This window comes from Rhamphochromis longiceps, linkage group LG18, assembly GCF_057381845.1.
Source record: "Rhamphochromis longiceps isolate RC_006_pf linkage group LG18, R_longiceps_female_GT1.1, whole genome shotgun sequence".
Classification (NCBI taxonomy): domain Eukaryota; kingdom Metazoa; phylum Chordata; class Actinopteri; order Cichliformes; family Cichlidae; genus Rhamphochromis; species Rhamphochromis longiceps.
Window position 1 is genome coordinate 28,475,113 of NC_140574.1, and position 245,568 is coordinate 28,720,680.

At 42.5% G+C, this 245,568-nt stretch overlaps 11 protein-coding genes, 2 long non-coding RNA genes and 2 pseudogenes across 19 annotated transcripts; 9 read left to right on the forward strand and 6 right to left on the reverse strand.

Annotated features, from left to right (window-relative positions):
• Window positions 1–313: 313 nt before the first annotated feature.
• Window positions 314–2,257, forward strand: LOC146648580 (uncharacterized). Its single transcript, XR_014908652.1, has 2 exons — window positions 314–1,015; window positions 1,686–2,257. It is a non-coding gene; the product is annotated as an uncharacterized LOC146648580 (long non-coding RNA).
• A 12,043-nt stretch (window positions 2,258–14,300) lies between these two features.
• Window positions 14,301–15,870, reverse strand: LOC146648581 (GTPase IMAP family member 9-like). Its single transcript, XM_085388206.1, has 2 exons — window positions 15,808–15,870; window positions 14,301–15,361 (listed from the first exon to the last, which is right to left on the reverse strand). The coding sequence occupies exons 1-2, from the start codon at window positions 15,821–15,823 to the stop codon at window positions 14,301–14,303; spliced, it is 1,077 nt and encodes a 358-aa protein (XP_085244332.1). The 5' UTR covers window positions 15,824–15,870.
• A 1,421-nt stretch (window positions 15,871–17,291) lies between these two features.
• LOC146648582 (uncharacterized) lies at window positions 17,292–22,538 on the forward strand. The gene is made up of 4 exons (XM_085390461.1): window positions 17,292–17,388; window positions 18,167–18,436; window positions 19,262–19,531; window positions 20,395–22,538. The coding sequence occupies exons 1-4, from the start codon at window positions 17,373–17,375 to the stop codon at window positions 21,471–21,473; spliced, it is 1,635 nt and encodes a 544-aa protein (XP_085246587.1). The 5' UTR covers window positions 17,292–17,372; the 3' UTR covers window positions 21,474–22,538.
• A 65,289-nt stretch (window positions 22,539–87,827) lies between these two features.
• Window positions 87,828–202,825, forward strand: LOC146648583 (caspase-8-like). Of its 3 annotated transcripts, XM_085390470.1 has the most exons (4): window positions 201,234–201,367; window positions 201,493–201,595; window positions 201,678–202,227; window positions 202,316–202,825. In XM_085390470.1, the coding sequence occupies exons 1-4, from the start codon at window positions 201,359–201,361 to the stop codon at window positions 202,452–202,454; spliced, it is 801 nt and encodes a 266-aa protein (XP_085246596.1). In that variant the 5' UTR covers window positions 201,234–201,358; the 3' UTR covers window positions 202,455–202,825. The 3 variants fall into 3 exon arrangements, with proteins under 3 accessions (XP_085246598.1, XP_085246597.1, XP_085246596.1); XM_085390472.1 differs by lacking the exons at window positions 201,234–201,367; window positions 201,493–201,595 and adding an exon at window positions 87,828–87,850; XM_085390471.1 differs by lacking the exons at window positions 201,234–201,367; window positions 201,493–201,595 and adding an exon at window positions 198,510–198,677.
• LOC146648584 (GTPase IMAP family member 9-like) lies at window positions 95,532–104,500 on the reverse strand. Its single transcript, XM_085388208.1, has 3 exons — window positions 104,420–104,500; window positions 103,939–104,188; window positions 95,532–96,073 (listed from the first exon to the last, which is right to left on the reverse strand). The coding sequence occupies exons 1-3, from the start codon at window positions 104,498–104,500 to the stop codon at window positions 95,532–95,534; spliced, it is 873 nt and encodes a 290-aa protein (XP_085244334.1).
• Window positions 111,570–114,345, forward strand: LOC146648585 (GTPase IMAP family member 9-like). The gene is made up of 2 exons (XM_085390469.1): window positions 111,570–111,585; window positions 113,303–114,345. Exons 1-2 carry the CDS (start codon window positions 111,570–111,572, stop codon window positions 114,343–114,345), a joined length of 1,059 nt encoding a protein of 352 aa, XP_085246595.1.
• LOC146648586 (GTPase IMAP family member 9-like) lies at window positions 132,457–134,720 on the forward strand (annotated as a pseudogene). The gene is made up of 2 exons (XR_014908468.1): window positions 132,457–132,510; window positions 133,579–134,720. The product of XR_014908468.1 is annotated as a GTPase IMAP family member 9-like (transcript).
• Window positions 153,019–156,110, reverse strand: LOC146648587 (ciliogenesis-associated TTC17-interacting protein-like; annotated as a pseudogene). Its single transcript, XR_014908573.1, has 9 exons — window positions 155,932–156,110; window positions 155,610–155,785; window positions 155,465–155,520; window positions 155,267–155,353; window positions 154,889–155,056; window positions 154,676–154,800; window positions 153,524–153,600; window positions 153,362–153,432; window positions 153,019–153,261 (listed from the first exon to the last, which is right to left on the reverse strand). The product of XR_014908573.1 is annotated as a ciliogenesis-associated TTC17-interacting protein-like (transcript).
• On the reverse strand, window positions 160,905–162,239 carry LOC146648588 (caspase-8-like). Its single transcript, XM_085389232.1, has 4 exons — window positions 162,106–162,239; window positions 161,878–161,980; window positions 161,246–161,795; window positions 160,905–161,157 (listed from the first exon to the last, which is right to left on the reverse strand). The coding sequence occupies exons 1-4, from the start codon at window positions 162,112–162,114 to the stop codon at window positions 161,019–161,021; spliced, it is 801 nt and encodes a 266-aa protein (XP_085245358.1). The 5' UTR covers window positions 162,115–162,239; the 3' UTR covers window positions 160,905–161,018.
• On the forward strand, window positions 169,361–175,870 carry LOC146648589 (uncharacterized). The gene is made up of 3 exons (XR_014908408.1): window positions 169,361–169,441; window positions 169,567–169,910; window positions 175,298–175,870. It is a non-coding gene; the product is annotated as an uncharacterized LOC146648589 (long non-coding RNA).
• Window positions 202,826–205,032: 2,207 nt separating the features above from the next.
• On the forward strand, window positions 205,033–208,549 carry catip (ciliogenesis associated TTC17 interacting protein). 2 transcript variants are annotated; one of them, XM_085390467.1, is made up of 9 exons: window positions 205,033–205,305; window positions 205,452–205,634; window positions 205,724–205,779; window positions 205,891–205,977; window positions 206,230–206,397; window positions 206,486–206,610; window positions 207,685–207,761; window positions 207,853–207,923; window positions 208,024–208,549. In XM_085390467.1, the coding sequence occupies exons 1-9, from the start codon at window positions 205,188–205,190 to the stop codon at window positions 208,210–208,212; spliced, it is 1,074 nt and encodes a 357-aa protein (XP_085246593.1). In that variant the 5' UTR covers window positions 205,033–205,187; the 3' UTR covers window positions 208,213–208,549. The 2 variants fall into 2 exon arrangements, with proteins under 2 accessions (XP_085246593.1, XP_085246594.1); XM_085390468.1 differs by having other exon boundaries at window positions 207,856–207,923.
• A 219-nt stretch (window positions 208,550–208,768) lies between these two features.
• On the forward strand, window positions 208,769–216,386 carry casp8 (caspase 8, apoptosis-related cysteine peptidase). 2 transcript variants are annotated; one of them, XM_085390463.1, is made up of 12 exons: window positions 208,769–208,975; window positions 209,721–209,880; window positions 209,997–210,172; window positions 210,257–210,362; window positions 213,578–213,707; window positions 213,806–213,864; window positions 213,951–213,993; window positions 214,127–214,191; window positions 214,286–214,397; window positions 214,552–214,679; window positions 215,102–215,487; window positions 216,113–216,386. In XM_085390463.1, exons 2-12 carry the CDS (start codon window positions 209,752–209,754, stop codon window positions 216,246–216,248), a joined length of 1,470 nt encoding a protein of 489 aa, XP_085246589.1. In that variant the 5' UTR covers window positions 208,769–208,975; window positions 209,721–209,751; the 3' UTR covers window positions 216,249–216,386. The 2 variants fall into 2 exon arrangements, with proteins under 2 accessions (XP_085246589.1, XP_085246590.1); XM_085390464.1 differs by having other exon boundaries at window positions 209,721–209,862.
• A 1,248-nt stretch (window positions 216,387–217,634) lies between these two features.
• On the forward strand, window positions 217,635–229,242 carry LOC146648592 (protein lifeguard 3-like). The gene is made up of 12 exons (XM_085388295.1): window positions 217,635–217,920; window positions 220,848–221,159; window positions 221,541–221,608; window positions 225,318–225,382; window positions 225,465–225,518; window positions 225,609–225,659; window positions 225,759–225,798; window positions 226,272–226,309; window positions 226,402–226,489; window positions 226,589–226,684; window positions 226,773–226,826; window positions 226,947–229,242. The coding sequence occupies exons 2-12, from the start codon at window positions 220,853–220,855 to the stop codon at window positions 227,094–227,096; spliced, it is 1,011 nt and encodes a 336-aa protein (XP_085244421.1). The 5' UTR covers window positions 217,635–217,920; window positions 220,848–220,852; the 3' UTR covers window positions 227,097–229,242.
• A 150-nt stretch (window positions 229,243–229,392) lies between these two features.
• On the reverse strand, window positions 229,393–232,029 carry LOC146648593 (uncharacterized). The gene is made up of 3 exons (XM_085388296.1): window positions 231,954–232,029; window positions 231,510–231,750; window positions 229,393–229,709 (listed from the first exon to the last, which is right to left on the reverse strand). The coding sequence occupies exons 1-3, from the start codon at window positions 231,994–231,996 to the stop codon at window positions 229,538–229,540; spliced, it is 456 nt and encodes a 151-aa protein (XP_085244422.1). The 5' UTR covers window positions 231,997–232,029; the 3' UTR covers window positions 229,393–229,537.
• A 91-nt stretch (window positions 232,030–232,120) lies between these two features.
• mcm6 (minichromosome maintenance complex component 6) lies at window positions 232,121–237,228 on the reverse strand. Its single transcript, XM_085388294.1, has 18 exons — window positions 237,005–237,228; window positions 236,686–236,832; window positions 236,430–236,540; window positions 236,096–236,183; window positions 235,842–236,003; window positions 235,597–235,762; window positions 235,357–235,505; window positions 235,119–235,269; window positions 234,870–235,011; window positions 234,580–234,721; window positions 234,356–234,463; window positions 234,068–234,223; window positions 233,803–233,931; window positions 233,545–233,709; window positions 233,232–233,358; window positions 232,952–233,146; window positions 232,702–232,841; window positions 232,121–232,599 (listed from the first exon to the last, which is right to left on the reverse strand). Exons 1-18 carry the CDS (start codon window positions 237,100–237,102, stop codon window positions 232,489–232,491), a joined length of 2,487 nt encoding a protein of 828 aa, XP_085244420.1. The 5' UTR covers window positions 237,103–237,228; the 3' UTR covers window positions 232,121–232,488.
• Window positions 237,229–245,568: the final 8,340 nt, after the last annotated feature.

Below are 245,568 nucleotides of genomic sequence, written 5' to 3' on the forward strand. Positions count from 1 at the left end.
CGCCCCAATAATTCTTGTCCTTTTTTCTGTTGCAGCCTCCCACAGTCCCGTTTTCGGCGTTCCTGCGCGACTCATCTCCCGGTCCCTTGGTTTCTCGAGTTTCACGCGTGTTTTCCTTCTACCCTCCCGGGACACCTTCAGTTAAAATAAAGTTTATTTTCTCGTACTCCTGTGTGTGTTGGCTCTGCTTCTGGGTCCAGCTTGTGCGCTGAACTTCGGTTCATGACACTAATAGTTTTAAATAGAGCACCACAAACAACAGGTATTCCTTTAGAAATAAACTTTTCTTGTGTGACTTCTAAAAACTACAGATTCTTAACTCTGCAACAGTTAGACAGAGTTGGTTACAGTTAGGCCCTCAACAGTCAGCAAAACAAGTCATAAAACAATAAAAGAGGCTGCCTTATCAAGAGCATCCCAGCACTGTAGTTCCATTACAATCAGTTTCCTTTATTTTATCTTATCATGTCAGAGGCCAACTGAAACCAAGTCCACCTATATAAAAACACCCCATCAGACACACAGTAGTTTCCTCAGCACTTCACAACTGCCGCAAGGTATAGCGTTTTAACTTTTTATTTTTTCGGATCCCAGACACAGCGGTGTGAGGTAGTTAGCACACAGTTTGGACGTGTAGAAAACATTGCTTGTTTGGAACACATCAGCAGAGAGGTAGAGTTCATAGCTGTTCATAAGAGTTTAATTTAATCAAACCTCATTTTACGGATCTAAGTGGCTCCTCATCACTAGCCAATTCACCATTTTATTTAAATATCTGAATTTTCGGAATGAGGATCCAAGCGGGACACAGAGGCTGCTTTAACGCACCAGAATGCAAATATAAATAAAAGCCTGACTATCCTGAGAGCCTAGCTGCAGCGAGACCTTTCTTTCACACGGATTCCTGGATGTGCGTTGGATCCGACTTTGCTACCCGCACAGAGCGTTTCTGACAGTCGGGCGCTGCTTATACAATAGAGAAAAGCAACAATACACCGTGTTTCTCTGCTCCAAGGTAAGGATGTCTGTTATACCCAGCGCATAAATGTCTCTGTGTTAACGCTGATTATTCAAACCCTGTTGAAAATGTGACACATTTGTTATCCAAAAACATTTCCTCTAAATTTGCAAAGTTACTGATTTAAAAATTATATTTTTGAATTTTTAATTGCATGACAAACATACAATAGACTCTTGAGCATATTTATATAGCTAAATACACAATGGTATAACCGTGCTAAATAAAAGAGGCCCAAGTACCAAAGCACTCTAATGCAAGCCTCTAAACTGCATGTTGATAAGTACATGAAGCGTACCTCTACAGCTGAAAACAGATTGTATCCATACTTTGAGGATCTGCTGAATTGTTTTTAATGGCACTTTTTTTTTTTTTTTGATGAACTGCAGATGATGATGAATTCCTCTTTATTGTAGAAACAGTCCCTAAGCTGTTGTTGCTCATACTTACTGAGTTCCCTAGCTACTTCCTTACTATGTCAGTAAACTTTTTGAAAAGGAAGCTGCTGTAGATTTAAAGAAACACCTTAACTGAAGCAAAGGCAAAAAAAAATTGGAATGAATTTTATGTGACTGTAAAGCCAACAATAAGTGAAAATCCAAAAACGCCTCCAATCCTAATGATCTTCCCCCTCTCTCTCTCTGTGTGTGTGTGTGTGTCCTCACAGAAGGAAGGTCACGACAGGAGCTTTTTTCAATCAGTTTTTACAAGAAGTAGCTCATACAATGGTATAAATGTATTATTTGCGATACTTTATAAATATGAACCTCTAAAGATTTTGAGTTCGTGCACATTGTGAATCAAGAATCTAAATATTTGTATCACAATGATTTCTATAAAAGCATTTTGTTTATGGGGATAATGTGACAAATCTTTTGTGACCCTATTAATGATCAATGGTGATTAAAGAGGAACCCTGGCTCTGGACATTTTCATGACAAGTGACAGCGCAGACAACTACTAACGAGAGAACATGTTTTATCATCATAAACACGGTGATAAGACGCATCGTTAAAGCGTCACTTCAGTAATGTTGACTCATGTTTTTAATAATGACTTTAAAACACTAAACTCTAATTTCTGTGGTTATTTTAAGTTTACAGAATATAACATGTGGTAAGACGACGAGTTTTACTTCTCATGTTATGTGTATCTATTTATCATGTATGCTACTTTGCTCTGTGGACTGTAAAATGTTTCATTGTGTTCATGAAATAAACCAGACTTTCACTGTCTGCATCTTTTACTGTTTTTCTGCTTTTGTTCACTCCAAGTTTGACAAAACCTACAGATATCCAGAGTTAACTCGCTAACAATGCGGAGCAGTCTCAGTGTATTTAGCTGCTTTTTCCCTGAACACAACCAACCGAGAGAAACGCCTGTAGGCCTCACTTTGGTCATTTTGAACGCTGAAGGAGATTTGTTCAATAGACACCTTATACTAGTGTTTCCTGCACTTAATCCATCACTACTATGTTCTATATAAATCCAGATTCCTTTTATAGTTTGCAGTGAAATTTGTTAAACCGTTGCTTAATGGGACAGAAGTACAAGTCGCTCTTTACTAACACATTTGTAGATGAGTTTAATGCTGAACAACACAGCTAGCAGTCTCACACACTCTTTAGGTTTTTCAAGTTATGTGTGTGTAAGGGTTTAGTCTATCAAACCTTACCCTTTTCTCCCCAGTATCACAATAGTATGACTCCCAAAGTACGGCTCAGTAAACAACCTATGACTCTAAAGCCAGAACAGAAAGATACAGTTGGAAGATGAATGATTGCGTTTTTATGATGTGTAGTAAAACGACCCCCTCTTCTTCTTCTCTGTGTTGTTCTTGTGTGTGTGTGTGTGTGTGTGTGCCCCTTAGAAGTCAAATAATACATTAGCCATACTTAAAAAAACATCTGAATTTCATTTAGAACTGAGATTCTAAGTTGTAAGGAGGAATCTTATGCACAGCCAGAAACATGTTTCCCCACTTTCACAATGCTGAGGTGCCAAATCCACAACCCCCAACAAATGGTTTATTACACGCAGGTGTGAAGGGCAAGCTTTACTTACACAGCCTCACACACAGTAGATTTTTAAAGTTTTTTTGGGTACAGGGGTTTAGCCACAGATGCAACATCCACTTTTGATAAAGATCACTCCACCTGTTTATTTCTTAAGAAATTAAGCATCTTTATTAAGCTCTTATTTATACATGTCTACACATTAATAGACACCGTGTGCTCTGAGACATTATAGTCTTCTACTTCTGCTTCCATCGGTTTGCATTTTAAACTCCCAACCTTTCAGGTTGTTATGAACGGCTTATATTTCTAACATTTTGTGATGTAAAAGTGAACCATGTTTTTTTTTTTTTTTAATTTTCTGTTTGATGGAAGGACTTAAGACACGAGTTATTTAAACAATTCTAAATGACAGTGTGATGGCCATAGTACTTTATGTGGGCCAAATGTGTTAAGGATAATGTTTATCAATGTAAAATTGCAAAGAACCTTTGAATAGATTATAACATTTTGTAAACAGTTACCTCAGAAGCTGTACTGGTAGATCTATGTATGTAAGGTAAAACTTTCCACAGTACTTCCACTTAAGTAGCTAAACACATAAAGTCACCCTTACCAATAATCCACTGCTCCTTGAAAAAAAGTAGCACAAACAGACGACTGACTGAGCAATGATAAGTAGAGCTACCCGAGGCCGAGACTCAAGCAGAAGAAAATTAAAAGTTGTTGTTTTTGTGGCTCGAAAAATTAAAGAAAGTATGTTTAATAATTCAACAAGACCCGCACCTTCAACACATGTACATTCAAATTTTGGAACAGGCTCAACATTGCTGCTGTTCAATAGTTTTTATCCGTTTGAAAAAGTCATTTTACGGCTTTAATGTTTCCAGCTGATAAGGAGAATGAGTGCGTTTCAAATGTGCGTCCAAAGGCTTTAAACATCTGCTTTGTCTGTAACGACAGTATCAAACTACAGAGCATTGTTTTTACTAAAATTCAACATTTTCCGATGAAAATTTGGCTACTTTTTTTTTTCTTTACTGTAACACGCACCTCAATGCCGTTTTTAGGATATTCTTGGTGATCACATTTTTTTCATATTTATGCTTTTGGCACTGAGGGTATCTAATACGCATGTTGTCACTGTGTTTGTACTACCAGCTGTGAGGGCTCTGCTTTTGCTTTGAGCAGTCTGTTTTTATTTTGTCTCGTGAGTGTGTGTGTTTTTCAAACGAGATCCTCGTCAGTTTGATTTTGTTACCACAAACTTTGTGTGAAGTTCACAACAGAGGTAAAGAGATTTAAACACCCCAGTTTAAGGAGGCAGGCAGGGGTTGGACCACCTGCACAGGGCTGGTGAAGCAGAGAGTGTCGGGAGGGGGGGGGGGGGAGATGTGCAACAGAAGCAGAGGGAACATTTTACAAGATGATAAATGGCAGATTTAGATGATTAAGGATTTGTTGACAAGATTAAAAGACACGTCCGTCAGAGTTCAACAACATTACAGTTTGATTAAATAAAAAAGTTTTTAGACTACACAAGGTTCATTTTCTCCTCTGATAGTAATCATCTAAGACTTGTTTTATGGGGAGATGTACGAAACCGGGTTACAAGCAATGATAATATCGGATGTTGACTCCTCAGCGTCATCATTTTCTATCTATTGAGAAAACTTATTGTTAAAGTATTGAAGAAAAAAACTCCTCCTTGGCCCGCGGGGTGGGGGTGGGTGTGTGTGTGTGTGTGTGTGTGTGTGTGTGTGTGTGTGTGTGTGTGTGTGTGTGTGTGTGAAACAAGATCGCCTGTCGCTGGTTTGTTTTTTCAGTCTCTCAAAAGGAAAAGTAGTATTCACTAAGCGATATTTATTCATTTTTTACACATAGGCAGTCTGTAGGTTACAAGCGGATAGAAAGTTCTTCTTTTCATCACAAGCTATGGTGTATCTTAAAGGTTTTTTTTTTTGTTTTGTTTTGTTTTTTTACTGCGTCTGTATTATAGGAAAATAAAATTACTATTGAAATCTCTACAGGAAGTCACTCTTTATTTCCATTACAAACGCCGGTGCAGCTTAAGAAAGTAAAATTACATCCGCTCTGTCTCTCTATACATCACAGAATCAGCTGCTGCATCACCGATGTGCTTAGGGAACATGACGCAACAGGTCTGAAAATGACTAGACACTTCCGGAGTATTTCCGGTAGGGTCATAAGGTCCGGATCGAGATTGAATATGTCATATTCAAAACCTTCTTCTTTGGGAGAGCAGATCTCATCGGACACAGGAACGCTGCAGAAGGAAATCCATCTTGTGTCTGTGCCTTAGAAATTGTGACGGACTCCTCTCTCTGCTTTTTTATTCCCCTCCAACAGATGACGCGCTTCCGGAGGTTTCCCCCCTCCCTCTAAAAACTTTTTTTTTCCCCAACAACAGATGACGCGCTTCCGGGGGTTCACCCCTCCTTTTTCAGGATGCAATTCGACACGGTTAGCAACAGATGGCGCGCTTCCGGGGTTCGCCCCCCTTTCTCAGGATATAATTCGTCACGCGGGGGGTTTCCCACCCCCCCTTCTCCGGATGCGATTCGTCACGCTCATTACACGCTTCCGGGGGGGAGGGGCGGGAGGTCAAAAGGTCGTGATTAGGGCCATCAATCACTTCGGATCAAATTTTGTCATAAGCTGTATGGGATTAACTCTCTAACGGGGAGTGTGTGGAGAGGGTCCACACCTTCCGGGTCCTTGGTGTCCTCATCTCTGCTGACATCTCCTGGACAGACAACATTTTAGCGGTCGTCAAGAAGGCCCAACAGCGGCTGCACTTCCTGAGAGTCCTCAGGAAGTATAAGCTGAACTCCAACCTGCTGCTGACCTTCTACCGCTCGCCCATTGAGAGCCTACTAACCTACTGCATCATGTTATGGTACGGCAGCTGCACCAAGGCGGATAGAGTGAGGCTTCAGAGTGTGGTCAAGACAGCACAAAAGATCATCGGCTGCCCTCTCCCCTCCCTGATGGACATTTATTCCTCCCGCTGCCTCAGCAGAGCAGCAAACATTATCAAGGACAGCTCCCACCCTGGTTTCAACATGTTCAGCCTGCTTCCCTCAGGGAAGCGCTACAGGTGCATCAACACAAAAACCCACAGACTCAAAAACAGTTTCTTCCCCAAAGCCATAACCACCCTGAACTCACACATGCACCGATAACACAGTCCCCCCCCCCCCTTCTTTTTTTCCTTTTCTCCCCACTTCCTCTATGGACGACCACTGTGCAATACCAATTCTATGTGCAATAACCCAACTTTATATACACAACACTATTTATTACATATTACTTTTATTTTTTAAACCGGCTTGTATATTTGTACATTTTATATATGTATATATATATATATATATATATATCTTTTCCCTCTGTTAATACTATCCATATGTATATAGCGCTGCAGAACTGTGCCCCCCTCCCCCCCCAGCATGTTTGCACTGAGTAGGAGATGTTCTGTGTTATTTATTGTCATTTATGCTTAGAAATATTTAACCATATATGCTTAGAGGTGTATAATCGATTGTGTAGTGATATGATGTGTGATCCTTAATAGTCTGCAAAGGCTTTGTGTGCATTCCAGAGTGTTCTGGCATTCACACCCACATTCTGGGAGCATGGGAGAGGGCATACCTTCTCTTATTGTTTTATGGTAGGATAAACGTGTCTATATCTGTTTTAGGCTAAGTGCCTTTTGTTTACATGAACTGCTGGACTTCTAGACCAGCAGGTTTAGGGAAGTCGTTTATGGGGTCACACTCTGACCCCCCCCCCCCCCCCCCCCCCCCCCCCCACACACACACACACACACACACACACACACACACACACACACACAGGCAAGGTACTCTTGTTTGTATGTAGATGTCATATGTTAATGAACCTATGCTTATTCATGTAACCTCAATAAAAGAGCAGTGTTACGGGGGAGCAGATGTCGAGCGAAGGAACGGCATTTGTCCAGTTCTCTCCTGTGCACAAGAAACATAAAGAACTTTGCCTACTCGTGTGTTGCTTTACTGTGTAATTAAATCATCTTGAACGTTCCAGCGAATAGGTTTAAGCTACAAACCTATCATTCTGTATCTCATTGTACAACTGTATAGTGACAATAAAGGCATTCTATTCTATTCTATTCTATTCTATTCTATTCTTTGAGCGAGCACTTTGGCAACAGTGGGAAGGGAAAACTCCCTTTTAACAGGAAGAAACCTCCGGCAGAACCAGGCTCAGGGAGGGGCGGCCATCTGCTGCGACCGGTTGGGGTGAGAGAAGGAAGACAGGATAAAGACATGCTGTGGAAGAGTGCCAGAGGTTAATAACAGATATGATTCAATGCAGAGAAGTCTATTAACATGTATTGAGTGAGAAAGGCGAAGTGCTTTTTTTTTTTTTTTTTTTTCTTTTTTAAGTGAAGGCGAAGTGCTCTAATAGGGTGATATGATAGCACAAGGTCATTAAGATAAGATGGGGCATGATTATTTAAGACCTTGTATGTGAGGAGCAGGATTTTGAATTCAATTCTGGATTTAACAGGGAGCCAATGAAGGGAAGCCAATATAGGAGAAATATGCTCTCTCTTTCTAGTCCCTGTCAGTACTCTTGCTGCCTCATTTTGAATTAACTGAAGGCTTTTCGGGGAGTTTTTAGGACATCCTGATAATAATGAATTACTGTAGGCCAGCCTGGAAGAAATACATGCATGAACTAGTTTTTCAGCATCACTCTGAGACAGGATATTTCTAATTTTAGAGATGTTGCAGAAAATATATATGTGTCTGTGTGTGATTTATTTATTTAATATCATTAGATAAATAATTTTATCATTAGAATACAGGACAGAGTTATGTAAAAAAACAACAACAACAACAACATGCATTTGCTTTGTGAGAGCACCAAATGATAGCTTAAACTGTTTATTCAAACTGTTCCACAGTTTCACTCTACACTCATTGACGTAATATTAAAGCAACTGATAGCCCAACACTGACCCCTGGGGAACACCACAGGGAATGCCAATACATACAGTAAGGAGTAAAAGTCATTCAGCATCACAAACTATTCACTGTTAGTTAAATAACTCCTTACTGAATTTAACACAAACCCCCTGATGCCAAATTGTTCCAGTTTTTTAAATAATAAACTATGATCTATTGTATCAAATTCCTTTTATAAGTCTACCAGATACTGTCTTTTGTCTGTGAAGTTTGTGATGTAGTCTGCTGAGTCTAATAATGACAGTCATGTTGATCTGTTTGATTTAAACCTGTACTGTTAATGACTTACTGTGGTATATGTTCAGTTTTCTAGTAGATTATTAAACAGTTAAATGAGGCATACTTCATATTCATGTTGAGAGTGTCTTCAGGAGGATTAAACAGTATTACATAAATGACAGGTTCTTACCTACAGCACTAGTAGCCTGTGGACCAATCGTGCTCTCTAAACCAACCTTCTGTTCTAAAGCAGAGTAGGCTGTAATGTTGATATTTTAAAACATCCATCCATCCATCCATCTTCATCCGCTTTATCCGAGGCCAGGTCGCGGGGGCAGCAGCCTAAGCAGAGACGCCCAGACCTCCCTCTCCCCAGCCACCTCCTCCAGCTTATCCGGGGGAACACCAAGGCGTTCCCAGGCCAGCCGAGAGATAATCTCTCCAGCGTGCCCCGGGGCCTCCTCCCAGTGGGACATGCCCGGGACTTTTAAAATAAAACAGGCTGAGGTAATTACAACATGTTTGTCTCATGTTAGCTGTGTGCGGCAGGCAGGAATAGACCCAAACTGCAGACTCACTGAGGCAAAAAATAAACTCAAAACTCAGCTTTATTGCTGGACACCAGAAACACAAAACTAAGTATACTGGGAATACTCATGAAAGTAAACAAACAAACAAACAAACAGGCAGGCAGGCCACACAGCGGGGAATTACGGAGAATGTGACATCGAACAGAGGAAGACACAGACAAAAAATACAAGAGGTAACAAGGGAATGAGGACCGGGAGGGAAACACAGCTGGGACTAATTACACCCATGAGACCACGAGGAAGAAAAACTAAATACACTAACACCAGACAAGGAACTATTAAAGTAAAACAGGAAACATAACAGACACGCTGAGACATGGACTAGACGTAGGGACTAGGAAGGAACAGACATGAAAACATAACTGAGTCAATGAGACACAAGAAACACAGGCAGGACAATAAAAAAACCTAAGAACTACAAACAAGAAATTAATAAAGATAACTAGACCATTAGAAACACAAAATCAAAGAACAGAGATCATCAACACATAAACATTGGGTCACCGGACCCAGGTAACACTGAGATTGCTTTCTATACTCTTAACTCTATCTGTCTGTAGTCCCAGCCTGCTTCAAAATGGCCACCATCGTCCCTGTACCCAAATCCTCCACCATCTCCTCATTGAACGACTGGCGACCTCTAGCCCTGACCCCCATCATAAGCAAATGCTTCGAGAAGCTGGTCAGGGACTTCATCTGCTCTGCACTACCCGACTCACTGGACCCTCTACAGTTTGCATACCGCCACAACAGGTCCACTGACACTACATACTGCCCTGTCCCACCTGGAGAAGAGAGACACGTATGTGAGAATGCTGTTTGTAGATTACAGCTCAGCATTCAATACCATCGTTCCCTCGAAGCTGGACAGGAAACTGCAGGATCTAGGACTGAGCAGCTCCCTCTGCAGCTGGATCCTTAGCTTCCTGTCTGACAGACGCCAAGTGGTCAGACTGGGCAGCATCACCTCATCCCCCATCACACTGAACACTGGTGCTCCACAGGGGTGTGTACTGAGCCCTCTCCTGTACTCACTCTACACCTACGACTGCACAGCCACTAACAACTCCAATATTTATTTTTATTTTATTATTTTTTACTATTTAATTTGTAAAAATGTGTATACACACACACACACACACACACACACACACACACACACACACGTAGAAAAACATTTAGTATACACATCCAGAAATGCATACACTATTATATATTGTACATATATTTATTAGTTTCAGATTAGCCATTCTTGTATTTTGCTCGTTTGTGTTGTTGTGTTTTGCACATCTCTGTTGCTTGTGGGGCTCGCACACAAGAATTTCACTCGCATGTGCTGTGCCAGTGTGCCTGCACATGTGATGTGACAATAAAAGTGATTTGATTTGATTTGATTTTGAACTCGGGGTGAACATTAGCGATGAGCATGACTAACCAATTAATTGTTGTTATTGTCACTGGTTTCTAAACAAGCACAGTAATGATGTATACTTTATATATCTGTTGTGTGCAGATTTCAGGATCTCAAACATTCAGTATGCAAAGTGATATGTTAATGTTTATCTAGTTTTGGTGGATTGATATACAATATGCCAAAAACGGATAAATCAAAGATGAAGTTATTATTCAATGAGATCACAGAAAGGAGATTTCTGCATTTATGGAGAAATCTCAAAAACATATTTGTCAAACGTCCAGTGTGCATTCCTCTGCATATTGTCCGTATCTGTGACAACGTGGTGTGACACCTAGTTTTCTGTCTTCATTTATGTTGGAAGTGATAGCTAGTAATGTGTCAGTCGCGAATGAAACGGCTCTTAGAGCCGGATCTTTATTGGGAGCCGTGGGTTTTTTGTCTTTTTCTCACCCTCTCTCTCGCACTTTTTTTCCGCTTCACTCCGCACGCAAACCTTGTGCTTTGCACTGGGAAGGGGGGAAGGGGCAGTAGTTGCAATCTCAGTAGCACAGGAAAAGAGCAGGAGGGAAAGAGAGAGAAAGGGAGCCAGGGACAACAACATCACATTAGGAAGGTATAGTAAGCATCCACAACTGAAAGGATTCAGAAAGTTTATGCATGCAGGCCCATATGACAGAGAATGTGCATCTTCTTTTTGTTTTCATATTTTAATTTATATTTTATTGTGTTGTGGTTTGCAGTGTTTTGTGTTGTTTCACTTTAAATTTGTTTAAAAGGAAAAAGCTGAAAATTTAAATAGTTAAAAGTTGAAATGTGAATAGTTGGTTTTTGTATTATATGATTTATTTATTAAATTTCATGTGGGGTGAATAAATACAGTTTTGTCACATTTTTATATTTAATTAAGGTATTTTAAGGGACGCTGGCGGCACTGAAAGACTCCCCTACCTGTCCAGAAAGCAGAAAGGTTTAGAAACGAAATGTTTCTTTGACTGTTGATGGTCTCATTAGTCATCCTACCCTATCCAGAGTCGTAAAACAACAAAAAATGTAAAAAAACAAACAAACAAACAAACAAACAAACAAACAAAAAAACCCCAACTTTTTACTTTATACATTTAAGACTCAAATTCAAATAATAGTTTGCTTAAAGCCCTAGAAACACTATTTACAATGTCTAATAGTGCCAACAAGTTTACAGTCAATACATATATACTGTTGTTTTAAGGTAACGACTAGCAGATGAAGTAGCAGAAGTAGAAAGGGGCCCTGAAAGACACCAACGCTGGTGCAGGAAGGCCAACAGCCAAAACAAAGATGGATCATAGAAATATTCTCCTCATACTTCATAGAAAAAAATATGAGAGGTACGAGTTGGATGGTGTCGATAAAATACAATTACATACTGTACAAGCATGGTGTTCACACAGGGAAGGAAACAACCCAATTCAATGTTTGACAGTAAGGCAGTAAGGTAAGTGCAATACTTACTTAAAACCACCAAGGCATCCAGAAGACTTTGGGAAAGAGCGAATAAGAGAGAAAGAGAAACAAGAGAAAGTGTGTGTGTGTTTGTTAGTGTATATGTGTGTGAGGGAGAGCTATAGAGCGGCAACCAGTCCAGGATGTATCCTGCTATTTGTTCTATGACAGCTGAGATAAACCCTCTAATTGGTAGTTCTTTCACATATTGTCATAACACTTATTTATTACAACTGGCCAAAAAGACTCACGACTGATGTTCTTTCTATAATAAATGATTTAAATTGTTTCTTTAAAGAGTACTGAACTGGTGGCAGTACAGCCATTATGGAGTGATACAGAGGAATGCCCATAGGTTAATGGCAGATTTTGTGTTTAAAAAACCAGGATTACAATGTAGAAAACATTTTTTAAAGAATCAGGTAAATATTAGTGCATTACACTCTTAACTTCACATTCAGCTGATATCTCTATACCTATATTCATAAATTAATTCATTCTAAATTACCCCTTTATTCAATGTCAACAAGGTGAGCAGTGTCTCTCGTTGACCGACAAACTGCTACATACATGAAACACAGTAGTTGGAACGGTGGTGTCCATGTATTCAACACTGCAGGCTAACATGGTGGTTTCCTCACACCGGCACCAGCTCCTGTGTATTTTTAATGGATTTATTCTAAGTTGATGAGAGTGCATCAATTTCACAGGACGTAATTACACATTAATCTATGACAGACTGTATCTTTAAAATAAAAATGTGTATAACAACACCAATGACAACAAACCCATGAAAATGATAGTAGTGCAAGTGATATGACACTGCAACAATTTTAGAAACGATTACAAAATTAATGTAAAGGACCAGACCTGAATATAACAACCACAAAGTGAAAGATACTGGCAGCAGCCAGTGCTACCTCTCAGCCTCTTAGTAGATGCACTGAGGGTATAAATTATAAAATCATCTGAGAGGTAAGTACTTCATTTTCCAGTAAAATATAATGCATTTCAGAACCTCTGTTCCCTTAATGTCATAGCTACTGTGTCCCCATTAAAAATGGAAAAGTTAGGGTGGACATTTGTGCATGATATTTTACAAGACAGAAAGATAGCACCATGACTTCATCAATGATAGTTTGTTTTCTTGATGCATTACACAAACTGTACCTGAGCAGTGATGCTGGTAAGTGACAGGGCCATCTTGTTCACACTGACATACTTGAGTGCCTATGAGACTGGGACCACTTAGTGACTTGAAAAAAAGGGCATAGTGCTTGGCTTTGCTTAACACAAAAGGAAAAACCTGCTGCTAATGCCTCTGCACAAAATGGCCTAAAATAACAACAACAACAACAAAAAATGCCACAATCGCTTCCAGTGCTTATAGTTTGTGACAGGTGCGGATACTTTCAGTGCAACTCTTCAATACCTCCATTTTGTTCAATGTCATTGGATCCAAAAAATTAATGATAATAAACAATTTCCAATTCTTTTTCTATTTCTATTTCTATATGTAAACTTAAAGTCACATACAAACAAACTGTATTTATAAAGTTTGAACTTGAAGTGCAGTGAAAATTTGGCATGTGAACAGTTGAAGTGAAACACAGAGCAGAGCGCCATCAGTTGGAAACAACAAAAGTTAGGAAAGTGTCATAAAGGATAGTAATAAAACACCACTTCTTCACCTTTGTCCCTCTAAAACAAAAAGACAACTTACTTCATAGTCAGTCCAAGATTATTTATTAAATTATTACTGATCGATTTGTCCTCAAGCTTGGTTGGTTTCAACAGATCATTAAAATTGGGGAAAAAATTGTATTATGAAATACATACTGGCTATCCACACAAAACTGTTGCAAAACCAAACAAAGAAAAGAGAAGAAAGCTGTAAACTGGCTAAAACTCACAGTAGCTCACAGTGAGATGGCAAAGAAAAGCATTCAATATAAATTTGACTGATTCAGGGTGTGCAGAGCTTATTCAGTGTTAGACTCCAAGTGGACAGAAATGTTTTGCTTCACAAAAAGGTTTACTTTAATTTCACTGAGGTGCTAGTTTCATTTGGGGAAACCTACATTCATGTGAAGATGAAGAAGTCACTTGGATGAGCGATGAAATGTTTCTCCCAGTGAAAACACTACGTTCAGATGAACAGAATCAACTTTCTGGGGTTTAATTTTATCATTATATCTTTACTTCAAGTTCAGCTCAGCGACAAAATCCATGAAAGGAATACTTTGACGTTGACAAAGTGAAAACTAAATCAATGATAGAAGGATTACAATAAAATCTGGTAAGTGTGTTGTAATTAATATTAATATGCAGAAAACAAGAGCAAGCAAGAGCGTTAGTTCAATGGGGAAAACACAAGTCACTGATAATCAAACATAAGTGTGTGTTTCTTTATTTAATGTTACTAATACACATTTTAATACAGAACAGTAGATGGCAGTGTGAGACTATACTATACTACTCTACTACTCTACTACCAACACTTCTGCGATGTTCATGTTTTTATTTGAACAGGCTAAAAATTGCCCTTTCTAGTTGTTTGATTTCTTCAAAAATCCTCCTGCCAGCATCGGCGACTACTTCACCGATTCGTATCAGATGATATAATGGATTAAACTTCTCAGCTTCATCTCTGGCCTCATTTTCACACCATGACTGAATCTTGCGTCTTTCTTCCTCCAGTTCTCTCTCACACTTCTCCTTTAACTTCTTCATCTCCAATTCTTTCTCCTCCCTCTCTGCCTCTCTCTCCTCCATCTCTCTCTTTCTCTCCTCATTCATCTCCTCCTCTCTCTCCTTCCTCTCCCTCTCTCTCTCAGCCTGGAGTTGTTCGTTGTATTTCTGCATCTCTTTCTCATATCTTTCCCGTATTTCTCTCTCAACCTTCTCCTTTTCTTTCTGTATTTCTTCTTCTTTCTCTCTCAGGATGCGTTGTTTCTCCTCTTCAATCGCCCTCTCAGCCTCTTGGAACATCTCGTTGGTGTAGTGGCTTCCTCCGTTCTTCTGGACTATCTCTCTGATCTTCTGGATCAGCTCAGTGACCTGAGAGCGCTCCTTCAGTTTATTATTGAAGACATGGTACTGACCGTTACATCTGGTCACGAGTTCCTGCAGGTCTGAGCTTTCTTCTAAGAACTCTTCAATAGTGGTGCTTTCAAGTAGGTCCCCGTGGGTAAAGAGAACCATGCTGTATTTGTCTGCTGCGTGGCCAAAGATTGTTTGAATCCTTTGCACCGTCTGTTTTTCCTCTTCAGTGTATCTGCCCAGTCTGATGACCACCAAGAAGATATGGGGTCCTGGAGAAGCATAGGAGATGCACTGGCATACATCTTTAGTTGTTCTCTCCTTATCAAACCTGGTATCAAACAGCCCCGGGGTGTCAGTGACAGCAACTTGCTGCCCATCCACTTTAACTTTGCCTTTTGAACACTCTACAGTCATAGATTTGGCACTGAACTTGGATTCAAAGCACTCACGACCCAGAATAGTGTTTCCAGTAGCACTCTTTCCAGTTCCAGTCTTTCCCACTATCACAATCCTGACCTCATCATCATTTGTCCTGCCTGTGCAGAAAGATCAGAAACAATGAATAAGGATCTACATCAGGCTCTAATACATTTTTTTTCTGACCATTAACTAACTTTTGGGATCGAATTTTCTAGATTCCAAAAATTTGCAGATACCCAAGAAGATGTGTCACAACTATTAATTCTGTGAGGTCATAGTCATGATCAGTGATCAATGATATGTATGTTATTAATTATTATTTAGATTTTTTTTTTTTTTAAAGATTTACCTCACATACATATAAAATCCTAAATCATAGGGTTGGGATTGGAGTTTGAAGCTAGGATTAGAGGGTTAAAAGTTATTTCAAAGTGATTTTCAAAGCTACAGCTACAGCTGCTTTCTACAAAAGACTTTCTCCACAGAGCTTGTCTAACATTTAATTATTCAAGCCTGATCACTGCTGTAACATTAAAAAAATACCACTAACATGAAGACTTACCAAGTTTGCTGTCCATGTTTGGGATGAAATTGTTCCTGTCCTAAATAGTGCAGTGCAGATACTTCTTCTGTGTTAAGTCAGAAGTGAAAGTCAGAGGCTGTGCTGCACCTCCTTTAACAGAGCATATCAACCAATCCACACCCACAAATAACTGCATTGGACACAGAGTGAAAGTAAAACTAAAGTTTTGTGGTACTTTTCCAGCTATAAGGGGTTTTGTATAAAGCCGGAAAACCATGTTGATTTCTTGAATTCTTTGCACCATGTGCATTTCCTCTTCAGTGTATCTGCCCATCTGAGAGCATACAAGAAGATACAGGGTCATGGAGAAGCTTAGGAGATGCACAGGGATGCACCTTTGTGATTTTATCCAAGGAAGGCCTGGTATCAGACAGATATGGCTTTTCCTTTAGAACAGGCTACAGTCATAGACTTAGCACTTCACTTCGATTCAAAGCACTGATGTGCTAGAATGATGTTTCAGTCAGTCTGATTAGTCCTGTGCATTACAAGCACACATTGCATGTGTATATAGCAGCAAAGCAGCTTTAGTGACTGTTTATATTTATTTATTTTGATGTTATTGGCTCTATTCATAAACAAATATAAGTGTGAAAACAGTAATGTGCTCTGCTTACTTTCAAAGAGTAATGAAAAATGCAACAAAAATTGGATCTGAGGAACATCCATTTTCAGTTTCAGTTTCTCAGCTGCATTGTTTTATGTCCTGGTTATTTAATAGAGTATGGTACTGAGGACCACAGCAGGTACAGGAAGTCACTACATTCACTCTTCAGACTTTGCTTTCTGCTCCCAAAATCATTTACAAGAAACTGCAGCATTATTTCTGAATAGCAAGTACTGCTGCACAGATTAATATAGATTTCTTTTGCTTTCAGTTTCGTTTTTTGATTTGTGCACCAAACTTGCATGATGTCCCCCCTCCCATCCCCATTTACAAGAAACAGCAACACTTTTTTAGAAGTACAGACACTGCAGCACAAAGCAGTTCTTACATGATGTTTTCACTATGTTTCACATCTGCGGCTTCTTATCGAAAATGTCAGTGCAACAGGATATATTAAAATGTGTTCACATTTACATGTCCTCAAGCTGCAAATCTTTGATTATTTTTCATTAATAAACTGAATATTTTCAGTTCTATTTATAATGTGTGAGATCTGGCATCATTAATTTACATCAATTCTTGCAAAATGTTCTCTTATAACCTCAAAATATTTTTAATAAAAAATGTAAATGACTTTTAATGAACAATATTCAAGAACAAAAGATTTATTCACATAGTAGTTAATGCAGACAGATGCAGAGTTTTGAATACATTTGAGTCCATGTCCGGTTTTGGAAAAATCACCTTGTAACTTAAACTAAAACATTACTTTCACTTTCACTCTGTGTTCAGTAGAGTCATTGTAGGTGTGGTTTGGCTCATGCTGCCTGTTGAAGAAGCTGCAGCACAGTCTTTGCCTTTCACTTCTTGCTCCACTTCTGTTGGCTACACAACACTGTTTAGACTGAACATCGACAGAAGCGATTACAACCCAAGCATGGCTGGCAAGTTCGGTAAGTCATCATGTTAGTCATGTTTTCTAGTGTTACAACAGTGATCATGGCTGATTTAAAATCATGTTTGGTTGGCAAGCAGGTCGATAGATTATAAAAATAAAAACAAGATCATTGAGATCAGTATTAGACACAGACCTGTGATGGTTTAAATAAAAGTTTTAAGTCTGAAAGGGAGTAGGTAGAAGCTTAATGTTTACCAAGACCTACCCCATTATACAAAAATAATAGCAAGCAATAATAATGGGCAATAGGAAAACAAAGACAAAGACTCACTGTTCTCCTTTGGTCATTACTATTGTCCATAGTGCTCCTTTCTAACCATGTCAACCTGCTCCTTATTTAACCAAGTCTCTGAGACAGCAGTTTGTGAATTTAGCTCTGAGATGTGGAAGAGAGGTCATAACTTTTGAATGTCCATTAAGATTTCTGCTATTAAATATGTTATCCACTGTAACATTATAGGTACACGGTTCATAAGTGTGATATTTACAAGCCATTTGTGATTATATCGACCAGAAAGAAATAAAAAAGGATTAATTGCATTTCCTGATAGCAGAGTGTCAGGGTCATTACTGAGGATGACTCTGATTTCACAGGATCAACAGCAGAATAGAGACTTGTGACCCATCTCTGTAGATGTTGAATTAACTTTTGACCATCTACCAGAACATTTGTAACCTAAAATACCGACCCCAAACCCGGTGCATGATCAGGTATATGTATAGTAAGTACAATATATTTCCTGCCATGTATTCTTTCTGATCTTTCTACACAGGTTCTGGCAGGACAAACGATGATGAGATGAGGATTGTGATGGTGAGGAAGACTGGAACTGGAAAGAGTGCTACTGGAAACACTATTCTGGGCCGTGAGTGCGTTGAATCCAAGTTCAGTGCCAACACTATGACTGTAGAATCTTTCAAAGGAAAAGCTGCAGCACAGTCTTTGCCTTTCACTTCTTGCTCCACTTCTGTTGGCTACGCAACACTGTTTAGACTGAACATCGACAGAAGCGATTACAACCCAAGCATGGCTGGCACGTTCGGTAAGTCATCATGTTAGTCATGTTTTCTAGTGTTACAGCAGTGATCATGGCTGATTTAAAATCATGTTTGGTTGGCAAGCAGGTGGATAGATTATAAAAATAAAAACAAGATCATTGAGGTTAATATTAGACACAGACCTGTGATGGTGTAAATAAATGTTTTAAGTCTGAAAGAGAGTAGGTAGAAGCTTAATGTTTATCAAGACCTACCCCATTATACAAAAATGAACAAAAAATAAAAACTACATTTTGCACTGCCTACATTTTCATTCGCTAATAATAATAACAAGCAATAATAATGGGCAATAGGAAAACAAAGACAAAGACTCACTGTTCTCCTTTGGTCATTACTATTGTCCATAGTGCTCCTTTCTAACCATGTCAACCTGCTCCTTATTTAACCAAGTCTCTGAGACAGCAGTTTGTGAATTTTGCTCTGAGATGTGGAAGAGAGGTCATAACTTTTGAATGTCCATTAAGATTTCTGCTATTAAATATGTTATCCACTGTAACATTCTAGTTACATGGTTCATAAGTGTGATATTTACAAGCCATTTGTGATTATATCGAAAGAAAAAAAGGATTAATTGCATTTTCTGATAGCAGAGTGTCAGGGTCATTACTGAGGATGACTCTGATTTCACAGGATCAACAGCAGAATAGAGATTTGTGACCCATCTCTGTAGATGTTGAATTAACTTTTGACCATCTACCAGAACATTTGTAACCTAAAATACCAACCCCAAACCCGGTGCATGATCAGGTATATGTATAGTAAGTACAATATATTTCCTGCCATGCATTCTTTCTGATCTTTCTACACAGATTCTGGCAGGACAAACGATGATGAGATGAGGATTGTGATGGTGGGGAAGACTGGAACTGGAAAGAGTGCTACTGGAAACACTATTCTGGGCCGTGAGTGCTTTGAATCCAAGTTCGGTGCCAACACTATGACTGTAGAATCTTTCAAAGGAAAAGCTGCAGCACAGTCTTTGCCTTTCACTTCTTGCTCCACTTCTGTTGGCTACGCAACACCGTTTAGACTGAACATCGACAGAAGCGATTACAACCCAAGCATGGCTGGCAAGTTCGGTAAGTCATCATGTTAGTCATGTTTTCTAGTGTTACAGCAGTGATCATGGCTGATTTAAAATCATGTTTGGTTGGCAAGCAGGTGGATAGATTATAAAAATAAAAACAAGATCATTGAGGTCAGTATTAGACACAGACCTGTGATGGTTTAAATAAATGTTTTAAGTCTGAAAGAGAGTAGGTAGAAGCTTAATGTTTATCAAGACCTACCCCATTATACAAAAATGAACAAAAAATAAAAACTACATTTTGCACTGCCTACATTTTCATTCGCTAATAATAATAACAAGCAATAATAATGGGCAATAGGAAAACAAAGACAAAGACTCACTGTTCTCCTTTGGTCATTACTATTGTCCATAGTGCTCCTTTCTAACCATGTCAACCTGCTCCTTATTTAACCAAGTCTCTGAGACAGCAGTTTGTGAATTTAGCTCTGAGATGTGGAAGCGAGGTCATAACTTTTGAATGTCCATTAAGATTTCTGCTATTAAATATGTTATCCACTGTAACATTATAGGTACACGGTTCATAAGTGTGATATTTACAAGCCATTTGTGATTATATCGACCAGAAAGAAAGAAATAAAAAAGGATTACCGGTAATTGCATTTCCTGATAGCAGAATGTCAGGGTCATTACTGAGGATGACTATGATTTCACAGGATCAACAGCAGAATAGAGATTTGTGACCCATCTCTGTAGATGTTGAATTAACTTTTGACCATCTACCAGAACATTTGTAACCTAAAATACCAACCCCAAACCCGGTGCATGTATATGTATATATATGTATATATATGTATATGTATAATAAGTACAATATATTTCCTGCCATGTATTCTTTCTGATCTTTCTACACAGATTCTCGAAGGCCAAATGATGATGAGATGAGGATTGTGATGGTGGGGAAGACTGGAACTGGAAAGAGTGCTACTGGAAATACTATTCTGGGCCGTGAGTGCTTTGAATCCAAGTTCAGTCCCATATCTGTGACTGTAGAATCTTTCAAAGGAAAAGCTGCAGTGGATCGACATCGCGTTGCTGTCATTGACACCCCAGGCCTGTTTGATACCAGGCTTGATGAAGAGAAAACTCAGAAAAATATATGCGAATGCATCTCCAATGCTTCTCCAGGACCCCATATCTTCTTGGTGGTCATCAGACTGGGCAGATTCACTGAAGAGGAAAAACAGACGGTGCAAAAGATTCAAAAAATCTTTGGCCACGCAGCAGACAAATACAGCATGGTTCTCTTTACCCATGGAGACCAACTTGAAGGCACCACTATTGAAGAGTTCTTAGAAGGAAGCTCAGACCTGCAGGAACTCGTGGCCAGATGTAACGGTCAGTACCACGTCTTCAATAATAAACTGAAGGAGCGCTCTCAGGTCACTGAGCTGATCCAGAAGATCAGAGAGATAGTCCAGAAGAACGGAGGAAGCCACTACACCAACGAGATGTTCCAAAAGGCTGAGAGGGCGATTGAAGAGGACAAACAACGCATCTTGAGAGAGAAAGAAGAAGAAATACGGAAAGAAAAACAGAAAATGGAGAGAGAAATACAGGAAAGATATGAGAGAGAGATGCAGAAATACAAAAGACAACTCCAGGCTGAGAGAGAGAGGGAGAGGAAGGAGATACAGGAGGAGAGGAAGAGGGAGAGAGAGGAGATGCATGAGGAGAGAAAGAGAGAAATGGAGGAGAGAGAATGGGAGATGAAGAAGTTAAAGAATAAGTGTGAGAGAGAACTGGAGGAAGAAAGACGCAAGATTCAGGCCAGATATGAAAATGAAGCCAGAGATGAAGCTGAGGAGTATAATCCATTATTTTTTGTGACAGTACCTGCTGAAACCGCACTTAATGTTGGCCATGCAGTGGTTGGAGGAGTTAAAAAATTTGGAACTGGTTTGGTGAAAATGTTAAAATTTCCTTTTAACTGATTCATGCATTAATTGACTGTAAGGTTAGTCTTGATCTCTTCATATAGTAAAGTGTGACTGCCCCTCTGTATCATACTTTTTTTTTTAGTTTCCCTGCATGTCAAGACTTCCTAGCATGATGTCACAGATAGCAACAAGTTCAAAAGTCGTAATATTTTGGGGATTATATGTGAGGTTCCTGTTAAATTTGTCAAACTTCTTTCTGAAGTTTTGAAGCTTTTTCTTTTCATTGACAGCTCGCTGTTTTCACACAGCAGATCCTGTGGACATATTGAATTTCCTTCTCATGCTATCTTAGTGATTTATTAGTTGAAGTAGAGTCTTACTGTGGGCTTTTGGGACATTCAGTATTCAGTCATGGCAATATTATAGTTAGAGATATCTGTATATGTTTAACATTTTGAAAAACACATTTATGTTTTATGTGAAATGATTGGTGTATGTGTGGATGTGAGAGCATATTATTATTTTTGGTGACGGACTTTCAGCATGAGCAGGATGTACCCTCTCACTCTGTAACAGTGGTTAAACACATAGGCTCCAATAGATAGGCAGTTAAGAAATTGATCGTGGGAGCTCTTTGTAACTTCTCTTGTTGGCAGTGATGTTTTTTTGTTTCTTTGTTTGTGAGATTTACTTTTCTTCACTTTCTTGGTGAACGAATCCACCCATATGGAAAAGAAATAGTAAAAACTTATATGTGATTACTCATGAAAGTGGCCACTTTCTCATTACTTTCATACATTGTTTTAGTAAGTATCATACAAGTTTCATTATATAATTTTTCAAGGGATCTTATATCTGTTTTTACTCTTATATGCTTTTCATACAAGTTTCACACAAGACAGATACAAACTTTATAAGATTTATATATATCTTTTCCATATGGGCATCTTTGCTCCAACTTTTACCTTCCCCTTTACTCAGTTGTTTGCGTTGCCTTTTTCCTTCACATGTGTGACTAGCAGCCTGACAATAAACTTAGATTTGTGGACTTTGTGCCATGACCTCTAGAACTGTAAGCATTGGTCCTTCTTTTTTAACCTAGTTGTCGCCTTTATAATAAATTTGTGAGTCACTGTCATAATTCAACTGAGTGTTGTTCTTGCTTTCTCAGTGTTGCTGGTTAACATTATAATTTTTTTAAAAATATAATTCTGGAAAATACAAAATATTAACTTACAGGTTGAATAGTAGTATCTTAGCTTCTCATGGTTATTTATCTAGTACTGCATCACATTCTGATCAAACTACTGCCACAAGCTAAATGTCCACATTCTCACCTGTAGATTTTAAAGATCTAGAAGAAATTAAGCATCAGTTAAAGTCTTGCACCTCTCTACTTCCCCAGAAGTACCACAGTCTGGTATTTTCCCTGTTTCTCTCACATGTGCAGTAATCACATTACTACTTAATATAATGGAATTAGCACCAGAGGAAGGCGATGCAGAGAGTGACAAAAACTTAACTCAAGGCACACAAGACCTTTGGTGGACGGGACTAAATCTTGGGCCTCTGTCTTCTGGGGTGGGCACGCTGTTGTCACCAGGATGTGTGACCTCAGACCTTCAGTACTCTTGGACAGGTGGTCAACATTTGGGGAAGACAAGAAGTAGAAGTACTTTCAAGATGCAACTCCACTGAGGGCACAGACAGCTTACACTGAGATCAGAGAGCTCAGAATTTCAAAAAGCATCTGAAACAGCTCAGGTTTGGAAAGAAAGCTTTTAGATGTTTTAAGTAAAAATTATTTAAGCATTGTAGTGGGTTTTACGTGACATATATATATTGCTAGCTCTGTGATAAATTGGCAGCTTGCTGAGGGTGTACCCTGCCTTTGTCTCCTTGTGGTAGCTGGGATGGACTAACACCCTTTGCTGCCATCAATTGGATACAATGTATTCCAATGATTCAATCTGAATGTTTACAAACTCAAAGTATGTAATGAAAGTGTAAGTGATGACCAGTTCACAAATGTAGAAAGTAGACATAAAAAGTAATTGTACTACTTAAACCTGACACATGAGTACAGCTACATGTGGTCTGAAAAACAGCAGGTTTGTCACATTCCCATATCTAATTCGGGTATTTTAAGGGAGGCTGGAGGCACTGAAAGGCTCCCCTACCTGTCCCAGCTGAATCAAAGCAGAAGCAGAAAGGTTTCTGGGTTGCAGGATCAATTTAACCAGCTAGCCATCCTGTTATGGGAGGAACCAGTTAGAAGCTATTTTCAAAGCAGCTGAGTAGATTTTATCTCAAGTCAGTGAGTAACAGTAGAGTTTTGCAGAACACTAAGAAAGATTTATTTGACTGTTGATGGTCTCATTAGTCATCATATCCACTGTCCAGAGTCTTAAAACAACAAGAATGTAAACCCAAAAAAACCCTTTTGTTTTATACATTTAAGACTCAAATTCGAATTATAGATTCGACTAGCAGGTGAAGACAACAAAAGCAGAAAGGGGCCATGAAAGACACCAATGCTGGTGCAGGAAGGCCAAAGGCCAGAACAAATATGGACCATTGAAATATTCTCCTCGTAGAAAGAAGTATGAGGAGTACAAGTAGGATGGTGTCGATAAAATACAATTACGTAGTGGACAAGCATGGTGCGGACACAGGGAAGAAAACAACCCAATTCTCACAGGTGGGTAAACAGAACACTCAAGAGATCCATTCAAAACAGAATGAAAGAAATGGAAGAAACACCTAAAATAATACATAAAAGGCCATGAAAGGAGGAAGTTCAGGAGGAACAGGGTCAGGTCTTGGGCAAAATGTCGCAACAGAGTAATTGTTGGAGTGAGTTTGATAAAAGTTGTCATTGTTGTGCTTAAAACTGTAAACCTTGTCCTGAACTGCATGTTCAGATATTTTTCTGTTCCTCCCCTATATCTAGGATGGTGGGGGATGCTATTAACTATAGTGTTTAACTGCAGGCACATTGCATGTAAGAGTCTGGTTTCCTTATTTGGTAAGGAATGTTTACTTCCTGCCATTTATGGGCTCACCTATGCTTGTATATGGTGAACCATTTAGAGGAGTTAAGACATATACGGGTGGGGGGAGATGACCTTTTGATAACTAGGGATGTGTTTAAACGACCAGGAACCAGGAAGTCACGTATTCAGAGACACACACACACACACACACACACACACACACACACACACACACACACACACATAAACAATCACTCACATGCTCGCACGTGCATATACACACACACACAGTGCCTTAGCCTTTACAATGGGCGACTGTGTAATTGTGTTAACTGAACACTGAAAACACCTAAACATGAGAGGTTTTTGGACAAAGTTGGTGTTTTTTCCATTGATTAAGCACTACTTCCAGCCAAGAGTGATACGATAAATCCCCTATAGCTGCAGAAAAGGCTAACATTGTTATCTTTTTACAAAAAAAACAGCTGAACATGAGAGATTTTTGGACCAATTTTGTGTTCTCCGTTCTTTAAGCACCGGTTCAAGTGTTGTGCCCTTAAACAGGGGAAATAGTGAGGAGAGGTGAAAGAACGGCACAGACAGACGCGCAGCTCTCACTCTCACTCGTCTGTATTGAGTCTCAGAAGCAATACAACCAAAACAATATTCTTATGGATGCACTCAGTCTCAGGACAACTGTATCCAAACTAAGTCACTATTGTTCGCTGCATTAGCTGATGAGAATACTTTAGATAACATGAACTGTAGCATTAGACAAAAACATATTTTTAACTCGCACATGTTAGCTGACACAGTCACTAACTTTCCACAGCAATGAAATAATACTTTAAGTACTGCATGTCTTTCAGTAGTTAACTTATACGGATAGTAACAGAAAAATCTTCACACAATATGGCGGCGCAATAGCGAAAACTAGCATACGCAGCAACAGAGATTAACTGGAACTTCTCAGCAAAATAGTCTGCAATTCACATCTTCCGCTACAATGAACAATGATAACAATGTAATAATCAACAGTAACACACATTTTTACAGATTTGTGCATGACAGTTACCTTAAACAGGGGAAATAGTGAGGAGAGGTGAAAGAACGGCACAGACACGCAGCTCTCACTCTCACTCGTCTGTATTGAGTGAAGGAGGAAGCGCGCGAACCCACCTACTGGAGCCCTGAGGCATTAACAATGGATTGACGCACAATCAACCCAGGCAAAACTTTCACTACTTATCTCCCTCTATATTCCCACTGCATATTCTATTCGAAAACAGTCAAAGCAACAAATAAAACATTAATAAGGGCATGACATGAAATGTAAGGAACAGAGATGTACAACTTTAAAACTAATCAAATTTATGATCCACCACACAAGCACCGTTTAAGCACTGGTGTGACAGGTTGAAGGACTACTGCATATAAAACTGTTCAGTTAATACTAATTCATATCAGTTGATATAAGGATGAAAATAATGTAAATATGGTAAAAAAGTGGTTAAGAGGTTATTATTTTTCATGTTATATTAATGGCTTTCATGTTATTTAAGAGAACTGCAATCTATACATCAGTGATCGGCTAGTAAGCCTTTTCTGGGATCGATTAGTAGTGTCTCTATTCTCCACTAGGGGGCTTTCGCACGTTCTCCTCACTGCAATAAACTGCTGCATGAGAGACGCAAGTCATAATCACTCTCGTGATTCTTTTCCCCCTGTTTACAGGTAAAAGTGTTTAAAAGTTGATATATTTCCAATACACTGTTAAGATATTTAAGAGGTAATCCTTCATTGTTTTGTAAGCGTTAGAAGCATTACATTGCAGTTTTGTGCACATATACGTGGCGGTTTTGGGCTGTGTTTTGTACTGTGTAATGGCCATTAAGATAACGGCAGGAGCTAAAAACGCCGCGATTGTCAGCCATTTTATCAGGAAACCTGCTCAAGTATATGTATAATAAGCACTTTAGTATTTCGGTTTATTATTTAGTGTTTTTCTTCCACCATGTGACATTTAGCAGTACAGAATGTGAAACGTTTCTGCAATAAACTACTGCATGAGAGACGCAAGTCATAATCACTCTCGTGATTCTTTTCCCCCTGTTTTCAGGGGTGTAACATTTGGAGGCACCGCTGGGATAGCTGCTTAGATGTCCGGTGACCACAATCTGCACATCGTAGTCCAAGCCAGCTAAATCCCCCCACTACAACCCAGGCAGACTGCAGTGAGGAAAGTGTTGCTGTCGAGGCGAACTGGTAGCTGTGTTTTAGCGCATGTTTCCTGAGGCCAGCCAGAGATCATCGGGGCTGCAAAAACGACTCAGCTCAGCGTCACCCGTACATGTAAAATTCTTCCTGCCTACTGCCACAATGTCTTCGGTGGAAGAGCTGCGAGAAGAGGTTGTGCGTGAAATGCACACTCTGTCCAAAGATCAACTAGTGTCAATCTGCGAGTTCCTTGGCATTGCAGAGAAAATAGATGTTAGCAGAAAAACACGACTGTCACTGCTAACACACATCCAAATACACATTGAGAGAGAAGGTATAACAGTACTTGAGGATGAAGGAATGTCAGAACTGTTGTTGCTTAATGATAAGATTGCTGAAGTAATGAAAGAGACAATTGTTGAGACTGAACCAAATGCAAATGAAGAGGGTGATTCAGGACACAGAGAGCAACCAAACACTGCAACCACACTGGTAACAGAGACAGCTAATGCAGTTAACACAGCGGTTGTTTCTCACTCCCAAGGTAATCGCTTTGTCCCTAACTCATCTGTGTCAAGTACCCCCCAACGACCAAGCCCTTAATGGCAGAAAGATTTCAAAATATCAGGCCAGATTGGCGAACCAGGTCAAAAAGATAAACTGACATTTTCCAGTCTTGCTCACCAGATCGAAAATGGACTGAGCAGAGGCTACTCAGAGCTTGACATTGTACATGCTGTCATCAGAGCTATCTTGCCAGGTCTACAACTACGCAGCTATTTGGAGGGAAAAGCTCAACTCACCCTTCCGACTCTACGCTGCATACTGCGCTCCCATTTCCAGGAGAAGAGCGCCACCGAACTGTATAAACTTGCCTCTGAGGTACAGACCCCAAAAGAGACTGCTCAAAGCTTCCTGATGAGAGTTTTAGATCTAAAGCAGAAAGTCCTATTTGCTTCCCAAGAATCTGAGTCAGGACTCAAATACGACCCAGCTTTAGTCCAGCGTATGTGTTTGCAAACCATACTCATGGGCTTCCAGAGTGACAGTGTCAGGATAGATATGCAGCCACTCCTTTGTTTTTGTTTTTAACCCGTTTGGATCTATAGCCATCAGAATTGTTGTCTTTTTTTTCTTTTTTTTTTTTTGTCCCGTTTGGATCTATAGCCATCAGAATTGTTGTCTTGAGGCCAAGAAAGATGCCAAGCGGATTTATTTTACCAAGTGGATCATCATGGCCTTGCCATATTGGTCCATTTGGTTGACCTTTATTATAATTATGAATTTATTTTATTTTCAGTTGCAAACGGGACAGACATAACTGTGGGATAGAACAGGGGGAAAGAATGAAAGAGAGAGGGGGAGAGAAAGAAAGAAAACCAAAGGGGAGAAGAGACAGTGAGAAGGGGGGGAAGAGAGAAAAAAAAACAAACAACAAAAAAAACCTCCTGGGTCACCTGTATGGAGAAAAAAAAACAGAGAAGACAGCAAACAACAAAGAGCAACATAATAATAGGGAAAAAAAAGCACCATCACAATAAACTAGCTAGTCTGTCATGGTTCGGCTGCGTGGCAGGCGGGAGGAGGACCCAATCGCAAGATTCACAAACACGGGGATGAACTCAAAAGCAGCTTTATTGCTGACAGGCAGAACATAGGAATTATAGAACTCAACTAAACTGGGAATCAATAAACTAACATTCGTAGGGAGACACGGGGAAATCCACACAGCAATGAGGGAGAACGCGACGCCGAACAGAGGGAGACGCAGACAGAAATACACAGAGGGTAAACGAGGAAAGTGGGCACACACGGGGAACACAGGTGACACTGATAATCATAACGAGACAGGGCGGGGTGAACTGAACATGACATGTACAGGCGTGAGAGTCACAAAGTAAACAGGAAGTGCACAGAGCTTCAGACAGGAGGAGAGAGAGCACGGGGAAAACACAGACATAACGGGCTGGGGAAACGTGGAATAAAACATAAGGAGAGACGAGGGCTCACAGATACACAGAGGGGCACACAGGGGGTAAAAGCCATGAAGGGAAAACACTTAGGGAACAACACAGCAGGGCAACTCAGGAAACATGGCCTAAACAAGGAACAAAATACAAAAATACATGAAAACTAAGAATACTGGGTCCACATGGCCCAGGACCATGACATCACCCACCCCTAAAGGGCTGGCTCCCGACAGCCCAAACCCGAGAAACAAAACAAAAACAGAAAACAACCCACCCAGGGCGGGAGGCGGGGGACCAGGACGGAGGGACCAGAACGGGAAACAAAAACAAACAACAGAAAACACAGGAGCACATGACCATAGTCCAAATACAGTTCAGGGGGCCGACCCAGAGCCCACAGGGACAAGAGTACATGGGTCACACGGTCGGGGGGCCGACCAGGCGGGTGGCACAGGTGACAGAGCTGGTCCGGAGGCCGGCCGTGCGGAAGGCAGCGGCGGCGGCGAAGGGGACGGAGCAGTTCAGGGGGCCGACCGCGCGAAAGGCAGCGGCGGCGGCGAAGGAGACGACGGAGCAGTTCAGGGGGCCGACCGCGCGGAAGGCAGCGGCGGCTCTCCAGTCTCAGGCGTGCTGGCTATGGCCTGGTGGGCACAGGACCAGTCGAGGCAGGACCAGACGGGGCAGGACCAGACGGTGGCGATGCGGGGGCCGGACCAGGCGTCGCTGCAGAGGCTGAGGCTGGACCAGGCGAGGACGAAGACTCTGAGGCTGGGCCAGGCAAGGCACAGGCTGGAGCTGGACCAGGCGGAGCAGAACCAGAAGGTGGCTGGATGGGCTCCTCGGGCCCTCCAGCGGAGACGAGGAGGTGCTGGCCGGGCTGACCTGAACCCCCAGCGGAGACGAGGAGCGGCTGGAGAGGTTCCCCTGAACCCCTAGCGGAGACGATGAGCGGCTGGAGAGGTTCCCCTGAACCCCCAGCGGAGACGAGGAGCGGCTGGAGAGGTTCCCCTGAACCCCCAGCGGAGACGAGGAGCGGCTGGAGAGGTTCCCCTGAACCCCCAGCGGAGACGAGGAGCGGCTGGAGGGGTTCTCCTGAACCCCCAGCGGAGACGAGGAGGTGCTGGCCGGGCTGGGCAGAGCCGCCAGCGGAGACGAGGAGCTGCTGGAGGGGTCCTCCTGAACCCCCAGCGGAGACAGATGCAGAGCCAGCAGGTGCAGAGACTTCTGGCTGAGGGGACGCTAACTGTAGCTGCACAGGGCACGCAGTCGGCTTAGGATGCAACGGCTGGGGCTGTGCAGGGCAAACAGTCTGTCCAAAGTTTGTCAGCACCACGCAGTCCTCAGCTGGCGGAGAAAGCTCACAAAGGCTTCCAGCTGAGGTTGGCAGTGTCTGAATGGGTTGCTGAGCGATTAACTGAGCTGATGACTGTGCTATCGATTGAAGTGTAAGTTGTAGTTTTGGTTGTGGTTGTAGTGATAGTGGGACAGCAGGTAGTTGAACCGGTGACTGAACAGGTGACTGACTCCTGGCTGCTCTCCTCCGAGGGACAGGAACGGGTGCTGGGCCTGGCCGAACACCAGTCATCCCCACCCGAGAAACAGATACGGGTGCAGGGACGAGCTGGGCTCTGGCTGCCTTTACCCTTGGGGCCGGTGTAGGTGCAGGAGCTAGCTGGACCTCTACTGCTCCCACCCGAGGGACTGAGACGGGTGTAGGAGTTGGCAGGGTCACAGTAGACCTCACCCAGTGAACCGGAACTGGCGCAGGCATAGGCTGGGCGTCCATCAACCCCACCCGAGGAGCAGGTAAGGGTGCCGGGATGAACGGTGCCTCTGCCAGGCTGGGGACAGAAGCAGGGACCAGCTGGACCTCAGCCACCCTCTCCCGAGGAAGTGATACGGGAGCCAGGGAAAGCTGGGCGCCCACGCTGCCCTGGTTACAGGAACCGGAGGCGGAGAGCGAAGCACAAAAGCAATAACAGTCACTGGGTAAACAAGGCTAATGGTGCCAAACACAGTTTCAGCAAACAGAGACTTATGGTGGGCTGGTTCTAGCAGCTCTGCTGTACACAAGTTGTCCATGTCATAACTAGCAGTCTTGGAAGAAGTGTGTTTAGGAGCAGCCACAGGTACAGGAGAACTCACACAAGCAGCGTCTGGATAATCTGGATGAGAAACAACACTACACACAGTCGTACAGGATGTGGTCCGAGATGTAGCGCACACAGAGTCCATGAAACCTGGCCGAAAAGCATGGCGCACAGAGTTAGACTGACATGACCGGGGAACAGAAAAGTTAACCTGAGCAAACAGCTCTGCAGTGCTCAAACTAAGATCTTTTGCCAGTCTCTGTATAGCAGATGAAACCTTGCGGCTCTTAACCTTAGCAGGCATTGAATACACAGTCTCAAGGGGTCCACGAGGAAAAACAGAAGCAGTTTCCTGCTTAGCAGGCACGAGAGAAGGTGAGGTTACACAGGTAGCGTCCGAGTTAGCGCTTTCAAGTTGTGGCGCAGAAAAAAACACAGCCTGAGAAACTGAAGGAACAACACTGGGAGTCACAGACACAAGAGTTGGCTTAAAGATTAAACTGTTCATAGCAGAGGAATGGCTAATAGTCTCTGTGTCACCTGGCTCAGGCAGAACGCTAGGCGTAGACGTTAAGATGGCTGGCTCAGCAACACAGGTCTCAGTAACTCCTTGAGGAGCGAGGAAAGCAATGGCTGGTTGAGGAGTCGGCTGGGAAACATCAGAAATGTCTAAAGACAAAACAGGCTGGACTATGAAACAGTCACTAGAAAGAGCATCAGTTACAAAACACTCAGTCTCAGATAGTTTGGCTGATGATGGTTGTGGTGTGCGGCTGAGTTCAGACTGGAAAACCCCAGAGTGTACAGGCTGGTTAAAACAGTTCTGCGGGGCTACGATGCTAGTATCAGCATGTAGATGGGCCTGGTGTGAAGCAACAGTCCTAGGTTCAGTTAAACCAAAGAAAAAACTGTGAGCATTACCAGAATCAGAGGGCTCAAGAACACAAAGGTTACTAGCGAGAGCAACCGGTGAATGATCTGACACTGAGGTGCCTCGCTGTATAGTGTCTCTAGAGTCCAAACACAAAGTGGCGGAGTTATCCGATTCCGGTAACACAATGGCAGGCAAAACAGAGTTACTCACAGTAGTGCATAGGTCATGAAGTCCGGGATCAGAAAACTTGGGCTGAGAGTGTGACGCACAGTCACTCTCTCCCACAGGTGCAGCCCGCTTAGCAGTACTGGCGCGACGGCGGCGTGAACGCCGTTTTCGCCGAGAAGGGGGAGGAGATGAGCCGGACCTGTCAGCGGACCGGGCTGAACATCCTCCGGCTCTTCATACTGGAGCAGCTGCCCCGGGCGGATGCCTACAGTGGAGACGAGGAAGTCCTGGATGTGGGGGCGGAGCGCGCCAAATAGCCACGGGAGTCCGGACAGCGCCACCCACTCCTGACAGTGATACTCCACTGTATAAATCAGATCCTCCCGGAGGTCAGCGGAGGGGTTGTGAATCGCTGGGTCCATGTCGTGGTCGCGTTCTTCTGTCATGGTTCGGCTGCGTGGCAGGCGGGAGGAGGACCCAATCGCAAGATTCACAAACACGGGGATGAACTCAAAAGCAGCTTTATTGCTGACAGGCAGAACATAGGAAATACAGAACTCAACTAAACTGGGAATCAATAAACTAACATTCGTAGGGAGACACGGGGAAATCCACACAGCAATGAGGGAGAACGCGACGCCGAACAGAGGGAGACGCAGACAGAAATACACAGAGGGTAAACGAGGAAAGTGGGCACACACGGGGAACACAGGTGACACTGATAATCATAACGAGACAGGGCGGGGTGAACTGAACATGACATGTACAGGCGTGAGAGTCACAAAGTAAACAGGAAGTGCACAGAGCTTCAGACAGGAGGAGAGAGAGCACGGGGAAAACACAGACATAACGGGCTGGGGAAACGTGGAATAAAACATAAGGAGAGACGAGGGCTCACAGATACACAGAGGGGCACACAGGGGGTAAAAGCCATGAAGGGAAAACACTTAGGGAACAACACAGCAAGGCAACTCAGGAAACATGGCCTAAACAAGGAACAAAATACAAAAATACATGAAAACTAAGAATACTGGGCCCACATGGCCCAGGACCATGACATAGTCATAGATATCAATAGTTACTAAATAATAAACGATATTGTGCAGCACGCAAGATAGACAGCGCACAGTGTGCTTTGAGGCAGCAGCCAAGAAAGCTGTAGTCCGCGTCTGTGAATACCCATGTGTACACCTGTGTGCATACCTGTGTGGATCAGCATGCTTGCATTCCAAAGGTTTCTCCATGTAATGATCTGCTAGGGAGTGTGGGGAGCCACAGCCCTGTCCTTTATGGTATCAAGCAGGTATGGAGGAGATCAAAATTCCAGACATCCAGAGGCCCCCAGAACACAAGAGACCAAGGAAGACCCACAGAGGGGCAGCTGCGCCACTGTCCCAGTAACAGCTAAGGAGAGTCCCAGATGAGGGCTCATTCAGCAGCCGCGGAGCAGAAGCCAGGGGGAGTTGCAGTGACGCGCCCGTGAGCTCTGCCGGCAGCCAGCCGCGCCTGAGTGACCGAGCCCCAGGCCGAGAGGCCGGGGGCACCCCACCTCCGAAATGGCCCGAGCGAGCCCCAATAAGCGGCCGCCAAGGAGTGAGCCGGTGTGTACCCGGACGCCCACCCCCAGATACAAAGAACCACCAATGCACCGACACCTGAGGGAGTCCGCCACTGGCAGGGGAAGTGGTGGTGGGTGGAGATAGGCCTCCAAACCTTGGAAGGCCCGAGATGTCCCCAGAGAGGTGGCGTCTCATACCCAACCTGACATATAGACACAAACATACAGGCACACACAGACACAAACATCCATTCCCACCCTCATGCTCTCATGTGCACTTCACACTCAACCGATGTGGAGACAGACATAAAGAGACGCTGTATACACGATCACACTCCCCAAGCGTACTCTACAAACCGGGTCTAGGTACCCTTGCCCCTGGAGGGGGGAACCACACCCAGACCCAGGTGGTGTTACCCTTTTCCCTGCGGTGGGGAGAGGCAGACCGCCCCGACTCCGCAGCAGCAGGGAGGCCCCACACCCCAGACCGCAACCGGACGGCCAACTCCTCCTAGCCCCCCCGCTCCAGCAGGGGGTGAGAGAAGACTCCAAACCTCCCTCCACCCGCTCATAGTAGTGTTGATGCATGTGTGTTCTAAGGTGCAATTAAAACCCAGGAGGGCATGGAGCTACCTGCCAGAGAGCAGCAGGTAAGCGCATAGTCCCTCCTGTTAGCCCTCAATGTCTACGTGTATTTAAAATTGAGAGGTGGGCAACGATGCCAGGGGTGAGGTGTACACCCTGATGGTAACTTAGACTCCGTGTATTGTGGCCACCCCCAAGATCCTATATGTATGTGTAATGAGGGTGTGAGTAATGTGAATGTCTAAGTTGTGGGATAAAATTGAGGCAGAGGCAGCCAGAAGGGGACAGGGGGGGGGGGGGGGGGGTAGCCTCCTCTGCACCCTGGTGACATACCCCTACTCCAAGGCCCTTCATGTGTGGGTGGTTGTGGTGGAGCGGGAGGAGGGAGGCAGCTGGAGATGGGGAGGGAAGGAAGGGAGGGGCAGGTGACCCCTCCCTGGGGCCAGCTCCCCCGCTGACCCCAGTAGGCACTCCCACACTCCGCGACCCACCAGGGAAAAGGGGGCCCAGGCCCATCCAGACCGGGGCCCAGCGCAGCAGCGTCCCCCGGCCCCACAGAGCCCGGGACAGTCCACCCAACCCCACCACAGAGAAAACTGCACCCACCCCACCATCCACTCGTCTTCCAGACTACATGAGACAATAGACGCCCAGGCTGAGATCTTCCTCCACCTCTCCTGTATCTCCCCCTCCTGCAGAGAGTTCCTGAGGGGAGGAAAGCTCCTGCTCCCATGCACCCACCCGCCCACAACCCCGGCAACACACAAACCAGGACCCAAGGCCCCGAGGCCCAGCCAGGGCCACGGCCCAGAGATGGAGCACCCCCAGACCCTCACGCCCATCCCGGACCCACCCAGGGGCAGACAGGCTACCAGGTCAGTAACCCACGTCCATCATCACAGACCCTCCCCTAGCCCCGCTGCACGCAGCCACGAGGAAATAGTCAGAAAAGAGCCCCCAACCGGACATGACCGCTACCCCAGGTTGAGCCCCCCAAGGAAGATACCTCCGGGGAACCCCCCGACGCCCTAAGCCTGTCCCTGCCCCCACACCAATCACAACATTGAAGGCGGGACCAAACTATGACCCCCCACCCTCACTAGGTGATGGAGCCGATCAAAGGAGCCCAGAGCAATTGATCTGATGTGGTGGCCGAGGCTGTATCAAAACTAATGTAATCTAATAGATAATTTCTATATTGGTTAGAATTAAGATTGTTTTTATTTTTCCAGTTCATGAGGACAGTTTTCTTGGCTATGCATAGGGCAGTGAAAACCATATGGGCTATATTGTTTTCTGAAGTGACATTATCTAAGCTGCCCAACAAAAACACTAAGGGGGAAGTTGGAATGTTACATTTCAGACACTTTGATAAGTCTTCACATATCTCGCGCCAAAACTTCTGCACTGGTGGACAGAACCAAAGAGCGTGAATGTAATTGTCTGGTGTATTGCTTTGACAGTGTGAGCAGTTGTTGGAAGATGTAAAGCCCATCTTGAACATCTGATGACCTGTATAGTGCACTCTATGTAGTATTTTGTATTGTATTAATTGCAGACTGGGATTTTTAATCAATTTAAAAGTTTTTAAGCATACCTGAGACCAGAAGTTTTGGTCTAAACTGACTGATAAATCTGCTTCCCACTTTGCAATAGGAAGGGATATTGATTCATCTAATTTAGAGAGTGTTCTGTATATTTTAGATAATAATTTGGGGGATTTGAGAGTAAGGAAATGTGCCGCACTTGGTGGTGTTTGTAATTCAACTTGACTGAGGTTAAATTTCTTTTTTATTATGGATTTAATTTGTTGATATTCTAAAAATCTTTTCTTGTTGATCCCATATTGTGCAACTAGTCTGTCAAATGGGATAAATTCTGTTCCCTCTAATATATGTGCTAAGTATTTAATTCCTTTACAACTCCATTCTGGGAAATTAATCATATTATTGTTTTGTAATATGTCAGGGTTATTCCAGATAGGTGTACGTTTGCATGGGATTAGTGAAGACTCCGTTATTTTTAGAAACTCCCACCATGCTGTCAGAGAGAAGCTGATGTTGATACTTTTAAAGCATTCATGTCTTTTGATGTTTGAGCTAATAAATGGTAGGTCTGAAATCTCTAGATCCTTGCATAGTGCCTGTTCAACATCTAGCCAGGGCTCATCTAGGAAGGTATGTTTTGACCATTCTGAGATGAACTGAAGCCTGTTGGCTAAGAAGTATTGGTGAAAATTAGGCAGATCTAATCCTCCTCTATCCTTGGTTCTTTGTAGCGTTTTTAAGCTGATACGCAGGGGTTTATCTTTCCAAAGGAATTTGGAAATATATGAATCCAGAGATCTGAACCAATCTTGTGATGGTTTGTTAGGGATCATCAAAAGTAAGTAATTTATTTTTGGCAAGATCATCATTTTTATAGTGGCGACCCTTCCCATGAGTGATATGGGTGTAGCCAGATGGGCTACTCGCCTTCTGTTTTTTTTCTTCTCTCATTCTCTCTCTCTCTCGCTCGCTCTACCACCCTCACTCTCTTTCCGCTGCACTCGCTCCTTGTATCAGGTGATTGGGTTAATTGGGAACCCACCTGCACATTGATTGCAGGGTGGCGCTAGCCTGTATAAAGCTAAGCCGATGTCTTGTTGGATTAATTCCTCCCGAGCTTCTGGTACGATACAGCAGTAAATGCTGGCGTACTGCGACGGACTGATCAGCAAGAGCCGATTATATGACAGCTACAGGTATGCTCTCGCTTAACCTCAGATTCCCTCCGGCTACTGGAATTGGTGTTAATATCCTTTTCCGGCCTGTTGTAGCGCAGCAGTCTGTTTAATTCTGCCATTGCGGAGAGAGGTGTTCGTGGTATCTCCACCAATGAGAGTATAGTGCCTCCGGTCCTGGGGTAAGCCGTTAGAACTACTTTTATTAGCATTCATAGCTATAAGAGTTTAAGGTTACATTTATCTGTGTCAGGGTTTCACTGCTGTACTCACCTCTCCATGGTAAATTGCCCAACCTAAATTGGAAGAGTGGACTGCCTTCTCAGCTGCTGTTGTGAACTCCTCCTTGGTGGAGTCTGCTGTCTTGTCTTGTTTTGTCTTATCTTGTTTTTATTAAGTAGGCTTACCTTTTTTGGGTTCGCCTGGTGTTTTATTTTACCCTGGACTGTTGCTCGTACCCACGCTTCTGTGATCGGGCTGAAGTGATTCTCTGCCCGAGTGTCGTGCTGGGACTCTAAATCGCCTGGGTGGCCGGTCTCAGCCGGTGGGGAGCCAGACCGGCCTACGCCTGAGAATAATTATTACCAGCACGAGTGGTAGTTTGACCTGTGGGGAATAAGCCTTTCCCGTATGTGTGTGTGATTTCTTTTATTAAAGTGTGTTTTAGTCTTTTTATGATTTGTAGTGTGGGGATGAACAAAAAAAAAGTATTTTACCAGCATAATATAATCTGCAGTATGATCATTGCTTTAACAATGTAACAGATAGCTTTAAGATGGCCTTAAGATGTTTATGATGATGTTGGCCTTGTATTTCAGATGCAGTTATAACTATTTTATACATATTGCATATCTGTGCTTATTTGAGTTGATGTTCAGGTTCTTTAAAGGTTTGAAGCTTCACTGACGTGACTGTTCAGATGATCCATGTTGAGGGAAAACTAGAACATAGAAGGAATTGCAATACATGCTTACAATACATTTATATCAGGTCATTTTTATATTAAACTTTTAGTAGAGGTTCTTGGTTAAAACATTTATTTAGTAGAAGACATACACATAGTCTCAGTGAGCCTCTGGTCTGGTAAAAGGTCAGAAGTGCGAGAGGTGACATAGAGGCTGAGTGAGGTCGTGACACACACACACACACGAGTTAGATTTATTTAGAGGAGAGAGGTTAGTCATGTCTGGATTGTAACGGCGAAAGTGTCTCGGTAAAAGAGGAACCGTCCTTGTCGTCTCGGCAAGAAAGAGGAACTGAAAGGTAGACAGGAGGAATCGGCCATGAAAATAGAAAATGATGTTCTTTCAAATTGGGTGAAAAGTCATTGTGGTGTTGATCTGATCTATGTATAAAATGTATCTGTGACGTTGAAGGGGCGTCAGTAAATTTAAGCCCTGATGGTATAAAATATCTGTTTATGCTTTGATTAAGTTGAAGATCAATTGTTGTTTCTAGTGATCTTCCCACGCGTGAATTAAAATCATTGTTTCACTTCACCCGGCCGGATCAGTGTGGTTATTCTTCGATCACCTCTTGTATCCTTCCTCAATCTTTGAACCTTAACATTTTGGGGGCTTCGTCCGGTGGTTGAGTGAGGGAGAGGATTGGAGGTGTGAACGGTGGTCCGAGGTGGTCAGACGGGCAGACTTGGCCAGTGGTCAAAAGTGAGTGGACGCACGCCGGCGCATCATATTTAAAAAGGTAAGACACTACCTGTTGAATTATTTCCAAAATGTGTCAAATTGGGCTGTGAAAATTAAAAGTCCGCTCACTGAAATTACTGGTGCATGTCTGTTTTGATTTTGATGAAAATCTCATGAGTTGAAGCAGTTAAGAGTCTGCTAAGAAAAGTTTAAATACTGGGTTGAAGTCCCAAAGAAACTGAGTTAGAGTCTCAAGTAGTTTGGTAGGGAATTGGTCATTTTGTTGGTTAGAGTTCAAATTTGGTTATAAGAGTGGACCTGAGCGGTCATTTTGTGAGTTGGAGTCTCCATTGACCACTAGGTTGCACCTGCACCAGTTATACACTTGTTTTGGGTGTTGATTGTTGTTTCAAAGCATTATAAATTATTTTAGAACGGAACCGTGGGGGTTCTAGGAAGCGCAGTGCTCAGAGGTAACGCTTGCCAATGCCAAGGACGCTTAGGCATTGTCCTCGAAGAGGGATAGTCAGTTGGTTACTGTGGAGTTTGGGGCACTCCAGAATAACTAGGAGTTAGAGTCTCCTTACCGTTTGGAACGGTATCTGCGCTTTTTTGGCCAGCAGAAGTTGGACTTCGGGTGTGTAACTTTAACTTAAAACTTCGGGGTAAGCCTTGGCTGTGAAACGCCAAAAAATAGAGCTTCAGGCAAAGTTTGGGTTGGTTGACGCTTTTAAATTGAGTTAGGGATTTTAGAGATGAGGCCAGAAACAGTAGAGTCTGATACTGGTTAATTGGTCGCAAAAAACTCAGGGAGTTTATCGGTTGAACTGTTATGTTAAATTTGTCAAAATTGTTTAGGTGTTAAAAGGCTTAAAATCTGTGCAGTTGTAAATATAAGACGTCTTTGTAATATAAAAAAAAAAGAGAACTTGGTGTGAGAGGAGGCTGTGTGTCGAGTCAGCAATGCACTGACTGCCTGCTGCTATTTTTAGATGGAGAGTGTGTGTGCATGCAAATGAGGCAGCTGATGCGGAGTGCATGAGAGGATTGTGCTTTTGGTTTTGTGTGTTATTGAGCTCGATAACTATTGTTTGCAACTGTGGTTAAATGTCTGTGATTAAAATGCTGGCTTAGTACATAACAATACTGTGAATAGAGTTTGAATAACTGTTGTAAATATATGAATGGTGACGGCGTCTCTGAGTAGAGTATAAGAATTGTTTGTGTTTAGAACTAGCGTTTAAGCCAGAAAATTTAAGATGGATTTGAAGGTTTAAAAATAATAATAATAATAATAATAAAAAAGGCGTGATGTTAGTAAAAAGGGTTACAGCCTGAAAGTGCTGTTAATTTATGAGCTGTCTGGATGCAGAGTAAATGGAGTGGTCCTTCTGAAAGGATTGAATGATGCTCCAACTCTGTGGTCAAGTCAGACATAGGCTTTAAGCAACCATGAGCCACTAATAAGCGTGACAGATTAATGAGTATGTGTAAATTGAACTTGTTAAATAGCCTTAATAGAAGTAACTCAATGAACACGCAATAAAGTGGACTTTTTAGGGGTAGTTTACCACTGATACTATAAAATGAAACTTAATTAGTAGCTCAATAACAAATTTTAAAGATAACCTTTGTTATTTGAGAAAGAGAGAAAATTCAGGTTACATATAGTAAATAAATAAGGGAATGTTAATCTCTGCGTCATTTCACACTGAAATTTCAATTGTAGGGGATCATTTGGAGGTGAATTGTGTAGGACACGGGGAGACAGAAGAATCTCCCCATGATTTTTCGGTGTGCATAGAAATTGAGGAGGCTGAACTGGAAGCCTGCCTGAGTCGTTGTTTTCTTTTATTTGAGGGTTTGCTTGAAGTTTGTGAGAACGACCACCTTGATATGTGGGAGCCTTCTCGGGCAGCGCTGTTTTTGTTAAACATGTGGCAGGCTGTGCGAAACGGAGAAAGCTTTGATATAATGTAAGGAGATTTCTTGGTTTTAAATTTATTAGTACGGGATAAGTTGAGGGACGCCTGAGGGTGTGTTGCTGTAAAATGTATAAGGGACGCGCAGCGCCGCTAATGGGTTTAAAATAAATGAAAACACTAATCAGAGGAACTCTGGGAGAGAGGTAAGTATATGGAAGTGAGCGCATTGCGCATGAGGGTTGCTGGTTTCATATATTAACACTTTGAGTGCGAACAATTTTGATTGAGTGTCAACGCTTGAGAACGCGAGGACAGCGTCTAAAGTGCTGGGTTAAACTTTGTGTGTCACCGAGCAGGGGAAGAGGAGCCAGTGATTGCGAGAGCAGCGAGACGGATTCTGAAACCGAAAGTTAAGCGTGTTTGGGTGACCTAGACCTAGAAGGCGGAGTTGACCAACGTCATTTGAAGAGGTAAGTTTGTGTTTCAGAGAATGGCTGACAGCTCGGGTGCGACACCTAGTGGGAAAAGGGGATACAAACCTCTGAAGGATCAGCTTGAACAGCTTAAGAAAGCTATCCGTTTGGCTTCCCCTGGAGTATTAAAATCAGCAGAGAAGGAGTGCCAAGCGATGGAGGTTGAGGTAAGCAAACTCATTACATCCCAACAGAAAGGGCTGGGTGACAAAATAGCTCTGAGCTTGGTGTTAAAAACTGAAGGAGAGAGATGTGAACAGAGATTGAAACAATTAGAAGAGGAGTCCAAGGGACGTTCAGTGAACAGAAAAGCCAGAGGAGAAATTTAGGACTTAAAAGAAACTCATGCCAAGTGTTGTAAATGTCACGGTCCGGGGCAGCGGCCGTGTGGAGAGTGGAAGGAGGACTCAAAGCGCAGCACTCATTCAGGTGTGAGGGTGATTTATTGATAATAACAAACATAAAGAGGAGATGGCAAAACAGAACTACGGATGAACTAAACTGGGTGAAACTACACAAAGGAGTGGCAAACCTGAACACGAAGGGAGAACAGCAGGGAGAGCACGCAGAGGATTTCACAGGCTAGATGCAGAGTACGCAGGGTAACACAGAGGATGAACACAGGTAGGAACACAGACGACGCGACGAGGAGCAGAGGAAATCACACGCTATAAATACACAAAGAGACACTGGGAAATCACACACAGATGGGGGAAACAGCTGGACCTGATTAACCTGACGAGACAGGGGAACACTAACACCAGGGACCAACAGAGGGAGCACAAACCCAGAACCCAGTGTCTAAAATCCCAAACACAAACCATCCCAAAACAGCCATGAATAATAATGAAAGTAATAACAATAAGTACATAAACATAAAGTCACTGAGTCATGGTCGCAGGACCATGACAGTACCCCCCCCTCAAGGGCTGGCCCCCGACAGCCACAGAAACACACCACCAGATCCGGGCGGGCGGCAGGGGGCCCAGGACGGAGGGACCGGACCACGACCACGGACGGAGGCCCCAGAGTCCCAAAACAAAGACGAACACAAAACCCACAGGGGAGCAGAGTCCAAAGCACAGTTCAGGAGGCCGTCCACGAAGAAGGCAGCGGCGGCGCGTAAAGAGTTCAGGAGGCCGGCCGTGCGGAAGGCAGCGGCGGCGCGCAAAGAGTTCAGGAGGCCGGCCGTGCGGAAGGCAACGGCGGCGTGTAAAGAGTTCAGGAGGCCGGCCGTGCGGAAGGCAACGGCGGCGCGTAAAGAGTTCAGGAGGCCGGCCGTGCGGAAGGCAGCGGCGGCCACACAGGCGATGGCGGTCCGGGGGCCGGCCGTGCGGAAGGCAACGGCGGCCACTCAGGCGATGGCGGTCCGGGGGCCGGCCGTGCGGAAGGCAACGGCGGCCAGTCAGGCGACGGCGCTCGGCCAGTAGCCTAGCCAGCGGTCCAGAAAACGGCCGTTTAGCTCCAGACCCAAACGAGGCTGGGCCAGGCGAGGCTGAGGGCACGGAAGCCGGGACCGCAGCAGGCGGAGATGATGATGCAGACACAAAGGCTGGACCAGACGAGGATGCAGACACGAAGGCTGGACCAGACGAGGGTGCAGACACGGAGGCTGGACCAGGCGAGGGCGCAGACACGGAGGCTGGACCAGGCGAGGGTGCAGACACGGAGGCTGGACCAGGCGAGGGTGCAGACACGGAGGCTGGACCAGACGATGGAGACACGGAGGCTGGACCAGACGATGCTGATGATGCTGATGATGGACCAGACGAAGATGAAGCCGGACCAGGCGAAGATGAAGCCGGGCCAGGCGAAGGCGAAGATGAAACCGGGCCAGGCGAGGATGAAACCGGGCCAGGCGAGGATGAAACCGGGCCAGGCGTGGATGAAGCCGGGCCAGGCGAGGATGAAACCGGGCCAGGCGATGAAGAAGCTGCAGCTGAAGCTGGGCCAGGCGAAGCTGACGCTGTAGCTGAAGCTGGGCCAGGTGAGGATGAAGCTGGACCAGAATCAGGCGAGGATGAAGCCGGGCCAGGCGTGGATGAAGCCGGGCCAGGCGTGGATGAAGCTGTAGCTGAAGCTGGGCTAGGCGAAGCAGACGCTGAAGCTGAAGCTGGGCCAGGTGAGGATGAAGCTGGACCAGAACCAGGCGAGGCTGAAGCTTCAGGCTGAGGCGTGGCAGTAGCAGGTGGTAGCGCTGCAGGTGATGATACTGCAGGAGGCGGCGCTGCAGCCACAGGTGGAGAAGCAGCCACAGGTGGAGAAGCAGCCACAGGTGGAGAAGCAGCCACAGGTGGCCGGACGGGATCCTCGGGCCCCCCAGCAGGCGAAGCAGGAGGCTGGACGGGCTCCTCGGGCCCCCCAGCAGGCGAAGCAGGAGGCTGGACGGGCTCCTCGGGCCCCCCAGCGAAAACAGCCGCAGAACCAGTGGGCACCGGGGCCCCCGGCACACATGAAACAAAGCCAGTAGGCACGTGGGCCTCTGGCACACATGAAACAAAACCAGCAGGCACGTGGGCCTCTGGCTCACATGAAACAAAACCAGCAGGCACGTGGGCCTCTGGCACACATGAAACAAAACCAGTAGGCACGTGGGCCTCTGGCACATGTGAAACAAAACCAGTAGGCACGTGGGCCTCTGGCACACATACGGAGGGCTGCAGCTGCGCAGAGCACTGACCCTGCTCAGGCAGTGACAGCCCGGTGCAGTTCACAGCTGGCATCTTGGCCACCAGGGGTCCAGAGTAAGCTGAGGGCAGCAACCCCGCCTCTGGGGAAGCCCCGGAGTGAGTAACAGTCACTAATGTTGCCAGCTGTTGAGGAACAGGTCCGTAATGTAACAGTTCATCTCCCTGCCTAGAAACAGCGGTGGAAAAACAGTGTGAAAACTGTGATTCAGCTATTACCGGAACCGTGGGTTGTAGCGATGCTAGCGGTGATGGTGGCGGCAGAGTGGCTAACTGGAGCGGCGGCAGAACAGGCAATTGCGCCCCCAGGGAGGCTAACGGCTGAGCTACTGACTGGGGAGCTTGTGGCCGAGCACTGAACTGAGCCGGAGAATGGCGATAAAGTCCTGGCTCAGAAGGGGTGGCAGAGACACAGTCTGTTAGTCTTGCAGAGGGTCTGTACACGCCCACTTGGGAAGGATCAGTCACCACGAAGGTGGGTAAGCGATCCATACAGTCTCCCATCCCGCTCTGAATCGCCCCAGAAAACAAAGTCCCGGAAACTGGGGAAGCCAGAACATGTCGCTCGCTCACCGCCTCGGGCTGCTCGAAAGTAAAAGCAGACGGGGGGTGAAGTCCGAGGTCCAAAAGGAGGAACTCCCGCTCCCACGAACAAAGCGAGCCCAGAAGCCATGGGAGACCGGTCACCAGACGCTGTAGCCGCCTCTCTATAGCGCGCTGGGACGTGCCACCCGGGCTTTCCAGCCACAGGTCGATCAGCTCCTGTGTGGCATCGATTAGATTCTCCCGTAGCTCCTTGGACGGGTTAAGCGCTGCTGGGTCCATCTTGTGGTCGCGTCGTACTGTCACGGTCCGGGGCAGCGGCCGTGTGGAGAGTGGAAGGAGGACTCAAAGCGCAGCACTCATTCAGGTGTGAGGGTGATTTATTGATAATAACAAACATAAAGAGGAGATGGCAAAACAGAACTACGGATGAACTAAACTGGGTGAAACTACACAAAGGAGTGGCAAACCTGAACACGAAGGGAGAACAGCAGGGAGAGCACGCAGAGGATTTCACAGGGTAGATGCAGAGTACGCAGGGTAACACAGAGGATGAACACAGGTAGGAACACAGACGACGCGACGAGGAGCAGAGGAAATCACACGCTATAAATACACAAAGAGACACTGGGAAATCACACACAGATGGGGGAAACAGCTGGACCTGATTAACCTGACGAGACAGGGGAACACTAACACCAGGGACCAACAGAGGGAGCACAAACCCAGAACCCAGTGTCTAAAATCCCAAACACAAACCATCCCAAAACAGCCATGAATAATAATGAAAGTAATAACAATAAGTACATAAACATAAAGTCACTGAGTCATGGTCGCAGGACCATGACAGTAAATGGCTGTTCCTGTGGAGGGCAGCCTCTTCCTGGATGACAGAGGAGGAGGATGACACAGGAAAATCAGGAGACATGGTGAGTATAATGGAGTCTTTGAAACACCTGAAGGAGGAGAATAAAAAGCTAGAGGACCAAATGAAGGATTTGACTCCAAAGGTAGAAGAGGCTAACAGGCATTACACACCGAAACTATATCCTTGGGCCGCATTGACGTCTAGTGCCCCGCCACCACCGTATGTCATGCCTGTAATGACCCTTGGAGGGGGACAAGTTCGCGGTCCAGACGGACAGACTGGAGCTGTCCTTGGAGGAGTAGTAGATGTTGAGTATACTACTACACCCCGAACCATCCCCGAAGGAGGGACAAGGGCAGTGGAATGCCAGTCCCAAAATATGGGAGGGAGAATGATAGCCTCAGCTGCAGATGAAGGCTCGACCTCGCCTCCCAGTTTGTTGGATAGTGGAAACATGATACGGGCCGAAGTGTCTACAGTGGAACAGCCAAAGCAGGATAGAGAGGCCAAAAGGATGTCTAGAATGGAGGACAAGATACCACCAGGGGACACAACCAAGGGAGAACCCTGGGAAGGAGAAGTGTATGGACAAATGCATGACGCCCCACGTGCGCTATTAGAGACATTAAAGGCATTGGATGTCATAAAGCAGAGAGTAATGAAGAAAGTGTCAGAAGAGGAGAACGAAGACGGTGTGACTTCACCAGAAGAAGAGGCCGATGAGGAGGACGAAGACGGAGAAGAAGCTGAGCCCCAACCAAGTACAAGCCTAATTTTGAGGAAAAGAACTGTGAAGAGAGATCAAGTGCAGAGACGGCCCATATTTAAGAGCTCAAAGGGAAAAGGAAAGTTGAGGAAGAGTAGAAAAGTGAGTTTTGAACAAGGAGCTGCTGACCCTGGTTTAAATCTGCCTTTAATAGCAGGTCCAAAGAACGAACCAGTTTATCACGCCTATAAGGTAAGAGATTTGGAAGCATTGGTTAAACAACTTCCACCAATAACTGAGGGAGGAGCTAGCTGGTTGAGAAGGCTGGGCGCACTGACCGAAGGAGAAGAACTAGCGCTGGGCGATTTTCGCGCTTTGGCCGGACGTTGTATGCTGGGTGGTGGGTTAGCAGATGTAGAGCAGATAGCTCTAACAACCAGATATGCAAATGACCTGCCATACCATGAGGTGCAGAGTGACTTAGCAGATGCAGTCCGGGAGAAGTACCCAACTCCTAACACTGGAGCCATTCCAAAAATTATTTGGGATCCCAAAAACACACCCAGAGAGTTTTTAGCTAAAGCAAAGGAACAATGGCTGTTAGAAACAGGAATACATCCAGGGAAGGAGGGAGAAAGTAGAGCGTGGTTCCGTTCGGCTGTGCTGGCAGGGCTGCCTAATCAGGTTGCAACGGACTTGGAAAAGAACCCAGATTTTGCCGTTGCAGACTCGGTACAGTGGGACAGACATGTGACCCACAGACTTCAGCAGGAACAGGATTTGGTAAATAAACAAAAGAAAGAGTTGGAGGAAGCCCAGGCGTGGCTGGTCAAGTTGCAGCTGGCAGAAGCAAAAAATAAGGCAGGCGACAGAAAGAAAGAGGATAAAGAGAGCGCAAAGAAAATAATGGTGGCAAGGCCCCAGCCTGATCCTGTGCCTGACTGGCCAGATCAGGATCCGGGTCTCTACTTTGATGATCGTTGGCCCGCCAATGCACCAAGGCAGCGTCAACCCGTAGGGAATTGGGGAACCGGTGGACCACAGAGAGGGCGTGGTGGATCCGCGAGGGGAGGACAAAGGGCTCGGAATCCGGGGAATCCTAACAATGTGTCTTGGACTGGCTGTTACAGCTGTGGAGCAGAAGGACACTGGTCCTGAGAATGCCCTGAATCGCCGCGAAATTATGAGAGGCGAGGCTATCAAACCCAGGCACGAGGAGGCCCAAGACAAAGAGCTGCTTACAGGGGAGCACATCAAGCTCCAAACCCGAATGCAGCACCAGTCGCCCAGTACCCAGTAGCTGACTGGGGCTGGGAGGGGGAGCAATACTGATGGAGCCCGGAGAGACCGAACAGCGTGGGGACGGCAGAACCCATGCTGTCAATGACCGTGGAAGGCACTGAATTGCCCTTCCTGGTGGATACTGGAGCAACATACTCAACACTGAGAGACACACCAGACAGTGCAACACTCTCCTGTCACACAGTTAATGTGGTGGGCTTTTCCGGGATTCCGATGACTCTGCCATTGACAGATCCAGCATTGACAAAGCTGGGAAAACAGACTTTGAAACACTAATATGTGGTGTCCTCACAGGTGCCTGCAAATCTCATGGGCAGGGACCTGCTTGTGAAGCTGGGAGCCACGATCATGTGCTCACCAGATGGACTGACTGTTACTCTGCCTGGAGGAAAAGAATTTCCGTGTCTGGGATCACCTTCAAAGACTCAATATCTAGTCCAGAACTCTGAACAACCCACTGCCGAAATCTACTGGGGGAGGCCAGTGGAAGAAGGCATTCTAAGACATTATCAGCTGTGGAGACCCTGGATAATGAGCCTGGCCGTCTATTCCCCCCCGCGAGATCCTTTCCACGTTACACTCTTTTATGATAGGGAAGATAACGATATCTATCGGGAACAGTTCCAGTCTGATCTTGAGGGACAGACGTGGAATGTGCGAACACATAACATTTATGTTGGACCAGAAGCTGTGGCCGCGGCTGTGAAATTTACTGATGAACAACTGCCCTGGTACAATGTGGGAGAGGATTCAGCCCCTCACATTACATTGGCGGTCCACGAGGGTCATGGGCCAAGAGATCTGGGACCGATGGTCAAGCGGGCGCTGGACAACGCCAGCTGGCAAAGCACCCAAATTCCAAATGTCTGGTATGCACCAAAATGTAAAATATATCGTATAACTTGTTTGTCCAACGATGCAGTGATCTTAGAACATAAAGAAATCTCCAGAATACATGGCAGGGAAAGAATGGATCATCCTGATGCAGTAGCTGAGCTCTCAAAATTGCCTGATACTTTGTGGTCCGCAGGGCCCACAGATGTAGGTTTAGCTAACTGTTCGCCTGTCCTGTTCCAGCTGAAGTCTGACACACCAATTAGTAGACCACAGTATAAGCACAAAACTGAAGCAGAGGAAGGTATAGCTGAAACCATTGAAGGGCTGTGGAAGGCAGGAGTGCTTGAGCCTTCTTGTTCATTTTGGAACACACCTATTTTGCCAGTGGAAAAACATGGGACAGGAAAGTACCGTATGGCACATGATTTGAGAGCGATAAATGCCATACTGAGGACTGACACTGTGCCTGTACCAAATCCGTACACAGCTCTGACCGAAATTACTGGGGACCAAAAGTGGTTCACATGTATTGACCTAGAGAATGCATTCTTTTGTCTTCCACTGCACGAGTCACTCAGAGACATTTTCTCATTCACATACAGAGGCTGGAAATTTAGGTACACACGCCTACCACAAGGCTTTGCACTCTCACCAGGCATTTTCAATCAGGTGTTGAAGGAGGCATTGTCCCCATGTCAACTGCCGGAGGGCTGTACATTGATACAGTATGTTGATGATCTTCTTATTGCAGCCCCGTCAGCAGCGGCCTGTACGGCAGCATCACTCGTGGTGTTGAACAGATTGGCGGAGTGTGGCTTCAAAGTAAGTAAAGAAAAACTGCAGTTGGTCCGACCAGAGGTAACATTTCTGGGCCGGGTGATCGCACACAGATCAGTGGGGTTAATGAACACACACAGGGACCAAATTCTGACACATCCAAAACCAAGAACTGTGAAGGAGTTGCTTTCCTTTCTTGGCTTGACAGGTTACAGCAGGCAGTTCATTCCGAACTATGCGGGTAAAACTGCCCCTTTAAGGGACCTGATCAAGAAAGTTGGTGTTCGAAATCTGAAGGCTGAATTGCCTTGGACGCCGGACACAGAGACAGCGTTCATTTCGCTAAAACAGGATTTGTCAAGAGCCACAGATCTAGCCACACCTAACTACGATGAGGCATTTTATCTTGATGTTTCAGAAACAAATGGGGTTGTAAATGGTGTGTTGTTTCAGAAAAAAGGGGGAGGTAGAGATGTGCTTATGTATGTCAGCATAAGATTAAATTCAACAGAAGCAAGGCATCCCACATGCACACAACACACAGCAGGAGTAGCAAAAATAATTCAGAAAACAGCACACATAGTGAGGGAACACCCACTGAAAGTGCTTACCACACACAGTGTAGTGGCGGATGTGAACTCACAGGCATTCACAATGACCCCACTGACGCAACAAAGGTTGAGCAAAATTTTAGATGCGCCAAACTTGACATTCACACATGAAGGAATAAATATGGCAGATTTAATGGGGTCAGGAGGAGAACCACATGACTGTGTTAAGAAAGCCCAAGTTGAAGCAAAAATCAGGGAAGACCTGAAGGCAGAGCCCATACATGGAGCTGAGGACTGGTTCACGGATGGATGCTGCCACAGAGATGAAGAAGGATTGAAAGCGGGCTATGCTGTAGTCTGTAGAGTAGGAACTGAGTTTCAGGTGAAAGAAGCAGGAAAAATTGAGGGACAACAGTCGGCCCAGAGAGCTGAAGTGATAGCCCTAACTCGAGCCCTGAGGTTGGCTAAAAACATGAGAGTGAACATCTACACTGACTCAGCATATGCGTTTAGAGCAGCTCATGTGGAACTGGCTCAGTGGAAGAGAGCCGGGTTCAGAACGGCCACTAATGCACCCATCTGTCACAAAAAGGAAATGGAGGAACTGGAAAAGGCCCTGGAGGACCCAGACGAGGTAAGTATCATAAAATGCAAAGGCCACTCACAAGCAGACAGTATGGTGGCAAAAGGAAATCAGAAAGCTGATGAAGCCGCAAAGGAAGCAGCAGGCTACAAAGGACAGAGACAAATGGTGCAGGTAACCCCAGAAGAGGAGGTTAGCACTAACAGCATGGAAGAAGTTAGACAGGCGCAGGAGGAGACATCCCAAGAGGAAAAGGGGGTGTGGGAAAACAAAGGAGCCTGGCAAGATGGTGGTTTGTGGAGGGGGCCAGATGGGCGTCCCGCTTTAACGGCCAAAATGGCGGAACAGAAGGTGAATGAGGCTCACGGGCTTGGTCACGTGGGAGTGAAACAGATGGAGAGAAATTTGTGCCGATGGTGGCATCCTGATTTGAGAAGGATGATACTGGAAAAGGCCAGAACGTGCCTAATCTGTGGGGCACACAACCCAAAGCCAGCAGTAAAACCTGAAGCCGGTAAGTTTCTCATGCCAGAGAGGCCAGGAGAAGAGGTCGTGATTGATTATACCGACATGATTGATACAGGCCCAGGTGGTGTGAGGTATTTGTTGGTGTGTGTGGATGTTTTGACTGGATGGCCCGAAGCATGGGCGACCAAACGTGAAGACGCGAAAAGTGTGATCAAGTGCTTAATCAATCATTACATTCCAAGGCATGGGTTTCCCAAGAGAATTAGATCAGACAATGGCACTCACTTCAAGAACAAAGATTTGCAAGAGGTAGAGAGGATGTTGGGAGTGCAACATAAGTTCGGGACAGTCTATCATCCCCAGTCTCAGGGAAAGGTAGAGAGGATGAACCTAAATTTGAAAAACAAGTTGGCTAAAATCTGTGCGCAAACAGGGCTAAATTGGGTCGCAGCCCTACCCATTGCTTTGATGACCATAAGATGCTCTGTTAACCAATCCACAGGTTTCACACCTTACGAGCTGCTGACTGGGAGACAGTTTCCAGCACCCTGGACAGTGGTCCCGGTGGAGCAGCCCAGGACAAGCAACAGGTCTCATGCAGAATATTTTAATGAGTTGAAAGCTCTTGTGTCCAGCTTTACAAAACAGGTCACTTGTGAGAGACCCACGGGGAACGGAGAGGTCCCGGACGCAAAGGCGGTGTGGCTAAAGGTCATTAAGCGAAAGTGGAAGGAGCCCCGCTGGACTGGTCCGTATGAGGTGACCGCCCGGACGGCCACAGCAGTCCAGCTGAAAGGGAAAGGCGACACCTGGTACCACTGGTCGCAGTGTGCACCCGCACACGAGAGCTTGGTGGAGGAAAACTCATCTTCAAAGAACACAGGTGTCAACAAACAGAGGCAGAATAAACCCTCTCACTTGTGCAACGGGCCGACCAATAGTCCACCTGGAAGGCTGAAGAAAGAAGAGCAGCCTAGGAGGAAATCGCCGCGTCTACAGAAAGGAGTGGTAACAAACTGAGAGTTTGAAAAGGGGTGGTTTAAATGAAAAGAGTAAAAGGGAAAGAGGAAAACAGAAACAAAGTTTTAAAATTTATGCTAAGTACAAATATACATAACACAATGCCATCCCGCGAACCGGAGACTCGTGAGGAGAGAGGACTGATTAAAATGTTGCTTGTGATTGTTAGTTTGATGACTGTAATGATATTGATAATGGCCCTATGTTTGCTTGTTTATATTTTGCAGGGAGGCCCCCGCGAACTGTCTGAACACAGGGGCCAGTTGAATCCAGCACCAAAAGAGAAACCGTTTATTGAAACAGGGCTAAAAAGGAGATCAAAACGCGAGGTTTCGGGTAAAAGGGATGAGTGCCTCAGTACATATGGTGGTTTAGAGTTGAACTATGTTAATGGGTCCACAACTTCATTCACATTTGATTTATGCGATGTTTTTAAGTGTGAAGGAGCAGATAGTAGTTGGAGAGGATATAATGTGTGGGTTTGTTGGGATTATGCAGTAAGTACACATTGTGAAAGAGGGAGTAGGCCCTTTGCAAACTGGTGTCGGAACTGGAATCAGGTAAAGGGTTACACTGGGGAAAATGGGGAAACGTCAGGACAAGGGTCAGAGAACGTGTTAAAACTCCAAAGAGATTATAGTCCATCTAAGAATCCTTTGACTATGTCACTGGGCAACTGGCGGCGTAAAAACTCTGTGTATTTAGTCTTGGGTGTGGAGACTGTGGGAACTGACCCGAAGGGGTTAATTAAAATTAACTTTCTTGAAAAGGCCAATCCCGTAAATCCTGTAGAGCCAGTTAGAGAAGAAAAGGAAATACACATGATTAACAACCCAATCAACGCTGTTGTAAATTCTACAGGAAAAAGGGGAAATGGGTCGTCATATGTGGTACCAGAGGAACAGGAACTAAAGGATAGACGAGTCCTGGCGGTGGACTACACTAGATTGAAGCCTCAGGATTTAATTGAGCGCGCCACTGGGTTCAGTGACAGTAATCTCTGGCTGGACTGGATAGCTCTAAATGCTAGGGAACAAGAGGTATCCAATTGTGTTGCTTGTGCCTCTGCTAGACCACGTTTGTTCACAGAGCCCGCTCCACTCCATCCGGAGGACAAGTGGGGCTATGATTGCATGTTGCGAATGACTAGAGGAGCGGTGAGTACTGGAGACTGCACTGTGTTGTCCAGTTTGTTTCCTCCAGTTGACAAGCGGACAAAGGCAGGACCGTTTTTGCCGAAAAAAGGTAATTATACGTGTTTTAAGTTCTCCACAGATAAAGTAATATATAACGTGGGAGAAATCGACCCAAGTTGGTGCGCTGTTACCCAGACGGGAAGAACCACAAACAATGTAAGTGATCCCAACACTTTAATTGGGACTTGGGCTAGAAGTGGACTTTACTATTATTGTGGGCACAAGACTCTTTTGGCTCGTGTTCCTCTGGGAAGTGTGGGGATGTGCGCGATGGTGAGACTAGGAGCACCTCTTATGCTAATTGGAAATCAGGTAAAAAGCATTCCACAGCACAACACACGCACATTGGCAGCTAGGCGGAAAAGACATATCCTGTCCAAAACCGGGATTGAGGGAACACACGCTTATGACCCTAGGCTGAACTCGCCAACCTGGATTGACTCAATAGGGGTCCCCAGAGGAGTTCCAAGTGAATATAAACTCGTAGACCAAATAGCTGCGGGTTTTGAGAATCTTCCAATAATTTCTGCTCTCTTTCCAGTGACCCCGAATAAAAATGTAGACAGAATCAATTATGTTCACTATAATTTGCTGAGGCTCTCTAACCTTACCAGAGACGGGATGGAAGGGTTAGCGGAGCAGATGGGTCCGACCTCATTAGTAGGGGTCCAAAATAGAATGGCCCTTGATATGTTGTTGGCGGAAAAAGGGGGGGTTTGCGCGATGTTCGGAGACCAGTGTTGTACTTATATCCCGAATAACACTGCTCCAGATGGCTCGGTGACGCGAGCTTTGGAGGGGCTAAAGAGTCTCTCTAGAACCATGCATGACCACTCGGGAATTGACAACTCGCTGGAGAGCTGGATGACCTCAGTGTTCGGACAGTGGAAGGGGTTTGCTCTGTCAATTATGTTTTCTCTATCTGTATTGGTGGGTATTTTGGTGACTTGTGGTTGTTGTCTCATTCCTTGTGCCCGAAGGTTGGTAGAGAAGGTGATTGTAAAGGCGGTGGACCCTGGGGCGGTGGCCCCTATGTCCATGATGCCAATGATGGATATGGAAGTGGAAGAGCGGGCTGAGGAGTGAACAAGAACATATGTATCGACCTCTGGTGTGCCAGAGGTCGAAAGGGGGATTGTGGGGATGAACAAAAAAAAAGTATTTTACCAGCATAATATAATCTGCAGTATGATCATTGCTTTAACAATGTAACAGATAGCTTTAAGATGGCCTTAAGATGTTTATGATGATGTTGGCCTTGTATTTCAGATGCAGTTATAACTATTTTATACATATTGCATATCTGTGCTTATTTGAGTTGATGTTCAGGTTCTTTAAAGGTTTGAAGCTTCACTGACGTGACTGTTCAGATGATCCATGTTGAGGGAAAACTAGAACATAGAAGGAATTGCAATACATGCTTACAATACATTTATATCAGGTCATTTTTATATTAAACTTTTAGTAGAGGTTCTTGGTTAAAACATTTATTTAGTAGAAGACATACACATAGTCTCAGTGAGCCTCTGGTCTGGTAAAAGGTCAGAAGTGCGAGAGGTGACATAGAGGCTGAGTGAGGTCGTGACACACACACACACACATGAGTTAGATTTATTTAGAGGAGAGAGGTTAGTCATGTCTGGATTGTAACGGCGAAAGTGTCTCGGTAAAAGAGGAACCGTCCTTGTCGTCTCGGCAAGAAAGAGGAACTGAAAGGTAGACAGGAGGAATCGGCCATGAAAATAGAAAATGATGTTCTTTCAAATTGGGTGAAAAGTCATTGTGGTGTTGATCTGATCTATGTATAAAATGTATCTGTGACGTTGAAGGGGCGTCAGTAAATTTAAGCCCTGATGGTATAAAATATCTGTTTATGCTTTGATTAAGTTGAAGATCAATTGTTGTTTCTAGTGATCTTCCCACGCGTGAATTAAAATCATTGTTTGACTTCACCCGGCCGGATCAGTGTGGTTATTCTTCGATCACCTCTTGTATCCTTCCTCAATCTTTGAACCTTAACAGTAGCGAGCCTGACGCTCAGTGTCCTTTTATTCTTTTAACATACTTTTCTGTGTTTTATTTCAGTGAAGGAGGACGAGCCAGTGGCCCTGGGACCTTAGGTGGTGGGTCGTTTTCACACTTTCTTTTGTATAGCACTGGGTGGTCTGCAGTGATTCTTGTGGTGTGATTTTCTTTTGGTTCCACGGCTGCTGGTAAGTCCAAGTTCCACGATTGTTTATTTTTACTGTAGGACACTGTCAATAATGACGCTACCTCTTGACTTTTAATATTTTATTTATAAAATATTATTTATAATATTTTATTCATTTCTAGAAATAAAACTGTTTTAATATTGGAAGCCAACCTGCCTCAGTGTGCATCCTTGAATCTGTGCGGTCTTCTTTTATTCCTTTTATTTATTTTTCTTAAATATATTTCCTGGGGGTGTAATTCCCCTAGGTGGCGTTGTCAAGTTTATTTATTTTGTTCATAACCCCGCCGACCACTTGGTCACATACTTGGCGTTGTCGACAGGATGCACATTTGAGGTAGATGTTTGGTCTTGTAAATTGTTTTATTTTTTTTGCAAAGATCCTAGTTCACCTGTTTGAAGGCTCTATTTGTTTTAGAGTGTGATTATAGACAAGACAGCAGTATCCAGGTAGAAGGAAGAGTAATAGGATTTTAGCACCTTGCTGATTTAATTTTCTCTTTTTTTTTTTTTTTGGGTCAATTTATTATGGAGGAAGAATTGCAGCAACTTAGAGACTTGGTAGCGCAGTTAAGGGCAGATAATGAGCAATTGCGCCAGGATGGGGGCGCTGTGCTCGAGTCTGGTGGCGGGGCCGCGTCGTCCTCTTTCGTACTAGCTGGTTGCATACCAAATGTTGGTAGCCAGGCCGCCGTTACAGAGCGTCTGGTGGTGGTGCCTAGGGACCGTAAATGTCCCATGTTCAATGGTAGAACAGGCATCAATATAGCTGAATGGGTCGAAGAGGTTCAAGCATGCATGCGTGCCCGGCACCTGTCTGTTGCTGATCAAGCTTTCTTTATTTTTGACCATTTAGAGGGAGAAGCAAGGGAGGAGATCAAATTTCGCCCTAATTTAGAGCGAGGGGATCCTGCTCGGGTGTTGACCATTTTAAAGGAACTGTATGGCAATGCGCAGTCCTATGTCACTCTGCAGCAGGCTTTCTTTTCGAGGAGACAGCGGGAGGGAGAGACTTTGCAGGAGTTTTCCTTAGCGCTAATGGCTCTGATGGAGCAAGTAAAACAAAGTGCACCTGATGGTATGCGTAATGCAGAGGTGTTGCTCCGAGACCAATTTGTAGAACATGTTGTTGATAGTGGTCTCCGCAGAGAGCTTAAACAATACGTTCGCCGTGTGCCTACTGCCACATTGTTAGAGGTGCGCGGGGAAGCAATCAGATGGGAAAGAGAAGGGTTTTCAGGCGGTGTTCGCGACCGTGGCTATTCTCAACCATCGGCATATGGTTTTCAGTGTGGAGTGCACACTAGCACTAGGTTCGCTCCTGTTGGTACACCCGAGTCCGAGTGGCGTGAGCTAAAGGAACTCCTAAAGCGCCAACAAGAGCAGTTAAATCAGCTCACTGAGACAGTGGTTTCTTTACAGAACCCCCGAAGAAGTGTTTGGCCTTCACGGGCTGGCTCGGTGATTTGTCGCCGGTGTCAGCAGCCAGGACACTTTGCTAGGGAGTGCACTGGGGAGCGGGCTTCACGCCGCCCTAGAGCAGGTTCTGATTCAGGCCCTCCTTATGCCGCAGTTGGCAATCATCTTCCCGCTACCCAGTCGGAAAACTAACGCCATCTGAGCTGCAGAGTCACAGTTCAGGTGGGGAGTTCACTGGCTCACAGAAAGATAGGATTGGCAGACTAATTTCATCGTGTCCAAAGATGGATGTGCTTATTAGTGGGGTAACTGTCCCTTGTTTGGTGGATACTGGGTCCATGGTTTCCACCATCACAGAAAGTTTCTTTTTGGCACATTTTGCCCCTTGGGGACAAGAACGCCTTCAGTCATGCCATTGGCTACAGCTTCGGGCTGCCAATGGGCTTGCCATCCCTTACATTGGCTATTTGGAGCTCAGTGTACTCCTGTGTGGAAAGGAAATGCCCTCTTGTGGAATCGTTATAGTAAAGGACCCTCCTGGGGCTACGCCCTCTGTCCCTGGCATCTTAGGAATGAACGTAATCCGCCGCTGTTATCAAGAACTGTTTGGGGCTTTCGGTGGCTCCTTGTTTAATTCTCCTGTGTCACAGGCACCGAGACCAGTTTTGGAGGCCTTACTTCAGTGTCACCAGTCTGCAGCCCAAGCCCCAGGGGACCCTGTCGGTACCGTTAAGGTACAGGGCCCGCGGGCCGTGCGGATACCTGGTGGTGTTATGCAGCTGGTGGCCACTACTTGTTTTCAGCAGTTGTCAGGGCAGGCTGTGCTTTTTGAACCTTCTGAGTCCGGGTTGCCAGTTGGGTTGCTGGCCTCTCCATGTTTGGTCCAGGTGGATAAGGGCGTTGCCTACATCCCAGTCACCAATGTGGGGACAGCGGAAGCTGTTCTCCACCCGCGGACCCGTTTGGGAGTGATAAGCAAAGCTACTGTTGTTAGCCTCCCTGCCGGTGTTAGCGAGGAACACTCTTTTCCTGTTACCGTTTCCTCCCATACAACCAGCAGCCCTGCGCAAGAGATGGTGGATACGATTGACCTGTCTGCTCTCGCTGAGTCAGAGCAACATGAGGTACGGTTACTTTTGCGGAAGTACCGCTCTGTTTTCTCCACTTATGAGGGAGACTTGGGCTGCACAAACCTCATTTCGCACGACATACCGCTGCTCGATGACGCACCTGTCCTGCAGAGGTACAGGCGAATTCCTCCTTCTGATTATGAGGCTGTCAGGGCTCATATCAACCAGCTACTGGAGGCCCAGGTAATTAGGGAAAGTAGCAGTCCTTATGCCTCTCCCATCGTGTTGGTCCGCAAGAAGGATGGAAGCCTCCGTCTGTGCGTTGACTATCGTTTGCTGAATAGCAAAACAAGGAAGGACGCCTTCCCCTTACCTCGCATCGAGGAAAGTCTGGATGCCCTAGCTGGCGCACGCTGGTTTTCTACCATCGACCTGGCCAGCGGGTACAACCAGGTGCCAGTTTCTGAGCAGGATAAGCCCAAGACCGCTTTTTGCACGCCGTTTGGCCTGTTCGAGTGGAATCGTATGCCATTCGGGCTGTGCAATGCTCCTGGTACCTTCCAGCGCCTAATGCAGAGGATGTTCGGGGATCAGCAGTGCCAGTCATTACTGCTGTACCTAGACGACATCATTGTGTTCTCCTCGTCTGTCTCTCAGCACCTGCAACGGCTAGAGATGGTGATGGCAAGGCTGCAGCAACAGGGGCTCAAGGCTAAGTTAGAAAAGTGTGCCTTTTTCCAGCAGAAGGTTAACTACTTGGGCCATGTAATCTCCTGTGAGGGTGTCTCGACCGATCCAGCCAAGGTTGACGCAGTAGCCAAATGGCAGTGTCCTCGTTCCGTGTCAGAGTTGCGATCCTTTTTGGGTTTCGCCAGCTATTACCGGCTCTTTGTGGAGGGGTTCGCCGCATTGGCGGCTCCCCTGCATCAAGTGGTGGCTAAATCGGCTGGCACAAAGACAAAGAAGGGCTCGGGACAGAGTTTGAGTGCTATTTGGACCCCTCAGTGTGAGGAGAGCTTTGAGGCCCTGAAAGCAAAGCTTGTGTCTGCACCTGTGCTAGCATATGCTGACTTTACGTGCCCATTTATCTTGGAGATTGACGCCAGCCACAGTGGTTTAGGTGCAGTTCTCTCCCAAGATGTAGAAGGTGTCGTTAGGCCAGTGGCTTATGCTAGTCGAGGTCTTCGGCCACATGAGCGCAATATGGACAATTACAGCTCCATGAAGCTGGAGTTTCTTGCGCTCAAGTGGGCCATGGCCGAGAAGTTCCGGGAGTACCTGCTGGGGCAGAAGTGTGTGGTTTACACCGATAATAATCCACTCAGTTACCTCTCTTCAGCTAAGCGGGGTGCCACCGAGCAGAGGTGGGCCTCCCAGCTGGCGGCATTCGATTTTGAGATCAAGTATCGCTCAGGCCGCAGTAATAGGAATGCTGATGCTCTCTCTCGACAGTATGAGACGAGCTCCAGCTTGGCCGAGGGTGTGTTGCCTGGGACTTGTGTCCCGACTTCACTTCAGCAGGCTCAGTGTCCAGCCGTTTTGCCTTCCGTTACTCAGTTGGAGATTGGGGCCTTTCCATCTCACTCCCTGGAGGATATTCGTGCTTTGCAGGAGGCTGACCCCCTCCTCAAGGATTTCTTGGTATACTGGAGGAGGCACACCCCGCCCTCTTCGGAGGAAAGGAGTCAGGTCCCCAAACCAGTCATGGTTCTGCTGCGTCAGTGGGATCGTCTGGTAGAGAAGGATGGCATCCTTTTTCGCCGTATCTTGCGTCCAGGTGGAGGTGAGGAAGCCCTCCAACTTGTTCTTCCAGAGGCTCTGAAGCCTGAGACCTTGAGGCAGCTGCACCAGGACCATGGGCACCAAGGTATTGAGCGTACCACTGAACTGGTCAGGCAGCGTTGCTATTGGCCCGGGATGTCCTCTGACATCAAGCAATGGGTTCAGCGTTGTGAACGCTGTCAGGTCGCAAAGGACTCAGAGTTGGGGTCTCATGGTTATATGGGTCATCTGTTGGCGTCTAGGCCAAATGAAATCCTGGCCATAGACTTCACGGTGTTGGAACCTTCCCGTAGTGGAGTTGAAAACGTCTTGGTTATGACTGACGTTTTTAGCAAATACACTGTTGCAGTCCCTACCCGGGACCAGCGGGCCTCTACTGTGGCCCAGGCCCTGTTAACAGAGTGGTTTTTTAAGTTTGGCGTTCCAAGCCGCCTCCACTCTGACCAGGGTAGAAATTTTGAGAGTTTGGTGATGCAACAGTTATGCGAGTTGTATCGGGTAGCCAAGTCCCGTACAACCCCTTACCACCCAGCGGGTAATGAGCAGTGCGAACGGTTTAACCGAACCCTCCATAACCTCCTCCGGACTCTGCCATCATCTCGGAAACGCGACTGGGCTGCATGCTTACCGCATGTGCTCTTTTGCTATAATAGCACGCCGCATCAGGGCACTGGAGAGTCACCTTTTTTCTTGATGTTTGGCAGGGATCCTAGGCTGCCTATTGATTTCCTTCTAGGCCGCGTTCAGGACCCAGTGCCTGGAGAGGTACAGGACTGGGTGGCCGAGCACCAAGCCAGGTTAATGGTGGCTTTTGAGGGAGCTCGGGCACGGTTGTCGCTGGCCGCTGACCGTCGTAAGGAGCGGCATGACCAGAGAGTCCACCCTGTTCCTTTAAAGGTCGGTCAGCTGGTGTATCTTCGAGATCACAGCGCCCGGGGCCGGCACAAGATCCAGGACCTTTGGAGCTCTGTGGTCTATCAGGTGTTGAGGGCACCCCAAGAGAACGGGGCTGTTTATACCATTGCCCCCGTGGGAGACTTGGAGAAGGTTCGACATGTCCATCGTGACATGTTAAAGGCACAGGTCAGCCTAGGGCCGCCTACACCTGGTCCACCGGTCCCACCCCCACCTGTACCCGCTGACTCAGAGCAGACCTCTCTGAGTGACGACGAGTTGTGGCTCCTTGTCCCTGAGGTACCCTCACACCCTGTAGCACCTGTGGTGTCACTTCCCGATGCCTCTAGAGTTCCATCGGTGGAGCTCAGGGCTACTCCCAGTGTGATTGTAGCACCCTCGACCTCTGCTCCCCCAGGTTCTTCCTCAGGCTCTGTTGAACAGTCTGAGGTGAGTGGGCCACATTTGCGGAGAACAGCACGTTCAACAGCTGGTCAGCACTCAAATGTTTATCACTTGCCACGTCCTGTTGAATCTGCGTCAGTTGCTAATGCTCAGCTTGCCATATTCAGGCCATGGTGTTAGGTTCCTTGAGTTATTGTCGGGGCGCCAATACAAAAAAAGGGGGGTGGATGTAGCCAGATGGGCTACTCGCCTTCCGTTTTTTTTCTTCTCTCATTCTCTCTCTCTCTCGCTCGCTCTACCACCCTCGCTCTCTTTCCGCTGCACTCGCTCCTTGTATCAGGTGATTGGGTTAATTGGGAACCCACCTGCACATTGATTGCAGGGTGGCGCTAGCCTGTATAAAGCTAAGCCGATGTCTTGTTGGATTAATTCCTCCCGAGCTTCTGGTACGATACAGCAGTCAATGCTGGCGTACTGCGACGGACTGATCAGCAAGAGCCGATTATATGACAGCTACAGGTATGCTCTCGCTTAACCTCAGATTCCCTCCGGCTACTGGAATTGGTGTTAATATCCTTTTCCGGCCTGTTGTAGCGCAGCAGTCTGTTTAATTCTGCCATTGCGGAGAGAGGTGTTCGTGGTATCTCCACCAATGAGAGTATAGTGCCTCCGGTATTGGGGTAAGCCGTTAGAACTACTTTTATTAGCATTCATAGCTATAAGAGTTTAAGGTTACATTTATCTGTGTCAGGGTTTCACTGCTGTACTCACCTCTCCATGGTAAATTGCCCAACCTAAATTGGAAGAGTGGACTGCCTTCTCAGCTGCTGTTGTGAACTCCTCCTTGGTGGAGTCTGCTGTCTTGTCTTGTTTTGTCTTATCTTGTTTTTATTAAGTAGGCTTACCTTTTTTGGGTTCGCCTGGTGTTTTATTTTACCCTGGACTGTTGCTCGTACCCACGCTTCTGTGATCGGGCTGAAGTGATTCTCTGCCCGAGTGTCGTGCTGGGACTCTAAATCGCCTGGGTGGCCGGTCTCAGCCGGTGGGGAGCCAGACCGGCCTACGCCTGAGAATAATTATTACCAGCACGAGTGGTAGTTTGACCTGTGGGGAATAAGCCTTTCCCGTATGTGTGTGTGATTTCTTTTATTAAAGTGTGTTTTAGTCTTTTTATGATTTGTAGCGAGCCTGACGCTCAGTGTCCTTTTATTCTTTTAACATACTTTTCTGTGTTTTATTTCAGTGAAAGAGGACGAGCCAGTGGCCCTGGGACCTTAGGTGGTGGGTCGTTTTCACACTTTCTTTTGTATAGCACTGGGTGGTCTGCAGTGATTCTTGTGGTGTGATTTTCTTTTGGTTCCACGGCTGCTGGTAAGTCCAAGTTCCACGATTGTTTATTTTTACTGTAGGACACTGTCAATAATTACGCTACATCTTGACTTTTAATATTTTATTTATAAAATATTATTTATAATATTTTATTCATTTCTATAAATAAAACTGTTTTAATATTGGAAGCCAACCTGCCTCAGTGTGCATCCTTGAATCTGTGCGGTCTTCTTTTATTCCTTTTCTTTTTCTTAAATATATTTCCTGGGGGTGTAATTCCCCTAGGTGGCGTTGTCAAGTTTATTTATTTTGTTCATAACCCCGCTGACCACTTGGTCACATGGGTAAAGATTTCCATCTAGTCAGATCGCCTTCTACTTTCTTTAGAAGTGGGATGTGATTTAATTTAGTTAAGTCTGAAAGCTTAGGAGAAACATTAATACCTAAATATTTAATATTTCCAGATTGCAGTGGGGCAGAGGAAGAATTATGGAAGGAGCAGTTAATGGGGAGAACTGTAGATTTTGGCCAGTTAATTTAATAATCTGAAACTCTTGAAAACCAGTTTATTAGAGTAATTACCTCAGAGAGGTTGGTTTGTGTGTTTTGCAGAAAAAGCAACACATCATCCGCATAGAGACTGATTTTATGTTCTATGTTCTTACATTTTATGCCCTTAATTGTTGTAGCCTGTCTAAATGCTGCTGCTAGAGGTTCGATAAAAATTGCAAAAAGTGAAGGGGAGAGTGGGCATCCCTGCCTGGTGCCCCTCAGGAGACAGAAGCTGGAGGATGTCTGGTCATTTGTTCTGATACGAGCTGTTGGGGAATTGTATAATATTCTTATCCAGTTTATAAAAGAGTTTCCGAAACCAAATTTGTGTAAAGTTGCGAATAAAAATTTCCAGTTAACTCTGTCAAATGCTTTTTCTGCATCTAGAGATAATATTATGGTTTCAACGTTTTTATTGTATGAGTAGTCTATTAAATTAAGTAATCTACGAGTGTTTGTTGAGGAGTGCCGACCTTTTATGAAACCAGTTTGGTCAGGATGAATTAAGAGGGGGGTTATTTTCTCTAATCTCTTTGAGAGAGCTTTGCAGATTATTTTAAGGTCTACATTTAAAAGAGAAATTGGACGATAGCTTGAGGGAAATAAAGGGTCTTTGCCTGGTTTTAGCAGGAGACTAATGTTGGCAGAATTCATATTTGGTGGTAGTCTGCCATTTTCCTCGATTTCCTGCAACATTCCGTGGAATACTGGTGCCAGAATTGTCCAGAATTCTTTGTAGAATTCTGCAGGAAAGCCGTCTGGACCTGGAGCCTTATTATTGGGCATACTTATCAGGGCTTCCTGGAATTCACTTGGCGTCAGTGGCGAATCCAGTTCCATTGCTTGACTGTCTAGTAATTTTGGGAGAGTTACGTTGTCAAGAAACCGATCAATTTCATTTTTAGATGGGTTTATTTGTGGTGAGTATAAAGTTTCATAGAAATCCCTAAAAATGTTGTTTATTCTTCCAGGGTCATATATTGTGTTCCCCGATAAATCTTTAGCAGCACATATAGTTGTTTTTTCTTTATTTATTTTTAACTGGTTAGCTAGAAATCGACCTGATTTGTTACTGTGTTCAAAATTCTGCAAGCGAAGTCTTTGTATAAGGAATTGTGTTTTTTTATTAATAGTTTCATTTAATTCTAGTTTTGTCTTGCATATTTTGTTCAATGTTTCCTGATCTTGGTTGCACGCGTAGGCTTCTTCTAGTGATTTGATGGTTTTTTTCTAATTCCTGAATATTTTTGTTTTCTTCTTTCTTTTTGTGTGATGAGAAAGAAATTATTTTACCTCTCATCACAGCTTTCCCTGCTTCCCATAGAACAGAAGCAGATATTCCGGGAGTGTCATTAAAGTCTAAATATGAAGTCCATTCCTTTTTAAAATATTTAATAAAGTCTTCATCTTTAAGCAGTGATGGTAACAGAGACAGCTAATGCAGTTAACACAGCGGTTGTTTCTCACTCCCAAGGTAATCGCTTTGTCCCTAACTCATCTGTGTCAAGTACCCCCCAACGACCAAGCCCTTAATGGCAGAAAGATTTCAAAATATCAGGCCAGATTGTCGAACCAGGTCAAAAAGATAAACTGACATTTTCCAGTCTTGCTCACCAGATCGAAAATGGACTGAGCAGAGGCTACTCAGAGCTTGACATTGTACATGCTGTCATCAGAGCTATCTTGCCAGGTCTACAACTACGCAGCTATTTGGAGGGAAAAGCTCAACTCACCCTTCCGACTCTACGCCGCATACTGCGCTCCCATTTCCAGGAGAAGAGCGCCACCGAACTGTATAAACAACTTGCCTCTGAGGTACAGACCCCAAAAGAGACTGCTCAAAGCTTCCTGATGAGAGTTTTAGATCTAAAGCAGAAAGTCCAATTTGCTTCCCAAGAATCTGAGTCAGGACTCAAATACGACCCAGCTTTAGTCCAGCGTATGTGTTTGCACACCATACTCATGGGCTTCCAGAGTGACAGTGTCAGGACAGATATGCAGCCACTCCTGTTAGACTCTAAGACACCTGATGAACTCCTGTTTTTCCTTTCTGCCAATGAGGCAGAAAGGAAAAACAAGAAGAGATGTTTAGCATCACAGACTGCTACAAGTGTGAGTGCAGTGCAGTCAGATGATGTGCCACCGGCTAAGAACCCTGTAAAAGAAGTTAAAGCTAAGATACCACCCGAGCTTTTAACTGAGTTAGCGGAGCTTAAGACAGGTGTAGCCTCCATGAAAGGTCTCAGTGCAGAGATAGCTCAGATTAAAGAGACTCTACAGTGGCCGGTGCCTGGTCCTTAGTCATATGCCCCACCACCAGTTATGCAGTATGATAGGGACCAGCAGTATTATAGCTTCCAGGGCCCCCGTCAAAGACCACCACCCCCTCGGTATCCTGTACAGCACTACACAGGTAGTCCAGCCCGCCGTAAGAGGAGGTGCCACATCTGCCAGCAGAATGGAGTCAACGAGCGCTGCACCCACTGCTACCTCTGTGGGAGTAGAGAACACTTTCAGGTTGGTTGTAGAAGCAGAGGTATGAGACCATATAAAGAGAAACATTTAAACCGGCAAAGGTTACCACCGAGGGACGAGTGTTAACCATGCCCATCATCCACAAGTCCCAACATTGCTCCAACTGTAAACAAGAAAAGTCAGGCATGAGACAGTGTTCAGCATGTAAAAATGCACTCTATTGTTCAAGAACATGCCAGAAACAACACTGGAGAAAACATAAGAGACAATGCACTGGCTTAAAGACTAAGAAAGAAAATGAGACTGTCCAGGTACCACTGTCACCAGCTCATGTAAATTCCCCTCACAAAGTCACATCTCTGGTGGGCAGGCAATGTCTGGTTGAGTGTCTCCTGGACGGCCACAGGCTTCAAGCTCTATGGGACTCAGGCTCACAGGTATCAATCATCGATGTGAAGTGGAAAAAGGACTATCTGCCACACACAGAGCTGAGAGATGTAGCAGATATTATGGACACATCTGAACTCACCCTGACCGCAGCAAATGGGACCAACATGCCATATCTTGGGTGGGTTGAGACAACCTTCCAACTTGTTTCCGGAACTGAACAAACTGAGAAATTGACCATCCCCATGTTGGTAATGAAAGGATTTCAGCTCACATGCCCTATTATAGGCTACAATGTAATTGAATACATTGTGAATAGGACTGACCAAGCCAAACTGTACTGCACAGTGAGAAAAGCATTTCCCAGCCTCAAAAGACACAAGGTGAAAGCTTTTATACAGGCTGTTAGTGCAGATGCAGTTGACGAGTACAAAGTGATGACAAAGAAAGACTGTATTACTGTACCAAAAAAAAGCCACATGCATGTTGAGGGTCGTATAGCAGCAGGGCCATTTAAACAAGACATGGTCATGATATTTGAGCCAGACTTAAACCCCCAGTGGCCAGACAATCTTGAGTTTTTTGACACTTTGGTTAAAGTTAAGAAGGGTACTTTACCCGTCATAACACTAGGTGTGTCTAACCCAACTGACCATGAAATTGTCATACCAGGCCGTACATTAGTTGGCACGGTTCAGACTATTACAGCTGTTTTACCTGCCCAGGTGTTTGAAAAAGCCACATCTGTAGCTACTGTTAACCAGACAAATACACAAGCCCAGTGTAGCGCTAGCGAAGAGTGGGACCCACCTGTAGATCTTAGCCACCTGGGTGAAGAGCAGAGAGTATTAGCAAAACAGATGCTCAGAGAGGAATGCCAGTCTTTCTCTAAAACAGACAATGATATAGGCTGTATTGAAAAACTGAAAATGACCATATCGCTCAAAGACAGCAAACCAGTCAAACGCACATACCTGTCTGTGCCACGGCCGCTCTACCAAGAGATGAAAAGTTACCTGCATGATTTAATAGCACAAGGCTGGGTCAGGAAGTCCGACTCGTCATACTCCTCACCAGTTGTTTGTGTTAGAAAAAAAGATGGTACTTTAAGACTGTGCATAGACTACAGAGACCTGAATCGGAAAACTCATCCTGATCGCCAGCCCATCCCACGCGTCCAGGACATTATGGACAGTTTGGGTGGAAACTCCTGGTTTTCGCTTTTAGATCAGGGGAAAGCGTACCACCAGGGGTTCATGTCAGAAGAAAGTCGTCCACTCACTGCTTTTGTGACCCCCTGGGGATTATATGAGTGGATTCGCATCCCCTTTGGACTTATGAATGCCCCTGCAGCATTTCAGCGCTGTATGGAAGAGTGCCTGGATGGGCTGCGCGACAACATCTGCATCCCCTATCTGGATGACACATTAGTTTACAGCAAAACGTTCAAAGATCACTTGGAGGACGTGAGAAAAGTGCTTCAGAGATTGAGAGGCTTTGGTATAAAGCTTAAGCCAAGTAAGTGCGACATGTTTAAGTCTGAGGTGTGCTATTTGGGCAGAATAGTGTCTGCAGAAGGCAGTAAAGTGGATCCTGCAGACTTTGAAGCAGTCAAAGCACTCAAACGTATATAAAACCGCAAAATGTTGGTCAGCTCAGAAAAATGTTAGGCCTTCTCTCCTACTACAGACAATACATAAAAGACTTCTCCAGAAAAGCAGGTTGTTTGTATGAACTGTTAAAAGCTGACAAAACCCCAGAGAGGGCCAAGGGGCCAAGGGCAAGACCAAAGAGAGCCAGTCAAGTTGTGCCCTCCTCAAAACAAATCGTGTGGACTGACCAGCATCAAAGTGCGCTTGAGGAACTAATAGACTGTTTGCTCCACCCACCAGTGCTGGGGTTCCCAGATTTCACACAGCCGTTCATCGTACACACAGACGCCTCACACAAAGGGCTAGGCGCAGTGTTGTACCAGAGACAAGATGGTAAGCTGCGAGTTATTGCTTATGGTTCCCGTACTCTAACAGTGGCTGAAAAAAACTACCACTTCCATGCAGGAAAACTAGAATTTTTAGCATTAAAGTGGGCTATCACTGACAAATTCAGAGACTATTTTTACTATGCCCCAATATTTACTGTCTATAGCGATAACAACCTGCTAACATACATTCTGTCAACAGCCAAACTGAATGCCACCACATCAAGATGGGTTGCTGAGCTCGCTGATTTTCACTTCACCATTAAGTACAAACCAGGGAAGGAAAACAGTGATGCAGATGCTTTATCAAGAATGCCACTTGATGTAGAAACCTTAATGAGAGACTGCTCTGAGGAAGTGCCACCGGACACTATTGCAGCTGCTATCCAGGCCATTGAGGTACAGAAAGACACACCTGCCGCATGGACTCTCTCAGCTGCAGCAATGTCAGTCACAGCAGAAGGTGAGCCAGCAGAAGCAACATTCACACCCATACCAAAAGAACAGCTTAATGAAGCGCAAAAGTCTGATCCTGTTATAAGCCCTGTATTACAGTGTAAACAGACAGATTCAAAACCACTGCCCAAAGAGCTAAGAACATTTGACCCTAAGACAAAATGCTTGTTCAGAGAGTGGGGCAAGTTAAGACTAGATAACAATGGCATCTTGTACAGACTCACTTCTGCCCGGAAACAGCTAGTCCTGCCAGATCAGTTCAAAAAGACTGTACTTGAAGAGCTGCACAATAATATGGGCCATCAAGGTGTTGATCGCACAGTGTCTTTGATACGTGAACGCTTCTTTTGGCCACACATGCAGGCAGACATCGAGCATTATGTGACCAACGTTTCTTCCTGTGTAAAGCAGAAAAAGCCCAGCCATGAAACAAGAGCTCCTTTAACTAACATTATAACTACGCAGCCCTTTGAGCTGGTGTGCATAGACTTTCCCCATCTTGAAAAATGTAAAGGCGGTTATGAATATATTCTAGTGATAACTGACCACTTCACACGTTTTGCCCAAGCCTATGCCACCACCTCCAAGTCAGGCAAAACTGCTGCAAACCTGATATTCAATGACTATGCCCTAAAGTTTGGCTTCCCCTGTCGCATTCACCATGACCAAGGGGGTGAATTTGAAAATCAGCTATTCAGTCAGCTCAAGAAACTGTGTGGCATGGCCGGTTCTAGGACAACACCCTATCACCCAATGGGGAATGGTCAAGTTGAACGTATGAACAGGACGTTGTTGCAAATGCTTAGAACGCTAACTGAAACACAAAAGTCAAACTGGAAGGAATCTATCAATAAGCTAATGTATGCATATAATTGCACACATTGTGAAGTCACTGGCTACTCCCCATTTTACCTACTGTTTGGACGGTCACCCAGGCTACCAGTAGATGGACTGTACTCACAAACAGATTTTAGTGACCACAGAGACTATGTTGGAAAATGGAGAAAGAGCATGGAACAAGCCTACTCTATAGCAAATGAGAATGCAAAGAAAGCTGCTGACAAGGGCAAAAGACACTATGACACAAAAGTAAGGAGTTCTGTGTTACAACCTGGCGAGAGAGTTCTGGTCAAAAACCTGACACCTAGAGGAGGCCCAGGGAAACTGAGAGACTATTGGGAGGACACTGTTCACACAGTAGTCAGACAAATGGGGCCTAACCTCCCTATCTATGAGGTAAGACCGGAGAGAGGCAGAGGGTGCTCTAGAGTGCTTCACAGAAACTTGCTTATGTCATGTGACCACTTACCTTTTGAAAAAGTGCCTGAAAAAGATAATCGTACAAGACATGAACAGAAAAAGACTGATAAACCCGTCACTGTTGTGCCAGACTCTGATGATGAGGGCAGTGTTGATGAATACCACTGTCATTACGCACCACCTCAACCTGTGTTCCAGCCATCAGAACATGAACTTCTCACAGCAACTTCTCAGCCCGCAGCTTCAGTCCCTGCTCTTGCACCAACACCAGAGCCTCTTGCTGGAGACCATCTGGAGGCGCCTGACCCAGCTGCCGTGGAGACAACTTGTGAGGAGGCAGAGCCCACTGCAGGTGACATACCTGCCCCTCCTCCACCTGTTGTACTTGAGGAGGAGACACCTCAGCGGCCACAGCGAGAGAGACACCCGCCAAGACGTATGACCAACTGGGCACCCCATCTTGCTACAGTGTTCAGCCAGCACCGCAACTGCTTCCTGTGTACCCGGGCCTGGTTCCATGGTTTCCAGCTGTGCAGTCGTACTGCACCCAGCCCATTGGTTTGTATGGACTCCAGCAAATGTAAGTTGACACTTTTTCACTGATGACTTGAGAACTGTACTTACAGACTGTCATCAAGAAGAAGACATGAACTTTTCCCCATCTGTGGATCATAACCATAGACAATAGACTTTGTGAAGACTCACATATGGACTGGTTGTAGACTTTGTCTTCAGTCACCAGTGATGGACTGTGGTGAAACAGGTGTTAAACCTACAGAATTGAGGACATTGGTTCACCCTACTGTTGATGTCCTGACTACAAGAGAATATAGACTGAAAAGCATCTTGTTGGTATAATGTCGGGACGACATTTTTTGAGTGGGGGAGAGTGTGACAGGTTGAAGGACTACTGCATATAAAACTGTTCAGTTAATACTGTCATGGTCCTCGGTCATTTTGACCCAGTGTTCTTAGTTTTCCTGTAGTTTTGTATTTTGTTTCTTATGTCCATTGGATTGTTTGGTTTGGTATTTGGATTCACCCTGTGTCCATGTTTTTATTGTGGTGTTTGCTCTGGTACCGTGTTCCCATCCTTTGTGTTCTGTGTTCTCCTCATCCCCTCGTATTCATCCTTCTTCTCTGCCTCTCTCTCTCTGTGCTCATCTCTGTGTACTGTGTTGTGTTTAAGGTCCACATCTTGGTCTCAGTATTGTCAGTTTCGTGTCCTCCCTGCTCGGTCATGAGTAATTGTCTTCAGCTGTCTTCCCCGTGTGTTCCCACTTCCCTCGTTACCTTCTGTGTATTTATGTCAGAGTGTCCCTTTGTTCTGTGTTGCGTCGTCCCTCTAGGTTGTGTGCATTTACCGTGTCTTCCCAGCGCCTCAGCTTTAGTTGTTCCCAGTTTAGTTATTGTATGGCTTCTTATGTTCCTGTTAATAAAGACCTGCCTTTGAGTTCATCCCCGTGTGTCTAGAGCCGTGCATTTGGGTCCTCTCTTGCCTTCACACAGCCGCCACCTGACAGTACGACGCAACCACGAAATGGACCCAGCAGGCTCCGCCCGTGAAGGAGATATTCTCCGTGTACAGAGTCTGGTGCAACAAATAACCCACACCTCGGACTCACGGACAATTTCCGTCAGACTTAACGCCATAAAGGCAATAGTCGAGGGAAACCCTTTCCTTCACCAGCTCACCTGCTATGAGGGCTTTATTGACGAACTGAGCTGAGCCAAGGAGGCATTACAAGCCTGTGAACTGGCAGACAGTGTCTGTTCCCGTGATTCCACACCACAGCAACTGCAGACGGAGCCCTCTGCCCGTCAGCCGCCGCAGCAGCAGCAAACTAAGCTCGCCGCGACAGTATCGCAGCAGCAGACAGTGCTCTCGGTATTGCAACAGCGGCTGCTAAAACGAGAGGGTTTTTCGGCACCGCTGCCGCGGAGCCCTTCTCCAGCCCCTCTCAGCTCTGACCGTCGCTCTCCCGCTGCTTTCCTAGCAGCAATGTGGTCGGGTGATGAAGAGGAGACCGTCACCCCCGCATCGTCACCGGTTTCCCCCGTCACCTCCGTTCCCTCATCAAGGAGGGGACACCGTCCGCGCCATCGCTGGTCCTCCCCTCAGCCATATCCCGGGACTACTGAGCAGCCGGCTGGGGTGAGTGACAAAGACACTTTTTCTGTTCGTTCTGAGGCTAGTTCTCACTGCTCTGAATGCAGGAATGCAACCTCTGTGACTCTTGCCGTAGGCTCTGAAGGCTCACAATCTGTAAATGTTGAATCCGAACCCGAACTTCTTATGAACCGTTGTACTGCCCGGAGGGTCGACTCAGAGACAGTTTCTCCTACATTCGGACTCATATTCGAGAAAGATTATCCTTCGCTAGTGTTTCCTGGGTCTAAAAACCCGAAGTCAGCATTTCCTGAGTTAGAGACACCTGTTTCTGTGCCCTTTACCTGTGTGTCTACTAAGGATGATTGCTTTGCAGTTAAGCTCACCACTGGGGCTTTACAACCTGCCTCCTTAGATGGTAAAGCAGTAAAATCCAAGACTGTAAATGTCCCTGTGATAGCTCGACCCCAGCTCGTTACTTCTGAGCCATCACCCCCGGGGATTGTCCATTCTGACGTGCGGACTGATTCAAATGTTCTTGAGTCAGGGGGCTCTACACCCACCACTGTTTTCCCTAGGTTTACTGCTCCTAGCGATCCGGAGGTAAAAGACTTTGTTTCATCTGCCTCTCCAGTGCACAGACCTATGTTTACATCGGCTATTAACCCCTCCTCTGTCAGTATAAGTGCGGTTAGCTCCGAAGAAAGAAGCCCTAAGACTGTTGGTGCATCAGCTGATCATGCTTCTCTAGAGTCTGTAAACACTGAAGGTGGTGCATTAGTGCCCATAAACTACAGCTTTAGCACTCTTAACGCTACGAAGTCAGATCGCTGTTCCTCATCCACTCGCTCAGGGCAGGGAATTGATCTCTTGCAGACTGTTCTTTCTAGGCCCGCCTCCCAGGCCCCTTGTGTTTTAGGGATAGCTGCGGCCCAGCACTCCCCTGCACCTGTCTCAGTTCCCCAGGTGAGGGGGGCTGCCGCCCAGCTGGTCCCTGTTCCAGTTTCCGGGTCGACTGAGGCTCTGCCGGTCCCTGCACCCGTATCAGCTCCTCGGGTGGGGACAGCAGCCGCCCAGTCCCTGCCGAAATCTGTGAGGCCCGCCAGGACCCAGCCGGTCTCTGCACCTGTACCTACTCCTCAGGTGGGAGCGACTGGTGTCCAGCAGGTGCCTGCACCTTTCATCCGCATTGTAGGCCCAGGGGAACTGACACCGCCACCTGTCCTACATCCGCTCCCACACCCATCATTGCACTCAGCTGCACAGGATGCCCCTCAGTCAGTCATTCAACCTATAGCCCTGCCGTTAATACACTCTGTAGCTGAGCCATTAGCCGCCCAATCCGCAGCCAATTCAGCCGCTCCTCCACCCATTACACCTCCACCACAACCGACACTGCCAGGGCTCTAGACTAACATTTTGCCATGGGCGTACCGGTACGCCTAACTTTTTAAAGTTAGGCGTACCGGCACAAAAGTTAGGCGCACACAAATTTTATAATAATTTATATAATAATAATGTGTTTTTCTGGATACACTGTGCTTTTTCAGCATTCAAAGATTGATGACACCGTGTCAGAGCACTGGCTATGAATTTCAGAAGGATCAGGCCTTAACTTAACAGAAAAGTTAGCAATAGTTCTTTTCCTATTACAGCTACATCCACTTCTGTCATGCCCAGGCTGCTCACTAGGGCTGGGTATCATCACTGATTTCTATAATCCATTCGATTCCGGTTTTCAAAGTCCCGATTCGATTCAACTTAGCCTCAGACAGTCAGAAATATTATAATTCTGATCATTTATCAGTACTGACTTCATCAGAATTGTGAACATCACAGCAGATGCCTTTGTGTGAAAGTAACTGAGAATAAAACACAGAAAAACATGAAGGAGATTTTCCTGGTCTGGCTTTTTATAGCAGATAACCTTAAAAATATTCTACAATGTTCTGCATATAAAGTTTAAATTTCTTCAGTATTGAACAACAGAAAAAATAGGCTTTCTTGTCCGAGGTCATTTAAGTGAAAAAAAGAAAAGAAAAGAAAAAGACAGCAGCCACAGCGCTGTAAACAACGGTAGACTGGTGGGTAATAAGCGAATGAATAATACAGAAAACAGAGATTGGAGACGGGAAACTGTTCTTGAAGTACAGAGAGAGATAGAGAGAGAGCTAGCTGTGCGTCAAGTGTGATTTTAATAGTCGTGGAAGCAAAACAGCAAAATTCAGCTCGGTGAATTTTGGTTGGAGAGACAAAAAACCTGCAGCTCAGAATCAGCACAAAAAGACGTAATCACAGCGCGGACAGGACGCATCGGATTCGCTAAGCTCCGACAGCGTGTCCGTGTACGGGCCGTCGGGTGAGAAAGCCGAGAAAGACAAAGTTAATTCTGATGTGTCGGGTCTGTGTTTACGTCTTTGTGTGGAATCCGTGTACCTGCTCTCATTTGCTGTTTGGTTGTTGTTGAACTGGTTTTGTGAGCTTTAATCTGAGAATCTGGCGTTTCTGGCAAAACACAGTTATATTTAAAAGTCAGGATTTAATGAATTGATATCGCTTTATTCAAGCTACTCACCTCCCACTTCCACCTGCACTTTCAACTGGACCACGGCCAATCAGAGAGGTCCCGCCCCTTACTATCTCTGATTGATTTAGTCCACGATAGGGGCAAAATGTGTGTCGGTTGTTGACCACAGGGAAGGTTGCAGATTTTTTATTTTTTATTTTTTTGCTACCCGAACAGTTGGTCGCACAGGTGCAACCAAATATTCTTTTTTTAGTCGCACCACTGAAAAATTTGGTCGCATTTGCGACCAAATTGGTCGGACTCTAGAGCCCTGACTGCAGTCTCCAGGTCAGTCCCCTGCAGCTCAGCTTTCCCCAGTGCAGTCTCCAGTGTCCCCAGTGCAGCCTCCCTTAGCACAGTCATCCACTCAACCACCAGCACCACAACCGTCACTACTGCCTCTAGTTCATTCCCCTGTGAAGTCATCAACTCCACCACCTACTCCACTCTCACCACCACTGTTACAACAGACATCAGTTCAGTCCCCTGTGCCAGTGCAGACGCCCTCAGTTCAGTGTCCCGTGCAGTCAACTACTTCACCACCATTAGTAGCTCAGGTCCCCGCGTCTCCAGTAGCTCAGCTCCCACTCTCACCCGTGTGTCCAGTAGCTCAGCTCCCACTCTCACCCGTATCTCCAGTAGCTCAGCTCGCACCTGAACCATTGGCCCAGTTCCCCGTGGCAGTGCAGTTCTCTAGCCAGCTTAACATTGAGCCAGGGGTCCCAATTCTCTCTGGCTCTACATCAGCTCCTGCTGGAAGCTCGGATGAGCTCATCCAGGACTCCCGTGCCGCCATCTACCTCGTCCGCTGGGGGTTCCAGTGAGCCCGGCCAGCACCTCCCCGTCTCCGCTGGAGGGTCAGAGGGGCCCGTTCAGCCTCTCAGCCTCCCGTCTCCGCTGGAGGGTCCGAGGGGCCCGTTCAGCCTCCTGTCTCCGCTGGAGGGTCAGAGGGGCTGCCAGCTGCAGCCTCCATGTCTCCACCCACGCCGTCGCCACATCATCGGCCTCAGTGTCGTCTGGTCCAGCCTCCGCTTCATCAGCTTCAGCCTCGTCTGGTCCGGCCTCCCCCGAGTCTTCATCCCTGTCTGGTCCAGCCTCCTCCGGGTCTTCATCCCCGTCTGATCCTGCCTCGACTGGTCCTGTGCCCGCCGAGCCTCGGCCAGTGCGCCTGACACTTAAGAGCCGCCGCCGCCGATTTCTACGCGGCCGGCCCCCTGAACTGCTCCGTCGTCTCCTTCGCCGCCGCCGCCGCCGCCGCCGCCGCCTTCCGCGCGGCCGGCCCCCGGCCCCCGGACCCCCTTCGCCTGAGTCGCCGCCGCTGCCTTCCGCGCGGCCGGCCCCCGGATCGTCTTTGCCGTCCGCACGGCCGGCCTCCTGACCTGTTCTTTTTGGACTCATGTTTTGTTTTGGGGCTTTCTTGTGTTTTGGTGTTTTGTTTCGGGCCCTCCTTCCTGGGTCCCCGCCGCCCGCCCTGGTCGGGTTGTTTTCTGTTTTTGTTGGGCTGTCGGGTGGCAGCCCTTGAGGGGGGGGTACTGTCATGGTCCTCGGTCATTTTGACCCAGTGTTCTTAGTTTTCCTGTAGTTTTGTATTTTGTTTCTTATGTCCATTGGATTGTTTGGTTTGGTTTTTGGATTCCCCCTGTGTCCATGTTTTTATTGTGGTGTTTGCTCTGGTACCGTGTTCCCATCCTTTGTGTTCTGTGTTCTCCTCATCCCCTCGTATTCATCCTTCTTCTCTGCCTCTCTCTCTGCCTCTCTCTCTCTGTGCTCATCTCTGTGTACTGTGTTGTGTTTAAGGTCCACATCTTGGTTTCAGTATTGTCAGTTTCGTGTCCTCCCTGCTCGGTCATGAGTAATTGTCTTCAGCTGTGTTCCCCGTGTGTTCCCACTTCCCTCGTTACCTTCTGTGTATTTATGTCAGATTGTCCCTTTGTTCTATGTTGCGTCGTCCCTCTAGGTTGTGTGCATTTACCGTGTCTTCCCAGCGCCTCAGCTTTAGTTGCTCCCAGTTTAGTTATTGTATGGCTTCTTATGTTCCTGTTAATAAAGACCTGCCTTTGAGTTCATCCCCGTGAGTCTAGAGCTGTGCATTTGGGTCCTCTCTTGCCTTCACACAGCCGCCGCCTGACAAATACTAATTCATATCAGTTGATATAAGGATGTAAATAATGTAAATATGGTAAAAAAGTGGTTAAGAGTTTATTATTTTTCATGTTATATTAATGGCTTTCATGTTATTTAAGAGAACTGCAATCTATACATCAGTGATCGGCTAGTAAGCCTTTTCTGGGACCGATTAGTAGTGTCTCTATTCTCCACTAGGGGGCTTTCGCACGTTCTCCTCACTGCAATAAACTACTGCATGAGAGACGCAAGTCATAATCACTCTCGTGATTCTTTTCCCCCTGTTTTCAGGGGTGTAACACTGGCACCATTTCAAAAGTACCGGTTTGGTGCTGGTATCGGATAAAACCTAAACGATACCCATCCCTAATTACAACTGGCCAAAAATACTCACGACTGATATTTTTTCTATAATAAGTGAATCAAATTATTTCTTTAAACAGTGCTGAACTGTTGGCAGTACAGCCATTATGGAGGGATACAGAGGAATACCCATAGGTTAATGGCAGATTTTGTGGTTAAAAAACATTCATCTGATATCTCTCTATATATTCCCAAATTAATTCATTTTAAATTACTCATTGTTTTATGTCAACAATGTTAGCAGTGCCTCTCTTTGACCGATAAACTGTGTTGCCGGTTTTTGGCTACATACATGAAACACTAGTAGTTGGAACGGTGGTGTCCACTGTATTCAACAATGCAGGCTGACATGGTGGTTTCCTGCTCCTATGTATTTTTAAAGGATTTATTCTAATTCGAAATTACACACTAATCTATGACAGACTGCACCTTTAAAATAAAAATGTGTATAACAGCACCAATGACAACAAACCCATAAAAGTGATGTTTGTGCAAGTGATATGACACTGCAGCAATTTTAGAAATGATTACAAAGTTAATGTAAAGGACCAGACCTGAATATAACAACCACAAACTGAAAACGCTGGCAGCAGCCAGTGCTACCTCTCAGCCTCTTAGAATGGCCAAAATGGCCTAAAATAACTAGAAAAATGCCACAATCGCTTCCAGTGCGTATAGTTCGTTACAGGTGGGGATACTTTCAGTGCAACTCCTTTTTACTCAATGTCATTGGATCTAAAAATTGATGACAATAAACAATTTCACACAGCCATTCTCTGCAATCTTACACACCACACACTTACTCAGTTCTTACCATACAGTTACGCATTGAGTTTTGTCCCTGGCCACCTGGTGGAAGGCCTGCTGCTTTACTGGATCCAGCTTCCCTTTACATTCTCTGCAGTGGCCTTCTTCCCTTACCGGCAGAAAAGTGCTAAAATACCGTCACTTCATGCACTGTAGTACACAGAAATCATTCCCGACAGTGTACCCAGACCGCCGTTCCTGTGGTGCACTTGGACTGACCACAGGCCCGGGCGGCTTCTCCCCAACAGTGTGCTCGAGCCACTGTCCTTGTGATGAGCCGTTCCCAACACAAGCCTGGGGTCTCAAACCACCAGGATTTTTCCCGACGGTGAATTTTGATTACCGTCCCTGTGCTGGACAAAAATCCGAACACAGGCCTGGGGTCTCAAACCGCCAGGATTTTCCCTCCGGAGACTCGAACTGGTCGGCTGGTGTTCCCCCCCTCGGCCAGACAAAACTCTCCATGACTGTATGCCTCCGCGAACCACCGCCTTTGCCTCCGCGAACACATCGGACTACAAACACGCACATTACCAACTCCGGAAGACGATCAAAGCAGCCAAAGCAGCCAAACGTGAGTACAGGGACAGGGTGGAACAACAGTTTGACAACCCTCGGAGTATGTGGCAGGGACTAAACACGATCACAGACTTTAGAGGGAAAACCAGCACACCGCAGACCACGGCCTCTCTGTGTGAGGATCTAAACGTATTCTACGCTAGATTCGACACAGCGAACACCATGAGACCGGACAGTGTGCGCACCGCGGATGACGTCAGTGCGCACACTGTGTCTGAGGAGGATGTGCGGAAGTGCTTCAGGAAGGTGAACGCACGCAAAGCTACTGGTCCGGACGGGATTCCCGGCCGCGTCCTCAGGTCATGCGCGGCTCAGCTGGCTGGAGTGTTCACGCACATCTTCAACCTTTCCCTCTCTCTGTCTGTAGTCCCAGCCTGCTTCAAAATGGCCACCATCGTCCCTGTACCCAAATCCTCCACCATCTCCTCATTGAACGACTGGCGACCTGTAGCCCTGACCCCCATCGTAAGCAAATGCTTCGAGAAGCTGGTCAGGGACTTCATCTGCTCTGCACTACCCGACTCACTGGACCCTCTACAGTTTGCATACCGCCACAACAGGTCCACTGATGATGCCATAGCCCTGACACTACACACTGCCCTGTCACACCTGGAGAAGAGAGACACGTATGTGAGGATGCTGTTTGTAGATTACAGCTCAGCATTCAATACCATCGTTCCCTCGAAGCTGGACAGGAAACTGCAGGATCTAGGACTGAGCAGCTCCCTCTGCAGCTGGATCCTTAGCTTCCTGTCTGACAGACGCCAGGTGGTCAGACTGGGCAGCATCACCTCATCCCCCATCACACTGAACACTGGTGCTCCACAGGGGTGTGTACTGAGCCCTCTCCTGTACTCACTCTACACCTACGACTGCACAGCCACTAACAGCTCCAACATCATTGTGAAGTTTGCGGACGACACTACAGTGGTGGGTCTTATCACCAACGGTGATGAGACGGCTTACAGGGAGGAGGTCAGCGCCCTGACCCACTGGTGTCAAGACAACCATCTCACCCTCAACGTCGCAAAGACAAAGGAGTTGATAGTGGACTTCCGGAGGTGCAGAGAAGTACACACCCCCATCACCATCAACGGCGCTGCTGTGGAGAGAGTGAGCAGCTTCCGGTTCCTTGGCGTACACCTGGCTGAGGATCTTACGTGGTCAGTACACACAAACAAAACAGTGAAGAAGGCGCAGCAGCGCCTCTTCTTTCTCAGGAGACTGAAAAGATTCGGCATGAGCCCCCGCATCCTCAGGACCTTCTATCGCTGTGCCATTGAGAGCATCCTCACTGGATGCATCACCACCTGGTATGGCAACAGCACCGCCTACAACTGCAAAGCTCTCCAGCGAGTAGTGCGGTGCTCTGAACGGATAATTGGAGGTGAGCTTCCCTCCCTCCAAGACATCTACAGGAAGCGGTGCCTGAGGAAAGCGGGGAGGATCATCAAGGACTCCAGTCACCCCAGCCATAAACTGTTCAGACTGCTTCCATCAGGAAGGAGGTTCTGCAGCATCCGGTCCCGTACCAGCAGACTGAGAGACAGCTTTTTCCATCAGGCCATCAGACTGCTGAACACGTCATAGACACCTCAGCTTCACTACTGGAACTTCAACATTATGCACTCCACACTGTATATAAATGCCACTTGTTTTGCACATATTCAACTCTGTATATTTTATATATTTTATTATTATTATTATTATTATTATTATTTTATTTTATTTTTTTACTATTTAATTTGTAAAAATGTGTATACACACACACACACACACACACACACACACACGTAGGAAAATATTTAGTATACACATCCAGAAATGCATACACTATTATATATTGTACATATATTTATTAGTTTCAGGTTGGCCATTCTTGTATTTTGCTCGTTTGTGTTGTTGTTTTTGCACATCTCTGTTGCTTGTGGGGCTCGCACACAAGAATTTCACTCGCATGTGCTGTGCCAGTGTGCCTGCACATGTGATGTGACAATAAAAAAAAAAAGTGATTTGTTAGCTACAACTAGGGATGGGTATCTTTTAGGTTTTATCTGATACCAGTACGAAACCGGTACTTTTGAAAAGGTGCCGGTGCTTAAACGGTGCTCGAACCGGTACTTAAAGAACGGAGAACACACACTTTGTCCAAAAACCTCTCATGTTTGGCTGTTTTTTTGTAAAAAGATAACAACGTTAGCCTTTTCTGCAGCTATAGACCATATATGGTACCACTCTTGGCTGAAAGCAGTGCTTAATCAATGGAAAAAACACACCAATTTTGTCTAAAAACCTCTTATGTTTAGCTGTTTCCCAATTTTTCTTTGGTAATTTTAGCCTTTTTGGCCACGGTAAAGGGAGTATCTGCCATCAAACAAGAAGACAGCCGCATATAACTACGACGGTGTTTGATAGTTCACCTTACGTGCATTAATGTAATAACGTGGTTAGCCTACTCAACATAAATTACACACAAACAACATTAAGCTACTCGCCCAGAGAAGAACGGCTGCTGCTGCCATCATCATCCGTCATCATTTCTGCTACACTGGCAGGGCTAGGGGCCAGCACTCTCCTCTTCGGGTTCTTGGGGGATGTTGCTAACTCCGGTCTGATAACAGACACCACTCCCGCAGTAGATGTGCACGGTGTGAGGTCTCGCAGCAAGCTATGAAATACTGTGCACTTCTCGGATTTAAAAAAAACGCTATGCATCGCCAGGTGTTTCATCAGATTCAAGGTGTTACCTCCTTTGCACAGTATCACCTTAAAGCACTTGTTGCAGGCTGCTGAGTTTGCATCTTTTGCTGTGAAGTACAGCCAGACTTTTTATTCTGTAGCACTGCTCTAAAAGAACGTAGGTACCTGGGCCCGTCTACTATGCTTGGAAAGGTAAAATAAAGCGAATGGTAGCATAGAATTTAACAAAGTTTCTTTAAACTTCAGTATTGCCAAATAAACTAACCAACTGTCATATAACTAACAACATCTGTCCTATCATCTCTAACACTCTGGAGGACAACGAGGAGAGTTTAGACGCTCTCCAAGAATACATCGACCGGTGCTTCAAAGATTTAGTAAAGAAGGAGGCCCAGAGCATGTCAGCCAAAGCTGAGACGCCGTCATCTATAAGCCTGCAATAGATGTAGGCTGCCTGGGGATTCCCATGATGCATTGAGTTTTCCTTTCCAGTCACCTTTCTCACTCACTATGTATTATTAGACCTCTCTGCATTGAATCATATCTGTTATTAACCTCTTTCTCTCTTCCACAGCATGTCTTTATCCTGTCTTCCTTCTCTCACCCCAACCGGTCGCAGCAGATGGCCGCCCCTCCCTGAGCCTGGTTCTGCCGGAGGTTTCTTCCTGTTAAAAGGGAGTTTTTCCTTCCCACTGTCGCCAAAGTGCTTGCTCATAGGGGGTCATATGATTGTTGGGTTTTTCTCTGTATCTATGAAGCGCCTTGAGGCGACTTTTGTTGTGATTTGGCGCTATATAAATAAAATTGAATTGAATTGAATTGAATTAAAAGATATCGCCTGGCAGACTCCCCCGGCACAACATCGCCTGCCGGCAAAGATATCGTCGACATCCTAGAGTCAATCGATAAGCGATTGTCCAGTTTTGATGCGAGGCTGTCCCTGGTGGAGATCTTACACCGGGAATTTAAATCTCTAAAAGAATCCCTGGAGTTTAGCCAGCGGCAGGTGGAAACATTTGCTGCGGAAAACGCCACGCTACGGGAAAATGTGACCCAATTAAAGATAGAAAATAAAAAAAAATAAAAGAGACCGTTATGGATTTACAAGCCCGTAGCATGAGAGATAATCTGGTGTTTTCTGGTATTCCAGAGTCTGCCGGAGATGACCCGGAAACGACCGTGAGAAGCTTCATTAAAATCCACCTGAAGCTGCCGGAGGACACGGTGAAAAACATAGGGTTCGAAAGAGTGCATCGCATCGGGGCTCCGAAGACAGGAAGCGGGAGACCACGTCCTATTGTAGCCAAATTCGGCCACTTCAAGCAGAAGGAGCAGGTGAAGAGTCGTGGCAGAGAGCTGAAAGGAACGGATTTTAGCGTGAACGACCAGTTCCCCAGAGAGATCCTGGAACGACGCAGAGTCCTCTTCCCAGTCCGACGTAGTTTTATCCAGAAAGGCTCCCGGGCTGTCATCGCCGTGGACCGGCTCTACGTGGACGGACAGCTCTACCACTACCCGGGCACCACTCCATGGCTGTATTGACCGCACACCAGATAAGAATCCGCTACACTATTCTCTTCACTCACACTCTCTTGTATTATCTTTTGCTTAACTATGTAATATCAGTTTGCTAATTTAGTATAACGTCACCGTCACTCTCCGCTTTAATTGGAATGTTTCCATTTTTATTTCTTTTTCCCTCTCTCTCTCTTGTCGCTCACCTTGCTCTTTGGTTTCTTTGCTTCTCTTTTCTATTACTATGTCGATCACCTGTTTCCCTATCCATCCACAAACGACACTGTCTATTTCTACACACTCACTCTGCACGATCACGCACACACATGCGTTTAAAGGCAACACATTTACAACAGCCACACAGCACACACAGATATAGGACACACGCATACATTTGCTCATTTTAGTTAATATGCACACACATAGTCAGACCTATGGAGCTTCTCGCCGCGCATTTTCTTCTCTTTACTTGCAAAAAAAAAATTGATGTGTTTCCATTTTCCTCACCCGTCTAAGCGAGACACACAGCGTACATCATTAGCCACAAACACACAACTATGGGCATGCTAAGATTTGTCACATGGAATGTGCATGGAGCTGGCTCTAGGGAAAAAAGGTTAAAAATACTTAACCAACTTAAAAAATTACAGGCAGACGTTTTATTACAAGAAACCCACATGCCTGTCACAGGTTTGAATAAACTTAAAACACCTGAGTTTCCTAATGTGTTCTCAGCCTGTTATAATTCTACACAAAGAGGAGTAGCACTTCTAATACATAAAAATATTAATTTCACAGTACTTGATACAGTTATAGATCCAGAGGGCAGATTCCTAATCGTCAAACTATCTATACTTAACCAAAAGCTAGGTATTGTAAGTTTATATGGTCCAAATGTTGATGACCCCTCATTCTTCCACAGTTTTTTTAGTACACTCTCCGAACACCTAGATTGCACAATTGTTCTTGGGGGAGACCTCAACCTGGGACTAAATGAAGAACTGGATAGGCTCAATACAGCAGGAACTCAGTGTAATTGGCAGTCCACAAATATAATCAAACAGTATATGAGCGACTTTGGTCTTTGCGATGCATGGCGCTCCCTTCACCCCAACAGTAAGGAATATTCTTTATTCTCATGTCCATCACTCTTACTCTCGTCTGGATTATTTTCTGGTCAGCAGCTCACTGCTGAGTAACATTTCAGACACTGAGATTCATCCTATAGCTGTCACCGATCATGCTCCTGTATCTTTAATGGTAAATGGTAAATGGCCTGCATTTGTATAGCGCTTTTCTAGTCCCTAAGGACCCCAAAGCGCTTCACACTACATTCAGTCATTCACCCATTCACACACACATTCACACACTGGCGATGGCAAGCTACATTGTAGCCACAGCTGCCCTGGGGCGCACTGACAGACACTGGCGCCACCGGGCCCTCTGACCACCACCAGTAGGCAAACATGGGGTTAGTAGCTTGCCCAAGGATATTTGGCATGCAGCCTGGGATCGAACCACCGACCTTCTGATTAGTGGCTGACCTGCTACAGCCACCTGAGCTACAGCCACCCCGTTACCTCATCTGTAACACTAATATAGATGAATAATACTACACCAAGAAAAAACTGGAGATTTAAAACCTCACTGCTCAAAGACGAAGAGTTTATCAAATACTTTAAAAAATAATGGACTCTATATTTAGGCTTTAAAGACATTCCTGGAACATCAGCATCTGTCCTCTGGGAAGCAGGGAAAGCCGTGATGAGAGGTAAAATAATCTCTTTCTCATCACATAAGAAGAAAGAAGAAAACAAAAAAATTCAGGAACTAGAAAAAAACATGAAATTCTTAGAAAAAGCCTATGTGTCACACCAAGATCAAGAAATATTAAACAAAATATGCAAGACAAAACTAGAATTAAATGAAATTATTAATAAAAAGACTAAATTCTTAGTAAAAAGACTTCGCCTGCAAAATTATGAACACGGTAACAAATCTGGACAATTTCTTGCTAACCAGTTAAAAATCAATATAGAAAAAACAACTATATGTGCTGTCAAAGATTTATCTGGGAATACAATATATGATCTTAAAAAAATGAACAAAATTTTTAGGGATTTCTATGAAACTTTATATACACCACAAATAAACCCATCTAAAAACGAAATTGATCAATTTGAAATTGATGATTCGCCACTGACGCCAGGTGAACTCCAGAAAGCTCTGATAAGTATGCCCAATAATAAGGCTCCAGGTCCAGACGGTTTTCCAACAGATTTTTACAAAGAATTCTGGACAATTCTGGCACCAGTTTTTCACAGGATGTTGCAGGAAATCAAAGAAAATGGCAGACTACCACCAAATATGAACTCTGCAATATCAGTCTCTTACTAAAACCAGGCAAAGACCCTGTATTTCCTTCAAGCTATCGTCCAATATCCCTTATTAATGTAGACCTTAAAATAATCTGCAAAGCTCTCTCAAAGAGATTAGAGAAAATAACCCCCCTCTTAATTCATCCCGACCAAACTGGTTTCATAAAAGGTAGGCACTCATCAACAAATACACGTAGATTACTTAATTTAATAGACTACTCATGCAGTAAAAACACTGAAACCATAATATTCTCTTTAGATGCAGAAAAAGCATTTGACAGAGTTAACTGGAAATTTCTATTTGCAACTTTACACAAATTTGGTTTTGGATCCTCTTTCATAAACTGGTTAAAAATATTATATAACTTCCCAACAGCTTGTGTAAGAAGAAATGACCAAACATCCTCCAGCTTCTCTCTCCTTAGGGGCACCAGACAGGGATGCCCACTCTCCCCTTCACTGTTTGCAATTTTTATTGAGCCACTAGCAGCAGCAATTAGACAGGCTACAACAATTAAGGGCATAAAATGTAAGAATGTAGAACATAAAATCAGTCTCTATGCGGATGATGTGTTGCTTTTTCTCCAAAATTCACAAACCAATCTCTCTGGGGTAATTACATTGATAAATTCTTTCTCAAGTGTCTCAGATTATTCAATTAACTGGTCAAAATCAACAGTTCTTCCGATTAATTGCTCCTTCTTCTTCTCCTTCCCCACTGCAATCTGGAAATATAAAATATTTAGGTATTAATGTCTCTCCTAAACTTTCAGAATTAAGTAAATTAAAGCACATCCCACTTTTAAAGACAGTAGAAGGCGATCTGGCTAGATGGAAATCTTTACCCATATCACTCATGGGAAGGGTCACCGCTATAAAAATGATGGTCTTGCCAAAAATAAACTATTTATTTTCAATGATCCTAAATAAGCCATCACAAGATTGGTTCAGATCTCTAGACTCGTATATTTCTAAATTCCTTTGGAAAGATAAACCCCCACGTATCAGCTTAAAAACACTACAAAAGACCAAGGATAAAGGAGGATTAGATCTGCCTAACTTTAATTACTATTTTTTAGCCAACAGGCTTCAGTTCATCTCTAGATGGTTTAAACACACCCTCTTAAATGAACCTTGGATAGAAGTAGAGCAGGCACTATGTAATAACCTAGAAATTTCGGACCTACCATTTATCAGCTCAAACATCAAACGACATGAATGCTTTAAAAGCATCAATATCAGCTCTTCTCTGACAGCATGGTGGGAGTTTCTAAAAATGACAGAGCCTTCATTAATCCCATGCAAACGTACACCTATCTGGAACAACCCTGACATATTACAAAACAATAATATGATAAACTTTCCAGATTGGAATTGCAAAGGAATTAAATACCTGGAACATATATTGGAAGGAACAGACTTTATTTCGTTTGACAGACTAGTTACACAATATGGGATCAACAAGAAACAATTTTTGGAATATCAACAAATTAAATCCATAGTAAAGAAGAAATTTAATCCCAGTGAAGCTGAATTACAAACACCACCAAGTGTGGTACAATTTTTTAGTCTAAAACCCCCCAAATTATTGTCTAAAATACTGTATACAGAACACTTTCTAAAATAGATGAATCAATATCCCTTCCTATTGCAAAATGGGAAGCAGATTTATCGATCAGCTTAGACCCAAACCTTTGGTCTCAGATATACTTAAAAACCTTTCCATGGATCAGAAATCCCAGTTTGCAATTAATACAATACAAAATATTACACAGAGTGCACTATACTGGTCATAGGAGGTTAAAGATTGGCTATACGCCTTCCAACAACTGCCCCTGGCAGTTGTTGGAAGGCGGGTCCGGGACAGGCGTGGAGGCTTGGGGGTCTGGGGGTGCTCCGCCCCCCGGTCTGGGGTGCTGGCTGGGCCATGGGGACTTGGGTCCTGGCTGTTGTGTCGCCGGAGCTGTGGGCGGGTGGGTGCAGGGGGGCTCAGCCCCAGTGCAGGGGACCTCTGGTGCATCGGCCCAACTAGGGGGCTCTCTAAGTGGTGGGGAGGTTGTTATATCTTTGCTGGTGGTCTCCTCACTACAGGAGCTCACACTGCAGGTGGGGGGAGAGATATAGGAGAGGTGGAGAATGAACTCAACCTCGGTGTCTATTGTCTTGTGTAGTTTGTGAGATGACTGGATGATGGGGTGGGTGCAGTTTTCTCTGGGGTGGAGTCGGGTGGGCTGCCCCGGACTCTATGGGGCTGGGCGGTGCTGCTGCGGGCCCCGGTCCAGATGGGCCTGGGCCCCCTTGCCCTGATGGGTCCCAGAGCGTGAGGGTGCCTACTGGGGTCAGCGGGGGAGCTGGCCCCAGGGAGGGGCCACTTGCCCCTCCCTTTCTTCCCTCTCCATCCTCAGCTGCCTCCCTATTCCTGCTCTACCACACCCACCCACACACACAGGGCTTGGGGTGCAGGTATGTCACCAAGGTGCAGGGGAGGCACTCCCCCTCTGTCCCCTCCTGGCCGCCTATGCCTCAATTTTATTCTGCAACCTAGACATCACCATTACTCACACTCTCACATAACACATACATATAGGGCCTTGGGGGTGAGCACGTTTTACAGCATCCAGAGGATGGTCGGTGTATTCCAACCCGCCTCTGGCGCTGGTGCCCTACCCTCAATTTTAAATGCATATAGACACTAAGGGTTTTCGGGAGGAGCCGTGCTGCTCTCTGAGATGAAGCAAGTACCATGCTCTCCTGTGTTTTAAATGCACTTTAGAACAGCACACAGCAACACTACATATGAGCGGGCGTAGGGAGGTTTGGGGTCTTCACTCACCCTGGTTCTGTTAGCCGTCAGGGCTGGGGGGCTGGGAGTAGGTGCTGGTCGTCAGATTGGGGTCTGGGATGCGGGGCCTCCCTGCTACTGCAGATAAGGAGGTGGTCCGCTTGCCTCCACCCCAGAGAGAAATGGTAAAAATGGTAAATGGCCTGCATTTGTATAGCGCTTTTCTAGTCCATAGGACCCCAAAGCGCTTTACACTACATTCAGTCATCCACCCATTCACACACACATTCACACACTGGCGATAGCAAGCTACATTGTAGCCACAGCTGCCCTGGGGCGCACTGACAGAGGCGAGGCTGCCGGACACAGGCGCCACCGGGCCCTCTGACCACCACCAGTAGACAAACACGGGGTTAGTATCTTGCCCAAGGATATTTGGCATGCAGCCAGGGTGCAGCCTGGGATCGAACCACCGACCTTCTCTGCCACCTGAGCTACAGCCACCCATAGAGAAGGGTTACATCTCCTGGGTTTAGGTGCGGCTTGCCCCTCTGGGGGTGGGGGTACCTGGACCTGGGATATAGAGTATGTTTGGGGAGTGCGACTGTCTGTGCAGTGTCTATTTGTATCTGTCTACACGTTGGGTGAGTGCTGAGTATTTGGTTGTGCATATGGGGTGGGAATGCACGTTTCTGTCCACGTGCGCCTGTTCGTCTGTGTCTATATGTCAGGTTGGGTCTTAGACTCAACCTCTCTGGGTACATCTCAGGCCCTCCAAAGTTCGGAGGCCTATCTCCCCTCACCACACTCCCTGCCGGTGGCTGATGCCCTCAGACGTTGGTGTGTTGGTGGTCCTTGTCGACTGGGGCTGGGCACTCATGTACTTACCGGCTCACTCCTGGTGGCCGATTGGCCTGTGGCCCGGCTGGGCCCCTTCCGGGGGATGGGATGCCCTCAGGCCTCTGGGCCTGAAGCTCGGTCCTCTCTGGTACAGCTAGCTGCCGGCAGGGCCCGCGGGCACGCCACTGCAACCCCTTCTGGCCTCTGCTCCGTAGCTGCTGGGTGACCTCTCGTTTGGGGCTCTACTCAGTTCTTCCCAGGAGGGTGGCACGGTTCCCCCCCTTTTGGTGGTCCTCATCGGGTCCTTGTACTCTGGGCAGGCATGTGCAGGGGGGGGGGCTAGAGGGGCTTGAGCACCCGCCCCTTTCCTGATGGGTGCCCAAAGTGCCCTTTTGTTGAGGCAACTTTTTTTTTAAAAATTATTTTTTTTATGTGTGTGTGCGTGTGGAGTCCTGTCTGTGCTCCTCAACAATAATATTTAACTATTAATCACAATTTTGCTAAATAAAAGGATCTGGCTTGCATCAGTCAGATGATCACATTTAACCAATGATCTCCCTTGACGGCAGAACGCGCTGGTTACGAGCCTGGAACGAGCTCACAAAGAGCACGCGCATTTTTAGCGGTCCGGAGCTGTAGGAGAAACACAAGTTAACTCAGAGACACAGACTGATGCGACAAAACCAGTAAGTAGGTGTACAGCGTACACTGTAGTGTATAGCACCCAGGAGTATTGGCTTATTACGTACACGTTGGTAAGCTGTCTTGTGGCAACTGACGAACTGAAACAAATGAGCATGCTGTGTGTGCAACAGCGCGACAAACATTACCTGTCCTTTTATTAACTGCACAAGTAGTGCTGGTCATAGCTGCTGGCTACCTGGCTGTCATGGGTCTGTAGCTCTGTCACCGTTTTACGGAACATATTTAGTTTTAAAGTATTTAGAAACATATTTAGTTTTAAAGTAAGTTACAGGGCTTTTCCTGCCTTTCTGGAGGGATTATATTTCACTAAAAAAACGATCTAATATGCATTGTCCACATAATTATGCATTATTATAATTATAATATATTAAAAACACACGCTGTATTTTAAAGAACATACATTAAGAAGCAGATTATATTAGATTTAGATTTTAAATAAGACAAAATTCGGATTTTACAGCAGTAAAATGATTGTATCTCTACAGTTTAAAAATGTAATAAGCTTTCCCCCTGCACAGAGTGGATAGTGAAACAAATGGAATCATCATAATGACATTATTTCATATTTATTACTTCCCCCTCCTCATTGCTTTATTGTTGTAGCTCTAGTAATAAATAATAATGTAAGGATTCTGGATCAGCACAGTGATGCCCATAGTATATACAGTATTCTGAAGAAGGTCTGAAATGTCACTCTGTGTGCATGTGTGTGTTTTATTTAGATGGATTTACTCATGATATAACATTGTCCAGACATGCCTGGTAAGGACATGAGGAGGAAACAGCAGGAGCTGTGTGAGGCTACTAAAGGCAGTGCTATAACATTTTTCTGTCATCATTTTATTATAGATTAAGTGCAAGAGTTGTTAGGTGTGGATAATTAGATTATAGTTTATTGCAATAGCAAGTTGTGCCTTGTTCTCAAATAGACAGCAAGTGGAGAGTGATAGATGAAATGATGGGATGGAAGGAAGAAGAGAAGCAAGGAGTGATTCACAGGCAGAGCCTAAATTATTTCTCACAGTTTTTTGTTGCCTTATGGTTCCAAGCGCTGTCACCAATCTTTGCATTTTGTTATTATCTCATGACACTTGTTTAATCAGCTACCATCTCTCTTATGGACTTTTTAATGTCTACAGTCTCAGATCAACACAGCCCTGCCCTTCCTATATTAGATTCTTGATGAATGTGTGTTGTTGTTATTCAGCCTGGTTCAATGTGCCCCTTTTTAACTTTGAGCACCCGCCCCTTTAAACCTCTCTGCACGGCCCTGACTCTGGGGCATCTGGATATCTGGGGCCTGGATCTCCTCCATACCTGCTTCATATCCTGGTGGATGGGGCTATGGCTCCCCACACTCCCTAGCAGATCGTTACATGGAGAAACCTTTGGAATACAAGCATGCTGATCCACACAGGTGTACACACGGGTGTTCACAGTCGCGGACTACGCCTTTCTTGGCTGCTGCCTCAAAGCACACTGTGCGCTGTCTATCTTGTGTGCTGCATATTATCGTTTAATATTTAGTATCTACTGTTATCTACTGCTAGCTAGTTTATTGTGATGGTGCTGTTTTTTTTATGTTGCTCTTTTCTTATTTGCTTTCTCTGTTTTTTTTTCTCCATACAGGTGATCCAGGTGTTTTGTTTGTTTTTCTTTCTTTCTTTCCCCCTTTCTCACCGTCTCTTCTCCCCTCTGGTTTTCTTTCTCTCCCTCTCTTTCTTTCTTTCATTCTTTCCCCCTGTCCTATCCCACAGTCATGGCTGTCCCGTTTGTAGCAACCGAAAATAAAATAAATTCATAATTATAATAAAGGTCAATCAAATGGACCAATATGGCAAGGCCATGATGATCCACTTGGTAAAATAAATCTGCTTGGCATCTTTCTTGGCCTTAAGACAACAATTCTGATGGCTATAGATCCAAACGGGACACAAAAAAAGAGGAAAAAAAGACATGACATGTTAAAATCCAGTGGCACCATGGCATCATACAATAAAATAATGTGATTAATACATAAGTAAAAGAAATTCCTATACAGCGCCATCAGTTGGAAACAGCAAAAATGAGTAAAGTGTTGTAAGCGCCAGGCGTCTGCTTTATATTTTTATTTACGATTGAGTTCATGTTTGTTTTATAATTCATAGATTCATTACATAGGTCATCTTTTCAGGATTAATAAATGTGAAAATATATGTGTTTACATAAAGTAATTTTAAATCACTGTTTTGGGATTGGAACCTAAAAGGGGGTACCTCTCACTTTAAGTATGTAAGTGCAATAGTAGCATAAAACCCTGTGTGAGAGGGAAGGGGAGGAGCATGGACAGAGAGGTTGGGAGTCTCACGGTTTTCTGACCGTGTGCACAGCTAGTTCTGGATAACTGCTATTTTTTGGAGCTTTCATGCTTTTTTTAGGAAGGAGGTCATTGTTACATCTTCAGTTTGTAATAAATAAACAGTCTTCAAATCATAATGCAATTGGAAGCATTTCTTTTGGAAACCAGGAACACGCGTCAGCCATAGACTCTTCTTTTTTGAACTTGGTTTATTGGAAATTACCCTACAAGTGTCATAAAGTGCAGTAGTAAAACACCATTTCTTCACCTTTGTCCCTCTAAAACAAAAAGGCAACTTTCTTCATAGTCATTTTGTCGTCTAGTTTGGTTGGTTTCAACAGATCAATAAAATTGGAAACATTATAAATATTTGTATTATGAAATACATACTGGCTATCCACACAAAAACACATACTGTCGCAAAACATAACAAAGAAAACAGAAGAAAGCTGTAAAACTGGCTAAAACTCACAGTAGCTTACAGTGAGATGGCAAAGAAAAGCATTCAATATTGTGATGGCCAAACCCGTGGCCACACTCTAAAGTCGGTAACTTTTGTATTTTCATTCTTCATTTGAACATAGTAATACATTTTAGTTTCCAATAACTTTATTGATTGGTTTGGATACATTTGTTCTATTTCTAAGCGCGCACATTTAATTTACTTATGTATTCATACTACTTCATTTCTTTGCTTTCTGACTAACCTTTGTCTTTTTATTTCTTACCTGCTATCATCCCTGGGAGTTGCCGGACAAAAGATGGTAGCCAGTAGTGATGGCCCGCTTGAAGCTGAAGCTCCGGTGCGTGTGTCAAAAAAATCAACACACTGCTTCAGAAGCACTGTGTCGAAGCTTGATTCGTTTGGCCAGAGTCACGTGATCAGTGATGTCCGAAGCTTCATTTAGAACCTAACTGCTTCGGTATCTGATTCAATGGTTTATAAGGAAGCGAATCATTCGCGGGATTTGTGGAGTGTTTTGATGGTGACAGATAGCGAACCACTGATCATTCTACTGAGAGATTTGGAGCCAGCGAGGAATAGAGGAGGTTCTGTTGTGTGGGAGTATTTTGAGTTGATTTTTGTCAATCGGGTGGGTTTTCCAGCTTTGTGTTCTGGCTGTTTGCTTTTGTTTTGTGCGTGTTTATTATATCTGAAAACGGGAAAAAGGTAAAATGTCAAAAATCTGCTTCCATAATATAAATATCATTAAACAACTTTAGAAAAACTTCCACTTGACTATTTACATGTAATGTTGTAAAAATATATATTTTATTGTTTAATTAATCTGAAAATGTTAGTCTGCCAAATGTGCAGCAATTGAATTTATTTATTCTCTTTAGCTGATAGTTTGTGAGGCCCAGGTAGTGTCACGGTTCTGGGTCCGTCGGACCCAGTAGTTTGAGTTTTATTATGTTTTGGTTTTAGTTTGCATCAGGGATTGTTTTCTTGTTCTCTTGTAGTGTTGATTATGATGATGTTTATTATTTGAGTTTCATGTTTCTGTGGTGTTTAGGATTTGTTCTTCAGTTGTGTCTGCTTAGTATTTGTCTAGCTCCATGTGCCATTTTCTGTCTGTCTCTCTATGTCGAGTTTGTGTCTTAGTGTGATGGTTGCTTGTTCCTGTTTTATTGTGATGGTCTGCGTCTCATGTGAGTGTGTTCAGTTTTACCTTTGTCTCGTCTTGTTGATTATTCCCAGCTGTGTCCACCACCTGTGTGTAATTCCCCTGTGATTCTCTGTGTATTTAAGTCATGTCTGCCGTCATTGTAGTTGCTGGTCCGTCTGTGTTTCCACCCTGCTTCATCTGTGTGTTTCCCTGCAGTCTACCATCATCTGTTTCCGCCCGCTCTCATTCATGTCCAGGTTCGTGTTCTATAGTTAGTTTGTTCCCAGTTTAGTTTAGTCATTGCTCCGTTCGCCGTTTGTCCATTTCCTTTTTGTGTTTAATAAACCACCCTCACACCCATACAAGTGCCTGCGTTTGGATCCTCCTTTATTTTCCACACGGCTCATCTCACTCGCCGTGACAGGTAGACTGTATAACTGCATCTCTACCAGTTTCTCTGCACTCCAGCCTCCTCTGTTCCATGTGAAGGGATGTTCCTTAAGGCAGGAGAAATTATCTCCACGAAAAGGAACAAGTTCGGCCATCACACACTAGAACAAATTCTCTTTTTAAATAAAAATGAAAAAGGGTTACCGTCAATGCATCATGTTTTTAATTTGCAAGTTCATAAGCACTTTCCTTTTCCATTTCACAATCAATTCTACCCCCAGGTCAAAAATATGTCTGGGAAAATTTCCCTAATTTAACATTATTTATAAATATACCCCTCCAGCGATTAATTGCATACCTGCATGGAGGCAAGACCTCACAGCAGAAGCCTACTCCATAATGTGTTTTACATTATTATATGTATATATATGTAACGTGGTATTTTTCAATTATTGTATTTACCAACATCAAGAAGTCACAAGCAAAGAAAGACCACACCATGGTGCATATTTAAACAAGGAGAGTTTACTGGTCAAAACTATTTATTAAACAAATAAAAGACATTTTTTTAACCACCAAAAAAATACACGTTCAAAGAAACACAACGGAGGCCCAATATCAGACAGAACTCCACTCTGTAGAGTGGGCAATCATAATGAAGCGGTTGGTTTTATTTTGTGGATTCAAGCTGCTCTTCATATTTTTGGCCACCAGATGTCACCAGAGAGGACTGTGTTGAAAAGCTTCGAGTAATGAACCGTTTTTCAATACAAGCTTCAATGCTTCAGAAAGCTTCATTTGGCCATCACTAGTAGCCAGGGTTTGAAACCATTAAATATGAAGGAAGATAATTGGACCACACCACCACTTCCTGCTGAAGGGGGAAATGTGTGTTTTCTTTACTTTAAAAACAAAGTATTTGTATTTAATTAAATATTTGAGTTTAGGGTTTGATGGGGTTTTTGATTTTCTTCTTTAGTGTTTAGTTTATTAACGAACTAGATTGTACTGCATCGTTTGTGATTTATGATTGTGTTTTGTTTGTTACCCCTCATGTGTCACAATGGTCTGATCAGCCATTATATATACCCTTGTATGTCATTTCATGTTTAGGTCAATTATGTATGTTTGAGCAGTCATTTGGTTTGTTAAGTTTGCAGTCTTTGCCTGAGTTCAGTTTTGTTTCATTGACCTCTTTTATGAGCTCAACATTTATTAGTCTTGTAAATATAATTTTCGGGGGTTAAATAAATGGAAACTATATTTTTCTAATAATTCCTTGGCTCCTCCTGTTTTTCAACTCGGTCCATCACAAATATAAATTTGACTGATTCAGGGTAGTGATGGCCAAATGAAGCTTTCTGAAGCATTGAAGCTTGTATTGAAAAACGGTTCATTACTCGAAGCTTTTCAACACAGTCCTCTCTGGTGACATCTGGTGGCCAAAAATATGAAGAGCAGCTTGAATCCACAAAATAAAACCAACCGCTTCATTATGATTGCCCACTCTACAGAGTGGAGTTCTGTCTGATATTGGGCCTCCGTTGTGTTTCTTTGAACGTGTATTTTTTGGTGGTTAAAAAAATGTCTTTTATTTGTTTAATAAATAGTTTTGACCAGTAAACTCTCCTTGTTTAAATATGCACCATGGTGTGGTCTTTCTTTGCTTGTGACTTCTTGATGTTGGTAAATACAATAATTGAAAAATACCACGTTACATATATATACATATAATAATGTTAAACACATTATGGAGTAGGCTTCTGCTGTGAGGTCTTGCCTCCATGCAGGTATGCAATTAATCGCCGGAGGGGTATATTTATAAATAATATTAAATTAGGGAAATTTTCCCAGACATATTTTTGACCTGGGGGTAGAATTGATTGTGAAATGGAAAAGGAAAATGCTTATGAACTTGCAAATTAAAAACATGATGCATTGACGGTAACCCTTTTTCATTTTTATTTAAAAAGAGAATTTGTTCTAGTGTGTGATGGCCGAACTTGTTCCTTTTCGTGGAGATAATTTCTCCTGTCTTAAGGAACATCCCTTCACATGGAACAGAGGAGGCTGGAGTGCAGAGAAACTGGTAGAGATGCAGTTATACAGTCTACCTGGGCCTCACAAACTATCAGCTAAAGAGAATAAATAAATTCAATTGCTGCACATTTGGCAGACTAACATTTTCAGATTAATTAAACAATAAAATATATATTTTTACAACATTACATGTAAATAGTCAAGTGGAAGTTTTTCTAAAGTTGTTTAATGATATTTATATTATGGAAGCAGATTTTTGACATTTTACCTTTTTTCCGTTTTCAGATATAATAAACACGCACAAAACAAAAGCAAACAGCCAGAACACAAAGCTGGAAAACCCACCCGATTGACAAAAATCAACTCAAAATACTCCCACACAACAGAACCTCCTCTATTCCTCACTGGCTCCAAATCTCTCAGTAGAATGATCAGTGGTTCGCTATCTGTCACCATCAAAACACTCCACAAATCCCGCGAATGATTCGCTTCCTTATAAACCATTGAATCAGATACCGAAGCAGTTAGGTTCTAAATGAAGCTTCGGACGTCACTGATCACGTGACTCTGGCCAAACGAATCAAGCTTCGACACAGTGCTTCTGAAGCAGTGTGTTGATTTTTTTGACACACGCACCGGAGCTTCAGCTTCAAGCGGGCCATCACTAATTCAGGGTGTCCAGAGTTAATTCAGTGTTAGACGTCAAGCGGACAGAAATGTTTTGGTTCACAAAAAGGTTTATTTTAATTTCCCAGAGGTGCTAGTTTCATTTGGGGAAATCTGCATTCATGTGAGAATGAAGAAGTCACTTGGATGAGTGAAGAAATGTTTCTCCCAGTGAAAACACTACGTTCAGATGAACCGAATCAACTTTCTGGGGTTTAATTTTATCATTATATCTTTACTTCAGCTCAGCATTTAAACAGTTTTTTTCCCAGGGGCATAACTCAGCAACAAAATCCATGAAAGGAATACCTTGTTGACAAAGTGAAAACTAAACCAATGATAGAAGGATTACAATAAAATCTTTTAAGTGTGTTGTAATTAATTCTAATATGCAGAAAACAAATAAACAAGAGCATTAGTTCAATAGGGAAAACAGAAGTCACTGATAATCAAACATAAGTGTGTGTTTCTTTATTTAATGTTACTAATACACATTTTTAACCAGTGTTGAACTAAGATCTAAAAAAGAATAGTAGCTGGCAGTGTGAGACTATACTATACTACTCTACTACTCTACTGCCAACACTTCTGTGATGTTCATGTTTTTATTTGAACAGGCTAAAAATTGCCCTTTCTAGTTGTTTGATTTTTTTTAAAAATCCTCCTGCCAGCATCGGCGACTACTTCACCGATTCGTATCAGATGATATAATGGATTAAACTTCTCAGCTTCATCTCTGGCCTCATTTTCACACCAGGACTGAATCTTGCGTTTTTCTTCCTCCACTTCTCTCTCACACTCCTCTTTTAACTTCTTCATGTCCCATTCATTCTCCTCCCTCTCCATCTTCCTCTCCCTCTCTCTCTCAGTCTGGAGTTGTTCGTTGTATTTCTGCATCTCTTTCTTATATCTTTCCCGTATTTCTCTCTTCGTTTTTTCTATTTTTTCTCGCATAACTTCTTCTTTCTCTCTCAGGATGCGTTGTTTCTCCTCTTCAATCGCCCTCTCAGCCTCTTGGAACATCTCGTTGGTGTAGTGGCTTCCTCCATTCTTCTGGACTATCTCTCTGATCTTCTGGATCAGCTCAGTGACCTGAGAGCGCTCCTTCAGTTTATTGTTGAAGACGTGGTACTGACCGTTACATCTGGCCAAGAGCAGGTCTGAGCTTCTTTCTAAGAACTCTTTTTTTTTTTTAATAAATAGGACAGGGGGAATGAATGAGAGAGAGAGGGGGAGAGAAAGAAAGAAAACCAAAGGGGAGAAGAGACGGTGAGAAGGGGGGGGAAGAGAGAGAAAAAAAAAAAAACTCCTGGGTCACCTGTATGGAGAAAAAAAACAAAAAAAAAAAACAAACAAAAACAAACAGAGGAGACAGCAAACAACAAAGAGCAACATAATAATAGAGAGAACAAAGCACCATCACAATAAACTAGCTAGTCATAGATATCAGTATTTACTAAGTAATAAACGATATTGTGCAGCACGCAAGATAGACAGCGCACAGTGTGCTTTGAGGCAGCAGCCAAGAAAGCTTTAGTCCGCGTCTGTGAATACCCATGTGTGCATACCTGTGTGGATCAGCATGCTTGCATTCCAAAGGTTTCTCCATGTAATGATCTGCTAGGGAGTGTGGGGGGGCCACAGCCCCGTCCTCCAGGGTGTGAAGCGGGTATGGAGGAGATCAAAACTCCAGACATCCAGAGGCCCCCAGAACACAAGAGACCATGGAAGACCAACAGAGGGGCAGCCGCGCCACTGTCCCAGTAAGAGCTGAGGAGAGTCCCAGATGAGGGCTCGCCCAGCAGCCGCGGAGCAGAAGTCAGGGGGAGTTGCAGTGACGCGCCCGTGAGCTCCGCCGGCCCCCAGCTGCGCCTGAGTGACCGAGCCCTAGGCCGAGAGGCCGGGGGCACCCCACCTCCAAAGGGGCCCGAGCGAGCCCCAGGCCCCAGGCCCCGACAAGCGGCCGCCAAGGAGTGAGCCGGTGTGCACCCGGACGCCCACCCCCAGACACAAAGAACCACCAACACACCGACACCTGAGGGAGTCCGCCACCGGCAGGGGAAGTGGTGGTGGGTGGAGATAGGCCTCCAAACCTTGGAGGGCCTGAGGTGTCCCCAGAGAGGTGGCGTCTGATACCCAACCTGACATATAGACACAGACATACAGGCACACACAGATACAAACATCCATTCCCACCCTCATGCTCTCATATGCACTCACTCCACACTCAACCAACGTGGAGACAGACATAAAGAGACACTGTACACACAATCACACTCCCCAAGCGTACTCTACAAACCGGGTCTAGGTACCCTTGCCCCTGGAGGGGGGAATTGCACCCAGACCCAGGTGGTGTTACCCTTTTCCCTGCGGTGGGGAGAGGCAGACCACCCCGACTCCGCAGCAGCAGGGAGGCCCCACACCCCAGACCGCAGTCGGACGGCCAACTCCTCCTACTAGCCCTCCCGCTCCAGCAGGCCGCAGAGAATGGGGGTGGGAGAAGACTCCAAACCTCCCTCCACCCGCTCATTGTAGTGTTGATGCATATGTGTTCTAAGGTGCAATTAAAACCCAGGAGGGCATGGAGCTACCTGCCAAGGAGCAGCAGGTAAGCGCATAGTCCCTCCTGCTAAGCCTCAATGACTAAGTGTATTTAAAATTGAGAGGTGGGCAACGACGTCAGGGGTGAGGTATACACCCTGATGGTGATTTGGACTCCGTGATTGTGCCCACCCCCAAGATCCTATATGTATGTGTAATGAGAGTGTGAATAATGTGAATGTCTAAGTTGTGGGATAAAATTGAGGCAGAGGCAGCCAGAAGGGGACGGGGGGGGGGGGGGGGGGGGGGGGGGGGTAGCCTCCTCTGCACCCTGGTGACATACCCCCACTCCAAGGCCCTGCATGTGTGGGTGGTTGTGGAGGAGCGGGAAGAGGGAGGCAGCTGGAGATGGGGAGGGAAGGAAGGGAGGGGCAGGTAACCCCTCCCTGGGGCCAGCTCCCCCGCTGACCCCAGTAGGCACTCCCACCCTCCGCGACCCGCCAGGGAAGGGGGGCCCAGGCCCATCAGACCGGGGCCCAGTGCAGTAGCGCCCCCCGGCTCCACAGAGCCCTGGACAGTCCACCCAACCCCACCACAGAGAAAACTGCACCCACCCCACCAACCACACATCTTCCAGACTACATAAGACGGTAAACGCCCAGGCTGAGATCTTCCTCCACCTCTCCTGTATCTCCCCCTCCTGCAGAGAGTTCCTGAGAGAAGAAAGCTCCTGCAAGATGTGACCATCCCCCCCACCAGTTGAAGAGCCCCCCAGGCGGCTCGATGCACCGGCGGCACCCTGCTCCAGGGCCGGGCCCCCATGCACCCACCCGCCCACAACCCCGGCAACACACCAACCAGGACCCGAGCCCCCGAGGCCCGGCCCGGGCCCCAGCCCAGAGACGGAGCGCCCCCAAAACCTCACGCCCATCCCGGACCCACCCAGGGGCAGCCAGGTTGCCAGGTCAGTAACCCACGTCCGTCAGCACAGACCCTCCCCTAGCCCCGCTGCACGCAGCCGCGAGGAAACAGTCACCTGAGAGCCAACAGAGCCCTCAACCGGACGTGACCGCTACCCCGGGTTGAGCCCCCCAAGGAAGATGCCTCCGGGGAACCCCCCGATGCCCTAAGCCTGTCCCTACCCCCTCACCAATCACAACAGTGAAGGCGGGACCAAACTATAACCCCCCACCCCCACTAGGTGATGGAGCTGATAAAAGGGGCCCAGAGCAATTGATCTAATGTGGTGGCAGAGGCTGTGTCAAGACTAATGTAATCTAATAGATAATTTCTATATTGGTTAGAATTAAGATTATTTTTATTTTTCCAGTTCATGAGGACTGTTTTCTTGGCTATGCATAGGGCAGTGAAGATCATATGGGCTATATTCTTTTCTGAAGTGACATTATCTAAGCTGCCCAACAAACACACTAAGGGGGAGGTTGGAATGTTACATTTCAGACATTTTGATAAGTCTTCACATATCTCGCGCCAAAACTTTTGCACTGGTGGACAGAACCAAAGAGCGTGGATGTAATTGTCTGGTGTATTGCCTTGACAGTGTGAGCAGTTGTTGGAAGATGTAAAGCCCATCTTGAACATCCGATGACCTGTATAGTGCACTCTATGAAGTATTTTGTATTGTATTAATTGCAGACTGGGATTTTTAATTAATTTAAAAGTTTTTAAGCAAATCTGAGACCAGAAGTTTTGGTCTAGGTTGACTGATAAATCTGCTTCCCACTTTGCAATAGGAAGGGATATTGATTCATCTAATTTAGAAAGTGTTCTGTATATTTTAGATAATAATTTGGGGGATTTAAGAGTAAGAAAATGTGCCGCACTTAGTGGTGTTTGTAATTCAACTTGACTGAGGTTAAATTTCTTTTTTACTATAGATTTAATTTGTTGATATTCTAAAAACCTTGTCTTGTTGATCCCATATTGTTCAACTAGTCTGTCAAATGGAATAAATTCTGTTCCCTCTAATATATGTTCTAAGTATTTAATTCCTTTACAACTCCATTCTGGGAAATTAATCATATTATTGTTTTGTAATATGTCAGGGTTATTCCAGATAGGTGTACGTTTGCATGGGATTAATGAAGACTCCGTTATTTTTAGAAACTCCCACCATGCTGTTAGAGAAAAGCTGATGTTGATACTTTTAAAGCATTCATGTCTTTTGATGTTTGAGCTAATAAATGGTAGGTCTGAAATCTCTAGATCCTTGCATAGTGCCTGTTCAACATCTAGCCAGGGCTCAACTAAGAAGGTATGTTTTAACCATTCTGAGATGAACTGAAGCCTGTTGGCTAAGAAGTATTGGTGAAAATTAGGCAGATCTAATCCTCCTCTATCCTTGGTTCTTTGTAGCGTTTTTAAGCTAATACGCGGGGGTTTATCTTTCCAAAGGAATTTGGAAATATATGAATCCAGAGATCTGAACCAATCTTGTGATGGTTTGTTAGGGATCATCAAAAATAAGTAATTTATTTTTGGCAAGATCATCATTTTTATAGTGGCGACCCTTCCCATGAGTGATATGGGTAAAGATTTCCATCTAGTCAGATCGCCTTCTACTTTCTTTAGAAGTGGGATGTGGTTTAGTTTAGTTAAGTCTGAAAGCTTAGGAGAGATATTAATACCTAAATATTTAATATTTCCGGATTGCAGTGGGGCAGAGGAAGAATTATGGAAGGAGCAGTTAATGGGGAGAACTGTAGATTTTGGCCAGTTAATTGAATAATCTGAAACTCTTGAAAACCAGTTTATTAAAGTAATTACCTCAGAGAGGTTGGTTTGTGTGTTTTGCAGAAAAAGCAACACATCATCCGCATAGAGACTGATTTTATGTTCTATGTTCTTACATTTTATGCCCTTAATTGTTGTAGCCTGTCTAAATGCTGCTGCTAGAGGTTCGATAAAAATTGCAAAAAGTGAGGGGGAGAGTGGGCATCCCTGTCTGGTGCCCCTCAGGAGACAGAAGCTGGAGGATGTCTGGTCATTTGTTCTGATACGAGCCGTTGGGGAATTGTATAATATTCTTATCCAGTTTATGAAAGAGTTTCCAAAACCAAATTTGTGTAAAGTTGCGAATAAAAATTTCCAATTAACTCTGTCAAATGCTTTTTCTGCATCTAGAGATAATATTATGGCTTCGATGTTTTTATCGTATGAGTAGTCTATTAAATTAAGTAATCTACGAGTGTTTGTTGAGGAGTGCCGACCTTTTATGAAACCAGTTTGGTCAGGATGAATTAAGAGGGGGGTCATTTTCTCTAATCTCTTTGAGAGAGCTTTGCAGATTATTTTAAGGTCTACATTTAAAAGAGAAATTGGACGATAGCTTGAGGGAAATAAAGGGTCTTTGCCTGGTTTTAGCAGGAGACTAATGTTGGCAGAATTCATATTTGGTGGTAGTCTGCCCTTTTCCTCGATTTCCTGCAACATGCTGTGGAATACTGGTGCCAAAATTGTCCAGAATTCTTTGTAGAATTCTGCAGGGAAGCCGTCTGGACCTGGAGCCTTATTATTGGGCATACTTATCAGGGCTTCCTGGAGTTCACTTGGCGTCAGTGGCGAATCCAGTTCCATTGCTTGACTGTCTAGTAATTTTGGAAGAGTTACGTTGTCAAGAAACAGATCAATTTCATTTTTAGATGGGTTTATTTGTGGTGAGTATAAAGTTTCATAGAAATCCCTAAAAATGTTGTTTATTCTTCCAGGATCATATATTGTGTTCCCCGATAAATCTTTAGCAGCACATATAGTTGTTTTTTCTTTATTTATTTTTAGCTGGTTAGCTAGAAATCGACCTGATTTGTTACTGTGTTCAAAATTCTGCAAGCGAAGTCTTTGTATAAGGAATTGTGTTTTTTTATTAATAGTTTCATTTAATTCTAGTTTTGTTTTGCATATTTTGTTCAATGTTTCCTGATCTTGGTGGGACGCGTAGGCTTCTTCTAGTGATTTGATGTTTTTTTCTAATTCCTGAATATTTTTGTTTTCTTCTTTCTTTTTGTGTGATGAGAAAGAAATTATTTTACCTCTCATCACAGCTTTCCCTGCTTCCCATAGAACAGAAGCAGATATTCCGGGAGTGTCATTAAAGTCTAAATATGAAGTCCATTCCTTTTTAAAGTATTTAATAAAGTCTTCATCTTTAAGTAGTGATATATTAAATCTCCAGTTTTTACTTGGCGTAGTATTATTCTTGTGCATTAGTGTTAAAGATACAGGAGCATGATCGCTGACAGCTATAGGATGAATCTCAGTGTCTGAAATGTCACACAGCAGTGAGCTGCTGACCAAAAAATAATCCAGACGAGAGTAAGAGTGATGAACATGCGAGAAAAAAGTATATTCCTTACTGGTGGGGTGAAGAGAGCGCCATGCATCGCAAAGACCAAAGTCGTTCATATACTGTTTGATTATATTTGTGGACTGCCAATTACGCTGAGTTCCTGTTGTGTTGAGCCTATCCATTTCTTCATTTAGTCCAAGGTTGAGGTCACCGCCAAGAATGAGTGTGCAATCAAGGTGTTCAGAGAGTGCACTAAAAAAACCGTGGAAGAATGAGGGTTCATCAACATTTGGACCATATATACTAACAATACATAGTTTTTTGTTCAATATTGATAGTTTAATAATTAGAAATCTACCCTCTGGATCTATAACTGTATCGAGTACTGTAAAATTAACATTTTTATGTATTAAAATTGCTACTCCCCGTTGTCTAGAATTATAACCGGCTGCAAACACGTTAGGAAACTCAGGTGTTTTAAGTTCATTTAAACCTGTGACAGGTTTGTGAGTTTCTTGTAATAAAACAACATCTGCCTGTAGTTTTTTAAGCTGGTTAAATATTTTTAACCTCTTTCCTCTGGTGCCAGCTCCATTTACATTCCATGTGACAAACCTCAGCATGCCCTTAATTGTGCGTGTATGTTTAATGATGTATGCTGGGTGTTTCGTTTAGACAGGTGGAGAGAATATGGAAACATCCCTTGTTTGTAAATAGAAAGAGAAAAAGAAGTGTGGTGAGAGACTCCATAAGTCTGACTATGTGTGTGAATATTCACTAATATGAACAAGCGTGGCTTGCTTATGTGTCCTGCAAGTCTGTGCCTGCTGTGAGGCTGTTGTGAATGTGCTGCCGTTGAGCTGATGTGTTTGCGTGATCGTGTTGTGAAAATATGGAGAAATAGAGGGTGTTGTTTGTAGGTGAGTGGGGGAGTAGGTGACCACAGCAGTGAAAGACAAGAGAAAGAAAGAAACCACATGAACTGTGAGCGACAACAAAAAAAAAGAAACGAAACGGAAACATTCCAATTAAAGCAATGACGGAGGGTGACGGTGTTATATCTGCTATGACATCCTACTGATATTACTAGGTTAAACACATTTTAAAGGAGAAAGTGTGAATGAATAAGAAAAGAGTGTAGCGGGTTCTTATCTGGAGTGCAGTCAGTATAACCACGGTGTGGTGCCGGGGTCGCGGTACAGCTGTCCGTCCACGTAGAGCCGGTCCACAGCGATGACAGCACGGGAGCCTTTCTGGATAAAGCTACGTCGAACTGGGAACAGGACCTTGCGTCGTTCCAGGATCTCTTTGGGGAACTGGTCGTTCACGCTGAAGTCCGTTCCTTTCAGCTCTCTGCCGCGACTCTTCACCTGTTCCTTCTGTTTGAATTGACTGAATTTGGCCACAATAGGCCGTGGTCTCCCGGTCCGCGACCGCGCGCCCCCCAAGCGATGTACTCTATCGAAGTCGATGTTCTTTACGGTGTCCTCCGGCAGCTTCAGGTGGATTTTAATGAAGCTTTTCACCGTTGCCTCTGCGTCCTCTCCGGCAGTTTCTGGAATACCAGAAAACACAAGATTATCTCTCATGCTACGGGCTTGTAGATCGATAACGGACTCTTTTATTTTTTTATTTTCAATGTTTAGCTGGGTCACGTTATCGGTGAGAGATTTAACCGACTCCCGTAGCGTGGCATTTTCAGCGGCAAGCGTTTCCACCTGCCGCTGGCTGAATTCCAGGGATTCTCTCAGAGATTTAAATTCCCGGTGTAAAATCTCCACCAGGGACAGCCTCGCATCGAAACTGGACAATCGCTTGTCGATTGACTCCAGGATTTCTGCGATGTCTTTGCCGGCAGGCGATGTTGTACCGGGGGAGTCTGCCTGGCGACTTCTCTTCGATGACGGCGTCTCGATTTTGGCCGGGGAAGATGCACTCTGGGCCTTATGCATTACTAAATCTTGAAAACAGCGGTCGATGTAATCTTGGAGAGCGTCTAAACTCTCCCCGTTGTCCTCCAGGGTGTTAGAGATGATAAAACAGATGTTGTTAGTTATATGACAATTGATTAGTATATTTGGTAATACTGAAGCTTGGAAAACCTTTGTTAAACTCTATGCTACCATTTGCTTTTTCTCCGCCAAAATCTCCGGCGTCTGACGTCACCTACAACATCACTTCCGTCACTTACCTCACTTCCGTCCGTCACTTCTAAGAACTCTTCCATAGTGGTGCCTTCAAGTTGGTCCCCATAGGTAAAGAGAACCATGCTGCATTTGTCTGCTGCGTGGCCAAAGATTTTTCGAATCTTTTGCACCGTCTGTTTTTCCTCTTCAGTGTATCTGCCCAGTCTGACGACCACCAAGAAGATATGGGGTCCTGGAGAAGCATAGGAGATGCACTGGCATACATCTTTAGTTGTTCTCTCCTTACCAGGGTTGATAAGGGGCAGGGATAGCTCAGTAGGTAGAGTGGTGGCCCCATGATCGGAAGGTCGGAGGTTCGACTCCACTGAACAGCTACTCTGAGGTACCCCTGAGCAAGGTACCGTCCCTACACGCTGCTCCCCGGGCGCTGCATTGGTGGCTGCCCACAGCTTCACTGGGTGAATGGGTTAAATGCAGAGGAACTATTTCCCTATGGGGACTAACACACACACTTTACACAGCCCCGGGGTGTCAATGACAGCAATTTGCTGCCCATCCACTTTAACTTTGCCTTTTGAACACTCTACAGTCATAGATTTGGCACTGAACTTGGATTCAAAGCACTCACGACCCTGAATAGTGTTTTCAGTAGCACTCTTTCCAGTTCCAGTCTTTCCCACTACTACAATCCTGACCTCAACGTCCTTTGTCCTACCAGGATCTGTGTAGAAAAATGAGAAATAATGAACTAGGATCTATATCAAGCTGTAAATACATTCTGAACATCAACTAAGTTTTGGCATAGATTTTTCTAGATTGCAAAAATTTGTAGATACCCAAGAAGATGTGTCACAACTATTAATTCTGTGAGGTCATAGTCATGATCAGTGATGTATGTTATTAATTATTATTTAGATTGTTGGGGGGTTTTTTTAAATTTACCTCACATACATATAAAATCCTAAATCATAGGGTTGGGATTGGAGTTTAGGATTAGAGGGTTAAAAGTAGGGATGGGTTTTTATAATCGATTCATCAATTAAAATCGATTCTGGCTTGGATAATGTAAAATCGATTCATTAACATCCTGAATCTATTTTTTAATATAAATTTATTTTGCCCGAAATGCCAGAATCTCTGGTGACATCTCACAAAATTTCAAGAACCACCAAACAGTTAAGACAGTAAATGAGAGCAGGTACAGGGATTCTGCACAAAGACTTAAACACACAGCGTGACCCGCGGATCAGAATCAGTTAGATGTCGCCTTTCTCACGGTCGGGGCTGAAAGCCGACAGCTCGCTGATTCTGATCTGTTGGCGGGTCCGCGCTTTGTGTTCACGCCCTTTATGCGCCGATTCTAAAGCTGTTAGTTTGATCTCACTCCAAACAATATTGACCGAACCAGCAGCAAAAGAAGATCCAAACGCTTCACATAAACATCGTCATGAATTCACTCCGACTTTTACTGTTTTGCTTCCACCGCGATGCACAGCTCTCTCTCCCTCTCCCCCTCTCTCTCTCTCTCTCTCAAACAGTTTCCCTTTCTTCATTATTCGCTTGCTTGTTACACACAAGTCTACTGTTGCTTACAGCGCCGTCAGCCGCTGTTTTTTTCCCTTTTACATTCTTCCGAAAAGAAAACCTCATTTCTGCTGTTCAATACTGAACAAATTTAAACTTTTTAAAATTATTCAAAATGCAAAACGCTTAACCGTGTCTCTAATAAAACCGCTGTAACTTCAGAGGTAATGTTCATATGTTGATTAATGGTTTTCTTTTGTTTTGATGTACTGCAGAATATTTTTATAAAATCCCAGAACAGGAAAATCACCTTCATGTTTTTCTGTGTTTTATCTTCAGCTACTTTGACACAAAGGCATCTGCTGTGACACTCACACCTTTGATAAAGTCTTGCGTGTGTCAGCTTCCTTTTTATTGATACAAAAATATGTAAATGTACTGATCTGAATTATAATATTTCTGACTGTCAAAATTTCCCAGATTTAAATCGAATCGAATTAAATCGAATCGTAGATCGAATCGATTCGGGACCTTGAGAATCGGAATTGAATCGATTCTAGAAATCAGTGACGATACCCAGCCCTAGTTAAAAGTTATTTCAAAGTGATTTTCAAAGCTACAGCTACAGCTGCTTTCTACAAAAGACTTTCTCCACAGGGCTTGTCTAACATTTAATCATTCAAGCTTGATCACTGCTGTAACATTAAAAAAGCACTACTAACATGAAGACTTACCAAGTTTGCTGTCCTAAATTGTTCCTGTCCTAAATAGTGCAGTGCAGATACTTCTTCTGGTCTCAAGTCAGAAGTGAAAGTCAGAGACCTTTCTACACCCTCTTTAACAGAACATATCAACCAATTCACACTCACAATTAACTGCATTGGACACAGAGTGAAAGTAAAATTTTTGTGGTATTTTTCCAGTTATAAGCAGAGATGGGCAGAGATGTAATCCGATTACTTTTTTCAAGTAACAAGTAAAGTAAGGGATTACTATTGAGAAAATGGTAATTAGATTACCATTACTTTCCCGTAGGAACGCTGCGTTACTGCGTTACTAAAACCATGATTTTTTTTGCGAGAATGTCTCATGACAGGAATGTAAGCAAGTGCGACGTTCATGACAACAGCTGTGTGCAGATCAACAATGGATCACATATCGACTGTGGGAGAGAGTATGAGCGTGCAGCGTTTAAAGCGTGGAAGTACTGACCTTACTTTGAGTTTGATTCCATAAAAAGTGACAAAAACATTCTGTTGTGCGTGGGAAGAAAACTTATTTTTACAGCAAAAAAAACCCCTAAACTTCCAAGCAAGCACCGAGTGCGCTACGACGTAATGGGAAATTCACAGAGAAACTCGCGGATTCTTCAACTGACCACTGCGCCACACCTGCACCAGGGTAAACCCCCGCCTACCCTGCTCCTGCTTTACAGGTGAAAGTAGAGCAACATGACCGCTAGACCAAAGGACTTTATTTATTTTCTGCTGTGTTTTACTTGCATCTATTTGAAAGAGTGAGTGTAAACACAAAAAATATTTTATTTTATGTGCTGGAATGTGCAGAAAATAGGTTTAAATGTTAAACTAATTTATTCAAGTCAGAGAATGTTGCATATAATTAAATTTTTGCTTGATGCATAAAGTTAAAAGATTAAAACTAACAAAACAAGTTTTAAAAAGGGACTTTTCCATTTGATTACATTTTGTATGATGGATTATGCAGAAAAAGTAGAATTGGGCTGAAAGATTTATCGCTTTAAATGGTAAATGGCCTGCATTTGTATAGCGCTTTACTCAGTCCCTAAGGACCCCAAAGCGCTTTACACTACATTCAGTCATTCACCCATTCACACACTGGCAATAGCAAGCTACATTGTAGCCACAGCTGGGGCGCACTGACAGAGGCGAGGCTGCCGGACACTGGCGCCACCGGGCCCTCTGACCACCACCAGTAGGCAAACATGGGGTTAGTATCTTGCCCAAGGATATTTGGCATGCAGCCTGGGATCGAACCACCGACCTTCTGATTAGTGGCTGACCTGCTCTGCCACCTGAGCTACAGCCACCCCAGCTTTATCACCTATTCAAGTTGTAAATCGTGTTTTTAAAAAGTAACTAAGTAACTAAGTAATTAATTACTTTTGAAAATAAGTAATCAGTAAAGTAACGGGATTACTTTTTTGGGGAAGTAATCAGTTACTGATTACTTTTTTCAAGTAACTTGACCAACACTGGTTATAAGGGTTTTTGTATAAAGCCGGATAACCATGTTGATTTCTTGAATTCTTTGCACCATGTGCCTTTCCTCTTCATCTGAGAGCATACAAGAAGATACAGGGTCATGGAGAAGCTTAGGAGATACACAGGGATGCACCTTTGTGATTTTATCCAAGGAAGGCCTGGTATCAGACAGATGTAGCTTTCCCTTTAGAACAGGCTACACACTTTGATTCAAAGCGCTGATGTGCTAGAGTGATGTTTCCAGCTACAGTCTGACTAGTCCTGTGCATTACAAGCACACATTGCATGTGTATTTAGCAGTAAAGAAGCTTTAGTAATTGTATATATTTATTTATTTTGATGTTTTTGGTTCTATTCATAAATAAATATAAGTGTGAAAACAGTAATGTGCTCTGCTTACTTGCTTGCTTTTTCCTCCCAAAATCATTTACAAGAAACGGCAGCATTATTTCTGAATAGCAAGTACTGCTGCACAGATTAGTATAGATTTCTTTTGCCTCCAGCTTCACTTTTTGATTTGTGCACCAAACTCAAATTTATCTGATGTGCAAAGCCAGACCCTGTCCCCCCCTCCCATCCCCATTTACAAGAAACAGCAACACTTTTTAGAAGTACAGGCACTGCAGCACAAAGCAGTTCTTGCAAAACATTAACATTTGAAAAATGTTATCTTATAATCTCAAAATATTTTTAATAAAATTAACATTTTTAATGAACAATATTCAAGAACAAAAAAAAATTCACATACTAGTTAGTCAAAGGAGCTTTCAAAGAAAAGCGTCTGGACTTCTTTAAGCTACTTGAAGACGTTTCACCTCTCATCCGAGAAGCTTCTTCAGTTCTATGGTCAAATGGTGGAGAGTCCCAGATATAAACCTAGTGGGAGTAACCCCCCACAGAGGGACAAAAGGACCCCCTGATGATCCTCTAATCGCCTGAGCCAAGGTGTGTAACTGGGTGTGGGCTCCAATCAGCCAGAGTTTCGGGTGGGTTCATTGTGAAACCTGGCCCCACCTTATCATGCAAATTCCTGAGGCCCAGGATGTGAGTGGGCGTTAAGGCGTCTGGGAAGGGATCTCAAAACTGGATTATAGATGGCAGAGAGTTGGTGTCGTAAACCCCCGCCTCTGTTCAAAGATGGTCGCTCACAGTGGACATAGATGGCTTCTTTCACTCCTCTTTCAAACCATCTGTCCTCTCTGTCCAAAATGTGAACATTGGCATCCTCGAAAGAGTGTCCTTTATCCTTAAGATGCAGATGGACTGCTGAGTCTTGTCCTGTGGAGGTGGCTCTTCTATGTTGTGCCATGCGCTTGTGAAGTGGCTGTTTGGTCTCTCCAATGTAGAGGTCTGGGCATTCCTCGCTGCACTGTACAGCATACACCACATTGTTAAGTCTGTGTTTTGGCGTTTTGTCTTTCGGGTGAACCAGTTTTTGTCTGAGCGTGTTGCTGGGTCTGAAATACACTGGGATGTCATGCTTGGAGAAAACTCTCCTGAGTTTTTCTGATACACCGGCTACATAGGGGATGACAATGTTGTTGCGTCTGTCCTTCTTATCATCCCTCGCTGGTGTCTGGTCTTCTTTTCTATGCATCTTTGCTGACTTCAAGCACGCCCATTTAGGATAGCCGCACGTTTTGAGTGCTTCCTTTACATGTGTGTGTTCCTTCTTTTTTCCTTCAGGCTTAGAGGGAACATGTTCTGCCCGGTGGTGTAGGGTCCTAATTACTCCAAGTTTGTGTTCCAGAGGGTGATGGGAGTCAAAGAGGAGGTACTGGTCCGTGTGTGTGGGCTTCCGGTAAACTTCGATGTTGAGGTTGCCGTTCTCTTCAATGTGCACGGCGCAGTCCAGGAAAGGCAAACAGTTGTCCTTTGTGTCTTCCCTGGTGAACTTGATGTTTTTATCCACAGCGTTAATGTGCGCAGTGAAGGATTCCACTTCTTGTGTCTTGATTTTGACCCAGGTGTCGTCCACATATCTGTACCAGTGGCTGGGTACTCTTCCTTTGAAAGAGCCAAGAGCCTTCCTTTCCACTTCCTCCATGTAAAGGTTGGCTACAATAGGTGACACAGGGGAGCCCATGGCACAGCCATGTTTTGGTCTGTAAAAGCCTTCATTGTATTTGAAATATGTAGTGGTGAGGCAGAGGTCTAACAGTCTCAGCCACACTCTCCAGCTCCTTGGAGGACAGGACCAACTTCACACCCGATCAGATTTGCACCCTGTTAGACCTATAATCATTATGACGCTATAATTTGAGATACAATAAATAAAATATGTTTTTGTATAAAGTATCGGTATCGGATCAGTATCGTCGATACCACCCTGAATATTACTTGGTATCGGATCGGAAAGGAAATCAGTGGTATCGCACATCACTACTGAGAGGTAAGTAGGGGAGACCGGGGATAGTTGTAACGTGGGTCAGTTGTAACACTTCCAATTTCTCCAATCAGGGCTAAGTTTCAAATGATGTGACTCATCCTGTGCATGCCCAACTCAGTTCTGCTATCACATGTGAAAAATCAGCACATTTTGTCAAACACAGACAATTTAACATGAAAAAAAGTAATTTGTATGCCAAAAAGTAAGTTTTTCTACTTTGTTTCAATGTTTAATAGCATTATCTGCTTTGCAGTTAAACTCATCAAACTTAAATTATGTTATTTGTATGTCTATGGGGATATATTCTGTGTAGGTCTTTAGTGCTAATGTTTTAGCCGTTGGCTGTAATGTTAGCTAGTTCATGGCTATAGGAGTCTGGGTTAGTTGTAACAATAATGCAGATGTTACAACTTACCACACTATTACTTTAACTTATATTAAACAAGTTGGGGCAACGACATCAGCAGAGAGAGGTTCACTGGTCGCTTTTGTATATGCGGTTAATGCCATTGGCAACACAATTCCTCCACTGTTTGTGGTCCCACACATACATTATGCAGACCACTGTGTCAGAGATGGACCAGTAGGAAGTACTGGTAGTGGAAATAAATCAGGATGGATGCGAGAAACAGATTTCCTCATCTTTCTGAAGCACTTTGCAAACCACACCAAGGTAAGCCATGATAAAAAGTAATGGAATTGCGATGCTGGTGAACAACTACATTTTTTCAGCTTCATTGTTATGTTCAAAATTGGTGCAAGAGTTGTAGGTTATAATGCCCACTGAGCCAATGAGGCCAAACTCAAGGAAGACCAACCAAAATTAATGAAATATTCAGTTGCAGAAAATTCCATAATTTGTCTTTTTTGGGGGGTTGGAATATGTTCAAAAGCTAGATTTCTGCATTCTGTCACACACACACACACACAGCTACATAAATGGTTCTAAGTGCATTCATGTGTTGAATAAACAAAGATTACATGTTAATATTTTGTCAGTACCCTTATTTCATTGTGTTACATTTCACCCCAGGATATGTTACAACTAACCCAGACTAGGGGGTTAATTGTAACATTTCACTCTTTGTGTTTGAGACCATACCATGCAATGGGTAATTGTGCTGCAGAGAAAATAGCTGCACTATTTAATAGCCGAGACATGTAAATACTTTGGATTACATTTTGAATCCACTAACTTAAAAGAGCTCCAATTTACAGACAGACACTATCCCCGGTCTCCCCTACTTCATTTAACAGTAAAATTTGAATACATTCTGAGTCCATGTCCGGTTTTAGAACAATCAGCTTGTAATGGAAATAACGGGGCTAAACTATAATTTCACTTTCACTCTGTGTTCAGTAGAGTCATTTGTAGGTGTGGTTTGGCTCATGCTGCCTGTTGAAGAAGCTGCAGCACAGTCTTTGCCTTTCACTTCTTACTCCACTTCAGTTGGCTATACAACACTGTTTGGGCTTAACATCGACAGAAGCAATTACAACCCAAGCATGGCTGGCAAGTTCAGTAAGTCATCATGTTAGTCATGTTTTCTAGTGTTACAGCAGTGATCATGGCTTATTTAAAATCATGGTTGGTTGGCAGGTAGGTCGATAGATTATAAAAATAAAAACAAGATCATTGAGGTTAATATTAGACACAGACCTGTGATGGTTTAAATAAATGTTTTAAGTCTGAAAGGGAGTAGGTAGAAGCTTAATGTTTATCAAGACCTACCCCAATATACAAAAATAATAGCAAGCAATAATTATGGGCAATAGGAAAACAAAGACAAAGACTCACTGTTCTCCTTTGGTCATTACTATTGTCCATAGTGCTCCTTTCTAACCATGTCAACCTGCTCCTTATTTAACCAAGTCTCTGAGACAGCAGTTTGTGAATTTTGCTCTGAGATGTGGAAGAGAGGTCATAACTTTTGAATGTCCGTACTTAGGATTCCTGCTATTAAATATGTTATGCACTGTAACATTATAGTTACATGGTATAAGCAGTGATGGGAATAACAGCATTACAAGTAACGGCGTTACTAACGACGTTACTTTTTTCAGTAACGAGTAATCTAACTAATTACTATTCCTATCGTTACAACGCCGTTACAGTTACTAACAAGAAAATCCGGTCCGTTACAATTTTTCAACAAACAGACGGTTGAAGCTGTGTTCGGCTTACCGCATCTTATATCAGTTGCAAGGAAGTAGCTGACTACGTAAGTAATCTGGACGCTACAGCTTTAAGCAGCTGCGCGCGGTCCCGCGGACGGTAATCACGATTACTGTCTAGCACACCTGGAGCTAAGGGGGCAAAACAATCGCATGAATGCTGCTGTTTGAAATAATTTGTGTGGCATCTTATTGAATGCAGAACAGCTGATTGTTCTGTGAATAGTTTGAAATGGTTATTTAAAGAAAGGGTAAAAGGTAAATGGATGCAAATAACTTTGTTGTTTGCAAAACTTGTGCATAGGATTTTAAAACTGACAATTTATATTTGCATTTAAAGTTATGAAATATGATTCATTAAACATGTTTGTGGTTGTCACAGTAAACTTTTTCTACTCTGATTTTATGTTTGTCGTCTGATTTTAGATGAATTATGTTAATACAGTATGTCAAAATGAAAAGATAACTGTAAATTCAGACACGTGAGGTTGTGCTGAAAAGAATGATACCAAACAAGGCAAAGTAAATAGTTTTTAAAGGTAAAATGTGGAGGGAAAATCAAAAGTAGTTAAAAATGGCCAATTATACCCTGGACCCCAGAGGGTTAAACGTTTTTTTTTTTTAAAGTAAGGCAATAGTTACTTTTGAAATAATTAATTTTAGAATATTGTAACTCAGTTACTAACACAGTTACTTTTTTGAAGAAGTAACTAGTAACTATAATCCATTACTTTTTCACAGTAACTTACCCAACCCTGTTCATAAGTGTGATATTTACAAGCTTTTCATGATTATATGTACCAGGAAGAAAGAAAAAGAGGATTAATTGCATTTCCTGATAGCAGAGTGTCAGGGTCATTACTGAGGATGACTATGATTTCACAGGATCAACAGCAGAATAGAGACTTGTGACCCATCTCTGTAGATGTTGAATTAACTTTTGACCATCTACCAGAACATTTGTAACCTAAAATACAAACCTCAAACCCGGTGCATGATCAGGTATATGTATAGTAAGTACAATATATTTCTTGCCATGTATTCTTTCTGATCTTTCTACACAGGTTCTGGCAGGACAAATGATGATGAGATGAGGATTGTGATGGTGGGAAAGACTGGAACTGGAAAGAGTGCTACTGGAAACACCATTCTGGGCCGTGAGTGCTTTGAATCCAAGTTCGGTGCCGAATCTGTGACTGTAGAATCTATCAAAGGAAAAGCTACAGTGGATGGACATCGCGTTGCTGTCATTGACACCCCGGGCCTGTTTGATACCAGGCTTGATGAAGAGGAAACTCAGAAAAATATATGCAAATGCATCTCTTATGCTTCTCCAGGACCCCATATCTTCTTGGTGGTCGTCAGACTGGGCAGATTCACTGAAGAGGAAAAACAGACGGTGCAAAAGATTCAAAAGATCTTTGGCCACGCAGCAGACAAATACAGCATGGTTCTCTTTACCCATGGAGACCAACTTGAAGGCACCACTATTGAAGAGTTCTTAGAAAGAAGCTCAGACCTGCAGGAACTCGTGACCAGATGTAACGGTCAGTACCACGTCTTCAATAATAAATTGAAGGAGCGCTCTCAGGTTACTGAGCTGATCCAGAAGATCAGAGAGATAGTCCAGAAGAACGGAGGAAGCCACTACACCAACGAGATGTTCCAAGAGGCTGAGAGGGCGATTGAAGAGGAGAAACAACGCATCCTGAGAGAGAAAGAAGAAGAAATACGGAAAGAGAAACAGAAAATGGAGAGAGAAATACGGGAAACATATGAGAAAGAGATGCAGAAATACAAAAGCCAACTCCAGGCTGAGAGAGAGAGGGAGAGGAAGGAGAGAGAAGAGGAGAGAAAGAGAGAGATGGAGGAGAGAGAGGCAGAGAGGAAGAGAGAGAGAGAGGAGAGAGAATGGGAGATGAAGAAATTAAAGGAGAAGTGTGAGAGAGAACTGGAGGAAGAAAGGCGCAAGATTCAGTCCAGATATGAAAATGAAGCCAGAGATAAAGCTGAGGAGGTTAATACATTACCTTTGCTGGTTGAAGGAATGAAAACACTTAGGACGGCGTGTCAATGTTTGCTTCTATTAGACTCAAGCGTTGAATGACAGTCAGGATCTTTTCATATAGAAACGCATGACTGCCGCTCTGTATCATTGCACCATTGTTTTAAACTTTTTCTTAGAGTTTCCCTGCATATCAAGACTTCCTAGCATGATATCACAGATAGCAACAAGTTCAAAAGTCGTAATATTTTGGGAAGTATATGTGAGGTTCCTGTAAAATTTGTCAATTTTCTTTCTGAAGTTTTGTGTGTTTCTCTTATTTTTCATTGACAGCTCGCTGTTTTCACACAGCGGATCCTGTGGACATATTGAATTTCCTTCTTATGTTATCTTAGTGATTTATTAGTTGAAGTAGAGTCTTACTGTGGGCTTTTGGGACATTAATAGTATTCAGTCATGGCAATATTATAGTTAGAGATATCTGTATATGTTTAACATTTTGACAAACACATTTATGTTTTATGTGAAATGATTGGTGTATGTGTGGATGTGAGAGCATATTATTATTTTTGGTGACGGACTTTCAGCATGAGCAGGATGTACCCTCTCACTCTGTAACAGTGGTTAAACACATAGGCTCCAATAGATAGGCAGTTAAGAAACTGATCGTGGGAGCTCTTTGTAACTTCTCTTGTTGACAGTGATGTTTTTTTGTTTGTGAGATTTACTTTTTTTCACTTTCTTGATGAACGAATCCATCTTTGCTCCAACTTTTACCTTCCCCTTTACTCAGTTGTTTGCGTTGCCTTTTTCCTTCACATGTGTGACTCGCAGCCTGACAATAAACTTAGATTTGTGGACTTTGTGCCATGACCTCTAGAACTGTAAGCATTGGTCCTTCTTTTTGAACCTAGTTGTCGCCTTTAAAATAAATTTGTGAGTCACTGTCATAATTCAACTGAGTGTTGTTCTTGCTTTCTCAGTGTTGCTGGTTAACCCTTGTGTGGTGTTCGTATTTTTGTTACTCAGCCAGTGTTCATGGGTCTGGTGGACCCGCTAGAGTTTTGGCTTTCCAAATTAACACTATCAAACAATTTTATGTTAAATTACTCAACAGATGTTTACTTCATCCCAATTACAAGACATATGAACAGCAAACATGGTTAATTTTTTCCCTTTACCTTTGTTAGATCACATTTATGAATTAATGTGCTTCTCGTTTTTCTTTTATATAAAATGTTATAAATAAATCAGTTATAATCAAGTGGAGTGAGTGGAAAGACACAACACATTTACACGTGAAAAAATAATTAATTGTTTAATTTTTCTTTTGAAAAAAACTGAACACGGGTCTCACAGACCCGAACACCATACAAGGGTTAACCTTATAATTTTTTTAAAAATATAATTCTGGAAAATACAAAATATTAACTTACAGGTTGAATAGTAGCATCTTAGCTTCTCATGGTTATTTATCTAGTACTGCATCACATTCTGATCAAACTACTGCCACAAGCTAAATGTCCACATTCTCACCTGTAGATTTTAAAGATCTGGAAGAAATTAAGCATCAGTTAGAGTCTTGCACCTCTCTACTTCCCCCCCATCCTAACAAAACTATTTAAACCTGTATCTCATTGTTTTACAAATCATTAAATAAATATTATCAACAGATCTCTAGTGTCTGGCATTTTCCCTGTTTCTCTGCAGAGAAAACCCCTGTTTTCTGTGCAATAATCACACTACTACTTAATAAAACGGAATTAGCACCAAAGAAAGGCGATGCAGAGAGTGGAAAAAAACTTAACTCAAGGGACACGAGACCTTTGGAGTACGTTGTTGTAACCAGGATGTGTGACCTCAGATCTTCAGTACTCTTGGACAGCTGGTCAACATTCGGGGAAGACAAGAAGTAGAAGTACTTTTAAGATGCAGCTCCACTGAGGGCACAGACAGCTAACACTGAGATCAGAGAGCTCAGAATTTCAAAAAGCATCTGAAACAGCTCAGGTTTGGAAAGAAAGCTTTTAGATGTTTTAAAAAAAAAAGATTATTTAAGCATTGTAGTGGGTTTTACGTGACATATATATATTGCTAGCCCTGTGATAAATTGGCTGCCTGCTGAGGGTGTACCCTGCCTTTGTCTCCTTGTGGTAGCTGGGATGGACTAACACCCTTTGCTGCCATCAATTGGATACAATGTATTCCAATGATTCAATCTGAATGTTTACAAACTCAAAGTATGTAATGAAATTTGGCCCGCAGCCTACTTACATTTGGCCCGCGAAGCCACACCAAATTACTATCAGATATTGTTTAGTATTAAGCTTTGCTTGTTCCATATTCAGTTTTTCAGCAAAACGTGTTTGAGTCCATAAGAAAAGATTCATTCTTATATCTGGAGGAATAAATATATTTCAATAAATATTAACGTTAGCCCGCGACTTTGTTCCAGTTTTGAATCTTGGCCCACTGTGTATTTGAGTTTGATACCCCTAGTGTAAGTGATGACCAGTTCACAAATTTAGAAAGCAGATATAAAAAGTAATTGTACAACTTAAACCTGACACATGAGTACAACTTTATGTGATCTGAAAAACAGCAGGTTTGTCACATTTTCATATCTAATTCGGGCATTTTAAGGGAGGCTGGAGACACTGAAAGGCTCCCCTACCTGTCCCTGCTGAATCAAAGCAGAAGCAGAAAGGTTTCTGGGTTGCAGGATCAATTTAACCAGCTAGCCATCCTGTTATGGGAGGAACCAGTTAGAAGCTTTTTTCAAAGCAGCTGAGTAGATTTTATCTCAAGTCAGTGAGTAACAGTAGAGTTTTGCAGAACACTAAGAAAGATTTATTTGATTGTTGATGGTCTCATTGGTCATCATATCCACTGTCCAGAGTCTTAAAACTACAAGAATGAACAAAAACAACAACCCCAAAACCCCTGTTGTTTTATACATTTAAAACTCAAATTCGAATTATAGATTCGACTAGCAGATGAAGACAACAAAAGAAGAAAGGGGCCCTGAAAGACACCAGTGCTGGTGCATGAAGACCGAGAGCCATGGATCATACTCCTCATACTTCATAGAAAGAAGGACAACGACCCTAAACATCAATCATAAATTCAACAGCTACTGAAAGTTAGGGGACCTAGCTGCTATCGGATATTTATATAGAGATCCTCCAGCTTCAAACTGTATTACCCTTCAAGGACCTGCAGTTCAAAAAAGCACCCCTCCGACAGCCAAACCCATCTGTTCTCTGATTGGATTGCTACATTTGTGATTGAAATGACATTGACCAATCAGATAAAAGGAAGAAAAATAAGGTCAAAATTTGTATGTGTAACTTGCAGGAGGTTTTTTTTTTGGCTAAGTCCACACGCAAATCTTTTTTACACATACAAATCTTTTTTACGCACACACAAATTTTTACACATACGAAACTGATTTACAAGTACAAAATATTTATGACCACATTTTGAGCCCATAGTCCTGGTTATTTACTACAGTATGGTACTGAGGACCACACACCTCCAGCAGGTACAGCAAGTCACTGAATTCACTCTATAGACTTTGCTTTCTTCTCCCAAAATCATTTACAAGAAACAGCACATTTTGTCTTATTAGCAAGCACTGATGCACCGATTAGTATAAATTTCTTTGCGTCCAGTTTCACTTTTTGACTTGTGCACCAGACTCAAATTTATCCGATGTGCAAAGACAGACCCCCCCCCTCGCCCATCCCCATTTACAAGAAACAGCAACACTTTTTTAGAAGTACAGACACTGCACCACAAAGCAGTTCTTACGTGATGCTTTCGCTGTTTCACATCTGCTGCTTCTTATAGAAAATGTCAGTGCAACAGGATGTAATAAAATGTGTTCACATTTGCATGTCCTCAAGCTGCAACTCTTTGATTATGTTTGATTAATAAACTGAATATTTTCAGTTCTATTTATAATGTGTGAGATCCTGCATCATTAATTTACATCAGTTCTTGCAAAATGTTATCTTATAATCTCAAAACATTTGTAATAAAACATTAAAATTACTTTTATTGAACAATATTCAGGAAAAAAAGGATTTACTCAAATAGTAGTTAATGCAGAAAGATTCTGATTTCTTTTTTTTCTTTTTTTTCTTTTTTTAAGTGACATCAGAAACAGCAGCATGTGACATCACGTGATGGCGGAGCTTCAGTTCATCCTTTGTCATCTTTTTTTTTTTTTTTTAATAGGACAGTGAGAAAGAATGAAAGAAAGAGGGGGAGAGAAAGAAAGAAAACCAAAGGGGAGAAGAGACGGTGAGAAGGGGGGGAAGAGAGAGAAAAAAAAAAAACAACTCCTGGGTCACCTGTATGGAGAAAAAAAAAAAACAAACAGAGGAGACAGCAAACAACAAAGAGCAACATAATAATAGAAAAAAAAAAAAGCACCATCACAATAAACTAGCTAGTCATAGATATCAATAGTTACTAAATAATAGACGATATTGTTCAGCACGCAAGATAGACAGCGCACAGTGTGCTTTGAGGCAGCAGCCAAGAAAGCTTTAGTCCGCGTCTGTGAATACCCATGTGCACACCTGTGTGGATCAGCATGCTTGCATTCCAAAGGTTTCTCCATGTAATGATCTGTTAGGGAGTGTGGGGAGCCACAGCCCTGTCCTTTATGGTATCAAGCGGGTATGGAGGAGATCAAAACTCCAGACATCCAGAGGCCCCCAGAACACAAGAGACCAAGGAAGACCCACAGAGGGGCAGCTGCGCCACTGTCCCAGTAAGAGCTAAGGAGAGTCCCAGATGAGGGCTCATTCAGCAGCCGCGGAGCAGAAGCCAGGGGGAGTTGCAGCGATGCGCCCGTGGGCTCCGCCGGCAGCCAGCTGTGCCTGAGTGACCGAGCCCCAGGCCGAGAGGCAGGGGGCACCACACCTCCAAAATGGACCGAGCGAGCCCCAATAAGCGGCCGCCAAGGAGTGAGCCGGTGTGTACCCGGACGCCCACCCCCAGATACAAAGAACCACCAACGCACCGACACCTGAGGGAGTCCGCCACCGGCAGGGGAAGTGGTGGTGGGTGGAGATAGGCCTTCAAACCTTGGAAGGCCCGAGATGTCCCCAGAGAGGTGGCATCTGATACCCAACCTGACATATAGATACAAACATACAGGCACACACAGACACAAACATCCATTCCCACCCTCATGCTCTCATGTGCACTTCACACTCAACCGACGTGGAGACAAATATAAAGAGACGCTGTATACGCGATCACACTCCCCAAGCGTACTCTACAAACCGGGTCTAGGTACCCCTGCCCCTGGAGGGGGGAACTGCACCCAGACCTAGGTGGTGTTACCCTTTTCCCTGCGGTGGGGAGAGGCAGACCGCCCCGACTCCGCCGCAGCAGGGAGGCCCCAGACCGCAGCCGGACGGCCAACTCCTCCTAGCCCCCCCGCTCCAGCAGGCCGCAGAGAACGGGGGTGAGAGAAGACTCCAAACCTCCCTCCACCCGCTCATAGTGGTGTTGACGCATGTGTGTTCTAAGGTGCAATTAAAACCCAGAAGGGCATGGAGCTACCTGCCAGAGAGCAGCAGGTAAGCGCATAGTCCCTCCTGTTAGCCCTCAATGTCTACATGTATTTAAAATTGAGAGGTGGGCAACGGTGCCAGGGGATTTACTCAAGTAGTTAGTAGTAGTTAATGCAGAAAGATTCTGATTTCTGAGTAACAACTAGCAGGTGAAGACAACAAAAGCAGAAAGGGGCCATGAAAGACACCAATGCTGGTGCAGGAAGGCCAAAGGCCAGAACAAATATGGACCATTGAAATATTCTCCTCGTAGAAAGAAGTATGAGGAGTACAAGTAGGATGGTGTCGATAAAATACAATTACGTAGTGGACAAGCATGGTGCGGACACAGGGAAGAAAACAACCCAATTCTCACAGGTGGGTAAACAGAACACTCAAGAGATCCATTCAAAACAGAATGAAAGAAATGGAAGAAACACCTAAAATAATACATAAAAGGCCATGAAAGGAGGAAGTTCAGGAGGAACAGGGTCAGGTCTGGGGCAAAATGTCGCAACAGAGTAATTGTTGGAGTGAGTTTGATAAAAGTTGTCATTGTTGTGCTTAAAACTGTAAACCTTGTCCTGAACTGCATGTTCAGATATTTTTCTGTTCCTCCCCTACATCTAGGATGGTGGGGGATGCTATTAACTATAGTGTTTAACTGCAGGCACATTGCATGTAAGAGTCTGGTTTCCTTATTTGGTAAGGAATGTTTACTTCCTGCCATTTGTGGGCTCACCTATGCTTGTATATGGTGAACCATTTAGAGGAGTTAAGCATATACGGGTGGGGGGAGATGACCTTTTGATAACTAGGGATGTGGTTAAACGACCAGGAAACAGGAAGTCACGTATACAGATACACACACACACACACACACACACACACACACACACACACACACACACACACACACACATAAACAATCACTCACATGCTCGCACGTGCATATACACACAAACACACAGTGCCTTAGCTTTTACAACGGGGGACTGTGTAATTGTGTTCACTGAACAAAAAGGCTGCAAGGGGAGGCTGGAATTTGGAGTTGTCTGGGATCAAGTGAGGAGCTGGCAGCTCTGAATCCTGACCGGACCGACTTCCCTTGCACAAGTAAAAACCGATTGAGCTCTGATTGTCTTGCTTTGTTCATGGGGATGAGTCTCTGAGCCAGCGAGGCCTGCGAGTGCAGACCTAAAGTAATATTCTGCTTTTCACTTAGAACAACAAAATGCTTTTCAGCTATTACAAAAATTTCACTCTCAAATTCACAATGTTTTGTTTCATAGATATTATATGCCTAAATCATATAATACAGATTCTCACTTTTTCTTGAGCCACAAAAAAGGCCATCTTCTTCTCTCCCTTTGTCATATTCCATCTTCAACAGTAGATGTAGGGTGGACAAAGGCACTTCCATGCTCACAAACCATTTTATTTTTGACAGTGTATTTGTTAGTGTATATGTGTGTGAGGGAGAGCTATAGAGCGGCAATCAGTCCAGGATGTATCCTGCTATTCGCTCTATGACAGCTGAGATAGACGTTCTAATTGGTAGTACTTTCACATATTGTCATAACACTTATTTATTACAACTGGCCAAAAATACTAACGACTGATATTTTTTCTATAATAAATGAATTAAATTATTTCTTTAAACAGTACTTAACTGGTGGCAGTACAGCCATTATGGAGTGATACAGAGGAATGCCCATAGGTTAATGGCAGATTTTGTGGGTAAAAAACAGTCAGCCGATATCTCTCTATATATTCATAAATTAATTCATTTTAAATTACTCATTGTTTTATGTCAACAAGGTGAGCAGGTCTTTGGCTACATACATAAAACACTTGTAGTTGGAACACTGGTGTCCACTGTATTCAACAATGCAGGCTGACATGGTGGTTTCCTGCTCCTATGTATTTTTAAAGGATTTATTCTAATTCGTAATTACACACTAATCTATGACAGACTGCACCTTTAAAATAAAAATGTGTATAACAACACTAATGACAACAAACCCATAAAAATGATGGTTGTGCAAGTGATATGACACTGCAGCAATTTTAGAAACGATTACAAAATTAATGTAAAGGACCAGACCTGAATATAACAACCACAAACTGAAAACGCTGGCAGCAGCCAGTGCTACCTCTCAGCCTCTTAGAATGGCCAAAATGGCCTTAAATAACTAGAAAAATGCCACAATCGCTTCCAGTACGTATACTTCGTTACAGGTGGGGATACTTTCAATGCAACTCCTTTTCACTCAATGTCATTGGATCTAAAAATTGATGACAATAAACAATTTCCATTTCCATTTCTTTTTCTATTTCTATTTGTATATGTAAACTTAAAGTTACATACAAACGAACTGTATTTATATAGTTTGAAGCTCGAAATGCAGTGAAAATTTGGCATGTGAACAGTTGAAGTGAAACACAGAGCAGAGCGCCATCAGTTGGAAACAACAAAAATGAGTAAAGTGTCATAAAGTACAGTAGTAAAACACCACTTCTTCACCTTTGTCCCTCTAAAACAAAAAGACAAATTTCTTCATAGTCAGTCCAAGATTATTTATTAAATTATTACTGATCATTTTGTCCTCAAGTTTGGTTGGTTTCAACAGATCAATAAAATTGGAAACATAATAATAAAAATCCTCTATCAATTATATCTTTACTTCAAGTTCAGCTCAGCATGTAAACATAACTCAGCAACAAAATCCATGTAAGGAATACCTTATTGACAAAGTGAAAACTAAATCAATGATAGAAGGATTACAATAAAATCTGTCAAATGTGTTGTAATTAATATTAATATGCAGAAAACAAATAAACAAGAGCGTTAGTTCAATGGGGAAAACAGAAGTCACTGATAATCAAACATAAGTGTCTGTTTCTTTATTTAATGTTACTAATACACATTTTTAACCTGTGTGGAACACAATAAGACCTTGCAGTAAAAAATATAAAAGAACAGTAGCTGGCAGTGTGAGACTATACCAGGGGTTGGCAACCCGTGGCTCCGGAGTCGCATGCGGCTCTTTAGTCTTTATTTTGCGGCTCCGAGTGGTTTGGGAAAATAAATTAGAAGTATTTAGCTGAAGTGTATTTTATTTGTGTTTACTTCTTTTTTCAACTTGTAGTTCTAAATTGGAAGATTATTGTGATTTTGAAATATAAAATTATATCTTATTATTTTTTCATCCCTCAAAACTCGCAGTATATCCACCAAACGCCGTGCATTTATCGAGACTTTCAACCACAGATAGGCCAATTAGGGATCTTTGGATCCACATTATGTCAGCAGCCATTCTCCACTGTGAACTATGTTAAAAACAAACACCGCTCACGCTTCACAGATGACAGCTTACAGTCCTGCGTAAAGATGAAAGTGACTTCGTACAGCCCCGATTTGCAGACGCTGTGCGCAGAGATTCGGGACCAGAAGTCCCCTTGTAAATATATCACGGCAGACCCGACGATGTTTGCATGAACATGCTTTTCAGCATCTCTTTATTGACCGCTTTTCACACACGGTTGCTGTACGCATACAGCCGGCTTACAGCCCGACAACACAACAGCAGAGAGAGCACAGACATTAAGGCAGCGAGGCATAATTGCGGGTCCCGCTCAGGTGCGTCTGCCTCCCCTGCAGCGGCGCTGCAGACGACGCCCCGCCACACACATTAACCTGCTAAAATACATATTTAGGCAGAATTTTGCAAATATCTACTTTTTTTTAGCAGCATAGTGCTTTTTTTTCCAATTATTTTTTAAAAGTCAGGTCAAGGCTCCAAAAGCCCAAAGGTGATATAACAGTTTTTGTTTGCTACATGGATCATTTTAGTTAAAATGTTGGTGACACAATAATTTCATCCTAGTGGCACTGACATATTCATAGGGTTAATTTTTGAGACAAAATATCATGAGGTTGTCATGATTTTGCAAATGTTCCACCTTGTAGTGCAGTTTGCACAATTTTTATTTAAAAATGCACTCACCCTACAAACATTACTGATGAGTCAAGATCTGCACAAATTGACAGAAACGCTGAAGCAGCTCCCCATTTTATTCTTATTGTCATGTATGTCCTATTTGTCAGGTGACAGAAGAACCAACACAGAGCTCAGAGAGCAATGGTGATGCAAGATCACAGGTGAAATTGGATGATGACTTGTTAGTTCGTGACTGTATTTGAAGCACATGTGTGACTGCATGTATTTGGAATGTCTCACTGTTATTTATCAGGTGACAGAGGCAGCACTGCCATGTTGTAGCTCAGACAGAAGTGAAGAGGCGAGGTCACAGGTGACTGACTGATGATTTGCTATAGATTAATTAGTATTGTCATGAAAGTTGTTAGGCTGCTGATGTAAATTGATTCATTAGTGTATATTTGACAAAGAATCTGAATTGACAAGTCTCACTTTTTATATGGCACGAATCCATGTGTTATTTTATCAGGTGGCAATATGTCCTAGTACAGTCAGAGGGGAAGACCCAGGGCCAAAGGGAAGGCACATCAAGCACATAATAATAATTTTAATAGGAGGATAAAACACATGTACAGTGGCTATAAAAAAAAAAATCTACACACCCATATTCAAATGCCAGGTTTTTGTCATGTAAAAAATGACAGCAAGTCAAATAGTTCCAAAACTTCTTCCACCTTTATGTGACAATGCACCTGAAAAACAAACAGAAACCTTTAAAGGGGGGAAAAATAAAATAAAAAAGTTTAAATAACCTGGTTGCACAAATATGCACACCCTTAAACTAATACTTTTTTGCGGCACTTTTGCCTTTTATCACACTATCAAATCAAATCAAATCAAATCACTTTTTATTGTCACATCACATGTGCAGGCACACTGGCACAGCACATGTGAGTGAAATTCTTGTGTGCGAGCCCCACAAGCAACAGAGATGTGCAAACACAACAACACAAACGAGCAAAATACAAGAATGGCCAACCTGAAACTAATAAATATATGTACAATATATAATAGTGTATGCATTTCTGGATGCATATACTATTATGCATGCACTAATCAGTCTTTTTGGGTAGCAACCTATCAGCGTGGCACATCTTGATGTCGCAATATTTGCTCACTCTTCTTTGCAAAAAAACCTCCAAATCAGACAGATTGCGAGGACATCTCCTGTGCACAGCCCTCTTCAGATCACCCGACAGATGTCGGATGGGATTCAGGTCTGGACTCAGTCTGGTCTCTTCCAAAACGTCAGTTTTATTCTGGTGAAGCCATTCTGTTGTTGTTCTGGATGTGTGCTTTGGGTCATTGCTGTGCTGAAAGATCAAGTTCCTCCTTATAGACCACATTAGGGTTGGCGAAAGTTGTGAAATTATTTGACTTGCTGTCCTTTTTTTAAATGACAAAAAACTGGCATTTGAACATGTGTGTGTCGACTTTTTATACCAGAATGGGGTGAGAGGCAGAGAGACACAGACGAGGGACAGGACACCGTGGACCACAGACTGACACGAAGTAACACAGACGAACCGGCAACAGGCAGGAGAACACACAGGGCTTAAATACACACACCAGTAATCAGGGGATGAGGGACAGGAGGGCAACACAGCTGGGAGAAATCAGAGCTGACGGGACAGGGGAAATGTAAACTGAACACACTCACATCAGACAGAGACCTTCACAATAAAACAGGAAACTCAGACATGGGGAACCAAACAAGACACAGATCTAAACAGACAGCTTCACAAACAGATGGGGTGACACCATAGACAGACAGAGACACAGACTCAAAGGCAGACCGAATATAACACATAGAACTCAAACAATAATAATAATCATTATCATAATAACCTAGAAAATGATAACTAAAAGCGCTGGGTCACTGACCCAGGACCATGACATAGACCTCACAACAGCAGACACTTGCTTGTCAAATTTAAACGAGCTATCCAGTAATATGCCCAAACTACTGGCATAATCAGAAGGGGAGCTAGCAAAAAGGCATCAGAGCAGCACACAATTGGTCGCGGGGGATGTTACTATCGAACACCACGATCTCTGTTTTCTTTTCGTTCAGGACAAGAGAATTACTCTTGAACCAATCTTTAACCTCACGCATGCATTCACGAAAATAGTGAAAAGACATAGCAAGATCATCAGTAATCTCAAAATAAATCTGTATATCATCAGCATAGCAATGAAAGGCAATTTTATACTTCTCAAAAATTGCTCCAAGAGGGAGCAGATATAGTGAGAAGAGAATAGGTCCTAATACAGATCCTTGAGGCATACCACAGCGTACAGGTACCGAGGAAGATGAGAAGTTGCCCAAATTAACCAAGAAAGACCTGTCAGCAAGATAAGATTTAAACCAGTTGAGGGCAGTGCCTCTTATACCCACAGTATGCTCAAGTCTTAGTAGAAGAATGTTATGATCGACCATATCAAAAGCAGAGGAAAGGTCCAATAAAACCAGGACCACAGAGCGTCCAGAGTCAGTGCTTACAAGAAGGTCATTAAGAACTCTAAGCAAAGCCATTTCAGTGCTGTGCCGTGGCTTAAAGGCAGACTGAAATTTCTCTGCAATGTTGTTCGCGTCTAAATACACCTGAAGCTGCGAAAGAACTAGTCGCTCCAGGCAGAAACGGAAACTTAGAGAATGGTCTATAGTTCAAAAGATCATAACAATCAAGATTCTTTTTTTTAGAATAGGCTGGATTACAGCATGCTTAAAGGCCAGTGGGACAGATCTAGGGGTGGGTTTTTATAATCGATCCATCGATTAAAATCGATTCTGGCTTGGATAACGTAAAATCGATTCATTAAAATCCTGAATCGATTTTTTAATATAAATTTATTTTGTCCGAAATGCCAGAATCTCTGGTGACATCTCACAAAATTTCAAGAACCACCAAACAGTAAATGAGAGCAGGTACAGGGATTCTTCACATAGACTTAAACACAGGGCGTGACCCGCGGATCAGAATCAGTTAGATGTCGCCTTTCTCACAGTCGGGGCTGAAAGTGAAAGCCGACAGCTCGCTGATCCGGGTCCGCGCTTTGTGTTCACGCCCTTTATGCGCTGATTCTAAAGCTGTTAGTTTGATCTCTCTCCAAACAATATTGACCGAACCAGCAGCAAAAGAAGATCCAAACGCTTCACATAAACATCGTCATGAATTCACTCTTTTACTGTTTTGCTTCCATTGCGATGCGCAGCTCTCTCTCTCTCCCTCTCTCCCTCTCCCTCTCTCTCTCTCTCTCTCTCTCGAACAGTTTTGCTTTCTTCATTATTCGCTTGCTTGTTACGCACAAGTCTACTGTTGTTTACAGGCTGTCAGCCGCTGTTTTTTCCCCTTTTACATTCTTCCGAAAAGAAAACCTCATTTCTGCTGTTCAATACTGAACAAATTTAAACTTTTTAAAATTATTCAAAATGCAAAATGCTTAGCCGTGTCTCTAATAAAACCGCTGTAACGTCAGAGGTAATGTTCATTAATTAATGGTTTTCTTTCGTTTTTGATGTACTGCAGAATATTTTTTATAAAATCCCAGGCCAGGAAAATCACCTTCATGTTTTTCTGTGTTTTATCTTCAGCTACTTTGACACAAAGGCATATGCTGTGATGCTCACAGCTTGGATAAAGTCTTGCGTGTGTCAGCTTCCTTTTTATAGATACAAAAATATGTAAATGTACTGATCTGAATTATATTTCTGACTGTCAAAATTTCCCAGATTTAAATTGAATCGAATCTAATCGAATTAAATCGAATCGTGGATCGAATCGATTCGGGACCTTGTGAATCGGAATTGAATCGATTCTAGAAATCAGTGACGATACCCAGCCCTAGACAGATCCAGAGAGTAGAGAAAAATTCATTAAGAACAGAATGCTCGGTCCAATTACATCAAAGCAGCCCTTAACAATGCGTGATGGGAGAATATCAAACACAGCATTGGTGTTTTTCAGTTGATTAACCAGCTGCTTCAGAGTCGGAAGTAACACGGGCTCAAATTGATGAAAAGTTGACTTACACTCAGAAGAAAAGACGGGATAAGAGGCAGACGAAGAGGAACGCTTAAGGGATGAAACCTTATCTAAAAAAAGAATTTGAAAGCGCTCACAAAGAGCTTGTGAATACAGTAAAGGCATATTAGGACAGGGATTAACAACAGAATTAAAATTTTTAAATAGCATATGGAGGTTGTGACCATTAGCCAGAATGACTTTGGAAAGAAAAGATGCCTTAGCCATTCTAGCAGCAGTTTGAAACTGTGAGCGGCTAGTCCGTAACTTGTCATAAGAAACCTGAAGCTTATCTTTTTACCACTTCCTCTCATCACGGCGACAAACACGTCGTAATGCACGCATAGTATCATTTAGCCAGCAAAGAGAGTAGGTTCTAGAGCACTTCATTTTGATGGGAGCAACAGAATCAAGAATAGAAGAACAAAAAGATAACAGGATATTAGCACAACCATCAATCGAGCAGAAAGAACAGTCGTCAGGTACAGCCAAATCAGGGGTAGATGAAAATAATGATAACAAAATATCAGCATAACCATCAGATCAGCGAACTGGGCAGCAGTCAGGAATCATAAACGCCAAATCTAAAAAAAACAGAAAACTTTGACACAGCTTCAGAGCTGAGTACGCGTAGTGGACAAGAAAGAGCTTCAGACTGCGGTTCAGCAGCAGATAAGCCAATATCAAAGGAAATAGGAAAATGATCTGAAATCCCAGCGTCATTTATATCCTTAAATACAGATATCCAGGCCATACGTAAAGACCAAGTCCAAAATATGGCCTTTAATGTGGGTTGGTTCATTTACCCACTGAAGGAGGTTAAAAGAGTCCATTAAAGCAAGAAAGTCTTTAGCAAGAATAAGAACAGAATCATATTTAAAAAGAACAGAACCCAAGAAGTCGGCAAAGTCCGAGATAAAACACTTGTTATATTTGGGCCAACACACACAAAGTGGTCGTGGAAGCAGTCATCTCCAATAACTGAACTTCAAAACTAGCAAAGTTAGGCGAGGAAAGTTGCCGAACATTATATACGTTTTTAAAAACCGAGGCTAAACCACCTCCCCTACCAGAAAGCCTCGGTGAACTAAAAAAGGCACAGTCCAAAGGAAGAAGTTCAGAGAAAGGAATGAGCTCACCAGGGCGAATCCAGGTTTCTGTAAGGAATAAAACATCAAGGCCGCTAGTAGAGACGAAGTCATTTAAAACAAAGGTCTTATTTACCAGCGACCTGACATTAAGCAGTGCCATCCGTGGCCAGTACAATGTGCTAGGATTTAAAGGTCCACATCTCACTATGTTGATGTGGGACTGTGAAAGCAGTATGCCAACATAGGAGAGTTGTCTCGCGTGTGTTAAGAAAGGCAAATGTGCTTGTAGCAGTATAGAAGTTACTGCATGTGGTACTCTAACAGTCAGAGTGTGTCCAAAAACTATGTCAGCAGATTTTTGCACTGCCTCTGCAGCTGCTGCACATGCTTGTACACAGGTGGGCATTCCTGAGGCCACTGTATCGAGTTTGCTTGAATAGAAAGCTAGTGGCCTGTGTTTTTCTCCAAATGATTGCGTCAATACTGCTTTCATGTGTTCCGTCTACATTTAAGTAGAATGGTTTGTCATAATCTGGCAATGCAAGCACAACGTTAGTTTGGAGCATGAGTTTTAGTTTAGTAAATGCTCCTTCGGCTTCTGGTGTCCACTGTATTTTATCTTTTAAAGCAAGATCTTTTCCATAGATTAGGTTTTGCAGTGGTTGTACCTGTGCCGCATATTCTGGAATCCACGCCCTGCAGAAGTTACATAACCCGAGAAAACTCATCATCTGTTGCTTAGTTTGTGGCTGTGGTGCATTTTGTATATCCTCTTTTTTTTTGTTTAGTAGTTTTTTCCCTGCACCTGAGAGGGTGTGGCCTAAGTATGTTACTTCAGGTCTCCATAATTGGAGTTTATTCAGAGACATTTTGTGGCCTTTTTCTGCTAAGTGATGTAACACCGCCATAGTATTTTGTTTACACCCTTCCTCTGTGTGGCCAGTCACGAAAATGTCATCTACGTAAAGTAGAAACTGCCCTCCTGCTGGCAGGAGGCAGGACATCATTGATTTCTTTAAAGCTTCAGCATAGAGAGTGGGGCTGTTTTGAAACCCCTGAGGTAACCTAGTATAGGTGTATCTCTGTCCCTCAAATGTGAAGCCAAACAGATGGTGTGAGTCAGGATGTAAAGGCACTGAGAAAAAGGCGTTTGATAAATCTATCACTGAGAACCATTGTTCTTTTGGTGTGACTTGATTCAGTATAGTGTGAAAATTTGCTACTACTGGTGGTATCATTTCAGTAATTTAATTTATTGCTCGCAGATCATGTACCAAACGATACTTTCCAGTATTAGCTTTCTTTACTGAGAAGATTGGAGTATTGCAGGTAGCAGAATTAGTTTTTATTAGAATTCCTGCTTTTTCCATATCCTTCATCACTGGCTTAATCCCTTCTGTTACTTCCTTAGATAAGGGGTATTGTGGTTTAATGGGCCTGTGGGATGAAACAGTCTGTACTGTTACTGAGTCTGCGTTTTTTATTAATCCCACAGTTGGTCCATCCGACCACAATGTTGATGGTAGGTTTTTAAGTGCTGGTTCCTCTTCCAGCGAGAAAATTTCTCATTCTTATGTGCTGTGGTGCAGATGATCGTTGGGTGTAGTTCTTATCACCCAGCCAAGTGTGTATCTCATGCACCCTGTTCTTTTACCCTGTGCCCAACCCTCTTCTTCTGTAGGTGTATATTTAGCATTTTCTACCTTTTGCAGGATGTTACCTAATTGATACCATTGAGTACCTGCTTTTTTTGCAACTGACACATGGGGTTTTGTGATCCTGTTTAGTAATTTCAGAGTGGTTTACTGATACGGCCTTCGACTTAACCCTACAGGTGACGCGGTATCAGTTTTATGAGATGAAACTCCTTTGTCACCAGTACGTGAGCCTCAGCAAAGAAAAAAAAGAAAATAAAAAATGAAAGTAGTTCAGCAGCGTATTGTGCTGTAAAATCAACTTACTTCCAGACACATACACACATAGACATTTGCGCGCTAATTTGTCACAAAGTATTTTACGGCTACCTCTAAAACCAGTCTAAACTTAGTTCTTTTTGCCAAACTTAAACCTATTTTATCACGTTTCTTTAAACCTTTGCGGCCGTTTTATACTGTATATCAAAATAGTGTTTCTCACCCTCAGACATCTCACTGGTGGTTTGGATTGTCAGACTGAATCCCACCGTGGACCAGACTAAGGACACCGGCCCGAATCCGAATTTAACGGTCCAGGTCTTTCGGCCTCGTCTAAGAGCGCTGTGCACAGACTTCGGTGCTGGCTTCCCACGGCGTCAGAAATCAGTGCTGGATCCTAGAACAGAGTCACAGATAACAGTTCTGATGTTTCTGCCCCGGCTACGAAGGACCAAAATAAATGTCAAGAGATTTATTCTAAAAGACACTTCTTCAGCTGAGAGTCAGAGAGTGGAGACACACACGCTGAATTTTTACTTGCAATGGTGATCACAGAACGCTCACACCAGAGTGGGAGCCCTGTGATGTGCGCTCTGTTCTTGCACTTGTCTTTATTTATACACGAGAAAAGTAATACAATAATGAATACATCTGTTCATAGACAGAGGAATGTTAGTGCGTATGTATGTGCATGTGTGTGTTGTGGGATAGAAGAAGGGAGTGAAGATAAGAGTGGTTCAGGTTTATGTGTGTGTGTTGTGGGATTCAGAAGGACGCGGCCCCGCTTCTTGTTAGGGAGTGCAGATAAAAGTGTCCAGCTCTCCTCTTCCTGGCAGGAGTGAAACAGTAATAGCTTGTTCAGCTATTATCGCTGTGAGAAAGATTTATAAAACAGAAACAAGTCTTGTAGTGGACAACAGTCTAAGTCAGCGGTCCCCAACCCCTGGGCCTCGGACCGGTACCAGTCCGTGAGTAGTTTGGTACCGGGCCGCGAGAGTTGAGAATCAGGTGTGAAATGTATGGTTTTCAGGGCTTTTATCGGTTTTAAGCGTTATTTTGTTATCGTTTTTATCGTTAACTCTGTTTTCCTGGGTCTTTTCACGTGTGTTATGAAGAAATTTTCTTTTTTCCGGTACCGGTACTAGTTTTATTTTGTTGTATTTATCCGCGACACCTTAAAGGCCGGTCCGTGAAAATATTGTCGGGCATAAACCGGTCCGTGGTGCAAAAAAGGTTGAAGTCCGCTGGTCTAAGTCATCAAAAGGTCATATGCAAACTTATATCATTAAAAGCTTATACTGACTACTAACAATTTTCCATTGACAAATAACTTTTAATAAACAATATTCAGGAACAAAAAAAAGATTTATTCACATAGTAGTTAATGCAGACAGATGCTGATTTCTGAACACATTTGAGTCCATGTCCGGTTTTAGAACAATCAGCTTGTAACGGAAATAACGGGGCCAAACTATAATTTCACTTTCACTCTGTGTTCAGTAGAGTCATTGTAGGTGTGGTTTGGCTCATGCTGCCTGTTGAAGAAGCTGCAGCACAGTCTTTGCCTTTCACTTCTTACTCCACTTCAGTTGGCTATAAAACACTGTTTAGACTGAACATCGACAGAAGCAATTACAACCCAAGCATGGCTGGCAAGTTCGGTAAGTCATCATGTTAGTCATGTTTTCTAGTGTTACAGCAGTGATCATGGCTGATTTAAAATCATGTTTGGTTGGCAAGCAGGTCGATAGATTATAAAAACAAAAACAAGATCATTGAGGTCAGTATTAGAAAAAGACCTGTGATGGTTTAAATAAATGTTTTAAGTCTGAAAGAGAGTAGGTAGAAGCTTAATGTTTATCAAGACCTACCCCATTATACAAAAATGAACAAAAAATAAAAACTACATTTTGCACTGCCTACATTTTCATTAGCTAATAATAATAACAAGCAATAATAATGGGCAATAGGAAAACAAAGACAAAGACTCACTGTTCTCCTTTGGTCATTACTATTGTCCATAGTGCTCCTTTCTAACCATGTCAACCTGCTCCTTATTTAACCAAGTCTCTGAGACAGCAGTTTGTGAATTTTGCTCTGAGATATGGAAGAGAGGTCATAACTTTTGAATGTCCATTAAGATTTCTGCTATTAAATATGTTATCCACTGTAACATTCTAGTTACATGGTTCATAAGTGTGATATTTACAAGCCATTCGTGATTATATCGACCAGAAAAGAAAAAAGAAATCCAGAATAATTGCATTTCCTGATAGCAGAGTGTCAGGATCATTACTGAGGATGACTCTGATTTCACAGGATCAACAGCAGAATAGAGACTTGTGACCCATCTCTGTAGATGTTGAATTAACTTTTGACCATCTACCAGAACATTTGTAACCTAAAATACCGACCCCAAACCCGGTGCATGATCAGGTATATGTATAATAAATACAATATATTTCATGCTTGTGGGGATAGGTTAATTGGATAATCCAAATTGCCACTAGGTGTGAATGTGCGAATGAATGTGAGTGTGAATGGTTGTCTGTCCCTATGTGTTAGCCTTGCCACAGACTGGCGATCTGTCCAGGGTGTACCCCGCCTCTCGCCCTATGACAGCTGGGATATGCTCCAGCGCCCCCCGCGACCCTGAAAAGGATAAGCGGAAGCGAATGGATGGATGGATGTATTTCATGCCATGTATTCTTTCTGATCTTTCTACACAGATTTCTACACAAATGATGAGATGAGGATTGTGATGGTGGGGAAGACTGGAACTGGAAAGAGTGCTACTGGAAACACTATTCTGGGCCGTGAGTGCTTTGAATCCAAGTTCCGTCCCATATCTGTGACTGTAGAATCTTTCAAAGGAAAAGCTACAGTGGATCGACATCGCGTTGCTGTCATTGACACCCCGGGTTGATAAGGAGAGAACAACTAAAGATGTATGCCAGTGCATCTCCTATGCTTCTCCAGGACCCCATATCTTCTTGGTGGTCGTCAGACTGGGCAGATACACTGAAGAGGAAAAACAGACGGTGCAAAAGATTCAAAAAATCTTTGGCCACGCAGCAGACAAATACAGCATGGTTCTCTTTACCCATGGAGACCAACTTGAAGGCACCACTATTGAAGAGTTCTTGCAAGGAAGCTCAGACCTGCAGGAACTCGTGGCCAGATGTAACGGTCAGTACCACGTCTTCAACAATAAAATGAAGGAGCGCTCTCAGGTTACTGAGCTGATCCAGAAGATCAGAGAGATAGTCCAGAAGAACGGAGGAAGCCACTACACCAACGAGATGTTCCAAGAGGCTGAGAGGGCGATTGAAGAGGAGAAACAACGCATATTGAGAGAGAAAGAAGAAGAAATACAGAAAGAAAAGGAGAAAATGGAGAGAGAAATACGGGAAAGATATGAGAAAGAGATGCAGAGATACAACAAACAACTCCAGGCTGAGAGAGAGAGGGAGAGGAAGGAGAGAGAGGAGGAGAGGAAGAGGGAGAGAGAGGAGAGAGAATGGGACATGAAGAAGTTAAAGGAGAAGTGTGAGAGAGAAGTGGAGGAAGAAAGACGCAAGATTCAGTCGAGATATGAAAATGAAGCCAGAGATGAAGCTGAGAAGTTTAATCCATTACCTTTGCTGGTTGCAGGAATTAAAACACTTGGGACGGTGTTAAAATTTTGGCTTCGAATTTAAATTTTCACTCATGCATTGAATGACAGTCAGGATCTTTTTATATAGAAATGCATGACTGCCGCTCTGTATCATTGTTTTAAACTTTTTCTTAGCGTTCCCTGCCTGTCTAGAGTTCCTAGCATGATGTCACAGATAGCAACAAGTTCAAAAAATGTAATATTTTGGGAATTATATGTAAGGTTCCCGTAAAATTTTTTCAATCTTCTTTCTGAAGTTTTGAAGCTTTTTCGTCTTTTTTTTTTGCTACCTGTTTTCAAACAGCAGATCCAGTGGACATATTGAATTTCCTTTTTATGTTATCTTAGTGATTTATTAGTTGGAGTTCATACTGTGGGCTTTTGGGAAATTCACAGTGTTCAGTCATTATTTTAGTTAGAGATATCTATATGTATGTATCTTTGTAACTTCTCTTGTTGCCAATGATGTTGTTTTTTTGTTTGTGAGATTTACTTTTCTTCACTTTCTTGGTGAACGAATCCATCTTTGCTCCAACTTTTACCTTCCTCTTGACTCAGTTGTTTGCGTTGCCTTTTTCCTTCACATGTGTGACTCGCAACCTGACAATAAACTTAGATTTGTGAACTTTGTGCCATGACCTCTAGAACTGTAAGCATTTGTCTGTCATGTGAAGGCTGTGTGCAGGCAGGAGTGGTGATATGGAGGACCCTAAGCGCAGTCGGGCATATGGACAGGTGTAGATCACGACAGGACACAGAACTTAAATACGCAGAGGGAGCAATCACAGAATGGAAAACAGGAGGGAAACACAGCTGGGGCAAATCAGGCCTAACATCTCAAGTAACATCTCCCTGTTTACTGTTAAATACAGTTGGTAAACTCTCCAAAGCCCAGGTCATGTGATCACAGCCTGTCCCACACCCCCAAATCTACTGGTTATTACTTTGGAGCAAGTTCTATCCTTCCTTCACCTCTATACCAGATCTTACAAGTCCACTATTTACTTAATGCTACCCCTACCCCTAAACAGACTACACAAACACATCCTGTGTGTTTTGTGATATTTCCTGATCTGTCAGAAATATTTTTCTATTTTTTTCAAGCAGACTTTAAACTCAGATTATATGTTTACAGATAATCACAATAACATAAGGGTAAGCAGACTTTAAAAAGTCTAGAGGTGTGCGAGCTGATTGACCTGAGGCGCCAACCAGAGGGCGGTGGGCCAAACAGGTGGTGCAGTGGGTCATCTGTGATGGCCCTGGTTTTCCTGAGACAGGAGAATCTGGCCTGTATAACCTCCAGGGGTGGCAGAGGGCAGCCAATGATGTTTTGGGGGTGGGAGTCTTGATTACCCTCTGTGCAGCCTTCCTTTTCTTAGCAGTGGCCCCTGCACACCAAACACCTAGACAGTGGGAGAGCATGCTCTCCACTGAGGACCGGTACAAGGCAAGCAGCAGTTTCCATGCAAATGTCTTCTCCTTGTCCACAAAACACATTGAGCAAACTCCCATGCACCATTAAGTATCCTCAGGAGGGTAAAGAGCTCGTCCAGTGTTCCGCAACCGGGACAAAAACTGAAAACCACCAGGTAGTGATTGGCTTACAGCAGGGGTGCCCAATCCCGGTCCTCGAGAGCTACCGTCCTGCAGCTTTTAGATGCATCCTTGTTCCCACACACCCAAATCAAATGAATGGCTTGTTATCAGGCCTTTGCCAAACATGATGGCATGCTGAAGAGGTAATCAAACCATTTGATTCAGCTGTGTTGGAGTAGGGATGCATCTAAAAGCTGCAGGATAGTAGCTCTCGAGGACTGGGATTGGGCAGCCCTGGCTTACAGCAACACCAGACTGAGACAGAGTCCAGCTCTCTCCAGGAGACTGGTTCCAGAGCCAGATCTAGCTGGTACATTTCAACTTCACGTAATATATTCCATATCCTAATCGCTAGTCTTGGTAGCCAGGGGTCTGTCCAGCAGGGTCTCCGCCCCTGGCCGCCGCCCAGCACACAATGCACCTGACCCCTATAACACCTCCTGCAGGTGTTGGACCTACAGGAGGGTGGGCCCATGTCCCTTTTCCAGGCTGTCCCAGCCAGCCCACATAGATTAAGGTCTGCCCACCAAACGCTCACTCCTGGGCACCCTCCACGGGCCTGGCTCAAGGGCAGATCCTGGTAACCCTATGCTGGGCAACTGTACCCTGGATATTCTGCTCATTGGGGTTTTTGAATCACTCTGTCTGGTCCCTCATCCAGGGCCCATTCGCCATGCAAAACCCTACCAGGGTACAAAAAGTCCTAGACAACATAGCCTCTGGGATCACTGGGACATGCAAATCCAGGAATATAAAATAAATTAAGAATATAGAATGGTGGTTGAGGATACAATTCCAAAGATGTATAAATCTACTTACCAAGGCATTATCATTCACAAAATTCTTCTTGCTGTACATTCTTAATTCATTTCGTATTTGTGCTGCAGTCAGGTTGTTGTGTATCAGCACTTTAAAGCCTAAGCTTGTGAACACTGTGTTCAGAGCATCTGTGCCACATAGAAAAGAAACAAATGAAGGTATAGCAGTAGATTACAAAACCAAAGAATATCTGATCTGTATGTGCAGTAATTGGTGCAGGTCTCAGTGCTTCTAGTTAAAACAGTCATACATAAATCGGGTCATGATATGGTTTGAAGGTCAGAACTCTACCTGCATCCTTCTGAGTTCCCCTTCGAGCACGTAGATATGTTTCAGTAGTGAAGGTCTCATTATTGATGATCACACATAAACCATGAGACGTATGAGTCAAAGTGTAGTATTCTGACTACAGGACACAAACAAAGCAAATGTGAATTATTATGTTTTTACATTAATATAAATGTTAGTGTTCCGACAAAAGAATGAATGAAAGCATAAAAGTCTGAATGAACTACCTGATCAGGAAGAGAGTTGGGCTGTGATCGTGCATCAGTGTAAATAATCTCTCTTCTGCCTTAGAGACAAAAGAACAACATATTTACATGTCCAGTATTATTATGACAAAATAATAAAAACCAGAGTGACTGTAGGAATTCCTAAAAAATAATTACAATTTTTTCTGAACAGAGATACTTACAACTGCTCTGAGTTTCAGTTACAGACAGAGGAAGATGGGATTCATTTATGTTAAAAAACCTCTGTGAGAATAAACATCACAGTGATCAGCAAACTGACACACAGAATTAAATGTTCAGAAACACACAGACAGATACAGTTGTCAATACTGACATGAGGAGTATGGGCAGAAATCTGTGCCATCAGAAACTGAATTTGAATAAGTTAAATTTGAATTTGAATTGCTCAGACTGAATCTGAATTGTAACTTGAATAAATGCTTTTGAAAACCGAATTTGAATTAGTCTAATTTGAAATTGAATTTATGGTTTGAAAATGATCATCACTAAATTGAAATTGAATTTTATATTTTGAAAATGAATTGATTTGCTTTGAAACTGCATTTTATCCTTTAAAAATTCAGCTCTCGAATAATTTCAGTTTCACTTCTCACCATTCAGTTTCAGTTCTACAATTCAATTTCAGTTCCAAAATTCAGTTTTTCGGAACTTACATCCGGTTCCGGTTCAAGCGCAGATTAATAGAACTACGTTTTACTAGCGGACCGAAAGTGTTACCGACGGGAATCTACAGCGTCTTGAGCTGAATTAGACTTCAGAAGTCATTCGTCATGTCGAATGACCAGCGGATGAACTCTCAGGTTGGTAATAAATGTATTACATGTATAAGAACAAGCGTCATGTTAACTAATGACAGCCGTACAGTAACTTTTATGCTTATTGTAGCTGCTAGCTAAAAACGCTAATTTAGCGTAGTTTGCCCTGAATTCAGCTTTGACAACAAATATGATCGACCGTTTCTAGTAGAATTCCAAAGTTGTCATCTTGGACCCTCTCAGAGTACCCCCTCTGTATGCTTGCAGAGACCCCTACAGTAGGGAAACATGCTAAACGGTGTCCAAACCTTTGTATTTTAGCTTTATTTATGTCTTACACAGAATCCCAACTCTTTAGCTAACTTAATAACTTTAGCTAAAGTGAATAGTTAGTCAAATTCATTAGTGCAGCATTACTGGATCACCTCTGTTTGAAGTGATATAATGTGATATACAACTATCACTGAAACAGCAAACTTTGTAAATAAGCAAACAACACTTCTCATTCTCTAAACGTTTGGCCACAGCTGTAGATTACACTATCAGTGCTTGTTCACTCTTGACAATAATAACATTTCTAAATTGACTTTGTGCATTTACAGGTAAACAATATCTAATATTTTATCTAAATGACTGCTTTGTCTTTGAAAAGGGTGAAGAGCCTGAGGCCGGTGACAGTCCAGTTCTACTCTAAGTACATCCTTACAGTGGCTCACAGGACAAGGCCACATTCCTGTCCTGCCAGAAGAGAAGAGAAGCTTCAGAGTCTTCATGCAGTTCAACCACACCTGTCATATTCCATATGACAGGGGTCTCAAACTCCAGTCCTCAAGGGCCAGTGTCATGCAACTTTTCCATGCCCTCGAGGACTGGAGTTTGAGACCCCTGCCGTATGGTGTTCATGCTGTTTTCTACCCCACAGTTACAGCATGTCTGACTGCCTGTTCAGCATATGCAAAAATATATGAGTTTAAGCATGTGATGACTAAGGCCTTCCATTATGGTGTTTGTCATCACATGTCACAGACATCTGGATGATCATTTGGAATAAACTAAAAACTAAAAACTTGTTACTTCATCTTATCTTTATTATTGTTCTTATTTTACATTGTTAGGCATTAGGTTTATTTGTAGTAGTCCTTTCCAACTTCTTTCCCTCTTCCATGTTACTGTGGCAGCTTGTCAGCATCTATTTGGGGTTGGGAGTGGAACAGAAAGTAAGGAAATCCAAAGTGCCATTAAAACCAGGAGAGGTTCTTATATTTCAGAAGAAGCGATTAATTCGAAAGAAATGACCTCAATGCCATATTTTATTTAGGAACCCTAGAGAGCACTTTGCAAAATAACACATTCTTATAATTTCACCCTCAGATGAGCCAAGCTACAACTGTCAGGGAAGGTGATGTAGGTACAGAGCATATGAGAGTGGTTAAGTTTGTCTCTTGTCTAGATGAAGGCACAAGAGGGATGGATGGCAAGGCGTAGAGATTCAGTATCTTCAGTCTTCAGTGGACACTCCATTTCTGGCACAAAACACCTGTAAAAGATGGTCGATTTAGGAGGTGACCCGACAACTTCAGCCTGTCAAACATAGTAATGGAGCAGTATGTTTAAAAAAAAAAATCTAATTAAGTAGAATTATTATGGTAGTTAAACACAGTGATAGTTGTATATCATATTATATCACTTCAAACAGAGATGATCCAGTAATGCTGCACTAATGAATTAGACTAACTATTCACTTTAGCTAAAGTTATTAAGTTAGCTAAAGAGTTGGGATGCTGTGTAAGACATAAATAAAGCTAAAATACAAAGGTTTGGACACCGTTTTGCATGTTTCCCTACTGTAGGGGTCTCTGCAAGCATACAGAGGGGGTACTCTGAGAGGGTCCAAGATGACAACTTTGGAATTCTACTAGAAACAGTCGATCATATTTGTTGTCAAAGCTGAATTCAGGGCAAACTACGCTAAATTAGCGTTTTTAGCTAACAGCTACAATAAGCATAAAAGTTACTGTACGGCTATCATTAGTTAACATGACGCTTGTTCTTATACATGTAATACATTTATTATTAACCTGAGAGTTTATCCGCTGGTCATTCGACATGACGAATGACTTCTGAAGTCTTAATTCAGCTCAAGACGCTGTAGATTCCCGTCGGTAACACTTTCGGTCCGCTAGTAAAACGTAGTTCTATTAATCTGCGCTTGAACCGGAACCGGATGTAAGTTCCGAAAAACTGAATTTTGGAACTGAAATTGAATTGTAGAACTGAAACTGAATGGTGAGAAGTGAAACTGAAATTATTCGAGAGCTGAATTTTTAAAGGATAAAATGCAGTTTCAAAGCAAATCAATTCATTTTCAAAATATAAAATTCAATTTCAATTTAGTGATGATCATTTTCAAACCATAAATTCAATTTCAAATTAGACTAATTCAAATTCAGTTTTCAAAAGCATTTATTCAAGTTACAATTCAGTTTCAATCTGAGCAATTCAAATTCAAATTTAACTTATTCAAATTCAGTTTCTGATGGCACAGATTTCTGCCCATAGAGGAGGTAACATCTGCTGCTGCTGGGGGACTCCTGTAACGAGTACAATCATTTGATGATGTTCACAGAAACACACTGTTTACATCTAAATGTTTTTCTGTGGTAAAGTGAAAAATGTCTCTCTTACCTTGAATGTAGTTCTCTACAATCATTGCCAGCTCTTGATCAAACTCTTGGAGTATTTCATGCAACACACTGACATTTGTGTCTGATATTAAATCTTTCTTTTCCATCTGAGCAAACACATCCAGCGCTGTCTGGAATTAACAGCAAAGATGGTTTTAGTTCACAGAGGCTCTGCAGCTACACTATAAATCTATCAACTGCTTCACAGCAAAATGCTACTCAAATGCCAGTTTAAAGACACAAATCTTCAGCTCTGTGATGAACAAGTCAGCTGGGTGCACAGATCATAGACTGAAATTCTCTGTGACCTTCAGTTTTTAGTTTAGATTTAGGGATGGATGCACTTAGAATAATTGCAAGTTTAAAGCACTTCTTAAATGCTTTCACATTTCAGATCCAAAAGTTAGCTTTATATATGTTTTGTTTATTTTTTACATCCAGTCTATGATCAAGAGAAACATAGAAATGAACCACTGTTCATTATGTTAACACGTCTTTGAAAAATGTGGAGTGGCTTTGTCTTCATTGGCATTTCTGTTTGGTGCCAGCTATACAAAAAAGAGGCTGGTAAGATGGAAGCTGTTAAATTTTGTGGTGGGTCAAGCAAAACTTTCTATATATAAAAGAAGAAAACATAAGATTAATAATATTGCAGGGAAAAAGGTTGATACAACTTTCATTTAGCTGGTTAAATATAGATGTCTACAAGCTCTACAAGGGCCTGATATCCACACGAGGACATTATACTGCCACTGTTCTTTTAAATTTAAAATGTCCCAATATGTGGATCTCACTTTTCTCACAAACAAAAATCAGGAAAAAAAAATAAAAATAAAAATCTGGAAATTCTTTGTTTTTACATTCATCTGCTCACAATCAGCCCAAATAGCAAAGAGAAAGTAAAAATTCATGCCATGAAAGAGTTCGGGTCTTAGGAGGTTAAAGCTGAATTTCCATTGTATCCATTGACAAATAATTTAACTGATTTTTCTTCTCAGTGGTGCTTTAAGAAAAGAGTGTGTTTTGTTATATATGGTCAATTATATTTCAGCCCTGTGACAATTTATTTTCTTCTTGTGATGTACTGATGTTCATTTATTGAGAAATAAATGTTTTGTTAAAAAGAAAATCACCATAGGATTTAAAATCTGAAGCCCAGATACAGTTGTTTCTTAATGACTACATCCTGTAGATGTAGATATGGTGAGTTGATTTTAAAATAGCTGGAGATGTGTGCAAATGCTATCTCACTTTGCATTGATCCAGTGTGCTTTTGAGCAGCTTTGATCTCAGTAGAAACTTCATGATTGCGATATTGTCGTTATTCATAGCATCACATATTTTGTACAGCATCACCCTAACAGTGGGGAAAAAAAGAAGAAAAAATAAAAATGTGGAGAGAAAGCCATACAGACAAAAAGATTTTGTAATTCAAACTGATAGCATTTAAGTACTAATTATTACTATATGCATGCTGTCATAGTAAAGTCAATGTGGGACTGCGTTCACCTGTACTGTGACAGAACAGGACTCCCATCTGTGTCCTTTGATCGTTTGCTATCTATGCCCAGGGACCTGACGAGGTCTACTCAATCAATAGTTGAGAGAAGCTGAGAAAGGAAACAATTGTTCTGCAGGAGACCTTTTTCCTTTAAGCTTGAGAACAGGTCTTTGATATTAGTGATCTGTGGGGGGGGGGGGGGGGGGGGTCATTAGAAAGTCTATCAGTGAATATGAACATATCTAAGCTATCTATCATACTGTCAGTCCTACAAGTGACGCATCCATAAACATGTCAGTAAAACAAGTGGAAGGATAACAGTATAGAACATGTAGCACTGACCCCTTTCAGATGACTTCTGCTAACAACATCACGACACAGGAAGCAAAGTGCTGCCACCTCAGTAGAGTCCAGCTCGTCTTCTAGAGTTGAGGACAAGCTTTGTATCACAGACCTGCTCCCACCAGCACAGGCCTGGATGGACTGATAGATACAAACACTGAGTACCATAGGCTATATGAATGTAGCAACAGTCTTTGAGATGACCCCATGTCATACATCTTGCAATATTATGTGAAGGAAATTGATTAAACAGCACATTATCTCTCTGACACAAATGTTGTAACTTATTTGAGCTGCTCTGTATTTCCAGAAGTAGGACCTCACCTCCATTTGACTGGAGCCGTCTTGTGACAGAACATAGAGAGAAACAGAGTTACACATGCAACCAGAATATGATCACAACTTTTCTGTGTGTGTGTAATTACCATGTAGAAACAGGATGTCATTTTTTAAGTCCTTCAGTTGAGGGAAAGTACTTTTAATGTTTTCATCAGTTTGCAGGAAGTTCAGAAAAGCTCCGCAGGTATCGTCTCCTTTACTCATGATCTTATCCACGAGCTCAACGATGTGTCCCTCCACATCTTTTCCGCCGATACTTTTAAGAATGTTGTACTCCCGTTCAGTGATCAGCTCCTTCTCATAAACTTTGTTGAGGATCAGCCTGTAGTCTCCAGACAGAATCGTTTGGATGGCTGTTTTATTTCTCCTCACAATGTCTTTGGCAGACATGCTGAGTCTGCATTACAGACATTTACACAGTTTAAATATCACAACTGTAACTAACAGCAGCAAGATGCAGGTTTTATTATCTTACAAAGTCTTCATTTTAAATGTAATAGTTATTGCATGTTACCTCTTTTGGTGTCCTTGAGAGTGTGCACACAGATGATTCAGCGGCCCTGCTTCATTGCATTATGTTCTGCAAAAGAATATGCAACTCCTCAAAGCAAATACTTTCATTCTTCTGTAAGCTACTGTACTTGCTGCAGTAATTAATAATGGCTGGAAACAAAGCGATCATTTAGCAAGAAATGTGAATGTGCCTGAATAATAATTTCATGTGTGCCCTGTGGAAGACTACTTAGCCTAAAATGTGTATTACAACAACTTGTTGGGAAAAATTTGTTTAGACATAAATGTTGATGCCATAATACTGCAAACTCAGACATAGTTGTAATTTCTATTCAAAATGTAGCTGTATGAAATGTATGACAGTCCGTTAACCAAATAATTCAGATCTTCTCTGTCTAAAATGTTAAGTGACAGACAAAATAATAATACTACTGATAATAAATATATTTTGCTTATATAACTGTTTTGTGCACCATCAGTACCTATCAAAGAGGAAGCAGGCTGGACCTGTAGTGTATAACTACTCTGTCCTACAATCAAGTTTATGAGGATTCTTTTGTTTGTTTTTGTTGTTTTTTTCTTTTTCAAAGATAATATTTGAGAGAATAACTAATAACCTCTCAGAAGTCACCCTGGTTTTCTCCGTCCTACCCAAATGTAAAAGGGGATATATTTCCTCAGGCTGCATGTCCCCATCTGCCACATTTGTCCCCATCCTAAAAAGCACCACCACGAAGTAGATCATTAGCAGGCACCTGCATGAGTCAAGCTGTAACTATCACCAGTTAATACAGGCTTGTTTCCTAAATGACCTTAACAGGCTGGAACGAAAGGCACTTATTCAAGTGGATGAGCAGAAGGTGACTCTGTGTGACAGCAGAAAAGTGTGATCAGAGGATTTCATTGAAGATATTTGTTTATTTTTGTTTTTGAACAAAACATTGTTTTGCCATTTTGGCTGGTAATTGCAAATGTAACTCAGTCCTCACAGACAGAAAGTTAAAATGTCGAACACTACAGTAGGAATAAACATGTTTACAGCCTTGGTATTTATAACCAGTTTCATTTCCCATAACTAGTCCAGTTGTAAATGGGTCAGAGCAGGGGTCTCAAACTTAAATGAGCTGACCACACAACTTGTTTTAACATTGCACTCAACAACAAACAAATCCTCTCTAACACAAAAAAGTAACTTAAAGGGCCAAACTCCATCATATTTTTTTCACGTCAATATACGGGTGGTTAGTTTGAGACCCCTGGGTTAGAGGAAAATATCATCAACTAAATAACTCAAGTCACTTTTGGCACAACACGTATAAATGAAATTACACGTAATCACAGGGTACTTGGGATCTAACAGTGTAATTATTTTTTACACTGAATCGATATCGTGTTACTCAATCTAGAATCGATTTTATTTGCAAAATCAATAATCAAAACCTACCCCCACTTAGTCCCTCCATAACACGTACCCTAGAAAGTACTTGTTTCATTGTTTCATTTGAAAACTGTTCTCTCCTTCTTCTCAGCTGGGCCTTTAGCTAGCAACACTGAAAAGAAACTGCACACAAACAGTTCGTGTGTTTGCTGATGTTTGTTGAGCTGATAGAAATGTTGCATTTGAAATTACCTGACACTCCAAAAAAAACCTCACTCCCTTTATGCTCGCTGGTCGTCGGTAGGGCTAGCTAGATGCTGAAGTACCGCAAACATAACTTATGGACACCCGAAGTCGTTCCAGCCACAAGTAAATGTTGCCTCCTGTAATGCTACAGTGGGGCAAAAAAGTATTTAGTCAGCCACCGATTGTGCAAGTTCCCCCACCTAAAATGATGACAGAGGTCAGTAATTTGCACCAGAGGTACACTTCAACTGTGAGAGACAGAATGTGAAAAAAAAATCCATGAATCCACATGGTAGGATTTGTAAAGAATTTATTCGTAAATCAGGGTGGAAAATAAGTATTTGGTCAATAACAAAAATACAACTCAATACTTTGTAACATAACCTTTGTTGGCAATAACAGAGGTCAAACGTTTACTATAGGTCTTTACCAGGTTTGCACACACAGTAGCTGGTGTTATGGTTCAAAATATTGGGGATGGAGACAAGAGAAAAACCACAATAACAACACTGGTCCGGTCGGGTCGAGTCAAACGATGATTTTAATGATCACACACGTGGGAGATGGACACTGTATGCAGACAGCCTCAGATCTCAAAATGGTGGAGGATTGCTCAAACTCTTATAGCCTCTGGTTCTCCCACCTTATCATAAAAGCCTAAACATTCACATGCTTTTCTCTCACACGGCGCCTAAGCTACGACCTTGGCTCCCCGTTTATCTGCTCCTGCTGAGTTGGGGCAGAAAACTCCAGTATATTCTGTTCTCTTCTAATCAGACAAATAAGGCGATGACTTTCTGCAAACAGTATTTCTTATAACATCATAAAACAATATCATTCATCCACAATAAATCAGCAGGCTAATGTAATGCAAATCAGTTTAACGAATGCAATAGTTATCAGCTTCTTCTAATTCAGGAGAATGATGCAAACTAAAACTACATAATAATTCACAATCTTTAGTTAGGGGTATAACATGGCATAAAATAATATTATAATCTAACACTGGTATTTTGGCCCATTCCTCCATGCAGATCTTCTCGAGAGCAGTGATGTTTTGGGGCTGTCGCCGAGCAACACGGACTTTCAACTCCCGCCACAGATTTTCTATGGGGTTGAGATCTGGAGACTGGCTAGGCCACTCCAGGACTTCCAAATGCTTCTTACGGAGCCACTCCTTTGTTGCCCGGGCGGTGTGTTTTGGATCATTGTCATGTTGGAAGACCCAGCCTCGTTTCATCTTCAAAGTTCTCACTGATGGAAGGAGGTTTTGGCTCAAAATCTCACGATACATGGCCCCATTCATTCTGTCCTTAACACGGATCAGTCGTCCTGTCCCCTTGGCAGAAAAACAGCCCCATAGCATGATGTTTCCACCCCCATGCTTCACAGTAGGTATGGTGTTCTTGGGATGCAACTCAGTATTCTTCGTCCTCCAAACACGACGAGTTGAGTTTATACCAAAAAGTTCTACTTTGGTTTCATCTGACCACATGACATTCTCCCAATCCTCTGCTGTATCATCCATGTGCTCTCTGGCAAACTTCAGACGGGCCTGGACATGCACTGGCTTCAGCAGTGGAACACGTCTGGCACTGCGGGATTTGATTCCCTGCCGTTGTAGTGTGTTACTGATGGTGACCTTTGTTACTTTGGTCCCAGCTCTCTGCAGGTCATTCACCAGGTCCCCCCGTGTGGTTCTGGGATCTTTGCTCACCGTTCTCATGATCATTTTGACCCCACGGGATGAGATCTTGCGTGGAGCCCCAGATCGAGGGAGATTATCAGTGGTCTTGTATGTCTTCCATTTTCTGATGATTGCTCCCACAGTGGATTTTTTCACACCAAGCTGCTTGCCTATTGTAGATTCACTCTTCCCAGTCTGGTGCAGGTCTACAATACTTTTCCTGGTGTCCTTCGAAAGCTCTTTGGTCTTGGCCATGGGCTGTGACAGGTGTCTTTTATACAGATGATGAGTTCAAACAGGTGCCATTCATACAGGTAACGAGTGGGGGACAGAAAAGCTTCTTACAGAAGACGTTACAGGTCTGTGAGAGCCAGAGATTTTCCTTGTTTGAGGTGACCAAATACTTATTTTCCACCCTGATTTACGAATAAATTCTTTACAAATCCTACCATGTGGATTCATGGATTTTTTTTTCACATTCTGTCTCTCACAGTTGAAGTGTACCTCTGGTGCAAATTACTGACCTCTGTCATCATTTTAAGTGGGGGAACTTGCACAATCGGTGGCTGACTAAATACTTTTTTGCCCCACTGTATATATCAAACTGCACCAGTAGAGGGTTTTGTCGTTAAAAAGTAGAAGTATGATCCTGTCCATAAAGTTTATGACATTAAAAGTCACTTGTTCCTTGCTGATGATAAATAAATAAAAAGGCCCACTTAAACCCCTAACTATGGCACATGTGTTTGCCTCTTTCATCTCTTTTTATACCACATCTGGTGATTAATGCACGAGCAGGACTGCCTTTCATGTGTTTCTCGCAACGACGAAGTAATGACTCCATTCAAACACGTCAAACCGAAAGTAACGAGCCTGTTTTGAAAATGAAAAAAACCTACTCAAGTGAAGTAGATGTAAATTTAAAACTCTACTTAGCACAGTAACAAAATATTTATCTTTACTGCCCACCTCTGCTGTTGTCCACGTTCAGGTTAATGCATGCACTGTTGATACTTCCGCTGAAGTGTAATCACAAGTGAAACTCGCATTTCTTCTAGAGCCAAACCACACCTACATATCCGGTTGTTCAGTGATGACGCGATGAATCCTACTTCCGGGTCTAAAGTAGTCTGCGTTTAATATGGCTTTTGTGTTGTTAACATGTTTAATGTTATGTATTTTCTTCTATTTGATCTCAAAAAGCTCCTAAAACAGTCAGTGATCACTGTTGACCTCCCTCGGCTTTTATTACTGCTAATCATTTATTTAAGCTCAGTTTTTAAAACCTTAGGATGTAACTACAGCCCAGCCCATGCAGCAGTATATGAATGACTAACCTCGTATTGTGGATGGATTATCTCAGTTGTTCTCCTGACTGAAGTTTGGTCCTTTTACAGCATCCTGCCATGCGATTACATTTGTTCCTGACCACCGAGAACACTCACGTTAACTTTTATCGAGTGGAAAAAAAGTTAGCTTGTTTATATTATGCTAACATAGCTGTGTCGCTAGCGGTCACGTAGCACATCATTATATACCAGCTAGCCCAACTTCAGTAACCCTACAAACGTCACTGCTGTTTAGTTTTCTGTCTTCATTTATGCTGGAAGTGATAGCAGAGCTGTACGTTTTAATTTGTTTCCAAAACCCCGCAGTCAGGACATGCTATATTGTATTTAGATAGAAGCTAGCGAGCTAACTCCCTGCTAACTTCTAGGGTTGCCAACAGTCCCTTAAAAAACGGAATCGTCCCGTATTTAGAAACAAAAGTACACGTCCCGTATTGAGCTAATAAGGGACGCGCTTTGTCCCGTAATACAGTGACAATCAAAAGTAGTCTATAAATGTTTATGGAATTAACACTTTGTTTGAAAACATAATTCCCAGCCCCTCTCCTGCTTTGTGACCAATGAGCTCACAGCACTCTTATGACAATTCGAGTATGACAATTCAGATTACCGCTCATCTCATTGGTCGAGGAAAGGTCGCTTACGGAGAAAATACCGGAAGACAACAGATGACCACAACAACAAGCATGGCCAACAGGGAAACAAACGCCGACACTGCGGTGCAAGTCTCGGACGACAGTACACCTAAAGCTGGGCAGACACTGTGCGATTTTTTTCAGTCACGTTGTTCAGCTCCTGCTCAAACTGCACGATTGACTCGCAGGGGTTAGAAGTTGGTAGGTCACGATGCAGGGTCTCACACTATACAGCCCGATGCTCTGATGCGACCTGAGTGCTCACACTGTGCCTCCATAAAATGAAGGTTATAACAGAAAATCTGTCTCTCTCTCTCTCTCTCTCTCTCCGTCTTTCACTCACACAGACACACCACCACCATCAACTTTGCTAAATTGCTAATGAAAAACATTGATCAGGCAGCTGTGATTGACCAGCAATGTAAATCCAACTATTTTCACGGTTGTTGTGGTCGTGATAATTTTGTGATGCCACATCGAAAAGGCTCGGATGAGCTTTCCAAAGTTCTACAAGTTGTGCCTCCATCGCTTGTGTCCAGATCACACGCTGCACAGCCGTGCTGCTCCGTCTTTTTCACCGACGTTTACGTGTTTGCGTGTGAGCAGTGTGAGCGGCTGCGGTGACACCCTCACGAGCAATTGATGATCGGGAGCTGGTCGTGAGGTGTTAATCGCTTCTCGTTACCCCACGTATACTACACGATGCACGATGAAGGCCAAAATCGGGCCGATCACCAAATCGGTAGCACGACTCAAAAATCGTCTCAAAATGGGCCAAAAATCGCACAGTGTAAGCCCAGCATTAGAGCAGCAATGTTTGTTCCCCTTAAAGAAAGAAAAAAAAAGGCTGCAAAAGTACAGGGAGGAATGGGAACTGTGTGCCGGCGCACTTTTTCCATAGGCATGCTTCTAGTGGTGGGCACATGAAGAACATGAGGGGCGTGAAAGCTCGGGGAACCCTTAATCAATTTTTTGTCCACCAGGCCACGGCAAAAGCAGATATGGTATGTAAACATTGGTTTGTTTTTTTTAAACCCTCTGGTTAAGGTTAATATGGGCATGTGCGGTGAATATCAGCGCTATGTGGCCAGAAGTGTGATAATATAATTTATTTTGTGTAATAAACAACTGCAAGGATAGATGATTACAACAAATAGATGACTAATACATAAAAGTAATACATAGATGAATAATGATGATGAGTTAAGATGCGTAATCATGGGAACAAGCGGGTTTACAAACAGGAGCAGCTGATTAGCATTAGAAAAGCTGAAATAATACCTCAACTGAAGCCAATTGTACTAAATGCACTATATGTGCACTGTTACAAGAATATTTTTCGTGCTATTGTTTTCTATTAATTTATATAATTTTAAGTTAAGCAGGACAGAGTTCTTTTAAAGAAAGATTTACTTATATTCTCAAAAGTTAAGCATGACAGGCTTCTGTTTAAGAGAGAGTCCTGTTTTACTGTGTTAATGTTGTCATTTTGAGCTAAAAATAAATGGCTAAATGATCATTTGTTTCCCATATGGTCATATCACAAAGAACATGCATCTGCTTAAATCAAATTCAAGTCAAATAATTTCACACACAAAAAAAGAGCTACAAAATTCACCACACTGGGAAGGGTGAACTGGGTTGCCCGGCCCTGGCCACGAGGTGTCCCTTATTTTTTTTTCAGGGAGTTGGCAACCCTACTAACTTTCTAACTCCATAAATGGTTCAAAAAAAATAATAATTCTCACTAAAGTTCAACATACAGCACTCTGTAGTTAGTCAGATAGTCAAAATTATCTAAACAATTAAATATTTAATTTTCTTGTTTTATTTTCGCTAAAAAACAGGGTGTATTTTTTGTAAACAAGGTCTGGTGGCCCTAAAATGTAAAATGTTGGGTAAATTATGTGTTAATGTGTTGGTCTTAAGTAAAACTAAGGTGTAACACTGAATTGATTGACAATTTATACTTTTTACTTTAAAAAACAGTCAAATGAAGTGGGGACATTTTTGACCCCTGAGGACCACAAGTGTGATTATGTGCTGCCATTTAAAAAATTTAAATGGTTAAAAAAAAAAATTCTCACTAAAGTTCAACATACAGCACTCTGTGGCTATTCAGATAGTCAAAATTATCTAAACAATTAAATATTTAATTTTCTTGTTTTATTTTCGCTAAAAAACAGGGTGTATTTTTTGTAAACAAGGTCTGGTGGCCCTAAAATGTAAAATGTTGAGTAAATTTTGTGTTAATGTGTTGGTCTTAAGTAAAACTAAGGTGTAACACTGAATTGATTGACAATTTATACTTTTTACTTTAAAAAACAGTCAAATGAAGTGGGGACATTTTTGACCCCTGAGGAGCAAAATTGTATGGAAATCGGGAGGACATTATGAGGGTTAAATCGATAATAAAATATAAATACATATAAGAAACCCCAAAGAATAAATTTGAAACCCAATTGGTTAAGAAAGAACAAGCCCCGCCTCCCCCTGCTATTTACGTGCTCACAGGGCTGGACTGGGACAAAAAATCGGCCCGGGCATTTTGACTAGAGACCGGCCCACCAGGATAAAGATTGAAAATGTGACGTCATTCAGGGGTAAAACAAAGGATTCTGGGAACTTGTGGCAAGAGGTACTGGCGCACGCAGGCGTTCAATTGAACTCAGTTACACAGCGATAAAAAGAAACCCAAAAAATGCCAAGAAGCTGTTGTATTATTAACTGCAATAGCTGGTCGCATGACAGCCACGGGAAGCCGACGGGTAAAGAGATCGTTGTTTTTTTTTATCGGATTACGTCGTTGAAGAGAAATTTTTTAAGCCATGTTTCCGAAGTAAGAGCCGACGGATGGTCTGGATATACCAAATATAACGTCTCAGAACACTTCAGCTCACATGTTGGTCTCCTCCAAGCATTCCCACAAAGGTCAGAGTTTTGTAGTAGTTAATGCGTCATTTTTCTTAACATAATTGGTGATATAGGTTACAAGCAAGTCTGGCGCTGAACAGAAATTGTCGCGCTATGCTCCTTTATTTATTGTGCTTAAATAGTGAATTGTCCATCCATCCATCCGCTTCCGCTTATCCTTTTCAGGGTCGCGGGGGGCGCTGGAGCCTATCCCAGTTGTCATAGGGCGAAAGGCGGGGTACACCCTGGACAGGTCGCCAGTCTGTCGCAGGGCTAACACACAGGGACAGACAACCATTCACACTGAATTGTCCTGACACAATATTGCGTTTCGCTTCTGTTATTGCCATGGTACATTGACAAAAACATACTTTTATTCACAGGGTAAAACAGTTGTTTTGTATCACTAATTGTCCAGTGCGATTACAACATACAATATTATTGTCATTGCTACATTTTTGTAATGCTACCAGAAATTATTTCCACTAGTAATTAATTACCATTGAGCTCAAAGGTTATATTAATAAACGGTTAACGAATGTGTATTTATGACGACGATTTGTGAGACTGGTAAACTTACCTTTGTTCGTACGATGGTCTTTCGTTCTACACGGTGCATTTCAAGGTCCTGCACCCATCCGTCAGTAAACTGTACCTGGGCTTGTTGCAGTGACCTGAAGTTACTAAACTTCACGAGTGTATGCACTCACTCCAAGAACCGTATAATTATAAATCTGAGCGTGGTGAAAGTTGGGCAGCACGCTAAGTCTTTTGTCCACTCTGTGTGCTCGTAAGGGTCTGACCCTTTCACTCCTTTGATTTTTTCCTCGTATTTTTCTTTGTCTTTTCGTCGAGTCTGTCTTTGTACGGACCGGCATTGTTCTCCTTTTGTTTTGTACATTCCTTTTTTGTGCGGCAAAGAAAAAACAAGAAGGTATTGGAACCGGAGAATGAACGTTTTGCGGTGCTGCAAACTCTTGCATTTGATGCGGTACTTGGATTGTTTTGCCACGAGTTCCCGGCATGCAATGCGCGAAAATCACGTGATTGCTAAACAAGGGGGAGGGTGCATCCAGCCTCCTCGGCTGTAATTGGTCCAGCCCAGAGTCGATCATGACCAATTGGCCAATCCAACACCTTTCATTATATATACCCTTCCTAAAAAAAAAAAAATCCATCGGCCCATAAAAACAAAAAATCGCCAGCGGCCCACCGGGCAAATGCCCGGTATGCCCGATGGCCAGTCCAGCTATGCATGTGATAATGTGACTAGAGGGACTGGGCTTCCTGGTCTGCGTCTGCAGGATGATTGGAGGCAAAAGGGGTGAAGTACTCTCTGGCAAACAGAAAGACGTCGTCTGGTTTCCTCAACAACAGCAACTGCAGGAAGTCAGATATTAGTGTTCGAATCTCTGGATGCTGTCTCAAGTATGAGGAGTGGTCGGCCTTAAGCTCTTCCTGCCAAAACAAGACATAAACACACATTCATTTTCTGCTCAGATGGTCAGTAGAGTAATGGAAGTCTAGTATTAATCTCCTGTTGCACATGACCGGCTACCTTTCTGTCCAGAAACTTAGAACGCATCTGCATGTCTTCCTCCCACACAAGGGGGATCTTCTTGAAATCTACTGTAAAATTACAAATACACAAATATCACTGAATCTTTCATTGGAATCATACCTCTTATGTGTGAATATGTGTGTGGGGGATGTGTGTAACCTTTTTCTGCCTTTGATGGCAACTCTAGAAGTCTCATGGTGACTGGTGACCCCACCTGAACTCTGGTCACCAGATGCCTGATCAGAGAATATAACGAGTCAAATTGAAAGCACTAGTGTAACACATAACAACAATAATAGCACTTACTTGTTATTCAGAAACCGCTTGAGTTAAACCAGAAAGTCCTCATGTATCACCAATATTCTTTCGCATACAAAAATCAGATGTGTCCTATTCCGTAGGTATATCTACACTTTATGGGAACCTTTCCCTTCAAAATGATCATTTTTAGAAACTGAATAGTTCCTAAGATGTCAAGGACACAAAGCAATTAACTATTCTACTATAGCTAATGTTATAGTTTGGACCCACAAAGAAGAAGCATCAATGGCTCCATTAGCAGTGGTTAATAGTTTTGGCTAACATGTGAAAGATCTCTAGTTTAAGACCAGGAGGTGACATAAATCACAAGCAGGGTTGTACCAGGAAGGATGCCTAATCAAACATGTGGGAAATAGTAGAAATTCTTCTTTTATTTACCCCTTTCCCTGTTTCATCCACACCTCTTTAACCTCACTTACTGTCGGAGTTTTCTTATCACTGGTGGGCTCCTTTGTTCCATACCTGAACTTACCTGGCACAGAGTATATAATGACTGCACTCCCTTCCACCTCACTCTGTTTGCTTCTGGACTGGGAGCAGCTAAGGTGAGTTAGCTTAATTTACTTATTTAGCTTTAAGTCAGTGACTTGAAATCTAACCTTGTTTGGTCTTTTTAAGAGATTGTTAGTCCAAGTGTGGCAATCTTTTGTGTAATTTAAACTACCTTTTTCTACAAGTTAAATAAACCCAACCACTGGGGAATCACTGATGGTTCATTCATACTGGTTGCCCATGCTGACAACAGTCCTGTCCTTTTAACCTCCTAACTAATGGATCCCTTGTGATTAAGGGAAGCATTCAATAAGTAGTGCTATTGTGTGATTAAAATGATTTGTTGTTTAGTCTACATTAGTGACCTCCTATCAGCAGTAGGTAATATAAACATGAAACTCAACAGTGGGCAGCTGCAGTCTGTCTGGTGCACAGAGGGAGGCAGTAACACAGTCCAACATGTGTGGGATGATGGAGAGGTACATATATTAAGCTTACCCATCATCCAGGAAGTAGCACTGCCAGGTACTGGGGCTGCCCTCCATGGACTGAATAGTCCTCTCTACCCCAAATACATCCAGGAGCTCACCCCCGACCTCTAGCTGCCTCTGACCCAGCTCTCTCTGAGCACAAAAGAGACCACAATCAGAGCTCAGTACTCAAACAAGTTACTGATGGACCAGGATGTCTTACACAGGCATAAAGACTTACAAAAGAGGTGTTAATTATGTGTAATCCTGGGTCTAAGGAGACAAACGTCATGTTTTCTGGCATCTTCCTCCTCAGAGCGATCAGGCGCATCAGCAGCAAGCTGGAGCCCTCAGTTACCAGCCCTCTCAGGACAGACATGGGGTAGGACATGCTCTCTTCTGTCACCTCCTGTACACACACACACACACACACACACACACACACACACACACGCGCGCACACAAATGACAACATGCAGTAAATGCGCAACAGTAAGTAAAGATTTTGTAAATACTGGACTAACTCTTGCAAAGAGAGCGTGGAAGTTGCTCTGAATGACTGTGGTACTGTTTCATTAATATATTAGTGAGCTGACCTATAAAGCAGTGGTTATCTGACCTCTCCCACAGTCGTAACCTTATGGATCACCATCTGCCCATCACACTGCACCATGTGACACCTTTTGTCCACACTATGGCCCTCGAGCTGAGGAGAGAAGTATAGAAGCCCATCAAAGGTGCAATATTTCCACTTAATGCATCTGCTGAGCTGAGTCAATGTAAAAAGAAACAGCCCGGAAAGGATTCAGCGACTCACCTTGACATATTCATGGTGATCTTCCTCCAGCACCTCCAGGTCAGTCGTTAGGTAGGCTTAAACAGAGGAAAGGGTATGAAGAGAAATACTAACAACAGGAAACAGCAAAGATCAGTTTGTCCTAGCATCCTCTGCCTGCTGTCACCTGTCACTGCTGTCCCACAGGGACAATGGCTCCGTGGCTCTGAGCATGAAGCATCATGCATGGCTGCTCTCTCCGGGCAAACTCCACCGTCACACTGAACTCCCCCAGCTCTCTCCCCCCCTCTGATACAGTCACCAGCGAGTCTGCAAACACACACTTCTGCAGCTCGGCAGGCTCTGAGAAGCGAAGGGACACAGAAGGCAAAGCCAAAGTGGACAGATTCAAATATCTGTAATGATTTCACGGTTTTTTGCTTTTCAGGTAGTTTTGGACTCAGCTGTTTCCTACCGACCATATTAGCCTAAATTGGATGCGAACTCACCGATGCCGGACATGAACGTGACAGCTTCGTCAGAGGCTTCCAGCTCCTGTCGCTGTTCAGGTCCTTCAGTCCCCGCTGAAAAACCTACAGCAGTCTGTTCACCCAGCGTGGCTTCCATCTTTAAAACAGCCTGAAAAGTGTGTGGGAGCAACTTCACAGGACACTCGCCTGCCTCGACAGACAGTCTGTCTGGGTAATTTTATGCAAAGCAGTCTTATCCCACACTTTTCCTGCTTAGCATTTTTCTGCTACGGAAGGGAAGCTGACGACCAAATCTCTGTTGGCATGGCAACGATGCTGGAGTACCGTAAAGACCATTGTATGTGTGAATTGTAGGCTGACTATTCACCACCAAATCTAGAGGAAGGAATTATACAAAAATAGAGGCGCTGTACATAAGCTAATAAAAAACAAAACAAAGAACACTGATTACTATTCCTCCTAAAAACCAGCAAATAATTTTTGTGAATTAATTTACTTAAGTCTGAGATCTTTACATCAAGCAAACAATTATGCAATACAATATATAATAGTGAATTCAGATCATAATTCTGATTGCAAAAGCTGCTAGACAGAACAATCTTAAAAACAGTCCTACTGTATTGTCAGGAGGACATCCTGGGCCACATTTGTGGGGGTCAGTCTAGCAGGCAACATGCTTGCTTTTCAAAATGATGGCCATTTCACATGTTATAGCAACAAGGGAGCTTAAGTGGGTTTTTTTTTAAATTTGATCATTTTATTTTTTTTATTTAAAAGGGACAGTGCAGTTTAACATATTTCAAGTGCAAGACATGAAACTGATGTACCGCACACAGGTTTATAGCTACTGCTAATTTTCAACAATTGTCCCTTGTTGGGCTTACAATCTAAATAGATACATTTGTAGATATTATGTTTCTGTTGCTAAAAGTCGATTTTTTTTCATTCAATATTCTTGGGGATTTTTATTTTGAATTTAGTAGGACTTCAGAAATGTACAGTAAACCTATCCCACTTAACCTTAAACAAATTGTTACGGCCCTAGCAGGGCCTCCTCCTGAAGGTGCCTGTGTGGGCGTGTCCCACCACCTCTTTTGCCTGAAGTGCCACCTTTCCCTGTTACACAGCTGACTCACATCAGTAATTAAAAGTATTTAAGCCCAGGGAAAGGTGAGTTCTGGGCCAGAGTGCCAGTAGTGTGGTTACAGCTTGTGAGCTGAGTGGGTGTTATGTTTGCAGCTAGTGAGCTGTGTTTTTGGTGGTTTTCAGCTAGTGAGCTGCTCTTTCTTTTTGGCTTACGTTTTACTTTATTGACCAACGCCTGAGTTTTGTTTGTTTTCTTAAATGGTGATAGCGGCTTGTCCGTCTCTTTTAATTAGTATGAATTGAGACTTTAATACTCTTTAATTTACCCTTTTGCCTCCTTGACTCCTTTTTCTGACCCGGTCACTTTTGTTACTTCCCCCTCCCCGCCTAGACCCCTCAGGGGAACGTAACAAGTGGGGGCTCGTCCGGGATCGTTGAAAAGGGAGTTTTGAGTTGGAATTGGTTTTTGATTATCTTGGGGGGTTTTTTTCACCTTTAGAGATTCAACTTCCCAGTTTAGTTAGGTGAGTGTCCAGCTGAGCTTTGTCCTAAGTTCTTCCTTCGGGCACTCTTTTGTTATTTTGCTTTTTTTATTTTTGGAGTAATCCTGGGTGGGGATTAGTTCCCTGTTGGGGGTAGGCAATTCAGGGCTCCGGTCGCTGAAGTTCTGCCTTTCAAGTTGCCTCGAGCACAGCACGCTCCAGAAGATAGGTAGGTAAAGTTTGTTGTGCTTAGGAACTGGGTAGGTTGTATTTGTTAATGTGTGGGTAGCAGAAGGTAAGTTGGTCAAGAAGAGTAAGTTGTTTGGTTACCATTAATTGTTGGCTAGCCTGTGAGAATTGGCACAGGTGTGTGTGTGTGTGGTGGTTTTCTTCAGGCTGAAATGGCGTTCCAGTTGAATCAGCTGGAGCTGACGAGCACTGGGCCTACATCTGTTGGTGAACAGGTGTCCAGAGACTCGTTTATGAGCAATAATATCCACCTGGTTCCAGTTTTCTGTGAGTCCAGTGTTCAGAGCTTCTTTATTGCATTTGAACGCATAGCGACTGCACTGCAATGGCCTCAAAACATGTGGTGCGTGATGTTACTATGTAAATTGACAGGTAAGGCTCAGGAGGTTTGTTCTGCTTTGTCGATGGAGGACTGCTTAGTTTATGAAAAGCTTAAAAGTGCTGTCCTCCAAGCCCATGAACTCATACCTGAAGCTTATAGGCAGCAGTTTAGAGGTTTGGAGTTGGCACAGGGTCAGTCCTACCGTGACTTTGCCAGGGAGAAGGCAAAGCTCTTTGATAGGTGGTGTTCTGCAAGCCAGGTTAACGATGTGGGGTCCATACGTGAGCTTATAATGGTGGAGGACTTTAAAAACTCTGTTCCTGAGTCTATTGCTTGTTATTTAAGTGAACAGAGGGCTACAACTTTACAGCAAGCTGCCACCCTGGCAGATGAGTTTAAGCTGACTCATAAAGCAAGTGCTGTAGGACATGATATCCATCTGCACCATTGTGCATCCTGGACAGGTAAGAGTGGGCCAGCTAACAAAGCAAATGCAGTTATGGTTTTAAGATCTAGGCCCAAACTGTGTTTTTTCTGTCACAAGCCTGGCCATGTGGTTGCCAATTGTGTCAACCTGGCACTCAAACAGAAAGCCCACTCAATGCAAAACGGGCCTGCTTTGAGAAAAGTCAGTCGCGGTTCTCAAACCGACAAGGTTGCCCAGCCTAGTAAAAGGCTACACTTGGAGCATAATTGCTCAGTAGTGTCATGTAGTCAGTGTAAGAGGTCAACTAACCCTGAGCTGCCGCTGGTTGACCATTTCTCCGGTCATCAAAATGATTTGCGGGGAGAAAGTTCATGTTTAAAACCACCATTCTGATCTGCACCCCTTGCTAACAATCATGTCTGTGTTTCAGTAAAGCCTGCTAGCTGCCTGCTGGGTTCTCCACATGTGATGGTTCCAAGCCCTGGCTATCACATGGGACACTGTTTCAAGGGTCTGGGGCCACTCTCTGTCAATGTTGTGAACCCACTGAGATGGGGTTGGCAGCTTCCGCAGGAAATGCCTAACCGTTGCTATGGGGTTTGGTAGGTGGAAAGCCTGCAAGTAGGTGATGAAACGGTTATGGACTTGCTTTGGTTATCGTGATAATTTGACAAACCACGGGTTTGTATTTATGGGAGGGGGTGTTACGGCCCTAGCAGGGCCTCCTCCTGAAGGTGCCTGTGTAGGCGTGTCCCACCACCTCTTTTGCCTGAGGTGCCACCTTTCCCTGTTACACAGCTGACTCACATCAGTAATTAAAAGTATTTAAGCCCAGGGAAAGGTGAGTTCTGGGCCAGAGTGCCAGTAGTGTGGTTACAGCTTGTGAGCTGAGTGGGTGTTGTGTTTGCAGCTAGTGAGCTGCTCTCTCTTTTTGGCTTACGTTTTACTTTATTGACCAACGCCTGAGTTTTGTTTGTTTTCTTAAATGGTGATAGCGGCTTGTCCGTCTCTTTTAATTAGTATGAATTGAGACTATAATACTCTTTAATTTACCCTTTTGCCTCCTTGACTCCTTTTTCTGACCCGGTCACTTTTGTTACTTCCCCCTCCCCGCCTAGATCCCTCAGGGGAACGTAACAAAATGTTTGATTCAGTGTCCTTTGTAGTGGACAGCAAGACTCCCACATTTTCAATCTGTGTCCACACTTCAGGAAGCAGAGGGCTGAGTGATGTAGAGTTCTTTTAAATTCTGGATTTCACTCAGTCAGACTTGCATATAGGATGAGGTGGAGGAGTGCAGGGAGGTGAGAGTCAGAGGGCACACCAGCTTCTGAGGAGCCTGAGAAGGAAGCCACTGTCACTTATGGACAAGCGTGTAACCAAAGGTGTTTTTTGGCTCTACCCGTTCTTTCTTTATGGATTCAATTTCAACCCCATTAACACTGGGTTGAAAGACTAACAATAAACATGAAAACAGGGCAACTCTGTCTATAACCACCATGACTGGAGGATCACTGATTACATCAGTGATCAGACAGCCAGGTTCTTGAAAGTGTCAAAGCACACAAACCAAAGGGAGATGCTCATCTCTGCAGGCAGCCCAAACATTTATAAGCTGCATATCATACGTTAATATCTATGACATGACTTGACTCTGGATATATTCAGTACTATTTATAGCAATTTCAATGTATATAGACAGATTGTTTAAGACTGTTACTTTCCAGCACTGACAAGATGACTTCAATGTGTGATCAGACGATAGAAGGCCAGTGCAGATGTTTCCTACAGCACTTACGCAATACCTATTAACCATAATAGGCTTCAGCTGTGGTCTCTTTGCTCCAGCACAGACTACTCAAACACTGGGATGTCCTTCTCTGAACTTCACCTTTTTTAAATCAAGTATTTCCCTTCATCTAACAGTTCAGAGATCCACATGAAAAAAACAAAACAAAATGAGGGACAGAAGAAAATAAACAACATTTTTGAAATAAAGGTTTTGCTGGAACATGTTTCTTTCAACCACATATGGTAGCCATGGTAACTTTCAGGATTTGTGGAGGGAGAAATCAAGTCAAACTGTTCTGAAGCAAACTGATGTATTCTGAGAGAATTAAAGGACATAACAAGTGAAATGTAACATTTTTATTGTTACTATCAGGAGACCGTTGTGAGATTTGTTGTTTGAAATAAAAGTAACCTTTTTGATTAAGTAATGTTACTAGGTTTAAGAATGTAAAGGCTCAGTTTAGGAAAAGCACCCGTGAAGCTCTACTGCAGCACATGTAAAAACCTCCCAACACAAATAACACCAGTTGTGTTCCCAGTCTGAGATTTATTCTTTGATATAAAACTGCTACAGTATGAAATGCAGCACCTCAATGCGAGATTCAGATTTAGAAAAATAAGATTTAAAATGATGACAGAAAGATGGAAAATATAAAGGAAACATTTTAAGAAACATAATAACTAACTCTGATAAGTAATCATGCATCCCTAGTTGCACAGTAAGATGTGCTGTATTTCCATGATGACTTCAGGTGCGCTGAGGTGGCAGCACAAGTTTCTTTCTCAGGGTGAATCTCACTTCAGGCATCTGCTTGGCCAACGAGGAGGTCTCTCGATGTGCTACATCATCGTTCACGTAGTGGAGGATGGAGACGATGTCTTCGCCCCTAAGAGCATTTATAGAGATACAAAAACATGTTGATATCACTGTCAGGGTCAGTGTGCACATGTGTTTGGTGATTTTAAAACAATTACCTGGGACAGCGCTCCTTCAGCTGCTCACAAAGAGACTGAACGAACCAGCTTCCATCGACTATATGTCTAAGTGAAGCATGATCTTCAACAGTGGCCATGGCAACCAGAACATCAGCTTCCTCAGGGATGGTCAATGGTGAAGTATCATCATCAATCTCCATATCGTTCATCTGCACTCCACGCTGTATGTTACTTCCTTGGCAGGCCTGGATCAGGAACACTTTGGGCTTACCGGTGAGGACGGACTGGTCACACCCCCTGAACTTCCGGGTAATTTCTTTAATGGGGAGGGGGTTCCTGTCAGTTCCCAAAACTACACCCTTTTTTCCGTGACTCAGAATAGAGCAGATGAAAGCATCACCGTGCTCAAGGACCTGCTGAGGATCAACAAAGCTGCTGCCATCCCACTCTTTAAAGTTGAACTTCTGCAGCTGAGACATGTCTGCCAGGGAAGCAACAAACGTCAGTGCCTGATCCATCTGATCCTTGTTCAGGTCTTCACACATCAGCACTCTGAAGCCCAGACACCTGAACACCTCTGCCAAGCTTTCTGCAAAAAATGTAATTAGAGAAAAATATTTAAGCACCAGATACTAACAAGAAAGAATAAAAAATCTGCCCCTGAAACTTACGGGCGTCTTTATCTGTCCCTCTTCTCTGTGAACCATCCTTGAAGTTCTTATTGTTTATGATCACGCAGAGGCCGACGGGCCGGCTAATGATTTGATAAACATCCTAAAGAGTGGACACCAAGATTTTACATGTGTTACTACAGGATGCGTAACCACAGAATTTCATCTACATATCTGTCTCAAGCAATGTCACAAGTGTAGGAGGCTGTTTCTGCATCACCATCTTACCTGTGACATATTCCCATCTTGTAGCAGAACATGTGAGGGAAGAACAATAAAACTGAGGTAAACAACCAAACACAACAGGAGACACAGTGTTTCTATACTGTGTTACGTGTGTGTTACCGTGCTGACATGAAGACACTTGGACAGGCTTGGATAAAAGGGGGGTACAACTCAGCTGTAAACTCGCCAGCAGAGGGAAAGTTTCTTTAATGGCGCCATCGGTTTGCAGGAGGTTCAGGAAGTCTTTGCATGTTTCTTCTCCTTTATTCATGATCTTATCCACGAGCTCATTGACGTGTGTCTCCACATTTGCACTGTTGATGCTTTTAAGATTGTTGTACTCCCGCTGAGTGATCAGCTTATTCTCATAAACTTTGTTGAGAATTAGCCTGTGGTCTCCGGACAGACTCTCATGAATGGCTGTTTTATTGCTCCTTATTGCATTTTGGGCCGACATGCTGAATCTGCGCAAAGGAAAGAGTCAGAGGTGATCCTAAAAACTACTGTCTATGAGAAGGAAGTGGTTTACTACAGCTTACTATCGTAATAATAGCTGCACATTATATTACATAAAACGTAATTCTCTTACGGTCAGTTGGAACTTCTGCTGTCCTTGAAAACGAAACCTCGTTCCTTCTTTCAAATAACATTGAGCTCGAAACTATCCCGCCTTCTGAGAACAGACTCGGAAGTGACTCAGATCCTCCAATAACGACTACACGCTATACAATAGCGCCCTCTACTTCTGGACAGCAGGAATAACAGGTTTACAGCCTTTGGTGTAGCACTGAGAAGAAGCTGTGCTGCAGCATCCCTGTCGCAGCAGAGAGTATTCCCCACAAATCCCCCACCCTGCTGCAAAAACGCACAGTATTATTACACAAACATAACATATTTTGTAAAGATCTCACAGTGGATTTCACACTGAATTTATCCGTGCGTGCGTGTGTGTGTGCACGCCCATGTGCAACTGTACATTGTAAATCATGATTAAAAGACATAAAAGCTGCATTTTAAGAAATAGATTTATGGAGCGCATTGTATTTACCATGATAATTTATTTGGTGAAGGCAGACCCTTTGTATATGTGTAAAATAAACCACATATCTGCCAACCTGCTGCCTCAGGCTCAGGTGTTCCACTCCCATTGCCCCATTCCCACACACTGATATCTGAGGATGGAGGTTAGTTATTTTATGTCACAAAACAAGTGGAATTGTGTAAGGAAAAAAAAATCTTTCCTTTTTGCTAAGGCATATAGGATTCCCATGATGCATTGAGTATTTCTTCCTCAGTCACATTTCTCACTCACTGTGTGTTAATAGACCTCTCTGCATTGAATTATTAATCTTCAGCTCTCTTCCACAGCATGTCTTTTATCCTGTCTTCCTTCCCTCACCCCAACCGGTCGCAGCAGATGGCCGCCCCTCCCTGAGCCTGGTTCTGCTGGAAGTTTCTTCCTGTTAAAAGGGAGTTTTTCCTGCTTCAAACTGTGGCCAAAGTGCTTGCTCATAGGGGGTCATGTAGGGCTGGGTATCGTCACTGATTTCTAGAATGATTTGATTCCGATTCACAAGGTCCTGAATCGATTCAATCCACGATTCGATTCGATTCAACACTCGCAAGACTTTTTCAAAGGTGTAAGCATCACAGCAGATACCTTTGTGTCAAAGTAGCTGAAGATAAAACACAGAAAAACATGAAGGTGATTTTCCTGTCCTGGGATTTTATAAAAATATTCTGCAGTACATCAAAAACGATAGAAAACCATTAATCAACATATGAACATTACCTCTGAAGTTACAGAGGTTTTATTAGAGACACAGCTAAGTGTTTTGCATTTTGTATAATTTTAAAAAGTTTAAATTTGTTCAGTAGCCTATTGAACCACAGAAATTAGGTTTTCTAAGTAAAAGGGGAAAAAAACAGTGCTGTAAACAACAGTAGACTTGTGCATAACAAGCAAGCGAATAATGCAGAAAACAGATTTTTAGATGGGAAACTGTTCTATACAGAGAGAGAGAGAAAGAGCTGTGCATGAAGTGTGATTTTTATCGTGGTGGAAGCAAAACAGCAAAAGTCAGAGGGAATGCATGACGATGTTTATGTGAAGCGTAGTTTGGATCTTCTTTTGCTGCTGGTTCGGTCAATATTGTTTGGAGAGAGATAAAAGCTTTAGAATCAATGCAAAAACGGCGTAAACACAAAGCGCGACCCGCCGAAACATCAGAATCAGCGAGGTGTCGGCTTTCAGCCCCGACCGTGTCCGTGCTGTCGGGTGAGAAAGGCGACATCTCACTGATTCTGATCCGCTTTGTGTTTACGTCTTTGTGCAGAATCCGTGTACCTGCTCTCATTTACTGTTTTAGCTTTTGTGTGGATTAACCTGAGATTCTGGCATTTTGGGCAAAATTAATTTATATTAAAAAATCGATTCAGGATTTTAATGAATCGATATCACGTTATCCAAGCCAGAATCGATTTTAATCGATAAATTGATGATCAAAACCCACCCCTAGTCATATGATTGTTGGGTTTTTCTCTGAATGTATCATTGTAGGGTCAACCTTACAATATAAAGCGCCTTGAGGCGACTGATGTTGTGATTTGGTGCTATATAAATAAAATTGAATTGAATAGAACAAACAGCAGCCCGATATCAGACAGAGCTGTCATTAAACAGAAGCTATGAACACAGCTCTCTTGAGTGGGCAATTGAAGAAGTTTGTTTCAAGTTTTAGATTTAGGTTGCTCTTCATATTGTTTTGATGCCACCAAAGAAGACTGTGTTGAAAAGCTTTCAGTAATGAACCGTTTTTCAGTACAAGCTTAAATGCTTCAGAAAGCTTCATTTAGCCTGCAGAAACACAAAGTCCATTGAGCCAAAATGGAAGGAAACACACGGGCAGACAAAAAGTACAACACAACAGAAAGCTAGGACAAACCGAGACTTTATATACAGACAGATGGAGCATTAAAAGAGAATGAGTCACATCTGGGGGAAAATAAGAAACAGGTGAAAATAATCAGATAACTAAACAGGGGAAGCAAAAACGCACAGGAGACAGACTAGAAAAATAAAACAGGAAATGGCGACTAAATAAGATATGGATGAAACACGGGAACGTAAAATAAACTTAACCAAGGAACAGAATACAATCAAACTAGAATTATGAACAGAACACAGACTACAGGTAAAAAGGCCTGAGGATATAGACATAATGAAACCAGCCATACTATAAAAATAAAAATTGCATAATTACAACAGACTAAGGGTCAAAGAAAAACCTAAAAATAACAGAAAATGAGCGCAGGAAAAAACAAAACACACACACACACACCAAAAACAAAATCAGTATATATAGTATATAGTAACAAAATAAAAATAAAACAAATGCCGTTGTAACTGAACTAGCTCCATAAAGGTTTAGTTTCACCAAACTAAAGAAAACAAGAAAACACCTGCAAATATTTTCTAAAAGTAGTGTTTGTTTTAAATTTAAAATATTGTACAACAAGACCAAGCTGCAAACGTGAACGCAATTCTTTTTTTCAACTGAAGCCTTTAATCGAACAATCAAACAAACAAATTGGCACTCTCTTATGGCCAGACACGTGACAGCTCTTCTGCTATCATTTTGTTCACATTTAAAATAAAAATGCAGACATAAGTGTACAAATAATACAAAACAATACAATACAAAGGGATTGTATTCCAAGATCTGGGAGACTGTAGAAATGAGCAGTGATGCCCTTCCTACCATCTTTCCAGAAAAATAAGTGATCTGGAAGCTGTTAGGCTTACTTACAGCAGCAGCAGCACTTTCTGCACCTGCATAAACTCCAGGACACATTTACTAACGGTGTTTGTTGCTGTATGTGCTGCAGCTTTGAATTTTTTAATAATATATATTTTGTTAATATTTTGGCTATGGTGTCTTGTTTTGAAATGTACAAGAGTAAAAGTGTTTTTAGCAGGTGCTTCAAAGCTAAGTTTGACTGGGAAACTCAAAGCTCAATAGGCTGTATCAACAGAAATTCACTGCAGCCTATGTAATATTTCATGCGTCATAATTTATTCTACTCTATCTTGCAAATACATATTTGTGTGGCAATGTCATGCACAACACACACAACTATTAGATCCTTAACCCTGGAACACTATCGCTATAAATAGTAACACGATCACTAATGCCGGGTGATTTTTACCCGATATAATATAACCAATGAAAAGTAATCAAATATATCAAAATATGACAACACATGACAAATTAGAGTGGTCGTCTTTTACTTTCAACTGTGCCATGTCTAACAAAATGAAAAATAAAACTCCTAAAACAAAATAATGACTCTGGAAAGCTGGTCTTTGGTCCACCCATTCCTGGGACATTTGAGACTTCCCTGGTGATGGCACAGGCTCCTCGACACGCAAACAGCTGCAGGAGAGAGAAATGATGTAAATGTATTTTCTCGGGTGTAAATCACCCAGCGATAGTGTTCTAGGGTTAAGCTCAAACCCGTGTCATTCTTTTGGTCCACTGCAGTGCAGTAGTCAAAAAAAAGAATAAGTGAAGTGTCCACAGATGGCCAGGATAGAGCCCAGAGTGTTAATGTTTAAAATGTATAAAAATATTATTGATTGCAATTCTTTACTGTTAATATCAACAATAAGCTTTTTATTTTGAAATTACAAGTTTAAAAAAATGCTGTTACATTTACATTTAATGCTGTTACACTTTATTATAAGTATGGACACAGAATAAAGTGAACAACATTTTGAAATAAGTTTAATTGGAATTTTGTACTACGCAAAAAAAACAACAACAACAACAACATATTAAACAAACAAACAAACACAGCCAGTGCCTTCATTTGTCCATTACATGTCAAACATAGCACTGACCCTTAGCCCCTGCTCATCAGCACATGCTTTCAAAAAGAGCTCCATGTCCTCTGCAAACTGAAAAACAAAGAGGAACAAGTCCCTTGCTCCAGTGTCTTCTTCCTCTGACATGTCTATTAAGACCCTCTGCTGGTCCCCTTGATTTAAGGACAGATATTTGGGCATTGTTACATGTCCACGGAAAAGTGCCTTATTTTGGACAACCCACTGCACAGCAGGACACAGATCTTCAACAACTGCTGGCTCCTGTGTCAGGCAAATGGGGATGAAAACATAGTTATTTCTCTGTTGCAGAACAGTTTTTTAACAGTTATTCAAATGTCACTAACCATGTAATTACACTACTGTTTAAAGTGAATACTGACCTGACTGACTTCCTGGAACTTGCGCTTTTTCAGTCTGAAAATGGGCACGTGTTGTCCTTCAAGCACAGCTTTGGCTTCCTCTCTCCAGTGTGCAAATAGCTTGCCAGAGCTATGAAGAGTAAGGCCACAGTGAGGGCATGTCATTTTCATGGACTTTCCATCAGCTGCAGTTTTATTGAACACAGAGGGTAGAGCCAATGAATGTTCTAACAAAGACTCAGAAAATGGTTCAGATACCGAAGACAAAACCTTGGGGGGGAGACGGGGCTCCTCGAAGAGTACTGCCGGAGGAATACGGGTCTCCTCGGAGAGTTCAGCGGGGAGCAGTCCTGATAATGGTGGCTGACTTGGCATTGAAGAATGCTGACAAGACAATAAATGCCTTGCCATATCCCCACGCCGTATGATTGTAAGATTACAGACAGGGCAGTGAAAGTGTCCTGTTGTCCTACAAGGCAGCCTGCACCGGCATATCATTTTATCTGTAAGAGAAAAAAAACAAACAAACAGATGTAATTTAAATGTAGTTGTATAGAATGCAATCAATTTGTCTAACAATCAGATTGTACATGTTAACAAAAACATCCAAGCCAACCTCAATAATGAAAGCAAAATGGTATGGATCACAAAAGTTATGTCAAGAAAAGTGGTGAAAAGTAAATAAAAATATATTTTATAAAAACACTATTTTTGTTGCAGATGAATGCACTGAACTGTACAATATCAACAGCAACTTTTAAGTCAACAAAGATACTGCAGAAGTGCTTAAAAAAGTGCATATTTATAACTATAAAGTATGTTTAATACAAACATACCTTTGAAAGGCAAAGCATTTTTTTATATGCACACTTAGATGCTCCTCAATCTTTGCCCTGACAGTAGGGCTGAAAGTGGGGCACAGAGGGCAGTGAAAGAGTCCTCTGCAACACGTGTTGCATTCCTGCAATTCTGGCTTTAAGCCCGAATTCCAGATTGATGTGTGCATCTAAAACAGAGAGAGAAACAGATAAACACCATATACACATTTAAGTTAAGCTTTTAGCAGAAATAACAATTTACAGTTGGCATGTAATAGATTTGGGAAGAAAATTCTTGGAAAAAAACCCCCCACAAATATTTTACAAGACACTTTAATTTGTGAGACATGTTTCTATTGACATATAACAGTCAATTGAACAGGGGCTAACTAAAATCTGGGCAATAAAAAAGCTGTACAGAAAAGAATAACGAATAGAAGTATTGATAAATATATAAATCTGTTTGTGACGAAATTTACAGTGTTGACGCTAACCAAAGGTGTCACAAGTACACACGTTCCTTACTACAGTTTAGATACCTCTGTTTAGAAAGCACTCACTCGACTTTTTAGTCAAGTCGAAGTAAGAAGTACAGGGTCTAAAATATAATTTATGTACAAAATTTTGAAGTAATCTTGCGTCCAAAGCACGTGTGCGGGGGGCTGATTTACAAATGTACGGATTACTAAGTACAGATACGCGTGCTAAAATGTGAGAAGTATAAAGAAGTATACAGTAGGCACAAAAAAGTACAGCAGTAAAGATACCAGAAAATTCTACTTAAGTACAGTATTGAAGTATTCGTTATTTTGCATCTCTGACGCCAACAATAAATCATACTCTAATGCAAAATGTGGTTTTTGCTTCTTCTCGCCCACAGAAGCTGTTAATCCAGCTCTCTTACTTAAACCAGGCCCAGGAAAAAGCATATTTGTGTGTTTCTCTGCCATGGAGCACGATGAAAAAACATTAAAATAAATTGTAACGCTAAATAAGTGGCAACATGATCATTGTAAGAAAACTAGACGATTCCTAGAATTATGAAATCACTAACGGCAAATTTATTTAAGAAAGACTTAACCAACCTTTGCGATCAACTTGCAAGACTTCCACGGTATCCATGCGTGTTTACGGCTAGTATGGAGGTCACGTGCTTCCGGCTACTGTGGAGCTCCACAGTGGCTGCAGCCAGACCCTTCTCGAGAAGACGGGATAGTTTCGTGCTGGATGTTATTTGAAAGAAGGAACGAGGACAGCAGAAGTTCCAACTGACCGTAAGAGAATTACGTTTTGTGTAATATAATGTGCAGCTATTATTACGATAGTAAGCTGTAGTAAACCACTTCCTTCTCATAGACAGTAGTGTTTAGGATCACCTCTGACTCTTTCCTTTGCGCAGATTCAGCATGTCGGCCCAAAATGCAATAAGGAGCAATAAAACAGCCATTCATGAGATTCTGTCCGGAGACCACAGGCTAATTCTCAACAAAGTGCATCAGAATAAGCTGATCACTCACCGGGAGTGCAACAATCTTAAAAGTATCAACAACGCAAATGCGGAGACATACGTCATTGAGCTCGTGGATAAGATCATGAATAAAGGAGAAAAAACATGCAAAGACTTCCTGAACCTCCTGCAAACCGATGGCGCCATTAAAGAAATTTTCCCTCAGCTGGCGAGTTTACAGCTGAGTTGTACCCCCCTTTTATCCGAGCCTGTCCAAGTGTCTTCATGTCAGCACGGTAACACACGTAACACTGTATAGAAATACACTGAAAAAAATATGTTGTTGGATTTACTTAATTCAATAGTGGACATTTGTTGTTAAACAATTGAGTTAAATTAACACAATTTATTCATGTTCAATAAACCTGTGCAATTTGTGTTGATAAAATGTAACTTAACCTCCTAGGACCTGGCGTCCACATATGTGGACATCACATTTTGGGTTATTTAGACCAAAATACTCAATTTTGCTCTACAAGGGCCTGATATCCATTTACGAGGACATTATACTGCTACTGTTCTATTGAAATTTTAAATGAATATCCTGATATGTGGCTCTCATTTTTCTTAGAAACAAAAATCAGGTAAAAAAAAAATAAAAAATCTGGTAATTGTTTGTTTTTACATTCGTCAGGTCCCAATATGCCCAAATATCAAAGAGAAATTAAAAATGCAAGCCGTGGAAAAGTTTGGGTCTTAGGAGGTTAAACATGTTTTGATGAAGTAATTTGAGCTATTGGAATATTTTAATCTTTCACAATTTTCTCACTTTATCCCAACACCATTCAATAACTTTTACCCAATACTCAGATGTGGATACAGTATCCACATCTGAACCAGAGAGTAAAACAGTGAAATGTGGATTATTAAATATTAGGTCTCTCTCCTCCAAGTCTCTGTTAGTACATGTCTTAATAATTGATCAACAAATTGATTCACTCTGCCTTACAGAAACCTGGTTGCAGCAAGATGATTATGTTAGTTTAAATGAATCAACACCCCCGAGTCATTCTAACTACCAGAAACCTCGAAGCACAGGCCGAGGGGGTGGTGTGGCAGCAATTTTTCACACCAGCCTATTAATTAATGAAAGACCAAGACAGACTTTTAATTCATTTGAAAGCCTGATGCTTAACATTGTCCACCCCAGCTGTGAAACTCAGAAAGCAGTCTTACTTGTTATCATCTATCGTCCACCTGAGCCTTACACAGAGTTTCTGTCTGATTTCTCAGACTTTATATCTAATTTAGTTCTGAGCTCAGATAAAATAATTATTGTGGGTGATTTTAACATCCATGTAGATGCTAAAAATGACAGCCTCAACATGGCATTTAATCTGTTATTAGACTCAATTGGTTTCTCTTAAAATGTAAAAGAACCCACCCACCACTTTAATCACACTCTAGATCTTGTTTTAACATATGGCATAGAAACTGAACATTTAACAGTGTTTCCTGAAAACCCTCTCCTGTCTGATCATTTCCTGATAACATTTACATTTACAATAATTGATTACACAGCGGTGAAGAGTAGACTTTATCACAGTAGATGTCTTTCTGAAAGCGCTGTAACTAAGATTAAGAATATAATCCACTCACTGTTATCATCTCCAATGCCCTGTACAAACACAGAGCAGAGCAGCTATCTGAACGCTACCCCAACAGAGGTCGATTATCTTGTTAAATAATGTCAGTTCTTCCGTGTTCTCTGGAATCAATCACAGCAAAGAAATTAGACTGTTTCTTTTGAAAAATGTTACAGGTAACCATCTTGGGAAAGAACAATACAAAACATTCTATTTAAGGCCTCTGATGTCAAGATTCAGTTAAACAACAATTATAACTAAACAATTTGAGGTAATGTTAGTTTCCATTAACATTAAATTAGGTTACTGAATTGGCAAACACCTTCCTATTAACATTACCCATTTTACCCCAATAACTAAAGAAATTAGCACTTGCAGGTCAAAACCTTTATTCAAGAGACGCAAAAATAACATTGATACAGTGACTGTCAAAAATTACAGCACTGATCATACTGTGACATCTTGGTTCAAAACAGCACACTTAGAAATATTCAACGTTCTTTACTTCAACTGAATGAAACTGAAAATACCATTTCACACGACCTATATGGGATATTTAGACTGTATAACTGTTCACGCTACATCTCTTCACTAGTAAAAGAAAGAAAAAATACAAACAGAAATTGAAAAATGCTGCCAAACAGACAAACAGAGAACTTGTACAGAGCAAAAGGAAAAACAAACAACAACAACAAAAAAACGGCCATGTCCTCATGGCAGTTGCAGAGTATATAAAAATGAACTCTGCGATCTGTTCCTGGAATTGAGCTTCAAAAATGCAGCAGAACAAGTGTGAGATTTAAATGTCCTCTCACCTAGAGCTGATCACCTCACATGCATAACAGTGAGCTTTCCTAGCAGGAGCAGTTTTGTCTTACTTGTGAGCTTTTCTTGAGAGCTGAGTTGCATCCAACTCCATTACCACCCTTTGAATCACCTCAAAAGTGTAGCAGAGTTGTGATGGGTAACTCATATTGAAGGAATAAAAAAGGTCCAAACAGCATGGCTACTGCAAAGGTCACGTTATCCAGATCTTGAAGAACTACTATACCCTCGATGATGATGCCAACATCAGTAAAGTCATTGCCTGGCGCATCCTCTGGAGACAGATGTTCATTGTGGTTTTCTCAATCTGTGCAGTGGCCTCAGTCAAGTCCTGGTTAAACACAAAACATTTCTTTAAGATTCCTTTTTAAACTCATCTCTTTTGAATCTACCAGTTCTAATGTTAGAGTAATTTAAACCAATGCAAGCAACATAGTAAATAGTTATAGCCAAAGAGTGGCCTGCCATGCTGCCATTCATGGTCTAACAGAGTTTCTAAGAGAGGGTGAAAAACATAATAATTTCAAATACTTTACATTAGTTTTTGTTAGAAAGACACCGGCCCATCAGAAATCCAGGTTATGTCACTCAGAAGATGTTAGAATTTAGACTTTCAGCCCCACAATTTGGTTAGCTGTTGATCAGTTGGTCTTTTTTTTTTTCAAACAAAAGCTAATGTAAATATTGGTGGGATTTTCCTTTGTTCACTAGAATGACAAATTTAAAGTTTTTTCACACTGATGTGAACCCTAATATAGGGGTGGGGGTGAGGCCTCAAGGGCCGGCGGCCGAGTTCACTACCAGGCCTCATGTGAACTTCAAATTATTAAAGAGGACTACTGGTCCTAACCAGTCCAATGAGGATCAAGTGGATAACTGAATGCATTTTTAAATGTTGCAAAGCCACAATCTACTCATAAAACACTCACCATGAACTCCTGCACCAAGATGTTGCAATTGTCTTTCACACAGATGCGGAGCACTTTGATGAGGGACTCCCTTCGAGCATTAATGTCATCCTTAAGTATTATAACAAAGAAAACAGAGATTTGTGAACTTTTCAGTAGCACAGAAGAAAATGATCCCAGACAAAAACTCTTGACTTTTTAAACCAGTCAACATGCAACACCAGCATCTACAAAGCAATGTCAAAAGTTCCTGTTTGACATCAACTTTATGGATATATAGTTTCCAGAACATATATTTTTAAAAAAAGATACATTTTTCTCAGTGGGCCAGTAAATGCATGACGGAAATTATGGCATCCTTTTAGTGGAATCAGTACTCACAGGTAATAGTTGACTGTTTTAATGGATGCAGCATAAAAATCTTTTACTGACCTAATGCAATACATATACACTTTGTAGTTAAAGAATTTTAAAGTTCTTACTGTCATCATGGCAGCTACATCCTTTAGCTTTGTGCCCCGTTTCCCCGATCACTTTGCGAACACTTTCAGCAGACTGTCAGAGAGAAACTTAGCTCCGTCAGAAACCTTGACAGTAAAGGCAAGGTTGGGATGCGCTGGAATGCTGCATTTTATCTGAAATGACATAAATTTTAAAATCTTACTTCTTGCATACAAGTGTATCCATAAATCTGCTCCTTCATATTTGTGTGACCTGCTCCATATCACCACTGTTTCCCGCACTCTCAGATCATCATCTGCTATTCATCTTACTGTTCCGTCCTCACACCTTATCACTATGGGGAACAGAGCTTTCAGTCGCTCTGCTCCTCGGCTCTGGAACTCTCTTCCTCCTGCACTAAGAAATATTGACTCCCTCTCCGTATTTAAGACACAGCTCAAAACACATCTGTTTAAACTGGCTTATTCGCTTTAATGCTGATTTTATCTGTTGTCACGCTCTGTTTTGTAATTTTAACTTATTTTATGTATTTTATGACTATTGTTCCTTTTATTAATTGTGTTTTTTTGTAAGGTGACCTTGGGTTTCTGAAAGGCACCCTCAAATAAAATGTATTATTATTATTATTATTATTATTATAAAATTATTTTTGAAATAACAGCAGGCACTGTGCTTGGTTAATCAGTAATGTTTTGTTGAATAAAAACTGTGTTTCCAGATCTTATGGGATTAAAAAAATCCAAAGATGTTTGTTTTTGATTTGCAACCCAACCACCCACAAGTTACAACCTCATTTTAGTTCAAGTGTGCATTAATGTGAGTCCAGTATTCACCTTTCTGACAATACATACAGGTATAAGTTAAACCTATGGCAGATTTTGGATTTCTCAGTCTGTTTGATTATGCTTGCACCTAATAATTATAAAAAAAAACCTTATTATAATTAAGTTACAGAAACCTTAAGCAAAAGTAGAATATACTTTCTAACCATAACACCTTGAACCCACAATCCATCAGCTGACTCCTGGTGAAATGCAGAATAGAGGTCATCTTTCAATGTGCAGCAAAAAAACCAAAAAAAACCAAAAAAAACAAAAACAAAAGGACAGCAGGTGAGGGCAGGAGGGGTAGGGATGTAAGCTAGCATAATGCCGCTGATGATATTAGCTAAAGCTTTTCAATGTCCAAAATCTCACTAATACCACGGTGCAGTAAATACACAATGTAACTGAAGAGTCAGTTGGCAAATCTATTCACACAGAAAGCCAAATTATGTTATGAGTGCCTCGTAATTAGGTTTAATGTGATATTACGGCTCTTGTGCCAATGACAAATTCAGATGAAAAAGCGCCAATTCTTTGACAACAGATAAAACAGCAAATAAGCTAACGGCTCTTTTTTAGCATGTTACATGGCGACACTCTAGACGTTTAACTACATTTGGCTGAAATATGGTAAAAATGAATTCAAAAAATCAAGTCATACCAAAAAACGTAGAGTTGGCTGCTCGACTTGACTGAGATGGATACCTTTTTTAAACCACGATCCAAAGCCTGCGAGATGAAATCACGCGTGGTTTCACGAGATTTAACGTTGCTATCTTATTGACTTACTTCACCTGAACATTATATAAACAATTTAATACACCCTTTCTGCATATCATGTAGTTTTTACACTATATAGTTACATTTAACTTTAAAACATGAGGCAATTGTGTTAAATACATGCAAGATGCTTACATAAATCCAAGAGATGGCCAGTCCGTTTTGTTTTTTTTTTTCAGTGTACTGTGTCTACTGTTGTGTTTGGTTGTTTAACTCAGTTTTATTGTTCTTCCCTCAGATGTTCTGCCACAAGATGAGAATAAATACGGTGGCCCTGAGAGGCCAAACGGACTGCAACTTCAGAAAACACCAGCAAAAAGAAAAATGCTGCAAATAGAAGAACCCAGCAAAAAGAAAAATGCTGCACTGCAACTTCAAGAAAAATGCTGCACTGCAACTTCAAGAAAAATGCTGCACTGCAACTTCAGAAAACACCAGCAAAAAGAAAAATGCTCTAAAAAGAAAAACACAGCAAAAAGAAAAACGCTCTAAAAACAAAAACACCTGCAAAAACAAAAACTCTGCAAAAAGAAAAAAAGCTGAAAAAGCACACAAAACACAATAGAAATGTTTCTGGGGAGACAATCGAATTTCCCAGAGGAACTCACCCGAGGGATTAATAGTTCTATCTTATCTTATCTTAATCCGGTCTTTAAGGTATGACGTGACGAATCCGGGCCTAAAGTAGTCTGTGTTTAATATGGCTTTTGTGTTGTTAACATGTTTAATGTTTTCTATTTTGGCTCAATGCTTACATATATGTGTAAAAAGAAAATGTACAAGTTGTGATAACTGTTTTTGATAGAATGAAGACTAGACTGATATATTAAATATTCCTTTATTGGGTGAGAAAATCAGACCATGTCATAACTGCTTTAGATATCAGAGTCTTAAACAGGCTGACTTCTGCTAAATGGGTCAAACTGGGCAGAAAGCCTACAAACACATAACATCCTTATAGAATATGATGTAACACTATAGATCAACTTATCTCAGAATATATAAAGCATATAAACAATTACAGCAATATGATACAACAAACACAGCAGTGCTACTAATCCAAAATACTCAAAGCTTCATAGAACTAAAACAAACATTTATTTTTAGGTCCATTCTGCTGCTGATACATACTTTAAGTTTCTGAATATTAAACTTGTTGCTGCCTTTCATAGTGTGTAATTTGAAGGCCCTGAGTACTTTCTCCCACACTGAAAACACTGGGATGATCAAATTATTTGAACATTACCTAATAAGACTGATTCAGGACAGGTAAATGGTCTGTATTTGCATAGCGCTTTACTTGGTTCTAAGGACCCCAAAGCGCTTTACACTATACACAATCATCCACACACACACACACACACACACACACACAAGTGATGGCAAGCTACATTGCAGCCACAGCCGCCCTGGGGCGCACTGACAGAGGCGAGGCTGCCGGACACTGGCGCCAACGGGTGAAGTGTCTTGCCCAAGGACACAACGACCGAGACTGTCGGTCGTTGTAAGCCCAGTAAGCCACCCCCGCTCCGCCACTGGCTGTTACTATTTAAACGATTTTAGGACAGAAATATTAGCCTCTGTGATGAAGTAATGAGTTACTACTTAATAAAGTTTCCAGTAAAGTCATTAATCGCAGCCACAGATTGACAGTAAATATCCCGATTAGCTTCAATGCATCTATAAAAATATGTGCAAGTTTCAGTGCTTCGTTTACATTGTATGATACTTATACTGATCTAGAGTCAGTGTAAAATACAATCCTAGCTGTCTGAACAAAGTCTGCCTCATTTAATCCTGCATGACAAACCTCAGGATGCAGGTTTATTGAGCCTCCTTCCTGCTGGCACAGCTGAGAGTCAGCTGGAAACTTACAGTAACGTGGACATCATGCAAAGACTGCCAGACTCTGTAATACTGTAAATGATCAGTGACTCAGGTTAACACTAAACTTTAAACAGTACCTGTGTGTGTGTGTGTGTGTGTGTGTGTGTGTGTGTGTGTGTGTGTGTGTGTGTGTGTGTGTGTGTGTTTTGTTTTTTCCTGCTCATTTTCTGTTATTTTTAGGTTTTTCTTTGACCCTTAGTCTGTTGTAATTATGCAATTTTTATTTTTATAGTATGGCTGGTTTCATTATGTCTATATCCTCAGGCCTTTTTACCTGTAGTCTGTGTTCTGTTCATAATTCTAGTTTGATTGTATTCTGTTCCTTGGTTAAGTTTATTTTACGTTCCCGTGTTTCATCCATATCTTATTTAGTCGCCATTTCCTGTTTTATTTTTTTAGTCTGTCTCCTGTGCGTTTTTGCTTCCCCTGTTTAGTTATCTGATTATTTTCACCTGTTTCTTATTTTCCCCCAGATGTGACTCATTCTCTTTTAATGCTCCGTCTGTCTGTATATAAAGTCTCGGTTTGTCCTAGCTTTCTGTTGTGTTGTACTTTTTGTCTGCCCGTGTGTTTCCTTCCATTTTGGCTCAATGGACTTTGTGTTTCTGCAGGCTAAATGAAGCTTTCTGAAGCATTTAAGCTTGTACTGAAAAACGGTTCATTACTGAAAGCTTTTCAACACAGTCTTCTTTGGTGGCATCAAAACAATATGAAGAGCAACCTAAATCTAAAACTTGAAACAAACTTCTTCAATTGCCCACTCAAGAGAGCTGTGTTCATAGCTTCTGTTTAATGGCAGCTCTGACTGATATCGGGCTGCTGTTTGTTCTATTCATCCATCCATCCATCCATCCATCTTCATCCGCTTTGTCCGGGGCCGGGTCGCGGGGGCAGCAGCCTAAGCAAAGAGGCCCAGACCTCCCTCTCCCCAGCCACCTCCTCCAGCTTATCCGGGGGAATACCAAGGCGTTCCCAGGCCAGCCGAGAGATATAATCTCTCCAGCGTGTCCTGGGTCTGCCCCGGGGCCTCCTCCCGGTGGGACATGCCTGGAACACCTCACCTAGGAGGCGCCCAGGGGGCATCCTTGTCAGATGCCCGAACCACCTCAGCTGGCTCCTTTCGATGTGGAGCAGCAGCTGCTCTACTCTGAGCCCCTCCCGGATGGCCGAACTTCTCACCCTATCTCTAAGGGAGAGGCCAGCCACCCTTCGGAGGAAGCTCATTTCTGCCGCTTGTATCCGCGATCTCGTTCTTTCGGTCACTACCCACAGCTCGTGGCCATAGGTGAGGGTAGGGACGTAGATCGACCGGTAAATTGAGAGCTTCGCTTTTACACTCAGCTCTCTCTTCACCACGACGGACCGGTGCAACGTCCACATTACTGCAGCTGCAGCCCCAATCCGTCTGTCGATCTCCCTTCTCCCATCACTCGCGAACAAGACCCCGAGATACTTGAACTCCTCCACTTGGGGCAGGAACTCATCCCCGACCCGGAGTGGGCACTCCACCCTTTTCCGGCTGAGAACCATGGCCTCAATTCAATTTTATTTATATAGCACCAAATCACAACATCAGTCGCCTCAAGGCGCTTTATATTGTAAGGTTGACCCTACAATGATACATTCAGAGAAAAACCCAACAATCTATGACCCCCTATGAGCAAGCACTTTGGCCACAGTTTGAAGCGGAAAAACTCCCTTTTAACAGGAAGAAACTTCCAGCAGAACCAGGCTCAGGGAGGGGCGGCCATCTGCTGCAACCAGTTGGGGTGAGGGAAGGAAGACAGGATAAAAGACATGATGTGGAAGAGAGCTGAAGATTAATAACAAGTATGATTCAATGCAGAGAGGTCTATTAACACACAGTGAGTGAGAAATGTGACTGAGGAAGAAATACTCAATGCATCATGGGAATCCTATATGCCTTAGCAAAAAGGAAAGATTTTTTTTCCTTACACAATTCCACTTGTTTTATGACATAAAATAACTAACCTCCATCCTCAGATATCAGTGTGTGGGAATGGGGCAATGGGAGTGGAACACCTGAGCCTGAGACAGCAGGTTGGCAGATATGTGGTTTATTTTACACATATACAAAGGGTCTGCCTTCACCAAATAAATTATCATGGTAAATACAATGCGCTCCATAAATTTATTTCTTAAAATGCAGCTTTTATGTCTTTTAATCATGATTTACAATGTACAGTTGCACATGGGCGTGCACACACACGCACGCACGGATAAATTCAGTGTGAAATTCACTGTGAGATCTTTACAAAATATGTTATGTTTGTGTAATAATACTGTGCGTTTTTGCAGCAGGGTGGGGGATTTGTGGGGAATACTCTCTGCTGCGACAGGGATGCTGCAGCACAGCTTCTTCTCAGTGCTACACCAAAGGCTGTAAACCTGTTATTCCTGCTGTCCAGAAGTAGAGGGTGCTATTGTATAGTGTGTAGTCGTTATTGGAGGATCTGAGAGTCACTTCCGAGTCTGTTCTCAGAAGGCGGGATAGTTTCGAGCTCAATGTTATTTGAAAGAAGGAACGAGGTTTCGTTTTCAAGGACAGCAGAAGTTCCAACTGACCGTAAGAGAATTACGTTTTATGTAATATAATGTGCAGCTATTATTACGATAGTAAGCTGTAGTAAACCACTTCCTTCTCATAGACAGTAGTGTTTAGGATCACCTCTGACTCTTTCCTTTGCGCAGATTCAGCATGTCGGCCCGAAATGCAATAAGGAGCAATAAAACAGCCATTCATGAGATTTTGTCCGGAGACTACGGGCTAATTCTCAACAAAGTTGATGAGAATAAGCTGATCACTCAGCGGGAGTACAACAATCTTAAAAGCATCAACAACGCAAATGCGGAGACACACGTCAATGAGCTCGTGGATAAGATCATGAATAAAGGAGAAAAAACATGCAAAGACTTCCTGAACCTCCTGCAAACCGATGGCGCCATTAAAGAAACTTTCCCTCAGCTGGCGAGTTTACAGCTGAGTTGTACCCCCCTTTTATCCGAGCCTGTCCAAGTGTCTTCATGTCAGCACGGTAACACACACGTAACACTGTATAAAAATACACTGAAAAAAATATGTTGTTGGATTTACTTAATTCAATAGTGGACATTTGTTGCACACAGATGTTTTGCTTTGGCAGCAACTTAAACAATTGAGTTAAATTAACACAATTTATTCATGTGCAATTTGTGTTGATAAAATGTGACTTAACCTCCTAGGACCTGGCGTACACATATGTGGACATCACATTTTGGGTTGTTTAGACCAAAATACTCAATTTTGCTCTACAAGGGCCTGATATCCATTTACGAGGACATTATACTGCTACTGTTCTATTGACATTTTAAATGAATATCCTGATATGTGGCTCTCATTTTTCTTAGAAACAAAAATCTGGTAAAAAAATAAAAATCTGGTAATTGTTTGTTTTTACATTCATCAGGTCTGAATATGCCCAAATATCAAAGAGAAATTAAAAATGCAAGCCGTGGAAAAGTTTGGGTCTTAGGAGGTTAAACATGTTTTGATGAAGTAATTTGAGCTCTTGGAATATTTTAATCCTTCACAATTTTCTCACTTTATCCCAACACCATTCAATAACTTTTACCCAATACTACTTGGTCACTTAAATACTACATGTTATCTTTGCTATTTTGCTATTATATTCTAGTATCAAATACACAATTTTCAAATGGAGGCCTTTATAACAGATTGTATTGTTCTCTTCCAAGATGGTTGCTGGCATCCACCAGTAACCTTTCAAAACAAAATGTCTAATTTCACTGCATTGAAAGTAGATAAAGAATTAAACTGACATTACTCGTCTACTGAATCTATATAAATCAACAGTTAAATAATGTCAGTTCTTCCGTGTTCTCTGGAATCAATCACAGCAAAGAAATTAGACTGTTTCTTTTGAAAAATGTTACAGGTAACCATCTTGGGAAAGAACAATACAAAACATTCTATTTAAGGCCTCTGATGTCAAGATTCAGTTAAACAACAATTATAACTAAACAATTTGAGGTAATGTTAGTTTCCATTAACATTAAATTAGGTTACTGAATTGGCAAACACCTTCCTATTAACATTACCCATTTTACCCCAATAACTAAAGAAATTAGCACTTGCAGGTCAAAACCTTTATTCAAGAGATGCAAAAATAACATTGATACAGTGACTGTCAAAAATTACAGCACTGATCATACTGTGACATCTTGGTTCAAAACAGCACACTTAGAAATATTCAACGTTCTTTACTTCAACTGAATGAAACTGAAAATACCATTTCACACGACCCATATGGGATATTTAGACTGTATAACTGTTCACGCTACATCTCTTCACTAGTAAAAGAAAGAAAAAATACAAACAGAAATTGAAAAATGCTGCCAAACAGACAAACAGAGAACTTGTACAGAGCAAAAGGAAAAACAAACAACAACAACAAAAAAATGGCCCTGTCCTCATGGCAGTTGCAGAGTATATAAAAATGAACTCTGCGATCTGTTCCTGGAATTGAGCTTCAAAAATGCAGCAGAACAAGTGTGAGATTTAAATGTCCTCTCACCTAGAGCTGATCACCTCACATGCATAACAGTGAGCTTTCCTAGCAGGAGCAGTTTTGTCTTACTTGTGAGCTTTTCTTGAGAGCTGAGTTGCATCCAACTCCATTACCACCCTTTGAATCACCTCAAAAGTGTAGCAGAGTTGTGATGGGTAACTCATATTGAAGGAATAAAAAAGGTCCAAACAGCATGGCTACTGCAAAGGTCACGTTATCCAGATCTTGAAGAACTACTATACCCTCGATGATGATGCCAACATCAGTAAAGTCATTGCCTGGCGCATCCTCTGGAGACAGATGTTCATTGTGGTTTTCTCAATCTGTGCAGTGGCCTCAGTCAAGTCCTGGTTAAACACAAAACATTTCTTTAAGATTCCTTTTTAAACTCATCTCTTTTGAATCTACCAGTTCTAATGTTAGAGTAATTTAAACCAATGCAAGCAACATAGTAAATAGTTATAGCCAAAGAGTGGCCTGCCATGCTGCCATTCATGGTCTAACAGAGTTTCTAAGAGAGGGTGAAAAACATAATAATTTCAAATGCTTTACATTAGTTTTTGTTAGAAAGACACCGGCCCATCAGAAATCCAGTTTATGTCACTCAGAAGATGTTAGAATTTAGACTTTCAGCCCCACAATTTGGTTAGCTGTTGATCAGTTGGTCATTTTTTTTTTTCAAACAAAAGCTAATGTAAATACTGGTGGGATTTTCCTTTGTTCACTAGAATGACAAATTTAAAGTTTTTTCACACTGATGTGACCCCTAATATAGGGGTGGGGGTGAGGCCTCAAGGGCCGGCGGCCGAGTTCACTACCAGGCCTCATGTGAACTTCAAATTATTAAAGAGGACTACTGGTCCTAACCAGTCCAATGAGGATCAAGTGGATAACTGAATGCATTTTTAAATGTTGCAAAGCCACAATCTACTCATAAAACACTCACCGTGAACTCCTGCACCAAGATGTTGCAATTGTCTTTCACACAGATGCGGAGCACTTTGATGAGGGACTCCCTTCGAGCATTAATGTCATCCTTAACCCTAGAACACTATCGCTATAAATACTAACACAATCACTAATGCCAGGTGATTTTTACCCGATATAATATAACCAATAAAAAGTAATCAAATATATCAAAATATGACAACACATGACAAATTAGAGTAATAATGACTCTGGAAAGCTGGTCTTTGGTCCACCCATTCCTGGGACATTTGAGACTTCCCTGGTGAAGGCACAGGCTCCTCGACACGCAAACAGCTGCAGGAGAGAGAAATCATGTAAATGTATTTGCTCGGGTGTAAATCACCCAGCGATAGTGTTCTAGGGTTAAGTATTATAACAAAGAAAACAGAGATTTGTGAACTTTTCAGTAGCACAGAAGAAAATGATCCCAGACAAAAACTCTTGACTTTTTAAACCAGTCAACATGCAACACCAGCATCTACAAAGCAATGTCAAAAGTTCCTGTTTGACATCAACTTTATGGATATATAGTTTCCAGAACATATATTTTTAAAAAAAGATACATTTTTCTCAGTGGGCCAGTAAATGCATGACGGAAATTATGGCATCCTTTTAGTGGAATCAGTACTCACAGGTAATAGTTGACTGTTTTAATGGATGCAGCATACAAATCTTTTACTGACCTAATGCAATACATGTACACTTTGTAGTTAAAGAATTTTAAAGTTCTTACTGTCATCATGGCAGCTACATCCTTTAGCTTTGTGCCCTGTTTCCTCGATCACTTTGCAAACACTTTCAGCAGACTGTCAGAGAGAAACTTAGCTCCATCAGAAACCTTGACTGTAAAGGCAAGGTTGGGATGCGCTGGAATCCTGCATTTTATCTGAAATGACATAAAATTATTTTGAAATAACAGCAGGCACTGTGCTTGGTTAATCAGTAATGTTTTGTTGAATAAAAACTGTGTTTCCAGATCTTATGGGATTAAAAAAATCCAAAGATGTTTGTTTTTGATTTGCAACCCAACCACCCACAAGTTACAACCTCATTTTAGTTCAAGTGTGCATTAATGTGAGTCCAGTATTCACCTTTCTGACAATACATACAGGTATAAGTTAAACCTATGGCAGATTTTGGATTTCTCAGTCTGTTTGATTATGCATGCACCTAATAATTATAAAAAAAACCCTTATTATAATTAAGTTACAGAAACCTTAAGCAAAAGTAGAATATACTTTCTAACCATAACACCTTGAACCCACAATCCATCAGCTGACTCCTGGTGAAATGCAGAATAGAGGTCATCTTTCAATGTGCAGCAAAACCCCCCCAAAAAAAACCAAACAAAAACAAAAGGACAGAAGGTGAGGGCAGGAGGGGTAGGGATGTAAGCTAGCATAATGCCGCTGATGATATTAGCTAAAGCTTTTCAATGTCCAAAATCTCACTAATACCACGGTGCAGTAAATACACAATGTAACTGAAGAGTCAGTTGGCAAATCTATTCACACAGAAAACCAAATTATGTTATGAGTGCCTCGTAATTAGGTTTAATGTAATATTACGGCTCTTGTGCCAATGACAAATTCAGATGAAAAAGCGCCAATTCTTTGACAACAGATAAAACAGCAAATAAGCTAACGGCTCTCTTTTAGCATGTTACATGGCGACACTCTAGACGTTTAACTACATTTGGCTGAAATATGGTAAATATGAATTCAAAAAATCAAGTCATACCAAAGAACGTAGAGTTGGCTGCTCGACTTGACTGAGATGGATACCTTTTTTAAACCACGATCCAAAGCCCGCGAGATGAAATCACGCGTGGTTTCACGAGATTTAACGTTGCTATCTTATTGACTTACTTCACCTGAACATGATATAAACAATTTAATACACCCTTTCTGCATATCATGTAGTTTTTACACTATATAGTTACATTTAACTTTAAAACATGAGGCAATTGTGTTAAATACATGCAAGATGCTTACATAAATCCAAGAGATGGCCAGTCCGTTTTTTTTTCAGTGTACTGTGTCTACTGTTGTGTTTGGTTGTTTAACTCAGTTTTATTGTCCTTCCCTCAGATGTTCTGCCACAAGATGGGAATAAATACGGTGGCCCTGAGAGGCCGAACGGACTGCAACTTCAGAAAACACCAGCAAAAAGAAAAATGCTGCAAATAGAAGAATCCAGCAAAAAGAAAAATGCTGCACTGCAACTTCAAGAAAAATGCTGCACTGCAACTTCAGAAAACACCAGCAAAAAGAAAAATGCTCTAAAAATAAAAACACAGCAAAAAGAAAAACGCTGCACTGCAACTTCAGAAAACACCAGCAAAAAGAAAAACGCTGCAAAAGGAAAAACACCTGCAAAAGGAAAAACACCTGCAAAAACAAAAACACCTGCAAAAAGAAATACACCTGCAAAAACAAAAACACCTGCAAAAACAAAAACACCTGCAAAAGGAAAAACACCTGCAAAAACAAAAACACAGCAAAAACAAAAACTCTGCAAAAAGAAAAAAGCTGAAAAAGCACACAAAACACAATAGAAATGTTTCTGGGGAGACAATCGAATTTCCCAGAGGAACCCACCCGAGGGATTAATAGTTCTATCTTATCTTAATCCGGTCTTTAAGGTATGACGTGACGAATCCTACTTCCGGGCCTAAAGTAGTCTGTGTTTAATATGGCTTTTGTGTTGTTAACATGTTTAATGTTTTGTATTTTGGCTCAATGCTTACATATATGTGTAAAAAGAAAATGTACAAGTTGTGATAACTGTTTTTGATAGAATGAAGACTAGACTGATATATTAAATATTCCTTTATTGGGTGAGAAAATCAGACCATGTCATAACTGCTTTAGATATCAGAGTCTTAAACAGGCTGACTTCTGCTAAATGGGTCAAACTGGGCAGAAAGCCTACAAACACATAACATCCTTATAGAATATGATGTAACACTATAGATCAACTTATCTCAGAATATATAAAGCATATAAACAATTACAGCAATATGATACAACAAACACAGCAGTGCTACTAATCCAAAATACTCAAAGCTTCATAGAACTAAAACAAACATTTATTTTTAGGTCCATTCTGCTGCTGATACATACTTTAAGTTTCTGAATATTAAACTTGTTGCTGCCTTTCATAGTGTGTAATTTGAAGGCCCTGAGTACTTTCTCCCACACTGAAAACACTGGGATGATAAAATTATTTGAACATTACCTAATAAGACTGATTCAGGACAGACAATTAAATGGTAAATGGTCTGTATTTGCATAGCGCTTTACTTGGTTCTAAGGACCCCAAAGCGCTTTACACTATACACAATCATCCACACTGGTGATGGCAAGCTACATTGTAGCCACAGCCGCCCTGGGGCGCACTGACAGAGGCGAGGCTGCCGGACACTGGCACCAACGGGTGAAGTGTCTTGCCCAAGGACACAACGACCGAGACTGTCGGAGCTGGGGCTCGAACCGACAACCTTCCGATTACAAGACGAACGCCCAACTCTTGAGCCACAATCGCCCCATTAGTTAGTTCTAAACTTTTCTAGCAGTCCTTCACAAACAGGGAACACTCTGTCTATTCTCTCCATCTGTCAGCTGCTGCTGGCTCTTCCTCCTCCTCTTCCTCACACACTGCTGAGTTTGTCCTGGTGGATCATCAGGGGTGCAAAGCCTCAGAGATAATGTGCAGCAGTGGGTCCCTCAGTCTGTCTTCACTCTGGACACTTGCAGTTGTCACACATGGAAATCAAATGTGTGATAAGCTGCAGGATTCAAACCAATGGCGTGTCCAGCGGGGTGGTCTGGGGGGGCACAGGCCACCCCCCCCCCCCCCCCCCCCCAAACCAGACTGGCCACCCCAGGTGCCATCCCGAAGCTAAAACAATAAAATTTAATGAAATATCAAATGTACGATTATGGTTTCACAGTGAAGCTCAGATATCCGAGGGTAAGTGAATGCAGCACCGGCTTCTGCACTATGCGCATCATGTTAGCAAAGGTAGGAGAGCCAAGCACGAAAGACGGCACCGCAGATTAACAAGTTAACATAGCTGGACTAGCCATCGGACATTTGCACGGTGGGCTGATGACTTATTTATGAGAGGTGGTGGATTGGCCAGATGCTGGCCGATGTGTAAAAATAACTCAGTTGTTTGGTGGTGGCTATGGCGGAGCTTCCACAGAGGCAACAGGTGGATGAGGGAAGGTGAGGCAGGAGGAGAGACCCGAGGCGGCTGCTGGTGTTCCAGATCTACTGGCGTTTAGATCAACTGGCGTTAGTCGAACAGATGTGTGGCAGTCTTGCGTTTCAGGAGCTGCTACCGACAAACCAGCAAAAACACGCCAAATGTGTCATCTGTGACACTTGTGAGGTTGTCTCAAACACACTCCGTCAGTCTTGATGCTGTTGAACAACAAAATGTTTAAAAATGTGGCGAGTTTACCTGGTGATATCCTCATGCGCAACGCAATCATGAAAACAGCAAACAATTAACACCACGCCGATGTTGTTCACGGGACAGCAAGAGTAAACGATCAGGAGACTCTTGTCGTCGTTATCGTTCCCCTCGCACGGTTTATTTCTCCGAATTCAGCGTTTTTGCTTCACAACTACAGCGTGCAGTTTACTTTGTGCACTAACATGGAGTCGAGTCAACCAGCGCCACCTCTGGCCAAGTGCCACAGCCTACAGCCAGATCAACTTGTGACACACATCTACACCACGTTTGAATTCGTGTCATGCACATTTGTACCTTTCAATTGTGTCTGTTTGTGCGTCATGCAAATAAACCTTTGAAATGAATGAAATGACACTAATATTTCACTAGTGTTGTAACATCACATGTGTCATCCAGGGAAGGACGGATGTTGTTTTGCTGTGCTATATTTTAATATGAAGTGTATTTACTTAGTTTTTATATTGCATGTATCGGTCATTGTTAGATTTGTATTGTTGATTGTCATTTATGCTTAGAAACATTTACCCACATATGCTTAGAAGTGTATAATCATTTGTAGATTGAAAGAATGTCTCATCCTAGGAGGTCTGTAACAGCTCTGTGTAGCATGAAGGGGGAGTGCGTTCACTCCCTCTACAGAGTGTTCCGGCGTAGATCACACCTCCTAGGAGAGGTCGTATCTTTTCTTATTGATTTATGGTATAGCAAGCACACGTATATCTGTTTAAGTATAAGAGCCTTTTGTTCAGATGGACCGCTAGACTCCTGGCACCAGCTTTGGGGAGTCTTCACAGGGTCACATCTGGACACCACACACACACACACACACACAGTATTCTTTGTTCACATGTATACCTATGTAAGATGTCATATGTTAATGACCCTATGCATATTCATGTAACCACAATAAAAGGAGTGCTATGGGGAGCCTGGCTGAGAGTCTGACGGAGGTCAAGTGGTGGAACGACACTCGGCTCCAGCCAGCTTTCCCTCATGCATGAGTAAAACCAGCCTGCTTGTGTCTTGCTTTGCAGTGTAACTATATTGTCTTCAACGTTCCAGCGGATAGGTACAAGCTACAAACCTATCAGTCATGTTTTGTGCAGTGGTTATGTTGTTGCATGTTTTCGTTATACCGTCAAATTGTCCTGGAGAGACTCCGCCTTTTCCCCCGTTTTTATTGATTGGACACACCTGAGAGGGAGGCAAGATAATTTACAGAGTGACATATAAGACGGCTGGAGTTGACTTTGAGGAGAGGACCAGCGCACAGAGGGCCAGCGCGCAGAGGGCCAGCGGGGAGTGACAACACCAGCGGGGAGAGTGGAGACAGCACCAGCGGAAGGCACGAGACGGCTGTGCCGATTTGCAGTTTTAAAGAAGCGGCGGGCGGAGTTGAGAGCTCTGCCCACCCGGGGTAAGTCTCTGACTTATCCCTTTTTATGAAATAAAACTGTCTAGAAGAATAGTGACTGCCGCTCCTCCCTTTCTCCAGCATATCGGGACGCGAATGCGGAAAGGAAGGAGAGGACTCCGCTGGGTTTCCCTTTTTATACTACTTCGCCGGATTTCTTAGCTCCCTGGGACTTTTAGGTCGTGGCGCAGGCCACTGGACTTTTAATGTTGTGTTTTATTGATTTTCATTGTGTTACCCCTTGGCCAAGGTTGTTTTAATTCATTTTACATTTTTAACTATTTAAATATAATAAATTATATTTTAGTTATACAGTTTTTAATCGTGTGCTTTCCCTTGGCGGCTCCACTGCTCAATCCGGTTGGAGGAAGATTTTCTTCCTTCGCACAAAACCCACTGTGGAAGTAAAACCAGCCTTCCGCCTCCGTTACATGTCGTTAGTGTAGTCTGCCTGTGTCTTTTCTCTGCGAACAAACATTTTAGAGTTGGTTGTTATATACAGTCTTTATAAGTGTGGTTAATCTAATAAACATTTGTAAGGAGATGGCAGTTACTGTGAATTCACAGCAGTTACACAGTGATTAGTAATAAACAGCCAGTGAGAGTGAGTGGATTTAAGAAAGTCAGTGACTCAGGTGTGTCGCTTGGTTTGTCATCTGTTTGTGAGACTGGAGGAGACGTAGAAATCCTTTGTTTTAAATCTTAGTTAGGAAGGTTCCTGTTTGAAAACAAGGACTCTTTGTGAGAAATGCAAGAAGTACATCTGCAGAAAGCACACAGTTACATTCTGTCCATCATGTGGACAAAATAGAAAATGTTGAACATTGAAAAACTGAGAACGTTGGGCAAGTTCAAAAGAAATGTGTTTGTAAGAACGAAAAACCAAATTGTTCCTAAAATAGTTATGGAAAGTCTAACTGTTGTATGTCTGTGTTCTACATGTTTATCTAATGGAAAATAAAGTTGCTATTGTTTTATTGCAGTTTTTGGATAATTCTGAGTGGATTTACACAGTACGGATCTAAATGAACCGCAACAAAATCAATGTCAATTGTTTGTTCTTCAACTTAATACAAGGGTTAATTTCCAAAACTTGCTTATGATCTTCAATTTGTAGCAGATCCACTATCACACAGCAGCTGGAGCAGTCTCCAATGGAGGTCAGTCCACTGCTGCCACCTGTGGCCAAGTACCATAGCCTACTACTAGATTAACTTGTGACACATCTGCACCTGCTGCTATGATCACATTGAGTAGAGGCTGAGTGGCTGCACTAACCCCTGGTACATCCAGATCTACCCACAAACATGTTGACAGATACAATCCCGGCAATGTGGATTGTCAACACTAAAAACAATCAGTAAGCAAAGACAACAGGGATCAATTTCTTCTGTTTATTTAGCACCCACAACATTTGTAGTCGCGTTTTGTAGAAGCTTCTCGGATGAGAGGTGAAACGTCTTCAAGCAACTTAAAGAAGTCCAGACGCTTTTCTTTGCAAGCTCCTTTGACTACGGTGACCTGGATGACTGAGAACCTTCACAGCCATATTGCCGTACATGTTGGGAGGAACACCCTTCAACTGGTGCGGGAGTATGAAAGGGAATCGAGGAAACTAGCGGATTATAGGAACCATCTCCGTTTCAACCTAAGATGTAGACAAAGCAGAGTTGTTCCTAAGAGCCTGCGCCTTGGATCCACTGTCAGGGGATACAGAGCAGACTTGATTCTACAGAGCACAAAATCACCTTTTAAGTGAAAGGATAAGACAGGTCCATTTCACCATAGATGCCCTCCAGATCAAGATCAGCCAGACCCTGCAGGAACTGGAAATCCTTCTACCCTCTCCAATCTTAGAAGGGGTTTACAAGTTTGTGGACAAGGCTCAGCGGGCCCAACACTCTAAAGGAGTGTCAGAGTGGGTAAGAACACCTCTTCCACCCTTGTGGTCAACACCGGTGCCCCTCAGGGGTGTGTTCTGAGCCCTCTGCTATACACTCTCTTCACCCATGACTGTATTTCCTCCTGCGCGTCCAATCTCATTGTTAAGTTTGCAGATGACACTACAGTGCTCGGACTTATATCCAACAATGATGAGACAAACTATAGGACAGAGGTGCAACAACTAGAGTCATGGTGCCACGACAATAACTTGGTCTTAAACACCAAAAAGACCAAGGAGATCATTGTAGATTTCCGGAAGAGGGGTCATAACAACCATCTGCCTCTCTTCATTGGCAGTGAGGCGGTGGAGAGGGTGAGCAGTTTTAAATTCTTGGGGGTAACTGTGACCGAGGACCTGTCCTGGGGCAACCATATCACCTCAGTTGTACGGAAGGCCCAACAGCGCCTCTACTACCTGAGGAGACTGCGGAGCGCACACATTCCCAGATCTCTGATGTTGAACTTCTACAACTGTGCCATCAGCAGCGTTCTGACGTATGGATTTCTAGTGTGGTTCCCCAGCTGCACCAAGGCCGATCAGCAAGCACTCCAGCGGGTGGTGAAAGAAGCTGGCAGAATTATTGGAACAAGTCTGCCAGAGATCAGTAATATCTTCCCCACTCGCTGTCTGAGGAGGGTGCACAGTATCCTGTGGGACCAACATCACCCTGCGCGCCACCTTTTCCATCTGCTGCCCTCAGGGAGAAGGTACAGGTCTATACAGGCCAGAACATCCAGACTGGCCAACAGCCTGTATCCACAGGCTGTGAGGCTCCTGAACTCTCTGCCCCCCTCTCACGGACAATAACCATATCCAACTTCTTAATCGCAATGAACTGGTCTGCATTGGTGCATCATATCTTTATTCTCTTCCCCCTCCTGCCCCCCCCCCTCTTTCTTAAATAGATAACTATCATATCTGATATCATATCTCACAGTACAATAATATTGAATGGGTTGCATTGTTGTATTTTGTCATGTTTCTCAGGTCTTTGTCTGAATTTCTACGAACATTATTGCTAAGGATTGTCTTATTGCATTGGAGTCACACTGGGTTAAATATGTACACTTGGGTTTTAAGGGGTATTTATTATTTTCTTCTTTTTTGGGGGTTGTATGGAAGCCCCAAACGCAATTTCATTGTTCTTGACAATGACAATAAATAAATAAATACTAAATACTAATACTAAAAGACAACGCAGGAAATTTCACACCTTGCTTTCAAAAACACACACTCCTCATCCTGAACCTACACAACCCAGAGAAGAAAACACACCTTAAGTCAGTCAGGAGAAATGGGTTAAGAACTTTTCAGACAGGATTCTCACTGAACCTGAAAAGAGAGTATTAGCCAAAGGACTCAATTTTGCCATTTCTCCACAACAGTTGCCCATAGTGGACCTCATCACAGCCACAGAATCTGCCATACGGATTAATAAATTATCACAGACAGAAGCAGAGCAAATCAGGATGAAAGTCTCAGCCACGCTCTCCAGTGCCAAAGTCCCTCCATCCAACCTCACAATACAGGAAAAGAAGGCCGTCGCTTCCCTGAGCAAAGACCACAACATCACTGTTTTACCAGCTGATAAGGGAAGATGCACCATGGTCCTAAACACTACAGATTACCATACAAAGATCACTACTCTCCTCAGTGACAACAATACCTACGAAGCCCTAAAGCGAGACCCCACAAGCAGCTACAAAAAGAAAGTTATAGCTTGCCTTCAAGACTTTGAAAAGGACAAAATTATTGACCGCCTTACATATCACCGTCTTTACCCAGGTGATGCCATACCCTGCATCTATGGACTTCCTAAAATCCACAAGGAAGCTGTCCCACTCAGACCCATAGTCAGTAGCATAAACTCAGCCACTTATAACATTGCTAAACACCTTGCTACCATCCTTGCTCCTCTCGTGGGGAACACCCCACACCACATCAAGAACTCCACCGACTTCACCGACAAGGTCCAGAAACTTACCCTGGATCCAGATGAAACCATGGTGTCCTTTGATGTAGTCTCTCTCTTCACTTGCATACCCACCACGGAGGCCGTGGAGACTGTCAGAAAACGACTACAAGAAGACAGCTCCTTGGAGGACAGGACCAACTTCACACCCGATCAGATCTGCACACTGTTAGACCTCTGCCTCACCACTACATATTTCAAGTACAACGAAGGCTTTTACAGACAAAAACATGGCTGTGCCATGGGCTCCCCCGTGTCACCTATTGTAGCCAACCTTTACATGGAGGAAGTGGAAAGGAAGGCTCTTGGCTCTTTCAAAGGAAGAGTACCCAGCCACTGGTACAGATATGTGGACGACACCTGGGTGTCTTTACTGCCCACCTCTGCTGTTGTCCATGTCCAGGTTAATGCATGCACTGTTGATACTTCCGCTGAAGTGTAATGACAAGTGAAACTCACATTTGCTGTTTGTACATTCTTCTAGAGCCAAATCACACGTACAAATATACATTGCAACACGTGCTCACTCCTAACCAGTGTTGCCAACTTAGCGACTTTGTCGCTATATTTAGCGAGTTTTCAGACCCCCTTAGCGACTTTTTTCCCCCTAAAAAGCGACTAGAAAATCTGGAGACTTATTCTGGTGTTATTGGAGACTTATTTATGACGACTTTTTGACATGAAAACACGTATCACTCTTGCTCTCAACAAGCAGCGGTGCTGCCGTGGGCACCTCACTCGTGCCAAAGTGCTCATGGGCGGAGGATAGTCCTCCCCCAGCTGCTATCAGGGCAGGAGATGTTCACACCTATGCATCCAAACTGCAAATGAATCGCGCATGAGCGAAGCCGCTGCTGTTTTGTGGATCACAAGGTTTAATTCATCAAATATGCGACGCAGGGTCAGGCTCCATCTGCTTCACTTATCAACGACTATGGAAAGTCAGCGAGTGTCAATAATGTTAATGTGGTTACGTTAGTAATAGAACGAGTGCTAATATAACAGCTTTAAGATGCATTTCTAGATATTATTATGTGTTTTACTGTCTTTATGGTGCTAGCTTAACATTACGGTGTAAAGGTTAGCTTATATTACAATAAGGCTGTTACCAGAGGCGGAGGCAGACATTTGATACACCCGGGGCTTAGCCCTAAAGGGTAGTATGCATGAATCAGAATCAGAACTAGATGATAGTAGCACGAAAAATCTTCATAGACCTGCACTACACTTATTTTTTTAATTCTACCAAAGTCCACTATTTAGTACACTGAAAGTTTATATAATTATTTAGCCTTGTTGTGCAAACAATCCTGCATAACTTAATAAATATAGAATTTGAAAAATAACAAACCTAAAACGAAACACTAGGTACAAGATACATGAGTACCTATGATACGGTGATACTTTTGTTAAACAACCATTTGACTAACATGTCTGTGTCACCTGCTCTTGTTCCATCTCTGTTCTGTCCTCATTCTCTCTCTCTCCCTCTCTGTTCCTCTCTCTCCCTCTCTGTTCCTCTCTCTCCCTCTTTGTGCTGACAATCAAGTCAAACATCAACATCATCAAATATACAGTTGAAACCAGATATTTACACACTCTTCAGATCAAAAACACAAACACTTTTTTAATTGTAACATCAAATCAGACTAAATGTTTATTTTTTTAGGTTGATAAATATAAAAAACATATTTGTTAACTTTAAGCCACCCCCGCTCCGCCACTGGCTGTTACTATTTAAACGATTAAACGATTTTAGGACAGAAATATTAGCCTCTGTGATGAAGTAATGAGTTACTACTTAATAAAGTTTCCAGTAAAGTCATTAATCGCAGCCACAGATTGACAGTAAATATCCCGATTAGCTTCAATGCATCTATAAAAATATGTGCAAGTTTCAGTGCTTCGTTTACATTGTATGATACTTATACTGATCTAGGGTCAGTGTAAAATACAATCCTAGCTGTCTGAACAAAGTCTGCCTCATTTAATCCTGCATGACAAACCTCAGGATGCAGGTTTATTGAGCCTCCTTCCTGCTGGCACAGCTGAGAGTCAGCTGGAAACTTACAGTAACGTGGACATCATGCAAAGACTGCCAGACTCTGTAATACTGTAAATGATCAGTGACTCAGGTTAACACTAAACTTTAAACAGTGTGTGTGTGTGTGTGTGTGTGTGTGTGTGTGTGTGTGTGTGTGTGTGTGTGTTCAGGCTGCATCTGAGCACGTAAATAGCAGGGGGAGGCGGGGCTTGTTCTTTCTTAACCAATTCGGTTTCGAATTTATTCTTTGGGGTTTCTTATATGTATAATATTTATATTTTATTATCGATTTAAATGAGGTCAACTCAAGTGATTGACAGCTTGGTGATGAATCACACTTAACAATAACAACGTTGCACTGCATTACTGAGGCCTAAAACTCACTGCGCTACATACCAAACTGCACCACTGTGGAATACTGTCGAAGAATAATGCTGTCCAGGAATATAGTTAAGATGGCTAACTGATAAACACACATGTAAGCTGTACTACATTCAACTATGTTTATGTGCTGTGTTCATTAAAAGTCACTTGTTCTTTGCTGACGACTTCATTATCAGCCACCATTGCAATAATAAATAAATAAAAACACGGGCCCATTTTAACCCCTGGCTATGGCACACGATTTTGCCTTTCATGTCTTTGATATCTCCTGGTGATGAATACACGAGCAGGACTGCCTTTCACGTGTTTCTGTTTAGGCTCAAGTTTTTATGTTTGGAGGCTCCCAGTGACGAAATACAACAAATAATGGCAGTTTCTCAATTCTCTCGCCAGTCCGGACTTTGTCGATTCACATGGGAGTCCTGACTTCCCGAGGACGGCAGTGTACGTGATGACATCTCCGTTCCTGAGTTTTTACTGCGTTTCCTTCTTAATGTAACTGTGATTAATATTTGCATTGGAAATTACACATGAAATGAAAAAAATGCACATAATGTAGTAGATTTTTTTTAAGAAAAAAATAATTAAAAAGTACCTTAAGCACTTTGGCAAAATTTGCTTTTACGTATCATCTGTTTCATAATGTCTAATAAGCTTCATACGGTTAAGCAAAGCCACTACATGTCAGAAACACAAGCTTAATCTCTCTATTAATAAACACATGTATGCCTGAATAAAGACAAACAGGTGAGATGTTAGAATGCTTTTATTTTCATTTTAATAGACACTCAAAACTTACAACACACAGCTGCTGGGGTTTGGAAGAGAACTGAACAATATTTAAAATACAATCTTCAGGATGTCCACTTAATATTTTTGCTCCCGGTGAAAATGTTTCCTCTTGAATTAAAATATATTTTAATGTTAAATTCAATTCACAGTAAGCCGTTTAAATAAGAACAGAAGATTTTACATCGGGGGGGATATGACGGGTGAAATTCAAAGTATACTGACAGCTCTCAGAGTAAGGCTTCAATATTAAATTAAACGGTCCAGTTATGAAGCCAAACTGATTTAGTCAGGAACCAATAAAACACCGAAATAAACCAAACATTAACATTTAGAAATGACTTATAGATCATGTGCCTCTATTCTAAGCGCACGTAAATAATTTTTGCAAGTACAAATGTTGCATTTTGAGGAGAAAAATTCTCAAGAGAGTACAAACAAAAAGAAAACCCTTTTCACTAGCACTCAAAAACTAATGTGTACACTTATGTCTGCATTTTTATTTCAAATGTGAACAAAATGATAGCAGAAGAGCTGTCACGTGTCTGGCCATAAGAGAGTGGCAATTTGTTTGTTTGATTGTTCGATTAAAGGCTTCAGTTGAAAAAAAGAATTGCGTTCACGTTTGCAGCTTGGTCTTGTTGTACAATATTTTAAATTTAAAACAAACACTACTTTTAGAAAATATTTGCAGGTGTTTTCTTGTTTTCTTTAGTTTGGTGAAACTAAACCTTTATGGAGTTAGTTCAGTTACAACGGCATTTGTTTTATTTTTATTTTGTTACTATATACTATATATACTGATTTTGTTTTTGGTGTGTGTGTGTGTGTGTGTGTGTGTGTGTGTGTGTGTGTGTGTGTGTGTGTGTGTGTGTGTGTGTGTGTGTGTGTTTTGTTTTTTCCTGCTCATTTTCTGTTATTTTTAGGTTTTTCTTTGACCCTTAGTCTGTTGTAATTATGCAATTTTTATTTTTATAGTATGGCTGGTTTCATTATGTCTATATCCTCAGGCCTTTTTACCTGTAGTCTGTGTTCTGTTCATAATTCTAGTTTGATCGTATTCTGTTCCTTGGTTAAGTTTATTTTACGTTCCGTGTTTCATCCATATCTATAGTCGCCATTTCCTGTTTTATTTTTCTAGTCTGTCTCCTGTGCGTTTTTGCTTCCCCTGTTTAGTTATCTGATTATTTTCACCTGTTTCTTATTTTCCCCCAGATGTGACTCATTCTCTTTTAATGCTCCATCTGTCTGTATATAAACTCTCGGTTTGTCCTAGCTTTCTGTTGTGTTGTACTTTTTGTCTGCCCGTGTGTTTCCTTCCATTTTGGCTCAATGGACTTTGTGTTTCTGCAGGCTAAATGAAGCTTTCTGAAGCATTTAAGCTTGTACTGAAAAACGGTTCATTACTGAAAGCTTTTCAACACAGTCTTCTTTGGTGGCATCAAAACAATATGAAGAGCAACCTAAATCTAAAACTTGAAACAAACTTCTTCAATTGCCCACTCAAGAGAGCTGTGTTCATAGCTTCTGTTTAATGGCAGCTCTGACTGATATCGGGCTGCTGTTTGTTCTATTCAATTCAATTTTATTTATATAGCACCAAATCACAACATCAGTCGCCTCAAGGCGCTTTATATTGTAAGGTTGACCCTACAATGATACATTCAGAGAAAAACCCAACAATCATATGACTAGGGGTGGGTTTTGATAATCAATTTATCGATTAAAATCGATTCTGGCTTGGATAACGTGATATCGATTCATTAAAATCCTGAATCGATTTTTTAATATAAATTAATTTTGCCCGAAATGCCAGAATCTCAGGTTAATCCACACAAAAGCTAAAACAGTAAATGAGAGCAGGTACACGGATTCTGCACAAAGATGTAAACACAAAGCGGATCAGAATCAGTGAGATGTCGCCTTTCTCACCCGACAGCACGGACACGGTCGGGGCTGAAAGCCGACACCTCGCTGATTCTGATGTTTCGGCGGGTCGCGCTTTATGTTTAAGCCCCTTTTGCGTTGATTCTAAAGCTGTTAGTTTTATCTCTCTCCAAACAATATTGACCGAACCAGCAGCAAATGAAGATCCAAACTACGCTTCACATAAACCTCGTCATGCATTCCCTCTGACTTTTGCTGTTTTGCTTCCACCACGATAAAAATCACACTTCATGCACAGCTCTTTCTCTCTCTCGCGCTCTCTGTATAGAACAGTTTCCCAGCTAAAAATCTTTTTTCTGCATTATTCGCTTGCTTGTTATGCACAAGTCTACTGTTGTTTTTCCCTTTTACTTAGAAAACCTAATTTCTGTGGTTCAATAGGCTACTGAACAAATTTAAACTTTTTAAAATTATACAAAATGCAAAACACTTAGCTGTGTCTCTAATAAAACCTCTGTAACTTCAGAGGTAATGTTCATATGTTGATTAATGGTTTTCTTTCGTTTTTGATGTACTGCAGAATATTTTTATAAAATCCCGGACAGGAAAATCACCTTCATGTTTTTCTGTGTTTTATCTTCAGCTACTTTGACACAAAGGTATCTGCTGTGATGCTCACACCTTTGAAAAAGTCTTGCGAGTGTTGAATCGAATCGAATCGTGGATCGAATCGATTCGGGACCTTGTGAATCGGAATCAAATCATTCTAGAAATCAGTGACGATACCCAGCCCTACATGACCCCCTATGAGCAAGCACTTTGGCCACAGTTTGAAGCGAAAAACTCCCTTTTAACAGGAAGAAACTTCCAGCAGAACCAGGCTCAGGGAGGGGCGGCAGGCACGTGCAGAGGGGGGGGCTAGAGGGGCTTGAGCACCCGCCCCTTTCCTGATGGGTGCCCAAAGTGCCCTTTTGTTGAGGCAATTTTTTTTTTTTTATGTGTGTGTGCGTGCGGAGTCCTGTCTGTGCCCCTCAACAATAATATTTAACTATTAATCACAGTTTTGCTAAATAAAAGGATCTGGCTTGCATCAGTCAGATGATCACATTTAACCAATGATCGCCCTTGACGGCAGAACGCGCTGGTTACGAGCCGGGAACGAGCTCACAAAGAGCACGCGCATTTTTAGCGGTCCGGAGCTGTAGGAGAAACACAAGTTAACTCAGAGACACAGACTGATGCGACACAACCAGTAAGTAGGTGTACAGCGTAAACTGTAGTGTATAGCACCCAGGAGTATTAGCTTATTACGTACACGTTGGTAAGCTGTCTTGTGGCAACTGACGAACTGAAACAAACGAGCGTGCTGTGTGTGCAACAGCGCGACAAACATTACCTGTCCTTTTATTAACTGCACAAGTAGTGCTGGTCATAGCTGCTGGCTACCTGTGTAAGGCTGTCATGGGTCTGTAGCTCTGTCACCGTTTTAGGGAACATATTTAGTTTTAAAGTAAGTTTCTGGGCTTTTCCTGCCTTTCTGGAGGGATTATATTTCACTAAAAAACGGTCTAATATGTATGTCCACATAATAATTATTATAATATATTAAAAAACACAAGCTGTATTTTAAAGAACATACATTAAGAAGCAGATTATATTAGATTTATATTTTAAATAAGACAAAAGTTGGATTTTACAGCAGTAAAATGATTGTATCTCTACAGTTTAAAAATGTAATAAGCTTTGCCCTGCACAGAGTGGATAGTGAAACAAATGGAATCATCATAAATACATTATTTCATATTTATTACTTCCCCCTCCTCATTGCTTTATTATTGTAGCTCTAGTAATAAATAATAATGTAAGGATTCTGGATCAGCACCATGATGCCCATAGTACAGTATTCTGAAGAAGGTCTAAAATGTCCCTGTGTGTGCGTGCATGTGTGTGTTTTATTTAGATGGAGTTTAAAAAAAAAATATTACTCATGATATAACATTGTCCAGACATGCCTGGTAAGGACATGAGGAGGACATAGGAGCTGTGTGAGGCTACTAAAGGCAGTGCTATAACATTTTTCTGTCATCATTTTATTATAGATTAAGTGCAAGAGTTGTTAGGTGTGGATAATTAAATTATAGTTTATTGCAATAGCAAGTTGTGCCTTGTTCTCACATAGCAAGTGGAGAGTGATATATGAAATGATGGGATGGAAGAAGAGAAGCAAAGAGTGATTCACAGGCAGAGCCTAAATTATTTCTCACAGTTTTTTGTTGCCTTATGGTTCCAAGCGCTGTCACCAATCTTTGCATTTTGTTATTATCTCATGACACTTGTTTAATCAGCTACCATCTCTCCTATGGACTTTTTAATGTCTACAGTCTCAGATCAACACAGCCCTGCCCTTCCCATATTAGATTCTTGATGAATGTGTGTTGTTGTTATTCAGCCTGGTTCAATGTGCCCCTTTTTAACTTTGAGCACCCGCCCCTTTAAACCTCTCTGCACGGCCCTGAGGGGCGGCCATCTGCTGCAACCAGTTGGGGTGAGGGAAGGAAGACAGGATAAAAGACATGCTGTGGAAGAGAGCTGAAGATTAATAATTCAATGCAGCGAGGTCTATTAACACACAGTGAGTGAGAAATGTGACTGAGGAAGAAATACTCAATGCATCATGGGAATCCTATATGCCTTAGCAAAAAGGAAAGATTTTTTTTTCCTTACACAATTCCACTTGTTTTGTGACATAAAATAACTAACCTCCATCCTCAGATATCAGTGTGTGGGAATGGGGCAATGGGAGTGGAACACCTGAGCCTGAGGCAGCAGGTTGGCAGATATGTGGTTTGTTTTCCACATATACAAAGGGTCTGCCTTCACCAAATAAATTATCATGGTAAATACAATGCGCTCCATAAATTTATTTCTTAAAATGCAGCTTTTATGTCTTTTAATCATGATTTACAATGTACAGTTGCACATGGGCGTGCACACACACACACACACACGCACGGATAAATTCAGTGTGAAATCCACTGTGAGATCTTTACAAAATATGTTATGTTTGTGTAATACTGTGCGTTTTTGCAGCAGGGTGGGGGATTTGTGGGGAATACTCTCTGCTGCGACAGGGATGCTGCAGCACAGCTTCTTCTCAGTGCTACACCAAAGGCTGTAAACCTGTTATTCCTGCTGTCCAGAAGTAGAGGGTGCTATTGTATAGCGTGTAGTCGTTATTGGAGGATCTGAGTCACTTCCGAGTCTGTTCTCAGAAGGCGGGATAGTTTCGAGCTCAATGTTATTTGAAAGAAGGAACGAGGTTTCGTTTTCAAGGACAGCAGAAGTTCCAACTGACCGTAAGAGAATTACGTTTTATGTAATATAATGTGCAGCTATTATTACGATAGTAAGCTGTACTAAACCACTTCCTTCTCATAGACAGTAGTGTTTAGGATCACCTCTGACTCTTTCCTTTGCGCAGATTCAGCATGTCGGCCCAAAATGCAATAAGGAGCAATAAAACAGCCATTCATGAGAGTCTGTCCGGAGACCACAGGCTAATTCTCAACAAAGTTTATGAGAATAAGCTGATCACTCAGCGGGAGTACAACAATCTTAAAAGCATCAACAGTGCAAATGTGGAGACACACATCAATGAGCTCGTGGATAAGATCATGAATAAAGGAGAAGAAACATGCAAAGACTTCCTGAACCTCCTGCAAACCGATGGCGCCATTAAAGAAACTTTCCCTCAGCTGGCGAGTTTACAGCTGAGTTGTACCCCCCTTTTATCCGAGCCTGTCCAAGTGTCTTCATGTCAGCACGGTAACACACACGTAACACAGTATAGAAACACTGTGTCTCCTGTTGTGTTTGGTTGTTTACCTCAGTTTTATTGTTCTTCCCTCACATGTTCTGCTACAAGATGGGAATATGTCACAGGTAAGATGCTGATGCAGAAACAGCCTCCTACACTTGTGACATTGCTTGAGACAGATATGTAGATGAAATTCTGTGGTTACGCATCCTGTAGTAACACATGTAAAATCTTGGTGTCCACTCTTTAGGATGTTTATCAAATCATTAGCCGGCCCGTCGGCCTCTGCGTGATCATAAACAATAAGAACTTCAAGGATGGTTCACAGAGAAGAGGGACAGATAAAGACGCCCGTAAGTTTCAGGGGCAGATTTTTTATTCTTTCTTGTTAGTATCTGGTGCTTAAATATTTTTCTCTAATTACATTTTTTGCAGAAAGCTTGGCAGAGGTGTTCAGGTGTCTGGGCTTCAGAGTGCTGATGTGTGAAGACCTGAACAAGGATCAGATGGATCAGGCACTGACGTTTGTTGCTTCCCTGGCAGACATGTCTCAGCTGCAGAAGTTCAACTTAAAAGAGTGGGATGGCAGCAGCTTTGTTGATCCTCAGCAGGTCCTTGAGCACGGTGATGCTTTCATCTGCTCTATTCTGAGTCACGGAAAAAAGGGTGTAGTTTTGGGAACTGACAGGAACCCCCTCCCCATTAAAGAAATTACCCGAAAGTTCAGGGGGTGTGACCAGTCAGTCCTCACCGGTAAGCCCAAAGTGTTCCTGATCCAGGCCTGCCAAGGAAGTAACATACAGCGTGGAGTGCAGATGAACGATATGGAGATTGATGATGATACTTCACCATTGACCATCCCTGAGGAAGCTGATGTTCTGGTTGCCATGGCCACTGTTGAAGATCATGCTGCACATCGACATATAGTCGATGGAAGCTGGTTCGTTCAGTCTCTTTGTGAGCAGCTGAAGGAGCGCTGTCCCAGGTAATTGTTTTAAAATCACCAAACACATGTGCACACTGACCCTGACAGTGATATCAACATGTTTTTGTATCTCTATAAATGCTCTTAGGGGCGAAGACATCGTCTCCATCCTCCACTACGTGAACGATGATGTAGCACATAGAGAGACCTCCTCGTTGGCCAAGCAGATGCCTGAAGTGAGATTCACCCTGAGAAAGAAACTTGTGCTGCCACCTCAGCGCACCTGAAGTCATCATGGAAATACAGCACATCTTACTGTGCAACTAGGGATGCATGATTACTTATCAGAGTTACTTATTATGTTTCTTAAAATGTTTCCTTTATATTTTCCATCTTTCTGTCATCATTTTAAATCTTTTATTTTTCTAAATCTGAATCTCGCATTGAGGTGCTGCATTTCATACTGTAGCAGTTTTATATCAAAGAATAAATCTCAGACTGGGAACACACCTGGTGTTATTTGTGTTGGGAGGTTTTTACATGTGCTGCAGTAGAGCTTCACGGGTGCTTTTCCTAAACTGAGCCTTTACATTCTTAAACCTAGTAACATTACTTAATCAATCAAAAAGGTTACTTTTATTTCAAACAACAAATCTCACAACGGTCTCCTGATAGTAACAATAAAAATGTTACATTTCACTTGTTATGTCTTTTAATTCTCTCAGAATACATCAGTTTGCTTCAGAACAGTTTGACTTGATTTCTCCCTCCACAAATCCTGAAAGTTACCATGGCTACCATATGTGGTTGAAAGAAAAATGTTCCAGCAAAACCTTTTTTCAAAAATGTTGTTTATTTTCTTCTGTCCCTCATTTTGTTTTGTTTTTTTCCATGTGGATCTCTGAACTGTTAGATGAAGGGAAATACTTGATTTAAAAAAGGTGAAGTTCAGAGAAGGACATCCCAGTGTTTGAGTAGTCTGTGCTGGAGCAAAGAGACCACAGCTGAAGCCTATTATGGTTAATAGGTATTGCGTAAGTGCTGTAGGAAACATCTGCACTGGCCTTCTATCGTCTGATCACACATTGAAGTCATCTTGTCAGTGCTGGAAAGTAACAGTCTTAAACAATCTGTCTATATGCATTGAAATTGCTATAAATAGTACTGAATATATCCAGATTCAAGTCATGTCATAGATATTAACGTATGATATGCAGCTTATAAATGTTTGGGCTGCCTGCAGAGATGAGCATCTCCCTTTGGTTTGTGTGCTTTGACACTTTCAAGAACCTGGCTGTCTGATCACTGATGTAATCAGTGATCCTCCAGTCATGGTGGTTATAGACAGAGTTGCCCTGTTTTCATGTTTATTGTTAGTCTTTCAACCCAGTGTTAATAGGGTTGAAATTGAATCCATAAAGAAAGAACGGGTAGAGCCAAAAAACACCTTTGGTTACACGCTTGTCCATAAGTGACAGTGGCTTCCTTCTCAGGCTCCTCAGAAGCTGGTGTGCCCTCTGACTCTCACCTCCCTGCACTCCTCCGCCTCATCCTATATGCAAGTCTGACTGAGTGAAATCCAGAATTTAAAAGAACTCTACATCACTTAGCCCTCTGCTTCCTGAAGTGTGGACACAGATTGAAAATGTGGGAGTCTTGCTGTCCACTACAAAGGACACTGAATCAAACATTTTGTTACGTTCCCCTGAGGGGTCTAGGCGGGGAGGGGGAAGTAACAAAAGTGACCGGGTCAGAAAAAGGAGTCAAGGAGGCAAAAGGGTAAATTAAAGAGTATTAAAGTCTCAATTCATACCAAGTAAAAGAGACGGACAAGCCGCTATCACCATTTAAGAAAACAAACAAAACTTAGGTGTTGGTCAATAAAGTAAAACGTAAGCCAAAAAGAGAGAGCAGCTCACTAGCTGCAAACACAACACCCACTCAGCTCACAAGCTGTAACCACACTACTGGCACTCTGGCCCAGAACTCACCTTTCCCTGGGCTTAAATACTTTTAATTACTGATGTGAGTCAGCTGTGTAACAGGGAAAGGTGGCACCTCAGGCAAAAGAGGTGGTGGGACACGCCTACACAGGCACCTTCAGGAGGAGGCCCTGCTAGGGCCGTAACAATTGGTTAAGTGGGATAGGTTTACTGTACATTTCTGAAGTCCTACTAAATTCAAAATAAGAATCCCCAAGAATATTGAATGAAAAAAAATCGACTTTTAGCAACAGAAACATAATATCTACAAATGTATCTATTTAGATTGTAAGCCCAACAAGGGACAATTGTTGAAAATTAGCAGTAGCTATAAACCTGTGTGCGGCACATCAGTTTCATGTCTTGCACTTGAAATATGTTAAACTGCACTGTCCCTTTTAAATAAAAAAAATAAAATGATCAAATTAAAAAAAAAAAACCACTTAAGCTCCCTTGTTGCTATAACATGTGAAATGGCCATCATTTTGAAAAGCAAGCATGTTGCCTGCTAGACTGACCCCCACAAATGTGGCCCAGGATGTCCTCCTGACAATACAGTAGGACTGTTTTTAAGATTGTTCTGTCTAGCAGCTTTTGCAATCAGAATTATGATCTGAATTCACTATTATATATTGTATTGCATAATTGTTTGCTTGATGTAAAGATCTCAGACTTAAGTAAATTAATTCACAAAAATTAATTGCTGGTTTTTAGGAGGAATAGTAATCAGTGTTCTTTGTTTTGTTTTTTTATTAGCTTATGTACAGCGCCTCTATTTTTGTATAATTCCTTCCTCTAGATTTGGTGGTGAATAGTCAGCCTACAATTCACACATACAATGGTCTTTACGGTACTCCAGCATCGTTGCCATGCCAACAGAGATTTGGTCGCCAGCTTCCCTTCCGTAGCAGAAAAATGCTAAGCAGGAAAAGTGTGGGATAAGACTGCTTTGCATAAAATTACCCAGACAGACTGTCTGTCGAGGCAGGCGAGTGTCCTGTGAAGTTGCTCCCACACACTTTTCAGGCTGTTTTAAAGATGGAAGCCACGCTGGGTGAACAGACTGCTGTGGGTTTTTCAGCGGGGACTGAAGGACCTGAACAGCGACAGGAGCTGGAAGCCTCTGACGAAGCTGTCACGTTCATGTCCGGCATCGGTGAGTTCGCATCCAATTTAGGCTAATATGGTCGGTAGGAAACAGCTGAGTCCAAAACTACCTGAAAAGCAAAAAACCGTGAAATCATTACAGATATTTGAATCTGTCCACTTTGGCTTTACCTTCTGTGTCCCTTCGCTTCTCAGAGCCTGCCGAGCTGCAGAAGTGTGTGTTTGCAGACTCGCTGGTGACTGTATCAGAGGGGGGGAGAGAGCTGGGGGAGTTCAGTGTGACGGTGGAGTTTGCCCGGAGAGAGCAGCCATGCATGATGCTTCATGCTCAGAGCCACGGAGCCATTGATGACTGCCCCTGTGGGACAGCAGTGACAGGTGACAGCAAGCAGAGGATGCTAGGACAAACTGATCTTTGCTGTTTCCTGTTGTTAGTATTTCTCTTCATACCCTTTACTCTGTTTAAGCCTACCTAACGACTGACCTGGAGGTGCTGGAGGAAGATCACCATGAATATGTCAAGGTGAGTCGCTGAATCCTTTCCGGGCTGTTTCTTTTTACATTGACTCAGCTCAGCAGATGCATTAAGTGGAAATATTGCACCTTTGATGTGCTTCTATACTTCTCTCCTCAGTTTGAGGGCCATAGTGTGGACAAGAGGTGTCACATGGTGCAGCGTGATGGGCTGATGGTGATCCATAAGGTTACGACTGTGGGAGAGGTCAGATAACCACTGCTTTATAGGTCAACTCACTAATATATTAATGAAACAGTACCACAGTCATTCAGAGCAACTTCCACGCTCTCTTTGCAAGAGTTAGTCCAGTATTTACAAAATCTTTACTTACTGTTGCGCATTTACTGCATGTTGTCATTTGTGTGCGCGTGTGTGTGTGTGTGTGTGTGTGTGTGTGTGTGTGTGTGTGTGTGTGTGTGTGTGTGTGTGTGTGTGTGTGTGTGTGTGTGTGTACAGGAGGTGACAGAAGAGAGCATGTCCTACCCCATGTCTGTCCTGAGAGGGCTGGTAACTGAGGGCTCTAGCTTGCTGTTGATGCGCCTGATCGCTCTGAGGAGGAAGATGCCAGAAAACATGACGTTTGTCTCCTTAGACCCAGGATTACACATAATTAACACCTCTTTTGTAAGTCTTTATGCCTGTGTAAGACATCCTGGTCCATCAGTAACTTGTTTGAGTACTGAGCTCTGATTGTGGTCTCTTTTGTGCTCAGAGAGAGCTGGATCAGAGGCAGCTAGAGGTCGGGGGTGAGCTCCTGGATGTATTTGGGGTAGAGAGGATTATTCAGTCCATGGAGGGCAGCCCCAGTACCTGGCAGTGCTACTTCCTGGATGATGGGTAAGCTTAATATATGTACCTCTCCATCATCCCACACATGTTGGACTGTGTTACTGCCTCCCTCTGTGCACCAGACAGACTGCAGCTGCCCACTGTTGAGTTTCATGTTTATATTACCTACTGCTGATAGGAGGTCACTAATGTAGACTAAACAACAAATCATTTTAATCACACAATAGCACTACTTATTGAATGCTTCCCTTAATCACAAGGGATCCATTAGTTAGGAGGTTAAAAGGAGAGGACTGTTATCAGCATGGGCAACCAGTATGAATGAACCATCAGTGATTCCCCAGTGGTTGGGTTTATTTAACTTGTAGAAAAAGGTAGTTTAAATTACACAAAAGATTGCCACACTTGGACTAGCAATCTCTTAAAAAGACCAACAAGGTTAGATTTCAAGTCACTGACTTAAAGCTAAATAAGTAAATTAAGCTAACTCACCTTAGCTGCTCCCAGTCCAGAAGCAAACAGAGTGAGGTGGAAGGGAGTGCAGTCATTATATACTCTGTGCCAGGTAAGTTCAGGTATGGAACAAAGGAGCCCACCAGTGATAAGAAAACTCCGACAGTAAGTGAGGTTAAAGAGGTGTGGATGAAACAGGGAAAGGGGTAAATAAAAGAAGAATTTCTACTATTTCCCACATGTTTGATTAGGCATCCTTCCTGGTACAACCCTGCTTGTGATTTATGTCACCTCCTGGTCTTAAACTAGAGATCTTTCACATGTTAGCCAAAACTATTAACCACTGCTAATGGAGCCATTGATGCTTCTTCTTTGTGGGTCCAAACTATAACATTAGCTATAGTAGAATAGTTAATTGCTTTGTGTCCTTGACATCTTAGGAACTATTCAGTTTCTAAAAATGATCATTTTGAAGGGAAAGGTTCCCATAAAGTGTAGATATACCTACGGAATAGGACACATCTGATTTTTGTATGCGAAAGAATATTGGTGATACATGAGAACTTTCTGGTTTAACTCAAGCGGTTTCTGAATAACAAGTAAGTGCTATTATTGTTGTTATGTGTTACACTAGTGCTTTCAATTTGACTCGTTATATTCTCTGATCAGGCATCTGGTGACCAGAGTTCAGGTGGGGTCACCAGTCACCATGAGACTTCTAGAGTTGCCATCAAAGGCAGAAAAAGGTTACACACATCCCCCACACACATATTCACACATAAGAGGTATGATTCCAATGAAAGATTCAGTGATATTTGTGTATTTGTAATTTTACAGTAGATTTCAAGAAGATCCCCCTTGTGTGGGAGGAAGACATGCAGATGCGTTCTAAGTTTCTGGACAGAAAGGTAGCCGGTCATGTGCAACAGGAGATTAATACTAGACTTCCATTACTCTACTGACCATCTGAGCAGAAAATGAATGTGTGTTTATGTCTTGTTTTGGCAGGAAGAGCTTAAGGCCGACCACTCCTCATACTTGAGACAGCATCCAGAGATTCGAGCACTAATATCTGACTTCCTGCAGTTGCTGTTGTTGAGGAAACCAGACGACGTCTTTCTGTTTGCCAGAGAGTACTTCACCCCTTTTGCCTCCAATCATCCTGCAGACGCAGACCAGGAAGCCCAGTCCCTCTAGTCACATTATCACATGCTCACAAACTGTCTCTTTATAAGATTCATATATGTTTGTTCATGAGAATAATCTTCACTGACATTTAGAAAGTTATTTTGTTTTTTATTCCGAGTGACTGACTATTAGTTGTATCTGTGGACATTTGGTGGAGAGGAACACAAACGATCAAAACTCAAACGTTGTGATCTTTCCAGTAAAAGACAGATAAATAAAGTTTGGGTTTTTTTTTTTCAGTTTCAGTAGTTTGGGTTTCTTGTACACGTTTGGGCAAAGCCCTCTGCCGATAAATATGTGTTTAAGAAAAAAAAAGAAGCATGGGAGTTTTCAAAATAAAGGTTTACAATGCTAAACAAACGGATTTTATTATGAAAGACGTGCCAGTATGTGCTGTAGTTGAGCTTAGTAAACTCATGTAGCCAAGTGTGAAGCGAAAAATATATTGGTCAGCTCACTAACGCTACAGTTTGTGTGTGAATGTGGCCTATGTGGCCTTTATTTTTTAAAATTTTCTACCCAGCACCCGACACTCAACTTCAACTTCCTATACCGTGACGTCACATCCAGTTACGTGAGGCGCTTGCTCCGAAAACGAAAGAATTTGCAGCTCTAACAGAAAGCGGAAATAAAAGCCACTGAAACATATTTCAGTATTTTTTTCGCTCCCAAAAAGTTTTTTTTTTCATTTGTTTATGTTATTTTCCTCGCATTTAACAAGACGCGCCCTTTTCGCTAAGGAGCTGTAAACTAACAGCGAGAGACAGCGGCGGTAAGTTTCAGCGTCATAATTTAGTTCACCTGACGTAAACTGTTAGCGTAAACTCTGGGCCACGTTATGTAACATTGACTTAAAACTTTTTAATGTTCGTTTTTGTCAAGAGAAACAAAACTGGCGGCGGGGGGCGGGGTGGGTAGTGTTAGTGACGTCACTCTGTCGTATCACGCAGATGTCTTTTCATGGGACTACACGGGATTACTAGGAACGCATTGAGAGGCCAAAATAACATGAAATAAAGTAAACCGTGAAGGACTGAAAGACACCGCGTCACGTATAAGCTGCCATGCAAATACACAATTTAAAACCAGGCTTTCATAGGAAATTGTAAATAACATTTAAATGTTGCAGGTGTTTGTTTGTTTGTTTGGATAGTCAGAGATGATGTGGCCTAACATCCAAAGCTCTGTGCCATTTAATAATGATCAAGATAACAGTTCGCTGTTGAAAGGTCAGCGATGGAAGACAAAGTTCTCTATGTAGTCATCTTACTGTGTTTCCCTGTAAAAACATACAGTATAGCGGTGCTTCTACGTAGGGCAGTAATGGCATCTTATCGTGTATGGTGTGGTGTTATTATTATTGTTGTCGTTATTTTAACATTCTAGCCATGATCTTTAGTCATTAATGTAAAACTGCTTGTTTGCAATGCATGAAGTTTTTGAATACTTCAGTTTTTGAATACTTCAGTTTTTGCTCCATCAAAACATGCACACTTGTTTTCTGTTAACAATAAAAGCTGCAGATCGCTGTGAGCTGAGGACCAGGCCATGATGGACAGGCTGACTTTGTCCCACATAGATGAGGGCCTGGACTCTTCTGAAGTGGCAGAACTTTGCTTCTTATGCCGTGATGTAGTCACCAGAAGACGCCTGGAGAACGTGAGCACAGCAAATTTTGTAATGTGTTTACACTTGTTTTGTTAGCATGTTTGTGGGAAATTGTTTTAAATAACACGTTGACAGTATGACGCCCTAGGATATGCATGTTCAAGAGTGGGTTTTTTTCCCTACAGATTAAGGATGCAAAAGACCTGTTCTTGAGATTAGAGGAAAAAGGTCTGCTGCAAAACGATGCCTTCCTCAGGCAGCTGCTCTACACCATCCATCGAGCAGATCTCCTCAGGGTCCTGGAGACAGACAGCAGACCGCCAGAGGAAACAGATGCTAGTCCTGTCCTGTCAGACTACAGGTAAAAGCTTTCGGTTTTTATCTTAATAGTACAGCATGCAGCATAGGAATAGTAATATATCAAAAGTTTTTCTCTGACCATTAGGAAGACCCTGTATTCTATATACAATGGCTTCACTACAGAGAACTTTGAAAAGCTGAAGTTTCTACTGACTGACCAGCTGGGCAGGAGACAAATGGAATTGTCCAAGGTGAGAACACACCAATCCACCTTTTCATTTCTGCTTTTGAGTGAGAAGCTTTTTACTGAACATCAAAGGCTAGCTGTACAGTTGACATTTAGATTGTTTTCACTGTGATCAGCATGTAACGACTTTTCCTTTCATTTTATAAGCACAGTAAAGAACACGCTTCCACTACTAAGAGTAGTTAACTGGTAATTTTACTTTGAAATGTTCTGTCAAATAGACTGAGTACTGTTTACAGTGGCTTTTCACACACTGAAGTTCAAGTGGAAACTACCAGCCTCTGAATACAGTTTATTATTTTGTGCTTTGTACATCATCAGTGCAAAGTTGAGATCAGTGATATCATAAAAGCATGCAGTTTACTGAAAGTCTGTTGGTTGGCTTAAACTAATCGATTCTCAAGAGTTTTCTTCTAAAGAGGGGAAAAAAGTAAAAGCAGGAAAACTGGATTTGTTTATTTTTGCATGCAGCTAAAGTGCAACCAATGCGGATTTCTTTCCAGACACATGAAACATAAACAGATTTCCATACTATTTATTAAATGTAGTTATTTACAGTCCTTGCTAAAATCAGATTAATTTTTTTATTGTCATAAGAGGTCATGGATTACTTGTTTACACTCTGCCCAACTTTTGCTTGGATCAGCTGGTTGTTGTGTTTGCAGCTTTCACAACATGTGTGTAACTAACATATAACATATAACATCAGCCATCGTTATATGGTGAAGGGTGTTTCTCCTGTTTATTTTTTTATATAAATGCATAAATGCTGAGATGAATATATCAGCAAACACATGATATCCCTCTAACTATTCTGATGTTGTACAGGGGTGTCAAACGCAAAGCCTGAGGTCCAGAATCAGTCTGAGAAAAGACTCCAATCCTGCCCATTAGACAGCTTTAGAAAATGTGAAGCAAGGCCTAAATTCTTTTTAACTATAATTCAATATATTTTTCGGCTTTTCCTACCCATACACATCTCTCTGGTGACCATCCCTGGTACACCACATTAATTACATTATTTTAAAAAACAGAAAAGTTCCTGTTTTTTCAATGTTAAAGATGGAAGGTTTTTGGATGTTGTTTTCTTGTGCGTCCACACAAAAAAGCACATTTCTTGTTTCCTATTTACAGGCCAGTCAGGGCAACGAGGCAACGAACTATTAGAATTTTCTCTGAAAATTGACACATTTATTTTTTAGAATTTAAACCCAAACAGTCAAATTCAAATTCAAATTCAAATTTTATTTGTCACGTACACAGTCATACACAGTACGATATGTAGTGAAATGCTTGGACAACTGCTCGTGACCTAAAGAAAACAAAAAAGGAAAAGGCTATGAATAAGATAGGAAATAAATATGAAAAATTAAAAAGGGTAAATTTAACTAGGAAGGAATAGAATATAAATTAAGGTTAAAAATGAAATAACTGTACAACACAAATTAGAATGAAGGGTAAATTTAACTGGGAAGAATAAGATAAAGATAAATATATAAATTAAAGTTGAAAATAAAATAACTGTACAACAAAATACACAATACACAATATAGAACTATATAAGAATGTATGAAGAAATCTAAATCTAAATAAATATATACACAATAACAGCAGCTGTACAAGTATTAACCGGAAATGAAGAATATAGTGACCAGTGTTGTGCAAAACCAAAGTCCAGAAAGTCCAGTGTGTGTGTAAGAACCATATGTGTGGGTCAGTACTGTGTGGTGGTGTGATTGAGAGACCGTATCGCCTGCGGGAAGAAGCTCCTCCTCAGTCTCTCTGTGTTGGTCTTCAGGGAGCGGAATCGCTTTCCTGACCTCAACAGAGAGAACAGTCTGTTGTTGGGATGGCTGAGGTCCTTCACGATCTTCCTGGCCTTGGTCCAGCACCGCCTGCTGTAGATTGAGTGCAGGTCAGGTCATGGTGAAAGTTTACCACAGCAGCATTTCTGTGTCGTGTAGAAAAACTGAGATATGCTGTTGAAATTAGTTAAATGTCTTTTCACTGACAGAAAGGTGTGTTTCTCTGGTCAGGCCCACTTGAAATCAAAATGAGTTTGACATCCTTACTATGTGAAACTAACAAGGAACAATTAATTTTGTAATTGAAGATATATTTTTTTGGTGGTGTCAATTTCCATCTATTTACACCTCTTTTGTTTAACTGTTATTCATCGTTATTTGGAATTTGTTATTTAATTTTCCTGTTATTATATAATTATCCTTCTTCTTTATTTTGCTATAGGTTAGTGATAATTTATTCATATTTAAAAACTTACAATTCCCTTTAAATTGTATTGAAACGCTGCTTCACTTTTTTATCCCAGAACAACATAAATTTATAGACATACCGTTTGAACAGTTTAGGTTTGAGCACTGAACTTTAAGGAGTCCCACAAGTAACTTTCTGAATTCAGCATAGATTATTTGTAAATAATAATGTCTATTACTTTGGTTGAATTTCTGTAATATGGAATCTCACTGTTTTGTATTTTTCTTAAATTCAATTAAAATCTCCACTAAGTATTATGGCCTGCCTGCATTTGTAGAGCGCATCTAAAACACTGGCACTAGAGGGCTGGAGATGGTTACCCCTGCTCCAAGCCCTAATCAGAATACTAGTACTACCAAATTCCTGTTTGTACGTGATGGATGTATGCCGTTGTCTCCAAGTTTGTTTGTGCATTTGGCTCTATTTAAAAGAGTCTTTATGGGATCTCCCTGCTGCCACCATTATGCTGCCAACCAACCACCGTTGTCATGGTGCTGGGCCATGAGGCCCAGTGTTTGAGTTCTAATGCATATTTCTGTATCCCCATGTTGTAGTGTAACACATGGTAAATGGCCTGTATTTATATAGCGCTTTTCTAGTCCCTAAGGACCCCAAAGCGCTTCACACTACATTCAGTCATTCACCCATTCACACACACATTCACACACTGGCGATGGCAAGCTACATTGTAGCCACAGCTGCCCTGGGGCGCACTGACAGAGGCGAGGCTGCCGGACACAGGCGCCACCGGGCCCTCTGACCACCACCAGTAGGCAAACATGGGGTTAGTATCTTGCCCAAGGATATTTGGCATGCAGCCATTATTTTCTGTGCTTTGCATTTGATGCAAATGGAAACCGTGTTGTGGATTTGATGGCACCAGAGATGATGACTGTCCCACAAACAGCCTCTGTGAACTAAAAACTTTCTGTCTTTTCATTCCAGACACCGCTGGACGTGTTTGCAGAAATGGAAAAATCTGCTTTACTATCAGAGACAGATGTTAGCTTGCTACATAAAGCACTGCAAGAGTGTGATCAACAACTGGCAATTACTTTAGAGGAGTACACACAAGGTATAGGATCCACTTCCATATACCCGCACATGTACATATACATACATGTGGAAATTGAATGTGTTGGTAACACCATCAAATGATTGTGATCGTTACAGGAGGCGGTCAGCAACGGCAGCAGTTCACGTTACCCCCTGATGTCAGCATGGATATTGAGGTCTATGTGTGTCTGTAAATGTGTGTTTCTGAGCAGTTAATGTTGCAGTTTGTCAGTTTGCTGACTGCTTTGTTTTATTCCCACAGAGGACCCATGAGCCACTGTCTATAACTGAAACTCAGCCCAACTGTAGGTGTCTCTATTAAAATGTATTTGTGATTATTATTTGTTAAACCTTCTGTTGTCACACTTATGTTTTTTGTTATTTTTATCATACTCATGATTGATATACAAGTTTACATTGTTGTAATGTTTTGTTTAGATCGAAGAGAGAGTATTAACACTGATGCACAACTAGAAACAAATCCCACCTCTCTTCCTGATCAGGTAATCCATTCACAGGCTCTCATGCTTTCATTCATTCTTTTGTCACATCAGTAACATTTATGATCGGCCTGTTTGCTGTGTTTGTGTCCTGTAGTCAGACTACTACACACTGACTCATAACCCACGTGGTTGGTGCGTGGTCTTCAACAATGAGATCTTTACAGCAACACATCTGAGTAATCGAAAAGGAACTCAGAAGGATGCAGGTACAGTTCTTGCCTTTAAACAATGACCTGATTTATCTATGACTGTTTTATCTGGAAGCTCCTGAGCCCTGTAACAATTAATGCATATATACGTATGCCATGACCATGTAATGTACTTATAATCCTTCTTTTGCTTCTTTTCTGTCTGACACAGATACTCTGACAGAAGTGTTCACTCGCTTAGGTTTTCAAGTGGAGATACACAACAACTGTACTGCAGAGCAGATGAAGAAGGAAATAAATGATCTTGGCAGGATTAATTTTACAAATCATGATGCCTTGGTGTGTAGTCACACACCTTTTAGAGTTGTAGTACTTCATGCATTTTATACATTTACACTTATTTTGAATTTTTTTCTTTTTTAAATAAGAGATATCTGAGAAGATTGGCAACACAGCCATACAGAATACAAGCAGCAGGCTCTGAGGCTAAATGTAACCTGCAAATACTTTACCATAAAACCCTAACTTATTAATATTACATTTACATTTTTTTCTTTAGTAAATGAGCCAGCTACTGTTTCATATTTACTGTGCAGATATGTGGTATCTGTCTTCTCAAAAAGGTCTTAGCTGGGATCAGCACATTTCTGAAAATGTCACCATGTAGTGCATGTCTCTGTGATTGTAACAGCAGCTACATCGACAATGTCAGTAGTAGTGTTAGTATAAATAATAAAACATATATCTACCTCTGATTTAAGGTGGTGTGCGTTCTTTCACATGGAGAAAAGGGGTGTGTCTTTGGCACTGATGGGGGAAAGGTGCTCCTGAAAGAGCTGACGGACCCCTTTACAAGTGGAAGAGCCTCAACCTTGGCAGGGAAGCCCAAACTCTTCTTCATTCAAGCCTGTCAAGGTGAAGAATACCAGAAAGGATACTATCCCAGCAGCAGAGAGGACGAGAAGCAAAACAAAGGAGCACTGCAATCAGACGCTTCAATCCCTGATGAGGCAGTGCTAGTGCCTGAACTAGCAGACTTTCTGATCGGCATGGCCACTGTGGAGGAATTCAAATCATTTCGAAACACAGTTACGGGATCTATCTACATCCAGGAGCTGTGCAAGCAGCTGACAATAGCAGCAAGAAGGTGAGTTGAACTGATTAGTTTCTTTATGGCAGACCATACTATAATAATAATAATGGATTGGATTTATATAGCGCTTTTCAAGGCACCCAAAGCGCTTTACAATTCCACTATTCATTCACTCTCACATTCATACACTGGTGGAGGCAAGCTACAGTTGTAGCCACAGCTGCCCTGGGGCAGACTGACAGAAGCGAGGCTGCCATATTGCGCCTCTGGCCCATATGTACTACTGACATATGGGAAGGTCATAGTGCAGTAGTTTCCTACAAAGTAGATTTTTTTAAATGTAATTTCTGTTATATACAGTTCGGTCCATAGAATTATGGACAAAGACACAAATGTTGTAGTTTTTCCTCTGTAGAGCGCCTCAATACATTTTCACACAATCAGACCTTGTGCTTTTATTCAAGGGGTTTTACAAAAAGCACAGTCTTAACTGTTTTGAAGTTGCACCCATTTTCTGAGGCTCAAAAGTCATCAGGGAAGACAAATCAAATGCATCAAATCTTTGTACATTTCTGTCTTCCTGCTTTTGGTGGTTTCAGACATGGTGTTGGCATGAGCTGCGTGTTTTGTTAAAATTATCCAAGATGAATCCTTTTTGTTTCACGTGTGTTCCTTCCAGACAGGAGCTGGACGATATCCTCACTGTCCTGACACGTGTGAACAGGGAGGTCAGCAAAGGAGAGTACTTATCCCACAAACAAATGCCACAGCCCAACTACACTCTCACCAAGAAGCTCGTCCTCAAATTTGTATGACCCGACTGTGACCAAATACAACACTGCATGTCTACACAATTCCCGGATTCACATTACAGTTTACACTGTGTGTGTGTTTGGTTTGATAAATGTGATTTTTGTAATTATGAACTGAATAAAAATTATCCACAGTGGCAAATGAAATGGTACATTTTTGTCATTTCTCAAATATAAATAGGATTTTTTTTTATTTGGTGTTTTCCAAACTCTAGAAAATTGATTTTCACCTAAGAATCATGAAATCAAATCTTACACTCTTACACCACTTCTTAACATTTGAGCAACAGGTTGCATAAAGCACTTTGAGCGCTCAAAGAAGAAAAAAGCATTATATAAGAATCACACACCAAAAGTTTTACATTTGGATCCGTCACTGCATAAGAGCTGGACTGATTTCACTGCAGGTCTTGTGTAATCTGGAATGCCTCAACCCATTCTTCCCGTTTCCCTTTAAGAATGGCTTGTTGACAGCCACCCTTCCACGAAGACCTTGTCTGATGAGACTTAAGTGGACAGTAGCTGGATAAACTGAAGGGCCAGATCTCTCAGGTGCTAGATTTTCTTCATATTTATTAGGTACATGAATTTCATATACTGTTCACCTGCTGTAGATAGTTTTTAAAGGCCCGCTACATCGTCTTCTGTCCACTACTTTTATAGGGACTGACAGTATGTATCCGATAAATTTGAAGAAATGTGTTTTTGGAAAGTGCCTAAAGATAAAGGAAAAACATCCTCAGATCAGATAAAAGAATTGGACTAAAAATGATTGAAGAAGCAGCCAATGATTATTGTTTAAGACCGCTTTGAAAAAAAGAAGAAGCAAATTCTGGTTCCTTGGAAGCAAAACATAAAGAAATGAAGAGTGACTAGAGAATTTTTACAGTACTCTATAATACTTAAACAGGCATATCTTTTTCCTGTCAAATCATGAATGAGCTTATCTGATAAGATACGATAAGATAACTCTTTATTGTCATTGCACAGTCATACATAGTACAGTAGTACAATGAAATTGGAAAAACTGTCCTACGTCGGCACTACATATAACACAACACGACACGATATGACACATCACAACGTAACAAACAACACAACACAGTATATTAACTTAGTATAAAAAAGAAGAATAAGTGTATGAGTGTATCTGCAGAGGGCGCCTATAAAACGTGTTTTCACGTCATAACGCTGGCCTTCATCAGCCTGAGAGAAGTTCAGCACACTTGATGAGCTTGTTTACTACAGAGTCCAAATAACAGCTCATATCAGGTGAAAGGAGTCAGAACTCTGCAAAGTGTGGAAGACTCGCGCGCCAGCAGCAGAGGGCACTTTAGGAGAGCGCGTGCATTCAGTAACGTGACACCGCCAGTGCTGAAAATGAGTCAGCGCCTTTCGGGCCCCGCTGTCCGCGATGTGGGTGTGTGTGAGAGAGATTCCTCCGGACCACACCCTGCTTCCACAGTTCCAGGAAAAAAAAAAACTTTTCACAGCTGCCCACTTCTGCCAGTGCTTCTCTGAATAACAGCATCGAGAACATAAAACAACCCCACACTAAAACTTGGAGTACAGCATTAAAGACAGTTTTAAGGCTTTGTGAGTGACAGCGGGAGGATATCGCTCTTCTTCTCTCTAGGACTGAGAGCCACCGACGAGGTTGACGTCTCGTAATTTGGTAAGATGTTGTTATATTCTTCCCATTCTGTCAGAAACACCGCTCATGGTGAAGGTGGTGGTGTTTGTGTTCTGGCTGAGCTCGCTCACACACCTGGAAAAGCTTTTTTGGGGGGAGTTAGCGGAGGTTTGGTAACTGGGTGGAGTGGGTCTGTGTGTAGACGCTTTTAGGATAGCCATCTTTCTTTTTCAGTTCAGTCGACAAAACTGAAATGTTAAACACGAGACACAGCTGATGCTGAGTTTTCTTCTTTTTCCTTTTGAATGTTACATCGTTGCTTATTTTTTGCTGTCAGAGATGAGTTACAGGGCGGGTAAAGGCGGCCCTCGTAGCGGGGAAGACAGCTGTTAGCAATAACGTTAATGAGTGCGCCCTTAAAGGCAACGGAGCTCTTGATGATTTCTAATTCGCTGATGTGCTGTCGAGTCGTGTGAGACGTCGTGTCAGTTGTTAGTCAGTGTGCCAGTCCCCCCCCCCCCCCCCCCCCCCCCCCCCCACACACACACACACACACACACACACACACACTTGTGCACAGTCTGTTATAGTTAAATAATAAGTGGCTGACGTTCAACAGGACTATACCCGATAAATATTGTTTTGGGAGTCTGTTGGGCTTAAGCCCGAGTTTTGCTTTGCGGAAGTTGACCGTAAACATGTAAACACAAACAGGCTAAATTGAAAAATGCCCAACACAGTTGCCCAAATGTATGATGACATCTCCGTGTGTCTGGTTTCATCTGACCAGCCTTTACACAGTGTCATCTACTGTTGTGGGGGGTCAAAAGGGAGCAACCAAATGTTACATTTAATTTTAGGTTTAGTGGCAAATGTGTTATAAGAACCAGGAAACGCATAACAGGCTTTATCTAGCCTAAGCTAGATTGCAAATCCCCTCCCTGGTGTCTGGTGTTTGATCAGCTTTTGATATGACAAATAAAACCTTAAATGCAGCATAAATTCATAGATAGGATAAGTAACTGGATGTTGGTTCTACCACAAAAAAGGAACACCAAATGAAAGCAATACTCAATAATACTGAACAACAGCATTCCCATTTTCTGACATCCTCGATTAATTATTTTTGTACAATTCATTTTAATAATCTGCTGATGTTTACTGTACATGTAGAGAATAATGAAGCAGAAGTATGCAAAAAATCTGTTTATCTGATAATAAAAAAACAGGATAAAATAACAAACAGGTTTTAAGTTAGCATTCAGGTTAAAGTTCACTGCTGTGTACAATGTAAAATGTCATGATTTGGCAGGAAAGCATGTGCGAGAATGTAAAGGACAAAGTCTGTTGCAGGCGTATTGGATTAGAAAGAGTCGGCAGCATTAAAAAAGAATGCATGACTTCTTGCCCAGGCAGAAATAATGAAGCTCAACAAAAAGGAGTGATTAAAAGCTTTGCCAAACCGGTTCTCAGTGTTCTTGTGTGGTGCTTCTGTAACTGTGTCCATCCGCATGACAGGCTTCACGTAACAAAAGCATTTCTGAGTCACAGGGCTTTGCTCTGAGTGACGTGTTTGTGCCATGCCAGATGAATGTAAACAGACTAGTTATGTTAGTGTGTTCAGACGACATACGTTACAGTAATAACCACAACCACATGATGACCTGAGGTTGAAGGGAGGATGAACTACATTGAATATGAGTGTGTTTTTCGTAAATATTAGAGCTACACCCTCCTGTTCAAACACACATATGAACCTGCTGCCTTCTCATGTCTCAGTGACTATGAAGCAATCAGCTTTGTCCTCATTCCACAAGGATCAGCTGAAGCACTTTTTCCATTGATTGTTTTCTGTCCTGTTGCTTGGTGCTTAGTATGTGAGGTAATGGCAACAAGAGGTGGAGCCAGCTCTTGAATTCCTTTACTGCGTATATTTCCCTAAAAGTCCCACTGAAAATGCAGCACTTTCAGAATAACTGAGCAAACTGTATTGTGCTTAGAAACACGTCAGCCTTTTAAGATAGCAGTTTGGTGTCTTTTGTAAAATCAGCAGAAGTAAATTGCCCTTTTAATTCTTTATGTTTCACACTGAAAAAGTAGGTACACTTAGGTCTCAAGAACCCAGTGTACTGACCATCTCAGTTCTTTCAGCAGCATGGAATACTTGGGCCTCATGTTGTTGCATGATGTTAGCGTGCATGTGGTTATTATTAGAAATTTCCCTTTGGGGCCCGTGTGGTGGTTCCTGGGTATGTGGTGGGTTTTGTGAACCAGTGTTGAGCAAATCCTTCTACTCCGTGAACCCGATACACACCCAAGTGTGTACAGTAAGGTGTATGGTAATTACTCTGGCAGGAGCCCAAGCCCAGCTATTACCCAGACCTTAATGTGCACGCACACCAACAGTGGCTCCATGCAGAGCCCTAAAGCTAAATGGAGCTCTGTTGTTGTCGCCAAAGGCACAACTGTGCATTTTCAGGCAGGCAGGCGGGAGGGCAGCGTGGGCACCTAAGTTTGCTAATGTCATAACGCAAAAAAAAAGTGAAAAAGTGATCCTGACAGTGATCCTGAACACACTGCCAGTGCAGTGGAACCATACCTGGATAGAAAAACGCACAGTGGGACATTGTCAGAGTGTGGACCTCAACAGTAATGAAGTAATGTGAAATTACAAGAAGGCTACCTTAGAGAATTCAGGTTGTGATGAAGAATAAAGGTGGTCATAAGTCAGGTAAAAACCGTATCGGCCTTATATACCATGTATGTTTGCCCATGTTTCAATAAATTGCTGTACCTATTTCCCTTTTTCCTGACTTTTTCAATGTGCATTATAAATCTTTTACTGACGATGACAGTGTACAGCAAAACCTTAAAGAGCACATGTTGGTGATGCTTCCGACTGTCTTACCTCTGCTCCCTGTAGTCCCTGCATGTTGTGAACTGTATTTCCTCCCCTCCCTTCCGCACAGGCATCATGTCACACTACCCTCCAGGGTACGAAGAATCTCATGGCCCACTGTATGGACCTCAGGGTGGGAACTACCCACCACCCCCTCCATATGGATTCCCTTCATATGGTGGTTCACAGCCAGGCTATCCCTCTGCTCCATACCCTTCTGGTCCAAATGCCCCTCTGTACCCAGGCCAGCCAGCTGGCTACCCTCCAGGCCCTTATCCAGGGCAGCCACAGCCTGCTGGACATCCAGGATCTCGCTACCCGAATCCTCCTCCCATGCCTCCTGTCGTTCCACCTACAATACCATCAGATGTCCTGAGCTCTGGTAAGACTCTGGCTTGTAACATGTATCCTCTAATGACATTATCTTTTTAATAAAAGGAGAAAGCATCCTGCTACTGTGTGCTCACACAACACCTAACAATGATATCATTCCAGTATTGAACTAGAGCCATTAGTCAGCTAGTGCATGATGTAGGTTAAGGAATATTACAACAAAATCCACCTATAGGAGTTCTTAGTCTCATAGAGTTATATATTAGAGCTTCTTTGTTTCATTTTTACACTTGTGAGTGGACTATCAAGTGAATTTTAATAAATAAAACAAAATATGCATATTTTAATTGTAATAAAGTTTACCTAATGAATAATGTTTCTTGTTGCTCTTTGTAGTCAGTGATCGCTTTTCTATCTACTGATGATACAGGTGATGAGTTTGCAGCAAGTGGCAGCGATTGGGACAGTCTGAGCATTCGGCATACCTTCATCAGAAAGGTAAAGCACCACAATCTGCATGAAATTACCTATTTTACTGTCCTGTGCAATAATTTATCCAGAGGAGTGCTTAATAACACTTTTAAGTTACTTTCAGAATCATTTAAGACTCATTACAACACCCGCACCCAAAAGAAAAGGGCAGATTGACAGCTAAAAGTTGTATTGTCAGGAAAATTACATGTACAGTGGGGCAAAAAAGTATTTAGTCAGCCACCGATTGTGCAAGTTCCCCCACTTAAAATGATGAAAGAGGTCAGTAATTTGCACCAGAGGTACACTTCAACTGTGAGAGACAGAATGTGAAAAAAAATCCATGAATTCACATGGTAGGATTTGTAAAGAATTTATTCGTAAATCAGGGTGGAAAATAAGTATTTGGTCACCTCAAACATGGAAAATCTCTGGCTCTCACAGACCTGTAACGTCTTCTGTAAGAAGCTTTTCTGTCCCCCACTCGTTACCTGTATGAATGGCACCTGTTTGAACTCATCATCTGTATAAAAGACACCTGTCCACAGCCTCAAACAGTCAGACTCCAAACTCCGCCATAGCCAAGACCAAAGAGCTTTCGAAGGACACCAGGAAAAGTATTGTAGACCTGCACCAGACTGGGAAGAGTGAATCTACAATAGGCAAGCAGCTTGGTGTGAAAAAATCAACTGTGGGAGCAATCATCAGAAAATGGAAGACATACAAGACCACTGATAATCTCCCACGATCTGGGGCTCCACGCAAGATCTCATCCCGTGGGGTCAAAATGATCATGAGAACGGTGAGCAAAGATCCCAGAACCACACGGGGGGACCTGGTGAATGACCTGCAGAGAGCTGGGACCAAAGTAACAAAGGTCACCATCAGTAACACACTACAACGGCAGGGAATCAAATCCCGCAGTGCCAGACGTGTTCCGCTGCTGAAGCCAGTGCATGTCCAGGCCCGTCTGAAGTTTGCCAGAGAGCACATGGAGGATACAGCAGAGGATTGGGAGAATGTCATGTGGTCAGATGAAACCAAAGTAGAACTTTTTGGTATAAACTCAACTCGTCGTGTTTGGAGGACGAAGAATACTGAGTTGCATCCCAAGAACACCATACCTACTGTGAAGCATGGGGGTGGAAAGATCATGCTATGGGGCTGTTTTTCTGCCAAGGGGACAGGACGACTGATCCGTGTTAAGGACAGAATGAATGGGGCCATGTATCGTGAGATTTTGAGCCAAAACCTCCTTCCATCAGTGAGAACTTTGAAGATGAAACGAGGCTGGGTCTTCCAACATGACAATGATCCAAAACACACCGCCCGGGCAACAAAGGAGTGGCTCTGTAAGAAGCATTTGAAAGTCCTGGAGTGGCCTAGCCAGTCTCCAGACCTCAACCCCATAGAAAATCTGTGGCGGGAGTTGAAAGTCCGTGTTGCTCGGCGACAGCCCCAAAACATCACTGCTCTCGAGAAGATCTGCATGGAGGAATGGGCCAAAATACCAGCTACTGTGTGTGCAAACCTGGTAAAGACCTATAGTAAACGTTTGACCTCTGTTATTGCCAACAAAGGTTATATTACAAAGTATTGAGTTGTATTTTTGTTATTGACCAAATACTTATTTTCCACCCTGATTTACGAATAAATTCTTTACAAATCCTACCATGTGAATTCATGGATTTTTTTTTTTTTTCACATTCTGTCTCTCACAGTTGAAGTTTACCTCTGGTGCAAATTACTGACCTCTGTCATCATTTTAGGTGGGGGAACTTGCACAATCGGTGGCTTACTAAATACTTTTTTGCCCCACTGTATATTTGAAAAAAATCCACATCATTTCCTGGTTAACAGTCAAATTTTGGCAGAATGTATTAAATTCAATTCATTTTTATTTATATGCCAAATTACAACAACAGGTGCCTCAAGGCGCTACAAAGAATGTATTTCTTTATACAAAATGGCAAATTTTCTTTGAGATGTGTTCAGCAACACTGGCCAGAGTGATTTTTGCCTTGCAGCTGTTGTTCATGTGTTTTGAATGGTTGGATGAGCTTTGACTCGTGATGAGGTTTTCTAATGGACTAGTACATGGGACTATATAAGTGAATATACAAGCCTTCGGGATTAATAAAGTATTCTGATTCTGATAACACATACACAGCAGCAGACCAGAAAAAGATCATTATATCCAGCTTTGTTTACTGAGACAGAAAAGTAGCCTCATCACAGATGCAGAATTTTCCAAATAAAGAACTCTAGTAGTCTCAGAGGACAAGCATCAGTCTCTAAACTACTTCTGTGGAGGGGAAACAAACCAAGCACGGGGGGGGGTTGGCTAAGACATGCAGCATTTTATAGAGTATGATGGTGAGAGGTTCTGTTTATTGTTAGATCCAAATTTGACATTTGTGACACTGACTGAAAGGTCAATGACAGAGCATAAACTGGGGAGAGGATGAGTTATTCTAATAATAACTTTATTTGTATGGCCTTTTTAAAAACACCCAGTGCTTCACAGTTTGTACTGTAAGCACATTAGATAATAAGTGTAAATAATTATACATCTGTGTACTATACATACTATATAACAGGAGACGGCCTTTTGCTATATAAGGATACACAGGAGCTATGACAGCTTTACAAGAGAATTAACTTGTGTGTGTGTTTTAGTCTCAGCTTCTCTGGTCAGTGCTTTGGTTGCTTGCCGGTCCACAAGTGTGTGCTAGTCCACACGAGTCCCTGCCTTGAAAACTGATAACCCTTAAACTGTTTAGAAACAGATGAAAGTGGGTGTAGATATTAGAAGGCAGAGTGCAGCCTTGCTTTGATTCTGGTATTTTAAGGATTTCACTTATGCGCCTTCTTCATCTGTAACAGTAGGGCAGTTAAACGAAGACACAGTGAAACAGAAAGCATAGGAGAACAGCCAAACTAAGTTTACTTGGCACTGAACTTGAGAGCTGTCACTGAGTGTTGTTTTGTTGGGTTTCCTGTACACAACCTTTCTGGCTCGAAGTTAAATGGATAGTGTGTGAACGTGCGACACATTTGTTTTGGTTTGCAAGCACAGGGTTGTTTTCACTAATGTTGTCTTCCAGTCTTTAGCGATTGCTGTACGAATCCTGGGTTCACTTGAGTCTGGTTGGCAGTGGGACAACAAGCCCAAACACTGGTAAATCTGTAAAGAACTGCTTGAAGAAAAAGACCAGGGAGTGTCTTAAGACTTTTAAATATGCGTGGTCACCAGATCTCGTCTCCTATGAGTTTTTGTGATGCATTTGTAACTGGATAGCTATGAATGGCTGTGTTGACTTTACTCTTGGCACTGACTGTTTTGCCACTTCAAAAGGTGGAGTGTCAAATCTCTTCCCCCAACGTGCTTTCCCGGACTGGTGTCCTGGTTTGCTACATCCTGATTCCAACATAGTCTTTTGTTTTGTATAGTTTTATTGTTGACAAGCTCCAACCTCCTCAGTGTTGGCATGATTTATTTTAAATGAACAACAAAAGCACATAAAATAAATAATTATATGTTACATTGTAGCTTAAAAGATTCCACCATATTTTGAGAAAATGTATAATTCATAACTACATACTGCTAGTTTGTTTTTCTTTTTTTTGTATCATATGCAAATGAGCACAAAGATATGTCAGACACAAACTGGACCAATCCAATAGCTTCTGTATTCAGAGTATAAAAAAATGTGAATATTTTTTTCTTTTTAAGGTGTATTTGATCTTGGCGTGTCAGCTCCTGGTCACCACAGCCATTGTCGCCATATTCACGTTTGTGTGAGTATACAGATTGTGTTCTTTCTCAGGCTCTTTGCGTGTGAGCATTTCCTGGTGTTAACTGGGCCTCTCTTTGTTACAGCCAACCTGTCAAATCTTTTGTAAGGCAGAACTCAGCTGTGTACTGGGCATCATAGTAAGTCTCCCTCTGTGGTAACATCATTCGAAGTGATGTGCTGACTCATGGATAAGAACTGTACCTTTGTGATTCATTTCTACATTTTAGCGCGGTGTATTTCATCACCCACATCGTGCTGGTCTGCTGCAAGGGCCCCCGGTGAGTGTGATTGCCTGCTTTTATTATGTTTTAAGAGGAAATACTCGTACTTGAACAGTTTTAAACCAACGTTGTACTGAAAGCCAACTTATTTTGCAGGAGGAAGTTCCCATGGAACATGATTCTGCTCGGCCTCTTTGTAAGTATGACTTGTGGTTGTGGTCATTACCAGCAGTTTCCTGGACTTGGATCAAGTCATACTGAAACCCTTTTTGTCTTTGTCAGCGAGACATTCCATCCAATGACAGCCTTATCACAGTACTTGAAATGTAATTTTGATATCAGAGCCAAGCTGTGAGTCACCACATTTGTTTGCATTTTACCTGTTGATACGTTTGAGTGTTCAGTTTATCAGCTCGAACAGCAACATGACTGAGCTGTTTTATGATCTGCATTTTGTCACATAATAAAAGGTTTTGTGGGTTTTTTATTCTGTATTCTTATTTCCTGAATTGTCACGTGGACTTGTAGGAGTCCCACATGACACTGGGACTTTTATCACAGTATTGTGTTGACACGGAGTTAGACCGCATGTCAAGATTATGCTGTTTGTGGTTGGACAAGAAGTGTTTCATTGTAGTTATATCTGATCTTTATTTTTTTGTGAAACAGACTCTGTCTTTGTCGTATATGACTGGAACCATATCCAGGTAAAAAAATATATATACACAGTCCCTTTCATGTGATAAAAAGATTCTGATGGTTTCCTCACTGCTGACTGTGTGTTGCGCTTTGGTTTTAGTTACTATGACACAAAAGCAGTGTTTCTTGCGCTGGGAATCACAGCTGTCGTCTGCATCGCCGTCACAGTGTTCTGCTTCCAGACGAAGGTAGGGGCGTGCACGTTTCTGCTTATCAGCTTTAAATCTCCACAGTGTGTTTGTTCATGGCCACGCGTTGAGATGCCTGCTGTCAATTTCTCTTTGTAGGTCGACTTCACCAAGTGCCAGGGCCTTTTCTGTGTCCTCGGTATCGTCGTGTTCGTGACTGGCATCATTACAGCCATCGTGCTGTCCTTCAAATACGTGAGTTACTGCTGTTGTGAAGACTGTGACTGTTTCCTGACACCTTCTTGGGTTTTCTTGTTATCTTAATGACTATTTGTTGTTGCAGATATTTTGGCTTCACATGCTTTATGCGGCTATAGGAGCCATAGTTTTCACTCTGGTAAGTATTTCACTTTAAAGTTACAAAGAAGTGGAAAAGTCACCTTAAATCTTACAGCAGCCCTCATTGTATTTGTTGATATAGTGCTCAGTTTTTTTTGTAACTGTTTGTGTCTTGCAGTTCCTGGCATATCACACTCAGCTACTGATTGGAAACAGAAAGCACTCCATTAGTCCAGAGGAGTACGTGTTCGCTGCACTCTCCATCTACGTCGATATAATCCAGATCTTCCTTTTCCTGTTGCAAATTATTGGTGCTTCCACCAAATAAAAATCCAGCGGCACAGTGTAGTGAAATCATTCCATGCTTTTGAAAAGCTTTACTTTTCCAATAGACATTAAAAGATTTTTAAGACCATGGTGCTCTTCAGGGAAAATGTCTAAGGGCTGAATATGAGATTTTACATTGTAGATTAAACCTAAACTGCTGCTCAAATGTTTGGGGTCACGCTGATATACCCTTTTCTTGAAAGGAAGAACTTTCATCTAATAACAAATTAACTTGATCAGAAATGATCTGATCAATTTAATGACAGTTAATTGTAAATGTCCAAATTATGTGAGATTATGTAAATTTATGGTTTGGGATTTTCATAAGAAAACTGGAGTCAATTTCAGCATTTTCCCTCCTGTATTGCTGAGGTGTATTGTGTTACCTAATGCAGGTTTATCACGGGACCAGGCTTATTGATCCCTAGACAAAAAAACTTTCCAAACATAGCTGAAAGCTGATAAAGGAGCGTTCTAGTATAGTTAGAGTATAATCTAGTATAATCACACAAAATGCTTCAATCAGCTAAGTAAATGATTAGCTTCTTTAATCTGTTCTCAGCTCTTGTTACATGGTCAGTCTTTTTACATGGAAAAACTTGCATTTAAGTAACATGGTGTGCCATGAAAGTGGGCTTCTATGTTTATGATGTAATTTTCCACCATATATATTGTATTGGAGTTCCATCTACTGTGTTATCCATGTGGAGGTGTTAAAGCATGCTAGTCTGCAGTAAGCTAATGTTTAAATGTTCAGTTAACTGGATGACTTTACAATAATAACATTTATTTTCTTGTTCTGTGATCCAGCCATGACCAGCTGATCAGAGCTGTGGTAAAAATTAATGATTTGTTTTTGTTATTCGTTGGATTTTTTTTTTTTTTTTTTTTTTTTCATCCCCTGAACAGAAAAGTCAAGGCGTGGACTGAACCATTGTTTCAGAGAGCTGTACTAAGGAGACCTTTTAAAAAAAAGTTATGACTACTTTAGGGCTGTTAATGTTAACGCGGCTTTATCCGTCATCATGATTAACGCAATTTTAAATTTTTGAACACAATTAAACCACCTGGAGCGCAGAATGGACAAACTTTGTGCAAACTGCCCAAATTGCCTTGATGCATGCAGGGATTTTGAGTCATTTTCGCTCCAAATGGGTTAATTGCATTGAAAATTTTGATCGTGTTCATCATGACGACAGATTAATCCACGTTAATGTTGACAGCCCTAGAATAATTCCATTTATCTTTGTTTGTATAATATCTCTGATCATGCCTTGTTAAGTGTTTTTTTTTGTTTTTTTTTTCCTCCAGGGTTTTTTATTTTTTTGCAAAGTAAGGATATTTTAAAGTGATGCCCCCCAAAAATCTGAGCATTAGTTTACATCACCCAAAAATGCACTTTGTATGAAATCTATATTTGTTTTTATATACTTTAACAGCTTATCGGTGGTTATGACGAATACTATTACCTAACTATCTACAGACACTTGAATCCCATCTGCAACATTTATTCCATATTACTGGACTTAATGCAGAAAGTGTCTGATCTCTCTTCTGTGTATGAACATGTACAGCTACAAATGAATTCTCCCATGTGTCTAAATGCTACAAGAACAAGGCAAATCCTAAAGTGTAACTTTTTGAGATTATGAAGTACAGTAGGGGTGGGCATTGCCACATTTGATCTCAGTTACTCAAGTATGAGCAGAGTCAGATTTTTGGGACATGTCCACCCCTGAAGCACAGCTCGGCGCCACTAATGGCAGCCACGGCTCTGCTATATTACTTTATTCAGATAAAGTAATATAGGTCACTTTATTTGAATTGTACTCCTTTATATCACTTCAGTGCCTTCACCGTGTCAATGTCTGTTATTTTAATTTTTTTTAACTTTACAGAATACAGGGTTATAATATGTTTTATAGAGTTATTATATGTGTGCCTGTAAATATAGTTGTGTTAGTCAGATGTGGGTCAGACAGCGAGGGCCGGCAGGGCGGGATTTTTCCACACAGGACAGCATTATCGGTGCCGTGTTGTTAAAGTACTGGAACATTTCTGAACTCCAGTCTTTCATTGTCCAAATGTTTCTCCTGAGATGATCAGCTAAGACCATTAATGACATATTTAGAGCACAGCTTAAAGTTTATAAAAGCCACGAGTCAAATCAACAGAGGCAGACATGTTTACTGTACACCACGGATGGTTAGTGTGGAAGAGGGGGTTGTACATATATCAGTGCTACAGAAAATCTATTTGCTTATCATTGTAAATAAAGTTTTCTTTTAGTCTTAATGTGATTGTACCAGTGATGATTTTATTCAAATATACATTTACCTCTGACATGGGTGAACTTTACATCAGTGTTCTGATCAGTCTTTAATCCAAGAGTCTCTGTGTGGGATACTGTGCATACGATGCAAATCACAGCTGCAACATAAATTACTGGTCGAGTTTAACATCCACTGCATGATGGCGGTAGCGACTCCCTTCGTATTCGCCTTCATTTGATCTTTTCATCCTCTGTCTGATCTTTAACTGTTTCAGTCTGTTTTTGTCCACTTGTCTCTTGGCTAGGAAGAAGCTGATTATTCCTGTAGGGAGACCGATAATCCTGCACAGAGAGGAAAGAGACAAAATATTTATACAGTACTGATGGCTCTGTCACACTAGAGAATAACAGGACAGCAAGTTCTACGCAGCTCGGGAAAACTGGTGGTTCCCCAGTGACTGCGCTGAACGTGAACGACAAATCTGCACCTAATATATCTTGCTCTTTAAAAAAAAAATGTATTAGTAGCCTGTGTGGAGGATATTCATCCAAGTTGTATTTTGGATAGTGAATCTCTCTTTTGGAAAATTGTGCAAAGTTTTCTCTTTTAGCCACAGTAGCATTATATGGAAGAACAATTGTTTCACTGTTATTGTCTGCCAATTGTGTTTCTGGGACTTGAGGAGGACACATCAGTAACATTAACATGCAGGCAACACAGGAAGGTGACCAAAACATAACATTAAAATTACCTTGGAAAGAAAAGCATCTGGACTTTAAGTTTCTTGAAGACGTTTCACCTCTCATCCGCGAAGCTTCTTCAGTTCGAAGAGTAATTGGTGGAGATTCACAGATTTTAAGCCCTATGGGAGTGACCCTAAGAGGGACATGGACCCCGTCATGGATCCTCCGTCTAATCACATGAGCCTGGGTGTGGGTCACAATGAGCCAAGGTTTTCGCATGAACCCATTGCGAAACCTAGCCCTTCCCTATCACATGATTTACTGAGGTCAAATGGCCCAAGATGTGAGTGGGCGTTAGGGCGTCTGGGAAGGGATCTCAAAACTGGATTATAGATGCAGACAGTTGGTGTCGTAAGCCACCACCTCTATTCAAAGATGGTTGTTCACAGTGGACATAATGGCTCCTAACACTTTCAAACCATCTGTCTTTGTCCAAAATGTGAACATTGGCATCCTTGTTTTCACAGGATGAGAGGTGAAACGTCTTCAAAATATGAAGAAGAAGTCGTCCAGACGCTTTTCTTTCCAAGCTCTTTAGACTACGATGACCTGGATGACTGAAAGCCTTCACAGACATTACAGTTACCTAATAAATATGAACTTAAAGACACAGGAAGTTTTTAGTAAGTGCTCTAATAATATTTCCTCTAATTGCCAGCCACCTCTTTTCAAGGGACCAAATATAATTGGCCAGTGGACTCAAAATTGGTTTCATGGACAACATGAGCTAAGCCTTAACTTAATTTAACCCCAAGCAATCTCCTGAAGATTGCCTGGGGCATTCTTTAGGTGCCTTCCCAGTGTTGACAAATGTCCAGCTGGTATAACCACACTTCCTCAGGGACTTAAAGGCCAGATTAGGTGTTGCATAGAAAAGCAAGATCAGTTTGAAAGGTGAGCAATTCAAGCAGAAATACTAACTGATATTCACCGAGATCTATTCAAGTACTTTAAAAACACTTTTCAAACCCCCATCAACACCTCACTTCGCTGTCACACAGTTACTGTAAACTTTTGCAGTTAGCACTAGAGCGCGTTTTCTTTGAGAAAACAGAACAAAACCGAGAGGTTTTCGAAGAAAAGTGAAAAGTTCTGCATTTGTCAAGCAGCTGACTTGAACAAGCAACCAAGCATGCACTACAATCAGAAGAACTGCAGTAAAGGCCAATCACCCATGCTCTAGCTGTAGGCTTTAGGCAGTCAAACAAACAATCAAAAATAAACATTTTTATTATCATGCTAGCCCAATTATATTTGAGCCTCTGGAAACGAGGACTGCATAAAAAGCGTGTCATTTCTAATCTTTTTAATCGTTCTTTGACACACCTCTGACTTGATTTGTCAGTGCTGTAGCTTCTATATCTCTCTCGCGGGTTTTGGTCAAAAGAGAGAAATTACCAGGCAAAGCCGATTTTCACCATAGGGTTCTTGGCTTTTCTCTTGGGGATGTATTCAGGACCCTCTGGTTCCTCTACCTCCTCCTGGGCTCTGCCTCTGTCGGTATTCTGGGTCTGCTCGCTCCTCTGCGTCTCCATCCTGGAGCAGACAGCAGGGGACACGTGCAGCCGCAGGCTCGGACACACTGCCCGGCTTTGACTGCTCTGTCTGAGCACCCACCGGCCGGAGAAAAGGTACATACCTGTTGACACAAATTACACGAGTACTTTAAAAATCTTACTTCATTTGCGACCACGTCAATATGAAGTCTTCTTAAAGTGCTAAACTAAAGCATATAAAAGGTTATTTACAAAAATAACTATATTAAAATAAACAACTTATCGCCAAAATATAATTCCCTTAATTGTGACCTTTTTTTATAACGAATAAAGCCAATAATTAAACCTTTCAGTGTTGTCCGGACTGTATTCAGTGTGGACGCCGCCATGTTTGTTGCGTAATTGCAACGGGCATGCGCAGTCGCAACAACGGGAGCTGCTGCCACCTAGTGGTACTCATTTAGATTTTGTATTATTTTAATGCCGCAGGCAACAAAAGACACATGAAGAAAATTTGTGTTTTTCAACATTTTATTTATTGTTCCAACATTTCATTCACAAAATCATAATTATAATACAAAAACACTTTAAACCATGGACGTAAACCATGCTGTATGCTTATAATATACAGTTATTCAAAGTCAACAATAAACTAAGTCAAAGAGAAGTGAATAAACAGCTGGAGAAGAGGCCAGTATATTTACATCTGTTTTTGTTTTTTTGTTTTTATCTTTTTAAATCTAAAGAATATTTAGATAAATCCTCGTATCTTTGTACAGCAGCGAAACATCTCCAATGCCACCATTATGAGCATTAAACACACTATGAACAATAACTCTTGTTTGCCACAAAGAAGCAGGGATCAATTTGAGGACAGGAGTTTAGTCTTCCAGGTTGTAGTTGGGGTTTACAACCAGAACAGATTCCTCTTCTGTGCTTGCAGACTCTGAGCCCTTCAGCCCAGCCTGAGACAGCTGGATGAGGATGTGATCCTTGAGGAAGAGATTTGTGTGGGAGATCGTATAAATGAACATGTCTGCACTTAGAGAATCGCTGACTCATTATCTTTTCACATTTTAAGATGGTAGACTTACATAGTGCACCAGCCTGTGGATGACCTTCTCTATCAGCCCCTTCCTATTGATGAGCTCCTCCTCAGAGTCGATCTCTGACTCGATCTCCTTCAGATACCAGTTGACCACTGCACTTTTCTTCAGATCCTCCTCTTCCTCAGCTGCAACACAGATTAGCAAGAAAAATGTGAGAAGAAAAAGAAAAAGAACAGTGACAGAACAGACAAGGAAATGAGATGGAAAACAGACTGGAGGGAGGAACATCTCTCACCATCCTCTGCTCTGCGCAGATGCAGGACGAGCAGGTTGGAGATGCGTTTGTACTCGGCGAAAGACAGACGAAGAGATGGTTTGGACTGGCTCCCAGGCTCGCCGTGGCCATTGACACCGCCAGCGTGTCCATTAATTCCATTAGTAAGGCCAATGACACCATCCACGTTTCCATTTACTCCATTCGGGACGTTACCTGCAAAGATGCAGAGAAGAGTTTACGTTAAATAAACAGCGGTGATGCATGGTGTCATTTCACATCTTCTCTATATTGATAGTACCTTCTTCCTGCTGCTCCTCCTCTTCCTCCATTTCATCCTCCTGTTCCAGGTTGATGTCTGGCGTCTCCACTCTGATGATAGATTTGTTCAGAAGACGGAACGCTTCCTTCACGTGTTTGGGCTGAACCTAGAAGCATGGGATGAAAGGGCAAGAGTTAATTCACAGTTTGGCCTTTTATTTTGAAAGGATGTCTTTTTGTTCCCCTCATTTTGGTTAAAGTGATACTCAGGGTGGTTTTGCAGTATTAAATTTTATCAACCACACTCAGTATCGAGTGTTGCATGAATGAAGCTTGTGTGTCTTCGCACATACCTCATCACAACAGTGCATACGTGCCATGGCCTCTGAGAGGCGGATCATGCTCTCCAGCTGTCGCACAGTTATCCTCCAGGCAGATTTGGACACGCCCCCTGAGCCGTCACGCTGGCGGAGACGCTTGTACTGCTCGACGATGAACTCTTCTGATTCGCTGGAGATCTACGGAGGTCCAGAAGTTAATATAAAGGAAATGTGTTAAACAGTAAAAACTGGGTCGCTGGTGTCGGCGTGTGGGGACACCAGCACACCCACCTTGGGTTTGAACTGCCTGGCGAAGAGCAGGTATCTGCGGATCTCATCCAGGGAGTACAGTCTGTCCACAGACTCCTCCACACGGGAGTGCAGATCCACGATGCGTCTGGCGATAGCGTAGTCCGTCACCTATGACAGGTGCAAATCGTTAGCTGCAGTATTCAACTAAATTATCATATTTAAAAAAAAAATGGACAAAATAAAAGACATGAATAGAAACAACCAGTAAGCACAGGATGCTCAGACTACGCTCATTTGCATGTACCTCATTGCACTCGTCCACCAGGATGAAGAAGAGATCAAAGCGGCTCATAATGGGAGCGGTCAGGTTGACGTTCTGCTTCAGACTCTTGCTGCGGTCGTAGCGTCCGCTGACAGGGTTAGCAGCAGCCAGGATGGATGTGCGAGCGTTCAGGGTAGCCTGAGGAGAGAAGCGGAGGAACAGTCTGGTTATTCTACTGCAGAGACGAACGATCGAATATGATAGCAGTGTAACTTCCGCTTGTGCTGCATAAACGCGAGTGTTTAAAGCGCAAAGCTTTGAAAGCGTCACCTTGACTCCGGCTTTGGTGATGCTGATGGTCTGCTGCTCCATGGCTTCATGGATGGCCACCTGGTCTTTGAGGTCCATCTTATCAAACTCATCAATACAGCAAACACCCTGAAATCAAACCAGTTAACAAGTTTTACTTGCACTAATTACATAAAGAAACTTTTTTGTTTTTTTTAAATATAACAATACACTGTTCACTGTTCTTCAGAACTCATGACACTCACGTTGTCGGCGAGCATCAGAGCTCCAGCCTCGATGACAAACTCATGTGACTCCTCGTCTCGGACCACGGCCGCCGTCAGACCTGCAGCAGTGCTGGCCTTGCCGCTGGTGTACACCGCTCTGGGACTGAACTCCTCCACGTGCCTACACAGGCACACACACTCAAATCAACACTGCTGTACAACAAATGTCTACAGCAAAGAGAGCACTGAAAAGTGTTTGTGCCAGAAGATGGAACAAAGAAAAGCTTTATGCAAAGCTAATCAATGAAGGTGGAAACTGTGGAACGTACTTGAGGAACTGGCTCTTGGCAGTGCTCGGATCTCCCACAATGCACACGTTGATGTCTCCTCTGAGCGAGGTCCTTTCCATGGTCGTCTTGGGAACGCCTCCAAAGAGCATCAGCAGGATGCCGCGCTTCACCTCATCGTTACCTGCACCATCACGTTAACGTTTAACTCACAAGTCACAGCTTTGATAAAGAACTACGAGAGCGTCCTCCATTGGAGAAAAAGGCTAGACGGGGGGTTCGATCACTGACCGTGGATGGTGGGGAAGAGGCTGGTGCACAGGTTGTGGTACAGGTTCTTGTCCTGGCTCATCTCAAAAACCTTCTCCCACTCTTTCTCTGTCATCTGGCTCTTAATGCTTTCAGCCGTCTGCTCCTCCTCCCGCAGCTCTTTACCGCCAAACTGTGATAAAGACGGCACACATTTGTAATCACACAGCAAGATTTGTAGCCGTTTGCATTTTTAGACACATGGGCGAGCGCTTCTTACCCGTGGGTTGGTTGGCGCCACGTTGCAGGCCAGGAAGGCCAGCCTGTATGACAGCTCTCTGACTCCCAGAGCTTTCAGTCCTCTCAGACCATCAGACTCAAAGCCCTGAGGACCGCCTGCTATACGGGTACTGGTCTCTGCTCGCACACCTGGAAGTAACATCCATACAGTCATGAGAACCAAAACAAAACACCACAAGACATAGTTTTGACCATAAATGGTTAAAATTTTAAAAAGTACCAGGTGTGCTGAGCTGTGAGACATCCGGCACGACAATCAGGGTCCCAGTGAAGTCACAGCGGTCTCCAGCCTGAGCCGTCTCCACAGCCTCTGCCCTCAGGATGATCTCAAGAGAGCGTGGGATCGAACCGCGAGGCAGCTCCGCCTGCGTCTCCTGGATACGCACCTGGATACACAAACAGGGTACACAGGGTCAAAATCAGACTCATTCATCCATGCAGACAGACATCCTTTATCACAGTTACCTTCTGAAAGTCGATGAACTTGGATTTGTGCGTGTCGAGGTGGAAGCGGGAGCGGTTGTTGCACACGGGGTTCCTGCAGATGGTCGGAGGAGAGTATTTGAATTGCTGAGAGACATCTTTGATCACTGCCTGGCAGTCCATGCACAGGAAGGTACCGCTCACCTGCACCAAAGGAAGCAGGATGGGTTTAATGACAAAAGACAAGCGTAACGCAACTGAACTTTGTGTCTTCTTCACTGATATAAACATCTCACCAGCTCAGGATGGACTGGGTGCGTTCTCACCACCTGACCGCTGATTCTCACCAGGCTGCCAATACGCATGGAGGACAACTCACGGATCCTATTTATTTATTTAACACAGGAAAAGGATCAGATTTGGCATTTCATTCCCATTAACATTTACCAGTGAGAGATGCATCATTCCTGCTTTATGCACCACAACTTAAACACCATTTTGTTCCAATTGATTCAAGCCAAGCAGACATTTCTACAACCATCTTTGCACTAAAGCAATCTAGCTGCATAAATGGCAGCTCAGACCAGATAAATGGAGATGTACATGGTGGTTTGGTTAACAGTGTCTTACTTGTGTCTGGTGGGCAGCTCCTCGATAGCGACGTAGAACTCTTTGTTGAGGGGGACGTTCCCGTGATCCCGAGCAAAGTTGCGCACTGCTCTGCAGAGGTAGGGATACACTCTGGAAACAGACAATCCTTCAGGTTACCCCACAGCTTATTTCCACAGCACTGAACTGATGGTTTGAAATGCAGCAGCGCACTCTCCCACCTCAGTATTTAGATGAGATATGATGGAAGCACCTATGACTTGGTGGGCTTGCTCACCTGTAGTACTCCTCCTGGATGGTGGTAGCCAGTTCCTGGTTGAAACCCTCCAAGTCGGTGAAGCTCACCAGTAGGGTGTTCCTCTCAGGCCTGATCAGCTCCTCGGCCTCCCGGACATACTTCACCTCCCCATCCCCGCTCTGAAATCTGCAGGGTGACGCAGGAATCGGGCGAGAGTTAAGAAAAGCAGTGAAAAGACACCAATAGCAGCCGATCAAAGTAGCACTCGATCCTTATAATTGCTGATTACAAGAGCGATGTCAAGCCAAGCACGTTTCGGCCGACAACAATACGACCCCGTCGCTGCTGCCTCACTTACTCCTCTAAGAAAGCCTGGAATAACTTCTGGCACTTCTCGGCCAGCTCGTCCTTCACCATCGCCCCGGCAGTCTCCGCGGTGGCTGTGGCGACATCCATGCTGCAAGTCCGTCAAACTGCGACAACAAAAAGATACAAAAACAAGTTTGCAAAACAGACACGAGCTGCTCCTCTCTGACACACAGCACGCTCAGCTCCGGACAACAGAGCCCGGTTTCGCGCGAAAAGTGAGACCACGTGATGTTTGGCGCGCCGCTTTCGACCAATGTGCGACGTTATGGAAATATCTCTGAGCTCGTAGCCAATTAGAAGCGGAAACGTAAATTGACGCGGAGCCCTGCTGCCCGTTTTCCCGCGGTACGCTTCCTGTTCTAAGCTGTAGACCCCGGGGAGAGACCGAGCTGTTATCTCAGTGTGCGCGTGTCTTTGTCGAGCACGTGCGTTAAACAGATATAAATGAAGAATGCTGACAGCGTCACAGTGAACTTAGCACTTGAGCCATTTCCGGCCAAAATATTTGGACAATTTAAAAGTATGTCATCATCATCATCATCATCATCATCATCATCTTCTTCTTCTTCTTCTTCCTTCTTTCTTCCTCATTGGATCATCCAGCTTCATCTATGAATCGTCTGTTTTCCTTCTGCTTGCCTCCTCCATACTTAGCATCCTTTGCCCAGTATATCTGCTCTCCCTCCTCTGCACATGTGCAAAATATCCCAGTCTTGCCTCTCTTACTTTGTCTCCAAACCGATCAACCCGCCCTGCCTCTCTGATATACTCATTCCTGATCGTGTCCATTCTGGTCACTCCCAGTGAAAATCCCAACAAACTGTCCCAGTGCAAACTTGCAAACCTGCAAACTTGATATTCCATGGAAACTCCTGCCTGACCTCATCAAAACAAGAGGGGGATCAGAGCCAATCCCTGATGTAATCTCACCCCCACCTTGAACACATCTGTCACTCTCACCCCTCTCTTGCTGTCTTACATGTCTTGCACCACCCTCACATATTTCTCTGCCACAACCTCATGCTGTACCACGGTATCTCTCTCACCACCCTATCAAATGCTTTCTCTAGACCCATGTAGTCACAGTGCAACTCCTTTTGACCTTCTCTGCACTTCTCCATGAACACTCTCCAAGAAAACATCACATCTGTAGTGCTATGAAACCATAGTCCTGCTCACTATCACATTTCTCCTCTTAACATAGTTTCAGCAACTCTCCCTCTGTAGTTACAACAGCTCTGCATATCACCACTGTTCTTGAAAACTGGTGCTAGTATTCTTCTTCTCCATTCCTCAGGCATCTTGCTTTCCAGAATTGTGTTAAACAATCTTGTTAATGCACCCAATGCCCTTTCTCCTAGTCATCCCCATACCTCCACAGGTATGTCCACTCACCCTTCTTCATAGCTACTTTCACTCCTTCCTTACTAATCCTCTGCACTTTCCTCTCATTTCCTCATCAGCCCCTCAAAGTACTCCTTCCACCTTATCAGGACATTTTCTTCACTCGCTAATACAGTTCCATCTCTATCTTTAACCACCGTAACCTGTTGCAAATCCTTCCCAGCGCAATCTCTCTGCCAAGCCAAAACTTTTTTTTCCTCCTTTCCTAGTACAACTCACTGTAAGCCTTTTCCTTTGAGTAGAAGCTACTCCCAGCCGCTCCCTTATTTTTAATTTTGCAGTTTTACAATGGATGCTAAACACCAAAAGGGGATTTGGGTTTGAGTAAATGTACTTTGATTTAAAAACCGAAAGCATTTTACTGCTGCACATCTGCGGTGAAGCTGTTTTAACTGCTTTATACAAGCCTACATGTCATTTGTCTCTTCCACTAGTGGTTTCCATCCAAAGAAACAAGCTGCTTCAGAGGTCACCAGCTAGAAGTGAGAATTTGTTAGATGGGAATAAAAGACTGAATTTAAAAAAAAAATTCCCAGATCAACTTATTTGCAGTAACGAATGTGTTTGTGCCTCAAAGGTTTAGATGAAAAACTCATCGCACAGCCTCACACATTGTGTGCATTTATGTTTGAAATATGTGTGTCCAGTGTGCTTTATGTTGTAAGCATTTTGTGTGTTTTGCAGTAAATATTATTTTGTAAAGTACTGCTCATGTTTGTGAGGTGAAGGGAGTAAAGTTACAAGTATATCGTCAAAACTGTGCACAAGGACACAAGTAATTGGATTCAACTTGTAAATGTACCACGTGACCACTCGGGGGCAGTGAACACTCACGTTTCTGCATATTTTTATTTTACATGTCAGCTCAGTCAGTGTCAGCGCCTACTAGGTATCTATGTGTTGCAGGGGTGATGCTATCCATGATATGGTGCAGGTCTATATTGCATCATTTCTAAAAGGAAAGTAGTACTACAGTCACTACAGACAATAAAATAATACAATTTTTCCAAAATTGTTTTTCTTATTTATAGTTTTGCGCGGGGACTAGAAAGATACAACTTCAGCTGAATGGTTAATTTTGCACTATGTGTCTGTGTATACTTGTTCCACTCTATTGTTGTAGTTCTGTTAAAACAGTGCAGCTATGGGACAGCAGGCATTGGTGGAAGGTTGGAGTACAAGTTTGTAAGTAAAGGTGCTGTTAATAAAGTTACAACAGTAAAATGAGAAACCACCGACGGATCATGTCCATGTTGTAGAGAGCATTACAGTCCCTGCTTCTTTGTTTTATCACGGTGGCTCCTCGAGACTGGAAAGAACAGCTATTGTGACCTTGTATTCACATCAGTTACAGCAGAATTAAAAAAGTAGAAAAAAGTCGACCAAATGAACCCAACACCAAACAGGCACACCTGAGGAATCCCCACAGACAGTCATCTTGACCCGTGACGTTTTCTCATTTTAATTTCTTTAGACAGTGGGGACAACCAGAGGGTTTTCTGAAAGAAAAACTCACTGAAATGTAGCTTTTATATATATATATATATATATATATATGTAGATAGATAGATAGATAGATAGATAGATAGATAGATAGATAGATAGATAGATAGATAGATAGATAGATAGATAGATAGATAGATAGATAGATAGATAGATAGATAGATAGATATATTTGTGGTTACATAACACACATTTATATTGGGCATGTTTTGGAATGACTCTGAGAGACCGGCAGAGGAAGTTATTTGTTAACAGAACAATTCACAGGGGGAACAGTAGAGCAAGACCGCCTGCAATTCTCGGAACCGAGTGGACATGATTATGTTCTGCAACAGTTAGCTGATAATAAGTGAAAAGCAGATGTGGCAAAAATACAGACATTCTGTACTTAAGTAGAAGTGCAGATTCAAAAATACTCCAGTAAAAGTTGAAGTCCTGGTTTGAATTCTTTACTCAAGTAAAAGTGAAAAAGTACAGACTCTGAAATGTACTCACAGTAAGAAAGTAAAAAGTAGCTCCTTGAAGAACATCTCTACCACCTATTTTGTGCAACACTAACTGAACCTTGTGCTCTATTATTGTAACTATAAAATAATATGCTGCTCTTTGTGGATGTACACAACTTAATTCAACCAGATGTCAGCAGATGTTTTATGAGTTGTCTTGGCTGATTTCCATCCTCGACACTGACAGTACAGTGTGTATTCTGTCTTTTTTCTAGAAGGTATAAAATTGGTATGAAGGTGAAATTCGCTGAATGAATCTCAGCACCATCAGCTTAACTTCAGATTCATCTCTGCTGCACTTTATGTAACCTAACGCTGACCATGAAACCACAGCCACTGTGCACCAGTCACACACTGTTCTTTACTTTAAACCCCTCACAACAAACTAACCTGTTTATTGGATAGGATTTATAGGATTTTCATGCAACCTTTAAATAACACAGCGAGTGTACCTCCGTTTGTTTAGCTGCAGGTTTCACAATATGAAAAAACGTAATGTCATGTGTACAGACCAGATATCTGATTTAAAAATGTGAGAACTTACATGTAAGCTTTAAATTTCCGGTTTATCAAACACCACTGATCAGTCCTTATCTTTAGCCCCTCTTCTTCCTCTCGTGTCCTCTTTCTTATCTTTCTCCATCTCTGAGTGAAGTTAGCTCTCTGTGTTTTCTCTCCCTGTGAAATACAGCAGCTGGACCTTTAGCTAGCAACACAGTGTAAGACAAACTGCACACAAACAGTTTGTGTGTTTGTTAAGCTGATAGAAACATCACTCCCTTCACGCTCGCTCGTCTTTAGGGCTCGCTAGATGCTGAAGTACTGCAAAACCACTGGCCCACTGTAACCCCTGACTATGGCACATGGTTTTGCCTCCTTCATCTCCTTTTATGCTACATCCCCTGCTGATTAATACAAGAACAGGACTGCCTTTCATGTGGTATTGGTTTGATGTTTGGAGGCACGCAGTAACATGAAAAAATAACTTCCCTCAAATGCCTTAAACCAGGAGTATTGAACTTCAGGCCTTGAGGGCTAGTGTCCTGCAGGTTTTAGATCTCACCCTGGGTCAACACACCTTAATCAAATGATTAGTTCATTACCAGGCCTCTGGAGAACCTCAGGACATGTTGAGGAGGTCATTTAGCCATTTAAATCAGCTGTGTTGGATAAAGGACGCATCTAAAACCCCCAGGACATCAGCCCGCGAGGCCTGGAGTTCGACACCCCTGTCTTAAACCACACATGTCAAACTCCTGTCCTCGAGGGCCTGTAAAACAACAGAAACTACAGATCTACATCATAGTACACATAAAAATACCCATAAGACAAACTATAAAACATTATTATGTATTTCTTAAGGTGTCTTTCAATATAGGGCTGGATCACCCAGGGGACACAAACTCCATCCTGAGGCAAACTCAGTCCACCGTCAGGGTAAACATTCATTTCTGCTCTATTATTCTATTAATTTCTATTTCAGTTCCCACATTATTCTCACGTCTCCACCTGCTGAAGTCAATACAAACATCAGCCAGCGGGCTATTGGTTTCACCTGTCACATTGTATTAATCCACCAGGAAAAAAGCAGGAAGTCATTGTGAGCCATTTGGATGCAACCCAGCCTCCTTCTCTCTTTATTTCTCCTTTTGTCTTGACCTCTGTTTTTCCCACGATTGTTCAGCCGCAGGAAACTCAGTCGTGTTTGAATATGAGGGAACCTGACCATCTGTAGACGATCACACACACACACACACACACACACACACACACACACACACACACACACACACACACACACACACACACACACACACAGATCAAATTCACACGTACTCAGGCATATCCACCACAACAAAAGTGCTCTGATGTTTGATGTAAAACAGTTTTCACATGATGTTTGACTTTGTATTTGAAAATTAAATGACAAAACTACTAATACTAATATTATTACTTTACATCATTGGGTTTATGACATCATTAATACTAATGATTTCTTATAATCAGACCCACACACAGGCAGCACTGCCTGTAGTACACATCTTTGTGGTACACTAAAACTTGCTGGTGCACGGAGATGAAAAACATGCAGTGTGTATAGATCTTTTGGTAACTGGTGAGAAATAGTACAATGGGGGCAAAATACAACCAGGATATGAAAGAGGAGCGGGAAAAGATAGTTTAGAAAAGACTTGTTTCCTGGTTTATTTGTACTCAGCTGCTGACACATTTTCATTGTTTCGCTCGTGTCCTTCTGTGCACTAGACGAAAAATTACGGTATCTCACATTCATACAGTTACAGCTGTTCTTATGTGCTTTGTGACTGGACACCTACTTTTACTCCCAGCCTTAGTACATCGGTTGTGTGAAACATAAAGATAAGCAGTAGGAGACATGTTCAGGACAAAGAGTGGGCTGTAGATCTGTACATTTCTTGAACACTACTGTGAGTTCACTGTACTCATATGGCCTACATTGTGACTAGATCTCAATTCAGTACGGCACATCTGGATTGTAATGGAACGGGAGATTCATATCATGGATATGCAGCCAACAAATCTGCAGCAAAATCTCTGGGGAATGTTTCCCAGCCCGTTGCTGGATCTTTGCCATGTAGAATTGAGGCAGTTCTAAAAGTAAATCCCAATACAATCAAGTGTCCAAAAAATGTATCCAAGCAGTTGTGTCCTGGTGACTATTCAAATTCATTTAGATACCACAGTGGGATAACTGCAAGTATCCAAAGGCATTTCAACATAGATGCAAAGCTGCAAGACTTTTTTCTAGAAAGACTTTTGTACATTAACCAAACAATGTAAATAAAGTTTTATTAATGACCATAATAAGTCAAGCCTGTAACGTAACATTTGAACTTTTTCATTTTGATATTTCAAAATGTATTTGAAAAGTCAAACAAACACAGCTAGCATGCTAGAGCTCGCTTTGGTTTTCTAACAGACATGCTAGTGAGCTATTGTAAACAAGCAGTTGAAGTTCTCTTCTTATGCTAACCGCTTTAACGCTGGTTTGAGCGCGGAGTCAAGGAGGCCATTTATGTGAAAAGGAAAAGACCATCTCTGAATCGAGGAGGGGGCCTAAGGGTACATCTTTCGCCATCTTACAATGCTGTGATTGCAGCCATTCCCCAACTCTCTGTGAATGGGACTCATGGCCATTGATCAGTGGTCTTTGATCAGTGGGTTTTGGTCAGTGGTTGTTGATCAATGGTCATGAGAATTTGCATAATTATGATTAAGGAACTGACCTCCCAGCCCATTGTTTCCTCAGTGGGCTGGTTTCAGTCATTATGCAAATGTACTGTTTATAAGATTGGGGAGACCTGCAGTCAGCTGAGACTGAAGAAGTCACTTGGATGAGAGACGAAACGTTTCTCCCACAAAACGCTGCGTCCAGATGAACAGAATCAACTTTTTGGAGGGTAACTGCTTTAATGCTAGTCCGTACTTAAATACTAATATTAGCATATTATCGTGCTCACAATAACAGTGCTAGCATGTTTAGCTGATGTTAGCCATATTTAATTAAGATAAAACAAGATTAAATGTAAGTTAAAAATTTACCTAGACATGATAATTATATAACAGCGAGGTCTGAAACATAATTAAAGAATTAAGCAATTAGCATGTTTGCATAATAGAATTTGGTATTTATACTAGACAGAGTGGTGTAAAAGACAGAAGAATCTTTTATAGACCTGCTGTCTGTGACTGGAAAGAAAGTATCGTTGAGGATATTAGAACTAAAAGGCTGTAGGTGAAGATTGAGGGGCCCATTAAAGTGATTCATCTTCTGGTGACCATGAATATCTGTACAAATCTGCAGTTAAAAGATTAACAGTCTGCGCTACAGTGACGCTGCATACTTTTATAAGAAGGAACAAACCCAAGGTTCTGGAGCACTAAAATACACAAACATAAAAAGACAAAAAAATGAAACCATCCTATAATGATGTCTCAATGTGGTATTTATTTCTTCCACACATACAAATAACTTAGCACCTTTATACCTGGTTATGTGTGAAGCTGGTTCAGGTCTTTGAAATCCTTCAGTGTGAATGATTTAGTTTATAAGTGCTCTGTGTTGATGAGTGGAGAGCTGCTCCACTGTTTGATTGTTTAAGCTGCTTGTTTTTCCTAAAATGAGCCACAGGAAGTCTTTCCTGTTTTGAATACACTATGAATAGAAGTGAATTGTGTGTATGTGTAGCGCATGTCGGTGTGTGTGTGTGTGTGTGTGTGTGTGAGCGTTTGAATGTGTTAGGGGCGAGGAGGAAGCGGCGTATATAAAAAGGTACCAAAAAGGTCTTCTTTAGGTTTGCAAACATAGAGGTATACACTGCGATCAAATAATAGGACGCAGTAATCATGATTTACACCTCGAGATGCTCAAAATGCCACACAGTTAATTTGATCGCGGAGCCGACTTACTGTATTTTTCCTTTCTGTCTCTCTCACAACTCTCCTCCTCATCCTCTCTTCGTCTTCACTCCAGGAAACAGGACACAACAAACTTCCAGCTTCTGTTTCTCTCACTTCCAAGTGGAAGTAGAAATGTGGGAAGCACTTTTGTGTGCATTAAGGTACTGGAAAAATGAACCTCCTGACCCTCTCGTGCTCCCTTCTTTCTCATGTAGGAACTGCAAACTGTTTATATCATCAACATAAATCTTACCCTGCTCCCCCAAAAGGCTGACGCAAAAACATTCACACACATCCAATATTTATATCAGTCGCACACACGCTCACACACACGCACGTACATGTGACTCAGATACACCTGGCAGACAGATGGTGCATCTTACAAAACGCAGTTTCATTTTTCAAAAGAAATTGGCTGTGTCCATTCTCCGCATCAGTGGATTCAGATGGCGCACAGCTAAATGACAATGAATTAAATATGGTGATGCAAGCTGCCGGTTAATCAGATAATAACCATGCAACCCACCTACTGATTTTCTTTTTTTTTTCTTTTTTGTTTAAACTCTGCAACCGAGAAACACCCTATTATAAACAGGGTTCCCAGAAAACACTCGTGATTTTAAGCTCTGACACAACAGAAGTTACCATCTGCTAATTAAGACCAAAGACATTTGATTGAGGCTTGTTATTCCTATTACAC

Coding starts and splice junctions, on each gene's coding strand:
- LOC146648584 (XM_085388208.1), bottom strand. CDS start 104,500: ATGACTGTAGAGTGTTCAAAAGGCAAAGTTAAAGTGGATGGGCAGCAA. Junction 104,189..104,419: donor ACACCCCGGGGCTGTGTAAA/GTGTGTGTGTTA, acceptor AACCCTGGTAAG/GAGAGAACAACTAAAGATGT. Junction 96,074..103,938: donor AAGTGAGGTAAGTGACGGAA/GTGATGTTGTAG, acceptor AAAGAAGCTCAG/ACCTGCTCTTGGCCAGATGT.
- LOC146648582 (XM_085390461.1), top strand. Junction 18,437..19,261: donor AAGCATGGCTGGCACGTTCG/GTAAGTCATCAT, acceptor CTTTCTACACAG/ATTCTGGCAGGACAAACGAT. Junction 19,532..20,394: donor AAGCATGGCTGGCAAGTTCG/GTAAGTCATCAT, acceptor CTTTCTACACAG/ATTCTCGAAGGCCAAATGAT.
- mcm6 (XM_085388294.1), bottom strand. CDS start 237,102: ATGGATGTCGCCACAGCCACCGCGGAGACTGCCGGGGCGATGGTGAAG. Junction 235,763..235,841: donor AGTTCATCGACTTTCAGAAG/GTAACTGTGATA, acceptor TTGTGTATCCAG/GTGCGTATCCAGGAGACGCA. Junction 235,506..235,596: donor CTCACAGCTCAGCACACCTG/GTACTTTTTAAA, acceptor TGTTACTTCCAG/GTGTGCGAGCAGAGACCAGT.
- catip (XM_085390467.1), top strand. CDS start 205,188: ATGGAAGCCACGCTGGGTGAACAGACTGCTGTGGGTTTTTCAGCGGGG. Junction 207,762..207,852: donor GCCATCAAAGGCAGAAAAAG/GTTACACACATC, acceptor GTAATTTTACAG/TAGATTTCAAGAAGATCCCC. Junction 207,924..208,023: donor CTAAGTTTCTGGACAGAAAG/GTAGCCGGTCAT, acceptor TTGTTTTGGCAG/GAAGAGCTTAAGGCCGACCA.
- LOC146648583 (XM_085390470.1), top strand. Junction 201,596..201,677: donor AGGGACAGATAAAGACGCCC/GTAAGTTTCAGG, acceptor CATTTTTTGCAG/AAAGCTTGGCAGAGGTGTTC. Junction 202,228..202,315: donor CTGAAGGAGCGCTGTCCCAG/GTAATTGTTTTA, acceptor AAATGCTCTTAG/GGGCGAAGACATCGTCTCCA.
- LOC146648588 (XM_085389232.1), bottom strand. Junction 161,796..161,877: donor AGGGACAGATAAAGACGCCC/GTAAGTTTCAGG, acceptor CATTTTTTGCAG/AAAGCTTGGCAGAGGTGTTC. Junction 161,158..161,245: donor CTGAAGGAGCGCTGTCCCAG/GTAATTGTTTTA, acceptor AAATGCTCTTAG/GGGCGAAGACATCGTCTCCA.
- LOC146648592 (XM_085388295.1), top strand. CDS start 220,853: ATGTCACACTACCCTCCAGGGTACGAAGAATCTCATGGCCCACTGTAT. Junction 225,519..225,608: donor GCTGTGTACTGGGCATCATA/GTAAGTCTCCCT, acceptor TCTACATTTTAG/CGCGGTGTATTTCATCACCC. Junction 225,660..225,758: donor GTCTGCTGCAAGGGCCCCCG/GTGAGTGTGATT, acceptor CTTATTTTGCAG/GAGGAAGTTCCCATGGAACA.
- casp8 (XM_085390463.1), top strand. CDS start 209,752: ATGATGGACAGGCTGACTTTGTCCCACATAGATGAGGGCCTGGACTCT. Junction 209,881..209,996: donor ACGTGAGCACAGCAAATTTT/GTAATGTGTTTA, acceptor TTTTCCCTACAG/ATTAAGGATGCAAAAGACCT. Junction 210,173..210,256: donor CCTGTCCTGTCAGACTACAG/GTAAAAGCTTTC, acceptor TCTGACCATTAG/GAAGACCCTGTATTCTATAT.
- LOC146648593 (XM_085388296.1), bottom strand. CDS start 231,996: ATGGCGGCGTCCACACTGAATACAGTCCGGACAACACTGAAAG. Junction 231,751..231,953: donor AGTCCGGACAACACTGAAAG/GTTTAATTATTG, acceptor TTGTGTCAACAG/GTATGTACCTTTTCTCCGGC. Junction 229,710..231,509: donor GTGAAAATCGGCTTTGCCTG/GTAATTTCTCTC, acceptor CTCTCTGTGCAG/GATTATCGGTCTCCCTACAG.